The sequence below is a fragment of the Neoarius graeffei genome, chromosome 11, assembly GCF_027579695.1.
Source record: "Neoarius graeffei isolate fNeoGra1 chromosome 11, fNeoGra1.pri, whole genome shotgun sequence".
Lineage (NCBI taxonomy): Eukaryota > Metazoa > Chordata > Actinopteri > Siluriformes > Ariidae > Neoarius > Neoarius graeffei.
The window spans coordinates 82,193,813-82,426,311 of NC_083579.1; the positions used below are offsets into that span (position 1 = coordinate 82,193,813).

General features: G+C 43.1%; 2 protein-coding genes and 1 non-coding gene across 5 annotated transcripts; 1 reads left to right on the top strand and 2 right to left on the bottom strand.

Annotated features, from left to right (window-relative positions):
* Positions 1-779: 779 nt before the first annotated feature.
* Positions 780-61,794, top strand: slc18a2 (solute carrier family 18 member 2). Its single transcript, XM_060934804.1, has 16 exons — positions 780-881; positions 1,452-1,640; positions 16,402-16,732; positions 19,396-19,454; positions 20,189-20,272; positions 21,747-21,839; positions 22,284-22,373; positions 23,336-23,379; positions 28,799-28,859; positions 34,021-34,116; positions 36,152-36,230; positions 43,209-43,260; positions 47,930-47,993; positions 49,617-49,736; positions 51,656-51,789; positions 61,370-61,794. The coding sequence occupies exons 2-16, from the start codon at positions 1,508-1,510 to the stop codon at positions 61,472-61,474; spliced, it is 1,545 nt and encodes a 514-aa protein (XP_060790787.1). The 5' UTR covers positions 780-881; positions 1,452-1,507; the 3' UTR covers positions 61,475-61,794.
* An 11,824-nt stretch (positions 61,795-73,618) lies between these two features.
* Positions 73,619-216,982, bottom strand: pdzd8 (PDZ domain containing 8). 3 transcript variants are annotated; one of them, XR_009655668.1, is made up of 6 exons: positions 216,010-216,982; positions 137,494-137,607; positions 132,628-132,730; positions 80,114-80,276; positions 77,494-79,864; positions 73,619-73,691 (listed from the first exon to the last, which is right to left on the bottom strand). XR_009655668.1 is itself a non-coding variant. In XM_060934802.1 (5 exons), the coding sequence occupies exons 1-5, from the start codon at positions 216,765-216,767 to the stop codon at positions 77,595-77,597; spliced, it is 3,408 nt and encodes a 1,135-aa protein (XP_060790785.1). In that variant the 5' UTR covers positions 216,768-216,982; the 3' UTR covers positions 76,659-77,594. The 3 variants fall into 3 exon arrangements, 1 of the variants encoding a protein (XP_060790785.1); XR_009655667.1 differs by lacking the exon at positions 73,619-73,691 and adding an exon at positions 76,050-76,633; XM_060934802.1 differs by lacking the exon at positions 73,619-73,691 and having other exon boundaries at positions 76,659-79,864.
* trnas-gcu (transfer RNA serine (anticodon GCU)) lies at positions 126,281-126,362 on the bottom strand. The gene has a single exon. It is a non-coding gene; the product is annotated as a tRNA-Ser (tRNA).
* Positions 216,983-232,499: the final 15,517 nt, after the last annotated feature.

Genomic DNA, 232,499 nt, shown 5'->3' on the forward strand with positions numbered 1-232,499 from the left:
AAACACTGATGTTCTCGAGAGGTCCAGTTCCAGGACCTTATTTGCAACGATCAGTGAATGCCGCCTGAGATGGCTTGGACATGTTCGCCCTATAGGGAAAGGACGTATTCCGAAAGATCTCCTATATGGCCAGCTTGAATGTGGCTCACGTCCAACTGGTCGCCTGCACCTGAGGTACAGAGATGTGTGCAAGAGAGATCTTAAGTCGGCTAACATTGACGTAAACTCATGGGAGGAAACAGCGATTGACCGGTCAGCATGGAGACAAATTGTCAAAGCAGGGGTGAAGGAAGCTGAAGCTACCAGATTCCAACTCAGAGACCAGCGGCGACAGAAGGCACCTTCTGCCAACACCACCACATTCAGTTGTGCAGGATGTGGCAGAGACTGCCACTCTAGAATTGGCTTGTTCAGCCACCAAAGAAGATGCCGACCATGACCGAAACCCATCGTCTCTTTAAGACGGACGGAGGCCAATTATTATTATTATTATTATTATTATTATTATTATTATTATTATTATTGTTATTATTATTGCAAGAGCTGAATTCATGGATCTGAATTCCCCTTGTACATTATGAAGGACTGGGGGGTTGTTTGTTTTTCTAAATTGCTATTATTTCATGGAGGTATCTAACGATTGCCTGCGCGTGCATGTTAACACGGTCCTCGTTGGTCGATTGACTTGCGCGCGCCCATTCGTCCGTTCCGGTGCGCCTTTTCTGTGGCGTGACGTCACGAGCGGCCACAAAGCAGCGGCAGTCCGGTGAGTGAACGGCACCGCGTGCAGCGCGCTTTCACCCTCGCGCTCTTCACCGCCGAACACCGACACCGGACACCGACACCGGACACCGGACACCGACACTCCGTGCGCTTTTAAGGTGAGATTAGACCTGAGGATCACGCGCACGAGCTCTTTAAAGGCTGCTCATAGAGCTTGAGGAATATATCACTGTTATTATTATTATTATTATTATTATTATTATTATTATTATTATTATTATTATTATTATGTTTTAACATCATTATGTGTAGATTAGATTTGAGTCTGATTATTGGATTGGTTTTCATTAATTAACATATTTCCACAAAATACTTTTTTTGCAAGTATGTCTACAGTTATTACTGATGATATTTTATTTTTGACACTTTTATTAGTAGTAGTTGTATTGTTTGTATTATTATCATAATGTTGTAACTTCATGATGCTTAGATTAGACTTGAGTCTGATTATTGGATTAATTTAATAAAACCAATCTATTTTAGCAAATCCTCGCTTTGATTCTTATGTTTTATGAAGTCTACCTCCATCTGAAACCAAAATATATCAAAATAGAAAGCATCCATTATTATTATTATTATTATTATTATTATTATTATAGCCCACTATTTCTCACAGATGTATCCATGGTGACCCAGGTACTTCCTAACCATCTCTTTCTTCACCACAGGACACATCTCCCTCTCCATCTTTTCTCCCCTTGCCTCTCTTTTGGATGTCATTACGATGGGACTCTTTGATGCTCTCCGAGATTTCAGTTTACTGACATGGCTGAGGGAAGAGAGACAGTCCAGGAGGTTGATCCTGTTCATTGTTTTTATTGCTTTGCTGTTGGATAACATGCTGATGACGGTGGTGGGTGAGTAAACCTAAACATCTGTGTTTACACCTGTAACATGGAGAGAAACACTTTGGTCTGGAGATAAACTGTTTAGTCCGTGATAAACTATTTAGTCACATGTTAATCTCATTAATGTCCAGGGTAGAGGATGAAACCATGAAGCGCGCACACACACACACACACACACACACAGGTTTCAGCCCTCCACCAACACATCTTTTCTGATGAGTGTCACAGTTATTCAGCTGGTTTATATGTACAGATCCTAATCTATAATTTATTCCTATAATTAGGCAGTAAAAACCTGTCGGGTCATGCACATGTAAACAGGAGGTCATTTAAAGTTAAAAGTGTTGATTGTATATAAATAGGACGTTTACTTGCCGATTAAATGACATCAATGTGGGCAATTATTATTATTATTATTATTATTATTATTATTATTATTATTATGAAACAGATGCACTTACACTCAGATTCACCAGCACTACGATAGTATGATAATATTTGGATGTTAAATGTTGTTCTTTTATCGATGCTTAAAGCTTTTGGGAAACACTTGAATTAACTCTTTTTTTTAATGCATTTTAAAGAATGATTAGCAGGATCAGGTAATGGAAACACTACTTCCTAAAGGACAGGGCTTTTTATGGTTGCTGTTTGACTTGTAACTCAACATATAGATGTGTGACAAATTAAAGGAAAACTGGTGGCTGTTATACTGTAGGGTTGCAAGGTGGGGGTTTGAGGGAGGTGGCACATGGGGGGGGGGGGGGGTATTTATTTAGCAGGCATCTTCTTTTCCCCTTAAAGCAGCGGTGTTAAACTCAGTATAGTGGCCCAGACCAAATAAATCAGGGTTGGGTTTCTCAAAAGCCTCTTAAGGCTAAGAGCGTCTTCAGCTGCCTCTTAAGATCCATCGTTAACTAACGTAGTTTTCCTGAACAACATCATAGCAAAGTAGTCTTTTCGTTTGCTCTTAATTAACGATGGACCTGGATAAGAAAGAGCGTCTCCTCACAGCCAAATACACAGAATGCACCTCTGAGGGACTCTTACAGTCAGTGGGCGGAGACTACTGTTGAATCTGCTGCCGGTGTTCAATTATTTTTCTTGTTCACTGCAAGTACATTAAGTTAATTATTAAATAATTTTTTGCAAAACATTATGAATATATTTCAATATGTTACGGAATTACGTATGGATATCGGAATGTCACACTGATATCACCACATTTTAATCAAATTGAACTCCATTAGGTGAGTGATTATCTCATTTAGTGTTATAAATGAGACACATTTCTGCACCTCTAACAATGTGTGTGTGTAAGGGAGAACACTGCCAACATGGCATTGTGAATAACAGCTGAAATGATCCTGACTGCATGACTGGGTAACGATGAAGTGAGCAAACATGGGGAAAACATTTTACTTAATTATTTAGCTGATTATTTGTTCATTCTTTCATGTGAATATTTGTTCATTTAATTAAAAAACACGCTTGGAATAAAAAATGTTATTGCTCAAAAATGTAAAATAGTTTAAATTATTAATTTCCGCAGCCACTCGAAGCAAGTAAGGCACCATGATGATGATTATACATTAAGATAAATATAAATAAATAAATACAATAGTCAAGTGCGGTTATAATGTACTTTCAGTGCAAGAGCAATCCAATTCGGGCAGTGCACTGTCTTCCGCATTCCAGGCATATATGGAGTGTTCCAGGGCCACAATTGTTATTATATTAATCTCCACATATGTAATATTCCACATATACGTAATGTTTAACGACAATACAATATATTAACAAATTTTAACACGTTATATTTCATTGTTCTTTGGTTAAAAACGAATGCCATGTGACCCCATCGACTGGATTTAGCAACTACTAATGCCTTCAGCAACGACAATATGAATGCCTTTAGCAGCTACTAATGCCTACATTGAAGGCACACGTTGTGAAGATGCTCTGAGTAAAGTTGCTCTTAGACTTTTGTTTATGAGTGAGTTCAGGAAAACCACGTACAGAGACTTTACATTAGAGGCATTTAGCAGACTCTCTTATCCAGAGTGACGTACAACACACCCAGAGCAGCCTGGAGAGCAGTTGGGGGTTTGGTGCCTTGCTCAAGGGTACTTCAGCTATTCCTGGTGGTCGAGGGAATCGAGCCAGTGACCCAAAGCTGCTTCTTTAACCATTGCTTCAATAACTATGGCTTCCCCATAAAGAGTGCTACTAATGAAATGCACATTATTTAATTGTTTTTCGTTGAGACAACGTTCTTTGCTTAAGAGCATCTTTAAACTCACTCATTAGCCCTAAATTGCAATGTTATCAGGAAACCTACCCCAGTTTAGTGACCAATCACACATCAACAATTCCTGTTAAATGTGTTAATTTACTGGCAGTTATCTGGAAATGTATATTCTGAATGTACAAAGGGATTGAAAATGCAATTCTAAATAACGGTTTTATCATGCAGTGTATGGCACAATACGGTGTATCCCTTTTGGATTTCTCTACATTTTGTAGTGTTATACATCAAAACTACAATCAATTATATGTCACATTTTAATTTAGCTTGTTAATAACATAATAACATATCATTAGCACATGTTAGTAGCTGTGTTTATGGCTCTGAGTTTGATGATGATGGATTCTCGCATCAAAGGCAACACATGAGTATCTGGCAACACTAGTGATGACTCCTTTCGTGAGCGAAGAGACCAATCCTAGAGTCACAAGTCCTGTCACATATGCTGCACTGGTACAAACGGCTGGTAGTAGTGTTAGTGGCCTTCCTCTTGGCACGCTTCTCATTAAGTAAACCAGTTCACCTCTCCTCAAAGACCTGGATGCACTCGCTGCAAGTGCTGCGCCATGTTGCATGGACTTTGGCAGTGCTTTCCTGGGCGTCAGGGTTGATTACACATCTCTTGAGGTTGTTTGAGCGTGTCCTTATATCTCAACCTTGGCCTGCCCATTGATCTCTTTCCGCAGCTCAGTTGACTGAAGAGAAGTGCTTTAGGTATTCTCGTGTCTGCCATTCTGGAGACATGTCCTACCCAGCGAAGCTGTGCCTTGATGATCTGGCTTTCCACACTGGGGACACCACAACACTCTAGGACGTTGACATTAGAAACCTTGCCCTGCTACTTAATGCCACAGATGGACCTCAGGCAGTGTTGTTGAAACTGCTCCAGAAGTTTGATGTGGCAACGGTAGGTTGTCCACGTCTCGCAGCCAAACAAGCGCGAAGTGAGAACCACTGCTTTATACACATTGATTTTTGTATGCAGCCCTACACTATGCTCATCCCACAGTCTACATCTTAGCATTCCAAATGAGCTGCTAGCTTTAGCGATGCGCCGTGTGATCTCATCATCTATGGTTGAGGAGTTTGACAGAACACTGCCCAGATAACAAAACTTGTCTACAGACTTTAGAGGTGCGTTGTTGATGGTGATGACTGGACTGGTGTAACTCTTGTCTGGAGATGGTTGGTATATGACCTCAGTTTTCTTAATACTGATTGTCAAGCTGAATCTCTCTGACACACGGGCGAACATGGATGTTATCAACTGGATATCCTCCAAGGTATGGGCGACTAAGGCACAATTGTCCGCATAGAGCAGGTCACGGATCAGCATTGACATCGTCTTCGTATGAGACTGAAGGCGCCTTAGGTTGAACAGGCTGCCGTCTGACCAAAACTGTATGTAAACACCCTTGTCTAAGCCCTGAAAAGCATCCAGTAGCATGAGAGAGAACACGATGGAGAAGAGGGTTGGAGCAAGAACATAACCTTGCTTTGTGCCATTGGTAACAGGGACTGGGTCAGATGACTCTCCAGACTCCTGTATTCTTGCCAGCATACCCTCGTGAAAGGACTGGATGATTGCTATGAACCTATCTGGACAACCAAGTTTTTGTAGGATTGTCCAAAGGCCATCACGTTTGACAGTGTTGAACACTTTAGTCAGGTCAATGAACACCATATAGAGGTCCATGTTTTGTTGTCTGCACTTCTCTTGAATCTGCCTTATGGCAAATATCATGTCTGCTGTTCCTCGTCCCAGCCTGAAACCGCATTGTGAATCTGATTATATTAACTCAATGAGCTTCTCTAACATCCTGTTTAGGAGAACTCACGCCAATATCTTTCCTGCAATTGAAAGAAGAGATATGCCTCTGTGGTTGTCACAAATGGTCCGGTTACCTTTACACTTGTCAAGGTGTACATTGGAGACATCTTTGAAATCTTTGGGTACAGCTCACTTGTCCCAGATCAGAACAAACAGTTGGGTAAGTTTCTTTGTCATGTAGGTGCCCCCATACTTGTATATCTCGGCGGGGATGCTGTCTGCACCAGGGGACTTCCCTGTAGCGGTCTGTCTGATGGCTCTGGTGACCTCGTTTAGTGATGGTGGCAGATTTAGCTTCTCCAATAATTGCCTTTGGGGAATCGCTTCTAGAGCTTCCTCCGACATTGCTGAAGGGCAGTTGAGTAAGATGTTGAAGCGCTCTGCCCAACGACTCAGTATCACTGCCTTGTCAGGCTCTGAGTTTAATGCTCTACTTTGCCCCCTAGTGGAATAACAGTGACTATCTCTTATTTCAAAATGTATCACTATGAAGATGATTTTAATTTACAACGCCTCACCTAAATTCATTTGACTAGCCGAATTAAGACCTTTATCTATAGACACTATATGTTTGCCACCCCAATCTTAGAAAGAAACATCACTGCAAATCAATACAAGGTTCTTCTGACTGATCATATTTATCCTACGAGAGAACATTTCTATCATCATGGCCATGGTCTCTTCCAGGATGACTCCGCCCCATCCACAGAGCTCACTAAATGGTTTGATGAGAATGAACATTTATATAATTCACATGCTATAACCTTAACCTTCATAATCACCAGATTTCAACCCATGGGAATACTTATGAGAGATTCTGGAGTGACATGTTATACAACCCCGATTCCAAAAAAGTTGGGACAAAGTACAAATTGTAAATAAAAATGGAATGCAATAATTTACAAATCTCAAAAACTGATATTGTATTCACAACAGAACATAGACAACATATCAAATGTCGAAAGTGAGACATTTTGAAATTTCATGCCAAATATTGGCTCATTTGAAATTTCATGACAGCAACACATCTCAAAAAAGTTGGGACAGGGGCAATAAGAGGCTGGAAAAGTTAAAGGTACAAAAAAGGAACAGCTGGAGGACCAAATTGCAACTCATTAGGTCAATTGGCAATAGGTCATTAACATGACTGGGTATAAAAAGAGCATCTTGGAGTGGCAGCGGCGCTCAGAAGTAAAGATGGAAAGAGGATCACCAATCCCCCTAATTCTGCGCCGACAAATAGTGGAGCAATATCAGAAAGGAGTTCGACAGTGTACAATTGCAAAGAGTTTGAACATATCATCATCTACAGTGCATAATATCATCAAAAGATTCAGAGAATCAAGAAGAATCTCTGTGCGTAAGGGTCAAGGCCGGAAAACCATACTGGGTGCCCGTGATCTTCGGGCCCTTAGACGGCACTGCATCACATACAGGCATGCTTCTGTATTGGAAATCACAAAATGGGCTCAGGAATATTTCCAGAGAACATTATCTGTGAACACAATTCACCGTGCCATCCGCCGTTGCCAGCTAAAACTCTATAGTTCAAAGAAGAAGCCGTATCTAAACATGATCCAGAAGCGCAGACGTCTTCTCTGGGCCAAGGCTCATTTAAAATGGACTGTGGCAAAGTGGAAAACTGTTCTGTGGTCAGACGAATCAAAATTTGAAGTTCTTTATGGAAATCAGGGACGCCGTGTCATTCAGACTAAAGAGAAGAACGATGACCCAAGTTGTTATCAGCACTCAGTTCAGAAGCCTGCATCTCTGATGGTATGGGGTTGCATTAGTGCGTGTGGCATGGGCAGCTTACACATCTGGAAAGACACCATCAATGCTGAAAGGTATATCCAGGTTCTAGAGCAACATATGCTCCCATCCAGACGACGTCTCTTTCAGGGAAGACCTTGCATTTTCCAACATGACAATGCCAAACCACATACTGCATCAATTACAGCATCATGGCTGCGTAGAAGAAGGGTCCGGGTACTGAACTGGCCAGCCTGCAGTCCAGATCTTTCACCCATAGAAAACATTTGGCGCATCATAAAACGGAAGATACGACAAAAAAGACCTAAGACAGTTGAGCAACTAGAATCCTACATTAGACAAGAATGGGTTAACATTCCTATCCCTAAACTTGAGCAACTTGTCTCCTCAGTCCCCAGACGTTTACAGACTGTTGTAAAGAGAAAAGGGGATGTCTCACAGTGGGAAACATGGCCTTGTCCCAACTTTTTTGAGATGTGTTGTTGTCATGAAATTTAAAATCACCTAATTTTTCTCTTTAAATGATACATTTTCTCAGTTTAAACATTTGATATGTCATCTATGTTCTATTGTGAATAAAATATGGAATTTTGAAACTTCCACATCATTGCATTCCATTTTTATTTACAATTTGTACTTTGTCCCAACTTTTTTGGAATCGGGGTTGTACCAGGATCATACTACAATATATTTGCTACTTTATAAAATAACAATTCAAGTAACTCTGTGTTTTCAGCTATTTCATACACTCTCAGAAAATAAAGTATATTATTGTACCTTTAGGGGTACAATGACTTGTCACTGGGTCAGTACCCTCTAAGGGATTTATTTGGACGCTTTATATACCGCTTAGGAACATATATGTACCTTTTTGGCCCTAAAAAGTTACACATAGTTACCTTCAAAAACATCAAAGTCAAAGTCCCTCCCATGCCAGGACCGGATCTTCCCAGGCAGTCTCCCATCCCAGTACTAACCAGACCCTTAAGACACATTGGGCAGCGCCAATGGGATCTCCGTTTCCATTGCCCTTGGCCTCTCGCCTATACAGCTAGGGTTAGAGTGGGGGGGCAGGTCCTCTGGTAACCACAAGAGTTTGACTCCCCACTCACATCTGTATTGCAGCATGCCTCACCAGATGGCAGTAGGTACCATTTCTATGGTGCTCTTTGGTATGACCCAACCACAAGTAGATCTCATGATCTCCTGGTTGAGAGACAGACACACTAACCATGAGGCCAGCTCGCAGTCCATGATTATCTTTAGGTCCAATAATGAGCTCTAATGGGTACATTAAAGTAATACAGCCACCTATATAAATTCAGTCTTCCCTATGACTCCGTGAAAACAAAGATAGTTATGATAATTTTCATCCACAATGCGATTGAGAATAATAAGCCTTTGATAATAAAAAAGTGGAAAACAAACACCACCACCAAAGCAGCATGGTCGAGCAGACGGGAACTGCAGCACCTTGTTGTGACGTCAATCGGGGAATCTCCAGGAACCGGAAGTGCGCACACAGTGTCTGAAGGCAGGACTTTTCAACATCATTTTCCATCAGGACCAAAGGAACAGAGACACGCCCAGTCACTTAATAACATGGCATTTTATTTAGAAGTATTATGGTATTAATGCAGTGTTCCTTTGTGGTACTTTACAATACTGAAAAGGATTTAAAATAATACTGACACCTAAATAATTTCACTCTTCTCTCAGACTCCGTGAAAATAAAGCAATCTGGCAGACAGATGATGCACTCGATTGTATACACACACACACACACACACACACACACACACACACACACACTCCATTAGTCCTGAGTGTTGAAAATATAGAATTGCCTCAAACTTCTTTACACTGAAATGCAAATGTGACATATACAGCTGTATACAGGCAACAAACAAACGAGTGAGCCGTGTGTGTCCTGCACAGCGGCAGTGACGCAGGCAGAAGGGCGATATGTGCACGAAATATTATTTGTCGATTAATATTGTCAGCTGAGGAAAATTAACTTTTCATTCTGACTGGTTTTCCAGAAGGGATTGAGTCAGCAGGGATTTTACTCTTCTTTTATTATTTTGGTTCAGTAGTTGGTTGGAAATTGTAGGTCCCTGAGTGTTGAAAATGCTTGAAAACAATGACAAACCCAGGCTTAAACAGTGCGTAGATACTCTTAGGTAGCTGGGAAAATATTTTATTTTAGCCTTCAGGTAATAAAATAAATAGAGGAGATCTAAACTCGCACTGTTCTGGTACACTGGCTGCAGTCTAGTGACGACTTTCCACTACAGTTGTCTCCACTAAGCGACATCTCTCTGTGCCACTCTGTGCTTTTGGGAGGTCGATGTCCGGTAGGCAGTTGCTGAATTGGAATAAAAACAATCAATCATTTTATCTCGGCCTGAGTTATAACTTATTACAGGAATTACTGTTATACGAACAATTACATCAGTAAAAGATTCTAACAGTAGCTGGTATTGGTAATTATTAATGTAAACAAAAGCAGGTGGTCTGTTCCAGTCGTCCCTCCGCCATGTCCACTTGCTGAGATCTGAGTGGCAGGCAGTCGCTCACTTCACTGCGGTAATCCGTGTGATGGTCCTGATATGGTTCAAACCGGTAGGGCTCCATCCCGAGCCCCACATTCTCTCTCTCCTCCTCCTCCTCTACCCCAACTAACTCCTCTTCATCCCCATCATACGAGACCGCTCGCATGTTTTCAGCGATGTTCTGTCGGCACGCTTTCCAGGCAGGACTTCCCCAATCTACATCATTTCCAGTTTGGGCCATTCTCAGTGGAAGAGAAGGGAATTCTAGGCATCACTTTATGACAGGAGGTTTAAATGTTTTATTTTGTTGAGTTTTCATCTCCACACCTTGCGATTACATCAAAAATTGAAAGTTTGTGTTAGAATCTATAAAATGACACCGAGGAGACCCGTCCGTGTCAGTATCACTTTAATGTACATTGTACCTTGGGGGCCAAAAATGAACTCCTACTGTACCCCTGTTTCTGACAGCATATGCGTTTGCTCAGTTTTATACATGAGACTCGGTCATAGTATCTTGACGAGCAGTACCTGAGCCAGAATATATTCTACACAGATAAACTGATCTAGGCTGATTGTACTTGCTACAAATGAATTCTGCATGCTACTATGACTTTTTTAATGGAATATTTACAGTACATACTTTTTAGCATGAAATTATGGAGAAAAGGTACTGGGCAAGCTACCTTAGGGCATAGAGACACCAACATATCTGAAGTCAGAACGGCCAGCCTGCCTGAGTCAGACCAAGCCAAGGTTCAGCCCTCTGACTCAAATGGTGAATATCACCTTTGACCGCTACTCTCCAGTACTGCACCTGGTGATTTGTGTCTCCCTGTGAGTCCACTCCTTGTGTTTCTGGAAGAAGGGCGCAAGTACGGAAGTTGGGCAGCCTACTTGCTAGCAGCAGCGAAGTTAGCACCCTTACTGCAGCAAACTTTTTCAAACCCACTAAAGACTCTTCAATTACAACATTGCTACAGCGTCGAGCAAACGGGAAGCGCCACCACAGGAATGATGGGGCAGGGACAATGCCTACGGGACCCCCTGCACCTGAAAGTCCCAAATGCCATCGCAAATACATCTCTTGGATCAAGATTGCATCTTGGAATGTAAGAACCATGTCCGATACCTCCTCGTCCAAATGCCACGCTCCTGAGCGACGTTCAGCTCTTATTGCATCTGAGCTACAAAGACTGCGCATTTACATCGCAGGTCTAATTGAGTTTTGCATCCCTGGTACAGGTGAATTCACAGAGGGCAATTGCACTTTCATCTACTCAGGAAGGGACAGCAACCAGCTGAAGCCAGAGGGCTTCACGATTGTGATGAAATCCCACCTCAGACCAGTAGTAGTCTCTTGGGAAGCTATCAACTTGTGAATAGTCACTATGTGTATCCTGCTGACTAAACACTTTCACACCACCATTATCAGTATCTATGCACCAACCTTTAAGAGACCAATGGAAGAGAAGGCACTCTTCTATGAGCAGCTAACCTCAGTACTTGCAGATGTACCACCCACTAACAGGCTCTTCCTCCTGGGTGACTTTAACACAAGAGTTGGTACCAATACTGATGCCTGGCCAAACGTAATCGGGCCACACAGCCTTGGTGAGGAAAATGCCCAAGGCACCATACTACTAAAACTCTGCACAAAATTTGGTCTCGCGATCTCAAACACCCTGTTCTCACACTGTGATATCCATAAGGGCACCTGGAAACACCCTCGCTCACAGAGATGGCACATGATCGACTACATCATTGTCAGACAGCATTACCAGAGCGACCTAGCAGACTTAAGGGTCTGCCACAGTGCAGACTGCTGGACCGACCACAGAATGGTCTGTGCTAGGCTCAATCTGCATTTTCACATCTCCACCCAATGCAGACTCTAGAAAATACTTCTCTGCCTAAATACTGCACACCTAAACCTACCTGAGGTCAGAAAGGAGTTCAAGGCCACCATCAACTCGAAGATGCCAGACATTGATGACCTGGAGGGTCTCTGTTATCAAATCAAGTCTACCCTGTACAACACTGCCATGGAAACCCTTGGTCTACAAACTAAGAGACACCAGGACTGGTTTGATGAGAACAACACCACAATTCAACAGCTACTGCCACCAGTGTTACCGGGCAGCCCTAAACCTCTGTCAATGTGAACTCTGCCACATGCAAAATCAGTGGTGGCTTGACAGAGCTGCCGAGATTGAGTTCTATGTGCAGCACCACGATTCCAGGAGCTTCTTTGAAGCTGTTAGATTGCTTCCTGGGCGGCACGGTGGTGTAGTGGTTAGCGCTGTCGCCTCACAGCAAGAAGGTCCAGGTTCGAGCCCCGTGGCCGGCGAGGGCCTTTCTGTGCGGAGTTTGCATGTTCTCCCCGTGTCCGCGTGGGTTTCCTCCGGGTGCTCCGGTTTCCCCCACAGTCCAAAGACATGCAGGTTAGGTTAACTGGTGACTCTAAATTGAGCGTAGGTGTGAATGGGAGTGTGAATGGTTGTCTGTGTCTATGTGTCAGCCCTGTGATGACCTGGCGACTTGTCCAGGGTGTACCCCGCCTTTCGCCCGTAGTCAGCTGGGATAGGCTCCAGCTTGCCTGCGACCCTGTAGAAGGATAAAGCGGCTAGAGATAATGAGATGAGATGAGATTGCTTCCTCAATCTAACAGCTGAAGTGCTGAAGAGGGTGCTGAAGTGCTCTCTCCACCTAGCAAATTTCTTGGCTAGGTGGAGAGAGCACTTCAGCACCCTCTTCAACCAACATGGGATGGCAGATATATCAGTCCTAGATGACATCTCTCAAGCCAAGATCATACACAAACTCAAGCTGGCTCCAACACTCACTGAGGTTGAGAATGTACTTAGACAACTTAAGTCAAGGAAAGCACCGGCTCCAGACAGCATCCCTAGCAAAGTCCTCAAAGCAGGGGGTCCACAACTTGTTAGCGAACTCCACAAGCTTTTTCTAATTATCTGGGAAGAAGAGCGTGTCCCCAGTGACTTCAAGAATGGCATAATCATCAAGCTTTTCAAAAAAGAAATGCCATTACACCTGTGAAAACTATCGTCGCATAACACTTCTGGCTGTTGTTGATAAACTATTTGCCTGAGTTATTCTAAACCAAATATGGCCTTGGATTGCTTCATACATACCAGAGGCACAGTATAGTTTCCAACCTGGTCGTTCCATGCCAGACATGATGTTCGTTCTCAGACAGTTGTTGGAAAAATGCCGTGAACAGCATCAAGAACTTCACCTCATCTTTGTGGCTCTAGTTAAAGCGTTTGACACTGGGGACAGGGACCTAGTTTGGCAACTGCTACTGAGAGTCAGGATACCAGCAAAGCTAGTAAACATCATTAGCAGCTTCCATGATGGCATGGTATTGCAAGTACTGGTGGATGGTGAAATGATGCCACCTTTCGAGGTCTCATCGGGACTAAGGCAAGGGTGCATACTGGTTCCTACGTTGTTCATCCTTTGCTTCTCCTTCGTTGTGCGCCATGCTCATAAATCCATGGAGAATGCTGGGATAGACATCAAGTACAAGCTTGATGGTGAGCTGTTCAACCTTAGGTGCCTGAAGACCAAATCAGCCAAGACCACCAGACTGAATGACTTCCTGTACGCTGATGACGCTGCCTTCTGTGCCAAAACAGCAGAGTCACTTCAAAGCGTAGCAGAGGTCCCCCTCTGCTACATGATGACTCCCCCCCCCCCCCATCACCATAGATAATCACAAACTTACCTGGGCACACAGCTTCACATACCTTGGCGGAGAACTTTCTGAAGATGCCTGTCTTGACACCGAAATCAAAAGACAACTCACCAGGGAAGCAGCTGCTTTTCACTCACTAACCACCAGATGTTGGAACCGTAAAGGCCTTTCGCTTGCCACAAAAATCACAGTATACAAAGCTCTGGTCCTACCATGCTTACTCTATGGTAGTGAAACGTGGTCCACACTCGTGCATCATGTTCCATCAAAGATCACTAAGACAAATCCTTAATAGAATAGAATAGAATAGAATAGAATAGAATAGAATAGAATGCCTTTGTCACTATACACATGTACAATGAGATTAAAGCATCTCCAATAACAATGCAAACAGCGTGTACAGAGGGAGAGAGAGAGGAAGGGGGGAAGGGAAAAGAGAGAAGAAAAAAGGGGGGTAAGGTGCACAGTCTGAGGTGTATGTGTTGTGTTACACATTATGGAGTGAGGTATTGCACATATAAAATATTGCACAGTAACAGTCACATTGTAAGCTCAAGTGGTGGCACAAGGTGACCAACGTCAAAGTGCTGAGAAGGGCGAGCTCCACAACTATACTGTAGAGATCATGATCCACAGCAATCGCTTAAAGTGGCTTGGCCACGTTTGTAGGATGCCAGACTACTGACTGCCAAAGCAACTCCTCTTCAGTGAGGTAGCTCATGGAAATAGACTGCGCGGCTGACCAAAGAAAAGGTGGAAAGACTGTATTAAGGAGGACATCAAGATCTTTGACCTGCAGAACAAGTGGCATAACCTAATGGCCAACCCTCCCACCTGGAGGCACCACATAGCCAATGGCAAGCTTCTGTGCAAGCAGAGAATTCAACAGCAAGCTGAGGAGCAGTGCACCTGACAACACTGAAGAATCCCCATCGTTAGTATTGACAGGGACTGTAAGTAGTAGCAGAAGTAATATTTAGCAATATACATATTGCTAAATATAATATTGCTAAATATTTGTTGCACTCAGATATGAGCACTGTCCTGTTATTTCCACAAGGAAAAATGCTACACGCCTTTGATGACCAATTTTTTAATATGGTGGCACCAAAACTCTGGAACGCGCTTCCAGTCAAATTGTGCAATTTATCATCTTTGGATATTTTTAAATCTTGCCTGAAAATGTACCTTTTTAAATTAGCTTTTTAGTTTTTAGAAAGGGGTGGCACGGTGGTGTAGTGGTTAGCGCTGTCGCCTCACAGCAAGAAGGTCGGGGTTCGAGCCCCGTGGCCGGCGAGGGCCTTTCTGTGTGGAGTTTGCATGTTCTCCCCGTGCCCACGTGGGTTTCCTCCGGGTGCTCCGGTTTCCCCCACAGTCCAAAGACATGCAGGTTAGGTTAACTGGTGACTCTAAATTGAGCGTAGGTGTGAATGTGAGTGTGAATGGTTGTCTGTGTCTATGTGCAGCCCTGTGATGACCTGGCGACTTGTCCAGGGTGAACCCCGCCTTTCGCCCATAGTCAGCTGGGATAGGATCCAGCTCGCCTGCGACCCTGTAGAACAGGATAAAGCGGCTACAGATAATGAGATGAGATGAAGTGTACTATATTATTATTATTATTATTATTATTATAGATAAATTACAATATGTCGTTTCTTGGATCAAAGCAGAGATTAGTAATCAACAAACTGAATTTATCACACCTGCTATCATAACTGATATTAGAAGGTTGAACTGTCAGTAACTTTCACTAATTTGAATTCATGCCTGTATATCTGAGACACAGGGGGCGTTACAGAGCACCACATCACTCCTCCTCTAAATACATCACTCCTGAACTCACAACCGATCTAATCAATGAGATTTAGACTTTGAGGTGGATTTGAGCATCTTTGCTGACACTGGTGATTTTGTCATGCCATTCATACACCTCTCTTCCCCCCACCCCCTATCTCCCCCTCCCCCTTTCTCTCCCCCTCTCTACCCCTCTCCCTCTCTGTCCCCCTCTCTCCTCCCCTCTCTCTCTCCCCCTCTCTCTCCTCCCCTCTCTCTCCCCCTCTCTCTCTCCCCCTCTCTCTCCTCCCCTCTCTCCCCCTCTCTCTCCTCCCCTCTCTCCCCCTCTCTCTCTCCCCCTCTCTCTCCTCCCCTCTCTCCCCCTCTCTCTCCTCCCCTCTCTCCCCCTCTCTCTCTCCCCCTCTCTCTCCTCCCCTCTCTCTCCCCCTCTCTCTCTCCCCCTCTCTCTCCTCCCCTCTCTCCCCCTCTCTCTCCTCCCCTCTCTCCCCCTCTCTCTCTCCCCCTCTCTCTCCTCCCCTCTCTCCCCCTCTCTCTCTCCCCCCCTCTCTCCCCCTCTCTCTCTCCCCCCCTCTCTCCCCCCCTCTCTCCCCCTCTCTCTCTCCCCCTCTCTCTCCTCCCCTCTCTCCCCCCCTCTCTCTCTCCCCCTCTCTCTCCTCCCCTCTCTCCCCCCCTCTCTCTTTCCCCCTCTCTTTCTCCCCATCCCCTTCTTTCCCCTCCCCCTTTCCCTTCCCCCCCTCCCACCTCTCTCTCCTCCTCTCTCCCCATGTCCCTCCCCCCAAATCTGGCAGTACCCATTATCCCAGGCTACCTGTACTCGGTGGACAATGAGGCTTCCACTGCAGTCAGCAACTACTCCGTCTCCTCTCAGTCTCCGTCTGCAACCTTCCAGACCATCGTCTCTCTTTACGATAACTCCACTCACCTGACCAACTTCGTCCCGCAGGTCAGCACCCCAGGCATGACCTTGCCCCCGACTCCGACCCCAGCTCCAAACGCCTCTGACTGCCTCAAAACGGACAAGCAGCTACTGAACGAGAACGTAAAAGTAGGGCTCCTGTTTGCCTCAAAGGCCACTGTGCAGCTCATCATCAACCCAATCATCGGACCTCTCACCAACAAGTGAGCGCACACACACACACACACACACACACACACACACACACACACACACACAAAGAATCTGAAAACATGTTTATGCAAACAGTGTTGGAGAGCAGAAATATCCAAGCAAATACAAAGAAAATGATATTTTGGTTAAAAAAAAATAAAAAAGAGAGAGAGAACTGCCATCATGCATTTGTATTTTTCACACACTGTTCTTTTGCCTTGTCGTGTTTCTCGTTGTGTGTGATCCAGCTGATCTCTGCATTCATGTGCATGCTTTCTGCAAAAATATGACAGATGCCTTACCTCATATTCCACTGGTTGATTTATGAGCTCCAGTTTCATTTCCTGAGAATCACACTCGTTTTCAGAGTGTGTGGATATTTTGAAGAGACAGAAAAACAGAAGGAGACAGAAAGTAACATGATTACATCACGATGATGATGATGATAATAACTAATAGAAAGTTTGAGGATGCAAAGAAATATTACTTAGCTTGATTTTTTTTTTAAATTCTGAAATCTAGCTTTCTAAAAATGAAATTTTTTATTCAAAGTTGAATTAATGGAAATGCAGACGTGAAATTCAGTAACAGCACACACTCACGGCCACTTTAATAGTAACTTGTTGATGATTCTAAGCTTCCTGTTCTTGGCTGCAGGAGTGGAACCCAATGTGTTCTTCTGCTGTTGACACGCTAACCACTAGGCCAACTCACGGTGCAATGAAAAGTCTAGGATGTCAGAATTTTTTGTATTTACTCGCCTACTTTGACAAATCCTACGAAGTGTTCCTTGATAACCATGACTGATGATTTCTTGACCCTCCTCCCCAAGAACACACAAGGATGTAAACGATGATTGGTTGGGGTCAAACTTGTTGTGTTTTCAGTCTCCGGACCAAGACACAGCAAGAATTTATGGCACCATGATTATCTAATCTGACATGCTGATCATCATGAAAGACAAAAATATCATGTAGTTGGATACTGGCTTTAGGGGTCCAGGCACCCAGATTTTAGGCAGCATTTGCGATTGAATGATTGTGAGTCTATTTTCCACCATGGAGATGTAAGCAGGACTGATATGAGGACATGACTTTGTTAAATGTCATATTTCATGGGTCAGATGGTTGAAACAATTTCAGCTGTCTGGTCACAGCGATGTCCAGCATTCTGATTTTGTACATTGCACTATGCTTTTGAATACTGAATACAACCTGTCTAGATGTGATGCTGTTATTACACTGTTAAGTTGCTGAATTTTGCCAATATGATGCTCATTCTACAATTGTGGGTATATTTACATTTGGGCGACACGGTGGTGTAGTGGTTAGCGCTGTCGCCTCACAGCAAGAAGGTTCTGGGTTCGAGCCCATCGGCCGATGGGGGCCTTTCTGTGCGGAGTTTGCATGTTCTCTCCGTGTCCGTGTGGGTTTCCTCTGGGTGCTCCAGTTTCCCCCACAGTCCAAAGACATGCAGTAGGTTAATGTGGGGTGGCCTTGGGCTGAAGTGCCCTTGAGCAAGGTACCCAACCTCTAACTGCTCCCTGGGCGCTGTGGTATGGCTACCCACTGCTCTGGGTGCATGCGCGCGCGTGTGTGTGTGTGTTCACTGCTTCAAATGGGTTAAATGCAGAGGATGAATCACACTGTGCTTGAGTGTGCATGAGACAAAGGTTTCTTCTTCTTCCAGTGTTGAAAGAAAACAAAAAAATTGAATTATTTTTTTCCATTAAAGTTTTTATTGGCATAGAACACACTTCAAATTTAAAGTATTTTCAAACCTTAAACCTGTAAGACTTTAAGCATTTATTCAAAAATTCATTGTTAAACTGGACAATCCATTAACAGAACTGACGATAACAGAGTTGACAGTTTCCACCATTTTGAGGCTTAACTCCACATGCTGACCTCAAACTAGCTCCCACATGGCATGTATAAAAACAGAATTTTATGGATTTTAATCCTATTATTGTTTTTAAAAAATGAGTGAGAGATTCACTCCAACATCATAATAACAGAGTTGATGAATAATTAATCTACTGTTGGTGTAAAATCCTCAACATTTTGTTCAAATTAATGAGCGAAGAAACAGAACACACCTCACTACCTTTCTGAAGTTTCCTGCCAGAGGAAGTGACATCACTCAGTGTAGATGTCATGTGCATTATTAAAAGTCTTTGTGGATTTTATGCGGTTTTATAGCAGAGTTAACAGAGTTGACAAGAACATTGGGACGGATAAAAAAACTATATAATTTTTATAACTGAAATTTCACATAATACAGAAAATAGACTTTCTGTGCAGCTGATTTTACAACAATTAATAGAATAGCTCCCAAAAAACAGAGTGTTAGACTGAATCACTTCCTGTTTATTGGAGTTGAATGGATGAATCAGGAGTTGAAGACGGCCAATAATGTGGGGGGAGGGCTGGGAGTCATTTAGTTAATGCTTTACGGATAAATTGGGTCTAAAATGTACATTGAGCATCGCTATTGGTGAAAGTTTGTCATAATTTGCATTATTGTTCAAAACTGATTCAATAAAGATTTCTTTTGTGGAAAATAAGAAAAGGTTTATCTCAGAGACGCAAAATATACCCCAAATTCTAGAATAACCCATGCACATTCTCATAAACACTGACACAAACACTGTAATGCCTCCTACTTTTTGCAGAATAGGCTACCAGATCCCAATGTTCGCCGGATTCTGCATCATGTTCCTCTCAACAATCAGTGAGTGATTAACAATTCTGTATCTAACTGTCCTCTCTCTTTAACATCTTTAACTTTTTAAATGAACACTTGTGTAATAAAAAAAAAAACTTGGAAATGTAAATATAATAACTTCAACGCTGAAGTAATATCATACATGTCATCTGATAAAGAGCAGTGAAAACTGAGGATACAGTATAAAAACATCACCAGCACACAGATGGGTGACAAATTAAAGGAAGAAACTGTGACTCTCTTATGCTGTGGGGGACATTTATTTATTTACTTACTTACTTACCTATCTGGCATGGTTTTGGTCCTGCAGTTCTTTTGGCTGATCACCACCTTTATGATCTGACATAACCTTTCTATCTTGATGGGCGTGGTCTGTTCCAGAATGACTCCGTCCCCATTCACAAGGCACGAGGGCTCACTACATGGTTTAATGAGGATAAAATGATGTAGATCATGTTATGGGCTACATGTTCACCAAATCTCAACCCAGTGGAACAGCTGTGGGAGATTTTGGAGTGAAGTTAGTCAGAGACTCGTAAAACAGATTCCCAAGCTGAGTGAAAGTGTTCTAGTGGCTCATGCTGGTCTAATACCTTATTAACACACTTTGTTGTTTTTTCCTTTAATTTTTGACCTGTCTGTACTGTGTCTCTCTCTCTCACACACACACACACACACACACACACAACTTCTTCCTGTAGTGATACCTTATATTTGTGTGAATTATAATCATCGTTTAGTGTTTGCCTTCTCGTCAAGCTACGCGCTGCTGTTTCTGGCCAGGTCCTTGCAGGGAGTCGGCTCTTCATGCTCCTCTGTTGCAGGTAGATGACCATTTAAAACCTCCATATCTGCTGCCTAAACCATCTTTGTACATTTTATAAAGGATTGTCTAATTCTAATCTTGAATGTAAAATGGCTTTATCACTCACCTACAATCACTTTCTGCTTAATAACATACCGTATTAAGATAATGTATTGGTTTTCAGTCATCCAAAAGCTTTTATTCTATCCACATTCACTGGATATGAGTAATCGCACGCTCTGATTGGCTACTGTACTACTAAGATATCAGCTCATATACTGTGAGTAGAGAAAAATGAAATGGCAGAGTGTGTTGCTGAACCAACCGAGGATGAAATAAAAAACAAACCCCAAAAATACAGAAAAAAACCCCAACAAAATATGGAATAAAAGTATTTGATGGTAAGAACACATCTTTCTTTTATTTTTCAAGAATTATTATTATTATTATTGTCAGGGACGGGTTGGAGACAGATGTATGTGCAGAAGATAGATATATTTATAAAAGTGACAACAAGCAACCAATCCAAATCGGTGAGCAGAAGTCATAAATGTAGAATGAGCAATAGGTTGGGCGAGGCACAAACAGACAGTCCTAGGCACAGACAAAAAACGGAATCACAGGACAGGAATGAGAATCAGGAAACCAGGAGATCAATACAGGAAATAAAGTTCAGTATGTATGTAACATAGTGCAATACTTCGCACTGAGCGTGTGTTTTCAGAGTTTTTATATAGGCGCGCTGATGCGCCTTAATCCTGTGCAGGTGTGTATAGTTAATGGCGCTCGTGCGCGAGTCCGACTGATGCACACTCCACGGCATGCAGGTGTGACAGTTATCGCATTTTTCACAAATCGCTAGTCATTTCGCCGGTTTGTTTACATTCTAAGCGGAAATTATTTTGTCTGACATTTTGTATAAAGTTTTATTTATCGAATTTGCAAAAAAATAAAAATGCTGTTTCTCAAAATCCAGTGAATGTGGAGAGAATAAAACAGTTATTCCACTCAATCTCGTCATACATGGATTATAGACAACTCTGTGCTACGCACCTCGTCACCCATCAGCTCATGTACGACTCGATTTCAGGGAATAACTGTTAAATAGTGAAAATATCACACTTAACACACAAATATACAGATATACAGATTTTTAAAGGTGTATAATAAGCATGTGTGGCACATTAGGCTTTCTCGAGGCCAGGATGAGACACAGAATCAAAATATCATTTAATAATGCAATATGAAACTTGAAATATAGAGTATGTGCTCCATATTTTTTATCTGATTTGTGATGCTGAAAAAAGCTGAACTGGTCAAAGCAATTGCACTTTATTTACATCTTGGGAGCATTTTGATTAATCAGCCCTGTGTCAGCACGATGCAAGCGGAATGGCCAAAATGTGTATTGTGAGAAAAACTCTCTGTACTTTTTGTGTGTGTGTGTGTGTGTGTGTGTGTGTGTGTGTGTGTGTGTGTGTGTGTGTGTGTAGGTATGGGAATGCTGGCAAGTGTGTATACAGATGATGAGGAGAGAGGAAATGCAATTGGCATCGCACTGGGAGGACTTGCTATGGGAGTACTTGGTCTGTATCTCTTAACATTTTGTGTGTGTGTGTGTGTGTGTGTGTGTGTGTGTGTGTGTGTGTACATAAAGGGAATCGGGACTACTTGTCATGATTAGCAGTATTCTGGATCTGTTTCAGAGCATGAATGAATAAGATTAGGAAAAAGAAGACTTTATTTATCACACATACATACAGCACAGTAAAATTGTCTTCTTCAGGTATCCCAGCTTGTTAGGAAGTTGGGTTCAGAGCACAGGGTCAGCCGTGATACAGCACCCCTGAAGCAGAGAGGGTTAAGGGCTTTGCTCAAGGGCCCAACAGTGGTAGCTTGATGGTGCTGGGGTTTGATTCCCCCACCTTCTGACCAGTAATCATTAAGCCACCACTGCCTAAAAGAGTGTGTGTGTGTGTGTGTGTGTGTGTGTGTGTGTGTGTGTGTGTGTGTGTGTGTGTGTGATACAGTTGGCCCACCATTTGGCAGTGTGATGTATGAGTTTGTGGGGAAAACGGCTCCTTTCCTGGTCCTGTCTGTTCTTGCAGTGCTGGATGGAGGTGAGTTAAAACTCAATTAAAGTTGGTTCTCATTGATTGCTAATTAGCAGTTATTGTCCTGATTATTCATCTTTAATACTATTCACATTATAAATTTATACAATCTATTATTATTATTATTATTATTATTAAACATTTAATAATTCACCAGCATCAAGTTGGGGTCAATGTTTTTTACATCATATATTAAGTATCTGGGCGGCACGGTGGTGTAGTGGTTAGCGCTGTCGCCTCACAGCAAGAAGGTCCGGGTTCGAGCCCCGTGGCCGGCGAGGGCCTTTCTGTGTGGAGTTTGCATGTTCTCCCCGTGTCCGCGTGGGTTTCCTCCGGGTGCTCCGGTTTCCCCCACAGTCCAAAGACATGCAGGTTAGGTTAACTGGAGACTCTAAATTGAGCGTAGGTGTGAATGTGAGTGTGAATGGTTGTCTGTGTCTATGTGTCAGCCCTGTGATGACCTGGCGACTTGTCCAGGGTGAACCCCGCCTTTCGCCCGTAGTCAGCTGGGATAGGCTCCAGCTCGCCTGCGACCCTGTAGAACAGGATAAAGCGGCTACAGATAATGAGATGAGATGAGATGAGATGAGATGAGATGAGTCCAAAGATATGCAGGTTAGGTTAATTGGTGGCTCTAAATTGACCGTGAGTGTGAATGATTGTGTATCAGCCCTGTGATGACCTGGCGACTTGTCCAGGGTGTACCCTGCCTCTCACCCATGGTCAGCTGGGATAGGATCCAGCTTGCCCCCCGTGACCCTGGACGGGATAAGCGGTTACAGATAAAACAAACAAACATATATATATATATATATATATATATATATATATATATATATATATAAAATACACACACACACACACACACACATCACAAAAGGCCTACCTGAAAAATATGGACATGAATCAACTCCCAGACTAATCCTGTATTCTTTTCTTCCAATTGTGCCCAAAATTTTAACACTCAGCTCTGCAACTGTTTGTGCTTCAGCCTTCTAAAGTTGAACCAGAGGTGAGTAATGAACATTATTTTTAATATTATTAATATTATTATTCGACACTTTCAATCTGAGGTCAATATGTCTAATTTTGCCTGAGGTTTTGATCTTTTTCTACATTTATATGGTTGTGTTTGGATAAAGTCATGTTTTAAGTCAATGGATATCAACAAAAAAAGGTCATAAGGGCACAAAGACTTAGATGCTACATCATGTCTAGGGTGTCTTAGGATTATTTTAAACCTCGTGTTCTTCATTGGCGTTGGTTCATTTGGAATTGTGGTCGTATTGGTGCTTGTGATTTATTTCAGAATTGTGTTGGGTATTTGTTTAAAGGCTAAGTTTCACATTTTGTATTATTTGTGTTGTAGTGTATGTTTGTATTTTATAGTGATAGTATTTTAGTTGTGTGATTTTTATTTTGGTGAAATTAGAGCGGTGTCCACTGGGTATTTGTCATCTCAAATTGTTGCACAGGCTTCAGCGTCTTCCACTTGTCTCCTTAACACACTTATTCATGCACTGTATAAACACTAGAGAAGGAAGAGCTGTTTTTAAGACCAGTGGGGGGGTTCTTGACCTTGAGATTGTTGAGCATTAATTAATGAGTCTGACTTACAAGAAGCCGGAAATTTCTTCTTCTCTTCATGATTACACTGAGAATTGTAAACCAAGGGAGGAATTGTAGTTTTATATCTTAATATATATATTTTTTTCGGCAGATGATTTTGATGCACAATGCAAGCTATGTACTGTATATAAATGAGTTATGGTCTTGAGTCACTTTGCCTTATTGCCTTTACAATGACTGATCTCCCACATTTGAGTACACCGTGACATAACAGATGCCTCTTTTGACTAGATCAAGATCTGAGATAGACAAAAGAAGGATGGCACAGTGAACTCTCAGCTCAGACATTAGTGCAGTCTCTTTTGGTCTTCGTTAGCATGGGGTGAACTGTCACGGCATGTGGGAGACAGTGACAGAGTGTAATTTGTGATGGCCCGTGTCCATAGATAAGCAGCGTGTGTAATAAAGGGGAGCTGGTGTAATAAGGGCACACTGGGTAATTATCTCCGATAGCCAGGTGATGCTGTCTGTCAGGAATGCGGCGTAGAGACGGAGGGGCAGAGGTTTATTTATAGGTGCACTATTTCCAAATGTGAGGCAAGGTCAGAGAAACTAAAACAAACGAAACTGAAACAGAACAAACAGAAAGCAGAGTTATGGCAAGGAACAAACCGTGACAATAAGCAATACTTTGCAATGTGCATGAGTTCTCAGTGTCCTTTTAAGCGTATGTTGATTGCACTTTAGTCCAGGACAGGTGTGTGTACGTAGTCTTAGAGGTGCACGCTGCTCAGAGCATGTACACTACATTACATTACAGGCATTTAGCAGACGCTCTTATCCAGAGCGATGTACAACGAACCCAGAGCAGCCAGGACAGCAGTTGGGGGTTCGGTGCCTTGCTCAAGGGCACTTCAGCCATTCCTGCTGGTCCAGGGAATCAAACCAGAGACCGTTTGGTCCCAAAGCTGCTTCTCTAACCTTTAGGCCATGGCTTCTGCATGTGAATGGAAGTTTGATGGATGTGACACTGTCACTGTGGCATTTCCAAAAAGCATTAACTCCATAATGAAACTTGCAATAAAAATGAATGAGAAACAAGAATGTAATTGAATAAAGAGCCAGTCTGTGAATAATTATTTCATTGCTGATGATTCATCTTGGGCCAAAAAAAATTAAAATTGAATTTCTGCAAAATTGATACTGAATTTTTGTTAGGTCTAGAAAGTTCTATCACGTTGTATTTCCATACATCAAATAAATCAATAGAATAACTGAGAATTTGGAGTGTGAGAGGTGTATCTTTGGTTTTATAGAGAGTATTAACTATACAGCATTTCCAAAGAATACTAGCTAATTAAATTCAAAAACAACAACTAGAAGGGCACTCGGTGGTGTGCATACCTCTGCCAAAACCACATAGTAGAACATCCAGATGTTTACCAGATGTGGATCAACATCAAAATCAAATCACTAGGATTTGATTTGAACCGAGGATAATACGAAAGCTGGACACCAAATTTCATCAAAATCTGTTCACTATTTTTTGAGTTACGTTAGGAACTGACAAAAAAAAATCCTGGATCTACAGACATATCTGGATTTGCATCAAAATCTAATCAATTGTTCCTTGGCCCATGACTCACCTTTCCTCCAAATTTCATCAAAATCCATTCATTACTTTTTGAGTTGCAATAGTAACTCAAAAAACAAACAAACAAATAAATGGAGGCAAAAACATAACCCCCTCCAACAAAGTTGGTGGAGGTAATAAATAATAATCAAATATCCCATGCACTGAGCGGCTGTGGTTGAAATGATGGATTCTCTGAGGTGACTGGTATAGGACTATTTTGTGAGGGGCGCAGTACTACGCCAGTCACCAAAGACAACCCATAATTCCCAGAGTCTCTCAATGCACGGTATATTGGATTTATATCCCTCATCAAAAAATTCAAAACTAAAACTGTTAAGATTGAATCTCAGTATAAACTCACTGGAGGCAGCCATGTTTGCTGTTTACGTCAGAGTGACCTTCAACCTGAGCAGGTGCAGCATACCATGCTATCGCTGCCTCACTAGGTATGATCATGATACGTTTATCTACACACACAGAAATGCTCACGGAGCCACAGCTGTGACTTGAGTCGGCCGTACAGCTTGAAATGGTGATGTCAGTTCAGAATCAGAATTACTTTATTAATCCCCGGAGGGAAATTCAAATTTGCTACAAAGCTCCTGAATCAGAGAAGAAGTAAACGTCTAAAAATAGAAGATAAAATCGTCTGAAAAAAGAATAAAATAAAATAAATTTAAATAAGTTTAATAACTTCAAGTAAAAGCAAAATGAAGTGATTCTATATACAATGATTCCTATATACATGTATTGCACCTGAGTTAAGGATACAGTATACATGGTAAGACAGTGTAGCACAGTTATACAGTGGCGTTGTGCAGCTTGACTGCAGCAGGTAGGAATGATTTCCTGGGTCTCTCAGTTGTGCAGCGTGGAAGAATCAGCCGTTTACTGAACGTGCTCCTGTGGCTGATCAGCTCCTCATGTAGAGGGTGGGAAGGACAGTCTAAGATTGTCTTTATTTTGGACAGCGTCCTCTTCTCCAACACCACTGTCAGAGAGTCCAGTTCCACGCCTACAATATGGCCGGCCTTCCTGATGATCTTATTGAGTCTGTTCGTGTCCTTCACCCTCAAGCCGCTGCCCCAGCAGATGACAGCGTACAGGATGGTGCTGGCCACCACAGACTCATAGAACATCCACAGCATCATTCGGTAAATGTTGAAGGACCTCAGCCGTCTCAGAAAATAGAAACAGCTCTGGCCCTTTTTGTATACAGTGTCCACGTTTTTGGACCAGTCTAGTTTATTATCCAAGTACACCCCCAGGTACTTCCTCCACCACGTCCACACTGACCCCTTGGATGTTAACAGGGTTCACCGGAGCCCTGATTCTCTTCAGATCGACCACGAGTTCTTTCGTCTTCGTCACGTTGAGCTGTAGGTGATTCTTCTTGCTCCACGTGACAAAGTTGTCCACCACCATCCTGTACTCACTCTCATCACCACCGGTAATACGTCCAACCACTGCAGAGTCATCAGAAAATTTCTGGAGGTGGCAGGTCTCTGTGCAGTAGTTGAAATCAGTGGTGTAGAGAGTGAAAAGGAAAGGAGAAAGGACAGTCTCTTGTGGAGCCCCGGTGTTGCTGATCACTCTGTCTGACACACAGCACTGCAAGTGCATGTACTGTGGTCTGCCAGTCAAATAATCCACAATCCAGGACACCAGTGGGGCATCCACCTGCATCACTGTCAACTTCTCACCCAGCAGAGCCGGCCAGATGGTGTCAAAAGCACTGGAGAAATCAAAAAATATGATCCTCACAGTGCTGGCTGGCTTGTCCAGGTGGCCGTAGACTTTGTTGAGCAGGTAGATGATTGCATCCTCTACTCCAAGACGGGGCTGGCAGGCGAACTGAAGGGGGTCAAGAAGTGGTTGGACCATAGGCCAGATCTGCTCCAGCATGAGTCTCTCTAGGGTCTTCATGATGTGTGACGTCAATGCCACTGGCCTGTAGTCTCTGAGGTCACTGGGACGCAGCTTCTTCAGTACAGGGATGAGGCATGACATCTTCCACAGCACGGGGACCCTCTGAAGACCCAGGCTCATGTTGAAGACATGCTGAAGTACTCCAGTTAGCTGGAGGGTGCAGGTCTTCAGGGCCCTGGGGCTAACACCATCCGGTCCTGCTGATTTTCCTGCATGGAGTCTCTTCAGCTGTCTTCTCACTTGTTCCTTGCTGATGGTCGGTGTGGAGGTGATGGGTGGGGGAGGGATGAAGGTGTTTCTTGGGGGTGGGGTGCTCAGCCAGGGGGTCTGTTGAGGAGGTGCGAGCGAGGTCCTGAAATGGGGATGAGGTTGGGCAAGAAGAGGCGGGGAGGGGAGAGAATGTAAAGTGTGTGGTTGTAGCCATCCCACAGAAGAGTGGTGGTGGTGGGTTGGGGTCACGCCATCGAATCTGTTGAAGTAAAGATTCGGCTCATTCGCCTTTTCCACATTGCCATCCACTACTTCACTGTTGGTTGGCTTGTAACCAGTGATGGTCTTCATTCCACTCCACACCTCTCTCATGTTGTTCTGTTGGAGTTTCCACTCCAACTTCCTTCTGTACTTTTCCTTGGCCTCCCTGATTGTTGCTGTCAGTTCACACTGTACTCCTCGCACCTCCTCCTTGTTGCCAGCTCTGAGAGCCCTCTTTTTCTCATTTAAGAGGGCTTTGATGTCCTTCGTTACCCACAGCTTGTTGTTGGGGTAACAACAACTGACAAGCTGACAGTCCTAGCTGGGACAATGGTGTCCACACAAAAGTTGATGTATCCCGTGATGCACTCTGTGAACCCATCAATGTCATCTTCGTGGGGCTCACACAGTGTCTGCCAGTCCGTCGCCTCGAAGCATCCCTGCAGTGTCTCGTTGGCCTCGTCTGTCTATCTCCTCACTATCTTCATGGTAGTTCATGATATATCCAGGATATTCCATGACTGACTCACACCATATCCATTTTTTTTTGACATCACAAGATACATTGCTTTATCAATGGTGGAACTATTTTATGTCACGTGAGCCATCCTTGGCCAATCCCTGCACAGGAATTTTTTGATGAGGAATATAAATATTGAATTAAAAAATCAGATTATCAGCAATAAATCCTTTACCTTGCATCAGAAAGATTTGTCTGCAAGTATTAATGTTCAATAACATTTGATCTACATTAGAGCAAATAAATCAATACAATATTTTATTTTTTAATTGTTTGATATGCATCATTTTTATCTTTCATTTTCAGAGTCAAAAGGGCACGTCACTGATGACCCTCATGAGAGATCCTTATATCCTCATTGCAGCAGGTCAGTAAAATATTAACGTAAATAATTACAATAACTCAACAATAATTCAAAGATGCTAGGATGTTATTGAACATTTTTTTAAATTATAAACAAAGTGTTTGATTTATTTCTTTCAGCATTTTGTATATGTGAAATAATTATTTGTTCCAGATGGAACCTTGCCTCAGGTATTATTTATAAGTAAAGAATTAAGACTGAATTCCTTTTTGTCCGAGTTGGTCGAGTTTTTCAATGAATAAAAACTAAGCTATAAATTCACATCATGACCTGCAGGTGAAGCTGGAAAGTGGTTCATTTTTCTACCACTTTTTTTTTTGCATTAAACAACTTTATAAAAATTAGAGCAACTTTCATAGCCCTCTTTTTTTGTAGCAACCTCAACAAAAGCACATTCATGTAGGGCTGGGTATTGATCAAAATTTTTCGATTCCGGTTCCGATACCGATACCTTCATTTCGATACCGGTTCCTGAACGGTACCTTTTTCGATTCCTAATTTATAATATTAATCCTGGAAAAAATGAAAATTTCATTACAAATTCTGTTGCACATATTGGAGTATATTTATTCAAGTTATTTACAGTGCAAAAAGAACACCAACACACACTATCATATTCACACCACACACACACACACACACACACATACACACACACACACACACACACACACACACACACACACACACACACACACACCAATGTAATCAACAGTTTTTCTTCAAGAAAATTAGCATATCAGCCTTCTCAGAACCACTCATCCGCGGTTACAGCCACATCCCTGACGTCTTTCAAATCTGTCTTGACCCTTTCCTTCTCGGCTGCGTACCAGGCAGGTATGCATGTGTTTGCCAGCGTGTCTCTGCTGGGGGGCTGATACCTGGGGTTAAGGGTTCTTATCATCTCCCTAATTGACAAACATTAGACAAAACATCAAAAATAACATAGTTATGTTCTCATTGCTTAAAAACACATCACTTAAAATACATTTAGGCTTAATTTAGATAAAGATAAAGGATTACAGATAAATATAAATGAAGGATTTATTCAACAATATCCTGTACAGCCAACTTACCTAAACCACGGAGTCTCCATTGTAGAAAAAGGCAGCAAACCTTTCACCACAAACTGTGTCACTGCCCTGTGGCACTCGGCTTGTTTTTCTTTGGTCATTTTGGCCTTTTCTGCTAGTGTGACTGGATTTACGGTAGCTGCCTGCCTTTTCCTCCTCACATCAGGGACCTGGGCAGAGGCTGTGAAGGTTTTATACGTTAAGTTTTTGAGACTAGGGGGAGGTGAATATTTTTTTTTAAATAACACTCATGCACGCGCGCACACACGTAGGCAGCCTACCCAATGATGGAGCACATTTTAAAAGCTAGCATTTAGATAACTTTTCACTTGGCTAGTTACATAGCCATTAAACAAAGTTAGGCGCTAATATCTCACTGTACCGTTAGCTATACATAAACTTACAACAACCTAGCTCTTACCGTGACAAACAAAGCAGTTCAACGGAATTCACGGAACAACTTACCAGATGAAATATCAGACACGACGCTGTGCTCGGTACTTTCAGATGAATCCGAGTCTGGTGGTAAAACGTCCTGCAGAGAAGTCAGGGGTGGCGAAGGTGCAAGTTGGTGTGTGAGAGAAGACGGTGCAACTCTCCGCTCTCAGATTTATTCCATGCACCGTCAAATGCTTTAGGAAATTTGAAGTGTTGCCTGACTTGCAGGTGATGCTCTTGTCGCACATATTGCACCGCGCAGTATTGTTATCGCTCTTGCTAAAATATAACCAAGCTTTCGACTTCTGCATTTTGTAGGCATTGACAACGCAACAAAGTAGTGCCCCCTACAACATGGGAAGCATGCTTTTTCATGCACGCGAACGTTTCAGCCAATCACAGGTGGCATTATCGGGTCATAAGCACGCCAGCATGGATCAGAGCCCACTCCACTTTACACGTGATTAACCTCTGGGAACCGAAACGTGGAACCGAAAGGCGAGGCATGTTTCAATACCCAGAAGAACCGTAACATTTCGGTCAGTGCCATGAAGGAACCGAATTTCGGTGCCCAGCCCTACATTCATGTCATTGAAATATATCTTCCCTCTGTGTTTACTCTGTTCCTCAGATCTTGGATAACTATCTGCAGAATACTTTCCTTATATCAGCTCACACCTGCATAAATTAGGGAGTGTTTTATGTAAATGAGATGTCAAAAGCTTGGACACACCTTTCTAATTCAATGTATTTTTCTTTATTTTTATAAATTAAAAGTTCATGTCTTAAAGTAATGATGGATGTTGTTTCTCTTTACTTAGTTGTTCGGTTCTTGACATAATATGGATTACTACAGTTGTGGATTAGGGATATTTACTGTATTTTTATTATTTACTATTTACTGTTTGATCTCAAACTCATTAAGAAGGTAAGAAACTTGGCTACTAATTACCGTTTGACGAGACACAGCTGTTAATTGAAAAGTGTTCCAGGTGACTCCCTCATGAAGCTGGTTAAGAGAATGCCAATTGTGTGTAAAGCATCATCAAGGGAAACACTGGATACACTGAAGAATCTAAAATATGAAACATTGTTTTTTAAATACTTTTTTGTTTAACACATATTTCCAGATGTGTTCCAGATGTTATTTCATAGTTTTGATGTCTTCAGTTTTGTTTTACAGTATAGAAAATAATCACAATACAGAAAAACCTATAAATGAGTAGTGGTGTACAAACTTTTGCCTGGTACTGTATGATGGTAAACTGGGCATGTTTCATATAAATTGGATGTATATAAAAATAAAATAGGGTTTCCTATGTAAATTAGATGTCTATGAGAGCAAATTGAAGTGTTTTATGTAAATTGGATGTACAGTGGTGCTTGAAAGTTTGTGAACCTTTAGAATTTGATATTTTTGCATAAATATGACCTAAAACATCATAAGATTTTCACACAAGTCCTAAAAGTAGATAAAGAGAACCCAGTTAAACAAATGAGACAAAAATATTATACTTGGTCATTTATTTATTGAGGAAAATTATCCAATATTACATATCTGTGAGTGGCAAAAGTATGTGAACCTCTAGGATTAGCAGTTAATTTGAAGGTGAAATTAGAGTCAGGTGTTTTCAATCAATGGGATGACAATCAGGTGTGAGTGGGCACCCTGTTTTATTTAAAGAACAGGGATCTATCAAAGTCTGATCTTCACAACACATGTTTGTGGAAGTCTATCATGGCACGAACAAAGGAGATTTCTGAGGACCTCAGAAAAAGCGTTGTTGATGCTCATCAGGCTGGAAAAGGTTACAAAACCATCTCTAAAGAGTTTGGACTCCACCAATCCACAGTCAGACAGATTGTGTACAAATGGAGGAAATTCAAGACCATTGTTCCCCTCCCCAGGAGTGGGCGACCAACAAAGATCACTCCAAGAGCAAGGCGTGTAATAGTCGGCGAGGTCACAAAGGACCCCAGGGTAACTTCTAAGCAACTGAAGGCCTCTCTCACATTGGCTAACATTAATGATCATGAGTCCACCATCAGGAGAACACTGAACAACAATGGTGTGCATGGCAGGGTTGCAAGGAGAAAGCCACTGCTCTCCAAAAGAACATTGCTGCTCGTCTGCAGTTTGCTAAAGATCACGTGGACAAGCCAGAAGGCTATTGGAAAAATGTTTTGTGGATGGATGAGACCAAAATATAACTTTTTGGTTTAAATGAGAAGTGTTATGTTTGGAGAAAGTAAAATACTGCATTCCAGCATAAGAACCTTATCCCATCTGTGAAACATGGTGGTGGTAGTATCATGGTTTGGGCCTGTTTTGCTGCATCTGGGCCAGGACGGCTTGCCATCATTGATGGAACAATGAATTCTGAATTATACCAGCGAATTCTAAAGGAAAATGTCAGGACATCTGTCCATGAACTGAATCTCAAGAGAAGGTGGGTCATGCAGCAAGACAACGACCCTAAGCACACAAGTCGTTCTACCAAAGAATGGTTAAAGAAGAATAAAGTTAATGTTTTGGAATGGCCAAGTCAAAGTCCTGACCTTAATCCAATGGAAATGTTGTGGAAGGACCTGAAGCGAGCAGTTCATGTGAGGAAACCCACCAACATCCCAGAGTTGAAGCTGTTCTGTATGGAGGAACGGGCTAAAATTCCTCCAAGCCGGTGTGCAGGACTGATCAACAGTTACCGCAAACGTTTAGTTGCAGTTATTGCTGCACAAGGGGGTCACACCAGATACTGAAAGCAAAGGTTCACATACTTTTGCCACTCACAGATATGTAATATTGGATAATTTTCCTCAATAAATAAACGACCGAGTATAATATTTTTATCTCATTTGTTTAACTGGGTTCTCTTTATCTACTTTTAGGACTTGTGTGAAAATCTGATGATGTTTTAGGTCATATTTATGCAGAAATATAGAAAATTCTAAAGGGTTCACAAACTTTCAAGCAACACTGTATATAAAAATCCAACGGGGTATTGTACATAAATTAGATGTATATGAGGGTAAATTGCGGTGTGTTTAATGCTTATGATGTCGATAAGGAACTTGTGGGTGGGAGCACGGGTCCACGCATCTGAAGCTGATTCATCATTAACTCTCTGATCAACACTCATTTTTATGTTGTATGACAATTTCATGAGTCAGATGCACTTTTATTTATCCATCAAATTTATACTTGTTTCTACACAATCTTACTGTGTGTGTGTGTGTGTGTGTGTGTGTGTGTGTGTGTGTGTGTGTGTGTGTGTGTGTGTGTGTGTGAGATGCATGATAAAAGGGGTCATCACTGAGTGACTGAAGGATGCTGAATGGATAAATGTATGACAGTGAGGAGACAGAAGGATTGGGGAAGGCAGGAGAGAGAGAGAGAGTCAGTGGATGACAGAGAGAGAGAGAGAGAGAGAGAGAGAGAGAGAGAAGTGGGGGAGAGAGAGAAGTGGGAGAGAAACACATCTGTGTCGCACGATTTCTCCTCCACTTGAATTGCAGCTCTTGCAAGCTGAGGGCCAGCTAATACTGGGCATTATGTGTGACGAAAGAAATAAAGGAGTGGGGAGGAGGAAGGGAGGAGGGCAAGAAGACAAAAGAAGGATGTGTCTCACTCTGTGTGTGTGTGTGTCTTTCAGGGTCTATTTGTTTCGCTAACATGGCCATCGCAATGCTGGAGCCTGCCCTGCCAATCTGGATGATGGAAACTATGTGTGCCAGAAAATGGCAGCTAGGTACAGCAAGCACACACACACACACACACACACACACACAGAGAACATGCAAACTCCACACAGAAAGGTCACAATAAGCCGCTGGACTCGAACCCAGAACCTTCTTGCTGTGAGGCAACAGTGCTGACCACTGCACCACCGTGCTGCCCTAAAAAAAAAAAGCAGTAGATTATTTTATTTTACAGGAATACGTTTCTTTTATCAGTGTTGATTTTCATATTTCAGTTTCTGATTCAGCAGCATGGTGGTGCAGTAATTAGCACTGTCACCTCACAGCAAGCAGGTTGTGGGCTTGAACCTTGCTGTTGACTGATGCCTTTCTGTGTGGAGTTTGTATGTTCTCCCCATGTCTGTCCTCTTGGGTTTCCTCTGGGTGCTCTGGTTTCCTCCGAGTACAAAGACTAAGCCAGCTGGCTACTCTAAATTGCCTGTAGGTGTGAATGTGTGTGTGATTGATTATTTGATTCTGTTACCACCTGTTCAGAGTGGACCCTGCCAGCCACCTGAAATCAGCTTGGATTGGCTCCAGCTAATCTGCGACTTGCTACAGGGACCTTTCACATGACGTCATCATAACTGTGGGTTTGTTTACATGTCCATGTTGCCCGACAAGCTTTGCGTTGGACAACGACTGGCACAAGTATGCACGAGTGACTGTAAGCCCAATTCAGTAAACATCGACAGATAAATATGGAGAATTTCCATCTAACAGAACAATGCCAGAGACCTATAGTGCTTTTGGATGTAATAACAGATGTGGAGATAAGCCTGGTTTAACTTTTCACTGCTTCCTGGAGAACCCAGAAAGACAAGAAAAATGGTGAACTGCAGTTAAACAGGAAGCCCGGATGATAAAAACATTCCCATTTTTGTGTGGAGGACATTTTATAAAAGTATGAAAGGTCTGTGCAATGTTAAAATGTAGATCTAGATGTGGGTTTTGGATGTGATATATTTTATTAGACCTAATGCTTGGCTTGACTAGCAGTATGTTTGTTCTGTACTGATAATGTAGACACGACTGTACTCCATAAAATATGCTAGATCTCGGCTCTGACTTGTTTATTACTGTTAGAAGTCCACATCTGAGCTTACCTTTGTCATAATAAGGTCTTTTTCTTTATCGGGAATTTCCCATAACATTCCGGCACAAAACCTGCCTCGAGATATCAGTAGAAATCTGGACTTCTCTCTGCCTTTAGCATGGTATTTAGAAGTCCAAATACTAAATAGTTCAGGATGTCGTAGTGTCTCAAATCCGGTACCTGGTTTGCTGAACACTTTTCAAGTGGAATAAATATATTTGTGGGTAAATTATATGGATCTGTGATGCCTGCATGTTTCAGCTTTTGGATGTAATGTGATCTGCTGGTATAAAATACATTTTTAATTCTTTCAGAGAGATTGTACTGACTGCAGTCCTGTCGATTTTCTCCATTAACTGTCGCAGCTGTGTTTCTTCGTTTGCCCGGCAATATGGTGGACACCGCATGATAAACAAAAATCTGTGATGTCAGTGAAAGGTCCCTATATACAAGAAGTATAGAAAGTGATGAATTTCTAATTAGCAAAACATCTCAGTCCGTCAGCTGGTTATCAAACCCAAGATAAAAAACACAAAGACTGAAATATCACAATCCAGTTTTTAAAATGGTTCTGTTAGCTCTGCGGTGTGTGTGTGTGTGTGTGTGTGTGTGTGGGTGTGTGTGTGTGTGTGTGTGTGTGTGTGTGTGTGTGTGTCTCTGATATTAGGAAGACACACAGTGAGAGACAGGGGAAAAGGTGGGGTGGCAGAGAGGATGGGTGGTGGTGTTTATAGTGTTGTGGGGTATCAGAAGCATAGCAGGATATTGAAGTGCCTGCCACGGGAGGGGGGAGAGAGAGAAAGTAGCTTCATTACTGATCCTGAGAAACGGATAACATGTCTGAGATCAGACTGATAAAGCACCGTCTAATCACAACTCTCCTCCTCTGTTTCTCTTAATCCTGTTCTGTATGTGTTATGATCGCCTAACCCCCCCCCTCTCTCTCTCAGGAGTCGCCTTTTTGCCAGCCAGCATCTCTTACCTAATCGGAACGAATATCTTCGCTGTTCTGGCTAACAAAATGGGGAGGTATGGAGGAAATGAGTCTTTCTCTTCTTGTCTTATCTTCTACGCTCTGCTATCTGTTTCCGCAGCTATTCAGAAGCTGAAATGAGTTTTGCCTCAGTTTTTTCACAATTTGTTTTTTAATAAAGACCAAGGAACAGTGCAAATCTGTATTGACACAGGTTTTGGATAAAGATGCACCAAGTTATATTTTGCTTTGTGTTTTATATATAAGTGGTATCCTTCTGAAAGTTTACTGTGGGTCACATGACTAGGCAGATGTCTGGATCATTACACTGGAACAGGAAGTGCAATTATAGTGGGGTTTTTTAAGTATATTTTTAATTACATTAGAGATGTGATTTTTAGTCACATATTGAAAATAAACATCACACACAGTAAATACGTCTTTAGAAACATAAACCTTTTGGCTAAATGACCTTTGTTTCACTGCATGTAAGAAGCCTTTTTTTAACTTTTTTTTTTTAAAGATATGCATTAATTTTCTAAATAAATATAATTTTATAAAATTGACAAACACATCCTAAAAGTGATATTTTATTTTTCTGTATTTTTTGTTGACTGGAAATTAAATCTTGGTTGACCTCTAATTTTTTCAAACTTAAAGTGCCATTCCACCATTGGATGTATTCTTTGGCATAAAATACAATATATTTTGACAACATATATAAATGGTATCACTAGATAGAGAAATCTTTTAGCTTCAAAATGATATATCAAACATAATTTTTTGGCAACGACAAGTATATTAATTTTGCGACCAAAGTCACCTACCCTTTTAATTTCCGCGCGTGATGTCATCAGCAGGTTCCCCTTCTTGTGTACCACGTGACATGTGACGTGGCACATATTATCAGCAATGGCGGATAGAACGCGATAAAAATAATACCAATAAATCTAGCTAATACCAATAAATCTAGCTAACTGAAAGATTAACTCAAAATTTTTCGCAATTTTTTTGGCCCCCATATACGAGGAGAAATGACTCTCTCACTTTGGGGGTTTCCTGGTCTAAAAATAGACCGACACGTGGTACACAAGAAGGGGAACCTGCCGATGACATCACGTTTCACTACCGTGCGGAAATTAAAAGGGTAGGTGACTTTGGTCGCAAAATTAATATACTTGTCGTTGTCAAAAAATTATGTTTGATATATCATTTTGAAGTGAAAAGATTTCTCTGTCTAGTCATGTTGTCATAAAATATATTGTATTTTATGCCAAAGAATACATCCAATGTTGGAATGGCACTTTAACAGTAAAAAACAAAAAAAACCCAGAGGTTCTCCTCATTGGTACTAAAACTACTTTGGCCAAACTGAATAGTTTTTATCTGACTATTGACAATGTCATAGTTTCTCCTTCCCCTCAGGTTAAGAGTTTGGGTGTCATCTTTGACAGTACTTTACACTTCAATAACAAGCGCACATCAAGAACATCACTCGGTCTGCATATTTTCATCTATCCAATATCAAATGTTTACGTCCTTCTCTTTCCTTCTCTCACACCTCATAGCACTGCTATAGAGGTTTTCGACGTGACGTCACAGGTGAAGTGACGCCCCGGTGTCCGCCATTTTGAAGGTCAAGCTAGCTAATGTCAACAACATCATAGCTGGTATGTTACTGTAGCAATGTTTACGTTCAGTCATTTGGATGACTGTTAAAACCTTTCAGTCTCAAGTTTTTCCTTTACTGTATTTACTAGTTTACTGAGCTAGCACGCTCGGACAGGCTGGGAGTGAGCGCGCTAGCTCGGGCAGCCTGCCCAAGCTAGCGCACTCGCTCCCAGCCTGCCCAAGCTAGCGCACTCGATCCCAGCCTGCCCGAGCTAGCGCACTCGCTCCCAGCCTGCCCGAGCTAGCGCTCTCGCTCCCAGCCTGCCCAAGCTAGCGCACTCGATCCCAGCCTGCCCGAGCTAGCGCACTCGCTCCCAGCCTGCCCGAGCTAGCGCTCTCGCTCCCAGCCTGCCCGAGCTAGCGCACTCGATCCCAGCCTGCCCGAGCTAGCGCGCTCGCTCCCAGCCTGCCCGAGCTAGCGCACTCGATCCCAGCCTGCCCGAGCTAGCGCGCTCGCTCCCAGCCTGCCCGAGCTAGCGCGCTCGATCCCAGCCTGCCCGAGCTAGCGCGCTCGCTCCCAGCCTGCCCGAGCTAGCGCACTCGATCCCAGCCTGCCCGAGCTAGCGCACTCGCTCCCAGCCTGCCCGAGCTAGCGCGCTCGCTCCCAGCCTGCCCGAGCTAGCGCACTCGATCCCAGCCTGCCCGAGCTAGCGCGCTCGCTCCCAGCCTGCCCGAGCTAGCACACTCGATCCCAGCCTGCCCGAGCTAGCGCGCTCGCTCCCAGCCTGCCCGAGCTAGCGCGCTCGCTCCCAGCCTGCCCGAGCTAGCGCACTCGATCCCAGCCTGCCCGAGCTAGCGCGCTCGCTCCCAGCCTGCCCGAGCTAGCGCGCTCGCTCCCAGCCTGCCCGAGCTAGCGCGCTCGCTCCCAGCCTGCCCGAGCTAGCGCGCTCGCTCCCAGCCTGCCCGAGCTAGCGCACTCGATCCCAGCCTGCCCGAGCTAGCGCACTCGATCCCAGCCTGCCCGAGCTAGCGCGCTCGCTCCCAGCCTGCCCGAGCTAGCGTGCTAGCTCAGTAAACTAGTAAATCCAGTAAAGGAAAAACTTGAGACTGAAAGGTTTTAACAGTCATCCAAATGACTGAACGTAAACATTGCTACAGTAACATACTAGCTACTATGCTGTTGACATTAGCTAGTGCTAACAGCTAGCTGCTAGTACACTGCTACAACTACACCGACCCTAATAATACAGTTCTTGGTCATTGCCTGGTAACAGCAAATTTATAACGGGCCATGTCTCAACAGACTAAGAAGTTATTTCAGTGACATTTAATAACATTTTGTTTATCCTGAGGACCGAAAGTAAATGAAAATGTGAACAAACCTTAGCTGTAATAAGATGGCGACCACTGGCTCCAGGGACGACCCGCTGATGTAGGCATGTTACCCAGCCTGGTTTTTAACGACATAGGTATACAGATCATGTGGGCCGAAGTCAGGTAAAGACGAGGGCTTCGTGTACTTCCGTACGTCAGTGAACAATCCTGGTGGAAGCAGGTAAACGTCGTTCTCTAAGTCTGCTAACCTCAATTTTTGCAAATACCTCTCCCTCTGCTCGCCCTGTAAATGCCCTACGTCGCTGGATAGTGAAGGTGTTTTCTGCATCTCGCTCCTTTTTCTTTTATGTTTTTTCCCTGGTATTTCCCACACGCCTGACTGCAGGTCAGGAAGATCACCCGCGCTGCAGCGCTGCAAAGCCAGAAAAAGATAGCCTGGTAACATGCACGGATCACGTACACCAGCATCATTGATTTTCTGGTGATATCGCTTCTTACTTGCGTCATCTAGGCCGGATAAAATACTCGACAATGAGACTTCGTCATGATCAACAGTGTATCGCTACCGGTAGTCGCCATATTTGTGACCGCCAAAATGGCACCGGCTACTTGTTGACATGGCAACGGTCACGTGGGTCGAAAACCTCTATAGTTGAGTTGCATCGGACGTCACACCCGCCTCATTAGATATGAGAGACATGAAGTGGTGGTCAGCTGAGCTCACTATTCACAGGGCATGACTACCATTGGAGCGCCTCACTAGTCATTAAATTGCCCTATGCTTGCATTGTTTTTGTGTTTTTGTTTCCTGTTTGATCGTGGTCACCATATTCTAAATGAACGCGCATGTTTTCACTTTACTTATCAGGATGTCTGAGCGATCTTTACAGGGACGATGATATAGATTGGGCTCCTACACTGAACTAGAGAGAAGATAATCAAGATGACCCACAGAAACACAAAAGCAGAGCTCACGAGTTAACAGCATGAAACTGCTTCCCCGGCCGTGCAGTTACAGCGAGCCATGATCACTTCTCCGTCCTGTTTCACCAATCCCCAGGACTTTAAAGGGGTTTCTGTGGATCTTTGTGAATGATTTAGCTGGAAGAGAAGAGCAGGAGGATTGGGAATCGAGCAGCTGTGGTTTGTTTACAGCCGATACTAAAACTTGTAGCGTCCTAGCAACCATCGCAAAGACATGTACAAAAAGCCCAGAAACTCCTCCTTACCCAGGCAAAAACGATACAGGATTTATCTTGTAGTGTCCTGATCCCCAGATCTTTAACTCAGACACATATAAACAGTTGTTCTCCTCCATGTTCTTCCAGGTTTTCATCTGTGTGTCCGTGTAGAACGATGTCTGCAGCACCAGGTAGTCTGAGATGTTGGAACTCAACAGATAGATAATTTTCCAACTCGTAGGAAAAATCCTTCTTTACTAGCGTGTGAGGATCTAATCCCGTCACAAAGAGCAACTTTTTGAAGGGATCTTGACCGTGCATTGGCCTCTAAACCGTGAAAATAGTCGGAGACGGTTTAATTCACTCTTTACATAACGGTAGTCAAATCAGTTTCCCTGACCACCACTTCATTCACGTCACGTGACTGAATACAACCTATTCTTATACATGCCTTAGTTACATCTCGCACTGATTATTGTAACTCTATCCTCTCTGGTCTTCCTCACAAACTCCTCCATAAAGTTCAACTGGTTCAGAATTCAGCTGCTCGTATCATGACCCCTTCAGCAGAACATATTACTCCTGTCCTCCAGCAGCTTCACTGGCTTCCTGTTAAATACCGTATTGACTGCAAAATCCTGCTTCTCACTTTTAAGACACTTCATAACCGAGCACCTCTGTATCTCACTGACTTACTTCACATCTGCACACTTTCTCGTACTCTTCGAGCCTCTTCTTTTGATGATATTATGGATTGTTGATGATGAAATCCCTAAATTACTTGTAATTGTACATTGAGAAACATTGTCCTTAAACTGTTGGACTATTTGCCCACTCAGTTTTTTCACAAAGTGGTGAATCTCACCCCATCCTTCCTTCTAAACAACTGAGCATTTCCAATTACCGATGAACCTGTTTACCTGTAGGCTTCTGTTCCCGGTTGAGAGTATGCTGTGCACATTTTGGCTGCCACTTCTCACCAGAGCTTTTTTTTTTTTCCCCTTTTTATCCTTTTTGTGTTTGTATGGTTTGATGTTTGTTCTTTGTTTGAATTTTTGTCTGCTGGTTGTGGCGTAGCTCCAGACCCAGTTTGGGGCCTTGATTTCCTTCAGGCCTTGGTCCACCATGGGTGATGCCTGTGCTGCTCACTATGGACTGCAGTGAGCTCGTTGCTGTCTTTAACATCGGGGTTGCCCAACGCTCTGCGTGGCCGTGCTTTTGTACTTGCTTTGTGGATCCATGGCATGGTGTTCCGGGCGGTGTTGCCTGGTGGCATGGCAGCAGCTGTGCAGGTGGTGTGGGATTTACCTTCATGTGCCTTTTGGTGGAATTGTGGGCAGCTACGCCAATAGAGTTACATCCTGACCCTCTTTTGGTGGACTTTTTTCCCTGTTTGTTTTGCAATTGTAAAGCGACATTGGGTGTGAGAAAGGTGCTATATAAGATCTCAGGCAGTGGGCGTGTGCCATCCTTGACCGCCATGCAATGGAGTAGTAAGGCATCTCCTTCCCTCCATTAGTCTGGGGTGGTGCCTTGAGCAAGCACTAGCAACCCCTTGCTCCCTCTGGTCAGGATTACCACCAAAGACTGGACTCAGCAGGCTGCATGGAGGAGACCACCACCTGGTGGTTCAACGGGCAGTAAGGCGGGCCCAGCAAAGCATTTGGGTGTACCTTCAAAGTCCGGATTGGCCTCATCAGTCACCTCAAGACCCACAACCGCCACCCACCAAATTGAAGTCATGGTCATCTTTGACCCTGAAGGACAAACATCATCCATCCATCCATCCATCCATCCATCCATCCATCCATCCATTATCTGTAGCCACTTTATCCTGTCCTACAGGGTCGCAGGCAAGCTGGAGCCTATCCCAGCTGACTACGGGCGAAAGGCGGGGTTCACCCTGGACAAGTCGCCAGGTCATCACAGGGCTGACACATAGACACAGACAACCATTCACACTCACATTCACACCTACGCTCAATTTAGAGTCACCAGTTAACCTAACCTGCATGTCTTTGGACTGTGGGGGAAACCGGAGCACCCGGAGGAAACCCACGCGGACACGGGGAGAACATGCAAACTCCGCACAGAAAGGCCCTCGCCGGCCACGGGGCTTGAACCCGGACCTTCTTGCTGTGAGGCGACAGTGATAACCACTACACCACCGTGCTGCCTATTATTATTATTATTATAGAATGTTCCAAACAGGTGCTTTTAATCATTCCACATCTTTCCCAGTCTTTTGTTACCCCTGTACCCATTTTTTAATGTGTTGCAAGCATCAAATTCAGGATGAGTGCATGTTTACAAAAAGCAATAAAATTTGTCAGTTTGTACATTAAATATGTTGTCGTTGTATTGTGTTCAACTGAATATAGGTTGAAAAAAATTGGCAAATCATTGCATTCTGTTTTTATTTACATTTTACCCAGCATCCCAACTTTTTTGAAATCGGGGTTGTATTTTGCTCTAAAACAAATGCATGAATACTGTCTATTAAATCTACAGTTTTGTAGTTTTCACTCGACTCTCATCCTGCTGTAATGTCCATCACCTGATCTCCATTGCATGTGTCTTTTTAAAACCTTTTCAATGCCCCAGTGTACAATAAGTGCTGCAAAATTCCTGGAAATTGAGCAGTCTCTTTTAGTTTACCCTCTGGCATTCTCATCTGTTTCCAAAGCTATGTCCTGTCTTTTGAGTGGAAGCTGTTATCTTTCACTGCATCCTCAGCAGTCATTGGGTTTGTAGCTCTTCCTATGTTGCCGTTACCTCCTCTTTTCCATCTCTGTTTCTGTCTCTTCTTCAATCATTTCCTTTCATGTCATGTCTGGTTATTGTTTTCTCCCCATGTTTATTTAATAGGATGTTTTTAATTCTCCTTACCTCTCCCTTCTTCTCTAGATGGCTGTGCTCTCTCATAGGAATGCTGCTGGTTGGAATCAGCATTATCTGTGTAAGCAGAAAAACACCACATCATTTTGTTGTTGCTGTTGAACAATTTTTGGAAATAGTATTCAGCCTCGAAAAGAAATCTAATATTTCTGAGTTTTAATAGACCCCTTGCGTGTGACATCACGCATTATGTGATAATTTCTCCTGGGGGACAACCAGACACCATCTTTCCTGTCAGTAAGGCTTAATCTGTCTTAAATGTGGTTCATGTTTGCGCTGTTTTTGGTTGTTCCAATCATTCAAATAGAGAAGAAGATAAAAGGTATTACCATCTCCCTGGAATAGAATAAGGTTGTATTCAGTCTTGAACTTCTGATTGTTGCTTAGGAACTTGACTTGGGCATTTCTTTAGAAAGGAAATATCTCTGATCCGGGAGGAGGAGACTTTTTTCACAGCAGTAAGAAGAACCCAGTGCGTCTTTTTATCTGTAACTGTCAGTGAATCCCTTTGTTTCACTCTGGCTTGGAGCCCACAACAACGAGGCTATATGAGAACAGCCAGGGGCGCCGCTAGAAATCTTGGGCCCTATGGAAGATTACAATTTAGGGCCCCCCATAAAATTTTCAAGTGCAAGCAACTGAATTTGAGGTCTGTTTTTGGCTGGCACTTCTACTTTACTACCCACGTGATCAGCTGCCGAGCAAGTTTAGGTGATACAATTATTTGGTATATGAACATTTTAAATGCAGAACTGTCAGAATTAGACTGAATAGACTGTTGCCGGTTTAACAGCATCAATTCTTGCACTCCAGCGAGTGTCAGACAAGCTGTGGACAGAGCAGCCGGTAGTTTCTTTGTATATGGCCCATCGTTCTGGACTGGCACTTACAAATTTGTAAAGACAATTGATGAAGCCAAAAAAAGCTGACACTTCCTCACTTGATCCTGCAGCGTGTACCCCAGCAAGATTTAACACATCAACATTTTGATTGAATGAACTCCATACTAAGTTACCTAAGAATAGTTGCTCATAAAAAAAGAAATGTCTTTTCATTTTAATGTAAGTCTTAATAGCCTAATGCTGCTTACTGTAGCCTAGCAATTAAAATAGTTTTTAACCCTAAATCCTTTATTCATGGATTGTATTGCTCACCTCCTTCTGCTAGGATTTGGGTTGAGGGCTGGGGTCCTATTCCTGAGGCTGAATCTGTGCATGTTGAGGGCACCTCATTAGTTTTGAAACCAGTTATTAGCCCCAGTGTCATGTAGGCGAGCCTAATATTTTACCTCACGTGTTAGCCCAGTAGGCTAGTTTACTGCACAAGTTTAGCTAGTTCTGTGCAGACCTTCTACATTACATTCATCTGATCTTCCATGGCAATAAACGTGAAGTATTTAAATAAAATGACACTGCACTGCTGATTGAAAAGTGTTGTCTTGATATTCCAACTCGGTTAAAATGAAATCTGCTAGTCTATCATTAGCTAGCATGCTGTAATGGCATCGAGTGTCAGTGAATAATAGGCTAGCTTTCTCTGGGAAAAACGGAGTCACCAATTGTCGACCCTTTTTCTCCCTTTCAGCTTTCTGCTGCTTCTCCTTCTGTTTTTGATATCCGGACTTCATAATTTATCTCACCACCATCACACCTGCTCCTGCTTAGCACCTTCTAGAATGTTCACGTCTGTTGCACGCGGAGAGAAACTGCCAGCTGCTGTGAGCTGCGCTAATAGCGGCGCTGTGCACACACGGAGCTACACAGTTCACTGTCCCCGCCCACAATCAGACTGTACCATTACTAAAAAGGGAGGAGGGGTGAAATGACAATCTCATAAATAATTCAAGGAAAATGTGATAGCAAATCATAACCATGTATAATTTGCATATTTTAACAGATGAAATGAAATATTTTATTTCAAAAACTTACACAAGTGGTTAGCGCTGTCGCCTCACAGCAAGAAGGTCCTGGGTTCGAGCCCCGTGGCCGGCGAGGGCCTTTCTGTGCGGAGTTTGCATGTTCTCCCCGTGTCCGCGTGGGTTTCCTCCGGGTGCTCCGGTTTCCCCCACAGTCCAAAGACATGCAGGTTAGGTTAACTGGTGACTCTAAATTGAGCGTAGGTGTGAATGTGAGTGTGAATGGTTGTCTGTGTCTATGTGTCAGCCCTGTGATGACCTGGCGACTTGTCCAGGGTGTACCCCGCCTTTCGCCCGTAGTCAGCTGGGATAGGATCCAGCCCGCCTGCGACCCTGTAGAACAGGATAAAGCGGCTGCAGATAATGAGATGAGATGAGAAAAACTTACACAAGGCAATACTATTAAAATAATATTAATATCCCTCACAGGCCCCCCTGTCAGTGCCAGGCCCTTAGAATCGTCCTAACTTTCCCCCCCTAGTGGCGCCCCTGAGAACAGCTGTCCCCAAGTCCTGCCATACAGTCGCAGTGTACGGACACCATCTCGCCATTTTCTTCACTGACAGCCCACAGAGTTAATGTTTTTTTGGTCATTCTTTGCGAGTGGTTAACCTGCAATAGAATAAGGTTGTTTGTATTCAGTCATGTGACTTTTGCTTGTGAGTTTACTTCCGGTGAATGAAGTGATGGTCAGGGAAACCGATTTGGCTGTTATTATGTAAAGAGCGAGTGAAACCGTCTCCAACTGTTTTCGCAGTTTAGAGGCCAATGCACGGTCAAGATCCCTTCAGAAAGTTGCTCTTTGTGACGGGATTAGATCCTCACACGCTAGTAAAGGAGGATTTTTCCTACGAGTTGGAAAATTATCTATCTGTTGAGTTCCCTGACATCTCAGACTCCCTGGTGCTGCAGACATCGTTCTACACGGACACACAGATGAAAACCTGGAAGAACATGGAGGAGAACAACTGTTTATATGTGTCTGGGTTAAAGATCTGGGGATCAGGACACTACAAGATAAATCCTGTATCATTTTTGCCCGGGTAAGAAGGAGTTTCTGGGCTTTTTGTACATGTCTTTGCGATGGTTGCTAGGACGCTACAAGTTTTAGTATCGGGTGTAAACAAACCACAGCTGCTATTTTTTTTAATTAAAACAAAGAAAATGCAGTGAGAAAGTACATTTCAACATCTACCGGTATGTAGGTAACGCTAGGCCACAAGTCTACATCATCACTCCAGTTGTTTTGAGCAATTTTGTACAGATCATAACCGCTAATAAACTCTAACTTCCACGTATATCTATGCTTTGCTTCGTTCTGACTTACATTATCCAAGTAATCCAGTAGTAAAGCTTTTTTAGCTATAGTTTTCTTCGAACTACAGACATCTGACGTCTTCAATATCACTTGTCTTCAGTATTTAAACAAAGTTTTCTTGTCCCCCAGGACAAGGGTAGCAACGGTTGCTAATGTAAGTGTGATGTCAGTGCAAGGGGTCTATAGACATAAAATGTTTTCCTAAAACTTTGGTGCCAGTGGGTTTTACCACTGAGTAACACACACGTACATTTCTATAAAACTGGTCAGGTTGAAGAATGTATATTAGATTAGAATTTCCTGAGCAACCACAAGAATTAAAGGAGAACTGAAGTCATTTTTAAACTTGCTTTATTTCTTAATTAATGTGTTATTCAATTTATGTTTTTGGTTTTAGTAACCTTATATCGTGACTCGCATTGGCAACTAATTAAATATTATACTTATCGGCCTGTTCGGTTTTTAGCCATGTTGAATTTAGTTCGTTTGGTCCACGGCAGGCGTCGCTTATCCGCGCGATCTTCACCAGACTTGTGCGAGACTTTGAAACGTGAAGTGTCAGCCAGGTGTCAGTGCCGCCATTTTGAAAACTGTTTTCCAAACGAAATATTGCACAAAAATGGAGTTTAAATGACAATTACTGCCTACTTTTATTAAACTTTCTTGATTGCTATCAAAACAAACAAAACTTCCGGCTTGATTACATCAGCATTCGAAAGAGGGCGCGCGCGGCTTTTGACAACGTTGGCAGATGTTGGTCACTTTGATTTGCGCTGTACATTTTACTTCCGTCCTACGATGTCTCGCACAGGTCTCAACGAATCTCGTTTACGGCCATTGCTTTGACATACGGACTGATATATTACAGAGCAGATTTCAAACGCTCATAACTTGCTATAGCAGCGACAAAATAGCGATCAAAATGCATTCCTATATTTAATAAAATGAGAAAAATAGAATTTTGATAATAAAAAATTTGCCTTCAGTTCCCCTTTAAGGGGAAAAAAACTTGACCTACTGTATATTTTCATTTCTGAGGTTTTCCTTTCTAAGATACATTTTCAGTGCTGGAAAGAGCCATTAGTCTTGACCTTAAAACAAATATTATTTGGTGATTAATGGAGAAACAGGCAGCGAGTTTTGAGAGCAGAGAGAGAAGGAATGGTCCCATTAACACTTTCCGACTCTCTGGGCCTCTCTCTGCCCAAGCCACTTACTGTCAGATAAGACATCAGGTCAGGCATTTCCATTAAAATAGCTACTGTATAAGTGTGTGTGTGTGTGTGTGTGTGTGTGTGTGTGCTGTTGGGAACAGCCATTTAAACAGGCCTGGGTAAAACAACACAAATGTAGAGGTTATGGAGGACAAACCATCCCATCGCTCGCTCTCTCTCTCTCGCTCTCTCGCTGATTGCATCACACTAGGATGTCATTATACTGGCTAAATCTGTTTTCAGGTTGTTTATTTGGGATTTTTGTGTATTTGTCGCTTCACAGGTGCCTTTTGCGAAAGACATCTATGGACTCATACTGCCAAACTTTGGGGTTGGGTTTGCAATCGGTGAGTAAGATGTTGAGTCATTTCCTATTGCTCTGTAGTTGTCATTTCAGAAAAAGAAAGAAAGCACAGCTTTATTCATCCCACACTTGTGAAATTTCCTCTCTGCATTTAACCCACCTGAAGCAGTGAACACACACGAGCAATGAGCACACACACACACCCACACCCAGAGCAGTGGGCAGCCATGCTATCAGTGCCCGGGGAGCAGTCAGGAGTTAGATGCCTCGCTCAAGGGCACCTCAGCCCAAGGCCGTCCCATATTAACCTAACCGCATGTCTTTGGACTGTGGGGGAAACCGGAGCACCCGGAGGAAACCCACACGGACACGGGGAGAACATGCAAACTCCACACAGAAAGGCCCTCGCCGGCCACGGGGTTCGAACCCGGAACCTTCTTGCTGTGAGGTGACAGCGCTAACCACTACACCACCGTGCCGCCCAGCTGCAAGACGATTCACAGGTTTATATTAATTCGCTTGTTACAAAAACATTATTATTTCTGCTGTAATAATTTACACAGGAACTTTAATAGTGGATGCGCTACATAAACAGATTTTTAAAAGGTGTGTATTTGTTGATATGATGACCTTTTCTGTGAGGAGATGTTTATTTAGCATTTTCAGAAGGACATTTCAGTATCAGCACTGGCTTTGTAACGGTCAGAGGTAAAGCTGTAACACAGGAATGCTTTCAGGAGTTTGTGCTTTCTGGTTTCTCAATAGTATGACAGGCGGGTTTTAATGCTTTATTAACTTTAAAATAGAGGCTGGTGAGAGAACAACTGTTTTTATTCTCTCCACATTCACTGGATATGAGCAATCATGTGCTCTGATTGGCTACTGTACAACTAGGATATCAGCTCGTATACTGTGAGTAGAGAAAAACAAAATGGCAGAACGTGTTGCTGAACCAACCGAGGACGAATTAAAAACTCTACTTGAAAACAAAACCCAAAAATGTGCTATCAAGTATTTAAAAGAAACAAAAATATCTAAAATAATATAGTGTCAGTGTGTCGAGACATGATGTTATTGGAAAATAATCAACTTCAGGGTGGTAGCTCTGGTTTATGTCGGGCTGCATCTCAACACCATGTCACTGATTATTTTCCAAACTTTTATATATATATATATTCCAGGGAGGAATTTGTGTCCAATAAACCAGTCTCATATGTTTCTATAGTGGCTTATACTGTGTTACAGAGTACATATAGAATTATTATTATTATTATTATTATTCATCCATCCATCCATCCATCTTCTACCGCTTATCCAGATCTGGGTCGTGGGGGTAGCAGCCTAAGAAGAGCAGCTCAGACTTATTATTATTATTATTATTATTATTATAAATGAAAAAAACTTTGTTAAATGACTACATACACAAGATCAAAGCTGCACCAGGTTTGTCCCAACTTACTGCAACAGTGTTTGTGATTTAATGACTCAATAAATCAAACAAGGAGCATGAAATTTTAAAATTTATTCCTCCTACATTTTAATTTGTCAAATTTGTTTGGTTAAGTGCTGTGCAGATTAGTTTGAACACAAGCTGATTGATTGAATCCTATTCTTACCGTGTGTGTGTGTGTGTGTGTGTGTGTGTGTGTGTGTGTGTGTGTGTTAGGCATGGTGGATTCCTCTATGATGCCAATCATGGGCTACTTGGTGGATCTGAGACATGTCTCTGTATATGGCAGTGTGTACGCCATCGCTGATGTAGCCTTCTGCATGGGCTTTGCTTTTGGTGAGAAATGGAGTTTACCTAAAGAACAGTCGGGGACGTCACACCTTTACATTACTGTCCTCGTTCTAATACATGATCCTTTCCATTGCAGTAGTGAATCTATGGTAGGGGAGAGCGGGGTAAGATGAGCCAGAGGGTAAGATGAGCCACCCCCTGTTTCTAAGAAACAGTAAACAAATGTGATCATGTGACCACATTCAAAGGGGGGCGGGACCATTTACTTACACTTGTGGAGAGGAGCACCACATGTCAAACTAGGTGAGGGAGATATTTATAAAAATGTGTTTTTGTGCTTTCTAAGTCAATTCCATGTTTGTCCACAGTGAAGATGATTTAGAGAAGACAAAAGTAGAATAATATTTAGACACATTAGGGTTAAGTTAGTGGCTTTCTAAGCTATGATATGAATGCTAATAAAAATAATTTTGATTAGCCTAATCCCCTTTATTAGCATTTTTCTACAAAATGGTGGCCACGGGGTAAGACGAGCCATTAGATGTGGGGCAAGTTGAGCCACTGGCTCAACTTACCCCATTGGTGGCTGAGCTTACCCAATATGGATGACACTTAAGTTTTCACATTTACTGGTCATATATGACAACAACATTATATATATATATATATATATATATATATATATATATATATATATATATATGAGACATCAGATGAGGAAGACCAGTTGTTAGATGTGGGGGATTATGTTGTGGCAAAATTCACGGGGAAGAAGAAAGTGCATTTCTTCATTGGCCAGATAATCAAATTGGATGTCTTCGAAATAGAGGCAAGATTTGTCAAAAGAAGCCGGTCATGCCATGGCTCTGCAAGAAAGCCGACCTTTGTCTTCAAAGAGAAAGATAAGGCTGTCCTGTCAAGACAGGATATTGTGAAAAAATTGCCCCGCCCCTTTACTGTTGGGGGGACAGCACGGAGGGAGAGGCAAATGGTGTTCCCTTGCAATTTGAATGCTTGGAACATTGAATAATGATGAAATGATTGATGGAATGATTGCTGCATGTTTTAGCAATGTTTTAACCTACTGAAAGAAATAAGATTTTTTGGCACTGTTCTACTGTTTTAGTAATTTCTATAATATAGTATATCTCTCATTCCCTCTCTAACCATCCCTCTTTCTATCTATCTACGCATATCTCTCTCTCTCTATCCATCTATCTATCCCTCCCTATCCCATCTCGTTCTATCACCTCTCTCTTCATCTCCCCTTCTCTATGCAACGGCCCTATCCCCCACTTGATTGACTTGACTTGATTCACTGATTGCATTTCTAATAATAAAAGTTGTTTACTTTGTTAACCTAACATGTTTTGTGTTGGCTCAATTTACCCCACACAGTGGCTCATCTTACCCCGTGCATGGGGTAAGTTGAGCCACTTGACATTTTTTTTTCAAGAGGTAATATCACTCTAACCATAAGAGCTTATCAATTATTTTTTGCTCAGATAGTAACAGTACACTTTGAAATTTGGTATGGTGTGTAGACTGGAAGCAAAAATGGCTTTAACATGTAGTTATGATGAAAAATGTAAAAAGTGGCTCATCTTACCCCGCTCTCAGAAGCTTCACAGGTTCAGAAAACGTGTTCAGTTGTTGATATGGTGAAGTTTTCTGTGATTTACATTAGGAGTCTCCAGCGTCAGGGATTTGTAACAGTCAGCTTTTAGCTTTGCAGTTTCTTGGTCACATGACAAGCTGCCTTTTCATCTTATTAACTTCAAGAGAGGCTGGTGAGGGAACGACTGTTTCTAGCGGAAGTTTTATTGCATAAAATGCAACTATAAATGGAGAAAAACTATGATACACTGCTCTTTAATAAATATGAAGTGCTTTAGTATAAGAGCAATAAAACACTTCAGGGTATATCGTTACAAGAAAATAATCAAGTGTGTTTTGTGGTGCAGGCCCCTCAGCCGGTGGAGCTATTGCACGCAGTATTGGGTTCCCGTGGCTCATGACCATCATCGGCGTGGTGGACATCCTGTTCGCTCCACTTTGCTTCTTCCTCCGCAACCCTCCAGCCAACGAAGAGAAAATGGTCAGAGTTGTTATACTTGGTATTGTGTTCGGTTAAAACACTGGCTGTTCTACAGGTTTATTTATTTATAATATTATTATTATTATTATGACCTGTAAACCTTATAAACTATGAAGTAATATTACGGATTACAGATTGAGAAAACATACATTGAATGTTAACTCACTTTTGTGAGAGCATTCCTGATGCATCAACAATTCACAGAGTTGTGTTTACCTTACATATTTTTATAGACCTGTGTAGCAAACTAAACAACTGACGATGCTCGGTATTAGAACAGTAAGGGATAATATTCAGTGAGCCAGTCATCATCATCAAGAAACATGGTCCATGGCGTTCCCAAAGTGTCCGTTATCCAGAAATACAGACAGCAGAATGTTACAATTGACCAATCAGAATCAAGCATTCAGCATTTTAGTATAAATACGCAGGTGATTATAGGAAATTGCGCGCACTTTTTGGTAGAGAGGTTTGGACTATTTCTCAATAATCACCTCGAGCGACTCGGCAAAATGGCGTCCAATCGCTTCGTCACTGTAAGTGAGGAAGAATTACAGATGATGAAAGAAAACGCTGTTCCTAAAAGCACTAAAGTTGCTCTGAAGTTTGGTCTAAAACTATTCAAAGGGAAGGTGGAACTGTGATTTATTTTATCGATTTCAAAACAATGTATTTTATGTGACTCGGTGTAGATCAGTGAAAAGTCTGCGCTGCAAAGTTAGTACATTTACATGCTACTTTTGAAGATTGAAATCAATTTTTTTTAACACAATTTTTTTTTTCAAATCATCACCTGTGTATTTATACTAAAACAGTTATCCACCTCAGGCTCGGTGAATATTGGTGAATAATAACCTTGACCTCAACTTCGTCTCAGTTATTATTCATCGATATTCACTTCACCTTCAGTGGGTAATTGTTAAATAATGTGTGAATAAGTGAAAACAAACAGATTTTTTAAACTATGCCACAGCCAGGCTCATTGCAGCAGCGTGGAGGTTTTTACAGTAAAGGAATAGAGCTGAAAGATTATTGACACTACAAACAGAGACTGTGGCTGAACAAACATATGGACTGTGTGTGTTATATAGATCTTCAAATGTGTACATGTGGAAATCATGGTTAAACTTGTTTGTGCACAGCGAGAGACCTGAATATGAGCAATTCCAGCGTTATGGACGTGACACTTGAACTCAAAATGGCAACAAATGACCCAGTGCATGTTTTATTGTCTCCCAGTATTTAAACAGGTGTTGCATATTTTAAGGCTGTACCATACTGGAGAAGTGATAGAACAAGAACAATTCCCATAGTACATCTAGGGCATGCCAGAAAATGCCAATAAAAGATGCGTTATGGATGTGACAGAAAAAGTATCACTTTTCTTGGGTGACTGTACATTTTTATCAAACTCTGTGAAATTGTAAACCTAATGTCGAAATGGAGATATCCGTTTGATAGAGGGGTCCAAGGTGAATATTAAAAAATCTTTGTTTAAAATATTTTGTATTTCATGCAGAGTTTCGGAAGGAAAAGTCAGCGTTATGGATGTGACGAAATTCCGTTATGGATGTGACGCGTCTGAAATAGACATGGCGTATGTTTAGAAAATCAGCAATTTAACCACCATAACCCTTTGAAAAACTCTCTAAATATCAGCTAAAACTATCAAAGTTCTTAAATAATATTTAGGATGGCTATTGTTTTGCTGTTTTGTGGATTTTAGCATACATTTCTGTGGCTTGTGGCAATAATACAGAATTGTACATGATCATAGTTGGTTTTAGCTTGGGTTTTACATTATAAGAAAGAAAGACTGACAGTGACACATTAGGTTGGTTACAAATTGGTTCAACTTATTCACATCTGTAAAATACAGGCCTAGGTGAGATCTCTGGGAGTGGTTTTGATGTATTACATGTTGCTTTATTTTTGCATGGTGAGGTTGACATTTACATGGAATTGCCCAGATTTAAAATAATCATTAATCATGTGAAAGAATTAGCGGCCAGTTCACCTGAAGCAAAATCCTACCTCACACCTAGTTTTAGTTCAAAATCTGTGAAGCTAAAAAGAACACATCTATACCAACAGCAGATATTTATACCCAGGACAAAAACAGAAACTATTTGCACCCAAATTATTTAGTGGCATTGCACATCCTGACAAGCCTTTTATCACATTAAAGAAAGAAAAAAAACTATCTGGAAGCGTGATGACTTGCTAGTAAGAGTGGCTACTGGTTTACAGACTATAATTATTTGCCTAATCTTGGCTAAATTGATCAATTTACACTGGCTACTGGTTTTAAAAAATTTAATGTTAGTCTGCTAGCAAATCTGGATAATGGTTTTAATTAAATAACACTTTGCCTAATGTTTGCTAGCTTGCCAGTGACGTTGGCTACTTGTTTAAAAATATAGTAGCTTGTTTAATGGCAACCCTGCGAATGTGCTTCGTACTGTCAAATGCTAGTTTTCTAGCCATCTGGAGAATAGTTTTAACTGCATAAATATGAGCCTAAATTTATCTAGCTAGCTTGCTAGCTGCTCTAAACAATATCATGCTAATGTTTTTACAAAGACAAGGAATGTTAGCCTAAAGTTATCTAACTTGCCAGCAACTTGGGCTAATTGTTTGAACAATGTAGTCATATGTTATGCTATAGTCACACTGGCTACTGGTTTGACGCAATATAATGTTTGCTAGTTGCTAATAAATCTGGCTAATGGTTTTAATTACATACTAGCTGCCTACTGTTAGTTATTCGCAGATAGTTTACCTAAATGTAGCTCATTCACTATCGGACTGGGATATTCATGCAAGAGAGCAGAGAAAAGAACATCATTGTACAAAGTTACCATGTAAATCAAATATAGTTTTAAACAATTAAAGTATATAATGTAAGAACAGGATATCTTAAGTACATGCTCAGGAAATAAAGTACATTATTGTACTTTTAGGGGTACAACAGCTTGTCACTGGGTCAGTACCCTCTAAGGTACTTATTTATACCTTTTATATACCGCTTGGGAACATATACGTACCTTTTTGGCCCTAAAAAGCTACACATAGTTACCTTGAGGTCCAATAATGAGCCCTAGGGGGTACATTAGTGTAGCTCGTACCTTGGGGGACAGAAATTGACTCCTACTGTACCCCTATTTCTGGCAGTGTATTTTGAATAAAAAGCTAGTGGACTCAGGTTCGGCTCCGTCGAAGCTGATGGGTAATGAGCAGTGCAGTGCTCCCTGAGACCCGCTGACTTTTTACAACGTTTAACCTTTTACTGTGATGTGTTTCAAGAACTTCAGGGTTTACAAGGTCTAAGGATAGAACATTAATTTTGTTTTGTTTTTTTGTATAGCTGTCAACCATATTAAGCATAAATTAATTGATCATTTAAAAAAAAACATCTTAATAATCATCAAGTCTTTCAAAATGGCAGAAAGCTACTTTACCAGTGTTTTTATTCAGCCTGATTTCAAGCCTCTGACGTGATTGAATATGATGGAAATGGAAAATTATGTTTCGTAATAGATACGAGCCAAAAGATTGCCCAGAATGCCCTTCAGCAAAGATCAAAGAGTGATGCTGATTGGAACGGACTCACGCATTTCGCTCTGATCAAAGCTGCGTGCCGTGTGTTCTTTCTCAACAAGGGCTCTACATCGGCTCTGAAGAGTATTTACGACCGCACGCTCGCACCCGTACACACATTTACACACATCGTGTTTACACACAGCCCAGCAGCTTTGTCTACTGAAGCAGCAATTCGGAAACCTTCAGAAATGTGGAAATTGCCTGATTTAAAGGAATATTGCAGTTTTATTGTTTTAAACCTAATCTCTGTCCTCTGCACCTGTAAGGGATGTGTGATTCCCCCAAACATTTTTTATGTTTTGAGAAAAAAAAAATCAGAAAACTCATTTACAAGAAATGCACATATAATGGAAATCTAAGGCCACTTCTTGAATTTCATGACTAGATGATTACAATGCTGGGGCATAAAATACAAATTAAAAAGTAACAATAAAGGTGTAGGATAAAGTAGACAGGGAGGAAAGTATTACCAGATTTGTTCTCGTGTACTGTAGTTTTATTCAACTTTCCAACACTGAGGCAACACAGTAAAAGCAGTTTTGGTTGCTTTCACCTTCCCAAAGGGTTTGTGATAGTGCTCAAGAAAACTGACCACAGTGAAACTCACCAAATTCATTCCTTGGAAAAGGTCGTTCCCATATTTTGCATTCGTATTAATGACCAGATTTGACAAATGCCCCAATTCTTGTTTAAGTAAACATGGAGAATACTGCGCAAAGGTTTTAGCTTTCCTATGTTTATTGAATATACACTTACCAGCCACTTTATTAGAGACACCCATCCCCCTGCTGTTTTCTGCAGTTCTGTAATCAGCCGATCCCTCGCCAGCAGCACAACGCATCAAATCACACAGATACAACTCAAGAGCTTCAGTTCATTAATGTTCACTTCAAACATCAGAACGGGAAACATTGTGATCTCACAGTGTGACTTTCTCTCACTGTGGTCTGGGTGTTGGTTTGATCCAGATGGACTGGTTTGAGTATTTCAGAAGCTGCTGATCTCCTGGGGTTTTCACACACAACAGTCTCTAGAGTTTACACAGAATGGTGCAGAAAACAAAAAACACTGAGTGAGTGAGCGACAGTTCTGTGGGTGGAAACAAACGCCTTGTTGATAAGAGAGGGTCAGAGGGGAATGGACAGATTGGGTCGAGCGTTTTTGCCAGGAAGGATATAGCAACTCATATAATCACTCTTTACAACCGTGGTGAGCAGAAAAGCATCTCAGCATGAAACAGCAGAAGAACACATTGGGTTCCACTCCTGCAGCCAAGAACAGGGATCTTAGAACCAACAACACGTTCCTATTAAAGTGGCCGGTGAGTGTGTACATGCTCACTGAATTAGTATCAGTTAAAAGAGAAAAAAAATTGTATTTTCAGGGAATATTTTGGACAATGTTACGTAAGTAATGGATCATATGAAGTAATATATCTGATGATGAAAACATTATTGAGGCTGTCGGGGGGTTTACTTGCAGAGATCTGGATTGAGTTCTTCTACAAACCTGAAACAGCCTACGAGCTCATTTATTTAGAATCTTCACAGCAGTGTATCTGAGAGAATTTATGTAGTTTTAAATGCAAATGTGATTTTTAAAAATGGTTGTTTTCAGGCTGTTTGAAAGCAAAGGTTGCTGCCTTGTTGTCTTGCTACTGTAATCGACAGATCTCTCATCAGACATGACTTTCCACTGAAGGTCTCGTCTAAGGACATTTGTTTCGAATGACTTTTTAGGATAGCATTTATGGTAACGTGATGTCAGCATGCCGTGTAACTAAACACACTATTGGCTAGTTGGCTGACTGATGCCTCACAAATCATATAAAGCAAATTTTATTGGTTACAGTAACCAACCAAGGTATAAGGATATAAGGTCGTACAACGTTTTATTTCATGGCAACTTGAAAAAAAAATCTAAGTGAAATAAAGCCTAAAAAAATTACATTTGTATACGAATTCACTCTTCTGTGAAGCTTCATGTGCCATTTTCTTTTATTCCGTTGCTTGAGGGAGCTGCCACACAGATTTATGGGTAATGGGCAGCATTGAGTTGTGATGTACGGTTTGGAGACAGCGGCTCTGACAAAAAGCCAGGATGCTGAACTGGAGGGAGCGGAGCTGAAGATGCTGAGATTCTCACTGGGAGTGATAAAGTTGGACAGGATTAGAAATGAGTATATTAGAGGGACTGGACACGTAGGACGACTTGGAGACAAAGTGAGAGAGGAGAGATGGAGACGGTTTGGATGTGTGCAGAGGAGAGATCCAGGGTATATTGGGAAAAGAATGCTGGAGATGGAGTTACCAAGAAGGAAAAGAGGAAGAGCAAAGATGAGATTTATGGATGTGGTGAAGGAGGACATAAGGATGGTTGGTGTGATGGAAGAAGATACGGCAGACAGGAGGAGATGAAGGGACATTATCTGCTGTGGTGCCCCCTAACGGGAATAGCCAGAAGAAGAAAAAGAAGAAAGCATTGATGATACTATGGGCAGTCTGAAAGCATCTTAGAAGACAGGAAATGAGAGTTCGATCAGTTTTGATTGGTCCTTGTTGTCTTGCTGTGACACCCTCCTGAGACAGCATTGTCCCTGTTCTGAACACACCCTTACTGTTTAAAGCTCAATTCAGTAGTTACTTTGATACATAGAAACTTTTCACTTCTTTATTTTCAAATGCCTCTTTGCTTAACGCTGGAAATCAGACTACATGCAATGTATGTGTTTCATGATGTTCATCATGTCAGATTAACTAATCATAGTGCCAAATTCTTGCCATGTCTTGGTCAGGAGACTGGAAACACAAAGTTTTAACCTTGGCAAAAAAAAAAAAAAAAAATTCTGACGTTAGACTTTCTGTCGGACGGCGCAACATCGCTGTTCTTCAATTATAATCACACTACAAGGTCCATTCATCATTCCCAATATTCATATTACATTACAGGCATTTAGCAGACGCTCTTATCCAGAGTGACGTACAACACACCCAGAGCAGCCTGGGGGGCAGGTGGGGGTTAGGGGCCTTGCTCGAGGGCACTTCAGCCATTCCGGTTGGTCCAGGGAATCAAACCGACAACGTTTTGGTCCCAAAGCTACAACCCCGATTCCAAAAAAGTTGGTACAAAGTACAAATTGTAAATAAAAACAGAATGCAATGATGTGGAAGTTTCAAAATTCCATATTTTATTCAGAATAGAACATAGATGACATATCAAATGTTTAAACTGAGAAAATGTATCATTTAAAGAGAAAAATTAGGGGATTTTAAATTTCATGACAACAACACATCTCAAAAAAGTTGGGACAAGGCCATGTTTCCCACTGTGAGACATCCCCTTTTCTCTTTACAACAGTCTGTAAACGTCTGGGGACTGAGGAGACAAGTTGCTCAAGTTTAGGGATAGGAATGTTAACCCATTCTTGTCTAATGTAGGATTCTAGTTGCTCAACTGTCTTAGGTCTTTTTTGTCGTATCTTCCGTTTTATGATGCGCCAAATGTTTTCTATGGGTGAAAGATCTGGACTGCAGGCTGGCCAGTTCAGTACCCGGACCCTTCTTCTACGCAGCCATGATGCTGTAATTGATGCAGTATGTGGTTTGGCATTGTCATGTTGGAAAATGCAAGGTCTTCCCTGAAAGAGACGTCGTCTGGATGGGAGCATATGTTGCTCTAGAACCTGGATATACCTTTCAGCATTGATGGTGTCTTTCCAGATGTGTAAGCTGCCCATGCCACACGCACTAATGCAACCCCATACCATCAGAGATGCAGGCTTCTGAACTGAGCGCCGAGAACAACTCGGGTCGTCCTTCTCCTCTTTAGTCCGAATGACACGGCGTCCCTGATTTCCATAAAGAACTTCAAATTTTGATTCGTCTGACCACAGAACAGTTTTCCACTTTGCCACAGTCCATTTTAAATGAGCCTTGGCCCAGAGAAGACGTCTGCGCTTCTGGATCATGTTTAGATACGGCTTCTTCTTTGAACTATAGAGTTTTAGCTGGCAACGGCGGATGGCACGGTGAATTGTGTTCACAGATAATGTTCTCTGGAAATATTCCTGAGCCCATTTTGTGATTTCCAATACAGAAGCATGCCTGTATGTGATGCAGTGCCGTCTAAGGGCCCGAAGATCACGGGCACCCAGTATGGTTTTCCGGCCTTGACCCTTACGCACAGAGATTCTTCCAGATTCTCTGAATCTTTTGATGATATTATGCACTGTAGATGATGATATGTTCAAACTCTTTGCAATTTTACACTGTCGAACTCCTTTCTGATATTGTTCCACTATTTGTCGGCGCAGAATTAGGGGGATTGGTGATCCTCTTCCCATCTTTACTTCTGAGAGCCGCTGCCACTCCAAGATGCTCTTTTTATACCCAGTCATGTTAATGACCTATTGCCAGTTGACCTAATGAGTTGCAATTTGGTCCTCCAGCTGTTCCTTTTTTGTACCTTTAACTTTTCCAGCCTCTTATTGCCCCTGTCCCAACTTTTTTGAGATGTGTTGCTGTCATGAAATTTCAAATGAGCCAATATTTGGCATGAAATTTCAAAATGTCTCACTTTCGACATTTGATATGTTGTCTATGTTCTATTGTGAATACAATATCAGTTTTTGAGATTTGTAAATTATTGCATTCCGTTTTTATTTACAATTTGTACTTTGTCCCAACTTTTTGGGAATCGGGATTGTACTTCTCTAACCTTTTGGCCATGGGTCCCCCCGTATTTGGGTCTGACACTGGAAATATTTTTCGGCCACGCCAAAACGGTGTCAAAATCAGGTTGAATTCATGTAGTGTGTGACAAAAATGGAGCATAACAGAATTTCTTTAGGCGTGACTAAGAATTTTGCACATTACTTTTTATTCTATCTACATTCACTGGATATGAGCAATCGCACGCTCTGATTGGCTACTCTACTACTCGGATATCAGCTCATATACCATGAGTAGAGAAAAACAAAATAGCGGAGCGTGTTGCTGAACCAACCGAGGATGAAATAAAAACTCTACTTGAAAACAACCCCCCCCCAAAAAAAAAAAATTATATATATATCTCATCTCATTATCTGTAGCCGCTTTATCCTGTTCTACAGGGTCGCAGGCGAGCTGGAGCCTATCCCAGCTGACTACGGGTGAAAGGCGGGGTTCACCCTGGACAAGTCGCCAGGTCATCACAGGGCTGACACATAGACACAGACAACCATTCACACTCACATTCACACCTACGCTCAATTTAGAGTCACCAGTTAACCTAACCTGCATGTCTTTGGACTGTGGGGGAAACCGGAGCACCCGGAGGAAACCCACGCGGACACGGGGAGAACATGCAAACTCCGCACAGAAAGGCCCTCGCCGGCCACGGGGCTCGAACCCGGACCTTCTTGCTGTGAGGCGACAGTGCTAACCACTACACCACCGTGCCGCCATATATATATATATATATATATATATATATGGAATAAAAGTATTTGATAGTAAGAACGTATCTTTTTTTTTTACTTTTCAAGAATTATTATTGCATTTTTCACAAATTGTTCCCATCATTTCGTCGGTTTGTTTACATTCTAAGTGGAAATGATTTTGTTGGATGTTTTGTATATAGTTTTTATTTATCGAATTTGCAAAAAATAAAAATGCTGTTTTTCTCAAAATCCAGTGAATGTGGAGAGAATAAAACAATTATTCCACTCAATCTCATCATACATGGATTATAGACAACTCGGTGCTACGCGCCTCGTCACCCATCAGCTCATGTACGACTCGATTTCATGGAATAACTGTGAAATATAATCAGTGAATATTAAATAATGCTGTACTGCTGCTGTGTTTTTGTAAGATCTGAAATAATAAAGCCCTATGAAACTTGATAAAATGTATACATCTAAAAATTAATCTCATTATCACATAAATGACTGGTTTCCCCCCTCCCCTCTCTCTCTCTCTCTCTCTCTCTCTCTCAGGCCATCCTGATGAATGTCAATTGTTCGATGAGGGCACGTTCCTACTCCACCCAGGGCTCCAGCTATCAGATGGGAGACGATATGGACTTGGACAGTCCAGAGTAGATGCCTTTACCGGCTGTCAGACCTCGACTTTTGACCCCATGACCCCTAGCTGTGTATGTGCCCTTCTAGAGTTTATTTTGCTGTATCAAAAGGGTGAATAGTGACTTTTAACAGAACCATGTGGCTGATTTTTATGAGGATACATCCCTGACACTTCTGCTGAAACCAAAGCTGTTGTCATTGTCCTTTAAATTTAGCATGAAAGTGGCACGTCGAATCAAACCAACAGCCTTAGCTACACACACAGTGGGGCCAATCTTTCAGAAATAGGGTCTTTAAAGCCACCAGCAAGGATACAAGACACTTTTATTTCTATTAAGGGTGGGACGATATGCAGGATGAGAGATACTGAGATAAGGGGAAAAATTGTTTTGTTTTTAAAGAACAAACATCTGGCAAATAAATCAGAGAAAACAATATTTCCACATTGTTTTAAGGAATCCATTTACATAAATAATTTAAATTATTTAGTTGTATTGTAGTTGTTCACGTACCAAAAACCTTGGTATTATGTTCTAAGGTTATCATATTGGGATTTTTTTTCCTGCCCCTAGTTCATTCAAACATCACGTTACTATCAAATTATCTTCGTTAGCATTGTAGAATATTGTGATCTTGTATATTTATCTACAACAAACATTTATGTTCTTCAGTTTACAAAGATAACTAATTTAAAATCCACCATATTGTGGATACAACTTACTTTCTCAAAATAATGAATTTTTCTTTTGTTTCAGACATGTAAAAGCTTTTTACCTTTACCTGACATGTTTCGACGGTGTAACTTCTGTTACCCTCTGATGAAGACGGAAGTTACACCGTCGAAACATGTCAGGTAAAGGTAAAAAGCTTTTACATGTCTGAAACAAAAGAAAAATTAATTATTTTGATTTAAGAAGAAGACATAATGAACGTAATATATTTAACTTACTTTCTCAATTGTTATTTTACATTTCTTTCCATCATTAACTGAGACACTATTATTTTGGTGTTAATCCCTGATAGTATAGTTTTATTTCGGTCATTTTAAGCACATCATAAGGTACAATACTTTCATTTGATCAATGGAATTCCGACTGAAAAGGTATAGGCTGAAGCCTTGGCTTATTGCGCCTACCCTTTTTACATTTCATTTATATATCAAAAGTAAGTAATGAAGACAAAAGGAAAAAAATGAGAAAGCGAAAACAAAACGACAGATACAGTTATAATAATTTACATTTACAGAAAAAAGAAAGAAAAACAAAACCAAAAGAACTTAACAAGACCTCACGAGGTATCATCTTCCACTGTATGCTATTATTTTTACACTAAAATTTAAATACCAAACAGTATAGCCTACTGTTTCATATCGCAATTTTTAAAATATATACATATTATCTTAGTCTGTGTTTCAATTATTAATCATATATTTAAGAATAATATAATAGTACCTTGGTTATGTATATTATATTAAATAATACATATTAGCATAGTATATAGAAATAATACACAGTATAGTACCATAGTGCCACTGTATTATTCATTTATAATTATATTGCTGTTTTACTTATTTGTACTAACTGTAATATCATTATGTTACTATTATTACTTTTATTATTATTTCATACTAATGCTCTGTATTTATTTATGTTAGCTTTGTACATTTTTTTATTTATTAATTGAGCTACACTTTTTTTTAGTTCATCATCTAATCTGTTCGATAAGTTTACTCCTTTAATAGATTTACTTTTACTGTTGGTTCTGCCTTTAGTTTTTTAAAAGATGCCAGTTCCCCTTAGATTATACCGACTCTCTCTCGGCCTGAACAGCTCCTGGATACAGTATGGAAGCAAAACTTCCAAAAAAAAAAAAAAGAAGGATTGTGGCTTTAGAGTGTGAAATTGAAGGCCATGTGAACTCTGTCAGCGTACGCTATAACTGCATAACACTTAAAAACTCAAAGATGAGGCTATTTTAAAGATCTCCAATAGGAGTCACTTGTTGAATAATGCACTGTATGGAGACAACACAGCTACACACAGCACAAAGCGGTTCAATTATATTTAATAATTATTTGCTGAAGGTGAAGTGAATATCGATGAATAATAACTGAGACGAAGTTGAGGTCAAGGTTATTATTCACCAATATTCACTAAGCCTGAGGTGAATAATTGTTTTAGTATAAATACACAGGTGATTATTTTTTAAAAATTGTATTTAAAAAAAGTCATTTATTTCAATCTTCAAAATCTTCATGTAAATGTACTAACTTTGCAGCGCAGACTTGTCACTGATCTACACCGAGTCACATAAAATACTTTATTTTGAAATCGATAAAATAAATCACAGTTCCACCTTCCCTTTGAATAGTTTTAGACCAAACTTCAGAGCAACTTTAGTGCTTTTAGGAACAGCGTTTTCTTTCATCATCTGTAATTCTTCCTCACTTACAGTGACGAAGCGATTGGACGCCGTTTTGCCGAGTCGCTCGAGGTGATTAGCGAGAGATTCTGATTATTTCTCAATAACCAGCATGCATGATTTTCTACAATCACTCTCAGAAAATAAAGTACATTATTGTACCTTTAGGGGTACAACGGCTTGTCACTGGGTCAGTACTATCTAAGGTACTTATTTGTACCCTTTATTATACTTCTTGGGAACATATGCGTACCTTTGTGGCCCTAAAAAGCTACACATAGTTACCGTGAGGTCCAATAATGAGCCCTAGGGAGTACATTAGTGTAGCTCGTACCTTGGGGGACAGAAGTGGGCCCCTACTGTACCCCTGTTTCTGATAGTGATAACCTGTGTGTTTATACTAAATATTTTATTTATTTATTTATTTTCAGGAGGGGGAAGTTGAATGAGGAAATTTGTGATGCAGCTAAAATGAATCATATTTTACCTTGAAATGGCCTTACAAAGTTTCCTTCATGTGTAAAATGAGGCGTGACTGTTCCATAAAGACCACACGTCAGATTTCATTTTCTAATGCAACATGCTGAAACGTGAGCAGTGAGTATAAACCGAGTAAAGTGTAGAAAAAAAGAAAGAAATATCCGTAGTCAAACTGAAGTTCGTGTGATGTTTACATTCAATGTTGCCTCCAAGCTGAACTCGTTAGTGGGCTCGTTACATGTTCCCGTCTGTTCAGGCCTTATACATGAACGAGCTATGATTTAATCTGTGATGTCATATTATTTATTATCGTGTAACGATAGTGACAAATAGAGAGTTATTCAGTAAATCAGTTAGATCATGAAATGACACAAAAGGGCACGATATAGCTCCTCGTCATGAATGAGTTGTGTTTGTAAGCGCGTCTTTCCTCCAGGTGTGAATTCCATCATGTCCAATAAATGATGTATGATCCATGCTGACGTCTAGTACGCAGTAATGAGAGATCATTCACTCACTTTTAGTTCAGTTCAACAAGAAACGCACTGCTGTAGGGGTCTTGTTCTAGTGCCTGAGTTTAATTAGTGTATATAGTGCACATCTATATTTTAATAAGCACGTGTGAAAATGGTTATTAAAGAGGTCTGTTGTTAGTCATGCAATTTTCCCCGTTTTTAGTTTCTTTAAAATATTTACTGTTTTTTTTTTCAAATAGGCACCTTATACTGAGGTTTATATGTTGATAAAAACCATAATCACACAGTCATTTGAAATTCTCGTCTTATTAACGTCATCCCTTCCATTACCTCATGTTTGCTTCCTCTCGTTGTGATGGAAGGAGCTGGAAAGCAGGAGGTCTGGAAAAGCAGAATCTGTGATATGGTTATGCCTTAAAGATCACATCTAACATCTCTTAATCAGATCTGCAGTGTTATGAAGCGTGCAGCATTAGAGCTGTGTGCAGGTCCACCATACACACAGGCAATTCAGGAGAACGCAAGACGTAGTTCAATCATAGTGTAGAATGTTCTTCAGGAAGGAAAAAAAGCAGCACTGAGGTGAGGCTAGCTTTGTAGTGAGGGATGTGTGATTAGTTCTTGCCTTTTATATTTGTGTAAATATGATCAGAGATGCATCATAAACTGAACTGACCTTTGGGCACTTCATGGAAAAACGTTATGGATAATGAATTTCAAGCAAATTTCAGATTTTTTTTTACTTCAAACTCTATTTAGATTTATAAATCTATGACTATCTTGACATTAGTTGCGTATACAGTTAAAACATCTCATCTCATCATCTCTAGCCGCTTTATCCTGTTCTACAGGGTCGCAGGCGAGCTGGATCCTATCCCAGCTGACTACGGGCGAAAGGCGGGGTTCACCCTGGACAAGTCGCCAGGTCATCACAGGGCAGTTAAAACAGCTCATATTAAAAAACAAACCAGGATCAGCCGGCTGTTCCACACAGAGCTATCAAACTAAAGACAGATAGATCAGTCTAGTGATATAATCCTCTCAGAAACAGAAATATCCACCAGGGTCTATTCAATCTGATCAAAGCCTCCTTACTAATTTCCCTCCAGACGTAGGATTTTCTTGCATGAACAGGGCGATATATTCTCGGGTTCAAAGACCGCTTTTACAAGTGTTTCTGTGAATCCTGAGAAACTTGGGGGGGGGATTTTGTAAAAATGAAATGTGTTAGGTTTTGGTATAAACACCGCCAAATGATAGTACCACATCCCGAGTGAACGGTTCACAGCAGAGCCGTGCTCAAATGCTTTTATATTTTTCAGAATACAGCACTAATCACATACATCACTGCGACAGATAGACCAGCTACGATCTATTGGTGCCGCACCCCTCCTTTAAAGGTCAAATCAAACGGCTTCTGGTCTAGAATTTGGCTTCATCAGTGGACATTGTTGGTGGAATCGGCCATTTTCAGCAATTGGTCACGTGTCAATTTTCCCCATAGCAACAAGCCCGTGGTGTGCAAGCTAACTTGACATTCCTTGACAACCATAAGAGTTTGTCTGGCGATGCGAAGCAATCCATTTCTATAACAGCTGTTTTTACCTTTTCTACTGTCTTTTTTGACCCGCATTTTCATGTGTACTTGGAAAAAGTTTGTGGTTTTAACTTCTGTCATAAGTTAAAGCGAATCATTGGCCGTAAAAGAGAGTTTTTTGGACTCAAGTTGGTCGCTGCCAAAAGAAATTCACATGCGAAATGGCGGATATATCTGTATTTATATATCTGTATTTATTTTCAAGAATCTTCACACATTAAGCGAATGATAAAGGAAGAAAAGGAGAAATTATAAATTATAAACACCTGAGAAATCGGCTATTTTGCACGTGAATTTCTTTCGGCGGTGACCAACTTGAGTCCAAAAACTCTCTTTTACGGCCAATGATTCGCTTTACGTTACGGCAGAAGTTAAAACCACAAACTTTTTCCAAGTACACATGAAAATTCAGGTCAAAAAAAGACAGTAGAAAAGGTAAAAACAGCTGTTATAGAAATGGATTGCTTCGCATCGCCAGTCAAACTCTTATGGTTGTCAAGGAATGTCAAGTTAGCTTGCCCACCACGGGCTTGTTGCTATGGGGAAAATTGACACGTGACCAATTCCTCCAAATGGCCTATTGTAGCCTGCACTGCAGTCTCCAGCAGCACCGGCAATGCGAAGTCTACTTTAAATTAGACGTCACAGAGTTGACACATTTTGTGCTTTTTGGCTTGCCATGTCCATTGGGATCGACCCATTATCACCCAGGGTCATGTGTGTGAAGCGAGTGGGCTGCCACTTTGTTTCATCGTACTGACGACTCACCACAGTTGATCACGCAGATGTAATCACCGTCACAGAGTTGACAAGTAACAAAGGTACGCTTCATTTTTCTCACAACTCCACGCAAAAAAAAAAAAAAAAAGCAGCACACACAATTGTGTGTATGAGATGTCGTTCTGTTGCCCTGCCAGATAACACGAGGCAGGCGAATCTTGTATCTGAGTAACCGTGGCAACGCTGGGGCTGAATTCAGCACCATCACAGAGTTGACCGCAAGTTTGTGGGGCACCTACTTTGGCCGAGCTGCCGTTGAAATGATTAAAAGCTGCATTGAGTTTAGTTGTATTTATTTTAAACACTCCTATCCATGACGTGCACCGAGGGTCATCTGGTCTACTGGCTTTCAGTGGAGAAAGAACACCGTTAGTCCAAACCCAGGCTGCAGGTAGGACGAGCCAAGTTGGCCATTTTCACACTCATTTTGATTTTTTCCAACAACTAAGAAATGTCAGAGATCTGCTGAATCTTTTTCACAGTAGACCCCAGAGAGTTCTTGCTCCATGTACAGGTTTTAGATCTCTGCACATTACACAGGCCGAGAGACGGCGCAGGGACACACATTCCTCAGGATTCACACAAACACTCAACTGGAGGTGTAATTTATCAGGCAATCGGGTGTACATGTGCAGGATAAGGATCCCAGTCGACTCCAAACATAGAGGATACGAGGATTTCCTGGGTCCAGTTTATTTCAGGTGATTGAGTTTGTTTCTTGTCTTTCTCAGTTAGTCATCTGTAATCTTACTCGTTCAGCATGTTGGAGGGTTTAATTATATGCTAATATCATATTTGCAGCAAACATGCAGTATTTAAGCAACAGTGAGTTTCAATAAACGTCGCACTTAAATCTATCATCGTATCAATTTAGTCTTGTAAATAATAAGAATAAGGCCTGTGATGACCTGGCGACTTGTCCAGGGTGAACCCCGCCTTTCGCCCGTAGTCAGCTGGGATAGGCTCCAGCTCGCCTGCGACCCTGTAGAAGGATAAAGCGGCTACAGATAATGAGATGAGATGAATGAGATAATAATAAGGTGCAAGTTTACAGCTTTTCCAATTTTAGGTCGTATATTGAAAGGAAACTAACAGCTTGATGAACTGTGCCAGATTATTATAATGAAGTTTGTTCAGTTCACAAACGTTCAACATCATAAATTTCCACCATCACATCCCCTGAATAGTGAGGGTTCAAACTCGTAATTTATTTTCTTGTTCTGAGATGTGTTGCGTGGTGGAGATTGCATGCGTATGTGCCAACATCAGTGTGTGCCTTTATTCATGTGTCTTCTGTTTGTGTGTGTAAGATTTCTCCTCAAGGCCATGAGAGGACAGTTTTGTATCCTGTAGAAGGTCCTGTAGTCAGGATTCAAATCTGTAACACTATAAGGTGTGTGTGTGTGTGTGTGTGTGTTAGAACTACAGCCAAAAAATAAATAAATGTTGAATATTGAGAAAATTGTGTGTAACTGCACTTCTTAGGTTCAAAGAAGGTCGTTATTGGGCCGATATCACCTTTATAGTGCATGAGCAAGTGCACGGTCTGTGAAGAATTGATTCAATGTGTTTACACGAGACGAATGAACAGCTTTAAAATATTTTCTTAAAATATCCTAAAAATTTACAAAATAGTAAATTTCAGTGTTTTAATTTATAACTTTAAGAAGTTGTGGAAAGTCACTTAAGTTACACTACAAGAATTCATAAAGATAATGAAATGCTGTTAAAAAGAAAAACATTTAAGATGTCTGTGGCAGCGGGGGCGTGGCCAACTGTCGGTCTGTGAATGGAGGGTGGAGTCAGGGAAGGTAAGTGGTGGAGTCATTGCACCTGATGGGGATTAACCTGTGTTTGTGTGTCTTCCCCAGTGACCGCGCCCTTTAAAAGGAGAGGAGAGCAGAGAAAGGGAGCTCTCTCCCCCCAACCAGAACACGTGTGTGTGTGGCTGGGAATTGGAGAAAGGCTGAAAAGCTAAAAAATAAAAAAAGTTTGTTGAGAACTCAGTTCTGGCCTGCTGTGCTTCTGTGCTCCACCCACCTGGTCGAATACTACAGTGGTGCCGAAACCCGGGAAAGCACAGAAGCACGGCAGGCCAGAACTGAGTTCTCAACAAACTTTTTATTTTTTAGCTTTTCAGCCTTTCACCAATTCCCAGCTATGCATGCACGTGCGCACACACACACACACGTGTTCTGGTTGGGGAGAGAGAGCTCCCTTTCTCTGCTCTCCTCTCCTTTTAAAGGGCGCGGTCACTGGGGAAGACACACAAACAGGTTAATCCCCATCAGGTGCAATGACTCCACCCTCCATTCACAGACTGACAGTTGACCACGCCCCCGCTGCCACAGTGTAATTTTGTTTAAGTTACAAAACTTAAAATTTAAATGGACTTAAAGCCATGACTACTTTTAAGAATACCAATAAAGGGTCTTAAAGTTACAAGTATATTTAATGAATTTAAAAAGTTTAGTAAAGGTAGTTAAATTTACTATGAAATTTAAGGGCTGGTTTTAAAGGGAACTTAAATACACGACTACATTTAAGGTTTCGATTAAATGCAGTTACAGTCACATTTTCACCGAGTGCCTGATGCTCTTTAATGATGGGAGGACAAGCGTCAGGATGCTCACATTAACACGTCTGATGTGTTCAGTGCTTGGTGGTTACAATTCATTCACATACTAAAGTTTTTCTTTAATAAACAAGCCCAAGGCTGGAAGAGTTGTGTTTCCGATTATCGATTGACGCACCAATCTCATTTCCAGCTCAATAAACACACGGGTTGCCATCTGCTCACAGATCAATACGCATGTTGGTTTTGTTTGCAGTGAACACTTACAGCCTTCGAGAATGACGTGACTTGCATTTAAATGGAGTCGATAGTAACGCTTACATCGGATTTTCACTCACACAAAGATTTGCATGATGGGCGACAAACTGACCCTGAGAATCATTTTCAATGAACAGACGACTCTGAATAGTCCACTGTTTGTAGTGAATCGTGTGTGGAATGAAACTCATCATATAAGGAATAAAACACCACGGGGTGCACTGTTCTACAATCAGCAACATGGCGGTGTGGTTGAGCCTGATGCAGAGTTACACTTCCCAACCAGAAGTGATTATTTTTCAACAAACAATTGGGAGCATCTCTCAAATACAGTTTTATTCCTCTTATTCCACAGGAAATGGCTGATGATTTAAAATTTAAACTTGATTAATGAAAATGAGAGCCATTTACGAGTTTGATCCGCAAGCAGTGGGATGGAGACACACCCTCACGGCTGACCACGCACCCGTTGGAACAATGTTGTTCGTCAAGACCTCCAGCAGATTAATTTGAGACTGGAGGACATCCTGGCACTCAGCTGAGACCATGAAAGATGGTGGAGTCTGGTGGCATGAGGCTGAGGAGCAGCGAATCAATGACGCATCGTAATTCTTAACTGTTTAGGAGTTCCATTGATGTGAAAGATCCACAAGTTATAGGTATCATTGTTATCACGGTAACAAGAAACAGTCATCATTCGTTCATCAGCCTCTCTTTCCTCTCTCTGTCTCTCTCACACACACACACACACACCCCAAGAAGAACCCAGAAAGCACAAACTCCGCCTTCCTGAAGACTGAAAGTGGAGACTCCTTCCATAAATATTCATTCAATAAAATGTCTTTTGACAAAGTATAACTATCAACTATATCATAATGTATTACAGTGAGTGCATTAATGTAAGACTATAAATTAATGAATAATAAACAATAAATGCAATAAATTAATGAAGAATTTCTGACCAATCAGAATTCAATATGAATACTGTGTTAAAACCATTTTAACAGCCTGTTAGTGTACCTTATGCTAATGGGCTAGTACCCTTTTCAGTACTTGACAATAACTGAATAAATCTCATCTAGTTTTATGTATTTCAGCAGCACAGTAGTGTAGTGGTTCATACTGTCGCCTCACAGCAAGAAGGTCCTGGGTTCGAGCCCCGGGGCCGGCGAGGGCCTTTCTGTGTGGAGTTTGCATGTTCTCCCCGTGTCCACGTGGGTTTCCTCCGGGTGCTCCGGTTTCTCCGGTTTCCCCCACAGTCCAAAGACATGCAGGTTAGGTTAACTGGTGACTCTAAATTGAGTGTAGGTGTGAATGTGAGTCTGAATAGTTGAGAAGAGAAAACCTCTATAATAACCCGCTAGAAGGCAACAGGAAGCCACTACTGTAATGTTCCCTCAAGACTTTGATGGCTGAAGCAGTCAGAGCGCCATGTCACTGTAGTGATACGCCAGAATGGATGGATGGAGTTTTATGTCTGTGATTGAATTGTATTAAAAAATCATTTATCAAAACCGGTAACGTAGCCAGGACCCAATTAGCATTATAACAACGCACAGAATTATTCCATGAAATCGAGTCGTACATGAGCTGATGGGTGACGAGGTGCCTAGCACCGAGCTGTCTATAATCCATGTACGATGAGATTGAGTGGAATAACTGTTTTATTCGATCCACATTCACTGGATTTTGAGAAACAAAGCATTTTAATTTTTTTGCAAATTCAATAAATAAAACTTTATACAAAACGTCCGACAAAATCATTTCTGCTTAGAATGTAAACAAACTGGCGAAATGACAGGAGCAATTTGTGAAAAATGCAATAATTCTTGAATTTTTTGTTAAATATACGTTCTCCCCATCAAATACTTTTATTCCATATTTTATTAGTTTTTTTTTTGTATTTTTGGGGTTTTGTTTTCGAGTAGAGTTTTTATTTCATCCTCAGTTGGTTCAGCAACACACTCCACCATTTTGTTTTCCTCTACTCATGGTATCTCATCTCATCTCATTATCTGTAGCTGCTTTATCCTGTTCTACAGGGTCGCAGGCGAGCTGGATCCTATCCCAGCTGACTACGGGTGAAAGACGGGGTTCACCCTGGACAAGTCACCAGGTCATCACAGGGCTGACACATAGACACAGACAACCATTCACACTCACATTCACACCTACGCTCAATTTAGAGTCACCAGTTAACCTAACCTGCATGTCTTTGGACTGTGGGGGAAACCGGAGCACCCGGAGGAAACCCACGCGGACACGGGGAGAACATGCAAACTCCGCACAGAAAGGCCCTCGCCGGCCCCGGGGCTCGAACCCGGACCTTCTTGCTGTGAGGCGACAGCGCTAACCACTACACCACCGTGCCGCCCTACTCATGGTATATGAGCTGATATCCTAGTAGTAGAGTAGCCAATCAGAGTGCGCAATTGCTCATATCCAGTGAATGTGGAGAGAATAGTATTATAACAGCAGACAACATCCAGCGTTCATTATGTGAATGTTAGCTCCTGACTGCACGCCACATTGCCAATTTTGTCCATATAATTCATTTATATAAGGAACAGCACATAAAGAGCAAATTAACTTTATTTTAAATAATTTATTTTGTATCAAGTGCATAAGCAAATATGATATGTCAGTGTGTAAAGTTCCTGCATCACGATACAAAGCTGTGCAGAACTTCAGCAGCTGTCCTTAAAACCACATTTAAAACACGACTTTTTTTTTTTTTTTTTTACTGGAAGCAAAGACAACAATAATGACAAAAATAAACCAGCATACTGTGCATTTTCAGAGAGGGTCGACTTTGCAGCGACCATCTTTGTTCAGACTATTTACAACAGCGCCAAGGTGGTGTTTATGCAAGAAGTTTAAATCAGTGTTTTTCCTGTTCTGTATAACCAATCCAATCTTTACATTTCATACTGAACCCATATTTGCAGCCAGAAGCTTCCGGAAGCTTGCATTCACACAAATCAGGTTTGAAGAAACAGGCATGAACAAGAAATCTGATTAAAACTGGCTGCTGAAGAAACATGACCCAGCTTCTGATGAGGACAACAGCGCTTACAAAAATGTTTCACCACAGTTAGCTTAGCCGAACACGATCATCACGGTGAGGAACACCGAGAGATCTCAAGCCTCTGGTGTGTGTGTGTGTGTGTGTGTGTGTGTGTGTGAGTCGCACAGGGTCATTGTTACAGCCAACAGCTTCGAGACATGAAGAAAAACAAGGAGTAACATTTTTCAGTGAAGCTTTAGCCCCAGGCTAAAACACAGCACATTAGTGTGTTCACTGAATGTTAGAGAGAGAGAGAGAGAGAGAGAGAGAGAGAGAGAGAGAGATGAATACAGCTACAGCAGAAGGTCAAAAATGGCTGAAAGGGTTGTGGAACTGTTCTCCAAATTTCACAACTGTAACTCGTCTCCCCGCACGTCTCTCCGTCAGTCCTTATGTGCTTCGTTTGTGTATTTAAAATTAGATCCACAAAAGGTTTTCAATCCTCCGGGTCATTTTAAATGTCAAGGGAGAAGAAATTTCATCACCCATCTGAAGAGCTCCTTGGCTTCTGAGGATTACATTAGTTCCTGCATCGTGTGTTTAGTGGTTTGAGAAAACCCATCAGATGTTACTCCAGATTTCTGTAAACCACAACAGAATATTAAAGTCATTGTAGGTTAAAACCACACCCACAACCCTTAACCCCTTTGGACATAACATGTACAACTGTACACATGAAGTTCCATAGCATTTTTCCTTGTGTCTGAAGGGGTTATGGAGCTGGGGGGGGGCACCCTCAGGACATTCCAAGAATTTCCAAGATTAAAGTCAGAAATTTACAAGAAATAAGACACAAAAATACCATTTTTGAGTTAAAGAACCAAAGGTTTACGAGGTTGGATCAACATCATCAGACCACAGACGCCACGGCTGAGCTGAGAGTTACAGTTTTTACTGTCAATCACACAATATAAAAGATCATCATCCATACAGGGCACTTTTTTCCATGGAATAAAAACGTGTTCTATTCCCTTCTTACAGGTTTCATTCATTTGGTTTGACAGCATGCAATATTGTCAGCATATCACTTATCCTACGTGTATTACGTCACTCTACCCAATGGAGAATGAGCGTTGAATATGGTTTACAATATTGCATGGTTGTCAAGACAACACCATGTCACACATCGGAGCTGATGCAAATATCCCATGAGAAAGTTTTCTGCTGTGCATCCACAGAACCATTTCATTCTTCACCAGCGGTGCCCGCAGTAAACCGTCACAGTGACTTGAAAATGCCATAAAGTACACACCACACGTAAAACTTCCGAGCTCAAGGGCAACTGTGACAATTTGTAAACAAATCTATGATTGTTCCATCAAATGTGTATGTATTATAATAATAATAATAATAATAATAATAATAATAATAATATTGGCTGGCTTTTTTCGTGGTCTATCAGATATATTCCATTCAGCTCCTCGTCTTTGACTCGTTCAGTATCATGCTCGCTGAATGGAATACATCTGATAGACCACTCAACACCAGCCAATATTATTTAAATAAAGCACTGAGACTTTCAACTCCATTTCCCAGAATGCACTGAAGCCAGGACACATGTGATTGTTGCGCTTCCTGGATGTAACCGGAGTCGAATGTAAAAACCGCACGGATTTACTCTCGCACTTTAAGACAACAAAACACAACTTTCTTAAGAAAAGTGCGAGAGTAAATCCGGCCACTTGTTGTACAAAATGCTCTACGTTAGAGAAAGAGGACCAGCTCTCACCAGGCACTCGGACTCCTGACAGGCCAGACTTTTTGTTTCGCGTTATTCTCATCTATTTTTATGTCTTGACATTGACTTAGCTTACGAACACTCGCTTGATAATGGTGTCCAAGTGGCACCGAAACGTCGCGCTCTTTTCCTTCTTTTTTTAAGTTTTTTTCCCCCAACTGATTTTTCCAAGAGAGAACAAGAAAAATCTGGTTTTTGCCAAAATTGGGTTTTCTACCAACACTCTTGCACCTTATCTTTAAAGCTTGACAGCCTTTTGATTTCATAAACTCAGTGAAATTTAGTTGCGTCTGAAATGTGGTGATTGTGATATCTGTTTATTTCTGTAATATCTCAAAATATCAGGCCATTCTGTGGCTGGGAAGTTATTTAATTTGAGGGGATTAAAGCAAATAATGTGCATGAAATCGCTCGCTTGGCGCAGTCAAGCAGACAGAGGAAGTCCGTGTGCGCATGCGCAGGTTTACCTTCTTCTTCTTCTTCTTTTGGGTTTTACAGCAGCTGGCATCCACAGTGTTGCATTACTGCCATCTACAGGTTTCCCTTTGAGCGTGCACTGACAGTTCCATCATTCTGTCGCTAAACGAACAGCTGATCACACCGAGGTGCTCGCTGAGCGCCCATATTTATTAGTTTGGTCCTGCGTTTCCTTTCCTTCGTATAGAACATAACGTCTTTTCTTCTCGCTTTCTTTCCGTTACTGTAGTCGCTCTTTCACGTTTCATTCGCACACTCACGTCCTCCATTTTTCTCTCCTGTTTCAAATTTGTATCCCACAATGCCTTGCGTGAACGGGGAAAGCCCACCACGTGATGCATGATGTAGTATCTTGAATTGGGTCATGGTGAAGCAGGAAAAAATAGCGGAGAATTCAGGGCCATGTGGCACTAAATTCATTAATTGTTCCATTTAAAAAATTAAATAAAATAAATAAAATAAAACGAAGTCTGTGATTCGAATTCAGTAGCTTTCAGTCACTAAACAAAAGTAATTGGGTGTCGGGGAAAATTCTTTTTATGACCTACACTTGAAAAATCTGAAAGGCAGTGCAGCTTTAAGAAACCATAAATATATTTCAAAATTATATGGATTTTTTTTTTGCATTTATTTTTGTGAAGGGTTTTCCCAGATCACCACACAAATCAGCTCAAGTGGCAAAGTGTGTTCAAGTGCCCTTGATTTAAAGCTACTTAATAAGGAATTGATCTGAAAGGTTTATTATTTTTTTTTAAACAGATGATGTGCACAAGCTGTTTTTTTTTTAGGTCACATCACTACACTTTTTGAGGCTGGATTGAGACGACTCTGGCCTCAGCAGTTTGCGGATGCTTGACCAGCACCAATAACCAAAATACATTACGGAGAAGTTCAGCATAGTGAAGTAAAGAAAATAAAGAATCTGCTGTTAACACTACAGCGTTAGCCATCTGAGACCTTCAGTGTGATTAATTCAGCATTTTTTTTCTGAATCCTTATTCTGCCACTACTGCACTGAAGAACTGCAAACATTTTCTACAGTTCTTTTGGAAATACGTTGATGAGCACATCAATTTCAAAGGCAAAATGAAAAACCTGGATGCTCATCAACCGAATGCCTGAACAAAATAAACAGATCTGAAGGAAATTAAGTCTTGAAGTAAAACTGTAAAAGTACCCAAACTTTCAAATAAATCCAAATGACAAACGCCAAATTGCATCATTTGGTTGTTTTCAAAAGGCTTTTTGTGAAAGTGTACCACCGTGTTCACATTTTTGAAGATGCAAACCAACTATTATAGGGATGTCCTGAAAAGACACAAAGAAAAAAATATTTCATCAAAATATATTATTAGTTGATATTACAACATGATATTCAACATAACATGAAATAAAACAATGGTGATTTGTCACATTTGTTTGGCTTTAGGATTCAACAAAACGAAGGAAAAAAATTGTGGGGGGGGGGGGGGGGGCATGGTCCCCCAATAAAGGCATCATTACCCATTTTTTCCTGTAATAAATCCCTCGTCATTTAACATGGATTAAAAAAAAGGAAACGGCAGATAAATAAATGACAATTATTCATTGTAATTCAAAAAACAATTCAGTACAATAAAAAGTGCTCACGCTTAAAGGACATGAAGATCAGAGAATGAAAAAAACACAACCTAAAAGAGTTGGAGGTGGAGCTCCACGTGGAACTGATACAATATGAAGGTTTACATTCGAGTACTTGGCGAAATCCTACTGGTTCAAAGCAGACGGTCAAAAGTAAAAGGTGCAAAGCGCACAAGAAAGCAGACCGTCCTGGAATTCTTCAAGCTTAAGGATTACCAGTAACACTGATGCTACAAATGGAGTCTCCTCTCGCAATGCTTATCGTGTTTTATTACGACGCAAAGTGGTGCTTCCCTTTTCAGCCAAAGCAAGAAAGCTCGGTCTGATCTACATACAGACAGATAAATTCCAATACTGACCTAAAAGTTTGAGACTTGAAACTGTGCATTGATGCTCTGTACTGACTGGATTGGGATCAAGGTTGAGACGGGTTAAGAAAAAAATTCCAACCAAGGTGATCTGAAACAACCCCCCCAAAAAAAAATCCCCCAAATGAGAGAATTTTCCTAAATTTCAGGGCATCTTGTAAAATAACTTATTTCACAAACCTCATTCATAAAGGAGCCCAGTGCCAGACCGTTACATACAGAAACCCCACAATCCACAATAAAATGCTGCGACTGTCAAATTTGTTTTGCTCTTCTGTTCTCTAACGTGGTAATGCTTCCACACAGATCTGTTCCTCACTAATGTCGTTTAGACTCTGTACATCCACTGGGCTACAAATGTCACTGTCGTACACTTCTGCCCCCATCAGGTCCTCCTCCAGAACCTCCACTTTTGACTTTGGAAAGCCGTGCTGTTCGGACGGTGAGGTGCTCTCCAGGGACTCTAGGTCCTCGATGCCAGCGCGGTAGTGGATCATCAGCAGAGTCAAAGCTTGAAGCCGTTCCCCAGACTTGGCCAGAGCTGAAGTGATCAAGCCTTTGCGGCGTGCATCAGTTGCTTCCCTCTCTTCAGATATCAGACAGTTGTTGTGCTCCAGCTCTTGGTCAATCTCCTGCTGGAGTTTATCCAGCATCAGTTCCAGCTTTTGCGATCGCTCATCTGTAGGGAGGCCGCGGTACAGGTCCCGCCCGATCTCCTTGACTGCAATAAACACGCTGTCATCTAACCCTCCCTCTTTGCGTGCTAGTTTTGTGCCACCACTGGCTGGCGGTTGTTTTGAAGGACTAGCCCCCGGGTAAGTCTCGGTGTCGCTGCTCTCATTGTCTGACGTGTTGGGTGTTTGTTTTGGGGAAGGTTCTGCCACTCCAGGACCAACCTCTGCTGCCTGTTCTGCTAGCCTGGCTTTGGAAACCTGCCTCAGGTTGAGCAGACGGGAGCTGGTGTTGATGATGTGCCGTGTGAGACCAGTGGTTGCGCGGTTGATGGTGGACTTTGCTTCAGGGTCTGCGCCTCGCCGGTCAGTAATCGCCAAACAGAGAGGATGCTCAGCAAGACATTTCTCCTGGCACTTCTTGTGGCAGACATAGGCACAGGTGATGCACTGCGACGCAGCCTTGGTCCAGACCTTCTTTTTGCAGTAGTCACACCAGGTAGGATTCTGAAACTGTGTGTCCTGAAAGTTGTGTCGAACCTCAAGCTGCATGGAGCTGTAGTTTAGATCATCCCGGGTTAGTGTCGGCACATGGTTCCCGTCTCTCTCGCGTTCCTTTAGGTCCTCTTCTTGTAAACTTCCCTCCCTCTCCGTAACTCCACTGGACAGCTCCGTGTCTCCCTCTCCCAGGTAGGTGAAGTTTAGGGTGATGTCTCCATAGCACAGCTTTTCATTGAAGCCTTTGTGTGTGCTAAGACTACGAAGTGCAGTACGGCTGACGCTGGCCCTCGGTTGTGGGCCACACAAACGGAAGGTACTCTGGTATTCTGCAGATGAAATACACAAGCATTCCAGGGCTATATGCTCCAAATGCAGGCTAGCATGGCCCAAGCATAAGAGACTACCTAGTTTAAAGGGATCCTTGCACCAGAGTGCTACATTAAGGTATTTATGGTTGCTTTCCACATCAAAGACCATGGAGGACTTGCTCCAGCGCCCATATCTGTTGCGGAACAGAGCCTCGGATGACTCCCAGAGACCCTGCTCATCCATACTGTCTTTCAGGCTTGAAACGCTCTCAACAATTTTGTCTTTGATCAAATCTTGCTTATTGGTGATGGGGTTTGTTGGGAGTTCATCAGTTGACTCTATAGGTTTGTTTACTGGCTTTGGCTCAGGAATTTTTGTGGGACTTTTCTCCGATGCAGGTTTCTCTCCATTGCTTGCAGCTGGTGGAGATTTTTCTGGGATTTTTTCCACTGTAGTGTCACTGCCTTCCATGTTTTGGGGTTCAAAGCATGTGGAAGGGGATGTCACTTTTATATGGGGCCTAGGAGGGACAGGTGGGCGCACAGGTGGAGGAGGAGGGGGCACTGTTGGCCTCTGTGGTGGTTCAGATGATTCTGCACTCTTGAGTAGTGAGGGCTTTGGTGGCTCTTTAGGTTGGGGTTTGAGCGGTGATTGAAGGCCAGACAGGTTGAGCTTTCGATTGAGTATTGGTGAGATGGTTCCCAGGGGCTTGGAGGCCAGATTGGCCACGGTTTTTTTTGGGCTTTGGTTTACAGAGAGTAAAGTCTCCTCTTTAGCTTCTGCAATGACTGGAGCTCCAGCTGATTTGGCTTCTGCTATCAGTTCTTCAAACTCTGAGTCATTGTCCTTGCCATCAGTTATGTCCATGGTGGTAATGTGGGCTGGGTCTTCCTCATAACCCCCAGCCACAGGGTATGCAGGTTCTTCCATGGGACCCAAGGTGTCCTGGAGTGGTCCCAAGCCCATGGTAGACACCTGGTGTCTGACTGGTCTCTCATACAGGATAACCACTCGATCTCCAGCTTGTTTTAGCAGCTTTGGCACTTGGACAGAGGACGTGACTTTGACTCCTATACAAACATGGAGAGAGAGAAATATAATGGAATTTCAATTGAAAATGTGGACAATCTTTACAGTCTATCAGGAGCCAATTAATAAGGAGAGAAAACCATGAATTCAACCTTACACTAGTATTGTAGTGGCAGTTAAACAAAAAGATAATTATACTTTTGTAACCCTACATAATTTAAATGAGTTAATTTTACACAGCGCTTGCATTTAGGGCTTTGTAGCACAAATTCCGACATTATGACACCAACCTCCGATCGCAATTAAGCGATCTCCTTTTTGCAGGTCAGCCTGAGCAGCAGGGGAGTTGGGAGTCACCGTCTCGATGCTTACATGCACCACGTCACCTTCGGTTGCTGGGACGTGTCGGAACGTCATCCCCACACTACCATTCGGACCCTTAATTACCTCGGTCTAGAAAACACAGCATGCAAGGAAGCGGTAGTACAATAATTATATGCTCTTTCAAAACATATTTGAAATGTTCCTTAAAGCACCCGCGTCTGATTCATGACACTGTTGTAGACCATAAAATCAGCCATGGATTTGAGTGCAATTGATAAATTGACTTCAGCTGTGCATTCTTTTACAAAAACAAAGACAGCAGTTCAATTAAATTTTACACTTTAACCTTCAACCAATATATGAGCAAGATCTTTTGAACACAATACCAAAAAACGGTACATCTGAATGGTATATTAACAATGTACTATTGGGTATATCTGTTATCAAATATCCCATGCACTGAGCGGCTGTGGTTGAAATGATGGATTCTCTGAGGTGACTGGTATAGGACTATTTTGTGAGGGGCGCAGTACTACGCCAGTCACCAAAGACAACCCATAATTCCCAGAGTCTCTCAATGCACGGTATATTGGATTTATATCCCTCATCAAAAAATTCAAAACTAAAACTGTTAAGATTAAATCTCAGTATAAACTCACTGGAGGCAGCCATGTTTGTTGTTTACGTTGGAGTGACCTTTGACCTGCGCATGTGCAGCATACCATGCTAATGCTTTGTTTTTTTTAAAAATAATATTTATTTTACTTTTTGCCATGCTATCGTCTGCCTCACTAGACATGATCATGATGTGTAGATCTACACACACGCGTTCGCTCACGGAGCCACAGCTGTGACTCGAGTCGGTTACTAAACTGTAATTTTTGGTCTTTGAAAACGAGACCGAGCAGCGCAGAAAAACAATTACTGCCTCACAAAATCAGAAAGCTGTTAAAACTATTGATTTGTTTGGTTAATTTAACGTGTTCAGTTGAAAATCCCCCTGGCTGAAATGTTAATGTTTTTGTTTGAATTGTATTAATGACTTCCATTGTTCTGTCTTTATCGGAAAATTAAAAAATAAAAAAAAACTCGAGTTGGCCGTAGAGCTCGACACTGACACCAGTTCATGGTGTATCCAGGATGTTCCATGACCGACTCGCATCCTTTTTTTTTTTTTTTTTATGTCATACGATACACTGCTTAATCAAATGGTGGAACTATTTCTGTCACATGAGCCATCCTTGGCCAATCCCTGCATGGGAATGTTTTAATGAGGAATATAATATAGTTTATCTCTCTGCTATACCATGCAAGGGGAATAAGCCACTGTGACGTGCTGTATATGCTCTAACTGATATTAAGCCATTCTTGGGGTTTAGAAAGTAAATAACCATCAAATAAATGTTGAGGTTGATCACTCAGACACACGTACCATCGGTTCAGTCTAAATCTCAGAGTCTGACTGGCCAGAGGTACACGTGTTTGGTTACAAACATATTTTAATTTCCCTAAAAAGTACAATATATAGTAGTTTGCTACAACTGATTAACAAGAGACCTCTTTGGATTCAAGATCATGTGATCCGAAACGGGTAAACACCAATCCAAAATGGTGGTCGCTAATAACTCTACTAGTGCAGCAAGTGATACAATTTGGACAAAAAAACTCGATAAAATGACAAGTGTCCATGATTACTATTGCAAATCATCTTTCAAAGTGTGGTGAACGAAGGTTTCAATGTTACAGTGCACACAACTACCAAACAATGCAAATTCGTTTGTAAATTAAACAACTTCCCTCCTGAAGTCTTTTATCGCTCAGAAAAGAATGAAATGAGAGACGACCATCAGCCGAATTGTTACTGCAGCCATAAGCTGCGCAGTAATGTACCATTTTGAGCTCAATCTCAGACTTTGTAGTTCATGAACACAGATAATCCACACAAACACACGAGGCGTGTCAGAGCTTGTTTACCCGTTTCACACCACTCCGATAGAGATGAGGAGGTCTATAATCTCAGCTGGACAGGAAAAATCATATGGACATACCCAACATGAAACTGACGAATCGTTCTTTAATTGTGAATTGAATACAAAACTAAACTTGGAAGCGTTTTCTGCTGCTGCTTGAGTAAAAGACGACACTTCGTTTTAAAGACATCGCAGTAGACCTACATGACAGCCCCAGTAGTTACAAACCCACGGGCGGGTGGACAAGTTTCTCTCTTTCAAACAGCAAATCCTGACTGATTAATGAGAGTGGGAGGATCTGAACTGTGAAAGGCACTCGCCACTCACCGTCAATCTCTTCCACCACATACTAAACGTATCATGGCAATAAAACAATGAAGGCAGGAGTTACAGAAAGGAGCTCTACAATTACAGTAAACCCGTCTGTGTGGGCTTCAGGCACTGTGTGGTCAGAGCCCACGGTGCACCTGCACATGTTCCTGCTCAGATCTGCACAAGCTCCTCATACACTGCTGCCAAGCTGAAGGACAAACTCTGAGCACACTATTTGGAAAAAAACATCCAAGTAAAAACCAAGTGTGCAGCTACTCCAAACTTGGTGCTTCCATAATTCGTACACATGGAAAACGGAATAAACTCTTATGTTTTGTCTAATTCACGTCCCTCCTACTTTCGTTGCAGGTTCATTCCTCTACCTTCGGTGGGTGTGTATAAAAACACTTCCCTGATGCCTGCTTGGAGATGGATGACTGTAATTTTGTTGCTGTCATTTGTTATAATCTTGAGAAGAGCACTGATCGAGTTAAACAGGGAATGAAAAACCAGGCAATCTATGCAAGCTGGCAAGCAGTGAGAACAGCAGCCAGCCTCTCGCCAGTGATTGAAAGAACCTTCCTGAATTGTAGATTTTTTCAAATATAACGATCCAAAAAAATCAACAAATGCTACTGGTTGCACTCTACGTTACTACGGAAACGGTAGTGACATATATACACGATATGTTTAAGCAGCGCAATATTCAATTTAGCTACATTTATGGACACGTTTCAGTTCTAGAGCCCAAGAACTTCTGCCTCTCTTCAATACCCTGCAGCAGTGTTTAACTCGCACCCTGAAAACGTCTCGCCACGGTCAGACGCTGGCTGGATAAAAACTCCCATTGGAACAGATACCCTCTCTCTTACTTTTATGTGAAAAGCTCTTTATAAAATTTTATTTTTATATAAATTGTTTTATATACATACATACATATATACATATAAATAAAAAGGGGGCCCCACTTTGCACTGGTAAGAACTTTCTACCTTTTAATCTTCCATCTTCATGCCAGGATCAGACTACACAATATTTCTGTCTTTGTCGATGGTCAACATGTCGGTTCAGTACCATAAATTTTTGCCATGTCTTGGTCTGGAGGCCGGCAACACAAGTCTGAGCCTGACCAATAGCCTAATCGTTCACATACTTGTGGGCCATCAGCGAGGAGGGTCAAGAAACTGTCAAGCAATTATGTCTACAGAAGGAACGTCAAAGAACACATCTTGGCAGTTGTCAAACTAGGCGAGAAAATATAGAAATGTAGACATGCTGGACTTTTCGGCTGGGTGTCATTGGGCGTCACGTCACTGTTCTTCGATTACATCACGCTACAAAGCCTGTTTGTCGTCCAATCCTGTCAAAATTGGGCTGAATTCTTGTAGTCTGATCCCAGCATCACATCCTTGTGAATTCCTTGTGTAATGTCTAATGCTTGAGGACGGGTTACTGTCTCGTACCAGTGAGTAGACACTCGCATTTATTACTTTGGTCAAAGCAACACTTACACAAGGCAGAATTTCACTACTTGTTCCCCTACACAGTAAAAACTATCCTATTCAACGGCATCACTCATTTTTACTACAAGGCAACCCCCAACTAACTACATACATGTCAACCTATACGGAATGTCCGTATTTTATACAGATTTGATTCAATAAATGTAGTATACGGGCGTACAAATAAAGTTATATGGATTCTTTAAAAAAAATTCAATATTTATTTAGAGCTATAATCAATTCCCACGATGATAAAAGAGCGCATAACATTTACAAACGTACTGTACACCACAGACACCACAGACAGCCTGTCACGGAGTGAGCCGTGACGCTCGTGAGCACACACACACACACACACACACACACACACACACACACCTCTCACGCAAGCACACAGCGCACAGGCAGCAATCTGCCAGCAACGTTCAAACATCTTGGCTGACCTGTCGCTGAGAGTTGCACTTCATTTCCATTACTGGTTTCTGTATGGGTTTTACTGGTTTTCAAGCGTTTCATACTCCACCGTTTGCCATAGTTTCTAACGAGAGCAGCAGTTGTTGCGAGTGCAGGGAAAGGCCTACCGGCATTCTAGTAACATTTGTTTGGCTCCACTCATATGTAAAACGCATCACACATCTCTAAGCATTTTCATCTCCCATCTGTTAAGCATGGTCTCTGGTCTAGGAAACACACATACAAACCGGTTATTTCTAACGTCAAGTTTATTTAGTTCTAGCATTTTTTTTTTAAACACAAAATAGTTTTTAGTAACTCATCACGCGAACTCCACACACTTCCTGTCTGTGGCGAGAAACCGAGGGACTGTACCATTGGCTTGTTATGGAGGGGTTTCGCGGGTGTTTGGTAGAACGGACTATTTTAACGGGGTGTTTTACTGGTGTTGGGGAAACATGTATTTTACTGTGCACTGAAGGGTTTTTGGTTAAAGAAAATTATTTTGGATGTTTGTATATTTTGTGTTTGTTTCTTTAAATTGTTATTTTGTATTTAGGATGTCATTATTTAGTTGATTGATTAATTTTGCAATTTGGGCTCAGCTGTGGGCGGGTCTGCGGGTCTGTAAGCTCTGCAGTAGCTCCAGAGCCTCAGTTGTGGTTGGAACGTCTTGTTTGAAGGTGCTGTGGTTTGGCTGACTAATAGCTTTGTTCAGGGTCTTTTTGATTTAGTCTGGCAAACTTGAAGCCTCTTTATTTTTGTGTTTTCTTATTTTGTTTGTATAGTTTTCTTTTTGCCAATTTGAACCTTTGGTTGGCACACTGTAAATATTTGCACTATTTTAAGAAAAGTTTTAAGAAAAGAAAATCTGATCTTGTCTCTCTTGGATTCTCCTCATTTAATAAATCCTCAAAGTACTCTTTCCACCTTCTTAATACACTCTCTTTGTCAGCACATTTCCATTTACATCTTCCATCACTCTTACCTGCTGTACATCCCTCGCTTCCCTGTTTCTCTGCCTAGCTACTCTGTAAACGTCTTTCTCTCCTTCTTTGGTCTCCAGTCTTTCGTACAACCCCTGGTATGCATCTGCTTTCGCCTTCGCTACAGCTCTTTTTGCCTTCTGTCTCGTCTCTCTGTATAACCGCCTGCTTTCCTCGTCTCTCTGCTCATCCCAATTCTTCTTTGCTAGCCTCTTCTCTTTTATAATTTCCTGCACTTCTTTGTTCCACTGCCATGTCTCCTTGTCTTCCTTCCTCCTTCCCAATGACCACCCTAGCACCTTCCTTGCTGCCTCTCTTACTAGTATAGCAGTAGTATCCCAATCTTCCGGCAGACTTCCATGACCACTCAATGCTCATCTCATTTCTTCCCTAAACTCCTTCTGATGTTCAACCTCTTTTAGTTTCCACCACTTAATCTTCGGCTCCACTATTTCACGCTTCCTCTTTTTCACTTTCAAGCTCATCCTGCACACGACCACTCGATGTTGTCTTGCTACACTCTCCCCTGCCATCACTTTACAGTCTCCAATCTCCTTCAGGTTCCCCTTCTGCAGAGTATGTAGTCCACCTGTGTAGATCTTCCTCCACTCTTAAACGTCACCCTGTGCTGCTCTTTCTTCTCAAAGTATGTATTGACTATTGCCAAATTCATCCTCTTTAAAAAAAATCAACCACCATTTGCCCTTCCACATTTCTCTCTCTTACACCATATCTGCCCATCACGTCCTCATCTCCTCTGTTTCCCTCGCCAACATGTCCACTGAAATCTGCTCCTATCAGCATGCGCTCCTCCCTCCGTATACTTTCTACCACTTCATCCATCTTTTCCCAGAAAGACTCTCTTCATTCTCACATCCAACCTGTGGGGCGTACGCACACACATTACCACTCCCTGAATCTCCAACTTCATGCCTATCACTCTGAAACCCTCTTCACATCAATCACACTGTTGACCAACTCTCCCCTCAAAACAATACCAACACCATTTCTCTTTCCATCCACTCCATAATAAAACAACTTGCATCCATCTCCAATGTTCTTGGCCTTGCTTCCTTTCCACCTCGTCTCCTGCACACAAAAATGTCCAACTTCCTTCTTTCCATCATACCTGCTAACTCTCTCGCTCTGCCAGTCAATGTTCCCACATTCAGTGTTCCTACCCTCAATTCTAAGCTCCTTCCCTTCCATCTTTCATGCTCTCTCCTAACACCCCCCCCCCCTTCTCCATTTTGATGCAACAGTAGCACACTTTCCACCGGCACCCTGTTGACCAACAGTACCAGAGGTGGTCATTGTTAACCTGGGCCCGGCCAATCCGGTATGGTATTTCTCTTTTCAATCCGCATGTTAGATTTGGCACAGTTTTACGCCGGATGCCCTTCCTGACGCAACCATCTCCAATTTATCCGGGCTTGGGACTGGCACCAAGAGTACGCTTATGCACCTCCAGTGGCTGGCAACCCCCAACTAACAACCCCAAATAAATAAATCACCTCAATGGGGCTGGAGCTCATACTGGCCACTGGTGTTGTGTGAGAGTTTGAAATCCAATCAGTCCTGTGGGAGGAGTAGCGATTTTTGTGAAATTGCATACGACCCCTGCATCCAGGGTAGATGGTGCCATCTGGTAAACAATTCTAGTTGGAATGTGTGTCTTTAGAGTCTTCTGGGTGCGTTTCAGTGAAAACGTCCTAGCAGTTTATAAACAGTAGCATTTAATGTGACGAGTCACCTAAAAATTTCAGACACCCATAAAATTGTAAATATGAGGGCACTTTCACACCAAAGATTGCCTTAAAAGTCCCAAAAACAGTTGCAAGTGAACTTCAATGTAATGCAAAAATCCATCCTGAATTCCATAGAATACATATTGGGTAACATGTACCTCAAGTATCAAGGCTACAAGTCATTTCAAATTCCAAAATTTATTAGTTTTAACATAGCAGGAAGGTAAAATTCACAAATTTGGATTTTTTTACATTATCATTCAGATTTAAGCCTAATTGGTGGATTGGGTCCCCTACATTCCACCTAATTATTGCAGAGATGTTAATGGAACAAAGAGACACCAAAATATCCATCAATGGTGGACATATTTTGGAAAATCTAGTTTTTGGTGAATTTTTTCAGTCTATTTTAGGAGTCACTTCACATATCAATAGAGCTAGAAATGAGAAATAGGTCCAGGAAATCAGCTAAAATGCCTTTTTAGAAAGATACACCAATCTGGTAGGTGACTAGAAAATTTCAACTTCATACTGTATCTACTTTCCGGTCACCGCGCAAATCAAATCAGGTCACAAAATCCATATTTCTGTTCAGGAGAGGACAGAATGTTTAACATCACTTTTCAAATGAAAAATTACTCAGGAAAACTATGGCAACAATTTTGAATATGTTTTCTGATTGAAAAAAAGAACCTTTTGCACAGTTTCTTGGACCATTATATTATTTCTTGGACCTTTACAATAATGAAGGTTTATTTATCCTTATTATCCTAAAAGTACTTAACATTTAAGTTAGCAATTTACATCCAAAACACCTGGAGCCACAAATTTCATATGTTAAACTAATGCATTTGATGAGAGCAAACATTTAACATCTAGTCAGTGAGCGAGAATTAATAGTGTTGGGAGTCTTGGGCATTTGTTCAGGAGAGGACATTTTTCTTTAACGCTTAATTTTCTCAGAAAATTAACCAATATTGTAACCTGGGCACATTTACATCCAAATTATTTGACTTGTCTGACCGACAGGTCTTTGTTTGTACTAGTACTAGTCCCCAGATGGTAACTTTGAGGTGAAAGTTCTTTCTCAAATTGCCACCTAGTTCAATCTCAGAAGTTCCTCATCTGTCTATTCTCGCGTTCCTACACATCAGTAGAAAAACCTGTCAAGAAGGCCTAATGCTACAAAAACTTAACTTTTTATCAAATAACAATGAACAACACATAACAGTGAAACACAACAACACCAAAACTATGCCTACTTATTTTCCAATGGCCATAATTGAACATGAAATTCCCCTGTTCTGGAGAGGACATCCCCTTTCACAACATTTTTATGTAAATGTATCTCAACCATGCATTTGAATGCGATAGTTTCTCACTGGTTTTATATTGTTGGGCCCTAATTAATCCAGTAAGAATATTTCTCCATAAAACTGAGGCAAGTTTTACAGATTATCCTAAGTTCTGGAGAGGACAGATTTTTAACGCAGATTCTACATCAGGATTTCGAATAGCTGAAAAACTCACTACCTGCTTAATAACAGTTCAAATTGAAAATGAGGTGAAAACAGTGATGAAAAACAATTTCTTAAATGTTATTCTAGACTGATAATGCACAACACATTATCAGTTACTCATGTTGCTCAGGAAAGGACAATCACTTTATTTGTTTTAACACGGAATGCCATGATTCAGTTAAATCACCATAGCGGCCAAACGAATTTACCGATTTTCATGAAATTTGGAATGGACATTTCTTGACTCACCCCCTATATAAGGAAGCAGCATGCTCAGCCATGCATGGGACAGAAGTTATTTAATACTCAATGCAATATTTTAAAATTTAATTTGGGACTGCAGATTCTGTCAAAAACATGTTAAAAATGGCTAATATTTCCACAATAATGATAGGATGGAAGAACCACTGACTGTGTAGCTTCTTTCCGACCCTCAGACAAAAACAGTGAACAAAAGTGATCCATTATGTCACATTTAGTTTACTTTTATGACCCTAGAAGCTAAACTTGAAAAAGGCAACCTTTGGTGTGAAAGTGCCCATGACCGGTGACACCACCATCTTGACAATTTTACGCACACCCAATTTTTGTAAATTATGGACAGACGACACGTGATTGCAGAAGCTCGCCTGGCCTGCGGCTGAAGGAGCTGAAACACGTAATAATGGCGGTCAGATGATCTGGAAGCTTGAGTCTGATAAAACAAAGACTCACACACAAAAAAAGAATGAATAAATACCATTTTAATTTGAGATGGTGGCTGGCTGTATGATCGCAAACTCTGTTTCTCATGTAGTCAAGAAAAAGTGGGAGAGAAAAGCTGTAATCCAGGCAGCACTTTCATCTGAGACTGCCTTTCCCAATCTACAGCGATAGAACGACGAGATCAAAGCCTGGTGGGTGAATGTGGCACAACGGCACATCATGTCCTTTTGTTTCTCCAATACACAGTAATTTAGTGTATAATGCAGCCCACAGTGGGTCGATCTGACCGGGCAAGCAGTCGTCTGCCAGCCAGGCCAATTCTGGAGCTCTGATTCAGAGGGCTGAGGACGGTCTATTTGTGTCCTGAAGAAGTCATTTTGCCTAAATGAGGGATGACGCACACCACGGCTTGGTGAGTCTCCACTTCTCTCAGACTTTAAAAAAGTTCTAACACCATCAGGACATCTGCAATCAATCAATCAATCAAATAAATCCGTGCACAACAGTACCAATATAAAGCCTGACCAACACTTCACACACACAAGCCAAAGAAACATCAGAACATAAAAAAAACCACAAGCAGAAAACAACAACAACACTTGGTATGCTTTTGTTTTGTTTTTCCAGAACACACACAATCTGTCCCGGCGGTGAGAGAGAAACGCTTTGACATTTTCCTGACACAAGAACAAAGGAGACACACTGAGCAGCAATTACAGATGATTTGGGAGACTGAGCAGCTCCAGGATAATCACACAACCACAAATGTGTCTGGGCTGCATGCACACGTGTGTGTGTGTGTGTGTGTGTGTGTGTGTGTGTGTGTGTGTCTCTCACAGGTAAACGAATGTTGACACTGCTCTGGCTGGTTTATGATGTGACCCATGCGTCAATTTATGCTTCACCTCACCTCACCACACACACACACACACACACCCCTTGTCTGCATGACAAAACAATACATTGATATGAAAATTCAGAATACTGACCTCGGTCATGTGCTTTTACCGATATGAAAAACCCTGGCGACAGAGATGGACACACAAACACACACACACCTGTCTTCCAAGTTTGTGAGGACCTTCCATTAGCATAATAATTATGTGACTAATGCTGTGCTGCATGTAAACCTTATCCTAATCTCAGTAACTTCAAGACAGACAGACACACACACACACACACACACACACACAAACATGGAAGAAAAAACATTGTTCATCTGTCTTCAGAAGCATTAATGTCTTGTTTCTCTCACACACACACACACACACACGGTGCATGCTTGGATGGACTAATGTTGCCTTGAACCCGAATGCAGAAGCAGCAGTCGTCTGTGCACTCAGACAGACAGGTAGAGTGAGGTAACAGACAAATTACCCCCGAGAGGGCCCAAGCAAGCCATCCAACATCAGCCTCAACATCCGCTCTTCTCAGACTCAGACACACACACACACACACACACACACACACACACACACACACACACACACACTGCCCATTCGTGTGAACTCCAAGCCTACAAACATCATGGAACGGGATTCTGCCAGCGCCCGTGCCAGCTGTGTGAGGTGCGTTTCTGCGTAAAGCCCACGCTCTCGTTTGCATGGTGACAGACGGCTATTGAAGCCATTGTGTGGGGACGACAGTTGTCTTGTGTGTACACCTGTTGCTCTTTTCCTCCCTCTATCGCTCTTCTCTCTCACACAGAGATCAGCAGATGCAAGGGTTCATTTTGGGGGAGAGTGATAATCTCAATCGATATGAAAAAAAAACACGAGGAAAAACACACAAATACAAAACCTGGTACAATGACGGTGTGTGCGCGCGCATGTGTGTGTGTGTGTGTGTGTGTGTGTGTGTGTAGAATAGATTAGATTGTCAAAACTGTCATATGGAAACAAAGTCAAAACACAAAAAAGCAGCCCTTCATCTGATAAACGAGTGTCAACAGGAGAGCAAATCAGCCTTGTGCTCAGTGTAAACGAGGGTGAAAATGAGTGTTAGATAACGAGCACCAACACTCCTGACTAAACAAAGAGCAGTTTGGGGAAACAGATTCTCCTCAAACACCTTTTCTATGTTGGGAAAATTACAAAGCCCTTTAAGTCTCATCTAAAACTAGCCTGTAGATTTAAAAAAGAAAAAAAAACCCTCAGATGAGAGAAAACCTGCCTGATGTTCTACACATCCAGGACCTAACTAACTTAAAAGGAGGAAAACTGGCATTCTGGTGATTTATCCATCCATCCATTTTCTTCCACTTATCCGAAGTCGGGTCACAGTGGTAGCAGGCTAAGCAGGGTATTCCAGGCATCCATCACCCCAGCAACACCTTCCAGTCCTCCTAGGGGATCCCAAGGTGCTCCCAGGCCAGAAAAAATGTATAATCTCTCCAGCGTGTTCCAGCTCTACCCCAAAGTCTCCTCCCAGTTGGATGTGCCCAGAAAACCTCCAAAGGAAGGTGCCCAGGAGGCATCCTAATCAGATGCCCAAACCACCTCAGCTGACTCCTTTTGACATGAAAGAGCAGCGGGTCTACTCGAAGATCCCTCTGGATGTCTGAGCTCCTCACCCTAAGGGTGAGCACAGCCACCCTACAGAGAAAGCTAATTTCAGCTGCCTTTATCCGCAATCTCATCCTTTCAGTCACTACCCAAAGCTCATGACCATAGGTGAGGGTTAGAAAATAGATTGACTGGTAAATCGAAAGCTTTGCCTTCTGGCTCAGCTCCCTCTTCACAACAACAAACCAGTACAATGCCCGCATTACTGCTGACACCACCCCAACCTGCTTCTCCACCTCACGCTCCATTTTATCATCACTCATGAATAAGACCCCGAGATACTTGAACTCCTTCACTTGGGGCAACAACTCACTCCCAACCCGAAGGGAGCACTCTACCGTTTTCCGGCAGAGAACCATGGCCTCAGACTTGGAGGTGCTGAGTCTCATCCCAGCCGCAAACCGTCCCAGTGCTTGCTGAAGGTCACACGCTGAAGAAGCCAACAGAACCACATCTGCAAAGAGCAGAGATGCAATTCTGAGGTTCCCAAACTGGAGACCCTCCTCACTCTGGCTGTGCCTTGAGAGCCCATCCATGAATATCACAAACAGGATCAGCAACAAGGGGCAGCTTTTTAGAAGAAGAAGCCTTTATTCATCACATGCACACTTCAAGCACAGTGAAATTCATCCTCCACATTTAACCCATCTGAAGCAGTGAACACACACACACACACTCAGAGCAGTGGGCAGCCACACCAGAGCGCCCGGGGAGCAGTCAGAGGTTCGGTACCTTGCTCAAGGGCACCTCAGCCCAAGGCCGCCTCACGTCAACCTAACCGCATGTCTTTGGATTGTGGGGGAAACCGGAGCACCCAGAGGAAACTCACACAGACACGGGGAGAACATGCAAACTCCACACAGAAAGGCCCTCGCCGGCCGCTGGGTTCGAACCCAGAACCTTCTTGCTGTGAGGTGACCGTGCTAACCACTACACCACCGTGCCGCCCTTAGACACACCTCTTCAATGTCCTTGTTGGACCAGCTTTGGCAGAGTCCAACATCCAACAGAAATGCATTTGACTGTGCCGAGAATTCAGACACGGCTCACACTTTGGTTGTACAAGGACCGGATGGCTCGTAGCAACGGCCCCGATACCCCATACGCCCACAGTGACCCCCACAAGAGCCCCTGGGGGACATGGTCATAAGCCTTTTCCAAATCTACAAAAACACATGTAGACTGGCTGGGTCATACTCCCATGAACCCCCCCCCCCCACAACCCTGCCAGTGTAAAGAGCCGGTCCACCGTTCCACAGCCAGGACGGAATCCGCATTGCTCCTCCTGAATCTGAGGTCTGACAAATTGGTCAGAGCCTCCTTTCCAGCACCCTGGAATAAACTTTCCCAGGAAGGCTGAGCAGTATGATACCCCTATAATTGGAGCTCACTTTTTGAAAAGAGGAACCACCACCCCAGACTGCCACTCCACAGGCACTGTACCCAACTTCCACGTGACATTGAAGAGGCGTGTCAGCCAAGACAGCCCAACAATGTCCAGAGCCTTCAGCATCTCAAGGTAAATCTCATCCACCCCTGGCGCCTTACCACCGAGGAGCTTCTTGACTGCTTCAGCAACCTCTGTCAGATATGAGTGAAGTCCCCCCCGAGTCCTCAGACTCCACCTCCTCCATGGAGGATGGATAGGATGGGTTCAGGAGTTCTTCAAAGTGCTCCTTCCACCACCCGACAACATCCCCAGTTTGGGTCAGCAGTTCTCCTCCCCAGCAGTGTACGGCCTGAGGCAAGCCCTGCTTCCATTTCCTGAGTCGCCAAACAGTTCGCCAGAACTTCCTTCAGGCCAACCGAAAGTCCTTCTCCATGGCCTCCCCAAACTCCTCCCACACCCAGGTTTTTGCTTCAGCAACTGCCAAAGCTGCAGCCCTTCTGGCCTCCCAGTACTTGCCTGCTGCCTCAAGGGACCCCTGGGCCAACCAAGCCCAAAAGGCCTTTTTCTTCAGCTTGACTGCTTCCTTCACTGCCAGTGTCCACCAGCAGGTTCTTAAGTTACCACCAGGACAGGCACTGATGACCTTTTGGCCACAGCTCCTACCAGCCACCTCTACTATGGAGGCTTTGAACATGGTCCATTCGGATTCCATGTCCCCAACCTCCCCCGGGATGCACGAAAAGCTCTTCCAGAGGTGGGAATTGAAGACCTCATGAACAGAGGACTCTGCCAGACGTTCCCAGTTCACCCTCACTACATGATTGGGTTTGCCAGGTCTGTCCAGCAGCCTCCCCCGCCAGCTGATCCAACTCACCACCAGGTGGTGATCAGATGACAGCTCTGCTCCGTCGATCAATCTTTGGCCTAAGGTGTTCTGGTATCAGGTACACTTATGAACCACCTTATGCTCAAATATGGTGTTTGTTATTGCCAATCCATGACAAGGACAGAAGTCCAACAACAAAACATCACTTGGATTTAGATCAGGCAGGCCATTCCTCCTGATCACCCCCCTCCAGGTTTCTCAATCATTGCCCACGTGAGTGTTGAAGTCCCCCAGGAGAACTATGGAGTCCCCAGTCAGCACCCCTTCCAGGACACCACCCAGCAACTTTCAGAAGGCAGAATACTCTGCACTGCTGTTTGGTGCATAAGCACAAACAGTCATAGTTTTCCTCTCAGCAACTTGCAGTCGCACAGAGGCGACCTGCTCATTCTCCGGGGAGAACTCCAACACAGCAGCACCCAGCCAGGGGCTTGTGAGTATCCCCACACCTGGCCAGTGCCTCTCACCCTGGGCAACACCAGAAAAGGAGAGAGTCCATCCCCTCTCCAGGAGTTTGGTTCTAGAACAGGTGCTATGCATGGAGAAGAGCCCAACTATATCTAGTTGGTACTGCGCCGCCTCCTGCACCAGCTCTGGTTCCTTCCCCACCAGAGAAGTGACGTTCCACAGCCCAATCACTAGTCTGCGCTGCCGAGGATCGCAACGCCCAGGCTCCTGCCTTTGCCTGCCACCGGGCTCACATTGCACCCGACCCCGGTGCCTCTCCTTGCAGGTGGCTCTGTGTAATTTCTTCAGGCTGTGCTAAATTCTGGTGATTTATTTCCACTTTAAAAAAAAAAAAAAAAAAAAAAAAAAAAAAAAACATCAAGGGCGTAGCATCTCATCTGGCCTGCCCTCAAAACAACCCTGATGACCAAAACATCAAACAGAACTGAAATGTGACCATGTGAGAGAGGACCAACCTCCACGACAAACTGTTTACAACAGGAACATCAACAAAAGGACTAAATTTTGTTCCTTGAGGGAAGATCGACCCAAAACATCCATCAGAAGTGTGAGAGAAGATACATTTTCTTCTGACTAGAACTGTGTTACGTTAACCCAATTAATAACTTGTTAGCAAAAAATTGACAATACAACAACCAAGTTTTGTGCGGAGTGATGAGTTCTTTCAAACAAAATCAGAACGGAAATCCGTGGAGAACTGACGGAGGACATACGATTTAACTGAATTGTGGATGACAGATACCACGCCATGGCAACAGATCATCAGCCTCATGGACAGAGGTGCTAAAAAGAGCAAAATATACATTCTGCCATCATGCATTTCATGTAAATGAAGTTGCACAGTATTTGATAGAAGTATAAAATACTTGTTTCATGCTCTTATAGGAAAATAATCAACAGCAAGCCAAAGAAACACGATCCGCAAAAAGCCAACACTCAAAATGTTTCATTTATTAAAGAATAAGTGCAGTTATAGGAAAATAATAAGTGATAGGATGGAGTGATGCTGTGTGATGTGATGCACATCTCAAAAGGGTTTTATTCCTTTTATACCACAGCAATTTGTTAAACATTATAAAAGTTCATTTATTAAAGAATGACAACATGCCATGCTTTTATTCTTTCATACCAGGGCTTTGAACCGGTTCAAGGAACGAAAACGAAAACCGGGAACTTTTTCTATTTCACATGGAACAGAAACGAAATCAGAAACTTTATTATTTTTTATGTTCCGGAACAGAAACGCTTATTAAAAATAATGGTAACCGGTTAATACCGGTTTTTATTTCGTTCCTCAAAGTTTCCGTAGCCTACAAATAAAAAAGTCATTCTTCTCCTGCGCAAGTTTCTATGACCCGCTGGGGTTCACTTCCTGTGTGACGTTCGCTGACTGAATGGAGAGAGCGGGAGGGTGGACTACTATCACGTCTCCACATCTTAAATAAGAGGTAAATATTGCAGTCTATTGTTATTCAAAAATGTCAATTTCAAACACAATATCAATATATTTGTCCACGTTAATGAGAGGCTCGCGAACATTAAATGACGTTAACCTCTGTTAGCCTATCAATGCATAGGGCCTGACTAGCCTTTGGTAACACACTAAACGAATTATCTTTCATTTTTGGCACTTTTTCTGTTTGTGTAGATGGGAAGACATACTGAGAATCCAAATTGCCAACATTTGAAATAATAATTGTTTTGAATTATTTCTTGTCTTATTTAATGAAGGTTGTAATAGAATTAGCCTACATTTGGCTTAAGCTGGATGAGACAGAGACATAATTTTATAGCCATTTGTTAAACAGCTGACAGGGAACGTAATTAACCGTTCCGGAAACGAAATTTTTTTGTTCTAACCGGTTCGGGAACGTCTATTTAATGGTGGAACCCAAAACCGGAAACGTTAAAATTCCGTTTCTGTTCGGAACGAACCAATAGGAAAAAAATTCTGGTTCAAAGCCCTGATTCATAGTTTTTTTTTTTAATGTTGTGGAATGTCTGCAAAACAAGTTAGTCCCTGTGATCACACACATGCAGTACCTGCCAAAAGTTTGGACACACCTCTCTAATTCAATGTTTTTCTTTATTTTTATTAATTAAAAGCCACTTCATGTCTTAAAGTAATGATGGATGTCGTTTCTCTTTAGTTAGTTGTTCAGTTCTTGACATAATATGGATTAGTACAGTTGTGGAATAGGGATATTTTATTATTTGTATTTTTATAGAGTAGAATGCCTTTGTCACTGCATAAATGTACAGTGAAATTTAGTTCATCATAAGAGTGTCTGCCACCACTTTTGGGCACTTCAGCCCAAGGCCATCGCATATTAACCTAACCTGCATGTCTTTGGACTGTGGGGGAAACCGGAACACTCGGAGGAAACCCACGCAGACACGGGGAGAACATGCAAACTCCGCACAGAAAGGCCCGTCAGCCGCTGGGCTCGAACCCGGACCTTCTTGCTGTTTGGCGACAGTATGAACCGCTACACCACCCTGTAAGGTTGTTTATTATTTACTGTTTGATCTCAAACTCAGTAAGAAGGTAAGAAACTCGTCCATTAATGACCTTTTGACGAGACACAGCTGTTCATTGAAAAGTATTCCAGGTGACTCCCTCATGAAGCTGGTTAAGAGAATGAACACTATTGTCAAAGAGTCATCAAGGGAAACACTGGATACACTGAAGAATCTAAAATATCAAACATTTAGTTTTTTTAAATACTTTAACGCATAATTCCAGATGTTATTTCATAGTTTTGATGTTGTCAGTTTTGTTCTACAGTGTAGAAAATGTCCACAATACAGCAAAACCCATAAATGAGTAGAGTAGGGGTGTACAAACTTTTGACTGGTACCGTCTCACCGTTATTAAAATCGAGCCTTTTTCCTCTTGAAGATTATACAACAAAAATAAGTATCCATTTGTATTTGCCTGAAATGACGGAGAATCTGCTGTACATTTCTCTGTTAAATATTAACTATTTAATAGTTAAACATTAAATATTAATATAAACCTCCGATTCGTCCTGGATCCATAACTACTGTCAGATGTGCTGTGATAGAAATTAATCAAGACCGTCTAGACCAATTAAAGTTGAGAATTTTATTCACAAAAATGTCTAAAAGAGCTAACAAGTGAGAAAAACAAAACCCTGATAACATTCCTGTTCAGACTGAACATTTCTCTAAAGCTGGAACACAGTGAAAGTTCTCGCCTCGGCTTCTGGACCACAGTCCTCCTGCCCGACTTGCTCTGCCTCCAAATCTCTCCATTTATTCCTTTATTTGCCAGGTTTATCTGAGGTCTGAGCTAAAGAGACAAGCTAGCCAGTTTATAATCGACCGCAGGACACACTCACTTGTTCAGGTGTTGATGAGAAACCACGCCAACACACACAGACGAAAGAGCAGCGTGCATTTCACAGAGCGCAGAGATCGCGATAGGTTTACATTCATGGCATTTAGCCGACACTTTTATCCAGAGAGATATACAACAACATTCCCAGAGCAGCCTAGGGAGCAGATGGGGGTTCGGGGCCTTGCTCAAGGGCACTTCAGCCATTCCTTCTGGTCCAAGGAACTGAACTGGAGACCTTCTGATCCCAAAGCTGCTTCTCTAACCTTCAGGCCATGGCTTACATGCATGAAAAGATTAACTACGTTAGAAAAAAACCCCAAAAATATTTGAGAGCATCACTCAACTGAAATTCAGGGGGTTCTGGGAGGCAGGGACTGAGAAACAGCCAAAGACCTGAAACACAATGCTACAATCATCTACACACACACACACACACACCTTGATAAATATAAAACACCCAAACCACCACACATGAACCAAATCAGTAATTACTAAGGATGACTGTCATGATTACTCTTGAGAGGATGTCAGACTGGTTTCAGTACAGTCTGGAGACACAATCTCTCTCTCTCACACACACACACACACACACACACACACACACACACACACACACACACACACACACAGTCAGGTTTGTTGGATGAATGCAGTAGAGCAGTGCAGGCCAACAAACAGCTCTTGTGCCCTCTAGGTGCATTGCACTTAATCTAATCAACTGGCACATGTCAAAGAGATTAGTGTTTGGGCATAGGGTAGCAGTCCCCCGGGGCTCTCACACACACACACACACACACTCCAAAGAAACATACCCACAGAGGTTACATGAACGAATCAATATAGTCTGTATTCCTTTAAAAAGAAGGAAGGAAAAAAAAAAACTAACCGATGAAAGAGAAACAAAAACAGAAAAACCAGAGAAACATGGTGTTCCTAAAGCAGAGGTCATGTTAAAACTGTCAAACACGTTCATGCATGCGCTTGTGCACACGCTCACACACCATTTTGCCACCAATTTAAGAGATTTCTTAACCTCTGACATTCAGATAAATCAATAAAGAACTAAACAGTTTTGTCCACTTTTGCTTTCCATCTCTCCTTGAAGGAACGATGGAAACACTGGGTACGTTTACTTCTGCAAAGATCAGATTTCAGAAATCCCAGCTTGCATGCATGTAAATAATCTGATAATGAGAAACCTCTGGGTCTAGACATGTTCGTCAATCAGAAGAGCTTTTTCTGAACGTTTACAGTTGCTTTTACAACTGAGCAATAAACCGAATAAAGATGGACATTTCAACGTTCTGCTCAGTTAAAAAACAAATCAGTGGGCCACCGTGCGCAATAAATGCTGCAAGCTGTATACACCATATACAAGCTCTATATAGAAGTGATATCCACCCTAGGAATACCGACCTATTTACCAGAAAGAATCTAAAACGGCGAGGAATTGACCGAGAAGCTATTTTTGCTGAACTGCTCATTAAGGCTTAATTAGCCCACAACTTCATTAATAATTGTAATTATGCAAATTTGGGTAGATGTTCTATGCACCCCAGGCAGACCTACCTTCCTGCCAAAAAGAATAAAAATCAGTGAAGAATTGAGAGAGAAGCAATTTTCATGAAACGTGGATGACTTATGCTGCGTTCATGTGCTATGGGAATTATGGTAAATACCAAACGCCGACATGGGAAGCACACATGAACGCCCCCTCTTGTGGTATTTTCCACTGGGCAACTCGTAGAAAATTTTGCTACACGAGTTGCCGAGATGAGATGAACTTTAACCTTTTCAACATGGCGGCGAGCGGTATAAGACATTTGAATGTTAAGCACTGTACGCTACTAAAGTTTTTTTTACTAGTACTAGTGGGTAGTTTTTGGTGTCTATGCAATGTTGCGTCATTAACAAGTGTAATATAATACGTTAGAAATCCGTTTCCTTTAAAAATGTGTTATGGTTTGTTTTTACCTATCCAGAGCAGACGCTATTGCTAACCATAGCTAACTAACTATTGCTAACTTGAATCTGGTCCACCATCTTTAATTTGTCAACAACAACAAAAGCATGTGAACACAACACACTGGTAAATACCACTTCCCAACTGGAAAATATCATCTTCCCATAGCACATGAACGCAGCAATAAACTCATCACCTGTCGGCCAGAGGAGATGATGATAATAATAATAATAATAATAATAATAATAATAATAATAAAGTGCATGTAAACCCACTCGTTGTTAGGAGCTTTAATATTTTGCAGTAAACACAGATACCCAGGTTTTAGCCTCCACAGTCACTAAATAAAGCTGGCCATGAACAGGAAATGAAGTTGCACAAGCAGGAAGTGGATTAATATGCATCATTTCAGGTGTCTGGTCCAAATTAGATGTGCCATACTGACTGATGTCATCACTGCCCTTTCCTTTTTGGTGCATAATTTAATCACATGCTCCTCTCCTTCATCTTATCCTGCTCTCCACAAACACAGGACTCGCATGTGAGTGTGTTCTCTCTCTCTCACACACACACACACACACACACACACACACAAAATGAACACACAAACTTGCATATAAAAAAATAAAATAATAATAATAATAATAATAATAGGATTGATGCATTTTATTCAGGAAATTGTACAAGTAATCCTGGATGCTGAATGGACTCAAGCCCCTACAGTTACATTCGATGTTTTGAGAGGAACAAAAACACCTCATCTCCTATTTTACCCAGTGATTAGATTTTTCTCAAAATGTCAATTCACAAGCAGCCTCATTCCCAGAGAAGAGCAGCTTCACATCTGAGCTCAAAACTAATTCAAAGGCAGGAACGCCGGTCTCATTGCCCACTATTTGAATTTTCATGTTGGCGCACTGCTTTGTGACGAGAGAGAGCACGCTTTTCACCGAGCGTCACACAAAAGCCAGGGTTGTTATGGAGACGGGGATATTAAAAAAAAAAAAAACCTCTCATTCATGTTTGGAGGCTGAAGAGCTCCTTTAGCCGCCAATCCATTTTTAGTGCCCTCATTGTTGTTTGTCGGCAAAAGAGTCGAGCGTTCATCTGCATACGGCCGGTGGAGCAAACGAGGCGAGGAGGAGGAAGGAAAGATAGAGAGAGGGGTGTAGGTGGAATATTACTGCTCCTGCTATCAGCACTACTAAGCACTTCACGTTTCTGCTTAAAAGACAGCAGGAGGATGCGCCATCTCCTTATCACTGTGACATTTAGTTGGTCCATTTCAGGGTGTCTTAAGTCTCGCTCTTGCCAGTCATTTAAAATCAGGTTTGTACCTTCACAACAAGAGAAAGAAAAAGAGAGAGAGACACCAATCTCAGTCGCTTTCTAAAGCGGAGTCTAATCGACAGGTGACATTTACCTTCAGAAAATGACTGGCAACTTACGAAACATACAAAAACCCCTTTATGACCTGGACGGGTAAAAACACTGCTATGTTAGAGATGGAATACACTGTTACACCTCCGTCAAAACGGACCCAGTTCTAACGCTGCTTGATGTGCAGCTTTGGTTTGGTGAAAAAGTGTTTTAAATAACAGCTTTAAATTTGTAACATAATTCTGTTGATTTCAGCCCAAGAGAAAAATGTCCTCGCTCTGGGTGTACACATGTTTAGAATGTGTTTAGATCAGAAGTCGGGAAAATTAACTTGAACTTTGAGTGAAAATGGATTGCAGGATTAGCGTTTATAGAAAGGGATGAGGTTTGATAATTTAGCTGAACCCAGAACGTCTAATGCACGCAACACGAAACGCACAGAGTTGTCTCCATCTCGTGGACTTTAGGCTCGACTCCACCCAGGCAGATGACAGATGAGGATCAGGACCAACTATTCAGCGAGTCAAACCTTTCTGCTCCTCCTCACACTTCCAGAACCAGACTTGAAATGCTTGCTCAAACTATTTAGTGCTGGTATTTTCATTACAAATCAGCAGCAGTTTGGGGCTCATTCTGATGCACTCCTTAGACGCCATTAGCACACAAGCGATTTTCTTTAATTATTGAGAGGGCACGTGTGAACACAAGTTGAAATATCACTCGGAAAGACACACTGACTTTCCAGACACAGCTTTCGTACCGATTCTAGGCTTCGCACGGAGCCGTTTCTCAGTAATACCCCATCCCCAGACACACCACGGCCTCCACCATCAACCAGAAAAGTTTGCCATATAGATACCACAGCCACGCCCACAGCTCATGTTGATCACAGTCAAAAGAACTCTGAGCCCCAGCTACTTCCCGCATCCCTTTGCCTGCCCATCTTTCTCTCCATTCCAGGAGCAGATCCGAGGCCCCTGCCACCACTCGCACAGAAAAAAGGCAATAAAGTACATAAAAATGAGATTTAGTTTCAGCACACTTCAACCTGCATCAAACAATAAGAGGGCAGAGAGAGACCAGCTGCCTGTCGGAGAAATCAACCATAAAGCAGTCGGCTAAAAATACAGCCTGCTCCTCACGCTTGCTTATAAAACTCCGTTAGAGCCGTTCCACTGCCTCACACAGCAGGGAGAAAAAAAAAGGATTCTGACAGGAACCAGAAGAATAACTTAAGTGTACCAATTTATAATCAATCACATACTTCTTACACAAAACACCGTCTACACGTCTGGGTACGGACTGAGGATTTTAAAAGATCGGGGGGGGGGGGGGGGGGACGACAATGAGATCTGTGTTTATTGACTAGATCACGTTTAATACACAATAATAATAATAATAATAATAATAATAATAATTGCACTGTGTGTGTGTGTGTTTGTTTAAAAAATGTTGGATACACTGCTCAACAATCCAGCTGCAGTTAACCAAATACTGATCTCTGGCCCACATGAAGACACCCGTCACAATCTCATTTCCAGTCAACTCTGATGTGATCCAGTTTCTAGGTTGTGAATTATCACATGATATCTCTCTCTCACACACACACACACACACACACACACACACTTTAGTGTGAAATACGCCACTGGTATCTTTGATCCGAGCTCTATCCGGGACATGGAGAATCAAAACCGTGACATAAATCTCTATCTGTCCTTCGTGAGGAAATCGATGAATTGATAAATTTGAGGACTTTTTGTTTGTGAACATGTCGATATAATAAAAAGAAAATCACACTTTGGCTTGAAGATATGAAGTTTATCTTCTCGTGTTAAAAACTAATTTTTCATACAAAAATCCATCACGGATCTGAGTGACATATTTAAATCATATTATCTGGCTTTTTTCGTGGTCTATCAGATATATTCCATTCAGCGAGCATGATACTGAACCAGTTGAAGACGAGTAGCTGAATGGAACATATTTGATAGACAACAAAAAAAAGCCAGACAATATTATTATTACTATTTTACATACACATTCCTTTAGGGTGTTCAACGCGTCATTCTCTTTCAAAATTCTCTCAAAATCTTCTGTATTTAACAAAGCAAACCTGGCGGCCATGTTTGTTTGCAAATAGTCACAGTCGCTCATTAGTGTGGAAGTTTTACGTCTCCGACATGTGACGTCATGTTGTCTTGACAACCATGCAATTTCATAAACCATATTCAACGCTCATTCTCCATTAGGTAGAGTGACGTAATACACGTAGTTCAAGTTCAAAGTGTTTGTCATATGCAGAGTAAGGACATGTCCTCTTGCACAATTAAATTCTTAGTTTGCGGTCCACCATGAATGCCAATTACAAATACAAAAATAAATAGGTGGAAGAAATAATACAAAATAAAGGCAATATACTGCAAAATAAAAACAAAAAACACACCCAGTATAGTATAAAATAAAGGTAAACGTAGTGCAAAATAGGCAGTATAATATAAAAATAAGGCAATGATCGGACGTAGCAGCAAAAAGGGCAGTGATGTGCAAACATGGACAAACAATGTAAACAAATGTAAACAGTCAAGGACAGTTTACAGGGAGGTGGTCCATGGTTAGAGACTCCTGTCAGCTGTTCAGGAGTTTGATGGCGGTGGGAAAGAAAGAGTTCTTTAGTCTGGCACTCTTACATTTCACACTCCTGTCCGTCCGGCCTGAGGGTAGGAGTGTGAACAGTCCGTGCTGGGGGTGGGTGGGGTCTTTGAGGATGGAGGCAGCTCTCCTGTGGACTCTGCGGTGGTAGATGCTCTGCAGAGAGGGCAGTGGAGGTTTGGTGATCCTCTCAGTAGTCTTCACCACCCTCTGCAGGCGTTTGCGGTTCATTGCTGTAGCACTGCCGTACCACACAGTGATGCAGTTGGTCAGGATGCTCTCAATCACGCAGCTGTAGAAGTTGCTGAGGATCTTGGGCAACATACCAAACTTCCTCAGCCTCCTCAGAAAGTACAGTCGCTGTTGAACCTTCCTAACCAGCTGTGTGGTGTTGTGTCCATGTGAGGTCCTCACTGATATGAACACCCAGGTATTTGAAGCTGCTCACCCTCTCCACCTCAAGTTCCCGGATGAACACTGGCCGATGAGGTCTCCTCTCCTTCCTCATGTCCACTATCATCTCCTTCGTCTTGTCCGTGTTGAGGACGAGGTTGTTGTCCTCACACCATGACCCCAGACTGGCCACCTCCCTCCTGTAGGCCGTTTCATCTCTGCCAGTGATGCATCCCATCACTGCGGTGTCGACCGCGAACTTCAGGATGTTGTTGTCCTTGTGGGAGGCGACACAGTCGTGGGCGAACAGGGTGTAGAGGATGGGCTGAGGACGCATCCCTGTGGGGTGCCAATGTTTGTGGATGATGCTGGTTGAAGTCCTATTACCAATCCTGCCAGTCTGGGGCCTGCCAGTCAGGAAGTCGAGGAGCCAGTCACAGAGGGTGGGGTGCAAGCCAAGTGTGGAGAGTTTATGGAGGAGTTTGTGGGGGATGACCGTGTTGAAAGCAGAGCTGTAGTCAACAAAGAGCATCCTGATGTAAGAGTCTTTGTTTTCCAGGTGGGAGAGGGAATAATGGAGGGCAGCAGCAATGACGTCTGAGGTGGACCTGTTGGGTCTGTAGGCATACTGCAGGGGCTCCAGGGTTTCTGGTATACTGCTCCGAATGTGGGCCAGTACCACTCTCTCAAAGCACTTTGAGATGATTGGAGTGAGTGCTATCGGCCTGTAATCATTCAGGCAGATGGGTGGGCTCTTCTTGGGAAGAGGGATGATGGTTGTGGTCTTGAAGCAGGAGGAAACTGTGCTCTGGCTGAGGGAAAGGTTGAAGATAGTGGTGAAAACATCAGCCAGCTCACTGGCACATACTCGGAGGGCCCGCCCAGGGATGTTGTCTGGTTCTGCTGCCTTCCTGGGGATGATCCTCCTCAGAGCTTTGTGTACCTGGCCTGATGAGACTGTTGGTGGGAGGGGAGGGGGGTTGGGTGGTCAAGGTGTGGTGCATGCCTCCTCTCTGTGCTGTAGCTGGAGGTCTCAAAGCAGGTGTAGAGGAAAAAGAAAAAAAAAAGTGCTGAGGTCATCCGGCAGGCTGTCTGTGGAGCTGATGGTGGTTCTGTAGTCCGTGATGTGCTGCAGGCCTTGCCACATCCGCTCGGGGTCAGCAGTAGAATAGAAGCCATCCAGCTTCTCTCTGTACTGCCTCTTGGCCACTGTAATGGCTTTCCTCAGTCCGTACTTCACCGCTTTGTACTCCGTCTCATTGCCTGATCTAAATGTAAGAGAGCAAGCACGCAGCATGTGTCGTAGCTGACTGTTTACCCAGGGCTTTTGGTTGTGGAACTTCCTGATCTGTATGGTGGACACAATGTTGCAGACACATGTGCTGATGTACCCAGTTACATACTCAGCATAGTCCTGTATACTAACAGAAGAGTCCTCCAAAGTGGCTGCAGCTTTAAACACATCCCAGTCTGTCCAAGCAAAACAGTCCTGAAGGGAGCTCTCAGTCCCTGGGCTCCAGAGTTTGACTTGTTTGGTGACAGGATTTGTTTGTTTTAGTCTTTGCCTGTAGGCCGGGTACAGGAACAGAGAGATGTGGTCCGAGTGTCCGAAGTGGGGGCGGGGGGCGGCCCTGTATGCACTGCGTATGTTGCTGTAAACATGGTCCAGTGTGTTCTCATCACGGGTGGGGATGTCCACATGTTGATAATATTTAGGGAATACAGTCCGTAAATTGCACTGATTAAAGTCACCGGCGAGGATAAAAACAGCGTCGGGATGAGCTGTCTCTAACACACTGATGTCATCATGGAGTTTGTTGAGTGCTGCCATGGAGTTAGCTCGCGGGGGGATGTAAACAGTGGCCAAAAACACAGCAGAGAATTCCCTTAGTAGATAATAGGGGTGGCATTTCAGCAATAACAGCTCCACATCTGGCGAACAGTGTTTATAAACAGTCTGTATATCTCCACACCAAGAGTTGTTAATAAAACACACACACACACACACACACACACACACCCCTCCGCCTTTAGCCTTACCGGAGGCTGCGGTCCGGTCTCCTCGGTGTACAGTGCGAGTCTGTAGCTGAATAGCGCATTCTGGGATTTTGTCTGAGAGCCAGGTTTCGGGGAAAATTAGAGCGCAGCACTCTCTTATCTCCCGCTGAGCTGTGATTCTGGCTCTTAGTTTGTCCAGTTTGTTTTCCAGAGACTGCACGTTGGTTAGCAGGAGGCTGGGTAGTGGTGGTCGGCTAGCATGAGCTTTTAGCCTAGCATGGAGCCCCCCTTGCGCTGCTGTCTCCGGAGCACTCTCCTGGGGTCTGCATGCTCACCCGGGCCTGGTGCTTCAGGGCCTTCCTGAGGCTGGTTGTGGGAGCAAACAATGAGTTGTAGCTCCGGTGGTATAAAGCCAGTAAATTCCAAATGGCTGTGTGCATTAGCGATGTCCAGCAGTTCCTGTCTATGTTAGCAGTGCATGACATTTGTGCACTGTAGAAAGAAAATATACAAGTACACAAAAAAGAAGAAAAAAAAACAGCATTCAAGAATGGAGTGAGCAAACACGTCTGCCTCGAGGGGCGCCATGACACTACACTTTTTCAATGGAATAAAAACGTATTCTATTCCCTCCTAGCGGGTTTCATTCATAGGACAGTGATATGCTAACAATATTGTATGCTATCAAACCAAATGAATGAAACCCGCTAGAAGGGAATAGAACACATTTTTATTCCATTGTAAAAGTGTCCCGTATGGAAAATAATTCACAATATTTCACTCCGATGGAACTTCCTGTTCCTGCTGGCCATCGACTGGGTCATGACGACATCCACAGCACAGAAGCGGAATGGCATCCAATGGTCACTCTGGACCCAACTGGACAACCTGGACTTTGCAGACGATCTCGCCCTGCTCTCACACACCCAACAGCAGATGCAGGACAAGACCAGCACAGTGGCAGAGAACTCCGCAAGATTGGGCCTGAACATCCACCGGGGAAAGAGCAAGGTGCTGAAAGTGAATGCTGCCAGCGGAACCCCCATCACGCTTGAAGGCAAGGCGCTAGAAGAGGTGGAAAGCTTCACCTACCTTGGCAGCATTGTCGACAAGCAGGGAGGGACTGACGCCGACGTGAAGATCAGGATCGGCAAGGCCAGGGCAGCATTTCTCCAGCTAAAGAACGTCTGGGCATCCAGAGATCTGTCAGTCAGTACCAAGATCCGGCTGTTCAACACAAACATAAAACCAGTACTCCTCTATGGAGCAGAGACCTGGAGGACCACAGTGACGACCACCAAGAAAATCCAGACGTTCATCAACAACTGTCTGAGAAAGATCCTCAGGATACGCTGGCCTGACACCATCAGCAACGAGGAGCTGTGGCAGCAGACTAAGCAAAAGTCTGCAGAAGTGGAGATCCAACAACGCTGCTGGAGATGGATAGGCCACACTCTACGCAAGCCAGCCAACAACACCACAAGGCAAGCCCTCAGATGGAACCCCCAGGGAAAAGGAGGAGAGGCCGGCCGAGAAACACCTGGCGTCGCGACTTTGAGACCGACGCAAAGAAACTGGGCCACACCTGGGGACAGCTGGAGAGACTCGCCCAGGACAGGGACGGCTGGAGAGACTTTGTTGGTGGCTTATGCCCCAGGAGGGGTGAGAGGCATAAACAAAAAAACATTTCACTCCGATGATGTCACTCCCAGTGTTTTTCCGCTGACTAGATGTGCGTTGTCAAAATTAGATTCAACTTTGTCATTGCACATGTCACAGGTACAAGGCAACGAAATGCAGATTGCATCTAACCAGAAGTGCACAGCAGCAAATACCATTCGTGTAATATACATAAATATAAAGATAAATGTACAGGAATTACAGGGTATGGAATGGTATAATGATATCATAGATATTTACAGTATGTTCAAAATGTGCAATATAAATGAACTGTAGTGCAATAGTATGATACATAGATATTTGCAGTATATACAAAACACGGTATGAATAAACAGTAGTGCAAATAGTGATAGTGCAATAAAGTCAGTTCAGGTCAATTCAGTTTGTCGGGGGGGTGTTGTTGAGTGTGTGTGTGTGTGGGGGGGGGGGGGGGGGGGGGGCAGAGTTTAGCAGTGAGACAGCTGAAGGAAAAAAAAAAATGGTTCCTGAACCTGGTGGTTTTGGTCCAAAGGCTCCTGTAGCGCCTTCCAGAGGGCAGGAGAGTGAACAGTTTGTGTGCTGGATGGCAGGAGTCTTTGTTAATGTTTATGGCTTTCCTGAGACATCGCTTCCTATAGACATCCTCAACAGCAAGAAGTGAGGCTCCCATGACATGCTGGGTGATCTTCACCACCCTCTGCAGTGCCTTCCGGTCCGAGACAGCAGTTCCCATACCACACTGTAATACAGTTGGTTAGGACACTCTCAATAGTACAACGGTAAAAGTTCACCAGGATGTCTGAAGAGAGGTGGTTTTTCTTCAGAGTTCTCAAGAAAAAGAGATGCTGGTGAGCCTTCTTGACCAAGTTGGAGCAGTTGGTTGTCCAGGTGAGGTCCTGCGAGATGTGGATCTCCAGGAATTTGAAGCTGGTCACACACTCCACAGCTGCACCATTGATGTGTGTGTGTGTGTGTGTGTGTGTGTGTGTGTGTGTGTGTGTGTGTGAGCATTCCTCCTGAAGTCCACAATGAGCTCCTTGGTCTTATTGGTGTTGAGCAGCAGGTTGTTCTCGCTGCACCACACAGCCAGGCGGTCCACCTCCTCCCTGTAGGCTGACTCATCGTTGTTCTTGATGAGGACAATCACTGTGGTGTCATCTGCAAACTTGATGGTGTTAGTGTAATGTACAGGTCTGCAGTCATGAGTAAAAAGGGAGTAGAGGAACGGGCTCATCACACAGCCTTGTGGTGCACTAGTGTTTAGGATGAGGGTGGAGGAGCAGTGGTGGTCTAAACGAACATGTTGGGGGCCTGTTGGTTAGAAAATCCAACAACCAGTTGCAGATAGGAGCACTGATGCCCAGATCTGAGAGTTTGGTGATGAGCTTAGAGGGGATGACAGTGTTAAATGCTGAACTGAAGTCTATGAACAGCATTCTGGCGTATGTGTTGCCATTATCCAGGTACGAAATGACAGTGTGCAGTGCTAGGGAGACTGCATCTTCTGTGCTCCTGTTCTTGCGGTAGGCAAATTGGTGGGGGTCCAGAGTGGGGGGAAGACAGGATTTGAGATGTGTCAGGACCAGCTGCTCTAAACATTTTGTAATGATGGGGGTGAGTGCTACTGGACGGTAGTCGTTGAGACATGTTGGAGTGGAGTGTTTTGGTACTGGCACGATGGAGGTGGTCTTGAAGCAGGTCAGAATGACAGCATGGGCCAAAGACATGTTGAATAAGCCTGTCAGGACCCCCACCAGCTCCCCAGCACATGCTCTGAGCACATATCCAGGGATGCCATCAGGGCCTGCAGCTTTATGTGGATTGATCCTGCTCAGCACTGCTTTAACATCGGTGGGGGAGAGTGTTAGGGGTTGGTGGTCTGTAGTCAGCCTTGCCCTGGATGCAGACTCCTGGTTGTCCTTCGCAAACCGAGCATAGAAATTGTTGAGCTCGTTGAGAAAAGAGATATCAGAGGATGGGGGGAGAAGGGTTGTTGGACTTGTAGTTGCTGATGACCTGAATGCCTTGCCACATACATCAGGGATTGGAGTTGGAGAAATGCTCCTCAACCTTCTGTTTGTAGCAGTGCTTGGTCTTCTTGATGCCACACTTCAGGTCAGCTCTAGCTGTACTGTAAGCTTGTACATCTCCTGATCTGAAGGCAGTGTTGCGGGCTTTCAGCAGTAGACAGACATTTCTGGTCATCCAGGGTTTCTGATTTGGGTACAAGGTGATCATTTTCTGGGTGGTGACACGGTCTATGGTGGTGGTGATGTAGTCCAGTACAGAGCACATGTAGTTCTCAATGTCTGTGTGGGAGTGACAGGTTGCTTGAATGGCAAACATATTCCAGTTTGTGTGTTTGAATTGGTCCTGCAGCACAGAGTCTGTCCCCTCTGGCTACACTTTTATTGTCTTCATTATGGGTTTCACACGTTGGATGAGTGGTGAGTACTTAGGGGTGAGAAACAGAGAAAGGTGATCTGACTGTCCTATATGGGGAGGGGTGTAACTTTGTAAGCTCCAGCTATGTTGGAGTAAACATGATCCAGTGTCTTATTTCCTCTTGTGTGGCAGGTAAGATGTTGATGTAGTCTGGGAAGTACTGTCTTCAAGTTGGAGTGATAAAAGTCACCCGCAAAAATAAAAGGCAGCATCTGGGTGCATTTCCTGCTGTTTGCTAATGGCTGCATGCAATTCTCCCATTGCAAGCTTAGCATTAGCGTCTGGTGGTGTATATACCGTACACAGCAGTAATGAAAACTGATACGAGTTCTCTTGAGAGATAAAAAGGTCTACATTTAACCATGAGAAACTCCACATTAGGTGAGCAGTGTGTCTCAGCGATAACAGTTTGTACACCAAGCTCTATTTATATAAATGCACAAACCTCCGCCTCTGGTTTTGCCGGCGCCATCTACAGTCTTATCTGCACAGAGAGTGTGGCGTCCTGCTAACTCAATAGCACTGTCCGGAATACTGCTGTTTAGCCATGTCTCTAAAGATCATGACGTTGGAGTCCATAATCCGTTTATTGTTGGTGATGCAGAGTCGTAGTTCATCCATTTTGTTTGTCAGAGACCGGACATTAGAAAAAAGGTTCTTTTTCTTACATTTTGTGTGTTTTTTTTTTTCCTGGCAATGCTGGAGAAGTTCCTTTTTAGTTCCCACTCCTCTACAGTGTATGGGTCAGTTTGTGTGCATGGCTGTGTTTTGGTCAGGTTGGTATGTGCGTTACGTCGGAGTGATGTTCACCGAGCTGAATGTTTTAGATGAATGAATCCATCTTCAGCCACTCCGATGTTTATAAAACTCACTCAACCCGACACCCACCCTATAGCACTGACTGCACTTTCAGCTCCTGCACACTGTAACCAAACACAGCATCTGGCACATGGGGCACTGATCTGATAAACTGAAGGAGGAGGAAAAATATAGAGAATGACTGTATAGGAATCAGGAAACAGTAAATATCTACACGTATACACACACACACACACACACACACACATATCTTGATCTCTTGATATGGCCATTAAGGTTGATGATGCTGACTTCGTCTGGCGTGCTGTCTTTCACGTCTTGCCCTAGCTGCCTGAGCCAGGGTGATCGCCACAATCGTTTTTCCATTATGGAGGAGGGCCCTCCAACCACTTCTGTCCTGGGAGGATTTATACCAATCTTCTCCCATGTTGAACAGCTTTAGGTCCTCCTTGATACAATCCTTCCACCGTTTGTGAGGCCTGCCTCTCTTCCTTTTTCCCGTGCTCAGTTCACTGAACAGCACCTGCTTGGGAAGCCTGTCCTCAGACATTCTACAAACATGGCCAAGCCAGCGCAGCCTGTTGCCTCGAATAAGGACCTCAGTAGGTTGAGACTTTGCCCTCACGTGCACGTCAACATTTGGGACTTTATCCCACCAGTGGATTCCCAACAGCTGGCGTAGGCAGCGCTGGTTGAAGTTCTCGATCCTGCGGAGGTGCCTTACAAGAGTGGTCCACGTTTCGCTGGCATAAAGTAGAGTTGGAAGGATAACAGCGTTATACACAAGGAGCTTTGTCTTGAGGGAAATTCCTCTGCGGTCCCAGATCTTAGGTTTAAGGGAGTAAAAAGTACGGCTGGCTTTGGCGATCCTTTCCTCTATTTCCTTATCTAACTGGCAGTCGTTGGACACAGTGCCACCGAGGTAGCAGAACCTTGAAGAGACGGTGAGTGTTTTATCCTCTAGCAAGGTAGGGGGTGGATCTCGTAACTGTTGATGGAAAACCTCAGTTTTCTCCTTGCTGATGGTCAGGCCCCACTGTCTGCAAGCGCTGTCTAGGCGGTTGATGAGGAGTTGGAGTGCTTCATGCTCATATCTGCAGAAGCCCGCATCGTCAGCGTACAGGAGTTTGCTGACTGTAGTTATTTTTGCCAGCTTGGCACGTAGACGTCTTAGGTTAAATAGATCGCCATTTGTGCGGTGCCTGATGTTTACACCATCGTCAGCTGGCAGGGTCTCAGTAGCATGACATATGACGAAGGCAAAGAACAGGACAAACAAGGACGGTGCCAGGATGCAACCTTGGCGTAGGCCTGTAGTGACTTGAAACTCGTCGGTGGATTCACCGTCGACCGACACTGTCACCTTCATGCCTTTGTGTAGTCTCTGTATGATATTGGCCACTTTGGGAGGTATTCCGATCTTGACAAGGAGTCTCCACATGAGAGGTCTACTGACAGTGTTGAAGGCTTTGACAAGGTGAATGAACACAAGGTGCAGCTCTTGATTTTGCTTTCTGCATTTCTCCTGTAGTTGTCCGAGCACAAACATCATATCCACTGTTGATCTGCCTGCACGGAAACTACATTGCGCTTCTGGTAAATAAGCTTCAATTGTAGGCCAGATGCGATTGAGGACCACCTTGGCAAATGGCTTTCCCACGATTGAGAGCAGTATGATGCCGTGATAGTTTCCACAGTTGAACTTGTTCTTCTTTTTGTATATCTTCACTAAGGTGCCATCCTTAAAATCTTGCAGAACTGTCTCAGAATCCCAGATTGTCAAGAAAAGTTTGTGGAGATTCAACAGGAGGGATGGACCGCCATGCTTCAGTACTTCAGCTGGGATGGCATCAGGCCCCTGGGCTGTACCTGAGGATAGCTGTTTCAAGGCCTGGGAGATCTCTTCGATGGTTGGATCTGCTTTGAGATCCTCTACTATGTCAGCTTGTGGAATGCTGTCAAGCACACTAAGATCGGCATTACTGAGCTGATTGAGGAGGGTGGATAAGTGTTCCTTCCACCTACTTAAGATGTCCTCCTTTTGTGTTAATTGAACACCGTCAGCAGAATCAACGGGGTCTAGGCCAGTTGACCTACGACCAGAGACTAGTTTGATGCAATCAAACACCTTCCTGGTATTGTGTTGTTTGGCAGCTTCTTCAATTTCCAGGGCTCTGTCAGTCCACCAAGCGTTTTTCAGTCGCCGTATGACACGCTGGCATTTGTTCCGTGCCTGTCTGTAGCATGCTCTGTTTGCTGGAGTCTCAACCTGCATGATGGCTTTAAAAGCAGTATACTTGTCTGTGAGGAGGGTCTGGATCTCATCATCATTTCCTTCAAACCAGTCTCTGTGTGTTCTTTTCCTAGTGCCAAGCACAGTTTTGGCAGTGTCATAGACTATTGACTTAATGGATGACCACTTCTGCTCAACGTTACCTTCAGGTGGTGAGGGGCTATCAGTCAGGGCTTGTGCTAGTTGTTGTTGAACAGCTTCCGTACAGAGGCTTGCCGTGTTGAGTCGCTTCTGGGTGTTATGATGTTGCTTTTGACAGGAGGTATGTATTCTCAGATTCAGACGGGCGCACATCAGCTTGTGGTCTGTCCAACAGGCAGCACTTCTGCGTACTCGCGAGTCGAGGACATCCGAGATGTGATGTCAGTTCACAATTATGTGGTCGATCATGTGCCACTGCTTCGAACAAGGGTGCTGCCACATGCCTTTGTGGATATCTTTGTGCTGGAACAGGGTATTGGTGATAATCAACCCAAATCTTGCACACAGCTGTAAGAGCAGTAGGCCCTGCTCGTTCTGAGCTCCAAAGCCGTAGTTTCCCAAAACGTTGGGCCAGCTGCTAGGGTCACTGCCGACTCGGGCGTTAAAGTCGCCCACAAGTAGTACCCGGTCACCACAGGGAACCTGGTCAAGTGCTTCAGCAAGCAGATCATAAAATTGGTTCTTTTCTTCTGATGGTCTCTTAAACGTGGGTGCATAGATGACAGTTGCGTGGCACTTATTTGCGAGGACAAGCCTTGCTGTCATAACACGAGAAGAGAGTCCCTTCCAACTGATAACACATGAACGCAGTAAAGATTTAATTGCGATAGCTACACCTACGAGCTTAGATTGATCTTGAGGGCGTCCAGAATGAATGAAAGTATAGTCACCATCAATGAACTCGCCAGTGCTAGGGATCCTGCATTCACTGAGGCCAGCAATGTCAATGTTGAGCCGCTTAAGTTCTTTTGCCACCAGTGCTGAACATCTTTCTGGAGCTTGCCTGCTAGTGTTAGAATCTAAAAGTGTCCTTACATTCCAAGAGGCTAGACTGATCTGTGAGAAGATATTCTTTGTCCGGGTGTGTCTAGACTTTTCAGGCCCAGGAGGTCTGGTTGGCTTTACTCGGGGGCGATCATGGATGCGGTGTCACTGTCCGTTTACACGCCAGGAATGACAGTGTTTTATTCCTGGATATACCGTAGATACCACGTGGTTCCAGGTTTCTGGCTGGGAAACCAGTGGGCAAGCAGGCTGCCAACTTCCGTGCTTGCGTCCTGGGGCTGGACACGGTGAAGTGTGAACACACATAGTGACACAAATCATCTCCACCAAAGCCAGTACCAGCTAGTCAATTGATGAGTGGTAGGGTCAGGGACTGACCTTGACTAGGCTGACCCAGGCATACAGGCCGTTGAGATGTTGAACTGACGTCCTCTTCCGCCCCAGATGTGGTATGCCCATCACAAAATTGCCAGAACAGCTGCCGAATTGACGAACTGAGCTGCCATACTGGAAATGCCACAGAGTTGATGACATGACCACCACAACCCTGGCAAGGGAGGCGTGGGGTGAGCTAGCACTTGCCCAAGGTGCGCACCCAAGGCTAGTGGAGGGAAGGAGGCGCCTTACTGCTCCATTCTAGACCGGCTCCAAACTCCTGTCTCTCATATATATGTGTGTGTGTGTGTGTGTGTGTGTGTGTGTGCGCGCGCGCGCACGCATGCACACACACACATTTTATATATACAAGAGAAAGTATAGAAAAGCCTATACTATATCTCTCCTCCCAAATAGAAGATAACAAAAATAATCCTAGATTCCTATTTAATACTGTAGCAAAATTAACCAGGAATAAGTCCACTATAGACACATGCACACCTGCAGTATGGAGTAGCAACGATTTCATGAATTTTTTAATGACAAAATTGAGAATATCCGACAAAAAATTCAAACTACTAATTTAAGGTCAGACAATGTAAGTGACCTTGTAGTTAACAATATAACTGTATCAGATCAGCAATTAGAATGTTTTACTCCCCTTAAAGAAACTGAATTACTTTCATTAATCTCCACATCAAAAGCCACAACTTGTGTACTAGATCCCTTACCTACACGTCTATTCAAACAGATAATACCTGAAGTAACTGAGCCGCTTCTAAAAATAATACATTCTTCTCTTGGGATCGGCTATGTACCCAAATCCTTTAAAGCTCATCGGCAACGGTTTTAATTTTATGCACATTTGAAACTTTATATGTTAAAAAACCCTCTGTAATTTTCTTCTGGTCCCAAGAAGTATTGTTAATCAGTAATAATTAAAATAAGTTAATGCGGATCGCGGCGAATTTCTGCTCAGCGATTTTCATGACCACTCGGCGCGTGACGTCATTCAAGACAAACAAACCGCTTGAGTTGAGTCCACTTCCGTTTACTTGCCTTGCCGTTTGGCTCGAGTGCAGACGTGCGTTCAGAAATTTCCAAAGAAAAAAAACATGCCTTATTGTTGTCCAGTGAACTGTAACAACAAGACCGGAGACCTTTTACCAGGAGAGGAGAAGAGGCGGAGTGAGAGGGTTGGCTTTGTCCGAAAAAGGAGAAGAGGCGGAGTGAGTGGGTTGGCTTTTTCCGAAAGGAGACGAGGCGGAGAGAGTGGATTGTGCGCGTGAAACAAAATCAAGCACCCAAAGAAGAAATGGAGCAGCAACGCTAAACAAAAAGGAGAAGATTGGAGGTAAACTTTTACTTGCAACTGACAAGTCAAGAATCCTGAGGGATCCTGTACAATCACTGTGGAAATGAGACAAAGGGAGATTTCCTCACTTAGAGTCGGCTATAAATAGTATAATGCCGCGGATGGCAGGCTAATGTGGCCTACCGGCGCACTGTCCAGTAATCATTACCTATATCCACTAGGGAGGGCGGTTTAATTATTCTTCAAAAGGGCTCTTATTTAGTATTACGACAAAAGTAGGAATTGATCATAACTACCAGGATAAATCATTGGGGCGCAAGTCCTGTTGAGGTCCGGGGTCACCGCGATCAGAGTCGGCCGAGTCGCTGTGCGATTCCGAGGCCGCACGGTCAAACCAGTGAGCCACATTCACCGATTGCTTCGCAATGGCCATAGGGTCATACAGATACGGTTTCACCTCTCGATATTTAATTTGGAGTGTTCCTACTTCAAAATCGCCCTCACTTTCAGACATTTTACACAACCTCTCACGACCAAAGTCCGTACACGTGTGCTCGGTTCGCAGGTAAACACAGAGCTGCTCCCAGTCTGTTTGGCTTAAATGACGTCACGGCGACGGTCTCCTGGCGGTGAAAGTGCGCATAAGTGAGATGTAAACAAACCTTCGGAAATTGGGCAAAACAGTATATTTTAACCGTTTTATTCAATTTTAGGGTGCAAATTAGACACCAGGAAGATTGAATTGGCTTTTTGGGTCGTTCTTCTAGACAATAAAGTTGATATTCTACATTTCACCTCCGACCCTTGCTTATGACCTTTAAACTAGCAGTTATCAAACCCGATTAAAAAACCTGACCTTGATCCCTGTCAGCTGTCAAATTATCAGCCAATATCAAACCTCCCCTTTATCTCCAAGTTCCTTGAAAAAGCTGTGGCACAACAGTTATGCTCATATTTACATAGGAATAACATCCATGAAATGTATCAGTCAGGATTTAGACCTCATCATAGCACAGAGACAGCTCTGGTTAAAGTAGCAAACGACCGACTGTTGGCGTCTGATCAGGGCTGTGTCTCGCTGCTTAGTGCAGCATTTGATACCATTGATCATTCCATTCTTCTGGATAGACTAGAAAATGTTGTGGGAGTTAAGGGAATGGCCCTCTCCTGGCTCAGCTCTTATTTCACTGATCGCTATCAGTATGTTGATGTAAATGGCGATATTTCTAGACGTACTGAGGTAAAGTTTGGTGTTCCACAAGGTTCTGTCTTGGGTCCACTGCTTTTTTCTTTATATATGTTTCCTCTGGGTGATATTATTCGTAAACATCGTATTAGTTTCCACTGTTATGCTGATGACACACAGTTGTATGTTTCTGCAAAACCTGATGAGAGACACCAGCTTAACAGAATTGAGGAATGTGTGAAGGACGTTAGACACTGGATGCTTATTAACTTCCTTCTGCTTAACTCTGACGAGACTGAAGTACTTGTACTCGGACCACATGCAGCTAGAAGTAAGTTTTCTGATTACACAGTGACTCTGGATGGCCTTTCTGTTTCTTCACGTGCAGCAGTAAAAGACCTCGGAGTGATTATTGACCCCAGTCTTTCATTCGAAACTCACACTGATAACATCACCTGGATAGCTTTCTTTCATCTCAGAAATATTGCTAAGACTAGAAAAGCACTCGGAGAGCGCAGACCTCCGCCAAGAATCCTTTAAAAAAATCCGGGATCCAGAAGGTGATCCGGATCACCGCCAAAATTTAATGGATTGTTACTTGTGCCCAGTCACACCTCTGGAAAAATTTTCAGAGTAATCTGTTCATAACTTTTTCCGTAATGTTGCTAACAGACAAACCAACGCTACCGAAAACATAACCTCCTTGGCGGAGGTAATAAGAAATTTAATGTCACTACATGATGCAGAAAAACTAGTCCATGCTTTCGTTCCCTCCAGGTTGGATTATTGTAATGCCTTACTGTCTGGATGTTCCAATAAGTGCATAAACAAGCTCCAGTTAGTTCAAAATGCAGCAGCAAGAGTCCTTACTAGAACTAGAAAATATGACCCCATCACCCCTGTCTTATCCACACTGCATTGGCTCCCAATCAAATTTCATATTGATTATAAAATACTACTATTGATCTTTAAACCACTGAATGGTCTCGCACCACAGTACCTGAGTGAACTTCTGCTCCTCTATGACCCGCCACGCCTACTTAGATCAAAAGGTGCAGGCTATCTGCTGGTACCTCGTATAGTGAAGGCTACATCAGGGGGCGGAGCCTTTTCTTACAAAGCCCCACAGTTATGGAACAGCCTTCCAAGTAATGTTCGGGAATCAGACACAGTCTCAGTGTTTAAGTCTCGGCTGAAAACATATCTGTTTAGTCAAGCCTTGTGTTAATGGTGTTTATGAGGTAAAGGAGTAGATCTGGAGGATCCTCAGACAGAGTGTTTTGGTAAACTGGGATGTATGGATGCTGTCAGTCCCCACTCGCTTGCTCACTCGAGTTTGTTGACGGTGTAGTGGCTGCTGCTTTATGTCCCGGGGCTCCCTCATGCCTGTGTTACCTTCTGGCTCTCCCCTTTTAATTATGCTGTCAGAGTTAGTTGCCGGAGTCCCTGCTTGTACTCAGTGCAATATGTATACTGTTCCTACTTATTCAGGTGACATTGGGCATACCTAACAACCTGTGTTTTCTCCCCCCCCCAATCTGTCCCTCTGAGTTACATGTCGGTCCTGAGATCGAGATGCTGAACCTCTTCTGCTCCTCGGACCTGCCTGATCCATCCTGGTGCCCTGTGTCTGGTTGGAGTCTCATCACATCGCTCCTGTGGAGGACGGCCCCATGTGGACAGTTGAAAGTCACACCTGGAGGACGCTCTGGACTCTTACAGTAATGCTTTTATGGCTGAGGACTACAGCTGACTTGCTAACTTTAGGACTGCAGTTGTCATGAACAGTTTTGCACTCAAGTTTCCATCAATGAAGAGTTTATAACATCAACGAAACTGACTTCATGTTAAAACTGTTAATGTTATAGTCATGCTGTCTGTTGTTGCCCAAATGAGGATGGGTTCCCTTTTGAGTCTGGTTCCTCTCGAGGTTTCTTCCTCATGTCGTCTGAGGGAGTTTTTCCTGCCACCGTCGCCACAGGCTTCATCATTGGGGATAGATTAGGGATAAAATTAGCTCATGTTTAAAGTCATTCAAATTCTGTAAAGCTGCTTTGCAACAATGTTTATTGCTAAAAGCGCGATACAAATAAATTTCACACACACACTTTCCTCTCTCTCAAACGTACGGTGTGTGTGTGTGTGTGTGTGTGTGTGTGTGTATATACTGGGCATCAAATCAACAGTACTTCATGTCATGGTGCAGTAGCCGTCCGACATTAAAGGGGAAAAGATCAGCAGCAATCACAGGGATCACAGTCTCACACACACCACCCAGAACGTTATCTTGAGTTCTCATTCTCATCTCTCTCTCACACACACACACACACACACACACACACACAATTATACATACACACCTCCTGTGATCCATCCTGGAAGTTCTCATGGTTGGGGATTTGATTTTAAAGGCCTCACACTGACGTACTCACTCCAGAAATGTTTTTAAACTTCCCCCAGTTCTGTTAATGAAATTCCACAAGCTTCAGGAAACCCCAGTGTTTAACGTCTCCACTACAGAACCTTCAGACAGAAGTAGATAGCTAAATATCAATGTGCTAGAACTTGTACGTAGATTAAAACACAAAACGTACACATATAGAGCCCTCTAGAATTATTGGCACCCTTTGTAAAGATGAGTAAAAAGGGTTTTTAAAAATCCACCTTTTGGTGAAGTTGCTTCATCTCACACTGAAAAATGAGAAAAATCCAACCTTTAAAGTGAAATAAATTTATTCAGAGGAAAAAAAAATCCCAAGACATATTTTTAAAAACTTTTTTTTTTTTAAACCCTCACTATTATTGGCACCCCTGGGCATGATAGTGAACACAATGTACAGTAACTGAAGTGTTAAATTGGATGTGTAGGAACTTTCAAGCTGTAATCCATGACTTCCTGATAACTGGGGAACAAATATAAGGCGACACGGAGGCCAAATTCCCTCAACATCACCATGGGAAAGATAAGAGACACACAAACCCAATGAGGGAGAAGTGTGTTGACCTTCATAAATCAGGGAATGGGGATAAAAAAACATCTCACCTGAAAATGTCCATTTCTGCTCATCTCATCTCATTATCTCTAGCCGCTTTATCCTGTTCTACAGGGTCGCAGGCGAGCTGGAGCCTATCCCAGCTGACTATGGGTGAAAGGCGGGGTTCACCCTGGACAAGTCGCCAGGTCATCACAGGGCTGACACATAGACACAGACAACCATTCACACTCACATTCACACCTACGCTCAATTTAGAGTCACCAGTTAACCTAACCTGCATGTCTTTGGACTGTGGGGGAAACCGGAGCACCCGGAGGAAACCCACACGGACACGGGGAGAACATGCAAACTCCGCACAGAAAGGCCCTCGCCGGCCACGGGGCTCGAACCCAGGACCTTCTTGCTGTGAGGCGACAGCGCTAACCACTACACCACCGTGCCGCCCTCCAATTCTACTGTTAGGGCAAAATAAAAAAAAGTGGATACCAGCTGGAACTGTTCCACACTCACCTGGAAGAGGATCTGAGTTTATTTTACCCCCATGGACAGTGAGGAGGGTAAGAGAGGCAAAAAATCCCCAAGAGTCACTGCTGGTGAATTACAAGACAAAGTAAAATCTTGGGGTTTCCGAGTCTCCAAAACCCCCATCAGACTCCACCTCTATACCAACAGATTATTTGGAAGGTTCCAGAAAAAAGCCTTTTCTGTCAGTTAACCATAAATGTAAGAACCTGAAGTTTGTGAAACACAATGACAACTTTGACTGGAACTGTGTTCTCTGGTCTGATGGAACAAAAACTGAGCTTTTTGGCGATAAACACTCGCGGTGGGTTTGGAGTAAACAGAAGGACGGCTATAATGAAAAAAACCCGATCCCAACTGTAAAATATGGTGGAGGGTCTGTGATGTTTTGGGGCTGTTTTTCCTCCAAAGGCCCTGAAACCTTGTTAGGGTCCATGACATCATGGACTCCATGAAACACCAGGACATTTTAAATCAGAATCTGGCTCCTCTGCCAGGAAACTAAAACCGGGTTGTCATTGGATCTTCCAGCAGGACGATGATCCCAAGTCCAAATCAACACTAAAATGGTTCACTGAGAATCACAGAATTGAGCTTCTGCCTTGAATATCTCAGTCCCCTGAGCTGAACCCCAGTGAAAACCTGTGGGCTGAGCTGAAGAGGAGAGAGCACAAGAGAGGGTCGAGGCCCTGGATGATCTGGAGAGATTGTGTAAAGAGGAATGGGCTCAATGCCCCGCTCTGGATAAACTACTATAGGACAGACTCAGTGCTGTTTTACTGCCAGGGGGTGTAAAAAGTATTAAATTCAGGGGTGCCAATAATAGTGGCACATAGTTTTTGTTGAAAATTATTTTCTGATGAGGGATTTGCTTTTCTCTGAATAAATTTGTTTCAATTTAAAGGTTGGATTTTTCTCATTTTTTCAGTGTGAGATGAAGCGACTTCACTAAAAGGAGGATTCCCCCCCCCCGTACCCTTTCACTAATCTATACCATCATCATGGAGGACACTGGAGGAGGAATATGTGAGGATGGTTCCAGATTAGACAGTGTTGTTTCATGTCAGTGTGTATCTTTATGTACAGTCGATGGTGTGCATCGTTTGCTTCAAGTGCTACTGCAGGGCTCAAAATTCATATATTTTTTCACCAGCCAGCCGGACGAGTTCCCTTCCAAACTAACTCGCCAAACAGAAAATCAACTCGCCAAAATTTGTTCATGTATGAATTTTACTTCTGTCAAAAATAACACAAAAGAGAGTCGTTACCATTGTTCATGACTAATGTGCATTTATTTCAAGACCCGAGTATTTTGATACTGTTTTTTTGCACACTTTACAAACTGGCATTTGCTGTTCCACGTCCTCCTCGCGATATCCAAAAAAAACCGCCAGATGACTGACCCCTTACTAGTTCTTTTAGGAACCAATTCGTCCGCTTCCATTTTTAATTTGTCGCTGAAGTTGACAGAGCTTACACGGTAGCCTATGCAGCACCAGCGATTGCACGAACTGAGTCAGCGCTGTAAACCGAAACCAGTGTTGCCAGATACTGCTGACGTTTCCCAGCCCAAAATATGTTCAAAACCCACCAAAATGCACTTAAAACTGCCCAAAATGTATTGATGCCTATCTTGTAAAGTAAAAATATGCAGCTAAAGTCCAGTATACTATTTGTAAATCGAACAAATGTCAGCATGAGCCCGTCAGTGCTGGAGGTGAAGAATCTGCTGTCTGGTCCTCGGCTCCGTGTGGTTCAATCAGATTAGAACTCTGCAATCATCTGCTGGGTTCTGAATCCTACATGCACCAGTAGGTGGCGCACACGCAGAATATTATGTAGGCTATGTTAGGCTATGATATCCGTGAAGATACTCAGTCGTCCAGGTACATAGTAATCTGTGGTTGGTAGAAGAGAGCAACTGGACTTGCTTGAAAAGTCTTGAAGACGTTTCGCCTCTCGTCCGAAAGGCTTCCTCAGTTCTGTCTGTCTAATAGGGAGTATCCAGTATTTATCCTCTCATGGATCATCATAGAATCCGAATCAGAATGCTGATGGCTGCATTGAAGGTGGCTGATAGATGTCATAGACCCCACCTCTGTTCAGTGATGGTCGTTCCAGGCTGACAAAATTGAACTCATAAACTAGTACTAGTTGCGGGAGTATGAGAGGACTTCCAGAAAACTGGCGGACATCTTAGCCAGAGAGGATCGTTCAATTTTGTCAGCCTGGAACGGCCATCACTGAACAGAGGTGGGTGTCTATGACATCTATCAGCCACCTTCAATGCAGCCATCAGCATTCTGATTTGGATTCTATGATGATCCATGAGAGGATAAATACTGGATACTCCCTATTAGACAGACAGAACTGAGGAAGCCTTTCGGACGAGAGGCGAAACATCTTCAAGACTTTTCAAGCAAGTCCAGTTGCTCTCTTCAACCAACCACAGGTTAGGCTATGATGCATATCTAACATCTGCATTGCTGAGGTTATTTATTTTTTATTTGTCTTATTTATCTTTTTATTTATCCTGTTTGTTTTATTAATTTTATAGGCCTAGTTATTCTGCTTAATTTACTTTTGTCTACATCCATGCATTTCCTTCATCTGTTATCCTGATTTTTGTGGATTTGTTAGATTGTACCTGTTTTATATACTTCAATTAAAAAAAAAAAGTGAGGCTGCGATGCCTGGCTGAATGTAACATGAGAAGAGAAAATGGAGAATGGATTGCGTCATTCTTATTTACTAGTTTATGAGTTCAGTTTCTGCGCTACATTACACACATTCATATTAGTCTTAGTTACATCCACATTTTTTTGTTTAAATAATACTGAATGAGATTAATGTTTATTGTTAATGATTAATTTAGGCCAATGCTCGATTTTGGTTGTTTAAAATACCTAAGGGCTGCTGGGTAAACTCGGTCTCTGACTTGCCTCAGTTGACCAAAGAGCTGTTTTTCCTGATTTCCTTCACATGTTCAAGAACATCATTCGGCTTCAGTGTTTACATTCTCTCCCATCTCTGCTTTCTAGTGGGAGTGAAACTATATAAACATCTGATAAAAACCCGCTGAACTAACGTCAAACCCGCCCAATTTTTGTCAACCAGCCCAAGGCATTTTTTGCCCGCAAAGTAGAATTCAAAGCCGCCCAATTGGGCGGGAAACCACCCAATCTGGCAACACTTACTGAAACTAGAAAATCTTCCCGCAAGTTCCTTTCAGCACCGAGATGTCGCCCGGGATTGGTTGGCGAGTGTGTGACGTTATTGTTTTTTTTACCCTTAGGCAGCCTCTCCCGTTACTGCCTGAGGGACAGGGAGAAAACCACCGGAAACGGTTTTAAGCAAACGCAACAAACACGAAACAAACAAGTCAGCAGATGACCATAAAATACTCAATAATTACGGTATAATTTTATGTATCTCACACAGAGTTTTCGGAGATATATTGAGTATATTCGATATAATCGCACAGCCCTAGTCTGAATCTTCACTTCATATATATTTTTTATTTTCAACTCACCAGCCGGGCTGCCTAGTGACAGGAATTACCCAAATGACAAATTAAGTCGCCCTGGGCGACCGGACCACCGCAAATTTCGAGCCCTGCTACTGTAATACCAACTTATAATTCACAGTTATTCCATGAAATCGAGTCGTACATGAGCTGATGGGTGACGAGGCGCGTAGCACCGAGTTGTCTATAATCCATGTACGATGAGATTGAGTGGAATAACTGTTTTATTCTCTCCACATTCACTGGATTTTGAGAAACAGAACATTTTTATTTTTTGCAAATTCGATAAATAAAAACTTTATACAAAACATCCAACAAAATAATTTCCACTTAGAATGTAAACAAACTGGCAAAATGACAGGAGCAATTTCTGAAAAATGCGATAATAATAATTCACACACCCTAGGGCTTAGCTCATGTTTTAAGTCATTAAAATTCTGTAAAGCTGCTTTGCGACAATGTTTATTGCTAAAAGCGCGATACAGATAAACTTGATTTGATTTGATAAACGGAAGAGAGAGAATGACCTTTTCCAGATGGTGCATGTTGTAATCTTGTATTTGAGAACCTGCTGTGGACTCCGATTCCTCCACTCCAAGAGTGTGATACACACACACACACTCTACATATTAAAGCCACAATTCAGCAGTCAACTCCACATACAACATGTCCCTATACACTGATCTCTCTCACACACACACACACACACACACACACACACACACAGAGTTCACTACACAAAGGCAGGTGTTCAATATTTCAGAGATGTTGCTGCCCCCTGGTGGACACAAAGGGCTCAGCCTTTAACATAGAAACAGGCAACAACATGAGCCCCATGCAGCAGAGGGCTGGGAGAACTTGCGGCTTCAAAAGTGTTCTGAACAAAAACCGTCGTGGATCCAGAGCAAAGTGGCAAGAGTCCTTTAATTCACCATCAATTCTACAACTTAAAAAAATAAAAACCCATCACGCAACAATCATCTAACAATCTGACTCCTGATTCACAAAAGAAATACAATAATTCTGTAAAACACGATTGCTGAAAAATACTTTGTTGAATAATATCTTTTTATAAAATATAGAAATGTGTGCGCAATATATAACAAGCAGGACAAAGCTGAATTCAACAAAACAGAAATACAATTGAAACACCTGCTGAATCCACTGATCACACCGGTGAGAACTGTGTGGGCGTGGCCTAATATTTTATTAAGCGCACTTGATTGACATCTGTTTGTCTGAGATTCCAGACCTGCAACACATTCAAGCAGATCCAAACACAGAGAAATAAGAAAATTAACTCAACAAAAGACAGCGCCGGTTCTTCTCTTTCTGTACAAATCGACTGAAGAAGAAGAAAGAAGAAACCTGTCACATGCACACTTCAAGCACGGTGAAATTCATCCTCTGCATTTAACCCATCTGAAGCAGTGAACACACACACACACACACACACACACACACACACACCCAGAGCAGTGGGCAGCCACACCAGAGCGCCCGGGGAGCAGTCAGGGGTTCAGTGTCTCGCTCAAGGGCACCTCAGCCCAAGGCCGCCCCACGTCAACCTAACTGCATGTCTTTGGACTGTGGGGGAAACCGGAGCACCCGGAGGAAACCCACGCGGACACGGGGAGAACATGCAAACTCCGCACAGAAAGGCCCTCGCCGGCCACGGGGCTCGAACCCGGACCTTCTTGCTGTGAGGCGACAGCGCTAACCACTACACCACCGTGACGCCAAAATGACACGCATGCGACGAGGGTGGGATACAAACCCACACATGCAGAGCACAATGGATTAGCAGTCCATCGCCTTAACCTCTCGGCCACCTCGCCGCCTCCTGAATTACAGGACGGGACACTCACGAGGTTCGAGTTCCTTCACTAGAGTCATCAAACTCCAAAATCCAATCCAAGCACAAAAGCAGTGTTCTGTTCAATCCCCTGGGTGCAAAGTTCAGTCAGCAGCAGCTTCCTGATTGGTCAGTACAACACTGTTGACTGGAAATTAGCCCCGCCCCCTTTACATCTAAGGCAAGAAATTCTGAAGTAACTCTAACCAGAGCAAAAGCACTTCAGGAACATTTTGTGCTGTACATTACGGCCACGACGCTGAGGTCTGCCGAATGCTCAGAGGAATTTTCTGGAGCCCGTCATCCGTTTTGGAAATGGATTCATCACGTGGATCACGTCATAACTGATTCTGAAAAACTTAAATCAATCAATGACGCTTGTAAATTGGTCGTGTTAAAAAATGGATGAGAAGGCAACAGAAGCAGGTGATCAGGGCTTGATCAAGAATTAATGAGCACAGAGTTTACAGTTTATTTAACTTCGGGGACACAGATGGCTCAAACCCAACAGCAACAAAAAATTTAAATAAAAACCCTGAGCCATTAAATATGACATTTCAATTAGCAAAAGGCATATCTGCTGAGAGACAGACAGACAGGGAGGGAGAGAGAGACAGAATGTTAATTCCTGTAAATTGCACTAAATCAGTAAAAGGTGTTCCGTTGCTCTTTAAGCTGAAATGCCACTGAAAGGAAAACGCTGTAAAACACCACATTATTGACTTCCTGCTTGGCAGAAAACATCTGAGTTGTAATTTTAATCAAGCTAACATTAGTACAAGCCTTAAAATCCTCACTCTCCATCACCTACAGACCGAGGGGGAGCGGGACTGGGGGGCTTTCAGTACATCTCAGTATCGTCTTTACAGCGTCATTCAACACAACAAAATACCACAGCTGGAGTCTTCAATTCATCACACTACATTTTAAAACAGACTTCTCAACACACACACACACACACACACACACGGTTACAAATGATTGCAAGAAGAGGAGGACGTGCAAAACCCTCAGTTTCTACAGAAAAGACCAGACTTTTGATCAACAAATCAGCAGGAACAGGACCTGGAGTCATTTTAATGTTCAATTTATAGAAAGCACAATCTTTCCTGATGCACAGCCCATCAAAAACAAAAAACTAAAAGGACACAGTAGAGTGGATACGGCTACCAAGCCACAGATCAACATCAAAACCAAAATCACTCGAACCAAGGAGAAAAGTAAAGCTGCACACCAAATATTGGCGCTCAGCGAGCACCTCGGTGTGATCAGCTGTTCGTTTAGCGACAGAATGATGGAACTGTCAGTGCACGCTCAAAGGGAAACCTGTAGATGGCAGTAATGCAACACTGTGGATGCCAGCTGCCGTAAAACCCAAAAGAAGAAGAAGGTAAACCTGCGCATGCGCACACGGACTTCCTCTGTCTGCTCGACTGCGCCAAGCGAGCGATTTCATGCACATTATTTGCTTTAATCTCCTCAAATTAAATAACTTCCCAGCCACAGAATGGCCTGATATTTTGTGAGATATTACAGAAATAAACAGATATCACAATCACCACATTTCAGACGGAACTAAATTTCACCGAGTTTATGAAATCGAAAGGCCGTCTAGGTTTAACTGCTCTCACTCGGGCTGACAATCAATTAAAATATTTGTGATTAAATTGAATCTTTATTTCGAACATGTGTGAACAGTAAAATCAAAACAAAACCAAACAAACTAAATAACCATATCCACACACACACATATATATATCTCATTATCTGTAGCCGCTTTATCCTGTTCTACAGGGTCGCAGGCGAGCTGGATCCTATCCCAGCTGACTACGGGCGAAAGGCGGGGTTCACCCTGGACAAGTCGCCAGGTCATCACAGGGCTGACACATAGACACAGACAACCATTCACACTCACATTCACACCTACGCTCAATTTAGAGTCACCAGTTAACCTAACCTGCATGTCTTTGGACTGTGGGGGAAACCGGAGCACCCGGAGGAAACCCACGCGGACACGGGGAGAACATGCAAACTCCACACAGAAAGGCCCTCGCCGGCCACGGGGCTCGAACCCGGACCTTCTTGCTGTGAGGCGACAGCGCTAACCACTACACCACCGTGCCGCCCCATATATATACACACACACACACACATATATATATATACACACACACACACACACACATATATATATATATATATACACACACGTATATATGAGACTAATTTTACTACTAATTAACTAATAATAATAATTAAAATGAACTTAAACATGTTTGAAAAGGGGTAGATTATAGATTAAATACTGTCCATAATTAACTCGCAATTAAATCTCTCTTTTTAGAAAAAAATCTATTGTAAATGTACCTTAAAGAGATACTTGAAGTTTTTGGGCAGTGGGCGTGGACAAATCGGCTTGCTTTATATGCAAATGCATGCGGGCAGGTTGGGACGGATGAGGCTGGACATAACAAAAATTATTTTAGTGGGTATTTTATTCCCCCACTGCATTTTAAATAAAGCAGCGTTAACTTGATTGTTTTAAGGATTTAGCACAATTCAGTGTGAACAAAACAGTCCAGTATTTTCCTCGACTTCTGTCCTGAACTTCCAGCCTCAAACTACACGATACGATAAACTAAACACACTCGGTGATGTCGACTCTGGACAACAGTTTGAATTGTTTTAAAATTTAAACATTTTTTTCTTTAAATAAAGAAAATAAAGACAAAACCCAAATAAATCCACAGCTCTTAAAGATGTTTTCCAGTGAAATGCAATAATTCACTGTTAAGATAAAGAACACTCAAGAGCAAAAACTGCTTTTATACACACTTTTACCGAACTCACATTCCTCAGAATAGAGCAACAGGCCAAACCCGAATAAATAAAGAACAGTGAAATGCAGGGCTTCCACATTCAGATGACTGACTGAGTACAGCAAAAAGAAACACGTGGCTTTAAAAGGAAAAAGTTCCACGCATCATGTGTTTAGTTTAAAAAGTTTCCATTCTGAAGTTACTGAAGTTTGATTTGCAAGTCGATCTGACCGAATACGCAGAAGTTTATTTAAAGTAAGGAATGGCGAATGTGTATGCGTGCATTTGTATATACAGTCCTCTCAATAACTGCCAGCAACCGGCGATTTTGCCGCCTACAAACGCTCCATTGCCGGCTACTCACAGTGGTTTTTCAAAGAATTGAAATTCACAAGTTTTTACTTCATAACAATAAAATTTTGCATTCAGGATCACTGAGAATTCACCATTTAACAGCTACATTTTCAAACTTTTCCTTGGTTTCGTGGCTCAGGTGTTTAAGGCGCCATACCATAAATCGGGGGACCCGGGTTCAATTCCAACCAGAGGTCATTTCCTGATCCCTCCCCGTCTCTCTCTCCTGCTCATTTCCTGTCTCTACACTGTCCTATCCAACAAAGGTGAAAAAAGCCCAAAAAATATCTTTAAAAAAAAATTTTTCCGGGAGAGGACCCCCCTCTTTTTTATACATCGCGGTGGCGGCTAACGCAGCGTCCGCTCAGCTTACGCTTAACATGGATCCCAGACGGCCGCTATTTAGCGGAATTCCACTATTTTTCTAGCCAAAGTGTTGTTTTTTTTTAATCTCTTGTATATCTCTTAAAAATATATGTTTAAGTAAAATGATCAGCAGAATACGTTCTGATTTGGTTTGCTTGTTTAGCGATGTTTTCGTCAGCTTCGTTTGTTCTCGTTGACATTCGGGAACACTCGGAAGTTAAATTGATGTAAATACCGCGAGACTGTACGCGATAGAACGAGAAAACAATATGTCTGCGCCCATTTGCTAGAAAACGTGTTTTAACTCCGTTCGTACTTTTATTTCTAATGCGTTGAACTTAAAACTTGAAACAAAACTTCTAATGCATTGAACTTGAAACAAAAGCTCATGCGAACAGAGCAGCCAAGAAACTCTCCAAAAGAGCCCTGCAGGAACATCAGAAAAGCAGAAGGAAAGATCAGAGAAACAAAAGCAGAGAAAACTGGAGGAAAGACAGAACGCACCCCAGAAAAGAGCATTAAACTCCTCTGCAGTGAAACCTTTCAAAAAGAGAGAGGTTTAAATCAAATATCTCCAATATCTGCTGTACAGATGTCTATATCTAACATTACTGAATCACTGATTTCTGCTCATATTCATGACTTTTGAAAAATGAAATGTGGTTTATATTAGACTAGTACTGACATTAACTCAAAAAAATAAACAAATGAGATGAACTATGGATACTACTGTTATAACAAACTCAGTGGAATATTTAGGCCAGTATATTCTTCAAAGCTACATTTTCGTCTAATTTTTATAAATAATTTTTTTTGCCACTTATGTCATTGATTACAAAATATGGCATCAAATAGATACACATTATTATTAAATTCTGTTGCTTTTCTATGTTAAATCTATGTAAAAAATGTGTTCTATAGCATCTTTAAATGTTAAAATCTCAACAGCGTCAGGGGGCGTCGCCCCCAGCACCCCACAAAGGGCTTGCAGCCCCTTCACCCAGGCTGATAGTTTCTTACATTCCTCTATTTTTTTTTCAATTACTGCGGGGATCCCTAACTTAACCTCTGCCTACTACTCTTTCTTACTCGCCCCTTTCTCAGAAATATATTGAGAGGGCTGATATTACACACACACACACACACACACACACAAAACCCTAATTCCAAAAAAGTTGGGACACTGTGTAAAACAAATAAATACAGAATATGACGATTTACAAAATTATGGAAACTCTATATTTCATTGAAAGTAGTACAAAGACAACATATCAAATGTTGAAACTGAGAAATTTTGTTTTTTTTGAAAAATATATGCTCATTTTGAATTTGATGTCAGCAACACGTTTCAGAAAAGTTGGTACAGGGGCAACAAAAGACTGAAAAAGTTTTGTAATGATAAAAATAATAATTTGGTTAATTGGCAACAAGTCAGTGACATGATTGGGGAAGAGCATCCCAGAGAGGCGGAGTCTCTCAGAAGTAAAGATGGGGCGGGGTTCACCGCTCTGTGAAAGACTGTGTGGGCAAACAGTGCAACAATTAAAGAATAACATTCCTCAATGTAAAACTGCAAAGAATTTGTGGATCACATCATCTATGGTCCATAATATCATTAAAAGATTCAGAGAATCTGGAGAAATCTCTGTATGCGAGAGACAAGGCTGAAAACTGACATTGGATGCCTGTGATCTTCAGGCCCTCAGGAGACACTGCATTAAAAGCAGACACGTGTCTGTAGTGGAAATCACTGTATGGGCTCAGGAACACTTCAGAAAACCATCGTCTGTGAAAACACTTCATTACTGCATCCACAAATGCAAGTTAAAACCAGATATAAACAATATCCAGAAACCCCGCCCCCTTCTCTGGGCCCGAGCTCTTTTATGATGGACTGAGGCGAAGTGGAAAACTGTCCCGAGGTCTGACGAATCAAAAGTAGAAATTCTTTTTAGAAATCATGGACCCCACGTCCTCCAGACTAAAGAGGAGAGGGACCATCCGGCTTGTTATCAGTGCACAGTTTAAAAGCAGCATCTGTGATGGTATGAGGGGGCGTTAGTGCACATGACATGGGTAGCTTGTACATCTGGGAAGGCATCATTAATGCTGAATGATATAAACACGTTTCAGAGCAATATGCTGCCATCCAGACTAAATTTTTTTCAGGGAAGGCCTTCCTTCTTTCAGCAAGACAACGCCAAACCGCTTTCTGCACATATTACAACTGCATGGCTCCATAATAAGAGAGTCTGGGTGCTAAACTGGCCTGCTGCAGTCCAGACCTGTCTCCCATTTAAAACATTTGGTGCATTATGAAGCACAAAATACAACAAAGGAGACCCCGAACTGTTGAGCAAATGAAATTGTGTATCAGGCAAGAATGAAACAACATCTTTCAAAACTACAGCAGTTGGTCTCCTCAGTTCCCAAACGTTTACAGAGTGTTGTTAAAAGTAGAGGTGATGCAACACAGTGTTAAACACGTCACTGTCCCAACTTTTTTAAAGCGTGTTGTTGACATCAAATTCAAAATGAGCAAATATTTTTCAAAAAACAAAATTTCTCAGCTTCAACATTTGCTATGTTATCTTTTTACTATTTCAATGAAATATAGAGTTTCCATGATTTGCAAATTATCGCATTCTGTTTTTCTTTACAGTTTACACAGCATGCCAACTTTTTTGGAATTATATATAAAAAACATACCTTTTTGATGGAGCTTCGAGGTTTTTCCTGCCACTCCTGGCTGCTGAGCTCCACCGTGCAGTGGACGTACGTCTCCCTGTCATACGAGCCCAAAATAAACAACCTAAAGACAGAGGAAAGCAGTACGTGACGTAATTAAACATCTAATTAAATATTTAAGAGTATTCAAGAAACACTACAACAGCGCTGATCTATAGTGAACAAATCTACAGCAAATGAGTAAATAAAATCAAGGACTGAAAAGACGTCCGACACCCTGAAATGGATTCTATTTGAGGTCATAATTTTATAGACGCATTCCAAGAAGCTTTTTTCTTCAGAGCTTCTTCTTCAGACCTGCTCAAGTCAGAACTTTAGTGGACTTGTTTAAATCAGCAGTGAAAGCTCTTCTGCCATCTTTACCTGGCTCCTCTGAATGCCATGTTGAACAGCTGGCGCCCTCTAGTGGCAGCAAAACATCAACACACTTTCAGATTTCTAATGTGATCATTAAAAGTGTTTATTATCGATTGTTGCTGACAAACGAAGTTGGGTGGCAGATATAAAAACAGGTTCCGTCCGTCTGGTCACGTTTTCGTTTCCGGGACATCTCTGTAAAAGTACTGAAGATATCTTCATGAAACTTTGTGTAAATATCAAACATGTGAACTGGTGCCTTTGCCGTTTTGGAATTTTTGGAGGAAAAAAAAAAAGAAGATTTTTCAAATTTTCGCATTTAAAATAAATAAATAAACAAATATTTTTACTTAGTTTCTAAAAGCGATGTTCGTTTCTGGAGCATATATCCAAAATTATTCGTGATACAGATTTGAAACTTGGTAAACATGTTAACAAGTTGAAGATGTAGATGTGCCTTTTCATACTAAGAAATTTGAGAAATTTTAATTTTTCATGTTTCCATGGAAACAATTTCTGACTTGGTCTCTCAGGTTAGTCTTGGGGCAGGTTTTGTTTCCAGAGCAGAACTTGAAAACTGTGAGTAGTTTGGTCTTGAAAGTTGGTATAGGTGTTGATTAATGTAAATTTGCCTTTTGATACAAGAAAATGTGAGAAATTTTCATTTTTATCTCCCCTGGACCAAAGGCCCGGTGGGTTTATGCCATGGGCTGCTGAGGTCAGTGTAAAGAGGTCGGGTTGGTTTCCTGCAGCACAACTTGAAAAATGTGACAAATAATATCTTGAAACTTGGTCTACAGTTGGTCTATCGGGCGAGGGATAGAGATGACTGTCTTCTTGTTCCACTTGAAGTGTTCAGCAAACCAGCTACCGGATCTGGATCCTGAACGATGTAGTATTCAGCTTCAAACTCAAAACAAAAATCTGCGGCCCACTAATGGGCTGCGGCCCAGGCGTTGAGAAATACTGACTTAAACCACATTCTTTTTCTTTTCTTCTTATTACTACTACTGATATTGCTGTTATCACTATTGTTGTGGTCATCACTTTATTGTTCCCTTTTGGTTAATAATAATAATAATAAGAAGAAGAAGAATCTTTTGTGCTTGTTGAATTACTTGATTCGTGCATTCTGTCAAATGTACTATGACTTAACATTGTTTCAGCAAGGACCCGGACACACCCTGACTGAGAGACACACACACACACACCCTTACATTACAGAGTGTGTATCAGATTTGGGTTAGGCTCCTAATAGCCAGACTGATTGCATTATTCACGAACAGGTCTTTGTGAATAACACACTATATATATATTTATTTTATATATTTATAAAATATATATATATATATATTTTGTGTATGTGAGAGAGAGAGAGAGAGAGAGAGAGAGAGAGATGTTCTGGCCAAACTGCAGGCACGAAATGAACGTTACAACTTGGAAATACAAACCCCAGGTGTCACACTGAGCTGGAACAGGAATAATTAATCACACAACACTAAATATCTACAGCATGTGCAGGTGAAAGGATCTGCTCTGAAAATCAGGGCTGCATGATGGGAAATACGACATTGCATTGTAAATTACATTTCTACACAAAGCAACTACAATATGCAGAACAGTGAAAATATGTGGAGCCCCTACAGGCCGTGAGGACTGAAATAACTGCAAGAGAATTCGGCATTTATTCTACAATTTATACACAAATAAAAATAAGTCGTCAATCATTTGGTCAAGATTTTCTCAGTCTCCAGACCTGATATGAAGAAGGCAAGGGGGAAGCCATGGCCTAATGGTTAGAGAAGCAGCTTGGGGACCAAAAGTCACAGGTTCAAGTCCCTGGACCAGCAGGAATGACCGAAGTGCCCTTGAGCAAGGCCCCTAACCCCCATCTGCTCCCCAGGCTGCTCTGGGGTCGCTGTATGTCACTCTGGATAAAAGTGTCTGCTAAACGCCTGTAACGTAACGCAGCGTATCTGAGGATAATAGAACAGCGATGAGCCAAAAGCTGCTTCAATCATAACATCTGAACATACAACTTAACAACCCTGTCAAACCTAAAATATTTGTGTTGGTATATAAATTGAATTGGTCACTTTCCAAAGCTCCGGAGCTGAATCTAAATATCAGCTTTGGGGAAATGAACTATACACAGTGCCAGGCAAAGATCACTACAGATGTGGAATCGGGCTATTTACTGGATTATTATTATTATTTACTGTTCGATCTCAAACACATTAAGAAGGAAAGAAACTCGTCCACTAATGACCTTTTGACGAGACACAGCTGTTAATTGAACAGCGTTCCAGGTGACTCCCTCACGAAGCTGCTTAAGAGAATGACAGTAGTGTACAAAGAGTCATCGAGGGAAACGCTGGATACACTGAAGAATCTAAAATATCTGGGGGTTTTTTTTAAATAAAAACACTTTTTATATACACCACAATTCCTTATATGTTCCAGATGTTATTTCATAGTTTTGATGTCTTCAGTTTTGTTCTACAGTGTAGAAAAGAGTCACAATACAGGAACACTTATGAATGAGTAGAGTAGAGGTGTACAAACTTTTAACTGGTACTGTATACCTAAAGATAAAGCAACACGAGATAGGATTTTTAACCTTAAAATATCAGCTTCAAAATAATTTGGAATAATTAAACACAGTTCTAGCACTGTGTGACTCTGGTGTCGCAACCCCAAGACCTCTCATGAAAACTGCATCACGCTTTACGGTACAGCGGGCAGCTTCTACAGCCGCAGGTCGACAAGACGAGGCTAAACCAGTTTCCTCAGTCCAGACATCACAGCAGTGATTAGGCCATCCTTAAAAAAAAATCCGTTTCCTGTCCACCGGGTGAGCAAAAAAATTCAGTCGGGAGGGAGGGATTTATTTTTTAATGGATGGATAAGAAATCGCAATGCTGTGTTTGCTTTTTCTTTCAGTACTTTATTACAAAAGCAGACACATTTAATAAAATGACAGTTTAATCAACTGAAACTTGTACAAAAACTTTAAGTTAGCATTTTAAATGCTGACTGCAACATTTGCAAAACTTTTACAAAGGTACTTAAAATGTCCGACACACGGACTTTTTAGAACTACAAATCGAGCGTTAGGCCTGGTTCGGATGAAATTACACTATTAAAATGATCACTGAATGATTTGTTTTTCTGAATCTTTACTATTTTGTTGTTCGCTAGAATACCATTTTGCGATTTCACACTTAAGCAAATGTTTGAAAACTCCAGATCTCCTTCCTTCATGGTGGCGGACATTTTTTTGTGCCGCACGGCGCATGTGCAGAGCTGATTCAATTCAGAGTGCGTGCGCACTCGGCGGAGGCAGTAGTGTGTCGGAGGGAACAGAAGCAGAGATGACGCTTATTTTGTCTCCGGTAAACCAGTCTTCTCTCGTTCAATTACGTGCTGGCATCAAAAGACACCGTTGGTTGTAAATGAACCCAAACTGAGTGGTTGGAGTGTAATTTCGTACACAAATGGAGAAATGTTGGCTGAGTGTGTAATTGCGTCGCCCCACTGCAGACCGTTGTCGTTGTTAATTCATAGCATGCTCAGCTGCGTGAATGTGTCACGCACCGAAAATAAGAGATTTACAAGCCAGGAACGCCTCATGATGCAATACGCAAGAAAAGAAAGAAGATTTACTGCCATTTTACTTTGTATTTGAGTAAAGTGAATAAATAAACGGTCTGTGGAAAATACATTTAATCCTGGGAACTGCGTGCACAGGAGTTTATTTTGTGTTTACTCTCCCTCCCTGGCTGGCTACTTATTTGTCATGGCTGGCTAGTATGAGCCTTAGTGGAAAGCCCTGGGAATGCGGAAATGTCAAGTTCGATTTTAGATTTACGAACCCGAAAAAAATTTCAAAAAACCAGCATTAAAAAAAAAAAAATTTCAACCGCACAAACGGCGCTCACCCGGCCGGTGGACCAGAAACAGAACATTTTTTAATAATGGCTTTAAAAAAAGTATGAAGTGCCTAAGACTTGCCAGTACTGTAGCTATAAACAGATAAAAACTGTGATGCATCTTTCATTAATAAATGACAATTATATCAAGGACAAATTGCTACGGAACGAGAGAAACGAAACATGTTCAGCTGTAGAAAAATAATCAACTTCAGGACCGTAACACCACCTCAACATTGATTATTTTTCTATAACACCAGGCCTGAAGTGGTTTTGCGTTACTTGACTCATGACTACAGATATACAACACCACACACGCCAACAAGCCTCGTCATCACAGAGTCACCGATTTCTCTCTGGTGTTCGGACCCGAGTGATCAGTAATCAGCCCGGATGATGAAGACTTAACACTCCAGAATCAGCCACACATCACTGAAATGATCATCTGTAATATTCTACATTGGAAGTAAATGATAATGAGCATGCTCCATCCTGGTCTCGGTGTCCACCCGTGATCCCGTGTAACCCCCACACTTACCTGCTACATTCAACAAGCGTCACACGGAGGCGTCCCTCCACCAGCCGCTCGTCTCGGACGGAGAAGTCTGGCTCCGGCGTCGGCTGCACTTGGAACGGAAAGAAGGGTTTATACCTGTTAAGCAAACAGAAGCAGAGTCTATCACACATTTCTGCCACACAAGCTCACAAGAAATCACATTATACCAATCATTATTATATCTGTGTAACTCCTCCCACCATCTTTCAGTTCTAACTGTGACCTTGTTCATCATCTGTCCTGGAGCTTGAATCTTATACCACCGAATACACCAAATCACAGTTAGGTTCAGGCCACGTCAAGCCTTAATAACCCTGAAACTGTGCCTTCTGAAGTGTCGACATTTTCATACGGTCTAAACAGCTGAGCAAATCTGAATAAATCAACCCTCACTTTCCAACGCTTCGAATTCCCAGGGAAGGGAGTCGAGGAGCCTATAGTTCATTATTTTTGCATGCAATTCATGCAGTATAACCAAAACCATCAGTATAGGTGGAGTAACCATAGAGCTGGGCGATATAATCAATACCAGAGCACCAGCAATGCAGTAGCTCACACGGCTGTACCATGAGAAACCAGACTCGTTTACAGTTAGCCAAGCTTTTCTTCAGGAAAACAATTAGATCTTCCAAACAAAACAATCAGAATCAAAATCCATTGAAAACTCAGGGAGCAGTAGCAAGTTTTGTGAATTGTGGACAGACGGATGGATGGACACCGTGTGATGGTAACAGTTCATCACCCTACGGCTAATGAGCTACAAATATTGTTGTTGGGATATAACCATTATCAGCTCTAGTGTTTTTACCACCATGAATGGAACTCAATTCAAAATACTTTATTCATCCCCCAAGGGGCAAATCAAGGCAAGCAGGTAAGCAAAGTGCACAGAAATTTCACACACACACACACACACACACACACACACACACACACACACACACACGACTAAAATACAAACAAATCTAAAAAATACAAACTTGGAAATTACCATATTATATATATATATATATATATATATATATATATATATATATATATATATATATATATTTTTTTTCGCATCACATTAGAAAAGAATGGATAAAATTAAGTTAAAGTGTGAGTGACTTCATCAAGGTAAACTGACCATCTCTTGCACTGTTACTGTTCACCAGTCTGATGGCTTCTGGAATAAACCCAAACATGACCCACTACCACGCATCGATCAAGTGTCTGTAGCATGATGCACAAGTCTATTATAATGCAATCTGACAGTCTGCAGTCGTGAGGGATGGAGGCGCGAACACCAGGAGAGGTCACAGAGGGGAAAAGTGTTATTAACTGTAAACAAGAGTAAACTGGATGAAAAAAAAATCCTCACACAAATAAATAAATAAAAGATACAGGGGGCTGTAAAAGTAGGTACACAGTCAGGATTATTCCAGTATTATAATAGTGGTGCTAGGTTTCATTTAATACTAACGTTTTGTACAAACACGTACCTACTTTTGCAGCCCCTTTTTTATATTTATTCATTATACAGACAACAAGGCCAAAACACCAGGAACAAAAGCAAAGCAAATACAGGCAGCGTTCCAGAGCAAAAACACAGCGCTGAAGGGCAGCACTGAAGCACCCTGGGAGTGAAGCGCATTTACAACAGGTGTCCAATGAGCCTGAACCTGTCCCAGGAGTAAGAATGAGCGGATAAGCGCCCCCTAGTGCCCATATATATTAAACTGTCTGCATGTGCCGTCATGTGCTTTTGCCTTTGAACATTATTTTCATACATCATCATACACCGATCAGCCATAACATTATGACCACTGAGAGGTGACGTGAATATCTTCATTATTTCATTACAGTGGCACCTGTCGAGTGGTGGGATATATTCAGCAGCAGGAGAACAGTCAGTTGTTGAAGTTGATGTGTTGGAAGCAGGAAAAATGGGCGAGCGTAAGGATCTGAGCAACTCCGACAAGGGCCAAATTGTGATGGCAAGATGACTGGGTCTGAGCATCTCCAAAATGGCCCATCCTGTGGGGTGTTCCCAGTACACAGTGGTTAGTACCAAACAAAAGTGGTCCAAGGAAGTCTAACCGGTGAACCAGCGAGAGGGTCATGGGCGGCCAAGGCTCATTGATTCGCATGGGGCATGAAGACTAGCCCATATGGTCCAATCCCACAGAAGAGCTACTGTAACACAAACTGCTGAAAAAGTTAATGCTGGCTAAAACAGCAAAGTGTCAGCATGTATGTAATTCAGCAGTTTGCCCATTTTTTCCTACTTCCAACACATCAACTTTGAGAACTGACTGTTGTCTTGCTGCCGAATATATCCCACCCCTCAGCAGGTGCCACTATAATCAAATGTAATTCATTTTATTATTATTATTAACCTCTCAGTGGTCATTACATTATAGGTGATTGGTGTATGTTGTGAAATATCGGGAATTATTATCCATACAGGACACTTTTTCGATGGAATAAAAACATGTTCTATTCCCTTCTAGCGGGTTTCATTCATTCAGTTTGATAGCATGCAATATTGTTAGCATATCACCTATCCTATGTGTATTACATCACTCTACCCAATGGAGAATGAGCGTTGAATATGGTTTACGATATTGCACGGTTGTCAAAACAACATGACGTCACACGAAGACGTAAAACTTCCACACTAGTGAGCAACTGACAATTTGTAAACAAACATGGCCGCCAGGTTCACTTCATTAAATACAGAAGACTTTGAGAGAATTTTGAAAAGAGAAAGATCCGTTGAACACCTGAAAGAAATGTGTAAAAATAAATAAATAAATTCATTCATTCAGGGTCTATCAGATATATTCCATTCAGCTACTCACCTTTGACTCGTTCAGTATCATGCTCACTGAATGAAATACATCTGATCACAAAAGTCAGCCAATATTATTTAAATATTGCAGTACAATTGTGAGGTCATATCCCCCAGCCCTAATTAACCATACAAAATGTGCATATTGTTCAGCAATTTCTAAGCTCTATTGTACAACCAGTGTTTCCAGGCAAAGCAAACCTCGCCCGGGAGCATTTACGATGAATATGAAAGAAGATATCGTTTTGGGGGGGGGGGGGGGGGGGGGGGGGAGTCCCCTATGGGTCCGAGTGGCTTATAAATAATAGTTTTCTGATCCCGTGTCCATACAGTAAATACAGCGTATACATTTACTCTCTGAGGCCGGAGCCACAAAAATGAAGCGTAATCCAAAAATGAACAGTTTAAAAATCACAGAAGTAAAATATACCAAGTGTCTGTACTTTATATTATTCTTCTCTTCCCTCTGACAGCTTTCCAAACTGAACCCTCCGAACCGAGGCTGACACACACACACACACACACACACACACTGTAGCGCAGTGTAGCACGCTTACACATGAAAGGACTTGTGTTATTTGAGGCTCGCTCTGTGCTAATAACACTGAAACCTGCAGCATTCTTAGGAAAACACACTCATGCATTCTTAAAGCAGGAGATAAACACAGATTCTCTCTTGCGTCTCCTCATCTGGAAAGTCTTTACTGCCTCAGGTTTAACTCGTAATTATATTTTATTATATCTACCGATATGGAAAGAGAACACTGAATGATCCGTTCTGTTGGATTTTTCCTGCAAGTCATTAATGCGCCTGCATTAAATCAGTATTTTTAAGTTTGTTTGTTTTTTCCGACAGTTTCATAACATCTGGGAAATTTCAATATGGAACGAAGTGTGGTATAAAAACACCCTCCCCGCACACCGGGCTGGGGCACGTGTGGGGTATCAGTGCCGTAGGGACACTGGGTGGAAGGCTGAAATCTAATCTCTTATTAATAATACAAGAATGAAAGTACAGTAGTAGCATTAAGCAACGTGTACTGCATTAACATAAACAATAGCACATGAAGAATGATGAAGCAAACAATCACACCCACCTGCATTCAGGATCTCTCAATCCCCCCAATCTGTCGTTTTGTGTAACTTGTACTTCAAACAGTGTGTGTGTGTGTGTGTGTGTGTGTGTGATCAAATCACCGTATCATTAGATTTATTGAATGGAATTATATGAATGTATTCAGAGCATTATTTGATGTGATTTCTGTAATCACTACACACTGTGTTACAGTCGCACTCCGTTTTATCTCTAGGCGGTTTTGTGCCCGTGTTCTTCTGCAGGGTTTCAGAGTCTGAAGTCAACAGACAGCTTTTACTTTCTGCTCTCAAAAGCATTATGGGAGCTGTGGGAGTCACACTGGAGACCTGGGACTTCAAAAGAAAAAGGCCATGGCTGCGTTTACAAGAAAAAGACATTTATAAATCCAGATCGTGAGGGTTCACATGGTGCAAATATGCTACACTTAAAGAGTAACTATCATCTCTCTCTCTCACACACACACACACACACACACACACACACACACACACACACACACACACACACAGAGAGAGAGAGAGATCAGGATGAGTAACTTATGCCTGCTGTTCCATCATCTCTCTCTCTCTCTCTCACACACACACACACACGGGTTATACTTCTTTTACGCATGTGCAAGGTTGCTGCAAGGTCACTATACTTCTACTACACATGCACAACTGCACGCTTGCATCAGTGCAACAACACGACTGGCTTAATGTGCTTCCCAATTCAGTAGATGATTGGCTTTTCAGGGAGCCAATGATGGACACAGTAAAGACAAACATGCACGCCGGATCGGTTGAGGCCCGGTTTACCAACAACCGCACTACCCACAGTGGTGCCACAGGGTGGGAGCGACAAGTCTGTTACTGGGGCACAGACAAAAACTTCTGCCATCAGACTACCTGCAGAAAACGCCATCATTGGGACACGGAACATGCGCACTATACACTTGCAGTAAAATCAAAGAACTCACACACGAGCTTGCCAGATACAACTGGGACATCTTGGGCCTGTCAGAAATCAGAGGGCGAGGCAGTGGAGAAACACCAGTAGATGAGGGCCACAAACTGTGGTACAGCAGAGACACCATCAAACACCAGCACGGAGTAGGTTTTATTGTCAACAAGGAGAGCGTGAACTCTGTGTTAAGCTGTACACCAGTCAGCAGTCGAATCATTGCCACCCGAATCGCCACAAGACCACAGAACATCACTATTATACAAGTATATGCCCCCACAACAGATTATGAAAGATGAGGCTGTCAAGGAATTCTATGAAGAAATTGAAGAGACAATCCAGAAAATCCCAAAGAAAGATCTCCTGGTTATTATGGGAGACTGGAATGCCAAAGTAGGAGAGGACGCATACGACCACTGGGCAGGGACTGTTGGACGTTTTGGAGTAGGAGTGACAAATGACAGGGGACAAAGGCTTCTAGAGTTTGCCAGCAGTCACAAACTCACCCTAGCCAACACACTGTTCTCCCACAAGACCTCCAGAAGAACAACGTGGCACTCTCCCAACGGTGAGACACACGGCCAAACTGACTTCACCCTGGCGCCATGCAGATTCAAATCCAGCATCAACAAAGCCAAGACCGGAACATTCCCTGAAGCGGACATCGGTAGTGACCACGACATGGTCTTGACACTGAAACAAAAGCTGAAAGAGAACTTCAAGTCCAAAAGCCCTCACATCAGATTTAACATCGAGAAACTGAAAGATCCAGAGGTGGCAGCTGTATTTGAAGCAACAGTCGGAGGGAAGTTTGCTGCAGTCAAACCTGCTTCAAGAAGACAAACTCCCTCACTGACAGTGTTAAGGAAATCCTACAGGACACAGCTCAACACGTTTTGGGGAAGAGAAGAAGGAGAAACAAACCCGTGGATCACCAATGACATCCTAGAGCTATGCAATACCAGACAAGAACTAAGAGAGACCAAACAGACAGACCCAGCGGTTGCACAGTAGTACAGCACAGTGGACAAGATCATTAGAACCAAAATGAAGGAAGCCAAAGAGAACTGGATACCAGACCAATGCAGAACCATTAATAAAGGAATGACAGAAGACAACAGCAGGATCGCATTCAACACCTTGAAGATGTTGACCAGACAACAACAGTCAAGTACAAGAAACATTCAAGATGAGAATGGATCCCTGCTTACAGATGAGTCAGACATACTGAATCGATGGACAATATACCGCAGCGAGCTGTACAACTACCTGCTCAGTCCAGACACCACCATCTTGTCTGAATATCCCAATACCAATAGGGAACAAGGAGATGCTCCAATACTACGGGAGGAGGTAGAAGAGGCAGTGCGAACACTCAAGGGAGGCATGTCGCCGGGAGTCGGTAATGTACCAGCTGAACTCCTGAAGCATGAAGGTCCTGAGCTCATTAAAATCCTAACTGCCATTTGTCAAAGGATTTGGGAAACCAAGAAATGGCCTACAGATTGGACCCAGTCTCTGATTACCACCATCCCTAAGAAAGGCAACCCGACACTTTGCCAAAACTACAGGACAATCAGCCTGTTCAGCCATCCCAGCAACGTAATGCTCAAGGTTATCCTAAACAGGATGAAGAAAAGGACAGAAGAAATGCTTGCTGAAGAACAAGCAGGATTCAGACCCAAGAGAAGCACTGTGGAGCAGATCTTCAACATCAGAGTGTTGATTGAGAAACACCTACAACATCAGCACCGCCTGGTTCACAACTTCATTGACTTCAAAAAGGCTTTCGATTGTGTCTGGCAGGAGGGCTTACGGCAGGTGATAAGAAATTATAACGGACATGATAAATTTTGTTGGACGATATATTGTCTCAGAAATTATTGCAATAAATGATCTTGTTGACATCTTTTCAAGACAATTTTATGCCACTAGTAAAATAATAATAATCATGCAAATACACCCTTTCAAAGAACAGTAAACTTTAAGTCAACTTGTTTTAAAAAAAAAAGTAAGAATTATATAAATTTTTACGTAAAAAAAAAAAAAAAAAATATATATATATATATATATATATATATATATATATATATATATATATATATATATACACAAATATAAATAAATAACCTAAAGAAATAAAACCACTCAACAAAAACAAATAAAATACAATCTGTGGCTCTTAAAAATTGCACTTAAATAAATATTAACTTGGCACAGTGTAATAAAGACATTCTTTTCTTCACAGGCAACATTCTGCCAATCCAGTTTCTCAAAGATTAGCACCCAGATAAAAAGTGCAAAGCAACAACGTATTGCCAGCTGCCACTTGGATAAACATAACAATTAGAACGAGATAACATGTAGGTAAGGGCGTGGGTTTGGTATTAACACTGGTGAGGACAAAAACCCAATGCCAACCCCCAGTGGCGCCAACTTCAGAGGGTCACAAAATTTTGCTCTGTTGTGTTCCACCAAAAGAGTCTCCATCATCTCTCCAAAGTTCAGACTTTTAAAATTTGAAGTTCAGAACTGTAGTAATTCATGAATAATAATAATAATAATAATAATAATAATAAAAAATACATATGCGATTAATTGCAAATCTTGCATGTGATGATTAACTCATTCTACCAATTTGCAAACGTGTTTTACAAGCGAATACCGCACTGACTGTCGGGAGGGTGTCTGTTCCTTTCCCTCATAAATGGAAGTAAAACCCATCCGGAGCCTTAAACACTGCGTTCCATGAGGCTGCAGGGGGAGTCGGCTCTCTTCTGTGGGATCTTTAACTGGTTTTAGAATGCTACAGTGCCTTACAAAAGTGTGAACTTTTTCACATTTTTCCACCTTACAACCACGAACTTAAAAGTTTTTTATTGAGATTTTATGTGACAGACCAACACAGAGTAGCACAGAATTGTGAAGTGAAATGAAAATGATAAATGGTCTTCAAAATTTTAAACAAATAAAAATCTGAAAATGTGGTGTGCATTAGTATTCAGCCCCCCTGCATCAATACTTTGTAGAGCCGCCTTTTGCTGCAATTACAGCTGCAAGTCTTTTGTGGTATGTCTCTACCAGCTTTGCACATCTAGACACTGAAATTTTTGCCCATTCTTCTTTGCAAAATAGCTCAAGCTCAGCCAGATTGGATGGAGAGCGTCTGTGAACAGCAATTTTCAAGTCTTGCCACAGATGCTCAATGGGATTTAAGTCTGGACTTTGACTGGGCCATTCTAACACATGAATATTCTTTGATCTAAACCGTTCCATTGTAGCTCTGGCTGTATGTTTAGGGTCATTGTCTTGCTGGAAGGTGAATCTCCTTCCCAGTCTCAAGTCTTTTGCAGCCTCCAACAGGTTTTCTTCCAGGATTGCCCTGTATTTAGCTCCATCCATCTTCCCATCAACTCTGACCAGCTTCCCTGTCCCTGCTGAAGAAAAGCATCCCCACAGCATGATGCTGCCACCACCATGTTTCACAGTGGGGATGGTGTGTGCAGGGTGATGAGCAGTGTTAGTTTTCCGCCACACATAGCGCTTTGCATTTAGGACAAAAATAATTTTTAGAAGAAACCTTTATTCATCACATGCACACTTCAAGCACAGTGAAATTTATCCTCTGCATTTAATGCATCTGAAGCAGTGAACACACACACACACACACACACACCCAGAGCAGTGGGCAGCCACACCAGAGCGCCCGGGGAGCAGTCAGGGGTTCGGTACCTCGCTCAAGGGCACCTCAGCCCAAGGCCGCCCCACGTTAACCTAACTGCATGTCTTTGGACTGTGGGGGAAACCGGAGCACCCGGAGGAAACCCACGCAGACACGGGGAGAACATGCAAACTCCACACAGAAAGGCCCTCGCCGGCCGCTGGGCTCGAACCCAGAACCCTCTTGCTGTGAGGAGACAGTGCTAACCACTACACCACCGTGCCGCCCAGTTCAACTGTGACTCATCTGACCAAAGCACCTTCTTCCACATGTTTGCTGTTTCCCCTACATGGCTTCTTATGCTTGTCTTTCAACAATGGCTTTCTTCTTGCCACTCTTCCAAAAAGACCAGATTTGTGGAGTGTACGACTTATAGTTGTCCTGTGCACAGATTCTCCCACCTGAGCTGTGGATTTCTGCAGCTCCTCCAGAGTGATCATGGGCCTCTTGGCTGCTTCTCTGACCAGTGCTCTCCTTGCTCGCTCTGTCAGTTTAGGTGGACGGCCATGTCTTGGTAGGTTTGCAGTTGTGCCATACTTTTTCCATTTTTGAATGATGGATTGAACAGTGCTTCTTGAGATGTTCAGAGCTTGGGATATTTTTTATAACCTAACCCTGCTTTAAACTTCTCCAGAACTTTATCCCTGACCTGTCTGGTGAGTTCTTTGGTCTTCATGATGCTGTTTGTTCTTCAGTGTTCTCTAACAAACCACTGAGGCCTTCACAGAACAAGTGTATTTATGCTGAGAGTAAATTACACACAGTAGGACTCTATTAACTAATTAGACGACTTCTGAAGGCAGTTGATTGCACTGGATTGTATTTAGAGGTATCAGAGTACAGGGGGCTGAATACTAATGCACACCACATTTTTCAGATTTGTATTTGTTTAAAATTTTGAAGACCATTTATCATTTTCGTTTCACTTCACAATTCTGTGCTACTCTGTGTTGGTCTATCACATAAAATCTCAATAAAAAACTTTTAAGCTCGTGGTTGTAAGGTGGAAAAATGTGAAAAAGTTCAAGGGGTATGAATACTTTTGCAAGGCACTGTAGTTTCAGCTGATGTGTGATTGATCTAACGGTAAAACAGCACGAGGGCTCGAGAACTTTGACATGTTGAAAGGTTACAATTTTACTTGGCAACAGAATGGATCTGAATTCTGATTGGTTGTTATATTATTGCCCTTTAGTTGTGTTCTTGAGCCCAGAGCGGGGGGGGGGGGGGGGGGGGGGGGGGGGTGACAGGGTTCTACAGAGAAAAGTTCTTGGCCTCCAGCTTTCAAATGAACCGCCTCGAAAACCAATCAGCTCAGCGGATGTGAGGACTCGGGATGTGACGTTTTCAAAAGAGAGGCGGAGTCACCAAAAATTTCTGATCCAGAAGGCGGAGGTTGTTCTGCTTATTATCTGAAAACGTTTTATTTGATTAAAAGGGTCACATCACCATCGGGGTTGTTGTTTGTGTGTGTCATGTTACACGAAAACTCGGTCAGGACTCTGCAGGTCTGAACTGAAGCGCTTCAGATTCAGGGTTAGCGGGATGCTAAAGTTTGCAGGCACTTCACAAGCAAGACTCAGTGCAATATTAGCCAACATTAGCACAATCTGAAATGATTTAATAATGTCTTTGGGACCTTAATGAACTCCGGTTGTTGTCGGAATCAAGTCGGATTGTTATTTACACGCCACACAAACTTAGAAAAACTCATAATTCGTATGTTGTCGTTTTTACACATTGAATACAAACTGTTGTTAACTGATTAATTTTACGAGCTCATCTAACATTGCATTCCTCAAGGACAGTTTGCTAGCTAGCAGCCGCTCACTGCACTGCAACCGCACTTGCTAATTGACATGCTAGCCAGACTTGCTTGCTGTTTTTGCGACCACACCCCCAGAGCGAATATTCATGAGCAAATTTTGCCTGGTTTCGTCCAGCGGAAGCCTACAGTAACCATTTGTGTACCGCGCACAGAGCGTGATTTTTTTTTCTTCTCTCTTCAAATCAGAAATATTGGTAGGGACATATCAGCCACCGTTTGATATTGGTAGGGACACAGCCATACCCAATTCTACGCCTATGGTCTGTACAACAGAGCAACGTGGTGCTGTCTTTTCCCCATTCAGTGGATACTCTGGCTGGATAACTGTTGCATGCTGGGAGGCCCCGTCTCTGACAGAGCCGCGCGAGATGACAGAAAACAGTGCGGCGTTTTATTCAGTCAATGGGTCAAGCTAATACTCTGGTGACTTCCCTATGTAGATGTACAGCATGTAAATGCCAAAATCGCGGTAAAAAAAATAAATAAATTACCGAGTTCATTTTCCTTTACTGTACGATAAGTCGGTATATCGAATACTACGACAGGCCTGTTTGACAGCACACTTATTAACTTGATCAAAAGTCTTTACGACAACTCAAACAGTGCCATCATTATGAACAACATGATTGGAGAGCCCTTCAGAACATCAGTTGGAGTGCGTCAAGGCTGCCTTCCCTCTCCTGCACTTTTCAACATCTATCTAGAAAACATGACAGACACTGCACAACTTCCATCCGTCTATTTCCATCAACAGACGCCCTCTGTGTAACATGAGGTTTGGCGAGGACATCGACCTCATGACAGGCAGTGAAGAGGAACTCCAGAACCTCACCATAGGACTGGAGCATGCACCAGGAGCGTTCGGCATGGAAGTGAGTGCTGAGAAAAGCAAGATCCTAGTCAGCAGCACCACTCCGCAAACAACCAACATCATGTTGAATGGCCAGAAGCTAGAAGAGGTGGTTCACTTCAAATACCTTGGATCCATCATTACTAAAGATGGCAGCTCCACCAAAGAAGTCCTCGCCAGATTCAGACTGGTCACCTCTGCCATGATCAAGCTGAATGCAATCTGGAAGAGCAGTGACATCAGCCTTCACATCAAGATTGAGCTGTACAAGTCCCTGGTGGTCTCCATCCTCCTGTATGGTTGTGAAAGCTGGACACTAACTGCAGATACCAAGAGGAGAATCCCAGCTTTTGAATACAAGTTCTTCAGAAGACTCCTTCACATCCACTACTCAGAGCACAAGATGAACGAGTACATTCTACAGCAGATCACCGCACATGCAGGCAAGCAGGAGCCACTCTTAGCCACAGTTTGTCATCACAAGCTTGCTTGGTACGGCCACGTGACCCACCATGACTCACTAGCCAAGACCATCCTCCAGGGAACAGTGGAAGGAAACCACCAGAGAGGACGCCAGCAGAAATCCTGGCTTGACAACATAGAGTGGTCCAGACAAGCCCCCAACTTACTGCTGCGATTGGCAGAAGATCGAGAATGTTGGAGGTCACTGATTGCCCTCTCCAGCACGGCACCCCTCCGACGTCAGTCAAGGAATTAAGTTGTTTAGAAATGGCTCCAAGAGACATTCCAAGTGTGTAAATCTATGATTCTCTTTCTCAGATCTGCACTGAGTTCCTTGGACTGTGTGTGGGTCAATACAATGAGTGCAGTCAAACAAACCCTTTTTAGCCCTTTGGGGTCGAGAGCTTTGCCAGTGAAGCTCATCAGGTTTAGAATGAGTCGGTCATGTATTTAGATAAATATCTTCGAGTTCTTTAAATCATACAGGCATGACAAACATATTGACACAAACTTTATACTTTCCTATGTGCCCACTGCCAAATATATAGTTTTTAAATTACCTAAATTAGATGAAACATAAAACTTGTCGCCTTACTCAGTCACACCAGAGTTGGAGCACTGAGCGCGCACTTACACATTCATAAAAGACTATCATGCCGTTACCATGGGAACAAATCACATTCACTCTTTCAATTGCTTTCTCTCAGGAATGCCCATGGTAAACAGGATAAAATCTGTCAGACAACGTTCAAGCTAATTGGAGGTAAAACTTGTTGGGAGATGGCACACATTTTATGCGCTTCAGATTATTCAGGACACGGATTCAATTTCAAGACAGCAATTCAGTTCAATCTTGAGAACTGCGACACCGATGAACAGCGGCTTTTTTTTTTTAAAACTTCGACTCGATCCAGCCGAAGATCAGCTTGAGTAAGTGTAAACATTTCTTCTTTTTCTGATGAGCAGATCGGTTGATACACATGCACTGTAGAGCAAAACACAGGAAACATGACTGAGCAATTTTTTCCAGAGTTAAAAGTATTTTCCTCAAAAATAGTTAATTTTGCTCTATTTTGAGTTTAGAGAGTAAAATTTGGAGTTGGAGTAAAATTAGAGTAATTGTGTAACAGTTGACTGTGGCTCTGAACTGACTAAAACAGTACAAGAGTTAATTTCAAGACACACTGAATCAAGTCAAATACCTAAATAGAGAGATGAAAGTGGAGCAAAGAAAAAAACCCTGAACTTTTGAAAGTCAAACTAAGATGGGGGGGGGGGGGGGGGGGGGGGGGGGGGGACATCCGCCAAAAAAATTTTAATAACAACATGCACAACCCTGCATTCTAGTGCATTTTAGTACTTTTCACTAAAACAAGTTATAACTTTTAAGCCTTTTTCTTTCATGTACATTAATGATTAACATGTCAAAAACATCAAATTTAATTCCCTGAGTTAATGAGTAATTTTCAGGAGTGCATTGTTCTAAATTCAGAATTTTCATGATTGGATGTCAAAACTTATATAAAGTGATGCTGTCACATCTTATGTGCAATACTGCATATATGTTTAGAAAATAATAATTCAACTGATATTAAATAGTTCACACTTTCATGAAATTGAATTGATTCAATATCAAAACAATTCTTATTAATCAGATATATATTTATTGTAACAGGAAACTCATTCAGAACAGAAAAGATAAAATCAGCCACATTATCTTGTAAAACTGAGCTTATTCCAACAAACTATCAAAAAAGAATATTTTCTTATCATGCCACTTTAAAGATTTCAAACTAATTTATATATATATATATATATATATATATATATATATATATATATATATATATATATATATATATATGTGTGTGTGTGTGTGTACACGTACACACACACTGGGGCAAAAAAGTATTTAGTCAGCCACCAATTGTGCAAGTTCTCCCACTTAAAAAGATGAGAGAGGCCTGTAATTTTCATCATAGGTACACTTCAACTACGAGACAGAATGGGGGAAAAGAATCCAGGAAATCACATTTGTAGGATTTTTAATGAATTAATTGGTAAATTCCTCGGTAAAATAAGTATTTGGTCACCTACAAACAAGCAAGATTTCTGGCTCTCACAGACCTGTAACTTCTTCTTTAAGAGGCTCCTCTGTCCTCCACTCGTTACCTGTATTAATGGCACCTGTTTGAACTCGTTATCAGTATAAAAGACACCTGTCCACAACCTCAAACAGTCACACTCCAAACTCCACTATGGCCAAGACCAAAGAGCTGTCAAAGGACACCAGAAACAAAAATTGTAGACCTACACCAGGCTGGGAAGACTGAATCTGCAATAGGTAAGCAGCTTGGTGTGAAGAAATCAACTGTGAGAGCAATTATTAGAAAATGGAAGACATACAAGACCACTGATAATCTCCCTCGATCTGGGGCTCCACGCAAGATCTCACCCCGTGGGGTCAAAATGATCACAAGAACGGTGAGCAAAAATCCCAGAACCACACGGGGGGACCTAGTGAATGACCTGCAGAGAGCTGGGACCAAAGTAACAAAGGCTACCATCAGTAACACACTACTCCGCCAGGGACTCAAATCCTGCAGTGCCGGACGTGTCCCCCTGCTTAAGCCAGTACATGTCCAGGCCCGTCTGAAGTTTGCTAGAGAGCATTTAGATGATCCAGAAGAGGATTGGGAGAATGTCATATGAAACCAAAATAGAACTTTTTGGTAAAAACTCAACTTGTCGTGTTTGGAGGAGATTAAAAATTACAGGCCTCTCTCATCTTTTTAAGTGGGAGAACTTGCACAATTGGTGACTGACTAAATACTTTTTTGCCCCACTGTGTGTGTGTGTGTGTGAGAGAGAGAGAGAGAGAGACATGGAATGCACTGCAAAGTTTTGTAAAAACCAAAGACGACAGTCTGCTAGGGTAAGTGAAAACCAGCTGTGAAACGGACACCACTAAATCAAGACCCTCCTCTTCTTCAGTTGTTTCACAGCCTTACAGCTGTTTTGTTTTCTCTTGCGCTTTCCCCAAATGGCTTTTTTGATGTTTTTTGCTATGCTATGAACAGACTGTCTTGTCTTGGGTTGAGAGGCTGGATTTGGCAGTGCCTTTTCCTCTCCCTGAGTTTTTTAGCATATCTGCCATACGCTGTCTGCATGTGGTAGCAAACACTTTTTAACTAACATTCACACTTCAATACGCCGATACGGTTTACAATAGCACGCACGCTCACTGATAACTACTTTTATTTGCGGTCATCATCAGTCACGTCAAGTCAATAAGAATTCGTTCACAATTTTCTAAATCTCAACATGGATCTCAAGTACAACAAATTAAGAAAAAATTACTTACCACGTGCATAATGCATATCCTGGCCTGTCCACTTTCCTCACATACGGTAGTCCGATAATAAGTCATCGTTTGCATCTTTCTCCTGCAGCCATGACCATTTGAACTTGTTCTTTACCTTTCCTTCTATGCTACGGATATCCGCCAACCTGTCAACTTGTTTGTACATTATGTTGGTACGCAGTCCGTCTAAGAACTACAACACAGTCCCTTTAAGGACTACAACTCCCATCACCAGCTTCCGCGTTGACCTGCGTCACGCCGGGGCGGGATCATCTATGTCACATCCTCCATGAAAGCATAAGAAACGGAACAACGCTTCCATCTCTCTCTCTCTCGTCGTGGATGTCAAGCCATCTAGACACAAAGAGATACCCTGCACCAGAAAACCAGATAAAGACGTCTTTTTCTTTGTTTCTTGCAAGAATCAGAGTTTCGTGCGTTTCTTTTACTTACCTTTGGCCATGGTAGAGTCCCGAATCGCGCGATTTTTAAACTCAGCTTGAGTTACAACCGGTTTTATTCATCATCAGTACGTACGACTGCAGCCCAAGCAGTTAATTTAAAATTAGAAGCGACCGGATCCTTCTAATTAATTCTCTGTGCACATTGTCTGATCAGAGACTTTCTTTCCATCACGAGTGACCACACGTCAGACCAAGAAATGCTCTGCGCCTCACGTGCTTCACAACGGTGAAACTACAAAAGTCTCGGGACATCTCTTCATAATCTTGCTAGAGGCAAGATACTGAGTAAGACTTGGCATTTGGGCATAAAAGCTAGTCTTAGGAATTTGCTTTATTGAAGCAGTGTGAATTTAAACTCAGGAACGGTTTAATTGTGTACACTGTAAACACTTAGGATGTTGAACTTGATTGATTGTTCTATTTTGTTTTGACCTCTCAGTTGTTTTAATAGCTAGGCTGTGCATGCTTCTCTTTATTCCTCACTAACACTTTAATTTCCTTATCACACATTTTGACCTCATCAAGGTTTCAGTGGATTTAGGAATGCATAAGCTAGTGAATTAGCAATCAGAGCTAATCCTATTGTCGTAGGCCACAGGCCTCTCACAAACACATCTTAGCTAGCAACCAGAGCTAAATCCTTTGTTCTCAAACCCCACGTGGTGACACACCCTCCTTAGCGACACAAGGCTAATCTGTATCTCCACACGTGGCCAACACACCTTAGCTAGCATTCCTTTGTCTTAGCTAGTGACACAAGGCTAACCTGTGTCTCCACACGTGGCCAACACATCTTAGCTAGCAACAAGAGCAAAATCCTTTGTTCTTAAACCCCACGTGGTGACACACACACACACACACACACACACACACCCTTAGCTAGCCTTCCTTTGCCTTAGCTAGCAACACAAAGCTAATTCTTTTGTCTTAGCAACCAAAGCTATTTCTTTTGAGTTAGCTATCAGAGCTAATTCTTTTGCATAGGCCACACACACACGAGGCCTCTCACACATGCTCATCAAGTATATATCATGTGTATATAATTCAATTGACATTCATTTTTATCTTTGTTATAATAAATTCATTTATTTTTGAAACTGTGTTTGTGTTCCAATATCTTTGAAGTACCCAATCTCAAAGAATTCAAAGGTGCATATGATTTATGTAATACGGTAAGTGATCATAATAATTTGAATATACCATAATTTAGCTGTTTGATAACTTATTAAGCACCAAAATTAATGGTATTAATTAATGAGACTGATCCAATGAGTGATTTAATGATAATTAATGAAAACAATTCAAATGAGACTGATTCAATTTAATTATTAACCTTCAGATTTAATGAGACTGATCACTTAATAATCACCCAATTGCACCTACAATTATTATCACTTCGGTAAACACATTTCAATAGATCAGGCTCTCCAATTGTCACGCTCAATAGAAAGGTACACAAAAGAAAGACCGCGTTTTCTAAAGCATGACATCACAATAAAATCTCGTTCACATGACATGAGGTAAGCATAAGGTCTCGTACACACCAGCAAGCATTGCGAGACTACAAAAATGGCGGCGCCCTGTCACCGAACGTAAACAAGCCGCGCGATCGTGCAAAAAATCCGAAAAATAAATTTCTCCATTCCGAAAACCGGAGATTTTCAAGAGTTTTGTCAAATATCCGGAATTCCGGGTAAATCCGGAAGACTTTCATATTTTTTATATATCTGGGGTGGCACGGTGGTGTAGTGGTTAGCGCTGTCACCTCACAGCAAGAAGGTCCGGGTTCGAGCCCCGTGGCCGGCGAGGGCCTTTCTGTGCGGAGTTTGCATGTTCTCCCCGTGTCCGCGTGGGTTTCCTCCGGGTGCTCCGGTTTCCCCCACAGTCCAAAGACATGCAGGTTAGGTTAACTGGTGACTCTAAATTGAGCGTAGGTGTGAATGAGAGTGTGAATGGTTGTCTGTGTCTATGTGTCAGCCCTGTGATGACCTGGCGACTTGTCCAGGGTGAACCCCGCCTTTCACCCGTAGTCAGCTGGGATAGGATCCAGCTCGCCTGCAACCCTGTAGAACAGGATAAAGCGGCTACAGATAATGAGATGAGATATATCTATCTATCTCAGATAAATGAAGATGTTGTAAAAAGCAGTTTTAGAACCGTGTTGGAACGTGTGGAAAATCATGACCTTACCCAATGGGACTTGACCTGATGGGACTAAGAGTTGGCAGTGGGAGGGGTTTTCCATTTTCTCACTGAACACCCCCCTCCCACTGCCAACCCTTTATCCCAAAACTATAGGACAAACCTTTTTTGATGGCCAGTTAATTGTCCAAATCATTGGAGCAGATTCAAGTTTTTGTGCTCAATCCATTCCTCAGACTGAACGGAATCACCTCAAGTGACCAAAATGGTTCGTCCCAATGGGTAAGGTCATGGTTTTACACACATTCCAACACAGTTCTAACGCTTAGATTTGTTGAAATTGATAAAATCAGAGTGTGACAAAATCATTAGAGTGCCAGAGAGAATTCTCTCAGACCCCAGAGGGTTAACGCTGTGCACAGGGAAGCGAACAGGGATTTTAGAGGCTTTGGTGTTGGCAAGTTAAGACATTTCAGGACTTTGAGTACCGCTGAATTAATAATACATGTAGGTATACGTAAATTTTTGAATGTATAATTTTGACCCTGTGTTGATTTCAGAAAACGCAGAATAAATTAAATGTTGTGCATCAAATTCTTGTTTTTCCCCTCCTATTAAAGATGCTGTACAATCATTCTGCTGCAAAAAAAAAAAAAAAGTTCCAAAAAAAAACCCAACACCCTGAAAACTGTGTGAGAACTTTTGACCGCAAATTTTTTATGTATTTATCTGTTCAATTTGAAAATGTATATACACACACTGCACTTTACTAGGAACACCCCTACGTCCACCTGCTGTGTGTTTTCTGCAGTTCTGTAATCAGCCGATCCCTCGACAGCAGCACGACGCATCAAATCCCACAAATCAGGAGCTTCAGTTAATGTTAATGTTCAAACATCCGAACGGGAAACATCGTGATCTCACAGTGTGACTTTCTCTCACTGTGGTCTGGGTGTTGGTTTGATCCAGATGGACTGGTTTGAGTATTTCAGAAGCTGCTGATCTCCTGGGGTTTTCACACACAACAGTCTCTAGAGTTTACACAGAATGGTGCAGAAAACAAAAAACACTGAGTGAGTGAGCGACAGTTCTGTGGGTGGAAACAAACGCCTTGTTGATAAGAGAGGGTCAGAGGGGAATGGACAGATTGGGTCGAGCTTTTTTTGCCAGGAAGGATATAGTAACTCATATAATCACTCTTTACAACCGTGGTGAGCAGAAAAGCATCTCAGCATGAAACAGCAGAACAACACATTGGGTTCCACTCCTGCAGCCAAGAACAGGGATCTTACAATCAACAACTGGTTCCTATTAAAGTGGCCGGTGAGTGTATTCTGATAAGTGTGGCTAATAAACCAAACCAAAGTTTACTTAGATCTTGTAGAACATCAACACCAAAGCTGTATTAACTGCACAGCACTGGATCTTCTGAAACGTGCAGTGGCAGCATGACCAGTGTTGAGTGCATGATTCATTGGTCGAGTCATGTTATGTAAAATAAAATAAAAATAAAAATAAAATAAAAAAAGTGGTATAAAAAGCTCAGCTCTGTTCCAAGACCAAGATACACTTGTGGGAAGGATGGAGAGTAAAACAGAAAACGGAAATCATTGCTATTTTAGTTTCCCAATGCTTTTTAATAAATAAATAAATAAATAAATAAATAAATAAATCACTACTTTCATTCTTTAATGATTGGGACACAAACCATGTTTGCAGACTGACATTCTCCAAATGATTCATAATTTAGCCTGGAGGGTCCAATGTTGCCTGGAAACAATGTCCTTCGGTGTGCGTTACAATCTGCTTAAAAATCACAAGACAGCAGACGAGTGTGTAATAATAATAATAATAATAATGTCATTCTGAACAGAGAAGCAGGTGAGACGCAAACACACAGCTCAGGTCTGGGTTTGTCTCGAGCTTCCCCAGAGTGACCTCAGATCAACATAAATACATCAACACCGCACGCTGACCCCAGGTAAGGGGATTTCTACACCGAGATGAAGCGCTGACCCTGATCAGCTGACTCTAATCAGAACTACTGTAAGCACTTCCCTATAGTTCTCTACAGACATTCAGAAGAAAAACGAAGTTAGGAAGAAATTAACAGACATCGTTAGTGCCTCTGGTCAGTGCGAGTAGCGAGTGTAGTCAGCTTGTATCGTTAAATCAAATCAGGTTACTACAAAGCTGAGCAACTAAATCAAACCTGAATCAAGTGGTTGCAGCAGCTACACGGCCAAACTAGGGCACTAGGTAGAGTGCGTACGTTCACCAAGTCACATTATCAACATCAAAATCACTTGAACCGAGGACGATACTAAAGCTGCACACCAAATTTCATCGAAATACATTCACTACTTTTTGAGTTACATTGGGAAAAGACATGCACACAAACACGCACAACATTTTATATATATATCTATCAATCTCCCCTGGATCTACATACATGACTAGATTTACATCAAAATCTAGTCGTGTTCTTTGGCCCATGGCTCAACTTTCCTCCAAATTTCATCCAAATCCATTCACTACTTTTTGAGTTATGTTGGGGAAAAAAAAACAAACAGAAGTGAAAACAGAACCGAAAACAGAACCTCTTCCAACACAGCTGGTGGAGGAAATAACCAGCAGACACACAGAGCTCCGCTTACAGCCTGCACAGACACCGCGACCACCTCAACATCATCTCACAACTCCGACAGCAACACGAGGCACTGACCCCAGATCAGCACACACTCTACACCAACACCGGCATGAGAAGCTGCACAGCATTTTCATTTACTCAAACCATAAAAGAGTGGGGAACAAAAAAATGGACAGTATGAAATCATGGGCTGGACTTCTGGGAGAAGGTTCGCTCCTCCACATGATTCCCTGAAAGTAAAACTGTCTGTGGAGTCACAGTGGTATTTTAGATGCAGTGTTCCTCTAACCCTTCCGTTATTACAAAACTCAATATCACATCACAGCACAGCAAGTTCCTGTTCAAGAGTGTTAGAAAAAGTGTGAGAGAGAAAAATAAAATAAAATACACTACCGTTCAAAAGTTTGGGGTCACCCAGACAATTTTGTGTTTTCCATGAAAAGTCACACTTTTATTTCCCACCATAAGTTGTAAAATGAATAGAAAATATAGTCGAGACATTTTTCTGGCCATTTTGAGCATTTAATCGACCCCACAAATGTGATGCTCCAGAAACTCAATCTGCTCAAAGGAAGGTCAGTTTTATAGCTTCTCTAAAGAGCTCAACTGTTTTCAGCTGTGCTAACATGATTGTACAAGGGTTTTCTAATCATCCATTAGCCTTCTGAGGCAATGAGCAAACACATTGTACCATTAGAACACTGGAGTGAGAGTTGCTGGAAATGGGTCTCTATACACCTATGGAGATATTGCACCAAAAACCAGACATTTGCAGCTAGAATAGTCATTTACCACATTAGCAATGTATAGAGTGGATTTCTGATTAGTTTAAAGTGATCTTCATTGAAAAGAACAGTGCTTTTCTTTCAAAAATAAGGACATTTCAAAGTGACCCCAAACTTTTGAACGGCATTATAAATCATTTATCTCACAGCTGGTTCCTGTAACAATTTAACATTTATACCACAATAAACTTCTCAAATCTCATTAGTCTTTTATAACAATTACAAACGTCATCAGAAGCAGCTGATTAAATGTTGACACTTTATACAGAGTTTCCCCTCTTATTTAGTGCAAAAAGATAAATTTTGTAGTTAATATAAATATGCAGGTGATTATAGAAAATCATGCACTAATTATCGAGAAATAATCAGAATCTCTCAACCAATCACCTCGAGCGACTCGGCAAAACGGCGTCCAATCGCGTCGTCACCGTAAGTGAGGAAGAATTACAGATGATGAAAGAAAACGCTTTTCCTAAAAGCACTAAAGATGCTCTGAAGTTTGGGCTAAAACTATTCAAAGGGAAGGTGGAACTGTGATTTATTTTATCGATTTCAAAACAAAGTATTTTGTGTGACTCGGTGTAGATCAGTGAAAAGTCTGCGCTGCAAAGTTAGTACACTCGCATGAAGATTTTCAAGACTGAAATAAATAACTTTTTTTAACCATGATTTTTAAAATAATAAAAATCAGATGCGTTTTATACCAAAACCGTTATCCATCTCAGGCTCAGTGAATAATCACCTCAACTTCAGTCAATAACTTGAATATTACATTTATTGAACTCAAAGATTTTTACAAACTCTCATTCAGACATTTTAAAATGATATAAAGTTTTGGTCACAGTCAAATTCAATAATTAAAAATCAAAAAAGTCAAAGTCCTTCCCATGCCACGTGGCGCACAGGGCGGCGCTGATCTCCGTTTGCGTAGCTCTCGGCCTCTCGCCTATTAGATAGCTAGGGTCACAGTGGGGGGGGGGGGGGGGGGGGGGGGTGTCCTCTGGTAACCATGAAAGTTTGCCTCCCCACTCACATCTGTACTGCAGCGTGCCTTGCCAGACAGCAGTAGGTACCATTTTTATGAAGGTCTTTAGTATGACCCGGCCGTGAGTAGAACTCACAATCTTCCAATCGAGAGGCGGACACGCTAACCACTAGGCCAACTCGCAGTAAAAATTAAAAATAAAAATAAAAAACTAAAAACAAAATGTTTAATAATTGAGAGCTTTACGAAACATTTAATCATCTTATTTTAAAAATTAATATTTTTAAACACTGAAAAAAAAATGTTTTAAAAATACTACTTCCGGTCCTACAGTAGGGAGGCGCGAATATGTTTGGAGAGGAGCTGGGCGGCGCCAAGCAATCCAAGCGCAGAGAAAAGACATGAGAGAGGAGTGACTGCATCGGCATCTCTCACGCCTCCCTACGACCGCAGCGCAGTTACGGGAATGAACAGAACAGAACAGAACTTCCAGTCCTCATTTGTAAATATATTTTTAATAGAAATAAATAGAATAATTTAACCCATGATATTAATTTTACATTGTCCAGCTCCATCATGTAGCACACAAATCTTCAGTGCAGTGATACAACACAACCATCACCCACATCACCATTTAATCTTCTGCCCCGAGTGAATAAATGTCATTTCTATTAATTAATAATTTATACTCATCACTGGACCAAACTTCAGTGACTAAAACATGAGAAAACAGACAGACATTAATACAGCGAGAGCGTGAAGGAGAACGCTAATCTGATGTCCTCCACATGCTCAGGTTAAACTCCACCACCCTCCATTCAAGACGGACTGATTACATCAAATCCCACTCTTCCATAAACCACTGAAAACCAAGCAGCTCCAAGGATAAAGGGTTTCTGGGATCCCACAGTTTCTTTTAGCACTGAGGTGGGGTTTACATTAGACCGTATCAGCGGATCATCAGATTAATGTTTTTAAAAACGATTCGCGTGCACACAGCAACGCCAATACATGGATACGCTAATCACATGACTAATTCGGCACGCAAGTTGAAATGTGTCAGTGCGGCTCATCGCTTCCTCCTCAGCGGCTGCGCTCCAAATCACTCCGCCCTGAACAGCGAGTGCCCTCTGGAGGGTGCGCACTCCGGCCCTGCGCAGCTCACAGAGCGCGCGAGTGAAGCGCACGAGCAGTGATTGGGGACTGAGCCGCTGTGTGTGTGATCCCAGCGCATATCACTTACCACTTGCAAGTGGAAGGATGGCAAGCCTAAAGACAATCATAACTACACAATGGGCAGTATTTGCATCAGTATTTGCAGTATTTTCATACTTTTATACTCTTTAATGAAAGGTGATACAAGGCGGAAGTCCGCGCCGTTTTTCAGCAGTCGCGTCACATGACCAACGCCAGCGAATCAGGAAGGTGGATGTCACAGTGACGTTGTCCAATGAGACGCCAGCTAGAGCTCAGCACAGCGTATCCGCGTATTCTCAATGTTTACACAGCACCGGACCAGACACAATCTGGATTGAATACGTGGACGCTGGCGGATTCCCGTTTCCCGGCGTTTCCAGGCGGTTTAATGTAAACGGACAGTGCATCCGCGAAGAAAACGAGACAGATACGGTCTAATGTAAACGTAGCCTTAATCACAAGCTGAGAGAGAGAGGGGGGGGGAGAGAGAGACAGAGAGAGAGAGAGAGAGGGAGAGGGAGGGAGAGGGAGAGAGAGGGGAGAGATAGAGAGAGAGAGAGAGAGAGAGAGAGAGAGAGGTGTTTTATGTATAAAAAGTTCTATCTCAGCTGTTACACAGGATGAAGCTGCTGTTGAAACTCCACAACTCACACAAGAGGAAAAAAAATTAAGAACAAAGAACATAAAGGGCTCTGAAAGCACATTTACACAAATGAAATAAAAAGAGAAAGAAGGAAGCAACAAAAAAAGGCAAGAAAGAAAAAATGAAAAAGGGAATGAAACAAAAAGCAAGCAACAAAAAGAATGAAAAAGCAACGAAAAGAAAAAAAGAGCAGCAAAAAACAATGAAACAAAGAAAAGAGAGAAGAAAGAAAGAGAAAGACGCTGCTGTTGCGGTCTTGGGCGTGGCCTGCACGCTGTACTCTACTGTGGGGTCTCGCTGTGTGTTTGAGATTAAACCCAGAAACCATCAGGTGTAAATATGGCTTTGAGTTTTTACCTTCTGTGGTTTGTGTAACATGAACTCGCGCCACATCGTTACAGTCTCATCACCATCAGCGTGTTTAAATACGAAATCACCACAGATTTACAAACCAATCAGGAGCTGACAGGAAGCGGAGAGTCGGCGGTGTGCACAGGGACGCAAACATTCCACCAGCTGTCAGGTGAGCGCCAGGAACCACACAGGAGTTACTCATCAGGGAGATTAACTGTGTGTGTGTGTGTGTGTGTGTGTGTGTGTGTGTGTGTGTGTGTGTGTGTGTGTGTGTGTGTTAAATCAGAGGTAACGTCCTGCTACTGAATTAGAATATTAAACCACAATTCCAAGCTTGCTGGCAGAGACGAGCGTGCACACACACACACACACCTTACCTAACTGCTGACTAAACAGCAGGAATATTACTGCCACTAATCTCCACGTCAACTTTCTTTTACACTCCTCTTTCTCAAACACACTCATGTTAGCACGTAGCATACATGACACAACTTTAGAACTCATGCTGCTCCACATCCCTCTCGGGTTACTGAAGGTGAACGAACGAAGTGCAGAAGAGAACGCAGATGTGAGCACTGGATAAGATCGACACCAAAAACTCAGGACCGAGTGAGAAACATCTCGGCACAGACACGCTGAAATATTCACTCGTGTGAAATAAAATAAATTAAATAAATAACTCAACGAGCTGCTTTAAAGCTCATCGGCAACGGTTTTCAATTTATGCACATTTGAAACTTTATATGTTAAAAACCCTCTGTAATTTTCTTCTGGTCCTGAGAAGTATTGTTAATCAGTAATAATTAAAAATAAGTCAGTGCGGATCGCAGCGAATTTCTGTTCGGCGATTTTCGTGACCACTTGGCGCGTGACGTCATTCAAGACAAACAAAACCGCTTGAGTTGAGTCCACTTCCGTTTACTTGCCTTGCCGTTCAGCTCGAGTGCAGACGTGCGTTCAGGAATTTCCAAAGAAAACCCCCCATGCCTTACTGTTGTGCAGTGAACTGTAACGACGGGACCCGTTCAGGAAGAAGCTTTTACCTTTTACCGGGAGAGGAGACGAGGCGGAGAGAGTGGACTGTGCGCGTGAAGCGAGAGCGTTGGCAGCCGGGTAAATACGCCGCTCTGTGCTCCGATCACTTCGAGGGGGGAGCACTGATTCATTTTTGAAGAATCCCCATCTGTTGGAGAGTTTAGGTGTCGGTGTCAGACAGAGAAGCTCAAACCTGACGCTGTTACGACAAAATTCAAACACAAAATCAAGCAGTCAAAGAAGAAACGGAGCAGCAACGCTGAAGCAAAAAGGAGACGATTGGAGGGAAACTTTTACTGTTGCTTGCAACTGACAAGTCAAGAGTCCTGAGGGATCCTGTACAATCACTGTGGAAATGAGACAAAGGGAGATTTCCTCACTTAGAGTCGGCTATAAATAGTATAATGCTTGTATTACTATTAGCAATATAAACGAATCCACGTTATATTATAGGGAGTGTGTGTGTGTGTGTGTGTGTGTGTGTGTGTGTGTGTGTGTGTGTGTGTGCCCGTGTGGTTTAATTATTCTTCAAAAGGGCTCTTATTTAGTATTACAACGAAAGTAGGAATTTATCGTAACTACCAGGATAAATCGTTTGGGCGCGAGTCCTGTTGAGGTCCGGGGTCGCCGCGATCAGAGTCGGCCGAGTCGCTGTGCGATTCCGAGGCCGCACGGTCAAACCAGTGAGCCACAGTCACTGACTGCTTCGCAACGGCCATAGGGTCATACAGATACGGTTTCAGCTCTCGATATTTAATTTGGAGAGTTCCTACTTCAAAATCACGCTGGCTTTCAGACATTTTACACAACCTCTCACGACCAAAGTCCGTACACGTGCGCTCGGTTCGCAGGTAAACACAGAGCTGCTCCCGGTCTGTTTGCCTTAAATGACGTCACGGCGACGGTCTCCTGGCGGTGAAAGTGCGCATAAGTGAGATGTAAACAAACCTTCAGAAATTGGGCAAAACAGCATATTTTAACTGTTTTATTAAATTTTAGGGTGCAAATTAGACACCAGGAAGATTGAATTGGCTTTTTGGGTCGTTCTTCTAGACAATAAAGTTGATATTCTACATTTCACCTCCGACCCTTGGCCATGACCTTTAAAAACATTACGTTACATGGCATTTAGCAGATGCTGTTATCCAGAGCGACGTACAACGAGTGCAAAAGTCAGATACACAAAGTGCTGAACTTCTAAACAAGAAAGTTCGAGTGCAAACTGAATAAGTGACAGCAAAACCGAGTGAAATATTCTGTTAAATTGTAGACCAGGCGAGCTGCAGTGTTCTGGATGAGCTGCAGGGATCTGATGGCAGCAGCTGGAAGGCCAGCAATGAGAGAGCTGCAGGAGTCCAAGCGGGAGAGGATCAGCGCTCGGACCAGGAGCTGAGGAGAGTAGGTGGTAAGAAAGGGCGGATCCTTTGGATGTCGTACAGGAATCTACACGTCTGGGACACTGCTCACTGAGGAGGAGAGTCTGTCGAACACAATCCCTAGATTCTTCATGCTGAGATTTAGAGATGTCCCCCAAGGAGACAAAGAAGTCCAAGGATTTGGGGGGGGGGGGGGGGGGGGGGGGGGGCGTAGATCACCTCCGTCTTACATGTGACGGAAATTAACACTTTTCGTGGTGGCACCTTAAAAACATCATCCAAGGTATTTTGTGAGTAAAAAGGTTCTCTTGTGGTGTTGAGCCCAGAGCAGCAGAGTAAAACATGCTTGATCGCCAACAATGTCTTGCAAAAATGGCATGTTGATGGCTCTTCACCTTTTAATAAAAAAAACAACATGGGTGAGCCTTGCATGTCCAGTCCAATGCCTAGTATATACACCACTCAGTCAGGTCCATTTTGGAATGGGGACAGAAGTGTTTTCATCGTCATTCGTGTAATTTCCTCAGGAATTACACCAAGATGTCTGCATTCTCCAGCCAGCTGACCATGTCCACGTCCAGTTTGATGAGACTGTCAGGCCCATGGGGTGGCTTAAAGACTGGGCACTCCTGAAGGATGTGGGGGATTGTCTGCATGTGACTGCACTGGCAGGCATCGTCCTCACTAGCTCCAATCGTCTTGAGAAAGGACTGGGTCCTGCCCCATCCAGTGCAGAGGCGGATGAGGTGGGTCCATGCCTTGCGGGGGAGATGGTAACCACAGGGCTTTGCAGAGGGGAAATCAATGAAAGAGTGCAAGATGGTGCATGAGTGGCTCCATTCCTCCCACCATCTCTGATCCACCCAGGAGTCGGAGGCTGGTCCAGATCTCATGAACACTGCAGCTTTGATGGCAAAGTGCTGCCTTGATAGCCATTGGGGGGGGGGGGGGGGTGTAATCCTGAGTTGGTGGAACAAGGCTATTCTCCTCGAGTGCCTTCTCAGCTAGCTTGAGGACTTGATAGTCTAGCTGGATGCTTGCAGGAGGAATTCCTGAGACTACGGGGAGCATCTCAAATCGGTGTAGGTTTCAAGGTCCCAGAGTTAAGGCACATCGCTTCATTGAGAACCACATCAACAGCCTTGGTGTGGATGCTGTGGGACCAGACAGCTGCGGCGTATTCAGGCTGAGCTAGGGATGTTTGATGTTTGAAGGGAACTCCATCCACTGGAGAGGGACTACACACATTACTCTGCTCCACATTCAGGGTACTCCAGAATAGATTATTCTTTTTTGAACACAATAGACAGACATAGAATAGAAGAATGTAAGATAGGGATAACGGGTTTGTCTGATCACAGTATCATTTCTCAATATCTGCTTAAATAGGAGAAATAAAAAAAAAAAAAAACACACTATGGAAATTAAATGTAGGTACGCTGAATAACCAGGAACTCCAGGAAGAAGTTAAGAAAGATCTTAAATGATGCAGAGAAGAAAACAAAAGACAGCCCAGTGGATTCTACTGTACTATGGGACACGGTCACAGCTGTAATGAGAGGGAGGTTCATAGCAAAGGCAGCCTACCAAAAAAAGATTAGAGATGATGATTATAAAAAGTTGATGAAACACTTATATTTAACATAAAAACAATAAGGATGAAACAGTTTTACAACAAATAATTGACGCGAGATGACCGATGACATCCGAAATAATGAGGTTGAGAAAAAACTAAGATGCACTAAGCAAGCCTCCTCTGAATCAGGCCCCAAAGCAACTAAATATTTGGCGAGACGACTTAAGGTCCAGCAAACTTCCAACACAATATATAAGATTAGAGACCCTGTAACAACAAAACTACTACTTGAACCTGAAGAAACAGAAAAGGGTTTTCAAGATTATGAAAACTTGCATTCCCAACCCACAGCAAAAGAAGAGAATGAAATGAAAGAATTCCTGGATTCACTGGACTTACCAGTAGGGGTGGGTATTGCCAAGGACCTCACGATACGATATGCATCACGATACGATACGCATCACGATACTTGAGTCACGATACGATACTGCGATATATTGCGATATTCTACATAGTTCACTGAAAAATGTAAACGCATTATGCATCTTAAAATCCGAGTTGTATGTACATCAGATGATGGTGATAATTCATGGGACAAACTGAGTCAAAACAATGTAATTGTAATTATCCATGCCATTTTATTGTAACTATACAAGCGCAAGTTACAACATATTTGCAGGAACAACACACTGTCTGGAACACACTGAAAAGTGCAGTGGGCATCTTAGTCTCTCTGAGCACAATGATGAAACACAGTGCAGTGTGGGTCAGCCCATGTTTACATTAGACCGTATCAGCGGATCATCAGATTAACGTTTTTAAAACGATTCGCGTGCACACAGCAACGCCAATACACGGATACGCTCGGCTCCGCAGGCATCCTGCGCTCCAAATCACTCCGCCCTGAACAGCGAGTGCCCTCTGGAGGGTGCGCACTCCGGCCCTGCGCAGCTCACAGAGCGCGCGAGTGAAGCGCACGGGCAGTGATTCGGGACTGAGCCGCTGTGTGTGTGATCCCAGCGCAGATCACTTACCACTCGCAAGTGGAAGGATGGCAAGCCTAAAGACAATCATAACTACACAATGGGCAGTATTTGCATCAGTATTTGCAGTATTTTCATACTTTTATACTCTTTAATGAAAGGTGATACAAGGCGGAAGTCCGCGCCGTTTTTCAGCAGTCGTGTCACATGACCAACGCCAGCGAATCAGGAAGGTGGATGTCACAGTGACGTTGTCCAATGACGACGCCAGCTAGAGCTCAGCACAGCGTATCCGCGTATTCTCAATGTTTACACAGCACCGGAGCTGACACGATCTGGATTGAATACGTGGACGCTGGTGGATTCCCGTTTCCCGGCGTTTCCAGGCGGTTTAATGTAAACGGACAGTGCATCCGCGAAGAAAACGAGACAGATACGGTGTAATGTAAACGTAGCCTCAGTGTCCACACACTGAAACTGAACTGAAACCTCAGTGAATCATGTTTCTTCTGAACTTAGAGTAAATACTCAAAATAAAATGCAGTGTCTCACACACACTAAAATTGAAAATGCAAGATAAAGTGCAGCTTCTTGCCTTTGGCCTTAAATGACAAAATTAAGTTCACAGTTACAGTAAGTCACACATCACTGAAGTAGACGGGAGGACTTTGGCGCTGTCCAGTGTAGTTTGCTTCGGGTCGGGTTTCGGCGGCTCCGGCTGAGCTAATATGTCGGGGCGGTGTCGTGCTAAGTAAGTTCGCAAGTTTGTTGTGTTACCTGAATATCTAATTGGAGCGAAACAGGTTTTGCAGAGTGCGTACTCTTTGTCCAGCTCACTGGTTTTTTTTTCTCCTTTCCTTTGGAATCCAAAGTGCCTCCAAACATCTGCCTTAAAGTTCGGCGGCGTCTCTAGGTTTACGTTAACAGCCAAGCTTGCTTGTTTTTTTTTCCTCACTGCAACCGCCGGGAAAAAAAGAGAAGACGAAGAGTGCCTTGCAGTGAGGGAGCGGCACAGCGACACCTCGCGGAGTGGAGGTGTGGAAGTCGTGCTGGATTTACAACCCGTCTGAAACATGATTTATTATTTGAAAAAATATCAATATTCAAATTTTGAGTATCGATATTGAATCGGAAGACAAAGTATCGTGATATATCGCCGTATCGATAATTTTGCCCACCCCTACTTACCAGGTATTGGAGAAGAACATAGGAAATTAATCTCCAGCATCACTAAGAAGGAAATAGATGCTGCAATTAGCAGATTAAAATCAAACAAAAACACCAGGTAGCGACGGATTCCCCAGCGAGTGGTATAAAACATTTAGGGAAGAATTAACTCCGCGACTCCTGAATTCTTTTAACCTCACTCTGACAGAGGACAAAATACCCCCTCATGGAAAGAGGCTATAATTTCAGTTATACCAAAAGAAGGGAAAAACATTGAATATTGTGAATCCTGCAGGCCTATTTCAATTCTAAATGTGGATTATAGGATTTTTACTTCGATCATTTCTAAAAGATTTGAAAATGTATAACTGATTTGACTGATGATCAGTCAGGTTTCATAACAGGTAGACAGACTCAGGATAACGTTAGGCGTATCCTACACATAATGGATCAAATTCAAAGACGGACTGAGAGCAGTATTAGCGGGCCTCGACGCAGAGAAGGCCTTTGACGGTCAATCGGAGATTTCTGTCCCAGGTATTGGGGAAACGAGGGATTCAAAAACAGTCAATCCAATGTATTCAAGGCCTCGACCAAGAACCTACAGCGAGGATAAAAATTAATGGACCGCGAACTGATAGATTTATCTTACAATGAGGGACTCGTCAAGGATGTTTTAGCTCTACCCTGTTTGCAATATTTATTGAACCACTGGCACAAATGATCGGAGAGGAACAACTTAAAAGGAATCCAAACAGGAGAACAGGAACAGATCATAGGGCTCTTTACAGACGATGTTATTGTGACTCTCCAAGACCCGGACAGAACCTTCGCTAGACTGATGTCGTTATTAGAGGATTTTGGTAAATACTCAGGTTACAAATTAAACACAGCAAAAACACAAATGATCACATTTAATTATTCCCCAGGCCAAGAAATTAGAGAAAAATACAAAATCAAATGGAATGCTAAAGTAATTAAATTAAATCTGGGTGTTGAATTGGCAAAAATAAATAAATAAATAAAATAAAAACCTCAATAAAAAACATTTGAAATAAACTATAAACTCAGATTATCAACAATACAAAAGACGGATATCAGGCGGCGATCAGTCTTCAACAAGGATTTTGAGACACGGGTTGAGGTGATAAAAATGAATGTATTACCAAGACTGTTATACCTTTTTCAATCTATTCCACAAATGATTCCAGAAACGCAGTTCAGACACTGGGACAAACTTGTATCTAGATTTATCTGGGCTGGGAAGAAACCAAGGGTCAGGTATAAAACACTTCAATTACAAAAAGAGGAGGGCGGGTTGTCCCTGCCTCACCTGAAACGATACTTCTACGCAGCTCAAGGGAGGTTCGTGGTTTGTGCATGCGGCCCTCGAGATCAGGCAAGAAGGAAAGAGAGGCCAAGATAGATACTTTCCAAATTCAAGCAACATTAGGGGACATAGGAAATAAAATGGGTCAACAAAGCAATGATGAAATTATTAAACAAACACTGGATATTTGAAGGAAGATGGTAAAAGACTACAATACGGAGGGAGACATCAAATTATTAATTTGGCCAGCTCTAGATCCCAAATTCAAACCAGGAATCAGTGATGCTGGCTTCAGACGGTGGTGGGACAAGAGCATGCCAGCAGTAGGGACACTAACTCAGTGGGTTCTGAAAAAGTTTTAGAAAATTACAGAAGGAATTTGGACTTGAAAACAAAGACTTCTTCAGATACCTACAAATAAGAGATTACTATGATAAAAGAAAAAACCAATACTGTCTGAAGAGGGTAACGCAGTGATGGATGTTCTAACTGAAGCCTATAAAAAGAAAAATTTAAAAATCTCCATAATATATCAGGGCCTTCAAAAACAGAATGGGAACACCACGGGATCCATTAAAGCAAAATGGGAGAAAGAACTAAACATAGAACTATCACAGGAGGATTGGCGTTCAATGTGGCGTGCACAGCATTCATCCACAAGTTCAAAGAGGTGGAGAGAATTTGGTTGGAAAAATTTGATCCGTTTCTTCATTACACCACATATTAAAAGCAAATTATCTCAACCTCAGGAGCGGTGCTGGAGGCGGTGCGGGAACTTGAACGCTGATCACTCCCGTACAGTATCTTCTGGTCATGCCCAAAAATTCAAACTTTCTGGGAAAATATATGTCTAACTGTGGGAAAGATTTTGGGATATCAGATTCCTAATGATGTTAAGATTCTATATTTCTGTGTTTGGAAAGACGACATTATAATAAAGGAAAACTGGTATGTGTGTACTGTTAATTGCCTGTTAAAAAAAAAAAAAAAACAGGTATAAAACTGAGTCCCCAAGCCTCAATCAGTGGATGGACAGGGTTAAAGAAATCTATGTAGGCTAATGGAAAAGATGACTTTCTCTCTGAGGTCCAGTGGAGCAATCTTTCCCAGGAAACAGAAGAAATGGACTGCTTATGTCAAAGGAACAGAAGGACGCTACCAATTAAACAGGACAATTAAAAGACACTGGACATGATGCATCACAATACTACCAACAGAGGAGCCCCCACGTTTTTTGTTCATTTATACCGCTTGACAGTTCGTTGTCTGCTTGTTTTTTGTTTCATATTAAACTGAAAATATGAAATTTAAAAAAAAAAAGTATCAAAAACAGTTGTTCTCCTCCATGTTCTTCCAGGTTTTCATCTGTGTGTCCGTGTAGAACGATGTCTGCAGCACCAGGGAGTCTGAGATGTTGGAACTCAACAGATAGATAATTTTCCAACTCGTAGGAAAAATCCTTCTTTACTAGCGTGTGAGGATCTAATCCCGTCACAAAGAGCAACTTTCTGAAGGGATCTTGACCGTGCATTGGCCTCTAAACTGCGAAAACAGCCAAATCGGTTTCCCTGACCATCACTTCATTCACCGGAAGTAAACTCACAAGCAAAAGTCACATGACCCGAATACAACCTATAAGCAGAATAAATCAGTCTGGATATGCATTTTTAATAAAATAATCAGCTTAACACCACACCTCGTCAGAAACATGTTATCCGTGGCCGTGCTACAAAACTTTACATCATATTATAAACCTGCGGAGTGAATTACTGGAAGCTGGAGGTCTGGAAAAGTGTTAAGTGCAGCTAATCGCACAAAAATCACACTTTGGATACGTCACGTGTTGGAGCCTAAAAAGCCCGAACGGCTGATCTGGATGATTACAACATCCTTCCCCCCTTAGAGACCAGCAGATTCACAAGGCAAACCATATCTCAGAGAAAACACACACACACACACACACACACACACACACACACACACACGCGCTTGTGTTCAGACGGGGGGGGGCTGAGAACAAAAGCATTCAGGTCAATAAATCTGACACCAGAATGATGTTGGTTTAATCTGCCTTGGCCTCCTTTACCCTAATGCCCTAATGCCACTCCATCTCCGCGTTCTCCAAGCTCGCTCGCTCTCTCTCACTCGCCACCCCCCCCCCCAGACATGACCTCATCAACTGGAAACCAAGCTGCTCCACCCTTCTATTGAGAACTGGCTTTTATCTCTCTCTCTCTCACACACACACACACACACACACACACACACACACACTTACTTCACTTTAATTATTTATTAATGCCCAGTGTGGTGTTCTGTTATTATCTACTAATTCAGCTACAGAAACAAAAGAAGTGAACTCTCGCAGGAACAATGCCCGCGTCCTGAAGCGAGGATGAAAGGAAGGGTGCAAAATGACCACTGCGACTGAAATGAAACCCAACCTCTCCTCCATCCATCTGTTGTTCCTCTTCTCTTATCTGGGTGTCCTGTTCCGTTTACTCGTGTGCGTTTCCTTATGGGACGGCAATCTCATTATCCGACTGGAAAATGAAACCGAGGGTCTCGTTTAAAATCTCATGGTTGCTCCGATCTCGTCTCAAACATGATGGCGTCTCAGCAAATGAAATATTTAATAATTAATTTATTCATATTTTATAGCACGTTTTATACATGCAGAGTGTACAGTGGTGCTTGAAAGTTTGTGAACCCTTTAGAATTTTCTATATTTCTGCATAAATATGACCTAAAACATCATCAGATTTTCACACAAGTCCTAAAAGTAGATAAAGAGAACCCAGTTAAACAAATGAGACAAAAATATTATACTTGGTCATTTATTTATTGAGGAAAATGATGCAATATTACATATCTGTGAGTGGCAAAAGTATGTGAACCTCTAGGATTAGCAGTTAATTTGAAGGTGAAATTAGAGTCAGGTGTTTGTCATCCCATTCAAGTCAAGTTTATTTGTATAGCGCTTTTAACAGTAAACATTGTCGCAAAGCAGCTTTACAGAATTTGAACAACTTAAAACATGAGCTAATTTTATCCCTAATCTATCCCCAATGATGAAGCCTGTGGCGACGGTGGCAAGGAAAAACTCCCTCAGACGACATGAGGAAGAAACCTCGAGAGGAACCAGACTCAAAAGGGAACCCATCCTCATTTGGGCAACAACAGACAGCCTGACTATAATATTAACAGTTTTAACATGAGTCAGTTTCATTGATGCTATAAACTCTTCATTGATGGAAACTTGAGTGCAAAACACCCGACCACTGATTGAAAACACCTGACTCTAATTTCACCTTCAAATTAACCGCTAATCCTAGAGGTTCACATACTTTTGCCACTCACATATGTAATATTGGATCATTTTCCTGAATAAATAGATGACCAAGTATAATATTTTTGTCTCATTTGTTTAACTGGGTTCTCTTTATCTACTTTTAGGACTTGTGTGAAAATCTGATGATGTTTTAGGTCATATTTATGCAGAAATATAGAAAATTCTAAAGGGTTCACAAACTTTCAAGCACCACTGTAGGTCAACGTATGGGACAGAAATGTGGGGAGGAAAACAGACAATAATGTAATCGCAATTTGAAAAATATATACAAGGACATGTTTGTGAGAATTCCAGTGAGGAAAAATTGCCACTTTTCCACAGTACGGTACGATACGATGTTCCGCACCGATCCAAATCCACAACAGTTTGCTGTCAAGACTAACAAGACAGCAAAGCACCCAGGACCGTTCGAAACTGACTGAACTCATTTCCTGTTTACCAAGATGCCGTGAAACTCCCCAAATGAAGGCAACATCGATGTGTCCCTGACGCTGCGTATTACCCAGAAATCTGTGCAGCAGCTCCTTCAAGCAAAGGAATTTTTTTTTTTTAAATGGCAGAATGAACTCCATAGAAAAGTGATTTATTCAAATACAAGTTTTTGGGCTTTTTTCACTTCAATTTTTGAAACGTTACCAAGAAATAAATTGTACGCTTATAACTACGACTAAAGGTCAAGGCTTTAAAAAAATTTAAAAAAAAAAAAAAAAAGGTCATTTCAGATGAAGCCTTTGCCACATGAACACTCGAGCACAGTGAAATTCCTCCTCTGCATTTAACCAATCTGAAGCAGTGAAACACACACACACACACACACCAGTGGGCAGTCACACTACAGCGCCCGGGTAGCAGTTGGGGGTTCAATGCCTTACTTAAGGGCACCTCAGCCCAAGGCCGTCCTATGTTAACCCTAACCTGCATGTCTTTGGACTGTGGGGGAAACCGGAGCACCCGGAGGAAACCCACACGGACACGAGGAGAACATGCAAACTCCACACAGAAAGGCCCTCGCCGGCCACGGGGCTCGAACCCGGACCTTCTTGCTGTGAGGCGACAGCGCTAACCACTACACCACCGTGCCGCCCCAAAATACAGTTGGTACAGTGCACAGTTAAAACAACGTTTCTCCAGGACCATAGTTCATCCAATGTCCATGTGGTATACAGGGTTAGGCAAAGGAACAAAATTACCAAAAAAAACCCCACCATGTTGGATGCAGAGAGGCTGCTGCGTGCTCCTGCCACACAACCATTCGTTTGATAGGATTCGTGAGGCATCTCTTAGCCAACTAGCTCGCTCTGTGGTTTAGTTACACCACTTGCTGAGGTCATAATTTATTGTAAACGTCATCCTAAAAGGTCATTCAAAACGAACATCCTTAGACGCTGCCTTCAGTCACAAGTCCAGACTTCTAAGGCACCGGTCTATAACAGCAGTGAGGCAACAACCTTCGGTTTCAAACGGAGTCAGTGTTGTACTCTGAAAGAAAACAGTCAGCTGGAACTTGCTGGTGTGAAAGCCAAGGGTGCCAACACTTGAATATGAGCGCCCAGAGAAAACCATTTGAATCCAAACTTCATCAGAGAACAGTACAGGCAAAACATTTTTTTTCTTTATTATATAAAGAAAAAAAAAAAAAAGGTGTCAAGATGGTGTTCTACGTTGGGTGTACAGAGGGACATTAAAAGGAACCAGATCATCAAGGGCGTAGTATCTCATCTGGCCTTCCATCAAAACATCAAACAGAACTGAAATGTGACGATGTGAGAGAGAGAGAGAGAGAGAGAGAGAGAGAGAGAGAGAGAGAGAGAGAGAGGACCAACCTCCACAACAAACGGTTTACAACAGGAACATCAACAAAGGACTCAATTTTGTTCCCCGAGGGAAGATCGACCCAAAACATCGATCAGAACTGGAATCGAGTGAGAAGTGAGAGAGGAGATACAACTCTAGTGAGAGGCCTGGAAAATTCGTTAATTTGGCCTAATTAGTAACTATCAAAAAATCTGACAAAACAGCAACCAAGTTTTGTGCAGAGTGAGGAGTTCTTTCAAACAAAACGATCAGAACAGAAATTCGTAGAGAACTGACAGAGGAGATACGATTTAACCGAGTTGTGGATGCCGGATGCCACGCCATGGCAACAGATCGGCATCATGGACAGTGAACTAATAAACAGTCTGCACAGTGTCCCGGTTCAGTACTCATGACACCCTCGTACAAATTTTGACCAAACTCAGCATGGCGACTAACGACAACAGTACGGCCCACAGGTAACAGAAGCAACTCTGGAGCCCAGAGACTGAGAGCCCCCTACAGGACTGTTTTGCTCGGACAGACTGGGATGTGTTTAAAGCTGCAGCCACTTTGGAGGACTCTTCTGTTAGTATACAGGACTATGCTGAGTATGTAACTGGGTACATCAGCACGTGTCTGCAACATCGTGCCCACCATGCAGACCAAGAAGTTCCCCAACCAAAAGCCCTGGGTAAACAGTCAGGTACGATGCATGCTCTTGCATTTAGATCAGCCAATGAGACGGAGTACAAAGCGGTGAAGTACGGACTGAGGAAAGCCATTACAGCAGCCAAGAGGCAGTACAGAGAGAAGCTGGATGGCTTCTGTTCTACTGCTGACCCCGGGCGGATGTGGCAAGACCTGCAGCACATCACGGACTACAGAACCACCATCAGCTCCACAGACAGCCTGTCGGATGACCTCAACACTTTCTACACCCACTTTGAGACCTCCAGCTACAGCACAGAGAGGAGGCACACACACACCTCGACCACCCAACCCCCCTCCCCCCACCAACAGTCTCATCAGGCCAAGTACACAAAGCTCTGAGGAGGATCATCCCTAGGAAGGCAGCAGGACCAGACAACATCCCTGGGCGGGCCCTCAGAGTATGTGCCAATGAGCTGGGTGATGCTTTCACCGCCATCTTCAACTTTTCCCTCAGCCAGAGCACAGTTTCCTCCTGCTTCAAGACCACAACCATCGTCCCTCTTCCCAAGAAGAGCCCACCCACCTGCCTGAATGATTACAGGCCAATAGCACTCACTCCAATCATCTCAAAGTGCTTTGAGAGAGTGGTACTGGCCCACATTCGGAGCAGTATACCAGAAACCCTGGAGCCCCTGCAGTATGCCTACAGACCCAACAGGTCCACCTCAGACGCCATTGCTGCTGCCCTCCATTATTCCCTCTCCCACCTGGAAAACAAAGACTCTTACATCAGGATGCTCTTTGTTGACTACAGCTCTGCCTTCAACACGGTCATCCCCCACAAACTCCTCCATAAACTCTCCACACTTGGCTTGCACCCCACCCTCTGTGACTGGCTCCTCGACTTCCTGACTGGCAGGCCCCAGACTGGCAGGATTGGTAATAGGACTTCAACCAGCATCATCACAAACATTGGCACCCCACAGGGATGCGTCCTCAGCCCATCCTCTACACCCTGTTCGCCCACGACTGTGTCGCCTCCCACAAGGACAACAACATCCTGAAGTTCGCGGTCGACACCGCAGTGATGGGATGCATCACTGGCAGAGATGAAACGGCCTACAGGAGGGAGGTGGCCAGTCTGGGGTCATGGTGTGAGGACAACAACCTCGTCCTCAACACGGACAAGACGAAGGAGATGATAGTGGACATGAGGAAGGAGAGGAGACCTCATCGGCCAGTGTTCATCCGGGAACTTGAGGTGGAGAGGGTGAGCAGCTTCAAATACCTGGGTGTTCATATCAGTGAGGACCTCACATGGACACAACACCACACAGCTGGTTAGGAAGGTTCAACAGCGACTGTACTTTCTGAGGAGGCTGAGGAAGTTTGGTATGTTGCCCAAGATCCTCAGCAACTTCTACAGCTGCGTGATTGAGAGCATCCTGACCAACTGCATCACTGTGTGGTACGGCAGTGCTACAGCAATGAACCGCAAACGCCTGCAGAGGGTGGTGAAGACTACTGAGAGGATCACCAAACCTCCACTGCCCTCTCTGCAGAGCATCTACCACTGCAGAGTCCACAGGAGAGCTGCCTCCATCCTCAAAGACCCCACCCACCCCCAGCACGGACTGTTCACACTCCTACCCTCAGGACGGACGGACAGGAGGGTGAAATGTAAGAGTGCCAGACTAAAGAACTCTTTCTTTCCCACTGCCATCAAACTCCTGAACAGCTGACAGGAGTCTATAACCATGGACCACCTCCCTGTAAACTGTCCTTGTTTACCTCTGTTTGCACATTACTGCCCTTTTTTGCTGCCGTTCCTTGACTGTTTACATCTGGTTAAATTGTTTGCACATAGCTGATATTTTGCTGCTGTTTCCTTGACGTTACATTGTTTGCACCTTCGCACATTACTGCCCTTCTGCTGCTACGTCAGATCACTGCCTTATTTTTTGTATCACACTACCTATTTTGCACGAGATTTACCTTTATTTTTTTTTCTATACTGGGTGTTTTGTTTTTGTTGCTTTTGCTTTTATTTTTGCACTATATTGCCTTTTTCTTCTTCTGCCCATTTATTTATTTGTAATTGGCATTCATGGTGGGCAGCAAACTAAGAATTTCATTGTGCAAGTGGACATGTCCTTACTGTGCATACGGCAATAAACACTTTGAACTTGAACAATAAAATGGTGGATCCATGGATTCTTCTGATGGAAATATTGTTTGTTGTTTTCCATTTAAACTCTGGATAAACGTCACCCCCAAGAAAAAGCACCTGTAATATTTAATGCCGGGGAGTCCGGGATGATTTTACATGCAGTGACGAGTTTCCCCAACATTTCTTGCACGAGTTACTGGTTCTAATTTAAGATCTCACTCAGAAGCAGGTCAACAAAATAACTGGTCCAAGACCATCGATCCTGAACCGACCCGAATGCAGAAAGTGATCCAAACATGCCGTGTATTTTGGCTTGTTGGTGACATTTTTCTGTAGATATGAGCTGTTGGGTCAAACTGAGCCAAAGGACGGAGCAGAATGCAGCGCAAAAGACAAACAAGAAGAGAAAATAATGGTGGAGGTATTGGACACAGGGTTTTAAACTTTGTCATTTCTGCATGTTCTCTCTGCTCAGCTCATTTTTCTGCGTTCCGTTTGCACTAAAAGGTTTCGGACTTCATTTTCTCTCCATAGTTAATTCACCAAACGGACCAAAACAATCAACTTCACACTGATCTGGACTCAGTAACTGGACCAATAGGTGTGACGGTGACTTTAGGTTTCCTGCATGAGAGAGAGAGAGAGAGAGAGAGAGAGAGAGAGAGAGAGAGAGAGAGAGAGAGAGAGAGATGCATGCATGCACAGAGAATGTAAGAAAAAGAACCTTTTTTCTAAAAGGGTATATTTCAGACCCCAGGATAAACTTGCACACAGACAGCATTTTTAAAATACTGTTTTATCAGATAACTTTTTCTTTATATTTAAAGGAATAGAAAATGTAAAGTAAATCTATGCGTGGGTTGGTAGCTTGTAATATTGAGAGCCTGTAAGAAAAGTTTCAGGCATGTTTGACCATTTATAAGAAAGCTGTGAGCGTTTTTGTATCGCTGCTCTGATGCCACCAGGACGCTGCCATGTCGCCAGTTGGAAGGGCGACGCATGGCGTCATTTGGGCGCAAGGCTGAGTGTCGCTCTTCAGTACTGAAGGGGCAAAGCCAAAGGGCTGCTAAGGTGACAATGTCGATTTTTTCACTAAACATCTGAAATGGTTTATTAACGAGCTGCAGCCCTGACTTACGGACAAACCTGAACTCTTTACCTGTAAAACGAGGCTGAAACTGTGCATTATTCTACTCATTAGCACGCTTAGCACGCTCTCGACTCATTCATGAAAAACTTCAAGACGTCCCCAGGCTCGCCTACCGTAATAACCGTAGTAGACAGCCCAACCCCAGCAGCAACACAGAAAGAGTGGAAACAAACACTGCTTTACTATCCGGGATTCATGTGAACATTACAGGAAGATGCACTTGTACGGAAAAAGGCAGAAATATTTCCAGAAAGCCCCGAGCTGCTGGTACGGTCTGGATTTATTTGGTAAAATTCATACATGTAAAAGATATACAGTATAAATAGCACAGAGGACAACACAAAGTATAAAGTACACTTATTTCCAATGTGGCCCTCTTGATGACAGCAGAAATTATTATATACACACACACACACAGAGTCCAACTAGATTACAGAAACGGCACCAAAATGATTAAAAATTAGTTATAGACATCATAAAACTGGGTTTGGAATTTACTCCACAAAACCGTTTCACCTGTTTCTTAAAATTCTCACGTGTTTGACTCGGCTGCAGTGATGGAGGTCGGCTATTCCACAAACACATTCCTGTAAACCTAAAAGAACTCCGAATGGTTTCCGGAAAGTGTGACGTCACTTACAACACACGGCCGTATTTGACAAAACGGACCACAGCGCCAGCGACACTTCTTCACTGATTTCTTCGAGTATTTCGGACAATGACACGAATAACGATGATGATTGTGATAAATAAGCATTACCTTAGTTACACACAAGTGAATAATATTTATAGAGTTGTTTTAGTTCATTATTACCGAGGCGTTTCTGACAAACACTGAATCAAAGCAAGACACCCAACAAACATCAAGCCGCTTCGCTTCATCAGCAGTTATTACGTTTATGCCCAAAGGAACTCAAAATAACAATCACGCCTAATAAAAACTTAGGGAAGCCATAAAAAGCGTTTTCTTACCCTCTGAATTTCTCTTTTGCGGACTACTGACCGTGCTGTCTCGTTTGTCTTGTCCGCTTTTTGGCCGAAGATTGTGGGAACCGCATCTGGACTCGGCGCTGGCGTGTATGGTATTCCTAATGCCGCGGCATCAGAGTTGTTTCAGTGAAACAATTTTCTTCAAAATGATCCGAGCCCATGAGCTGTGTAAAGGTTGGACTGTCTACCACGGTAATTACAGTAGTCTAACCTGGGGACGTCTTGAAGTTTTTCATGAATGAGTCGAAAGCATGCCAAGCGTGCTAACGAGTGCTTATGCTGCCAGGAACGTGTAAAAACTCACGTGCTTGCCTCTTCAACAGATTTCGGTCAGTCAGATTGTGTGCAGATCTGTTTGTAGGTTGTCTAGCGAGGTTACAGTCTGCAGAATGAGGTGTCACGGCAGCGCGACTCGTACCGGGGACAGAAATATGAAAAGTTACCTCCCTGCATTCAGTCACACAGAAACTCATCAGCTGTTCACTCTTCCCTCGCTGTTTATCAGCGACATCAGGATTATCTTTCCCCCTCCACGATTTTTGTTAGAGAAATGGAATTTCTATTTTTTTCCTTCATATAGACTTTTAATGACAATCTCCAGCCAGAGGCAGCTTCAAGTCTTACTCGCTATGCGGAGCTTCTGTGTCTTGCACCCAAATGATGTCAGAGCACTGCCGGAAACGATCGGGGGATTTTTCTCATCTCATTATCTGTAGCCGCTTTATCCTGTTCTACAGGGTCGCAGGCGAGCTGGATCCTATCCCAGCTGACTACGGGTGAAAGGCGGGGTTCACCCTGGACAAGTCGCCAGGTCATCACAGGGCTGACACATAGACACAGACAACCATTCACACTCACATTCACACCTACGCTCAATTTAGAGTCACCAGTTAACCTAACCTGCATGTCTTTGGACTGTGGGGGAAACCGGAGCACCCGGAGGAAACCCACGCGGACACGGGGAGAACATGCAAACTCCACACAGAAAGGCCCTCGCCGGCCCCGGGGCTCGAACCCGGACCTTCTTGCTGTGAAGCGACAGTGCTAACCACTACACCACCGTGCTGCCCAGGGGATTTTTCTGATTGGTTAAACTATTTGCAATGGTGGCTTCCATGAAATTATTCATTCTGCATAGAAACTGACTTCTGAAGATGAATATCTTCGTTGTATGAACTCCTTATTTTCAATTCGTTATTCACATGAATCGTTAGTTTATATCATAATCTAGCTTCTAGCTAACTGTATTTTAAAATTGGGTTTTCTTTTCTTTTAATGAGTTCAGTGAAAACACTCGAGTCACAACGTGCTGAACAGAGTTCTGTTGGGGAACTCGCTCTGAGCAGGTCTGCAGGTAATCAGACGAGCCTGGGCTCCCCATGTTGCGGACTGTGTGAGGGAGGATCATTATCTGCTCCATGTAACGCTGTTTAAGATCAGACTGAAGATCAGATCTTTGATGGCTTCAGGTCAAAAGAAGTCAAGTTGTTTCAGGGTTTACTGAAGGCTTGAGACAGTAAATCAATGTGACTGCATGCTGCTGTACTTTGATTATCTCGCGCGCGTTACTTAAAGCTCAGAGCAGAACTGCTGTCGATCTCATGACAAGCTGACAAATCTCTGCAGAGTCAATGAGTGACCTGATGGCTGCAGATCTGTGTGTGTGTGTGTGTGTGTGTGTGTGTGTGTGTGAGAGAGAGAGAGAGAGAGATGGACAGAGGTTGGAGATGCACTAGAATCTCCTGAACTCACTCTCTCTGGAGCCAACACTGAGCTCAGACACAAGGTCAATGATAGTGAGAGCTGGAGAGAGAAAAACAAAATAAAATTAAAAAAAAGAGGAAATGCAAGCGTTTTACACTGAAAGTCAGAGTCTGGAATAAAAAGAAAATGTGACCCTGCCATGATGAGCATAAACTCAACAGTTAGACCGTAAACAGTTTGCAATCTTACCAAGACATTTGTGAAATATTCAATCCGTCATTTAAAGGTGTAACGTGTACAAACTGGCCACCTGGTGAATTCATCCTCCAAACCAACAGGGGGCGGTACGTCACCAGGAAGTTGGGATTCAGCTCTGCATCCATCTCCTCACCCATTACTCTGGTCCAAATTACTCATGAACTCCGAGCGTAGACAGGAAACGAGTCACAGAGCTTTGGAATATTCTGCAGAGTAACCTCTAATTTCTTCACCCGTTTTCACTCTCGCTCTCGGTTGAATAAATCACCAAGTCTCCGTCGCTTCACAACAAACCACGATCCTCCCCTTTCGAAAACACGAGTTGTTTGTCTGTGTGATCGAGCGCCGTTAAGTAATCCGGTTCTGATTTCACAGCAAATAAAATACGGACTGACTGAGTGGGCGGGCCGGACAGGAAAAGATCTGGCTCGATGTCACGCCATACTGAGCGCCGGCCCGCCCACTCCGTCAATAAACATCATCATAAATATTATCATAAACATCATCATAAACATCATCATATGACCTTTCTTAACTAAACACACAGTGGAATACAGCGAGCACATGGTTGAACACTTTGTGAAAAGGAAGACAGGTTCGGAGTCTAAATTTCCTTTTTCTTTGCTTGCACACTCCTCACACCTCCTCACACCTCATCACACCTCCTCAAAACTCCTCACACTCCTCAAAACTCCTCACACTCCTCACACCTCCTCACACCTCCTCACACCTCCTCAAAACTCCTCAAAACTCCTCACACTCCTCCCCCTCTCCTCCTGAACTTCAGCAAGAAATCTTTTGAAATCATTCATGTCGTAGTTTTTTTGTTTTGTTTTTTAAACTGTTTTCTTCTTGTCCTCGTATAAACAAGTGAATTTCTTCCCTCAAAAGAACCTTTTTTCCATTTTCTTTGATAATTTCAGTTTGTTCTGTGTCTGATATGTGAATTTTATTACTCAGATGATTTTTCACGCTGCTCAGTTCGGTCACTCATTTTTCAAAGTAACAAATCAGAGCAAAAATGAAAAACGGCAGGAGCGAGGGAAACGGGTCTGGGGCCGCACATGGATTTTTCCCGGACCGGATTCAAAAATCCATATCTGCCGAGTCACATGACTTTTCCCAATGGATTTAAGAGCGCGCGTTTTCTTCCCAGTAGCGTCGCTTTAGTTTATTGCTTGATCTTGCAATTCGCTTTCTCCCAGTAGGATCCCTTCTCCTTCCCTTCCCCAAAAGTCCAACATACCCGACACAAAACGGTCACCGCAACTCCACGGTTCAGTGCCTGGCGTTCCAGAGGTTTCTGCGAGTTTCAGCAACAGCTCTTCTCTTTCCTTCATAAGCTTGTTGTCGTCTGGAAAAAGAAAGCTCTGGTTTCTGACTGAATCGGTTTGTGGAGTCGATCACAAAACAGCTCTTTCCCATTTTACTTTTTTTTTTTTAATCCTACAAAATCGAGACAACATCTCTTACTCGTGGCACGTTGCACAAATGTAATATTTGTCATCAATAGAGTTAAATTGCATTTAGTTATATTCCTGACTTAACATTTTAATTTAATGTCGTACACAAGATCTCCTTGATATTTACCTCTTATAGTAGTTTAAAGGTCGGCAAGGGTCAGAGGTGAAATGTAGAATATCAACTTTATTGTCTAGAAGAACGACCCAAAAAGAGATTTCTATCTTCCTGGTGTCTAATTTGCACCATAAAATTGAATAAAACTGTTAAAATATGCTGTTTTGCCCAATTTCCGAAGGTTTGTTTACATCTCACTTATGCGCACTTTCACCGCCAGGGGGCGTCGCCGTGACGTCATTTAAGCCAAACAGACCGGGAGCAGCTCTGTGTTTACCTGCGAACCGAGCACACGCGTACGGACTTTGGTCGTGAGAGGTTGTGCAAAATGTCTGAAAGCGAGAGCGATTTTGAAGCAGGAACTCTCCAAATTAAATATCGAGAGGTGAAACCGTATCTGTATGACCCTATGGCCGTTGTAATACTAAAGAGCCCTTGTGAGGAATAATTAAACCGCCTCCCTAGTGGATATAGGGAACGATTACTGGACAGTGCGCTGTTAGGCCACGTTAGCCTGCCATCCACGGCATTATACTATTTATAGCCGACTCTAAGTGAGGAAATATCCCTTTGTCTCATTTCCACAGTGATTGTACAGGATCCCTCAGGACTCTTGACTTGTCAATTGCAAGTAAATGTTTCCCTCCAATCTTCTCCTTTTTGCTTCAGCGTTGCTGCTCCGTTTCTTCTTTGACTGCTTGATTTTGTTTCACGCGCCCAATCCACTCTCTCCGCCTCGTCTCCTCTCCCGGCTTCACGCGCCCAATCCACTCTCTCCGCCTCGTCTCCTCTCCCGGTAAAAGGTAAAAGCTTCTTCCTGAACGGGTCCCGTCGTTACAGTTCACTGCACAACAGTAAGGCATGGGGGGTTTTCTTTGGAAATTCCTGAACGCACGTCTGCACTCGAGCCGAACGGTAATGTGAGTAAACAGAAGTGGACTCAACTCAAGCGGTTTGTTTGTCTTGAATGATGTCACACGCCGAGTGGTCACGAAAATCACTGAGCAGAAATTCGCCGCGATCCGCACTGACTTATTTTAATTATTACTGATTAACAATACTTCTTGGGACCAGAAGAAAATTACAGAGGGTTTTTAACATATAAAGTTTCAAATGTGCATAAATTGAAAACTGTTGCCGATGAGCTTTAATGCTTGTTTATTTTTTTATATTTTTAATTTAGATCTTTATTAGTTCAAATATATTTGTTGAGTCACCGACTCTGTACATATCGAAGATAAATCAAGCCATGACTGATTTTTACATTAGAGGCGCTTAGCAGATGCTCTCATCCAGAGCGACGTCCACCGCACCCAGAGCAGCCCGGGGTTAGGGGCCTTACTCAAGGGCACTTCACTCATTCCTGCTGGTCAAGGGAATCAAACCAGTAACCTTTTGGTCCAGAGGTGCTTCTCTAACCATTAGACCATGACTTCCCTCATGTTTGTGCATTTTCATGGCTTTTTTTTTTGTACATTTGCAGCCAAAAATTAACGGTCACTCAGTGGGTCGAACCGCAGACAGGGACATCGTGTGTGATTTATTCTCTTCTCATTCTGGACCGAGAGCAAACACCACCACAGTGACTCACCATCACCTCTAGAGGTACAAAGGGTTATTACAAGACGACTCAATCGTATTCTGTTAATAATTTTGGTTCATTTTTCCTTTTAACATTTTAAACTTAAATTCTTACACAACACCTTTAACACCAGCCCTGACAGAGCTGCGACTCCACGGCAACCATCGGATTTGGGTTGAACTGAATCAGTTTTCATGCTGCTTTGCTCCCACCTACAGTAATACACTCTGACTCCACTATGAACGCTGAAAGATCAAAATGTACATTGAGCATGGGTTTCCCCAAAGCGGTTTAGCGTGCCGGGCCCGATACGCTTGCTCTGCCTACGATACGCTTAGATTTATACCGATACATTAAAATTTCCTCCCCACAAGTAACTCGATACACAGGAGAGCAAATAACAGATCCATTTACATACTGACTGATATTTGTGTTCAACAAGCGGCCTTTTTCCCCAATGTTTGTGTTGATTGTCAAAGTAATACGTCCGCGTGGTATGACAAACTAATCTGTTAGCTACATCAAGATCACGTGTTCAAACCGTCCAATAAAAACGAAAGAAAACGTCAGACATCCCGGAATCTTCCAATTCGTTATAAGCGATCTCATTGGCTGCCGATGTCGTCCCCCACCAGACGGACAAAGCCGACTGATTTTAATCAGCTAGGAGACTCGCTGGACAAATTAATCCCCATCAGCATGGATGACCGCGAGATGGACGATGAGAGGGTTCCCCAACATCGGGCCGAGCAAAAGCCAAGGAGAATTAATCTGCTTTACAGGAGCAGAAACCTTAATCCATTAGTTTGGGTTTGCAGAAAGATTATGTGCTTATAAACCCTCTCACCAAGTGAAGCTGTCCAAATGCGTCAAATACAGCATCATTTCAAATAATAATCATAAGCGTATTTGGCAGTGTGATGTCACTGGGATCCATTTAACAAAAGGCGGCTCCGGATTATTCTTTTGTTAAAGGCTCACCGTGACATCACACTGCCAAATACGCTCATCATTATTATTCACAATTATGCTACATGACACTTATTAACATAATCTCTTCATGAATGTGTTTATAAATACATAATCTTTCCGCAAACTTAAATGTATGAATTAAGTTTTATTTTCCTTTAAATATGTTTTAATCTTAATCTAGTCCATTTAATAAAGTGCCAAAATTTAAACTTTATAATATGCAGTTGCCTTACTTTTCTTTTCAGTGTATCTTAGTTCTACATATATTACGGTAATTGCATCAGAAACATTCTAAATCATTACAGTTATAGTAATACAGCAACTTATTTTAAGGCGGCAGGTCTTGGGTTCAGATCCCTTTGTGATCAGCAGGAGGTCATGATGATCGATTCTCTTCATTGGGTTGCATAAGACGGAGCAAAACACTGGTCATATTTTCATGCACATTTTTGTTACAACACGACTTGATCATAGATAATTAAGGGATCGCCGTAGATTTTCAGTCGATCGCAGACCTCAGTAATCGATAACAAAACAGTTTAACCTGCATGTTGAACTTTAAGGTGAAATTTCAAATGTGTTTACATTAATACTATTTAGGCCAGAAATCACTGAAACACTTAACATCTACCCCATAATAATCATGGATCTAAAACCTCTCAGAGACGCTGAAAACGCACCCGAGAGCATCGATTTTTAAAAAATTTTCCGGGGGGGCCACGCCCCCAGACACCCCTAGTTTCGCTTCGCGCTGTTGGCGCTCAATTGCCTGTGTTTTATCATCCCAGAATTTAGGGCTTTAAATTTTTTCTGGGGAAAACACCGAGTCATTTCAAGGGCAAATACAGCCCCAATTACACACCGTACAACGGCACCCAAATTACGGGCTTGTCAAAAGGCCCAAAATAGAACATATGAAAATCGCCCAAATGAGAAGAAAACATCCTGTTTCATAAGGGTGGAGAACCCAAAATATTTTTAAATTATTGTTAAATGTCAGTTTTTGGCATATATATTTCAATTTGTTGTTCAGTCGCTTCATAACATGAAGTGAACATGAAATGCGTCTAGCGATTACCGTAAACCGTGTCCGAGTCTCTGACGTCTGAATGTTGTAAAATATACTTCCTTTGTTTATGCTGTGAAATTCTCAACGATTCATGAGAACGCGCGGCTGTCGGTCTGTGATACTGTTGATAGTACAGATCGACAAGTGGTCGTCATGCCGGGTCGCGGTAGACCCAAGACAACTGGTAAATCACATAATAACAGCAGTTCATATATTCATGGAAAACACACAGTCGATGGCATTATTAAGTCTCCAGGCGGGGGATGGGGAGGTTTATCACACGACACAACAGTCAGAAGACATCAGACGATATTGTTGACGAGGTCGAGGTCACTGACTTGTCTGCAACAGCTGCCTTACAGTTGCCAGGTACGCTATGGGTTTTTATTACATGTTTTATGTGAGACTTTTATGTAATCTGCTTTGTAGCAGCTTATTTTTAAACTTAAGTGAAAATTATTTTTATCCCATTTATGCCCAAATTAATTTACACCAAATTCTATTGGAAGTTGAATTGAAATAGATGCTGTGATCATAATTAGGCTTACAAAATATAGCATTAAGCTATTATATCTAGTACTTGAGCTTTTTACTTTTCATGTTTAAAAACATGGCTTAACTCATACATTTAATTATAATAATAATAATTATTCTTTAAGGGCTGCACACAATTAAAAATCCAGTTTAGTTTATTTCGATATCTATCAATAGCTTAATTTAGACAGATACGTCATATTTTTTGATATTTTGATTGTTCTAGATCATTATTGTTTCACTGTTTGAGATTTTAAAGTTCTCTGCTGCTCATATTCTTGTGCAAATAGATTGATATGACAGATTGTTTCCCATTTTTCATGCATATAAAAAAAATTCATGAACTATTTTTCTTTTTTATTTATTCAGAATGTTGGAGAAAACTTTCGACTTTTTAGATACAGCACTACTTTATACATGATTATGTAATTTCTATTATTTTTATTGCTTGATATATTTATAATTGGTTAAAAAAAATTACTAAAAATGATACATCAAAAATTTTTGGCACGCTACGCGCGAAAATAGTAAAAAAAAAAATTTTTAGGCTTGGTACGCTCGCCATAGTGCCCAAATTAAAAACCTGTCTTTGCCCTGCATTTCAAATCACAAGAACCGACACAAACTACAGATAAAAACAAGAGCTTAAAAAAATAAAAGCCTACAACTGATCCACCTCCTGAAACTGGGAGTGTGAAGTGCACTGCATCACTGACTCCACAGAACACGCAGCACAGTGCTGGAACGCGTTCTTACACCCGCCTTTAAACACCCGGGGGACTGAATGACAGGATTTTTATCTAAACACCATCGCCTACATTTACAGCATACATGTGATTCACACACACACACTTTCCATTGTTCTAAGAAATGCCCAGTTAGTTTATTCCAAACTCATTTTAATGCAAGTTGAAAAGCAGAATTTCAGACACACACACACACACACACACACACACACACACGATGTTTGAGATGTGTGAATCTACTTTGCAAATTCAAAACTACAGCCATTAAACTTTAACTACTGAATTAATCCAGTGAGTTCTGAGAGAAAGCTGCCCAAAGCCGAGGGAAGTGGAGACTTGGTGGTTAAGACTTTGTGCTACAGATCAGGAGGCTGCAAGTTTAAATCCCAGCACTGCCAAGCTGCCATGATTGCGTCCTTGAGCAAGACCTGTACACTAAGCGCTCGGCCGTACCCAGACTCAAACGCAAGTGGCTTTGGATAAAAGTGCGAGCCGAACGTGTGGAGTGCAGTCCTGGGTATGAACTAAAACACTCGAAGGCGTTCAGTTAAAGGAAATTAATCAGTGATGGGGTGGTGTGATCCAGCTCAAGGCAAACTTAACTGATGATTGATTTATCTATAATGGCACGTCTTGAAGCATTTCATTTTTCTTACACCACAGCGACTTGCCAATTATCATTTTTTATTTATTAAAAGAATGAGACTTTGTTTATGGAGCCACATTTAACACAGAATGGAAACAGCTGTTCCTTCACAAGCCTCTTTCCCCATTCTCTCTCTCCCCATTCTCTCTCTCCCCATTCTCTCTCTCCCCCATTCTCTCTCTCCCCATTCTCTCTCTCCCCATTCTCTCTCTCCCCATTCTCTCTCTCCCCATTCTCTCTCTCCCCCATTCTCTCTCTCCCCATTCTCTCTCTCCCCATTCTCTCTCTCCCCCATTCTCTCTCTCCCCCATTCTCTCTCTCCCCATTCTCTCTCTCCCCATTCTCTCTCTCCCCCATTCTCTCTCCCCCATTCTCTCTCTCCCCCATTCTCTCTCTCCCCATTCTCTCTCTCCCCCATTCTCTCTCTCCCCATTCTCTCTCTCCCCATTCTCTCTCTCCCCCATTCTCTCTCTCCCCCATTCTCTCTCTCCCCATTCTCTCTCTCCCCCATTCTCTCTCTCCCCATTCTCTCTCTCCCCATTCTCTCTCTCCCCCATTCTCTCTCTCCCCATTCTCTCTCTCCCCCATTCTCTCTCTCCCCATTCTCTCTCCCCCCATTCTCTCTCCCCCCATTCTCTCTCTCCCCCATTCTCTCTCTCCCCCATTCTCTCTCTCCCCCATTCTCTCTCTCCCCCATTCTCTCTCTCCCCATTCTCTCTCTCCCCCATTCTCTCTCCCCCATTCTCTCTCTCCCCCATTCTCTCTCTCCCCATTCTCTCATCCCCCATTCTCTCTCCCCCATTCTCTCTCTCCCCATTCTCTCTCTCCCCCATTCTCTCTCTCCCCATTCTCTCTCTCCCCCATTCTCTCTCCCCCATTCTCTCTCTCCCCCATTCTCTCTCTCCCCATTCTCTCTCTCCCCCCATTCTCTCTCCCCCCATTCTCTCTCCCCCCATTCTCTCTCTCCCCCATTCTCTCTCTCCCCCATTCTCTCTCTCCCCCATTCTCTCTCTCCCCATTCTCTCTCTCCCCCATTCTCTCTCTCCCCATTCTCTCTCTCCCCATTCTCTCTCTCCCCATTCTCTCTCCCCCCATTCTCTCTCCCCCCATTCTCTCTCCCCCCATTCTCTCTCTCTCCCCATTCTCTCTCTCCCCATTCTCTCTCCCCCCATTCTCTCCTCCCCATTCTCTCTCTCCCCATTCTCTCTCTCCCCCATTCTCTCTCTCCCCATTCTCTCTCTCCCCATTCTCTCTCTCCCCATTCTCTCTCTCCCCCATTCTCTCTCTCCCCATTCTCTCTCTCCCCCATTCTCTCTCTCCCCATTCTCTCTCCCCCCATTCTCTCTCTCCCCATTCTCTCTCTCCCCCATTCTCTCTCTCCCCCATTCTCTCTCCCCCCATTCTCTCTCTCCCCATTCTCTCTCCCCCCATTCTCTCTCTCCCCCATTCTCTCTCTCCCCATTCTCTCTCTCCCCCATTCTCTCTCTCCCCATTCTCTCTCCCCCCATTCTCTCTCTCCCCATTCTCTCTCCCCCCATTCTCTCTCTCCCCATTCTCTCTCCCCCCATTCTCTCTCTCCCCCATTCTCTCTCTCCCCCATTCTCTCTCTCCCCCATTCTCTCTCTCCCCCATTCTCTCTCTCCCCCATTCTCTCTCTCCCCATTCTCTCTCTCCCCCCATTCTCTCTCTCCCCATTCTCTCTCCCCCCCATTCTCTCTCTCCCCCCATTCTCTCTCCCCCCCATTCTCTCCCTCCCCATTCTCTCCCCATTCTCTCTCCCCCATTCTCTCTCTCCCCATTCTCTCTCTCCCCATTCTCTCTCCCCCCATTCTCTCTCTCCCCCATTCTCTCTCTCCCCATTCTCTCTCTCCCCATTCTCTCTCTCCCCATTCTCTCTCTCCCCATTCTCTCTCTCCCCATTCTCTCTCCCCCATTCTCTCTCCCCCCATTCTCTCTCTCCCCCCATTCTCTCTCTCCCCCCATTCTCTCTCCCCCATTCTCTCTCCCCCCATTCTCTCTCCCCCCATTCTCTCTCCCCCCCCATTCTCTCTCCCCCCCCATTCTCTCTCCCCCATTCTCTCCCCCCATTCTCTCTCCCCCCATTCTCTCTCCCCCCCATTCTCTCTCTCCCCCCATTCTCTCTCTCCCCCCATTCTCTCTCTCCCCCCATTCTCTCTCCCCATTCTCTCTCTCTCCATTCTCTCTCCCCATTCTCTCTCTCTCCATTCTCTCCCCATTCTCTCTCCCCATTCTCTCTCTCCCCATTCTCTCTCTCCCCATTCTCTCTCCCCCCATTCTCTCTCTCCCCCCATTCTCTCTCCCCCCATTCTCTCTCTCTCCCCATTCTCTCTCCCCCCATTCTCTCTCTCTCCCCATTCTCTCTTTCCCCCATTCTCTCTCTCCCCATTCTCTCTCCCCATTCTCTCTCTCTCCATTCTCTCCCCCATTCTCTCTCTCCCCCATTCTCTCTCTCCCCCCATTCTCTCTCTCCCCATTCTCTCTCTCCCCATTCTCTCCCCCATTCTCTCTCTCCCCCATTCTCCCCCCCATTCTCTCTCCCCCCATTCTCTCTCCCCATTCTCTCTCCCCCCATTCTCTCTCTCCCCCCCATTCTCTCTCTCCCCATTCTCTCCCCCCATTCTCTCTCTCCCCCCATTCTCTCTCCCCCCATTCTCTCTCTCCCCATTCTCTCTCCCCATTCTCTCTCCCCATTCTCTCTCCCCCCATTCTCTCTCTCCCCCCATTCTCTCTCTCCCCATTCTCTCTCTCCCCATTCTCTCTCTCCCCATTCTCTCCCCCATTCTCTCTCTCCCCCATTCTCCCCCCCCATTCTCTCTCCCCCCATTCTCTCTCCCCATTCTCTCTCCCCCCATTCTCTCTCTCCCCCCCATTCTCTCTCTCCCCATTCTCTCTCCCCATTCTCTCTCTCCCCATTCTCTCTCCCCATTCTCTCTCTCCCCATTCTCTCTCCCCATTCTCTCTCCCCCCATTCTCTCTCTCCCCCATTCTCTCTCCCCCCATTCTCTCTCTCTCCCCATTCTCTCTCTCTCCCCATTCTCTCTTTCCCCATTCTCTCTCCCCATTCTCTCTCTCTCCATTCTCTCCCCCATTCTCTCTCTCCCCCATTCTCTCTCTCCCCCATTCTCTCTCTCCCCCCATTCTCTCTCCCCCCATTCTCTCTCTCCCCCCATTCTCTCTCCCCCCATTCTCTCTCCCCCCCATTCTCTCTCTCCCCCCATTCTCTCTCTCCCCCCATTCTCTCTCCCCCCATTCTCTCTCTCCCCCATTCTCTCTCCCCCCATTCTCTCTCCCCCATTCTCTCCCCCATTCTCTCTCTCCCCATTCTCTCTCCCCATTCTCTCTCCCCCATTCTCTCTCCCCCATTCTCTCTCCCCCATTCTCTCTCTCCCCATTCTCTCTCTCCCCATTCTCTCCCCCCCATTCTCTCTCCCCCCCCATTCTCTCTCCCCCCATTCTCTCTCTCTCCCCATTCTCTCTCTCCCCATTCTCTCTCTCCCCATTCTCTCCCCCATTCTCTCCCCCATTCTCTCTCTCTCTCCCCATTCTCTCTCTCCCCATTCTCTCTCTCTCCCCATTCTCTCTCTCCCCATTCTCTCTCTCTCCCCATTCTCTCTCTCCCCATTCTCTCTCTCTCCCCATTCTCTCTCTCTCCATTCTCTCTCTCCCCCCATTCTCTCTCTCTCCCCATTCTCTCTCTCTCTCCATTCTCTCTCTCCCCCCATTCTCTCTCTCCCCCCATTCTCTCTCTCTCCCCATTCTCTCTCTCTCCCCATTCTCTCTCTCTCCCCATTCTCTCTCCAGTTAATTACTAAAAAAATAATAAAAATTAAAATAAGCAATTAAAAAGCCCCACACCACCACAGCCAGTGGTAAACATTACAAAGAAACTTGACCTTTGACTGTTCCAAAACACCGACACTGGGGACTCCTTCCAAAAACGCAAAATGAAATCTCTCATTTTTAAAAAATAAAATAAAATAATAAAAAACCCACACCGCACGCCACCAGATCAGTGATTACACACTTTTTTTTTAACCAACACGCCCGTGTCCCTGTGTCAGCTGCAAATAAAACACAGAAATGAGAACATATTCGAATGAACACAGTAATATAATCCTGCGATTTGTTTCCGATCCAAGTTGCCTACATCAATAACAAATTCTCTCCTCTGAGACCCCGCCCCCCGCCCATCAGTGACGGCGTAGCTCACTCCGGCCCCGTCTGGTCCAGAAGGAACGATCTAAAGTGGGCCGCCTTGTGCAATAAAATGTTGCAAGCTCTATCCACTACATACAGGCTACATACAGACGCGAGATCCACCCGAGGTTCCCCTACCTTCATGCCAGAATGAATCAAACTCTGAAGAATTGAGGGAGAAGAAGCGACATGTGTGGAAACTGCTCGTTAGGGCTTAATCACTCCATATCTTCATATTAATTGCAATTATGCAAATTTAGGTAGAAGCTATATGCGCCCCAGGCAGACCGACCTTCCTGCCAAAAAGAATAAAAGTCGGTGAAGAACTGAGGGAGAAGACGAGATTTTCATGAAACGTGGACGACACCGTCAGCACATTATGGCATAAAATCACCACCTGTTGACCGGAGGAGCTAAAAAACCATGCCATGGCAGATTTAGATCTTACTTTAGATTGAACATTAACAAAACTTAATATGCATTTTGAAGCATCTTCACGGCCGCCTCACCACCTGCTCGCTGATGTCTATTCTAAAGGAGTTCAGAGGTTCTTTTCCTGCTCTTTTCTCAGCACATAATCAAAGCCGTCAGAATTCTTTGGTTGATCAGATTTAGATTTCATTCAAAAACCAACCTGTCCCCCCAAAAACCCACATACTGCACGGTACGAGCTTCATGTTTGTGTTGAGTGCTAAACTGGTGCAGAATCACATTCCTGGTGTAACTCAGCACTTCCTGATCCTCTCCTAGAGCCCTGTTCAGGCCGGACACTGCCACACCCGACTACGAACCTCCGAGCGTTTCACAGACCATGAACTGAGGGAAGTCAGACACTTGGGGACTGCAAGTGACCCTGTGTTCATGTGATCAGAGAAGAAGTGAAATTACCAGACTGAAGGAAAAAAAAAAAAGCCACAATGCAAGCGGTTCTCACAACCTCAGAGATCCATCTGTCTCCTCTGTGTGTGTGTGTGTGTGTGTGTGTGTGTGTGTGTGTGTGTTTTGTACTTGACACTGGTGCAGCCTACCAGTCTGGCTACATATCGGAGGTGGTTCCTGTTAAAGATCACGTCAAGCTCCTGCAGCATTAATAACACACTCGATGATAAAGTGCTTTGATTTTCTGTACTGCATTCAGCACGTTTTTAAATTATAAATAAATAAATAAATAAATAAATAAATAAATAAATGCACCCCACCGAAAGTGTATGTTTGGATAAAGTGCTCAGGTCGAGGAAACGGCAGCGAACTATAGCTCAGGGGGTGGAGTCGGGGCGGAGTCGGGCCGAGAGAGCTTATGATGGAGTTCTTGAGAAAGGTTTATTTATAAAAAAATAAAAATTAAAAAAAATTAAAAAATAAAAACCCACGCATACCAGGATGTGCAGTCATTAGAAAATATCTTTAAAAGAAAAATAAATAAATAAATAAATAAATAAATACAAACAGGGCGGTGCGATGCAGCTTAATCCCGAGTGGAATTACAGAACTCACAGTGATTATTTTCCAACAAGAGCACACCCTCAAACCGTTTATTCCCCTTACACCACAGCAATGAGCAAACGTTTACTTTGTTTTAATTTATTAAAACACACACACACACACACACACACACTCTCTCACTTGTGCATTTTATAATCACACAGACAGGAGTGTTTTAGTGTGAAATACGTCACTGGTATTTTTCATCCGAGCTCCAGCCGGGACATGCAGAACCAAAACCGGGACAAAATCCGTCACTCATGAAGAAATTGATGAATTATTTTAATAAATTTGGGGACTTTGTGTCAATATAATAAAAAAAAAATAAAAATAATAATAATAATAATAATCACATGTTGGCTTGAATATATGAAGTTTATCTTCTCATGTTGAAAAATGAGTTTTTCATATGAAATACATCACGGATCTGAGTAACACATTTCCCGCCAAAAAATAATAAATAAATAAATAAAATGAAAACAAACCCAACCCCTTTACCTGCAATTTTACAAACCACCGACATCCTTCCACAAACGCTATACAGCATAAACGTCTCCCCACAGAAAACATCACAACATCAGCAAACACTGATCGTCCACGGAAAATGGAAAAAAAAAAAAAAAAAAAAAAGTGTGCGCAGTGTGTCGCACAATTCCCTGCAAATTACAAATTCTTACAGAAACAAGGCGGCGCACGAATCTAAACCGGTCATTCAAAATTAATCAAACCTTTCCACCAAATCAGATTTGGAACTTTAACCGTGCTCTTGTATAATTATCACAGTTTGTCCATTTCTTTTAATTAGTCAAATTAAAATTAACTTCGTCTCAAACTTGGAAATTCATGAAAACCTCAAAGACTCAATGTATATAAAACATTACAGTTAGGGGCGGAGTCAGGGTTTGTCCATTTACTTATGACTTCGGTGGTATGAACTCAAAATCCGAACACACGTCCACAAATTCTTATAAATTTTTCATGAAATATTCCGACACACGGACTGTAACTCAACGGTCCAGAATTGAAACCACTTCATTTTCTCCAACATTAAAGAACAAAACGTTCCATCATCAGCAGTTACACGCGCAGTAACCGGTGAGAAACGCATCTGCGTGTATTTCATCAGCGAGGAGATCGCAGCGCTGTGTTCAGAAGCCCAACAGTTTGCTGTTACGCAGTGAAATGTTCTCAAAGCCAGAAGGAGAACTTCGTTTCAGAGCGTATAAGGAACCCGAACAGAAACAAATCAGGTTCCTCTAAAGGTTTTCTGATGATCTGAACCAACACCAAGTCTGTGGAAAAGGGACTCGACTGTGGAACAGTACCGTTCTGCTGTCCTACCGTTCTGCTGTCCTGCTGATGCCCTTAACACACTCACACACACACACACACACACAACACAGAGACGGACAGAGGGAGGAAGGAGAAAGAACACCGAATACGTCCCCAGGGCGGAGTCCAACCCGGTTTAATATTTCTATAAATGAGCTGGTGGAATTTACTGGAACAATAACTGCAGCTCAACGATCCGGAAGCTGTGTTTTTCACTCAGAGGAGACAAGAACAGCCGAGGAGTTTTACACACAGACCACAACACCAGGACCTTCAAGTCAAGTCAACTTTGTCAAATACGCTGTACATGCTCGACATACAGCACAGATGAAATATCAGTCCTCTCTGACCCACGGTGCAAACAGGCAATGCAATAAATACAAATAGAATAACTGAAATAAACAATATAAACACACACACACACACACACACACACACACACACACACACACGTATATCAGCAGCGTTCGAATTAAGTGGTCTCGCAGTCTCGCTGTGACAGTTATTTCCTCTGTGCGAGAGTTGTTCAGAAAGTCGGGTTGCCCCTGCTTGAAAAATCAAGTTGTGCGCAGGGCAACCCGACTTTCTGAACAACTCTCGCACAGAGGAAATAACTGTCGCGGCGAGACCAATTAATTCAAGCACTGTGTGTGTGTGTGTGTGTGTGTGTGTGTGTGTGTGTACACACACAAATTGGTGCAAATAACCAAACAGTGAAGGGCACTTGAGGTAAAGCAGGTAAACATGAAATAAGCAGAATAAACAAACGAGCAGCTGTTAAGGTGAGGTAGTGCGGAATAGTGCAAATGGGCGAGGTAAAGTGAGATGTGCGGCCCCTGAGTTCAGTGTGTTAATGAACGATGTGTGTGTGTGTGTGTGTGTGTGTGTGTATATATATTGGGGGGGGGGGGGGGGGGCACTGTGAGGGTGGGCATGATGTCAGATGCTGAAGTGGGGGCAGAATCTGTGGCAGGGGGCAGAGGGGGGAGGAGGGGCAGAACAGGGAGGGAGTTGAGCCTCCTGACCGCCTGGTGAAAGAAACTGTTCTTGAGCCTGCTGGTTTTGGCCCGGAGACTCCGCAGTCTCCTCCCCGACGGCAGCAGGCTGAAGATGCTGTGAGATGGGTGGGTGAGGTCACCTGCAATCCTGATGGCTTTGCAGGTGAGGCGGGAGTTATAGATATCCATTAGAGAAGGGAGAGAGACACCAATGATCCTCTCAGCTGCTCTCACGATGCACTGCAGAGTCTTGCAGCAGGACACGGTGCACGCACCGTACCACACGGTGATGCAGCGGGACACGGTGCAGGCGCCGTACCGCACGGTGATGCAGCGGGACACGGTGCAGGCGCCGTACCACACGGTGATGCAGCAGGACACGGTGCAGGCGCCGTACCGCACAGTGATGCAGCAGGACACGGTGCAGGCGCCATACCGCACGGTGATGCAGCGGGACACGGTGCAGGCGCCGTACCGCACAGTGATGCAGCAGGACACGGTGCAGGCGCCGTACCACACGGTGATGCAGCAGGACACGGTGCAGGCGCCGTACCGCACGGTGATGCAGCGGGGACACGGTGCAGGCGCCCCGTACCGCACGGTGATGCAGCGGGACACGGTGCAGGCGCCGTACCGCACGGTGATGCAGCAGGACACGGTGCAGGCGCCGTACCGCACGGTGATGCAGCGGGACACGGTGCAGGCGCCGTACCGCACGGTGATGCAGCGGGACACGGTGCAGGCGCCGTACTACATGGTGATGCTGCGGGACACGGTGCAGGCGCTGTACCGCACAGTGATGCAGCGGGACACGGTGCAGGCGCCGTACTACATGGTGATGCTGCGGGACACGGTGCAGGCACCGTACCGCACGGTGATGCAGCGGGACACGGTGCAGGCGCCGTACTACATGGTGATGCTGCGGGACACGGTGCAGGCGCCGTACCGCACGGTGATGCAGCGGGACACGGTGCAGGCGCCGTACTACATGGTGATGCTGCGGGACACGGTGCAGGCGCCGTACCGCACGGGTGATGCAGCGGGACACGGTGCAGGCGCCGTACCGCACAGTGATGCAGCGGGACACGGTGCAGGCGCCGTACTACATGGTGATGCTGCGGGACACGGTGCAGGCGCCGTACCACATTACCTTCAGACAAATCTACAGAACTGTGCAAAAGTCTGAGGCACTCCCCCCCCTCCCAAAAAACTAACAGATTTCTATTTTATGATTTCTACATTATCGAGTCAAAGCGTTGCAAAAACATTTTAGAGTCCAAACGTTCATTTTCCAGCCCAAAATTAAATGTTACAGAAAAAGGTTTGTATCTGAGCAGCATATTCCATAAGAGCGCACTTTTCAGATGAAAAAAGAAAGCATAATGAAGGCTGCTGGTGGGTTTTGGTGTAAAATGAAGAAGTGAGTGTGACAGTCAAAGTGTCCAGAAGAACTGTGGCTGGTTCTGTAAGATGCTCAGGAAAACCTACAGATCATTTCCACATAAAACTGCACTCACTGGACCGGAGACGGATTTATTTTAAAGCAAAGGGAATTTCGTCTCACATCAAATACTGACTCTGTTTCATTTATTACGGCTCACTGATTACTGTTTATAGCATTTTTTAATGTTGAAACGTTTCATTTTTTGTCAACAGCATTTCTTTACACGTGTCGAAGACTTTTACACAGAACTGTAGATTTTCCAAAGAAAACCAGACACACTCGTTTACTTCCAAATCCATTCAGCCGTACAGGAGAGAGAGAGAGAGAGAGAGAGAGAGAGAGAGAGAGAGAGAGACTCAGTACATTATGGTACTTCAAAAATTATATGTAATTTAAAAAATGTTTAATTAATAAAAATGAGAGTGTCACTTCCTGTCTTAAAGTAATGATGGATGTTGTTTCTCTTTTCTTAGTTGTTCAGTTCTTGACATAATATAGATTACTACAGTTGTGGAATAGGGATATTTACTGTATTTTTATTATTTACTTTTTGATATCAAACTCAGTAAGAAGGTAAGAAACTCGTCCGCTAATGACCGTTTGACGAGACACAGCTGTTCATTGAAAAGTATTCCAGGTTCCAGTCCCTCATGAAGCTGGTTAAGAGAATGCCAATAGTGTGTAAAGCATCAACAAGGGAAACGCTGGATACGCTGAAGAATCTAAAATATCAAACATTTAACACTTTTGTTCAACGCATAATTCCAGATGTTATTCAGAGTTTTGTTCTACAGTGTAGAAAATGGGTCACAATACAGAAAAACCTATAAATGAATAGGGGTGTACAAATTTTTGACTGCTACTATAGTTTTCCTGTCAAAGTGCCAACAAAAATATTGTGAAATAATTTGATGAGACTTTTATTTAAATGTCTACAAAAAAAATTAACACTGCATAAAGAGCAGTTTCATTCTGAAATTAACCATTTTATGATTTTTAAAGATTCAATCCGAAACTTTTATCTCACGAGATTTTTCCGAACAGAGTTTATCATTGTTATAAAAAGAAAAACATTTACAGAAATATCACAGTGCCCAGGATCTCCTGGCAAGCTTATAACCAAATCTGCCACCATTTTGTTTCGCTTTTCATTTATAAAAATTGCTCAGCCAGAGAGCACACAGGGACGGAGCGCGGAAACGTTTCAGACTCCGGAAAGATTTTTGAAGCTCTGTATGGAACTTCAGTTCATCTTCACATAACTACAGCTGGACAGTGACTGATCGTAACCTTCATCACTAAGACCCACTGTGGAGCCGGCTGCGTGCGCGGTTTACTGGATCTTTACACACTGTTCACTTACAGGCCACTTTAATATTAGAAACACATCCTGTTGGTGAACATTTAAAGATGAACGCTCATGGGGTTTTTATGCCTCGTGTGTAGAAATCATCCTAGAGAGCAGGGTCTTGAATCTTATCCAGAAAAGGGTTCGTGTGGGTGCAGGTTTCAGTCCCTCCCACCCGGGAGCCACACTTGATATTCTAATGAAAGTCAAGCTCAAGTGATCAACTTTACTGAACTCCGAGACGCATCGAGGCCATCACACAGTCGCACAAACATACGAACTTGACCGTCGAGCGGTCAGTGGATACATCACGAGTGACATTTTACAACACGAGAAGATAAACTTCATATCTTCAAGCCAACGTGTGATTTTCTTTTTATTATATGAAACACATTATTTATATATTTAGTTATTTTTATTATTATTATTATTATTATTATTATATTATATCTTTGCTAAGGGCTGTCCGGTCCCTGTACGAACGGAGCAGGAGTCTGGTTCGCATTGCCGGCAGTAAGTCAGGCCTGTTCCCAGTGCATGTTGGACTCCGGCAGGGCTGCCCTTTGTCACCGGTTCTGTTCATAATTTTTATGGACAGAATTTCTAGGCGCAGCCAGGGGCCGGAAGGAATCCTGTTTGGGAACCACAGGATTTCATCTCTGCTTTTTGCGGATGATGTTGTCCTGTTGGCTTCTTCAAACCAGGACCTTCAGCATGCACTGGGGCGGTTTGCAGTCGAGTGTGAAGTGGCTGGGATGAGAATCAGCACCTCCAAGTCCGAGGCCATGGTTCTCGACCGGAAAAGGGTGGCTTGCCCTCTCCAGGTTGGTGGAGAAGTCCTGCCTCAAGTGGAGGAGTTTAAGTATCTCGGGATCTTGTTCACGAGTGAGGGAAGGATGGAGCGTGAGATCGACAGGCGGATCGGTGCAGCCTCCGCAGTGATGCGGTCGCTTTACCGGTCCGTCGTGGTGAAGAAGGAGCTGAGCCAAAAGGCGAAGCTCTCAATTTACCGGTCGATCTACATTCCGACTCTCACCTATGGCCATGAGCTTTGGGTAATGACCGAAAGAGCAAGATCGCGGATACAAGCGGCTGAAATGAGTTTCCTTCGCAGGGTGGCTGGGCGCTCCCTTAGAGATAGGGTGAGAAGCACAGTCACTCGGGAGGAGCTCGGAGTAGAGCCGCTGCTCCTCCACATCGAGAGGAACCAGCTGAGGTGGCTCGGGCATCTTTTTCGGATGCCTCCTGGACGCCTCCCTGGGGAGGTGTTCCAGGCATGTCCCCCCGGGAGGAGGCCCCGGGGAAGACCCAGGACACGCTGGAGGGACTATGTCTCTCGGCTGGCCTGGGAACGCCTCGGTGTTCTTCCCAAGGAGCCGGCCGAGGTGTCTGGGGAGAGGGAAGTTTGGGCTTCCATGCTTAGACTGCTGCCTCCGCGACCCGGTCCCGGATAAAGCGGAAGACGACGAGACGAGAGAGATATCGACACATTCACAAACAAAAAGGTCCCCAAATTTATCAAAATTCACCGATTTCCTCACACGTGACCGAGAGAGATTTGTGCCACAGTTTTGGTTCTCCATGTCCCAGATGGAGCTCGGATGAAAAATACCAGTGGTGGATTTCACACAAAACACTCGTGTCTATGTAATATATACACCAATTATTAACTATAATTTATTATTTTAAAAAGTGCTTGAATATCTAGAACATTTTGTCTTGTGTGTTATACCGTATTGTCCCACTGGGCTCAAGATGAACAAATGTCCCTTCTAGATGGCAAAATTGCAGAGGAAAATAAATAAATATTATTTCAGGCAACCTCCTGACTATCCATGTGACCCAGTTTACAAGCACAAAGCGTATAAACATCGAATAGATTTGAAGCTAAAACATCTCCCAGGTTCAGAAGTGATGCTGCTGCTTCAAACAAGTCCAAGTAAACAAGGAGGAACATGTGATTATTAGAATATCAAACGAGTAAACGGTCTGAATTATAGTGAGATAAATATTTAATGGCAGCTGTAGGCATGTTCTGTTATTAAATATTCATAAACTCATCGTCACATTAAGACAACGGAGCAGGAAGTGCTTCAGGGGAAGTCAGTGATTCTGCCACGAGTTAGTTTAGTGGTGGTTTTAAAAAAGTAAACACAGCTCCGTGTAGATGCTGTTTACACTGGCGTGGCCTTGTGGGTTTCCTCCCACATCCCAAAAACACAGGCAGGTGAGTGAATGATTTTTTTTTTTTTAAATGCCATATCAACACCTCAAGCTTTTTCATGGCAAGAGCATTTCTAAACGGTATTATTTGCATAAATAAATAATTAAAACAAAGTGACATAAATAAATAGCTAAACAGATGTCCACAAGCACCGGTGGGTTCTCCGCCTACTCCATCCTGGGGGGAACCCTGCCTTTCGATGTTGAAATGATGGATATCGTCTCTGCTGCAAATCCAATTATTCCACCACAAAATTGTCTTCGATTCGGGTCTAGCGTGACCGGAAGGGACGCCATATTTGTTGATAGATTCCTGCACTCTAATTGGCTGAGCTGGACCATGTGACCACGCCACAGCATATGTAGTTATGTTACAGAGCCGGGCAGTGTACTACAGAGGGTCACTCAGAAAGCCAAGCGTGCGCGCGCACACACACACACACACACACACACACGCGCGCGCGCGTGGAAGGAAATTTCATACAGATTTTGCAAGTATTTTACAGGGAAATGGTTAATAGTTTATTAGCTAAAAATGCACCAGAAGTCATGCAAATTTGGGGGGGGGGGGGGGGTGTCAGACTGCAGTCTCACTATCGCAAACCACCGACACAAAAACATCCCGACTGACCACGAAGACAAAACGCGTGCGGACACTAAGAGCGCCGAGGCGGAGACACCGTAGATCTGGTGTTCTCTCATCAGGGTGAAACATTTCTTTAACATTTCAGAAAATGAAAATTACAGTACATCTTAACACACACACACACACACACTTGCAATGTGCCCTAGCCTGCAGGAAAATGATGAAGCAAGTCATCTGGGGCCAACGACGCCACCTTCGTGGACTAATTTCCTATATATTATAAAACACTCTCCTGTAGTGTTTTAGTCGTCGTCATCGAGGTCACGCTGTAATTCAGACGATGACCACCGGTGGACAGCACGAGTGCGGGCAGCGAAGCCAGCAGCCAATGCACACGGCCTTGAGCAGATGTTGCCTCTGAAAGGGGCGTCAGCAGTTTCTGGTGCTTTTCTCCTTAGGTGGGCCTGATTTATCAGATGTGTTCCATTTTCCCCAAAAGCGAACACCCCCTTTCGGACGGCGGCTCTCCATCATGGACAGTTTTCTGCTTTCAGCTTGAGATCATGCTGCATTTCTTGAGAGAATCTTCCACGGAATCTTTATAGCGCTTTCTGGGCCTTCCGAATCAGTGCTCACCAGAGAATAGCTGTTTAGGGATTCTATGGTGTTCCATACAGACAAGGTGCCCCGCCCACTGAAGTGGTCACTTGATCATTACACTTTCGACAGCTGAACAGTTTGTTTTACACAACACCAAGATCTGACACCGTCATTCCAGGACATCTTCAAGATCTTTGAGACAACATTGCTGGAAGGCTTCAAGCTGCTTGATATGGCAGCAGCATGGCGTCCAGCATCCAGCTCCGTGGCGTAGGGTCCTCAGGACGACAGTTCCGTCAGGGCTTTCTACAAAGCGTGGACACACGGCACTCCGCCATGCTGTGCGATGTCAGCATCGCATGGTCACTTGTGCACGCAAAAAATTTTAAAAATAATAAATCAAAATCAATTAATCCCATAAACTGAACAATGCAGAGTGCTTTCTACACCGAAATCTCCCCTATTCCCCCCAAACATGAGAAATAATGACTGAAATAGGAAGATACTGTAATATACAGGTCTCGACTATCCTCATCCTCGACCCTTTTCACTTCTGGGTTTTGCTGCGTGCACTGACTCACATTCACAGCCATATATAAAACCACATTCTAGGCGCTGGTCACTAGATGGCGCTGTTGCATGATTTAACCTCAATTCTGTTCCTGGCATCCTGGAATTCGAAAATGAAGATTCTCTCTTCACATAGTTATGGTTATGCTCTTGTTCTCCGATTAGTGCGGGTGGGTTTGGGTCTCCTCTGAACTGGTTCTTGTCCAGAGTTGAGGCTTGTGTGTGATTTTTGCCCGTCGGGTTGCAGGTCTGTAGTCAACAGCCGCATTGCTAATATTCTAATTTCAGCTGCTATATTGTTCAATATTATGCATTTTTTGTTGTGCAATAAAATTAAATATATTTCTCTGAATTGACCATTTCCAGTGTTTTCATTTCAAATCTAATTTTGCCCTTTAAATTGTGTATTTGACGAGGTTTAAAAAAAACACAGCAAATTTAATAACGTTGAATTGTGCCCACATCAGCTCTAGATGCCACCAGAATGCACCATTTGAAGACTCCAATTTCAAAATTTTCAGAGGGAACACGTCCTCAGGCCCCTCGAGCAGCCGTGCTGGGCTCTGCATCAGCAGCACCGCTCTCCTCCTGTTCCGGGGAAAGCCCTGCTGATGCACAGCTGCCTCCGGAGATAAAGTTATGGTATGGCGACTCCACACCCTCCTTCACAGGCGACCGAAGGATTCGCTCGGCTTTACAACGCAGTTACAAATCTCCCTGTCCAACTGGGCGTCACTTGAAGGAACGCTCCAAGTCCACAAAAAGGCAGATGCTCATCCTCGACGTCGACTGCTGGATCGGTGTACTGTATCCTGGGCGGGGCCGATACACAACTTCTGTTTTCTTGATGTTCACAAACAGACTAAAATCACTTTGAGGCTGCAGAGAAGCTGCTCACCAACGCCTGTATTCAGTCTTCGTGTTTTAGTGCGCACACATGTGCCATATCTCCTTACAGATAAAAATAGGGGCGTTTGAGAGATTCCCAGCCATCCAGATGAAAATGCTCCACTCCATACGGCTCTGCCAGTTCAGCAGTGTTATTATGATCCTGATATCAGAGCCGACAATCTGATGATACAAATCCGATACTGACGTCCACAACTGCACTGACCCAGCGCTCTCTGCAAACATCTGTTGGAAAGTTCTTTTACAGAATGCAGATGTGATGGCAGTGTTTAAGCTTTAAAATGATGCGTGTCCTCCAAGTGGAAAATCTGCATTAAGATCAGATTCACGATAAAACACAGCAGAAAATAAATCCGATCCAACAGACTGCCAGGCCAAAATCGATACTCCGATCAGATCAGATTGTACATCACAAGTCACATTACATGACGAATACATGACAAATATTGCTCCTCTATTTAGTGATAAATATTTACACCAGAGCACTGTTTATTGGGCGGCACGGTGGTGTAGTGGTTAGCGCTGTCGCCTCACAACCATGAGAAGAAGGTCCGGGTTCGAGCCCCGTGGCCGGCGAGGGCCTTTCTGTGTGGAGTTTGCATGTTCTCCCCGTGTCCGTGTGGGTTTCCTCCGGGTGCTCCAGTTTCCCCCACAGTCCAAAGACATGCAGGTTAGGTTGACGTGGGGCGGCCTTGGGCTGAGGTGCCCTTGAGCGAGGTACTGAACCCCTGACTGCTCCCCGGGCGCTCTGGTGTGGCTGCCCACTGCTCTGGGTGTGTGTGTGTGTGTGTGTTCACTGCTTCAGATGGGTTAAATGCAGAGGATGAATTTCACTGTGCTTGAAGTGTGCATGTGACAAATAAAGGTTTTTCTTCTTCTTGGCCAGAAAGTCTTCATTTCCTACAACAGCAGCTCTGACAGTACAGCACATCAAAGTGTGCACACACTCCCCGGCCACTTTAATAGGAACGTGTTGTTGATTCTAAGATCCCTGTTCTTGGCTGCAGGAGTGGAACCCAATGTGTTCTTCTGCTGTTGCATGCTGAGATGCTTTTCTGCTCACCACGGTTGTAAAGAGTGATTATATGAGTTGCTATATCCTTCCTGGCAAAAAAAGCTCAAACCAATCTGTCCATTCCCCTCTGACCCTCTCTGATCAACAAGGCGTTTGTTTCCACCCACAGAACTGTCGCTCACTCACTCAGTGTTTTTTGTTTTCTGCACCATTCTGTGTAAACTCTAGAGACTGTTGTGTGTGAAAACCCCAGGAGATCAGCAGCTTCTGAAATACTCAAACCAGTCCATCTGGATCAAACCAACACCCAGACCACAGTGAGAGAAAGTCACACTGTGAGATCACAATGCTTCCCGTTCTGATGTTTGAACATTGTGAACATTAACTGAAGTGATTTGTATCTGCATCGTGCTGCTGGCGAGGGCTCCGCTGATTAGCGAACTGCAGAAAACAGCAGATGGATGAGTGTTCCTAATAAAGTGGCCAGTGAGTGTAGTATAAATGTTCTCATATGCTACAGTTTCCATAATAACAGCTAAATAACAGGTAGTTTATATAATTGTCCAATAATTAATAGATCACAAATGTGCTGTTATTTAACAAAGAAAAAAAATGTAATTGTTGATATTTTCAAGTTTCCTATAAGGAAATGTTTCTCTAACATTCATGGAAAAAGTCTCCGGTGTCAACGCTCTATAACAGACACAGAACGTCTTCCCACCACGGGAAAGTCTTCAGTACTTTGTGGTTTCTCCAACAACCAATCTGCATTTGTCATCTCTAACAACGCATACACACAGAGCCACGGCCTCACTTTCGCTTCTAAATGCCTTGAGACCTCAAGAATGGCACAGGAAGAGTTTTAAACCGTTAACAATAAATCTAATATAGTTATTTTTACAATTAAAGTGATTTATATAGGTAGCGGTCTGAGTGAATGATCTTGACGTCCGTAACGTCACAGCAGGAAGTCTATCGGTCTCATCGCCATTTCCGCTATACTAAAACACAGAGCTGACTGCAACGCCGATCCTCCATTTTGAGCTAAATTATCGCCATGCCACGTAGATGTGTTGCTGGCCGGTGCAGCAACACGACAGAAGGTGGATTTGTGCTGCATTCATGACCCAAGAATGTTCAAACTGCAAAGATTTGGACACGTTTTGCGAGAAGTTCACGGGCACATTGGGCGCCTACGAAGTGGTCTCTCCTCTGCTCTGCACATTTTACTGAAGACTCGTACGAGACCTCTGATCTGTTGAGGAGTGTTGGCTATAAGCCCGGATTGAAAGAGGGTGCAGTAGCAACAATTAAAGGAAAAGTATTTATTTAAAAGGAAAGTGAGTTCAGCTGCACCAGTTCTCCTAGAGTGAGCCGAGGGTTGTTGCTAAAACCTGGGATGGAACATATCGCTCGGGCAGTGACCTCCCCGCAGTTGTTGCTAAAACCAGTGACGTTCCGTCCCGTCCCTGGTTTTAGTAATTGTCTGAGCTGAGCAGTAATGGCGGAGTACTCAGTATGAAGAAAAGTGAATGAGTGGAGCAGCCTCCATCTCGCCCTTACATGGAAGAAGCGAATAAACGGAGAACTGAACGAACAACTGAAAGTCAGATTGTTTCAAAACCAAAAATCAGCCACAAGATCGGCCTTCAAGTAGCGAGAACACAGACGGGTAAGCTCCGACTCTCATTTGGATATAAAACAACTCGTTGTTTCCCTGCGTTTAGATTAATCCATGTAACTTGTATTGTGTGTTTAAGTTAGCGGTATGAGATTATTTAATTTGCTTCAGAATGTGATTGTCTCAGTTCATCTGATTATTTAATGAGCCTTTTACGTTTTATCAGTGAAAATGCATGCATGTACGTGTATGTGGCATAAGTTATAGCACCCATCCTGTTTTAATGAGAGTCAACCCACAATCAGTGAAGTCAAATCAGTCTTAGCTGAGCGAGTCGGTAACGCTATTTCTTACTTTCACCATAAATTGTTATTTATATGACTTTGGTCTATAGCTGTAAAAGGCTTCGGCCTTAAAACCGGTTCCCGCTGTGACGTCACGCGCTCAGGGCTGGCTGGCTCAGCGGGGCGGCACCAATCACAACTTAGCGGTCGATTCTAACTCTCAAAAATATATTTTTAATTCCCATTTATGCAGCATACAAGAGTCAAGGATGGAGATACTATCCACTCAGAAATTTATTTTAAAATAAAGGCTCTGTGTATCTGCTTTAAGCAGAGAAAAAAGTAAAAAAAGATGCAGGTGAAGGAAATGTTATTTGTTGAACTACAAGTAAGTGAGAAGAGGAATTATTCTCTCCACATTCACTGGATATGAGCAATCGCACACTCTGATTGGCGACTGTACTACTAGGATATCAGCTCGTATACTGTGAGTAGAGAAAAACAAAATGGCAGAGCGTGTTACTGAACCAACCGAGGACGGAAGAAAAAAAAAAAAAAAAAAACAATACAGAATAAATGTATTTGAGAAATTTTCCAAGAATTGTCACCACATTTTTCACAAACTGCTCCTGTAATTTCATTTTTGGTTTGTTTACATTCTAAGTGGAAATGATTTTGTCGGATGTTTTGTATAAAAGTTTTTATTTATAGAATTTGCAAAAAAATAAAAACGCCCTATTTCTCAAAATCCAGTGAACGAGTGGAATAACTTATTCTATCCACAATCTCGTTGTGCACTACACACCTCATCCGCAACCCGCTCACATACAGCTCGATTTCATGGAATAACTTAATTATACTGCACGGCTTCATGGACTTTCAACAACATGAGCGTAACTGGGGGGGGTTAGACATTGTTCTTTAATAAATCATAACATCTGGCAAATTGGGGTGGCACGGTGGTGTAGTGGTTAGCGCTGTCGCCTCACAGCAAGAAGGTCCTGGGTTCGAGCCCCGTGGCCGGCGAGGGCCTTTCTGTGTGGAGTTTGCATGTTCTCCCCGTGTCCGCGTGGGTTTCCTCCGGGTGCTCCGGTTTCCCCCACAGTCCAAAGACATGCAGGTTAGGTTAACTGGTGACTCTAAATTGAGCGTAGGTGTGAATGTGAGTGTGAATGGTTGTCTGTGTCTATGTGTCAGCCCTGTGATGACCTGGCGACTTGTCCAGGGTGTACCCCGCCTTTCGCCCGTAGTCAGCTGGGATAGGATCCAGCTCGCCTGCGACCCTGTAGAACAGGATAAAGCGGCTACAGATAATGAGATGAGATCTGGCAAATTGCTGTGGTGCAAGAGGAATAAAACACTTCAGAACACTGAAATAAAGAGCATGCAGACTATTGGAAACACTGTACCACGACTGACAGCCCTGTGGAAAAAATCTTAGACATGCGTAAAGAAATGCTGTTGACTAAAAATGGCTCAAAATAATGAAAATGTTTCAATATATATATATATAATAAAAAAAACCACTATAAACAGCAGTAAGCCATCATAAATCAGTATAAACAATCAGTATTTGGTGCGAGACGATTCTTTGCTTAAATAAATCCGTCTCAGGTCCAGTGAGGTCAGTTTTATGTGGAAATGATCTGTAGGTTTTCCTGAGCATCTTACAGAACCAGCCGCAGTTCTTCTGCACACTTTGACTGTCACACTCACTTCTTCATTTTACACCCAAACCCAGCAGCCTTCATTATGCTTTCTTTTTCATCTGAAAAGTGTCTCTTATGGAACATGCTGCTCAGATACAAACCTTTTTCTGTAACATTTAATTTTGGTCTGGAAAACAAATGTTTGGACTCTAAAATGTTTTTGTGCTGACTCGATAATGTAGAAGTCTCATCTCATCTCATTATCTGTAGCCGCTTTATCCTGTTCTACAGGGTCGCAGGCGAGCTGGATCCTATCCCAGCTGACTACGGGTGAAAGGCGGGGTTCACCCTGGACAAGTCGCCAGGTCATCACAGGGCTGACACATAGACACAGACAACCATTCACACTCACATTCACACCTACGCTCAATTTAGAGTCACCAGTTAACCTAACCTGCATGTCTTTGGACTGTGGGGGAAACCGGAGCACCCGGAGGAAACCCACGCGGACACGGGGAGAACATGCAAACTCCACACAGAAAGGCCCTCGCCGGCCCCGGGGCTCGAACCCGGACCTTCTTGCTGTGAGGCGACAGCGCTAACCACTACACCACCGTGCCGCCCAAATGTAGAAGTTATAAAATAGAAATCTATAACAAAAGTTTTGTATGAAAAAAGCTAATAAATAAAAAATAGGGTGCCTGAGACTTTTGCACAGTTCTGTATATTAACCTTATTTCCACAAGAGATTATCCTCCGTTCCAAAATTCTCCTGACAAGGCATGACGGCAGTCCTCTGAGAGGGACACAAACCCTGAGGACGATTCTGACGTCCAGGTAACGTGCAACCAGAACCAGCTTTTCAATGGAAACTTTTTTAAAAAAACCTTCAGCTAAAAGCAACTTCTCACATTCTTATAAAGACCTGGAGTGACCGGTTCTCCAACAGACGACAGGTTTCAAAGCCATTCTCAGCTAAAAACATCAAAAGGATGTTGTTGGTCATCATCTAAATGAACGTTCCCTCTTCCCAAAAAAACCCACCACACCACACAACACCCCGCCGCCTGACGCACCACAGAGGCCCAAAGAAGTTTTCCCCACGACACGATCACTTTATACGCCTTCATGTAGGATTTATCTACATGCTTTTAAAGATTTAACCATCTCCTCTCTCAGAAAAGAACATCTTGAACCACACAAGGCTTTTACTCAAGTGGCCTTTTGGGGGATTTAAACCCTTCAACAGAGGGATTTCCTTTCACACACAGTTCCAAACAGAACCTCTTTAGAAAGCCAGAACCATAAACCATGCAAAGAATCCTTAAGGAGCCTAATAATCATGAAAAGTATGCCCACTAGGTTTTCAAGAGCAGATCTGCAGCTCATCCGAACCTAGTTTTCTATAAACTGAATCGAGATCTGACCAGAAAGATGTTCCCTGTGTAGCACTTTTCAAAGTTCACAGTAGAACCTATTTACAAAACTAACACTTCTTCATATAATATACACTCAAACACAGTCCACCGGTCGAGGCTCCTCGGCTTTTCCCTTTGGGGAAACCTTTAAAAAGAAACCCAACCCATTTAGAACCCAACACTTAGAAAGCTACATGACAACAGTAAAGGTTCCACTCGACTCTTATTCAAACCTGGTTTCTTTTATGAAACACTCGTTTGTCAAAAACATGGAAAACTGAACCAGGCAGATGTTCCAGACAACGCTGATCCAGCTTCCAAAAACTGTGTGTGTCACTATTCAAAAAACCCTTGAGGAACCTTTTTTTAGTATTAAAAATCCACCACTGTACTTTCATCACTGGGTTGGAACCATTTCAGGTACATTATAACAGTTATTCCAGGAAATCGAGTCGTACATGAGCTGATGGGTGACGAGGCACGTAGCACCGAGCTGTCTGGAATCCATGTACGATGAGATTGAGTGGAATAACGGTTTTATTCGATCCACATTCACTGGATTTTGAGAAACGGAGCTTTTTTAGTTTTAGCAAATTCAATAAATAAAAACTTTATACAAAACATCCAACAAAATCATTTCCGGTTAGAATGTAAACAAACCGGCGAAATGACAGGAGCAATTTGTGAAAAATGCCATAATAATTCTTGAAATTTTTTTTTAAATATACATTCTCCCCATCAAATACTTTTATTCTATATTTTGTTGGGGTTTTTTTGTATTTTTGGGGTTTTGTTTTCGAGTACAGTTTTTATTTTCGTCCTCTGTTGGTTCAGCAACGCCGCCATTTTCTTCTTTAGGGTTTTTTGGCAGTTAAAGGCGCATTACCACCACTGACTGGGCTGGAGTGCGGAACAGGAGATATTGGGTTAATTCAATAAATAAATAAATAAATAAATAAATAAATAAAATATCACTGCCCTATATTCTTTTAGCCATTTCTGTTTATTTTAAATACTTGATAAAGTGATGTGCCTGACTTGATGTGCGCTGAAATTTTGTTTCTCTCTACTCATGGTATATGAACTATCCTAGTGGAGTAGCCAATCAGAGCGTGCGACGGCTCATAATCCAGTGAATGTGGAGAGAATAGTAGCAGATACCATGAGCTGGCCTTGTGGTTAGTGTGTCCACCTCTCAACCAGCAGATCACGAGTTTTACTCACGGTCCGGTTATACCCAAGACCATCATACAAATGGTACCTCTTGCCATTCTGGCGAGGCACGCTGCAATATAGATGCGAGCAGGGAGTCAAACTCTCGTGGTTACCAAAGGACCAGTCCTCTACTGCAACCTCCGCTACGCAGCAGGCGAGAGGCCGAGGGCTGGAGAAATGGAGATCGGCGCCACCCGATGCACCTAAAGGGCCTGGTTAGGACTGGGACAGGAGGAACTTTTTTTTGAAAAAAGTAGATATTATTATTGTTGCTGTAACTTTAAATTAGTAAAAGCACTAAAGATAATCAACATATATAATTAGAAGTTAAGGATCACTGACATCTTGAAATCCTTACTTTAAAAGCACATTGAAAAAAAAAAGACACCACATACACTTTCCCAGGTAAAAGGCACGTACTAAAACGGTAAGCGTCCCTACAGAGATGGGTACTGAAGAGTACTGACTCTAGAAAAGACTGGGGGGGGGGGGGGGGGATTATTAGCCTGGTCTGATGAATCTCAATTTCTGCTGAGGAACACAGATGGCAGCGTCAGAATTTGACATCAACAGCATGAATCCATGAACCCAACCTGCCTTGTGTCAACAGTCAACATTCCAGACTGCTGGAGGTGGGGTCATGGTGCAGGGAACGTTTTCTTGGCATGCTGAGCCTGTTAACACCAACCAACCAGTGCTTGAACGCCACAGCCTACTGGAATACTGTTGCTGACCACGTGCATCTTCAGGACCACAACGTACCATCTCTGAACGGCGAGGTCACAAAGCAAGTCGTCTCAAACTGGTTTCACAAACATGACCATGAGTTCAGTGGCCTTCGCAGTCACTGGATCGGAATCTGATAGAAGACCTTTGTGAGGGGAAGCAATGACTTAATGGTTAGAGAAGCAGCTCTGGGACCAGAAGGTTGCCGGTTCGATTGCCATGAAGAATTGAGGCTGATTCGAGAGCAAAGGGAGGCGCAACCTGCTACTAGTACAGCATTCATAAGAACATGCTCATCGAGTCTATAGGAGTGACGATGCAACTCAGATGCACTGTACAGTACAGAACACACAACCTGTATAAACTACATCCTTTCAGTGATTTTCTTCTGTGCTGCAGTTTTTAAGTTACATAATAAGGAAGTTGTGGTGCGCCTCGATAACATGCACACTTGACTATAAAAAGGTGTTAAAATGTAAGTTTCCTTGTCTTTTGCAGCTTTAATGTCCATCTTTCACCTGGAAACGTGGATCTACACAGCGTCCACCTGATGGAACCATTCCAACGACAAGGAAAAACACCGGACTGGAAATTGGTACTTGACCTGTGCAAAAGTCTGAGGAACCCTTTTTTTTTTCTTATTTTGTATACACGGTTATACATTTTTATTTTATGATTTCTACATCAAGTCAGTACAAAAGCAGTTTTGAGTACAAACTGCCTTTTCAAGAAAAGAGCTGAGAAAAGGTGGACCTGGATATCTCCAAATGTTCAATACCGCAACGAGATCGATTATGTGCTAGTCGACAAAAGGAGAATTCTGCAAGACGTCCCTGTCATCCCACAATTCAACACCGGTAGCGACCATCGTTTACTGAGGGCGAAGATAGCGATAGACAAAATACGAGAGAAGAAGGCATTGCACATATCCATGAAGAACCAACGCGTCAAGAGTGTTGATGAAAACATTCTAAAATACGCCATCAAAGAGGAAACATGGGCACAACTGGAGGACATCGACGAGGACTACGACTCACTTACCCAGAAGATCAAAGCATGCATTCGAAAGGCACAAGTTCCCACCCCGAAAGAAGATAACGGAAGGATCTCGGAGACGACGAAGAAACTGCTGGAGAAAAGGAAGACTATGAAAAGGAATATCGAAGATCATCTAGAATATTCCATTCTCTGCAAAAGTATTTGACATAATCTCAAGGAAGACCTCCAAAACTTCAAGATGAAGGTGATTCGGGCGGCAGAGGAACGGAAAAGTTTGAAAAAAAACAAGCGATAAATGGCACAATACAGAACGGAAGTGACTGCTCTCAAAACCAAGGAGGGGAACACCACCACCGACAAAGGGGAAATGAAAATGATCGTCGATACGTTTTACACAAACCTTTTTATGTCAGTCATCGATCGCAATCGATCCTGCTCCGTCACAAACATGACAAGCGGTGCCAGAAATTCTGACATGTGAAATCGAAAATGCCCTCAAAATAATGAAAGGCGACAAATCTCCAGGAAAGGATGGCGTAAACACGGAATCACTTCGAAGCAGCGGAGAGGCTCTTTGGAAAATGCTCGCGATACGGTTCAATCGATATGAGGGAAGGGAAGGTACCATCACTTTGGAAACAATCGAAAACCATCCTGTTGTACAAGAAGGGCGATCGAGAAGACCTGCGAAATTATTGGCCAATATGCCTACTGCCCCATCTCTACAAACTCTACACTAAAATCATAAATCACAACAACTTGATGAGCAACAGGCGAGAGAGCAGGCCGGCTTCCGTAGGAGATACAGCACGATTGACCATATACAGTACAGGATTTACCCTCACCCAACTTTTGGAACGTGTGAGGGAATACAACTTGCCCCTGTGCTTCGCTTTCGTGGATTACGAAAAAGCCTTTGACAGCGTTGAGATAAATGCAGTGCTGAAATCTCTACACACGCAAAGAGTCAAGCCTCAGTACATAAATGTGCTGAAAGAAGCCAACTCTGGATGTACAACAGATATCGAAGTACCATCATCGCCCGTGACAGTCCCAGTTGGAAAAGGTGTCAAACAAGGGGACACCATCTCTCCAAAACTCTTCATCGCGTGTCTCGAATCCATCATCCGAAAGGTCAATTGGGATGGAGGTATAAACATCAACGGAGAGACACTGACACACCTCAGATTCGCAGACGACGTCGCTCTCATTGCATCCAATACAGGTCAACCTCAGAGTATGCTGAACAAGCTGGACAAACATAGTACAGCCATTGGCCTCAAGATGAACCGCACTAAAACCAAGTACATGCGGTCTGACAATGCAGCACGCGGAAGAGTGATTGTGGGAAGCGATGAAATCGAAGAGGTGGAGATACAGATATATACACCTGAGACAAACAGTAAACATGAAACGTGATCAGGGTACAGAAATCTCCCGAAGGATCCGAGCAGGATGGAAGGTGTTCACCTCCATTAAAGAAGTGCTGACAGCAAGAATCTCCGAGCTCACACGTGCGAAGCTGTTTAACAGTACAGTCTTACCCGCGATGCTATACGGAAGCGAGACTTGGGCCACCACATGCAAAGAGGAGCAAAGACTGAGTACGACCCAAAGGGCCATGGAAAGGTGGATGCTGGGAATCTCATTGAGGGAGCACATCAGAAACGAGGTGATATGAGAGAGAAGCGGGATGAACGACGTGATCGCAGAATACTGGAGACGGAAGCTCAACTGGGCAGGCCATGTCGCCAGACTCAAAGATAACCGATGGACTCACGCAATTGTCGAGTGGTATCCAAGGAACTGGAAAAGACCACGCGGGTGACCTCCAAAACGATGGAAATATAAGTTGAACAACAATCTCGGGACAACATGGATGAGGAGGGCGTCATCTTGTATGGAATGGAGGCGCATTGTGGCCAGCGATGGAAACATCTGAAGTCTGGCCAATCCAGGCAAACAAAAGCATTTTAGATTCCAAACAGTTTTCCAGCACAGAAATATGCCTGCGTATCAGTAAAGAAAGCAGGATATTACATAATAGATTACACTTTTCGGAGGGGTGAAGTGAGTGTGACAGTCAAAGTGTCCAGAAGAACTGCGGCTGGTTCTGTAAGATGTTCAGTAAAACCTGCAGATCATTTCCGCATAAAACTGCACTCACTGGACCTGAGACGGATTTATTTTTTTTAAAGCAAAGTGTCGTCTCACACCAAATTACTGTTTACTGCTTTTTATGGTGTTTTTGATATTTAATGTAGAAATGTTATTTTTGAACACCTGCATGTGCTGAAGTCTTCTGCACAGAACTGAAGATATAAAAAGGTTTGTAAAAGAGCCGTACTGCACTCCATCAATCTGTTTATAACTAAGATACATATAATTCAGTTATTCCTGTGTGCATCAGTTTTAGGTCATGTGCACACACACACACACACACACACACAGTGCTCCTCCTTCCTCTTTGTCCAGCACTGTTGCCGGGTCGGGGTCCACATGGACCCTACTGATCCACAGGTCATATTAATCTGAGCATAGTTTGGCGCTGGATGCCCTTCCTGCCCCCACCTTCCCATTTCTGGACCGTTCACGCCTGTGGGCAATTTAGAGCAGCCAGTTAACCTAACCGCATGTCTCTGGACTCGACCCGGAGGAAACCCACACAGACTCCACACAGAACGGCCCCGTCAGCTGCCGGGCTCGAACCCAGGACCTTCTTGCTGTGAGGCGACAGTGCGAACCGCTACACCAGCACCATCCTTCAGATGGAAACGTGGATCCAGTGTCCACCTGATGGAACCCTTCCAGTGTGTGTGTGTGTGTGTGTGTGTGTGTGTGTTGGAAAGCAGTAAAAGAGGAACACGTTAAAGGACCTTATCTTGTAGTTGGGCAGCGTGTGCTTCTTCTTGATGACCCTCTTGAGCTGGTTGACGATGATGGAGGTGAGCTGGGGCAGCGGGCGGCCCTCGAACTGCGACTTGACCTCGAAGTCCACCAGCGGATCCTCCACGAAGGCGAAGGACCAGTGCGTGAAGGGCAGCCGGCTGAAGCGCAGGCGCAGTCTCCCGGCCACGCGCCGCATCTTCACGAACAGGTAGGCGGACTTCCCGAACACCAGCTCCGCGTCCACGGCCAGGTGGAAGCCGCCGGCGTACTCCAGCTCCACCTCCAGGCTCAGCTCCTCGGGCAGGCCGCCGGGGTCCAGCCGCACGGGTCCGACCAGCCGCGCCGTCTTCAGCACCGGCACCGAGTCCCCGAGGGACACGTCGCGCAGACTCAGCGCCTCCAGCAGGCGGCCCGCGGTCCGGGTCTGCAGCAGCTCCTCGAACTCCACGCGGATCTTCTTGGTGACCCAGTGGCGGACCGGCGGCGTGTCGCGGAGCTCCCGGAACAGGAACAGGAAGATCGCGTTGAGGAAGCCGCAGGTCTCCGGCTCGGCCTGGGGGGGACACGCGCCGTCCAGCGGCTGCGGAGCTGCAAAGTAATCCCGCAGAACCGGGTCCGGTACCGCCCGACCGTACTGCACGGACCGAGCCGCGGGCTCCGGCTTCCTCCGGTACAGCAGCGCGAGCTGCAGCAGCAGCGTCAGCACCGCGCCCGCAAACGCCGACATTAACATCAGGTAGATCATGTTGATGATCCGTGTTCGTCTCGATCAGAGGCCGGAAGTCACCGAACCGCCGCCAGCACAGAGCGGGTCCACCTGGCCGCGCGCTCACAAACCTGCCATATCATCCGCCTGCCTCGGCCCGGGCTCCGTCACTAACCGCGCGCTCACGCAAACCGAGGCCACTAGATAGGGCGCGTCCTTCCCTCTGGACTCAGCGCGAGGGGAGGAAGCAGCTCGCAATACGACACTCGGCCGTGGGCTCTTCCAGCGACACCTGATTGGACGGACGGACGCTGCGTCATAGACCTGACGTCAGGACGTGATTACGTAAAGATGCAGTGTGGCGGTTATTTTGTGTGACTGCACAGAGCCTGGCGGACACTGAGAACAGCGTCACATTAGTCTGAGCCAGAAACTCAGGATCAGCTGGCTGAGAAAACCAGCTTGGAAAGCTGTTTGTGTCGAGGAGCCAAAGTTCCTTTTTCCCCCCTTTTTTTAAATCTCATTAAAACTGTCTCAGTGGTGAAACAGTTAAAGCCAATCACGCAGTATTGATGAATATTAAACAGCTGTTCCACGAAATCGAGTCGGACATGAGCTGATAGTTGACGAGGCGCGCAGCACTGAGCTGTCTGTAACCCACAGGCGGTGAGACTGAGTGCAGGACAGTACAGGGATGCGGTGAGACTGAGTGCAGGACAGTACAGGGATGCGGTGAGACTGAGTGCAGGACAGGACAGGGACGCGGTGAGACTGAGTGCAGGACAGTACAGGGATGCGGTGAGACTGAGTGCAGGACAGTACAGGGATGCGGTGAGACTGAGTGCAGGACAGCACAGGGATGCGGTGAGACTGAGTGCAGGACAGGGACGCGGTGAGACTGAGTGCAGGACAGTACAGGGATGCGGTGAGACTGAGTGCAGGACAGTACAGGGATGCGGTGAGACTGAGTGCAGGACAGTACAGGGATGCGGTGAGACTGAGTGCAGGACAGCACAGGGATGCGGTGAGACTGAGTGCAGGACAGTACAGGGATGCGGTGAGACTGAGTGCAGGACAGGGACGCGGTGAGACTGAGTGCAGGACAGTACAGGGATGCGGTGAGACTGAGTGCAGGACAGTACAGGGACGCGGTGAGACTGAGTGCAGTGCAGGACAGGGATGCGGTGAGACTGAGTGCAGGACAGGACAGGGATGCGGTGAGACTGAGTGCAGGACAGTACAGGGATGCGGTGAGACTGAGTGCAGTGCAGGACAGGGATGCGGTGAGACTGAGTGCAGGACAGGACAGGGATGCGGTGAGACTGAGTGCAGGACAGTACAGGGATGCGGTGAGACTGAGTGCAGGACAGTACAGGGATGCGGTGAGACTGAGTGCAGGACAGGACAGGGATGCGGTGAGACTGAGTGCAGGACAGGACAGGGATGCGGTGAGACTGAGTGCAGGACAGTACAGGGATGCGGTGAGACTGAGTGCAGTGCAGGACAGGGATGCGGTGAGACTGAGTGCAGGACAGGACAGGGATGCGGTGAGACTGAGTGCAGTGCAGGACAGGGATGCGGTGAGACTGAGTGCAGGACAGGACAGGGATGCGGTGAGACTGAGTGCAGGACAGTACAGGGATGCGGTGAGACTGAGTGCAGTGCAGGACAGGGATGCGGTGAGACTGAGTGCAGGACAGGACAGGGATGCGGTGAGACTGAGTGCAGGACAGTACAGGGATGCGGTGAGACTGAGTGCAGGACAGGACAGGGATGCGGTGAGACTGAGTGCAGGACAGTACAGGGATGCGGTGAGACTGAGTGCAGTGCAGGACAGGGATGCGGTGAGACTGAGTGCAGGACAGGACAGGGATGCGGTGAGACTGAGTGCAGGACAGTACAGGGATGCGGTGAGACTGAGTGCAGTGCAGGACAGGGATGCGGTGAGACTGAGTGCAGTGCAGGACAGGGATGCGGTGAGACTGAGTGCAGGACAGGACAGGGATGCGGTGAGACTGAGTGCAGGACAGTACAGGGATGCGGTGAGACTGAGTGCAGTGCAGGACAGGCATGCGGCGACTTACAACTGCGTTTGGTTGCGACTGACCGGTCGTAAACCGGTCTGGTCGTAAGTCGGCCTGTGTTAAATGAACGTAAGTATATTGTGATGTGTAATGATATTGTAATCATCTTAAAGTCTTATTTTATCAACATTTTCTTATTTCATTACCTTGGCTCATTATTTGGTTTAAGTCAAACACTGCATACTACACTGCGTACAGTACAATTCGTTTAATATGTGCAAAACAAAAAATATGAAATACAGGTGTGAAAAATAGAAAACATTTTAGTTTGAAACATACCAAAATACAAATGTAAAACAGCAAAATACAAAATTTAGTGACCACTGGCATCACTGGTGCTTGGCTGTGGGTCGTCTACATCATCATCAGCTGTTGTAGCGCTTGGGCTGGCGGGAGCATTTGCTCGTTTCATAAACCAGGAGCTGGGGCGGAAACTGTATGACGGAGTGCGCGAGGGTACGCTAGAGAGACTGCGCATGCGCCGGGAGCTGGGGTGGAAACTGTTGTACGCGGCGAGAGGCGCTGCCGGGAGCTGGGGCGGAAACCGTCGTACGCTCAACTAGCTCGGCTGGGAAACACTTGCCAGTCATAACCAGATGGTCGTAAAGTCGATCGGTCGTAAGTCGACAACTACCTGTAACTGTTTTATTCCATCCACATTCACTGGATTTTGAGAAACAGAGCATTTTTATTTTTTGCAAATTCGATAAATAAAAACTTTATACAAAACATCCAACAAAATAATTTCCACTTAGAATGTAAACAAACCAATGAAATGACAGGAGCAATTTGTGAAAAATGTGATAATAATAATTCTTGGGGGGGAAAGATACTTCTTACCATAAAATACTTTTCCATATTTTGTTGCTTTTTTTTTATATTTTTTTGAGGTTTTGTTTTCGAGTAGAGTTTTTATTTCGTCTTCGGTTGGTTCAGCAACACACTCCGCCATTTTGTTTTTCTCTACTCATGGTATATGAGCTGATATCCAAGTAGTGGAGTAGCCAATCAGAGTGTGCGATTGCTCATATATCCAGTGAATGTGGACAGAATCATTTGAGTTTTCCCTGGACACCCTGTGTTTGATATGGGTCTCCTGTCAGGCGTGTTGTTGACGCTCAGTGGCAGCTGGTCGTCTCTGAAATAGGGGAAGTACGGTTTTAGGTCTACATAATAAAATATTTCAATTATTTGCCAATTTGTCATGAGTCAATTATTTGTCAATTTGTTGTTATTTATATGTGAAATCTGCCATGTTCTACTTGGACTCTGCCCAGTAAATTTAAGTGTGCACATGAATTTAAGAGTTCCTTGCTTTTTTCATACATTTTGTATGCCCTGTCAAAGTTGGCCAAATCTCCAAAACCCAGTTTTGACCCAATAATCCATCCCTGGGACGGTCTCATTAAGAGAGAAGGCCAACAGTACAGTCTCTTGGTCAAAGCCCTCCCAGTTAGCCAGTTTACTTTGTCATACCGAGACAGCTGAAATGAGTGATTGTGTCTCCCTGACTATTGAATTAAATCGATCTTGGACATTGATCTGCCCTGTTGTTTAATTTTGAGGCTCTCCTCATAAGGAAGGGCATCAGATGTCTTCTCCAAAATCAGGTCGACAACATTAGCAATATTTGCCATTTCATGCAGCTAACAGCTAGCTGGCTAGAGTTCCCCTCCATTGCCTGGCTTAAAATAAACAGCCTTTACTGAACTGAAACGAAAGCAAGTCACAAACTCATGAACTCTACATTTATGATTTTATTTACAGCATATACAAATGGAAATAGGAACTGTACATTGGTAGGAAAAGAACAAGAATGAGCAGCAGCTAGTCTCACGGCTTCACTTGCCAACACGCCACATGGACTGAGTTTGAATCCCTCCGACGCGACGTCTCATCTCATCTCATTATCTCTAGCCGCTTTATCCTTCTACAGGGTCGCAGGCAAGCTGGATCCTATCCCAGCTGACTACGGGCGAAAGGCGGGGTACACCCTGGACAAGTCGCCAGGTCATCACAGGGCTGACACATAGACACAGACAACCATTCACACTCACATTCACACCTACGCTCAATTTAGAGTCACCAGTTAACCTAACCTGCATGTCTTTGGACTGTGGGGGAAACCGGAGCACCCGGAGGAAACCCACGCGGACACGGGGAGAACATGCAAACTCCACACAGAAAGGCCCTCGCCGGCCCCGGGGCTCGAACCCAGGACCTTCTTGCTGTGAGGCGACAGCGCTAACCACTACACCACCGTGCCGCCCCGACGCGACGTATAATTTTAAAATGCTGTCACTCACATGACATTAAAAAGAGATTTGAGAGTTCCTCCAATCGTCATACAGAAGCCCAGCGTCCAGTCCCGCCTTACTGTCAGCGACTCTCCATAGATCCCCAGTGAAGCCAGTGTCCAGAAATTCTCATCTCATCTCATTATCTGTAGCCGCTTTATCCTGTTCTACAGGGTCGCAGGCGAGCTGGATCCTATCCCAGCTGACTACGGGTGAAAGGCGGGGTACACCCTGGACAAGTCGCCAGGTCATCACAGGGCTGACACATAGACACAGACAACCATTCACACTCACATTCACACCTACGCTCAATTTAGAGTCACCAGTTAACCTAACCTGCATGTCTTTGGACTGTGGGGGAAACCGGAGCACCCGGAGGAAACCCACGCGGACACGGGGAGAACATGCAAACTCCGCACAGAAAGGCCCTCGCCGGCCACAGGGCTCGAACCCAGACCTTCTTGCTGTGAGGCGACAGCGCTAACCACTACACCACCGTGACGCCACGTCCAGAAATTACGTTTTAAAAGCATATTGTCCAGTAAACGTCTAGCTTTGCTGTACTAAGATCAAAGCCTATCCTGCAGTGGCATTAAACTACAGAGACACTGAGCATCAGCAGGTTTTCAGTGGGTCGGGCTTCCACAGGCTTCTATGGGGAAAAATCACGGTATCAGATTATGACCACCAGCGAGAAATAACTGCTGAACGAACTCGCCGTAAAGCTGAGCACTTTCCAACACAACATATCGATTTGGAATAAGAGAGTTAAGTCGTGTAAATACATATTTAACAGACAAACGTTTTCATGACGTTTCTCTCTCTCTCTCTCCCCCCCCCCCCCCCATCTGTCCCTCTGAGTTACATGTTGATCCTGGGATTGAGATGCTGGCCTCTTCTGCCCCTCGGACCTGCTTGATCCATCCTGGTGCCCTGTGTCTGGTCGGAGTTTTATCGCCCCACTCCTGTGAAGGACGGCCCCATGAGGACAGCTGAGGGTTATACCTGTTAAAACTGTTAATATTATAGTCAGGCTGTCTGTTGTTGCCCAAATGAGGATGGGTTCCCTTTTGAGTCTGGTTCCTCTCGAGGTTTCTTCCTCATGTCGTCTGAGGGAGTTTTTCCTTGCCACCGTCGCCACAGGCTTGCTCATTGGGGATAGATTAGGGATAAAATTAGCTCATGTTTTAAGTCGTTCAAATTCTGTAAAGCTGCTTTGCGACAATGTTTATTGTTAAAAGCGCGATACAAATAAACTTGATTTGATTTGATTTACAGGAAGCTTGGCTTCCCTTGTCTTAGAGCAGTCGCCTCTGCTGACACTCTGTAGGCCGCCGTAGATCCTGATAGCGGAGATTTGTGAACGTTATCCTGTCTTTTTCTTTTTTTTATGGAAATCTAAGTGTCCAGGTCAGGTTAAATGGCATACTTGTATGTTTTGTAGACAATACATTCCATATTCCTCCTCTCAACAGTATGGACTGTGCTAAAATACAGTATCTTTTGGAAGCTATACACAGTCACGTGACTAATCAGCTCATTTACCTCACAGACTGCTGAGTTTTTGAGCAAGATTAAAATATTTAGATGTTACTGAGATCCACAATGTGTTAATGTTTAGTAATTATTAAGGCCCAGATGGTACAATTAGACAGGACAGAAATACTGCTTTAGCTTTTATTTCCGAACAAGAGTGTGATGTACTGTAGGCCTAAATATAGTAATGACATTACTAGCTAACTTTATCAATTATTAAGTCATTACAGCCAGTTAAAAATTAATGCGCCTCATTAATATTAACATTAATATTATATTAGATGTATTATATTGCATTAAAAAGCTAACAGACGCAACTAGCAGATGGTATTAGTTCGTTCACATTGGGAATTTTCCCTGGTTGCAAAATATTGTTGGCCCAACATCTATTTTGGGTGGCTGTAATGGCTTTCCTTATACAAAAGGCCAACATTGGCAAAAGAGCAATTTTTGTAACAGCCCTGCCAACACGGACCTACCGTTAATTCATGCCAAAATCTCCTCCAAAGCCATGTTCCCCATATGCTTGGGAAGCATATACTGTACAGTCCCTGACAAAAGTCTTGTCGCTTATCCATTTTGTAGAAACAACAGCTTATAACCTGACTTTTAATTAATCCATTGGTTTTAGAAATGGCTCATATGAAAGCTAAAACTCTCCCAAATTATGTTTAATATACTAAAATAAATTTGCTTCACTGAAGAAAGATTGATCATTTAATGAACACAGAAAGGTCAGATTTTGGCAAGACAAAAGTTTTGTCGCCTACAGAGAGTAATGTGAAAATTGAACAAATAATTTACAACCCCGATTCCAAAAAAGTTGGGACAAAGTACAAATTGTAAATAAAAATGGAATGCAATAATTTACAAATCTCAAAAACTGATATTGTATTCACAATAGAACATAGACAACATATCAAATGTCGAAAGTGAGACATTTTGAAATTTCATGCCAAATATTAGCTCATTTGAAATTTCATGACAGCAACACATCTCAAAAAAGTTGGGACAGGGGCAATAAGAGGCTGAAAAAGTTAAAGATACAAAAAAGGAACAGCTGGAGGACCAAACTGCAACTCATTAGGTCAATTGGCAATAGGTCATTAACATGACTGGGTATAAAAAGAGCATCTTGGAGTGGCAGCGGCTCTCAGAAGTAAAGATGGGAAGAGGATCACCAATCCCCCTAATTCTGCGCCGACAAATAGTGGAGCAATATCAGAAAGGAGTTCGACAGTGTGAAATTGCAAAGAGTTTGAACATATCATCATCTACAGAGCATAATATCATCAAAAGATTCAGAGAATCTGAAAGAATCTCTGTGCGTAAGGGTCAAGGCCGGAAAACCATACTGGGTGCCCGTGATCTTCGGGCCCTTAGACGGCACTGCATCACATACCGGCATGCTTCTGTATTGGAAATCACAAAATGGGCTCAGGAATATTTCCAGAGAACATTATCTGTGAACACAATTCACCGTGCCATCCGCCGTTGCCAGCTAAAACTCTATAGTTCAAAGAAGAAGCCGTATCTAAACATGATCCAGAAGCACAGACGTCTTCTCTGGGCCAAGGCTCATTTAAAATGGACTGTGGCAAAGTGGAAAACTGTTCTGTGGTCAGACGAATCAAAATTTGAAGTTCTTTATGGAAATCAGGGACGCCGTGTCATTCGGACTAAAGAGGAGAAGGATGACCCGAGTTGTTATCGGCGCTCAGTTCAGAAGCCTGCATCTCTGATGGTATGGGGTTGCATTAGTGCGTGTGGCATGGGCAGCTTACACATCTGGAAAGACACCATCAATGCTGAAAGGTATATCCAGGTTCTAGAGCAACATATGCTCCCATCCAGACGACGTCTCTTTCAGGGAAGACCTTGCATTTTCCAACATGACAATGCCAAACCACATACTGCATCAATTACAGCATCATGGCTGCGTAGAAGAAGGGTCCGGGTACTGAACTGGCCAGCCTGCAGTCCAGATCTTTCACCCATAGAAAACATTTGGCGCATCATAAAACGGAAGATACGACAAAAAAGACCTAAGACAGTTGAGCAACTAGAATCCTACATTAGACAAGAATGGGTTAACATTCCTATCCCTAAACTTGAGCAACTTGTCTCCTCGGTCCCCAGACGTTTACAGACTGTTGTAAAGAGAAAAGGGGATGTCTCACAATGGGAAACATGGCCTTGCCCCAACTTTTTTGAGATGTGTTGTTGTCATGAAATTTAAAATCACCTAATTTTTCTCTTTAAATGATACATTTTCTCAGTTTAAACATTTGATGTGTCATCTATGTTCTATTCTGAATAAAATATGTAGTTTTGAAACTTCCACATCATTGCATTCCGTTTTTATTTACAATTTGTACTTTGTTCCAACTTTTTTGGAATTGGGGTTGTACTTCAAATACAAAAATATGTTGCATAACATCAGTAAATTAAGTAATGGTGCTGTGAGATCCATATTTAATATCTTGTATGACTTCCATGAGCTTGAAGAACTGCATCCATGCGGTTCGACAATGATTCATACAATTTATTGATGAAGTCATCAGGAATAGCAAAGAAAGCAGTCTTACATGCCTCCCAGAGTTCATCAAGATTCTTTGGTTTCGTCTTCCATGTTTCCTCTTTCATTCTCCCCCAGACATGCTCAATTATGTTCATGTCTGGTGACTGGGCTGGCCAGTCCTGGAGCACCTCGATCTTCTTCGCCTTGAGGAACTTTGATGTAGAGATGGAAGTATGCGATGGAGCACCATCCTGCTGCAAAATTTGACCCCTTTTATGGTTGGAAATGTAAGAGGTAGCTAATAGTTCTTGATATTTTAGGCTATTGATATTGCCTTCCACCCTGCAAATCTCTCGCACGCCCCCATACTGGATGTAACCCCAGACCATGATTTTTCCGCCACCAAACTTAACTGTTTTCTGGGTGAATCTCGGATCCATGTGGGCTCCAGTAGGTCTCCTGCAATATTTGCGGCGGCTGTGATGTACAGTCCCTGACAAAAGTCTTGTCGCTTGGGTACAAGTTGATCTTAAGTGCCCCTCAAATATATGTCTAATCAAATTTTTTTTTTTACAAGAAATGGCTAATTTCAATCCCAACAGCTTTTGAAATAATGTTTTGGTGCCAAATGAAACTGCTGAAAAGATCAAGGTGCTCTAGGACTGGATGCAGTCCTTCAAGCTCATGGAAGTCATACAAGATATTAAATATGGATCTCACAGCACCACTACTTAATTCACTGATGTTATGCAACATATTTTTGTATTTGAAGTAAATTATTTGTTCAATTTTCACATTACTCTCTGTAGGTGACAAAACTTTTGTCTTGCCAAAATCTGACCTTTCTGTGTTCATTAAATGATCAATCTTTCTTCAGTGAAGCAAATTTATTTTAGTATATTAAACATAATTTGGGAGAGTTTTAGCTTTCATATGAGCCATTTCTAAAACCAATGGATTAATTAAAAGTCAGGTTATAAGCTGTTGTTTCTACAAAATGGATAAGCGACAAGACTTTTGTCAGGGACTGTATATGTTGATCATCCTTGCCAAGTGCTGTACCACCTCCCTTCTGTACTGCCTGCCTGCTTCATTGCTGAAAAAGAGAAGAAAATGATTGGTTGGGTCTGAGTTTTCTACAGCTGTCCTGGTGAATAGTACAGTTGAAGCTATAGGAACTACAAACAACGTCACCATTTGTGGTGAAGCTTTGAGCAATTTATCACTGTAGGAATAGTGTAGTGATAGGTCAGGTACTATTCACCAGGACAGCTAGGGATATACGTACCTTTGTAGCCCTAAAAAGGTACGCATAATTACCCTGAGGTACAATAACGAGCCTGAGGGGATACATTAGTGTAGCTTGTACTTTGGGGGACAGAAATGGACTCCAGCTGTACCCCTATTTCTGACAGTGTGGCAACATAAGTGGTAGAGATTTGAAGTCTTCTTGATGCGTACTCTAAGGCAGTGGTTCTCAACCGGGGGGGCGCGCCCCCCTGGTGGGGCGCGGAGGTACTCCAGGGGGGTCGCGAGTAGGCTTCATGTATGGAGGGAAAAAAAAATCTGGGGCTAACAGGCTATAGTAGCTAAGCAGATGCAACACATTTACCCATGTCAAAATGCAGGACATTGGACTATTACATACAAATCAATACTATTATAAAATCTATCATCAATCTATCATAAAATCTTGTGTGTGTGGCCGCATCAGTCGGGGGAACTGTGATATGTTCCCAAGCCTTGCAGACTTTATCAGTAATGCAGGCACTTCCCACGATTTCTCATCTGTCTTTCAAGCAGCGTCAGAGCACCTGTCGGTAATTGAGAAAACAGTTTGCGGCATACTTCACAGAGGATTATCGCTCTTTTGCGTGGGTTCGAGATCCATTTGTGTGTACTGCTGACGAACTTCCAGTTGACATGCAGGAACAGCTTATTGAGCTGAAGAGTGACAGTAGACTTAAGGCAGTCTTCACCTCATGCCCTCTTTCGACATTCTGGGCAGCATTGATGCAGGAGTACCCGCAACTGTGTGACGTAGCCTTGAAACTGCTCATCCCATTCGCATCGACCTACTTGTGTGAGGCAGGATTTTCAAAAATGACTGCGCTCAAAACGAAATATCGCAATCGTGCGCAAATTGAGGATGACTTGAGACTGTGCTTGTCAAACATTTCGCCAAGAATCGAGGATCTTTGTAAGGCAAAGCAGGCTCAGGTCTCGCATTAACGCAAATGCAGATCACAAAGGCACAGTAAAAAGTAAAACCTAAATTCACGCCTGGTCCCAATTCCCAATGATATCAATAGCCAGCTAATGATAAGCCTAATAAAATACCTAATAAAAACACTAATAATAATAATAATAATAATAATAATGATGCCTATTAATAATAATAGCATAATAATAATAATAATAATATCAACAACCAACAACAGCAATAATAATAATAATAATAATAATAATAATAATAATAATAGGCCTAATAATAATAATAATGCCTGAAAGAACATAAGTCTTGTACTACTGCCAACAGCTTAGTAATGATAATAGGCCATAATAATAATAATAATTATAATAATGCCCGAAAGCAGATTAGAAATGTGGTGCTACTGCCAATTATAACAATAGCCTAATAATGATAATAGGCCTATGTATTTCTATGGAATGGATAATGCTACTACTGCTGCTACTACTACTACTACTACTAATAATAATAATAATAATAATAATAATAATAATCTAGCCCAGGGCTAGCTATCTATCTATCTATCTATCTATCTATCTATCTATCTATCTATCTATCGGTCGATATAAGGTGCTGTAGGTCGGGTGGCGTCACTGCGGGTGAGTGTGTTTGGGGGGGGATGGGGGCGGGGCGAGAAGAGGGGCCCCCAACTGCAATGAACCAGCTTTGGTGGGGCCCAGGTTGCAAAAGGTTGAGAACCCCTGCTCTAAGGAAACATCTACACAAGGTGAATCTATTAATGAATGATGTATTTTTTTATCCATTTACTGTTACTTTGAATGTTTGAAATGTTGATGAAAAAAGTTCTTATCATTTGTGTTATATCAACTATTTAACAGTAGGGATGAGCGAGTACAGCAGGGGTGTCCAAACTGATCCATAAAGGGCCTTGTGGCTGCAGGTTTTCATTCCAGCCATGCAGCAGCACACCTGACGTGGCTCATTCAATCAACTGAACTGTCTTCACACAGTCAAATACTTGCAGCCACACCCACCCTTGATTAAAGGGTGGGTGTGTCAGTTGATTGAATGAGCCAAATCAGGTGTGCTGCTGCATGGCTGGAATGAAAACCTGCAGCCACACAGCCCTTTATGGATCAGTTTGGACACCCCTGGAGTACAGCATTATCTGTATCTGTTAACCATATGAAGTATCCGTACCGGAAGTGGGCGGGGCCTAACCAGGAAGTGGGTGGGATTTAACCCAGAAGTGGGTCTAGTTGTCTTGAAACGGGCGGGGCTTTAACCAGTAGGTTATTTTAAGCATGTAATTGATATGGGTTGATCAGAAATTGTTATATTTATTGCTGATTAGAAAACTATTTACAGGACAGCATCAGCATTGAGCTTCAGATCAATAGTTTTGATCACGATAGCAAACGAACTATTTACAGAACAAGTTTTGCAACAATGAATACAACATATGCGGTTGCAATTATGAAATGTAATGAACAAGAGTTTTCATACTCAACATAACTTTCTTTTTTTAACTTTTAATTTTTTTTATGATCAGTGTGATTTATTTTAATTTTTTTTTGGTTCTTTTTTTATTTTTTATTTTTTATTTCCACACCAGGTGTGTGTGTAGCTTAATTTGTAATATTATTTATACCACTACTACCTAGAAAGTGTCAGACACTCAGTGCGTGAAGTAAAATAAAACTGGTTAGAACCAACTGACAGTTAAAAAAAAAAAACTCTGACAACCAGCAGAGAGAGAGAGAGACAGTGTGTAGCTTAATTTGTAATACTTATACCACTACTACCTTTATTTTTACATGAATTACAGCAAGAAAGTGTCAGACACTCAATGCGTGAAGTCAAAAAAACTGTTTTTAACCGACGGTTAAAAAAAGAAAAAAAATCTCCGACAGGCAGAGACGCAACGTGAGTCGTTTTCTACCAAGCACCACGTCTGAACGAACCCACGTTTACCAGAACTCTGCTGGTTATAAGTACAAACTGAAATAAAAACAAACTTGAAGCTGAAGAAACCCGAAACGTTAACAGAAAAGAGCCGCGAACCTGAGTGACTGAGGGAGAGACAGAGAGCTGTTCTCTGTGTGAGTGAGCAGAGCGGTGTGTGTAGGGGAGGGGCGCTGTGACGCTGTGTGAGGATTTTCATTCAGGCCGAGCACAGATATTGACTCGTATTACTCGTATAATACTCGTACTCGGCAAAAGTGCTTTATCCGTACCGGATACTCATTTCAGCCGAGTATCCAGCTCAACTCTATTTAACAGTTATTCCATGAAATCGAGTCGTACATGAGCTGATAGGTGATGAGGCGCATAGCACAGAGTTGTATGATGAGATTGAGTGGAATAACTGTTTTATTCTATCCACATTCACTGGATTTTGAGAAACAGAGCATTTTTATTTATTTATTTTTAAAAAGTTTTTTTAGGGGGGCTTTTTTCACCTTTATTATTGGATAGGACAGTGTAGAGACAGGAAATGAGCAGGAGAGAGAGACGGGGCGGGATCGGGAAATTACCTCGGGCCGGAATCGAACCTGGGTCCCCGGATATATGGTATGGCGCCTTATCCACCTGAGCCATGATGCCCCCCGCATTTTTATTTATTTTTTTACAAATTCAATAAATAAAAACTTAATACAAAACGTCCAACAAAATCATTTCTGCTTAGAATGTAAACAAACCAGCGAAATGACAGGAGTAATTTGTGAAAAATGCGATAATAATAATTATTGAAAAATTAAAAAAAGATACACTCTTACTATCCAATATTTTCATTTCATATTTTGTTGCTTTTTTGTTTTTTTTGTATTTAGGTTTTTTTGGCAGTTGGCAAACCAACTTAAAGGTGGATTACAGCCACCGACTGGGCTGGAGTGTAGAACAGGAGCGATGGGGGGGGAACGGGACTATATTCTTTTAGTCATTTTGGATGTGTCCCTTCCTATCTCTCAAGTATGCCACTATTCAACCCATAGTAAAGGAACCTAATTTGGACCCCTCTGTGTTCAAGAATTATAGGTCCATATCCAAACTTCCATTTTTATCTAAAATTCTAGAAAAGGTTGTTGTTAACCAGCTCACAGCCGCACTGGAGAGTCACAATCTTTATGATAAATTCCAGTCCGGTTTCTGGAAACGTCATTCTCCAGAAACTGCCCTTCTGAGGATTACAAATGATCTTCAAATGGCCTCTGATGCAGGTGATTGCTCTGTATTAGTGCTCCTGGATCTTAGCACTGCCTTTGACACTGTTGACCATCAAATCCTGATTAAGAGATTACGTGACTGGGTGGGCATATCGGGCATTGCCTTAGATTGGTTTACCTCTTACCTCACAGATAGAAGTTTTGCTGTCTCCATTGGGGATTTTGTCTCCGCTTCTTCCCCTCTGTCCTGTGGTGTTCCACAAGGTTCAGTTTTGGGCCCCTTACTTTTTTCCCTCTACACTGCAAAAAACTGAAAACTGAATTTGAGGAGAAAATTCTGTAATACTAGTGAAAGTATCTTGCTGCATGGACAGACAATTTTACTTGATAAGACATCTTGGAGCAGGTGGCACGGTGGTGTAGTGGTTAGCGCTGTCGCCTCACAGCAAGAAGGTCCGGGTTCGAGCCCCAGAGCCGGCGAGGGCCTTTTTGTGCGGAGTTTGCATGTTCTCCCCGTGTCCGCGTGGGTTTCCTCCGGGTGCTCCGGTTTCCCCCACAGTCCAAAGACATGCAGGTTAGGTTAACTGGTGACTCTAAATTGAGCGTAGGTGTGAATGTGAGTGTGAATGGTTGTCTGTGTCTATGTGTCAGCCCTGTGATGACCTGGCGACTTGTCCAGGGTGAACCCCGCCTTTCACCCGTAGTCAGCTGGGATAGGCTCCAGCTTGCCTGCGACCCTGTAGAACAGGATAAAGTGGCTAGAGATGATGAGATGAATGAGACATCTTGGAATAAGTTGGTTACAATCTAGAACTAGTTTTAATAATCTCAGAGTTGGTGTCTTGTATTCTTCTAATAGGAAATGTTAGATCGTCTCAACCATATTCAAGATATTCTAACTTAAGATATAATTTTTGCAGTATAGAAGAATGCAAGACATGTATTGGGAAAGGGACTGCTCAATCCGAGGCATCCCTTTCCCACGTCTGATCAATAACTCCGGGATTCTTCATGTTCCTCTACAAAATGTCTTTGTACCTCAGTTTCTGTCCTCCTTGTCTCTTCTTTCCTCGGCTCAGTTCTCCATAGAAAATGGCTTTGGGTAGTCATGTGTCAGGCATGCACCAGATGTGTCCAGATGTGTGTATATATGGTATGGAGGCAAGCAGTGTTGGAGCCAAGTGTAACAACTTCTCACTAGGTAATTAACATAATATTGATATGATCACATCAGCCATTTTATGAAGTAGAGCAACCATAACAATGCACTTTGTCAGTGTACAATTACAATCCGTACCTACAGTATAGTTTTTCAGCCCCCTCTGACCTGTCTTTCAGTAAGAAAAGACCATCACAGGACCACATACCACAAAGGCTGTCTGTCTACACAGTATACAGTATCTTGTTGTGTTGAACTAACTCGAGTGTCACGAATTGAATTACTTGTCATGGGTGTGAAGGGCCAGAAGCTGAACTGCCCATCCCTGTTCAAAAATATCTGGAAAGACCTGTCTTCAGCTTCGAAGATACTTACAGGTTAGACATCATACATCAAATAGAAATCAGATGGAGTTAAATATGATTACCTACATATGGCACAGAACATAGTAATGCTTTTTAAAAATTAGATAATGTGACAACAGTGGTTATCATTGTATATCTTATTTCTAAAGTTAAGACCCAATTAACTTGATTTCAATTCCAAGCTTTTCCGTTTCTTTCCAGATCAGATGGAATTGAATTGATATCCTGGATATATCAGTAGTAGGGAGCAGGGACTCAAACTCTTGTGGTTGCCAGAGGACCAGGCCCCTACTGTAACCCAAGCTATGTAATAGGTAAGAGGCTGAGGGCTAGAGAAATGGAGATCAGCGCCGCCCAATGCGCCTTAAGGGCCTGGTTAGTACTAGGACAGGAAATTGCATGGGAAGACCAAGTCTTGGGTTAAAGTTTC

Coding starts and splice junctions, on each gene's coding strand:
- slc18a2 (XM_060934804.1), top strand. CDS start 1,508: ATGGGACTCTTTGATGCTCTCCGAGATTTCAGTTTACTGACATGGCTG. Junction 19,455..20,188: donor CATGTTCCTCTCAACAATCA/GTGAGTGATTAA, acceptor ATCATCGTTTAG/TGTTTGCCTTCTCGTCAAGC. Junction 47,994..49,616: donor TGGGGTTGGGTTTGCAATCG/GTGAGTAAGATG, acceptor TGTGTGTGTTAG/GCATGGTGGATTCCTCTATG.
- pdzd8 (XM_060934802.1), bottom strand. CDS start 216,767: ATGATCTACCTGATGTTAATGTCGGCGTTTGCGGGCGCGGTGCTGACG. Junction 132,731..137,493: donor ACGCTTGTTGAATGTAGCAG/GTAAGTGTGGGG, acceptor CTCTGTCTTTAG/GTTGTTTATTTTGGGCTCGT. Junction 80,277..132,627: donor CTCGAAGCTCCATCAAAAAG/GTATGTTTTTTA, acceptor TGTGTTTTCTAG/ACCGAGGTAATTAAGGGTCC.